General features: G+C 40.3%; 1 protein-coding gene and 1 pseudogene across 3 annotated transcripts; both read left to right on the top strand.

Moving 5' to 3' along the window:
- Nucleotides 1–1,923: 1,923 nt before the first annotated feature.
- Nucleotides 1,924–117,514, top strand: Grb14 (growth factor receptor bound protein 14). 3 transcript variants are annotated; one of them, NM_031623.2, is given in 14 exon segments: nucleotides 1,924–2,177; nucleotides 3,404–3,536; nucleotides 76,642–76,798; nucleotides 91,631–91,752; nucleotides 93,602–93,676; nucleotides 96,640–96,777; nucleotides 100,166–100,276; nucleotides 100,466–100,561; nucleotides 106,582–106,662; nucleotides 113,285–113,401; nucleotides 113,491–113,563; nucleotides 113,679–113,766; nucleotides 115,786–115,879; nucleotides 117,100–117,512. In NM_031623.2, coding segments are annotated over 14 exon segments (1,617 nt in total). In that variant the 5' UTR covers nucleotides 1,924–1,992; the 3' UTR covers nucleotides 117,247–117,512.
- Nucleotides 24,335–24,459, top strand: LOC120102125 (U4 spliceosomal RNA; annotated as a pseudogene).
- Nucleotides 117,515–243,793: the final 126,279 nt, after the last annotated feature.

Here is a 243,793-nt window from a genome sequence, read left to right as displayed (position 1 = left end):
GACCAAGGAAACTTTTAGGAAAGAGAACTTTTAATTGGGGGCTGGCTTACAGTTTGAAAGGTTCAGTCTATTATTATCATGGCTGGAAGCATGACAGCATCCAGGCAGACAAGGTTCTGAAGAAGAATCTGAGAGTTCTGTATCTGGATCTGAAGTCAGACAGAAGGAGATTGTCTTCTTGGAGGAAGTCAGGAAGAGACTCTCTTCTGCATTGGGTGGAGCTTGAGCACTAAGAGACCTGTGTAGCCTGCCTACACAGATGCGTACTTCCTTCAGCAATTGGACGACTATGCCAACAAGGCCACACCTCCTAATAGTGCCACTTCCTATGGGCCAAGCATATTCAAACTATCACACAGTGTTTGGCCATTAAATTCACTTGAAGCCCACTCATATAATCCAGACCATAATTAAGGTGGCTAGGTGCGAGCAAGGAGTCTACCAGGCATACATGGTTGTTAAGTTTTAGCTAAGACCATTAGTATTAGTTCTATCCCCCAGGAAAAGCACTATTTGTTCCTGTGTTGGCCACTGCCTTTTACAAAACCGTAGCTTCCGCAAAGCCACAGCCATTCATGCTGTTTTAAATTTGACTTTAGGAAAGAAGTTGAATATTCTTTTTTTTTTTTTTTTTTTTTGACTCGGGTGTTCTCAGTTCATGGAATCCCCGGGCTGTAACCATGAAGCATGACACCTCTGGTTGTCATCAGAGTTTGGGTCTGACATCCTGATAGGAGAGATACTCAGGCAGGACAAGGACTGCTCACGTTTTCAGGAGGGATGTTTATTTGCCATGGGCAGAGGTCGTGGAGGTTAACTTAGTGAAACAGGTGCCGGGACCCGATGATACCTAATTTGGTCAAAGAGCAAAGAGTGTGTAACATATCTCAAAGTCCTCCAGGGTGCACAGGATGTGGGACACTTCATGAAAAGCAGGAACACAGAGGTCGGGATTACAGGGTGCGGTTGCTGCATCTTGGATGAACACAATGTGGTTCCTGTTTCACTGGGTTGAGACGGAAACTTATGGGATGAGTTCGACTGCATCCATTACTAAGAGCTAAGCAGTACAAGGCACTGGATCGCTTGGGGTCCCAGTGTTCTTATGTATAAAATGAGACAAGGAGAAGACTCAGGGAACAGTTAGGAGAGCAAGGCAGAATGAGGAAAATGTGAGGAAAATGCTCATTAAAAAAAGAAAAGAGAAAAAAAGAAAGAAGAAAAAAAAAAGTCTTTTAATAATCCCAGGCACCTTCGGATTCATTCAGGTTTTACTGAGAATTCTCACCAGTTCAAAGGAGTTTTTCTAAGACAGCAACCCTGATTTTCCCTCACCTCACTCCATCTCTTGCCTTGGAGGGAAAAGAAAGAGATCGTGGGAGAGGGGGAGGGGGAGGGGGAGGGGGATGGAGTATACACAGCCTTAAGATTTCCCACTGGTTTTCCTGCACTGTGGGGTCTGTCTTAACGATCCAACCACAGCTTAGGTGATCCTCGGTGACCCTACTGGCACGGAAGGGTCTAAGGATCAGTTCTGTCTGGACCCATGCAGGTTGGAAGTGAGTCCTCTTCCCAGAGTGGTACTGGGCCCTTGGGACTCCCGGATTCAGCCTTGTGCTAGGTCACCCACTTGGGAAGGCGACAGTGGGACCTAGGGAGCCTGAGGTCGAGGTCCACGCGCGTCAGGAGAGTGACACCAGCGCCCCCGAGTGCCCGGGCCACGCGCAGGGCCCGCCAGGCTGGCGCGCCATCCTCCCCGCCCCCCGCACCGCTCCTCCCGGTCCCCACCCTCCTCCTCCGCCCCCACCCCTCCCCCGCTCCCCCGCTCCCCGCCCCACCGCGTCCCAGCCGCCCCGGCCGAGAGCGCAGGCGGCCCTACCACCGCACCTGCAGGGCGCTCGCTTCCTGCAACCGCTCGGCACCGCTGGACCCCAGCCTTTCTTCGCTTTCGCCTCGCGGTCGATGACTCCCTAGACCCCCTGGCCTACGATCATGACCACGTCCCTGCAAGATGGGCAGAGCGCCGCGGGCCGGGCGGGCGCCCAGGACTCGCCGCTGGCAGTGCAGGTGTGCCGCGTTGCCCAGGGCAAGGGAGACGCCCAGGACCCGGCTCAGGTCCCCGGACTGCACGCGCTGTCCCCGGCCTCAGATGCGACCCGCCGCGGTGCCATGGACAGGTAGGAAGCTTCGTGAGGGTGTCCGGGTCAGCAACCCGCTTTGGGGTGTGGAGGCGGCCCAGGGGTGAGTGTGTGCCCGAGCCCGACCAAGTTTGGAAAAGTGTCTGAAGACAATTCCCTTGGAGCCGCCTCCCGCGGGGTCAGCAGGGCATCGCGATCTCCAGGTGCCCTGTTATAAATAGCATCAGGGGGTGGTGAAGAGCCGTCTGTCTCGCCTTTGCCCTTTGGTATGAACCAGGAGGCTACACTCCAAGCTGCTGGGTGGCCCTCTTCCAACTACACTATAGGCTTCAAAAATCCAAGCTTGAATGTGTTCACCTCCCACGTAGATAGTCTTCCAAGGACCCTGGAGAGGCAGAGCAGGGATCGACATTTGAGCAGTCTTTATGTTCCACCAGAACAGAGGCTTTCCAAGGTTTCTCATCTCCACAGCAATGGGCATTAAGTGCCTTTGGAGTTGTCGTACATTAGGAAAGAAAAAGGTGAGAACAGCTTAAGAATCTGGCCCCTTTCAGTCACGCATGTAAATACCACTCTTGCTTCTTTGTCAGGATCGCAAAGCACTCTGACTTCAGTCAAGTTAAAATAACTCCCCAGTGGCCTAGCGTATACTCCTGCTAGCACATCCTATTGACTTACCTTCCGAGAAGCACTGCCTTGATGTTCCGTATCTATAAGCACTTGAAAAAATTAGCAGACGGTGTGTGGGCAATATTGTGAATGAATTTCCAAGTGAGATGAACCACATCTATATTTAATAAATCATAACTTCCAGCAGTGATGAGTAAAAAAATTACTGGGGGTGTGAGTTCACTGCATGTAACTTACAGATTTTTGTCAATTTAATAGGCGCCAGGAAATGGCACACTCCTCTGGGTAATGTTTGCATAAATCATGATGTAGGCTGAGTTGGTGTTCAGGAAAATCCTAAGTACAGGAAATGAAGTGTCCATGCCTCCTGAGGTTTTTTTTTTCTCCTCCTCCTTCTTTTTCTGGGTGTGCTCCTGAGGTGGGGTGGGGCAGGTGCTATAGAATTATTTGTGGTAATTGGCATATTTTGACCCATGGATACTGCATCCTAGCCCTTCCTTTCCTGTACACTTACATAGTGTTAGCCTTGTCACTGAGTGAAACACATTAGCCTTAACAATGCTCTTTCCCCCTGACAGCAATTACATTTTATATTCTGTTTTATGTAAATGACTCCCTGTGTTCTCTTGGTGTAGGAGAAAAGCGAAAGATCTGGAAGTTCAGGAAACGCCTTCCATTCCTAACCCCTTCCCTGAGCTCTGCTGTTCTCCACTTACATCGGTGCTGTCAGCAGGCCTCTTCCCCAGATCAAATTCAAGGAAGAAACAGGTAGGAACTTCCAAATTTGTGAAATCCGAATGTCTTTGGAGGCTTATGCCCACACAGACTTCAAGAGTTTTGCAAAAAAGGCATGGAAAGAGAATTTGTTTGGCCCTTGCTACGTTTCCCTTGATTAAAGAAGGCTCTTGAGATACTGTTCCTCTTGGGATTCAGTTTCCTCATCTGTATAGTGGGAATATCAAAGGTTCCCTCTTGGGTTCCGGGGAGAGAATAGGGTTGAAACTGCACCTGTCCTGACTGCTATTGTCACTAGGTAGCCAGGATGAGTACATGTGTCAACAGGCATCACTTTCACATCAATCTTAATTGGAAGTGGTAGGACTATAATTTCAGGTGAGAAGGGGATTGACTATTTGTTTGCTATTTAATGGTGTCTTTCCTTATACACATTTCATAAACGGCTAACCTTTTACCAAAGGAAAATGCTGTAAAGAATCAGACAGGGACAGAGTAATAGCTCAGTACATGAAGCCATTTGCTCCTAAGCTGGAGGACCTGAGTTAGATTCCTGAGACCCATAAAATGGAAGATGGTAAGTTACAACCAGAAGTTGTCCTCAAACTTCTTCATGGGTTCTAGGACATGAATGTGTACATGTGTGAGCAAGCTCACACTCACACACACACACACACACACACACACACACACACACACACACACACACACTCACTCAGGTATTTACATTCATTTTCATGTGGAGTTTAGAGGTCAGCTTTCAGAATTGTTATCTGCTTCTATACATGCCAGAGAACAAATTCATGTCATCACAGCCATCTTGTAACCTCCCCCTTCCAACCTTATTGGTTAAGACAGTGTCTCTCACTGAACATGGAACTCATTTCCCCAGATTGGCTACCTAGTGAACTACAGGGAACTTACTGTCCCCAATATTACAAACGGAAACTATGATATCTGACTTTTGGAAATGAAATCTTCAAATTTTTTTTAAGATTTATTTATTTTTTTATGTATATGAGTACACCAGATGTGGGGTATCAGATCCCCTTACAGATGGTTGTGAGCCACTATGAAGTTGCTGGGAATTGAACTCAGGACCTCTGGAAGAGCAGCCAGTGCTCTTAACCCCTGAGCTATCTCTCCAGCTCCCAGAAAATGAAATCTTCATAGCTGTCTGATATATACACATTTTGGGGGACAGGATTGGAACCTGATAGTGGATTGGGAGAGATTAAAAGGGTTCATTCTAGAAAGCTTTTTCATCAGAGTGAGATTTGAAGTCTGATTGTAAGGTTGCACGAAGCTTTTCTGAAACTTCCAAGCACCTAGAGTTTGCATATGGAGTTAGGGATAACAGGTTTAACTGTGGGCTTTGTACGGTTGTTTCTCTCCTCCTGGGTGGGCAAGAATGTGAAAGATGTTGGCATAATATTCAGTTGGGGGAATTTAGTTAACAATGGAAGACAAGCCACACATTTCTCACACCATCCTAGACAGTAGCCACCTAGTCAGGCAGAGATCTCTCCCTGCCAAAGAGTGATTGGCAAAGTAAGGCTGTGGTCTGTAACTGGAGATAGAGGGTAGAGAGGAAGAACAGTAAAAGAGTGGTAAGTCAGGGCTTTATTTTGTGAATAAACACAGGATTCATCTGTGTAAAAGAAACACGAGTAGAGCAAGCTGGCTTCAGGATACAAAGGGAGACTAGGTATTAATGTGTTTGTGCTAGCATGCTCAGTTTGACAAAATCTAGATGGGCTTCAGGGCATACCTACAGGAATCATCTTGATTTGGTCTAATTGAAGTGGGAAGGTTATTCCTGTGGGTGGGACTGTTCTCTGGCCAGAAATCCTGGACTGGGGAAGATGGAGAATGTGGTAAGTTGAACAAGCATGCATTCATCCATCAATCTCTCTTTCCCATGGATGCAATGGGACTAACTACTTCAAGCCTGGCTACCGTGACTTCCCTGTCAACGATGGATGATAACCTTGAATGTTATCTCAAATAAGCCTTTTCCTTCTTAAGCAAAGGGAAAGAGGATGAGATCTGAAGAGAAAGAGATAAGTTAGGTCTGGGATCCAGGTGGAGACAGGCAGACCGGAGAAGGGCAGTGGGCTTTACATTCGGAAGTTCGAAAGTAAGGAAAAGACGTTGCTCACTCCAACAGGTTCCTCTCTGCCCTTGCAGCCTGTATCTAGTCTGACAGAGAACACTGTACACACTCACAGGAGCCCGACCTACTTATGAGCTAGAGCTGACTGACTTCCTGGGTCCAATCCCTGAGGGGTGTCCTTCCTCCCAAAGACATTTTTGTAAATCTCTTCTTAGGCCCAGGACTGACAACTGTCAAGGAAGATTTGTTTTGTTTCCCTTTTTTTTTTTTAAAAAAGGTTTATTTATTTTATTTATATGAGTACACTGTAGTTGTCGTCAGACACATCAGAAGAGGGCATCAGATCCCATTACAGATGGTTGCGAGCCACCATGTGGTTGCTGGGATTTGAACTCAGGACCTTTGGAAGAGCAGTCAGTGCTCTTAACCACTGAGCCATCTCTCCAGCCCTGGTTTCCCTTTTTACCTCACCTAGATGTTGCAGGGAGAATTGATCCTTTCATGTTAATTACTTTATGCATTCTCAGTTCTTTGGAATGAGGAGGCCTTGAGAGCTTGCGGCTGGCTCTTTACATCAGCTTAGTACCTCTGTCAAACACATGTGTGCCCCACCCGCTTGTTACAAGACAGTACCTCCGGTCTCGATGTCTGCAGCCTTTGGTTGAGATTGTATGTATGATGATGCTGTGTGAGACTACATGGCACTTCTCAATATTACTTATGGCTGAAACATGGGGCTATTACTCTTTCCTTCACAGTCTCTTGCACTCGTTAAATCATTCCAGACATGCTAGAACATTCTTTTCTCTCCCCAGGAAAAGTAAAGGACTGTTACTTGTTATTAACAAACGAATGTCCAGAACCTTTGAGAGAATCCAGTCTAGAAGTGTTAAATTTCATTTGAGCGTTCAAAGCCACAGTCAAAATCACTTTCCAGGCCACAAGTATGCTTTACAAAAAAAATCAACTTGAGATGCTTACATGACATGTGATTGGTATACTGCACAGTGTGCCACAATAGGGAGATGGGCTTCATCTCTTTTGCAAGTAAGATATGCCCAATTGTGTGGTGTTAGTGCTATTATAGCAGGGGAGCTAGGATGAAGATTGCTTCTTTATTCTCTCTCTCTCTCTCTCTCTCTCTCTCTCTCTCTCTCTCTCTCTCCTCTCATGTTCATCATGTGAAATTTCAAGATTATTTCTTTGTGTCTGACAATAATAGCTATTTAAAGTATCCCTTCCTCTAAAATCTGTGATCCAGAAAAGTTACATTAAAAATGACTGCCATTGTGTAAAAAAAATGTCATTTCTAATTCATGATAGAAATTTGCTAGGAAATTATTCTTTACTGGCAGATGCTAAAGACCCATTACTTGAAGAATTAAAAAAGAAAAAGAGGATTTGGTCCTCGTTGTGGAATCATTTATCTTGTTTTCGAGGCCTTAGATGATTTTTGAGCTTAGACCCAAGCTCCTGTGTAAGTTCTGGTCAGTTTAGGACTGTCTAGAATAGCTAATGCAGAATAAAGAGCTTGGACATTTTAGAGATTCAACCCAGTGGAAAACTGTGTCACTGAAGGCTGGGGTTAAGAGAGATGCCTGACATCATCTACTGCCCTACTTCCACAGATCTGTAAACTGTGTCTAAGCATTGCTAGGTGCTTAGCAGTGATGTAATTGGGACTTGGCATTTGTATGTCTTGAGGATTTGACAGGAGGATATTTTTCAGGAAGGTACAATTTCCAAAGTAAAAGGACCATATAATTAGTGTAAGCAATAAACTCTTACAAATATTCATAGTCACTGGCCCACCTATAAAACAAGATAGCAGGCCTGACGACGATCTCTAATGTGGTCCAATATTCATCTAAGCTGCGGCATTTCTCTCTCCTTTTCTCCCTGTTCTGCATAACAGTTCTACGATTTTCCTCTATGGCTGCGCTCTCCCAAATATGATAGGAAATCTAAGCAAAGAATTAGCTACTTTAAGCTTCCTAGTAAATTTCTCTCAGAAATAAGAAATGACATTTCTTTACATAATGAAAATCATTTTGAGTGTAAGTAACTCATCTAGATCACAGGTTTTAAAGGAAGGAACACTTTAAATAGCTAGTGTGTTCAAACACATACTTGCTAGTATTGTTAGTAACCAGCTTTTGTATGCTGTTCATGGTTCTTGGAAAACATCTCAGGAGAATATTAGAGTGTAGTCATTAGAGTGTAGAATATTAGAGTGGGTCATGGTAGTCCGACTTGTCAATTTAGTACTTAGGAGGAGAAGTGAGAAGGATTGTGAGCTCTAAACCAGGTATGTATAGTGCATCTAAAATTATAATATCTTTATGTGCTTTGTGGCTAATCATACTGTTTCTAGTATTTTTATCCTTCCCTTCCCTCTCTCTTTCTCCCTCTCCCTCCCTCCCTCCCTCCATCTCTCTCCCGCCCTCCCTCCCCCCCTCTCTCTTTCTTGCTTTCTTGCTTTCTGTGCATCAGGATTTCATTATGTAGTTCCAGCTGACCTAGAACTCATTATGTAGATAGCCCTGGTATTAAATCCACAGAGATCTACCTGCCCTGCCTCCCGAGTGCTGGGAGTAATGGTGAGACCCATAACTCTTGCCCCCGCAGCCTTTTAAAATATATTTCAGGAAAACCAAGAATGTCTCCTGAATACTTGAGTCATTGGTTTTCTATAGTCATTGCTTTGGATTTCCCGAGGAAATTTCCTCTAGTGTGTCCACGATGTTTAATCCTGTCTTCAAATTAAATGTCCTTTTATGTCACTGTGGTGCCAATAATTATTCCACCACGTATGTGTCAAGCCTGTATGTGTGGTCCAGAGTATTTCTGTATTCTCTCCTATACTCATTTTTTCTAATTCTACCCTAATGCTCTTAGTTTCCAGGCTTAGAAATTACCAAGACTTTCCTCAATTTACTTCATCTATTCTTTTAAAAAAATATATGATTTTCTTTGTGGGAATAATAAGGAGTAAATCTCAGGCATTCTGTCATTGTAGCCCTACCTAGTTTTTATATGTGAGCCCTGAAAAATGCATTCGAAAAGCTATAACCCGAGTAGCATTATTTCCTAACAAGTATAATTCCTTGATATCATCTGAAACCACTCATAATGAAATTTCCTCAGCTGAATAACACACAAAATCCTCACATTACATATTGATTATACTTCAAATGTCTAAGAATTAGCTCTTTCAAAGTCTGAAGTCATCTTCAGATGAAAACATCATAAATTGTATTTAGGCCCTCCAAGCTATTCTACAAAATTCCATATAAAGCAAGATTAAATACATGCGCGCGCGCGCACGCACACACACACACACACACACACACACACTACATAAAGAATAATAGAAACAATACTTGTTTTATTATTAGAGTGTCAAACGAACCTCTCTTTGTAACAGCCATTTGTCACTCTCGAATGCTGCTACTTGATGAATATCATTGTTATTTTGGAGAATGTAAGAGTATGCAGATCGTTGTAACACCATTAAAGCAGGCTGTAAGGGTCAAGCCTTCTCAATAGGTGCTCACAAAAGCACTTTCCCATGCAGAACTTGGACTACTTACAGACGTCCTTGAAGAATAATGTCCCCAAGAAGAACAAGGGGAAATGAACTCTTTGCATGTTTCCTTGGCTGGGTGTACAAAATCAGCTATTTTCTTCCTTGCCACTTTTAGGCTCTGTCAATATGCCTGTGGAAAACTGTGGGGAAATCTGTTCAGTTGAGAGAAGGTGGGGGATACTGCTAATGGACTTTGGTAGGTAGTTTAACCATGTATTGATTATGGGAAACAGAACCTCACATGAACTGGCCTGGAAAGTCATGTTTTAGTATCCAAAGAACAAAAGTTCACTGGTCCCATGAGAAATTGAAATTGCAAAGTAAAAAGCCGGGGAGGGGGGGACACATAAAAACCAGGACAATCAAGTTTTCTCTTTCCTCCTACAGACACGTCATCTAGCCTGTGCTTCTTACAACTTCCCTTTGTCCTCTTACATCCTGTATTGTTGTTCACCAGCGGCTGTCCCTTGGCTCTCGTAGTGGCAGTTCAGTATGTAAGACCTGACAAGAGTCTGTATATCCAGCTTTGAAACAGTTGTGGTCAAGGCGGGCAGAGGGCCCTAGATCACTCTGCCTGCTCAGTTAGTGTATGGGAGCTTCTTCCGGGAAGCATAGGGCCAGTAGCTGTGGAATAGAGAGATACAAGAAAAATAAAAAAACCAAAAACAACCCCAGGGGTAAAAAAGAGCTGCACCAGTGTGCAGTTGAGAGCACACCAATGCCAAGCGTTAATAGACGTGTATGACAGGTCGTGACCGCTAATCTGTGTGTTCTTCTTAGTGTCCAGTGGTTTGCTTTAATTCATGTATTTTACACAAAGCCCATTTACTAAGAGGTGGTTTCAGTTCGTGCTGCTTTTTCTGAGGAGATCAGCTTCTGGGGCCATTGTCTTGAGCGTAGGGAGGCACCCTGGCCTCTGATGCTGGGAGCTATCAACTCAGGGTCGTCTCTGCCTTGTGTGAGTTGCCTTGGTTTACAGCAGAAGATGGATGTCTCTTCACCATTTACAATGTTCCTAGCACATCACCACCTACTTCAGAGGATTCTAGTTTGAAGATTACTTCCAACACTTGTTTAATTTTGAAGGCATATTTTCAGTTCATTTTCATTTTTCACTTTCTAAAATGGTTGGCTTCTGTTCTGTTTTTTTTTCCCCCTCAGGGTAGATTATGTTCTAACAGGGGAGGGAAAATTGGAGTCATTCATTGTTCAGGATAAATGTGTATCTTATCTTCAGACTTTCATGTATTTTTTGGAGAAAATTCTAATTTGTATAGAACAGTAATACATTCTATTGTGTAAACAATGCCCACTTATTTAAATAAGAGATTAACAAACTGAGGGATTTTCCTTATGAACTTCAAGGACAGATCAAGGGAGAATCTAAGAAGTAATCATAGGCTTTGGCCCTGGCAAAGGAATAGAAAGAAGGATTCTGGGTTAATTTAGAAGCGGTGTGAGAATGAAGACAATGAGACTCCCTTGCCTCATAGGCTTTCTTGCAGTCTCATATTTAATACTTTTCAAAGCCACAGGGAAAATAAATACAAACAGAAAACTTGAGATTCCTAGTTTGTTCACAAAAGTCTCTACCCCTAAAGGTCACTAGTAAAGTGCAGAGCTATCCACATACTTTATTCCATAGGTAAAATGCTGGATGTGGTGGCTTTTAACTCAAGAGCATAGTGAACTTACACCATTCTGGGCACCACACTTAGTTTTGTGTCTGTGGGATGGTGTGAGTCAGTGTATGGTGATTGAAAGGTTTTAGTGTGGGGACCAGCATGCCTGGGTTATAGTACCATCCTACTGCGTCTGACCAATGCAGAATCAGACCACTGCCTACACTTCCCAGATCTTGGAGATAGTCCATCTTCTTCTGGTCCCAGGGCAGGTGAGTTCTATGGCTCTTAAGTCACTCATGACTCCTGTGTAGTAGACAGAGGAGTCATGGGAGGATGACTTTTTCCCCTTCTCAGTAGGTGGTCCCTCAGTCTCCTTTCTGAGCTTCTTCCATGGTCACTGTGCCTCTATGGCTAAAGAAAGCATCTGCGGTGAGATGGGGCAATGGGGAGCAGATCCTTGGCCATGGCCTGGTTAAAGTAGACACTGTACAGCATGTCGAGACTCAGCTACTGAAAGGGAACCAGGAGTGGGGTGGGGTGGGCGGTGGTGGTAGTGGTGGTGGTCATCACATCTGGGAGGCAGAGGATTGTGGTACTGAGCCAAGTGTTTAAATTGAGGGTCAAAGAAAGGAGATTAGATGGGAACATTTGAGGTTGTCATAGGCCCAGTCAGCACTTAACTGCAGTTGGCTTCCTGGGTGGTGTGGATTGGCTGTGTGCCAAATTCTGCTCCAAATTCCTTCTGCTCCACCCTCCTACCCTTCATTTGCTTGTTAAGGGCAAAAACTAAGGAGACCACTTTCTGCTCTTGTTTAACCCTTGTCTCTGCCACTAACCATCCTTGATGAAGCTACCCACACAGGCCATAAATGGTCCTGATTCTATAATGGTCTGTCTTGATTCATTTCTCTATGTATTTGTTCCTAGGAACTTTAAAACACTCCAGGCCAGGATATCACAAAGAGAAATGGATCAAGATAGGCCACCGGCACTTGTAAACGAAGCCTAAGACCTTAAATGAATACACAGAGCATTTATAGAGAAACAAAACAAAAGAGACCTCACTGTCTCTCTCTGGCTGAAAAAGTTTTGATCACTTAAAGATAACATCTTCTCCTCTGACCTCGGGTACTGCATGTGGTTGGTCCTGTCTTGTGGCTCTCATGACTCTCGTACCTCATGCACACTTTACCTTTTGCTCATTACACTGCATTTAGAGGCCTGTCATCCCTTCTGTTGTGAACTGGGCAAGCTTCTTTCTTCTGCCTCAGGGACTGTTTTCTGTGCTTGGAGACTCTTCTCTAGCTCTGTGTAGAGCTAATACTACTCATTTAGGTTTTGGCATAATATACCATTGGCACTGTCCTTTGGCAGCAGTGTGCATGACATAGCTTTACTCCTCCCCCTCCCCCTCCTCCTCCCCCTCCTCTCCCTCCTCCTCCTCCCCCTCCTCCTCCTCCTCCCCTCTTCCTCCTCCTCCCCTCCTCCTGCTCCTCCTCCCCCTCCTCCTCCTCCCCCTCCTTCCTATCCCTTTACATTTCTCAGTTTAGTTTCTTCACTGTACTTTCTTGACCCAACTTACTCTTTTTATCTGTTGGTCTATTTATTGTTTTTCCATCGTAAATGAATTATTGTGGGTTCATTGTTCCTGGGTTCTTCTGTTGAAAGTGAATGGATAAATGGATTATTGGCTGGCAATGCACAATGGAAACCCAATTTTATCAAATTGTTCCTGTCCTAGTCCAACCGCAATCAATTATCTTCACTAAAATTTCAAAGTAACCTCAGTTTAGTTAGAATATTCTGTTCACAAAACACATATATCAGGACTAATTGGACTTAATATAATAGTTTACTTTAGTTATTAGGACTTGTTTGTCATCTGTAATGAAATTAGTGGAGACATTCCCAATTTTGCACATTATTCTTGTTTGATATTCTCGTAAGTGATACGTACTCACTGCACTACTAGACTTCCTTCTTCCTCACACTGTTCTTCCCAAGTCTGCCCAGGAACACTTAAATACACCTGTCATTTACCCACACTTCTCTCAGCCCAAGGGGAAGACACTATTAAATACTTTTCTATTTAGTTTTGGGATAGGGTCTCACTTTTTCGCTCCACTTAGCCTAGAATTAGTTCTGTTAGAGCAGGCAGACCTCAGGCTCTCAGAGATACGCTTGCTTCTGCCTCCTGAGTAATTAACTGCCGAGTGTAAGTATCACTAGTGACTTCCGTAGATCAGAGTTAGACACACGAGAGAAGGCACAGACCCCTTAGATACATGGCAACATTTTGCCAGATGGGGTTGGGGGAATAAGAGATCTGAGAGAATCAGTTTCTAAGACTTCATCTTCTATACATACACTTACCTAAACCTTACTTCCCTTAGAATTTACTGTGCTCACAATAGCCTCTTTACTTTGCTCCTTGTCGTGGGGTAAAAAATCCTGGAGGGCCAGCATTGCAAACTAATTTTGTTTTCTGTGAGATGGAGGAGTCGCTGCACTGTCCGAGACTGCCCTGACACAGTTCTTTATAGGCTTCAGATGTCACGCCCCATATCTAAAAGCCTGCTTGTTGAGGGTGTGTGATGGTTAGAAAGGATTCGGGTCAATTTGAAATGTTACTCGAGGCACATAAGTCTATAAAAGGACTAATGACACTTCTGGTTTCCCTTTGTTTACTTTCAATCTTTGGCTTCGATTGTCTTGTGTCTAGACTGCTGGACATAAAACCTCCAGGGACAGAGTAAAGAGCTCATCTGTGAGAATGCTAAGTACTTAAAATGACCTTTGTCATGGATTTCAATGTATTTTCTACTACACTTAATACATATGTATGGGATCTTGCTGGTTGAGAGGAAATGTGCCTAAAAATACCTGCTGTGATATAGGCTAGTGCTTAGGTAAGAGTACAAAGCAGAGACTTGCATGCAAGCCTTTTGCAGAGCACGCTCAAAAACAGTAGCAGTACTGCTTTTAGCTTTTGCTAACTTGACAGAAACACGAGTCACTTTCAAAGAGAGCACCTTACCTGAGGAACTGCTTCCATCAGACTGGTTTTGGACACATCTGTGGGGCGTTTTCTTGACTAATGATTGACATTGGATGGCCCAACTCACTGTAAGCAGTGCCTCCCCTTGGGTGGGTGGTCCTTGGTTGGGTAGGAAAGCTGGATGAAGAAGTCAGTAAAAGTGATGCTTGCCTGTGGTTTCTACTTCAGGATCCTGCCTTGACTTTTCTGGATGATTGGCCATAATTTTTAAGTTAAAATAAGCTCTTTGTTCACTCAGTTGCTTTTGGTTAGTGTGTAAGCTCAGCAATTGGAAGCGAACTAGGCCAGTACCAGTGGGAATGGATACCAAGAAAAGCCAGGCCATGGTGCAGGTGCAACAAAGCCCTCAACCCATTCCTTAGACACTCTGGAGCCAGGTAGGGCCTGCAGAATTCTTGAGAATCGAGGCCCAGCAGCTAGGCTGCTTAGGAAATGCCTGGCTTTGGACATAGTAGCTCCCTTTAGTGGAGTGAAGGAAGGAAGTCTTAGCCACAAAGCCTTACTGGCTGCTACTGGGAAACGGAGAACTTGAGTCTTGAATAGAGTGGGTTTGGGTGGTAGCCAGCATCCAATGCAGTTAGTGGTTTATTCTCCTAAATGCAACATTTTGATTTCGCTGCAAATACTAAGTTTTTAGTATAAATTGGTTAAAAGTCAAAGATAAAATTTATGCATGATTTCTTTAAAATTTTGTGTGCAGTTCAACACTGTGGTGAACTATACATTAATGAATTGTGTCATGAACTGTTTGTTCTAACTCTGCTCAGTTCACATCCTGCTTCATCACTAAATATTTAAATATGTTCTGCTTTCTAAAATCTTCACATGCTAGTGGGTGGGCTAATTTTTGGAAAATATACTGTTTGCTTTTCATCAAAAGCATAAAAATTTGCCATGATTAGGGTGATATTTAATTTAGGCATTTCTAATTTGATACTGGATTTTTATTTAATTGCACTCAAAGTTGCAATCCAGTAAACATTCACACAGTTCATAGAGAGGGTCTGTGCACGCCATAGGATTTCAACATAATCTGCAGATGTCTTGCTGTCTCACCATTATTATTTTTACTGTGTGGTATAAAGGATGAGACGAAGGTTGTCATTTTCTTTGAAGGATGTACTCCGACCTCATATGTAGCCATGACTGTCCTTGAACTCATGGCATGACATTCCTTACTGCATCTCCTAAATGCTGGAAATACAATCAGGAAGCACCATGTCTGGTAGTCTTGTGCTATTTTATTTAAATTTTGACTCTTTTTAGACATTTCTATTCTTCAGTCTAAGCAATAACTTACTGTGTCTTTTAAAAAATGTTTTGACTCAGTATGATATTGATATCACTGTATTACAACTGAACAGTATTATGATTAGGATTGAATTTTATCTGAGAGGAGTTTGACTTCCAAGTCTCTCTGTTCTTTGTCTTTCTTTGTTTCTTTCCTTCTATGTGTCTGTCTGTCTGTGCGTCTGTCATTCTCTCAACGGGGTTCTACTCTGTGTCCCAGGCTGGGGCAGAATTCTGACCCTACTCTTTCCTGATTGCCATGGATATAGTCATACACTACCTCCTGTGGTTGACATTTTTCCCAAATTGAACAAACTAAATCTGAGGTTTTATGCTTTTGAAGAAAATATATTTAAAACAAAAGACAAAGCATTTTATGAAAATAAAAGGTTAGAAAAAATTCACACAAGAGCCTTATGAATGCATTGGTTTGGCCAATGTGTGATAAAATTATCACAATTTTCTATGAATATTAGTTTGAGTAAATTTGTATTTATGTAAAAGACTGTAAACCATTATTGGTAAAGTTGTGTTAATAAAATGTCTAGAAAATAAGAAAGTGAGTTAATCTGATTGGATGACACATCTGTTTCAACCTAGTCAGTATATATTTAGGAGGCCCTGGTTTGTTTGCAATTGATTAATAACCAATGATTTTTATCTCAGATCTAAAGGTTAACACTGTCTTTAATGGTTTCACCATTCTTATTCCTCGTTTATATCACTCAGATCTTATTACTGTAACAAAATATCTGATAATCAACTTTAGAATTAAAACAGTTTGGGTTACAGTTAGGAAGGTTTCTTTTGACATCATGGCCTGTGAGAGTCAGCTCATCATGGTAGGGAGTGCATGATGGAACAGTGCCACCTACCTGAGGTAGACCAGAAGTCTCACAGAAAGGTGAAGGATTCCTGTGCCAGTGTCCACTTCAAAGCCTCAGCTGGTGCCCTCCTCCTAGTCCTCACCTCTCAAGGTTTCTGCCACTTTTCAATGATGTCATGCATTGGGTACCAAGATTTTAATACACTGGCCTTTGGGAGACATTCAAGATCCAAACTGTTGTGTTTACTCAGCTTAATCTTTCTCCCTAGTACATATTATCACCCGGCACTCTTTATTCACATATGTGTGTTTGCTCATTGACTTTATTCAGTAGAACAGAAGTTCGGTGAAGGCAGAAATTCTGTTGTGCTAATATTTTAAAGTTTATTTTATTTTTAATTATATGCATGCATGTGTATGGAGGGCAGGTATTCATGGAGTACAAAAGAAGACAATGAATCCCTTGGAATTCGAATTACAGGTAGTTGGGAACTGCTTTTGGTTGGTTCGAGAAACTCAGTCCTTTTACAAGGTCAGTGTGCTTTCAACCCCTTGTGTTAAGTTTTCTCTATACTCAGTTTCTAGAAGGTAAAATATGTCTGGCTTTTAGTTGGTGCTCAATAAATCTTTGCTTAATAAATAAAAAATAAAAAGAAAGTAAATAAACTGGGGAGAGACAAGGAAGTATTTATTTCTTGATGCAAGTGAGAGTCTACGTGAGATCCTACTGATTGTTTAATATAAACGAGTTAAGTCTACTTCTTTTTCAGGGAAGGTTCTGCTATTGTAAGATGTTGAAAGAGATCCTGGGCAGGATAAACATTTGAGTATTGTTTTAGCACTATAAGCACATTCTAAATTTGGATCACCCTTGCCTGGAGTGGGTCTTGTTCTTTGTCTCTTGGTCTCCTTGTCAGCATTTTCATCCTTCCCAGCACACTTGTGCCAATTAAAAAGCACATCTACTCTATGGGCCAGAGTCTGGTATGGTTTTCAGCCAACCCACACTCACAGTGGAAGATTACTTTCATTCTTGGGGAGGGTGACACGGGCATGAGAGGCTTAGTATTCAGATGAAAGGGCCACTTTGGTATTATTTAACTGTGTTTTGGCAAGACTCTGGTCAGTGTCTGGTTTCTCTTTGGAGCCATTTTGCATTATATTACAGTACTCTGACTGTGCTATGCCAAGGAAATTAAGATCAGCTGGAATACTCAGTTGGCCATTGGCTTGGACTCTTAGGGAACTGGGAACTTGATGACCTCATTTAAGCTGAACCTGCCTTTGTCTCCAAAGCATAAGGGCTTTTTTTACAAAACCACGTCTGCAACTTGGGAAAGATATAAGCGAGGTTCAGAGGAAAATGACTTAATAGTGGATGATATTTGGGTCATCATTGAAGGAAGTGCATAATACAGGTTGCAATTTAATTGAGAAAGATAAAGAGGAGGCACCAAGTCCCTTCAACATGACATTAGCCACCAAGTTCTGTGATCTGGGAGGATTATTTGAAGATTGGTTTGTAAGTGCACGTGCATTTGTATATGAGATCAGATGTTGATTCTGGTTATCTTCCTCAGTCCCTTCTATCTTATTGTTTTTGAGACAGGCTCTCTTGTGGAGCCTAGAACTCTCTAATTCAACCAGGTTAGGTGGCTACTGCGTACCAAAAGTCATCCTGTCCCAATGCTTGCATCTGAGGTATGTGCTGCTGTTAGCTGCAGCTCTTTTCTATGGGTTCTGGTGAGTCAAGCTCAGGTCCTGAAATCTTCCTTAGCTAACTGTGTTATCTCTTCAGCTCTGACAGGCATGGTTTAAAGACAACGAAAGGAAAGAAATGTTTATGGTGCTGAAAGCTGTTATGGGTCTTCTGTTCTGTTAGTCTGAGAAGATTTGAGAGAATGTCCCCCATACAAGAAGACTTGTGATGGCCTCTGTATATTCATGTTGTATGAGAAGCTTGTGGGAAGGACCTCATGTGAGAAAAAGTTGCATGGTAACAATGGAGAACTCTTCGGTGATGATGATGGGTTTTGGATACAAATACTCACTATATGGCCCGGGATGGCCTGAACTCATAGAGATCTGCTTACTGTTTCCTCCCAAATGCTGGAATTAAAGGCCTGCCCTTACCTCACACGGCCTGGGTTATTAAATTAATTTTAATTAAAAATATAAAGAATTCTTTATCTGGGGATGTATTTGGGAAAGGTGACAGCTAACACAGGTTTTCAAGCACAAACGAAAAAGCTTCGTAATATTACTTTCTCTGAGATGCTAAGGGCTGACAACTAGTCTCTCGTCCATGTAGGATAGTTCTGGTAGAGACATTTGCAACATTCTTTGCTTCCAGTTCTGTGAGAAGCACCGATTCCAACCTATATCTCTTTCTTTCCATTTCTTCTCTGGCCAATGTTCTTTCTTCAGATTTAAAAAACAATTATTAACAGCTGTATCATTAGTATTGAGGCTACTTTGTTTCATTGCATTAGACAAGTATTTTTTTGCCTTACGTTTCTTTACGTTGACAGGAAAATGGCTCTCAGTAATGTGTCTGAAGACCAACCCACCTCCACCACCAGCTTCTCTGCCATTATTTTGATGGATCTAGAGTCTCGTATACCTTTTCTTTTCGAGATACCTTCTTGGCTTCTGTCTCTCACAGAGCTTGTTGTAGGATGTTAACGACTGCGCTATTTAGGGTTTTGCTTGGAATTTGTTTTCATTTTACTGTCAGTGTGACCTTACCAGGTGCAATCAAAGAATCAATGAGCTGGAGCTGGTCAGAATGATTTATGAGAGTCACTTATAGCACATTAGTAGTACATCCTGTTGGTAAATGTAAGCATTACAATGACATTTTCTCAGTAATTGTGATTTGCCTAAAATGTGCTTACAGTATCTCTTAGGATACACAATGCTGTCTACTTTGTACTTTTGTGTGTCTTACTTGAGAAAATTAAATGTCTATATCATACATATATTTTCACCTAGCCATGTTAACGTTTGAGTTAGCATGCAAAGGCCTTTAATGCATCATTACTCAATCATTATTTTTCAAGAGTACCCTCATACTAGCATTAACATACCATATATTAAGGTAATTGCCTCTCATTTTTCCCCAGGGCTTTGAAAACGTTCTTTCATCATGACCATTTTTCCTTATAGAAATAATAGCTTTGAAGGCAACCCCAGCTATAACATTTATTTCTTAAAATCATTTCATGGTTCCTTCATATCTGTTCACGTACTGACTTCAGTAAGGTCACTGAGATGCTTTGTGACTGGCCCCACTCTCTAATTCTTCGTGAATCATCTATTTTTTTTTCCGGAGCTGGGGACTGAACCCAGGGCCTTGCGCTTGCTAGGCAAATGCTATACCACTGAGCCAAATCCCCAACCCCCATCTATGTTTTTCTAACATATCACTTTTTTCTTATTTATATCACACGCTTTGGCTGCAGTGAACATCTTTAGCTTCTTATTGCACAACATCTCTGATAAAATAATGAAATTCAGCCACACCTTGACTCATGGGACAAGGGACAAGGCTTCTCATGAACCTGATATGTTGCCTTCCTCTGTCCCTCTACTCCTTAATCTTTAAATAGCTTCTTTGAAGTGCATCTCTTTCAAGTATCAGCTCCGAGAGTTTTCTCTTTCCCTGACAGGTTGTTGTGAGCTGCTCTGTGGAGATGATCTACTTGGTCAGCTCCGTGGCATTATCATTCTATTTACTTACCACTGTCCCATGATCTGGGAAACATTCCCAGGTTACAGGAGTCATGTTTGTCTTTGACATCAATACATTTCTGGACACTAACATTGTACCTGGACAGACTAGGTCCTCTGTAAACATTTGTTGAATAAGCGGGAGGCTCATAACACTCAACTGTGAGTAGGATTTGTTCCAAGATATCTAATAGAAGGTAATGCAATAGTGTATGTATATATAGTGTGTATGTATGTATGTGGAACACATATCTGAACTGGCCAGAAGACAGTCTCAGATGTTGTTCTTCTGAACAACCATGAATGTCAACCTTGTTTCTTAAGGCAGGACCTTTCACTGGGATCTGGGTCTCTCTGATTCAGGTGGGCACGTTGGCCTGTAAACCTCAGGGATCTGTTTATCTTTATCCCATGACTCCATTGCTACAAGCAAGCATCTCCCCACACTGAGCTTTGTGCTTACTGTTGTTTTTTATGTGGGCCCTGGGGATCAAAATGTCAGTCTTCATGCATGCTGGCTTTAATGGACTTTATTGACTGGGTTAGTTCCCTAGCCTGTCTCTGTGGTATTTTTCCTGTGACATATATATATATATATATATATATATATATATATATATATATATATATATATATATATACTGGTTTAAAAAATAAAAAATGTTTTTTTGTTGTTTCTGATTCGACAAATGTCAGAAACCTTTCTCATTATTTTGCTCTGTGTAGGATTTGGGATGATTTTTCAGAGACTAGAAGAGAAACTGAATCATCTTCAGATCAGGATGTATTCTTATTGAATGAGTAGCTGTGCTCTGAATTATTAAATTATGTTTCATTGACAGATAATGGTCTTAGACTTAAGTCAGGAAAAAGATCCTACTCAGGGCCCTTGAGAACCACTGGACAAAATCGGAAAGTGGAGAGGGCAGAGGCCCTTGGACAGAGCCAGGGCACCCGTGGAGACAGCAGTGATCTAGCAAGGGGCCTGTTCTGTTAGTCTATGATAGTCATTAACCAGGCACAGCCAGAATAAGTGCAGGTGTGTAGTTATGACTGCAGAAAAATATCGTTATTAAAAGCACAGAAATTAAGAAGTCATTCAGGTACTTAGAGGTTAAATTGAATTCCGTTTTGAGAAGAATTTGACAAACCTTCACTTAACAATACCATCAGTCTTCCACAGGTTGTTTTATATGTGGTGCTTCATGGTTGGCAGTAAGAGCTCCTGCCTAGAGTCTTTAATGCGAAGTACACATCCTCACACACCGCTGTGGAGAGTCCGTGTCGGAAGGCTCAGGTACTAGGAGTTTAAACAAGTATCTGCCAGAAGAACCCTCTATTTCTGATGCCACCTGTCTTAGGGCATCTTTGAGGAGATCTTGATGCAACTCCAGTGCAGATTTGGAAGAACAGCCCTTCCTTCCTAGAAACATTAGACGATCTGCCACCCTCACAGAAGGTAGTGCTTTTACTTATATGCTTGCGGAATCGTCTAAGTTTTTGATGGATAACTCTTGTCTAAGCCTATTTACTCCATCTTAAACTGATCAGATTTTCCTGGGATTTTAAACGAGATCATCTTTAAAATCAAAGTGTATTTCCTGTTGGATGAAGAATTTGTTTGGCAGATTGGAGTTGTGTTTTTCTTTTTTTTTCTCAGCCTGCTGAGAGGCTGTTGAGCATACAGGGGGCGCTGTGTGAAAACGCTTTGGCCTGGGGAGTTCCAGGCACACACAACAGAGCATGCATGCTTTAAATGACACGGGGCGTCTACTGCCTGATCTCATTTCATTTTTTTCCAGGGTGAACTTTTGTAAATCACATTATTAACTCATTTTGTTTGGATTATTGGAGCAATATCATTTGTTAAAACAAAAGGGTCTATTAAAGGACTATGTGAAGTTCTTGTAACTTAATCGTTTGAAGAAAAGTATTTTAAATTATTATTTAAGTAATTCTGTTTTTTGTCATGGTTTCATATTAGCCCCAGATAGCTTCTGTTTTAAGCTAGGTGTTTTCATTTTTGTTGTTTTGTTTTTAATTGTGAGAGTTTAAATTTTTATATGCTAAAGGCCTTGTTGAGTTGAAATTGTGATTGGCAGATATCTCCTATTGATTATTATTTGAGTGAAAATTTTATCGTGTTTTGCCTGAGGATTGATATGACTATATCATGTCAGCATTGCTTTTTCTTCACGACTTACTGCATATGCAGCTATTTTATTTATAATTTAGTGGTCTATTTTATATAACATTATTCCACAAATGCTTTGAAGATCGATTCTCTGTTAATAGTAATGAAATAAAAGCCTCGAGCTATGTTGATTGTAAAGTGAAAACTGTTTTTAGTCATTCTCCTTTTGAGACTGTGAACTTTTTAGTTCAAAATGTTTTGAATGAAGAAGGGTCTGTTCCATATTTGTTTGTGGTCTCTTCAGTTCCTGTGAAACATTGGACAGTAGCAAATGTCACTGTTGGTATGAACATTCAGATTCAGGCTTTCGTGGCCCCTTTGTTAAACCTCCCATGGGGACGAGGAGCCTACATCTCTCCTGGAAGCTCGGAGGACTAATTATTGCACAGTGTTACCCAGTGGAAGTCCCAGTGTGAACTTCTGGTGTGAAGCTTCGGGAGGCTGACGTCTTTCTCTTCTGCTCTTTGGAACAGCCTCTGGAACTCTGAACTACCTTATCTGCGCCTGCCTACATCACATGCTCCATGCTGGAGAGTCCATAAGTTCATTAACTTGGCCCGCCATAGCCGGAGAGTGAAGCAACAGACATATGGCTTAGGGATACCTGAAGAGCAGCCGCCCTGTCAGGGAGAACTTTGCTGCTTTAGACAGGTCACCAAACAGAATTTATCGTAGGCATAAGCAGCCCAACATCTTGCATTTCTCATAAGCTATTGTGGAAAGATACCTTCAGTATTTGTCTTATTTGACGTCAACTAAAGAAAGCTAAAGACGAGCAATACACTCAAATAATGTATGCTCATGGCGTGTGCGCTCCTAGGTAGACAACTGCAGGCGTTTGTGCAACTTAGGTTCTGGACACCCATTTGAAAACTTTGCATGTTCCTTCCCATAGAAGCATCGATTCAGACCTGGATTTAGCACATGTTATACTTAAATTGTGACACTAGAAATGATCACTGTGTTTATCAGTTCTGGAGGAGGGGAGGCATGGTTTCTGAATTGCATCTTCGTATCCAAATACCATGTCCAGCAACAGGAAGAAATGTTCTTCATGCTCTGTGTGGAGAAGTAGGCTCCAGTACTTCATCGTAAGGGAGGACAGCATCGTGGCTCAGATCTTCCTCATGGTTAAAGTCATTGCCTTAAGGGCGCCCCTGGCACACGCCTCTCCTGTCTGGTTTCATACTTGGAAGGATGTGTTTTCTTGCATTTTCCTGGGTCCATCTGTCCTTCCTTCCTTCCTTCCTTCCTTCCTTCCTTCCTTCCTTCCTTCCTCTCCCTCCCTCCCTTCCTCCACCTCTCCCCCTCTTTCTCTCTCTCTCTCTTTCTCTCTCTCTCTCTCTCTCTTTCCTTTTTCTTCTTACTAAGGGAAATAGAATGAAGCTTATCACTATATATTGCTATTTGTAGAGGGAAAACTTACTTTGTTTTCTTTCTCTTTCTTTTTATTCTCTTTATTTTTCTCCTCCCCCTTTCTTCTTGTCTCTTTCATCTCCTGTCTCATCCTTCCCTCTTCTCTAACCCTTTTCCTTTCTTCTGACTCTCCCTTTATCTCTTCCTTCCTCTTGTTTTCTCCCCTTCTTCCTTCACCCCCATTCATTGTCTTTTTCTTTTCTCTTAAAAGCAGTCTAGTTTCTTAAATGCCTTGGGAGTTGTCGATGATACAGTCAATTACATTACTCAATTTACTTTTAGATTTAGGGAATATGAGTGTTATCATTATATATCTTCACTGCTTATGACAAATAATTTAAGGACAAAGGCAAAACGAAATCTCTCTCTCTCTCTCTCTCTCTCTCTCTCTCTCTCTCTCTCTCTGTACTATTGAGGATGGATCATAGAGTCTTTCTCATGCTCATTCTGCCGTTCCTCCCCTAGCCTGTGCCTAGCCCATAGCTTAAACAGATTCAGTGTATTCTACTTGATTGGAAACTTATAAAAAGAGGGACTACAGTTAATTTGTCCTTATAATCGCTAATACTTAACAATACTGGGCAGTTAAGTGAGCAAAGGTTAGAGCTATAACTCCTGTGTGCAACTAACTATATATCTGTGATATGAAATGCACTGGACTAGGTATAAGCACTTGCAGACTGGCATGTTTCTCGCCTGAGTGCTGCAAGGAACAAGAGCGTGCAAGGTTGTCAGATTCAATTTTGCATTTGGTTTACTTTCCCATTCACTCACCCTGGGTTGAGGATGCTGCTTGGTTCTCTTGTTAGAATATCCTCAGACCTTGGAGTTTGGAAGTGCTACAGGTTGGTGGTCAGTTCATTAATGTCAAGGGAAAAATGTGACACTAAGCATTCATCAGGATAAGAAGTAGTAAAGGAAGATTTTGCATGTGATTTTGAGCAGTGAAGATTCCACATAGTGATCTTTTTCTTCTGATAGCTAGAGCTTTGCGCAGTGGCAGTATCGTAGCCAATGAGGTTTATCCGAGGCGTGATTATTGCTAATTGAAAACTTCTGATAGCTAGGCCCTCACATTGTAAGTAGCAGATGTGTGGCCCAGTCTTCAGGTGGGTCCCGAACAAATGGAGTGGGGGCTATCCATATAGCTGTTAGCTCTCTGTTTAATCCTTCCCCTAACTCAGCTTTGTTATCTGTCTCCAGTGGAAGCACCCAGTCCTGCAGGGACTTGATGGGAGTGGGGTGCTTCTCTCTCAGAGGAGAAGGGAATGGGGAAGGGACTATGGGAAAGGGGGGCTGGGAGGAATGATACTGATGGGGGATGTAATAAATAAAAAGAAAAGAAAAAGAAATAACAGAGACCACAGTCCTTTCCTCAAGTAGAAGAAGGCACAGTGTGACAGTTTCACGTTTTGCCAAGGATAAGATAATGACTGCTGGAAAAGTTCAAGGTAAGTTTTGAATTCGATATTACCTTGAGCTTGATTAAAGTGTAAAAATAAGATTCTAAAGAGTCCCAAGTGGAGACTAAATCATTCTACATTGTTATCTTCCTTTGCAGTTATCAGGGATTTTGCACTAGCCATTCTAAAGTATTTGCTATTTTTATCTTCTTAGACTAAATATACTTCAAATAATTCATCAAGTCACTGAGAAAGGAAGTGTAGCAAGGAGAGAATCCTACATACTAAATTTAGGAGACATTTCGAATATGCACGAAAATATGTGTCAAGTATTATAGTTTTGTTTCCCTTGCCCCATTTTAAGGGAGATTTGCATTTTAATGACACAAGGGATATTCATTGCTTTCCTCCTATGTTATTTGACTTTGGGGTTGTTCATATTTTTATTAAAGCACAAATTACTTAGGAGCTAAGTATTTAAAAACATGAAATAACCCTATTGTACCCTGGCATGTGTTTGTTGCACATCTAAACAGAAACTTATGTTCTTTGTGGCACAGTAGATAATCTTGCCTCTGAGAAAAGTTATTTTGCATTTATGCATAGAGTCAAATAGAGGATATTTGAAATCAGAAGTTAATATCTAGGTATAGAGAATGCAGGCCGTGTTTACCCCAGCAGACAAATTTCAGTTAGTGTTAGACTCAAGGGTCTTTTACACAGCTGCTGTAGTCTCCAGTGATCCTGTCTGTCCCTTCATCCCTAAGAACTTCAGTACTTTCAGTACTTTCTCTGAATACTTAGTTCTTAGGGCGCCGTCATCTGTGTGGATTCCTGGTGTCTTAGAGTTCTTTTTGCTCTGATAAAGATCTTGACAAAGCAATTTGGGGAGGAACGGTTTATTTCATCTTATACATCTTATACATTTCATCCATGTACAACAATTCATCATGGCAAGAACTCAGAGCAGGAACGTACAGGCTGAAACCAAAGCATATACCATAGAGGAATGTTGTTGACTGTCTTGCTTCTCTTGGCTTGCCCAGTTTGCTTTTGTAAGCCAGGACCACCAGCCCAGGGACGGCACTGCTCACAGTAGTCAGGGCCCTGCCGCAGGCAATCTGATGGAGGGAGCACGTTCTCAGCTGAGGTTCCTTCCTCCCGGATAAGTCCAGGATTGTGACATGTTGACCAATACCAACGATGACACTTTGATGTCCTCATGGTGTGTCCAGTAGAACTCAAGGTTTCTCTTGGTGGCCAGGCCTCTGTGATCTGATCTATAACAGCCCACTGCTGCCTATTGACTCACTTTATCCACATCTTTTTTGCCTCTTTAGGCATAGTTTGCCATCCCAGAATGGATTACTGGCCTTCCTAAAAAGCATGTCTCAATAGGTTCAAGGAAAATTGAGCTCATTCTCTGTGGCATCCATTGCATTTGTTTTTCTCAGTGTTTATATCTGTATCCTTAACTTCTATCTGCCTACTCCTTTGAATCAGCAAACCATCAAACTAAGAGTAGCATTCTATCTCAGTCATCCAACAGCCCTGGTCCCTAGGACTTAAAAGAGTCTCTTGAATAAAGGAGTGTTTTTTTTCCAAACTGAAAACCCATAATATCTGTTTGAATTCACAAACACTAATTTATTATAAACTATATCTCAAGTTCTGGAGATATCTGATCATGCGGGACTTCTCTCTTGTTTTACTGACCTATCTAAAAAAGCTTTGCTTCCTCAGTCACTGAACTGAGTTATGGTGAGTGGAACTGATGTGGACCTATTAAAGTGTCTAACATTCTAGTAGCTGGCAGCTGAGGAGAACAATTATTTTCATGGAGACGCATTACCTGAGGCCTGGCAGGAACTAATTTTGGTGTTTAATAGGAAGCCTGTGTATGCCCTACTTTAAGTTTTATACATTTTCCTCCTGTCTTGAAAATTTCAAGGAAGGTTTTCAGTGGTTAAGTTAAAATGTGTGCACTATATTCCCAGTAGAAAAAAATGCAGCTGTACAATCATTTATGGAGAAATGGATTGCTTCGTCATATCCTTGATTATGGCCTCTTCATTTAGCATCCCGGAGGTGGATGGCAGATGAGTCAAGAAGTGTCTGGGTTCCGAAGGCTGATAACAATTGTTATTTAAAATTCCTGGGTAAACAATCCCGTGCAACTCTTGTGTTTTCCAAGGAAAAACACAGTAGAAAGATGCAGCCGATGAACAAGAGGGAAGAAAGTTAGCTTTGCACATGACTCTGAGGCCTATTAGCTGAACTTCATTGTGAAAGCCAGTAGACACATTTTGTGCTTCTGTACCAATGGTGTGGAGATGACACTGAGGTGCTTATCTCCTGCTCTACCACGAAAACTAAATATAATATATTCCTGTGCATACATGAAGTTAATTTATATCAAAATAATACATGGTTCAAAAGCCCAGAAATAAAGTCTTATAGAAATGAAAGACTTTTTAAATTGTCTTACTTCATAGGAAAGATGCTGCCAATGACTTAACCCTTTTTCCTATTATGTAAGAATTTCATATTTCCTTCCTTCCTTCTTTCCTTCCTTCCTTCTTTCCTTCCTTCCTTCCTTCTTTCCTTTCTTCCTTCCTTCCTCCATCCATTCCTTCCTTCCTTCCTTTTTTCCTTCCTTCCTTCCTTTTTTCCTTCCTTCCTTTTTCCTTCCTTCCTTCTTTCCTTCCTTCCTTTTATTCTTCCTTCCTTCCTTCCTCCCTCCCTCCCTCCCTCCCTCCCTCCCTCCCTTCCTTCCTTCCTTCCTTCCTTCCTTCCTTCCTTCCTTCCTTCCTTCCTTCCCACAGCTTCCCAAATTCTGCTGCCTATTGTCTCTCTTTATCCACATCTTTTTTGCCCCTTTATGTATAGTTTGCCATCCCAGAATGGATTGCTGGCCTTCCTAAAAAGCATGTCTCCATAGCTTCAAGGAAAATCGAGCTCATTCTCTGTGGCATCCATTGCATTTGTTTTTCTCAGTGCTTACAATATCTGTGCCCTCAAGATCTATTTGCCGTCTGTAAGTGCACACACAACACTGGGCTGGGAATGTTTCAGTCGATATATATCTAACATTGTGTTGTGTGTTCGAAGGTCACTGGAGTTCTTAGAGGTAGAACCTGGTGACTGAGGGGCTTTACTTCTTTGTCATCTCTCTTTTGATGTATTCATACCATTTTTCCTTTTGCAATCCCATCATTCACTATTGCACAGTACATTGTAATTGTGTTGCTTTTACGATGAAAACTTTCTGTTTTTCCTAGGGTTAGTAGTCACATAGTTGTTTTATCTGCTTCATTTTCTTTCAGCTGATCCCCAAATCCTTCCAAGGAAAAGGATTAAACTCAGCACAACCTTGTGAGGGGCAGAGCGTAGGTAGTTTGGTCAGTTTCTTCTCCATCCCAGAATCTTTCTCAGAATATACACTCCTCTCCCGCAGTTTACCCTCTCAAGAGCCTTTGGGTTCAGCTGTCTGCTTTGTGTTTATTCTAAGAATCCCCCTTTCCTCTTTTCTGTGTTAGATTGCCCCACTCCCACCCCAGGTTCACAAATTCTTTTTTTTTCCTCTTTTTGTGTAGGAGTATCTTGCTGAGAGGAAACAGATACGTAATTTGGGTTTGTCTTTCTTTCTTTCTTTCTTTCTTTCTTTCTTTCTTTCTTTCTTTCTTTCTTTCTTATTTTTTTTGAGTGTTTATCAGTTTGAAGTCTGCTTGACTTTAGAATTGAAATTATTTTTTACCCCTTTGGAGGTCCACCTTTCCCCTTCCCCCTTCCTCTCCCCCTCCCTCTCTCCCTTTCTCTCTCTCTCTCTCTCTCTCTCTCTCTCTCTCTCTCTCAGTCTCTGTCTCTCTGTCTCTCTCTGTCTCTCTGTCTCTGTCTCTCTGTCTCTCTGTCTCTGTCTCTCTGTCTCTGTCTGTCTCTGTCTCTCTGTCTCTCTGTCTCTCTCTGTCTCTCTCTCTCTGTCTCTGTCTCTCTCTGTCTCTGTCTCTCTCTGTCTCTCTGTCTCTCTGTCTCTCTCTGTCTCTGTCTCTCTCTCTGTCTCTGTCTCTCTCTGTCTCTCTGTCTCTCTCTCTCTCATTCTTAACATATTGTTATAGCTCTTTCTTTGGGACCTGGTTATTCCTCCTAGGGCCATCTGTTTATCTCTGGTATTTGGCAACTTAGTGGGAGGTTTTGTTCAAGAATCTATTGTTGGGAACTTTATGACCTTTTAAATCTAGAGTTTATCTTTCTGTTTTTCTACGTTTTTTTCTTGTGTTTTTCTGCAGCATAGTCTTACCCTGTGTTTTTGTTTTCTCCTTCTCTTTTGTGAAATTGTGTGGCTCAGATGTTGGGCCTTTTGACTTAATCTTACCATTCCCCCCCCCCCCCCTTAATCTTCCCCCGCCCCCGTTTGGTAGGTATTAGTTCTCATTTTCATTTTGAGATAAAACTTTTATTTTCAGCAATTATGTCTCTAACATCTAAGACATAATTGTCCTTGTTCCTAAGTATTGTCTTTTATTTATACAATCTCTTGTATTATTTCTGCCAACTCCCTTGGGAGATTAGCCGTGATTTCTTTGAAGTTGCCTCTGTCGAATTTATTGGTTTCAATGTTTCCGCCAGTTGCTGTGGTTCTTCTCTTCTGTGGTGGCGTTAGCAGAAGTGTGACTACCCATCTTCATTTTAAAATGAGGCCAGAACATCATGAGCAGCAGCTCAGATTGGGGTCCAGTGTCCTCTGACAGAGGCAATAGAGGGTAGGTCAGAGTCCTAGACTCGACTGCACTGGAGCACACCCTGGGTTCTTTTGAGAGATCCCCCCTCCCACTTACATAGAGCCAGATCCTTAACTTCACTGCAGAAGAGAATTTCAAGATGAGCTGGTGTGAATCAGAGTGGGAGTTTATCCGGAAGTCCATGAGGCGTGTCTGCTCCATCTCCCAGAAAACAGACACTGTGCTAGAGAAGGCAGTGAACTCACGACATCGGATATTTTCCAGGATCGACAGTTCAGCTGTGTGAGGCTTTGCAGGTCAACTGTCCTGGGGCTTGGAGGAGGCTGGCTTTCTCTGTGTCAGTTCTCTGAGAATTACGAAAACAACTGGTGTTGCTGTTGATCAGAGTAGAACCTTTGACTTCTGTTTGATTTCGAGATGGGGTTTGTGGTATCCTCCAACCACCCCTGGCCCTGCAGTCTCGGTCTCCTAAGGTTTCTCTATGTAGTCCTGGCTGTCCTGGAACTCACAAAGATCCACCTGCCTCTGCTTCCCACATGCTGGAGTGCAGGGATTAAAGGAATGTATTACCATGCCTGGCCAAACATGCTGTATTTTATTCCGTAATTTTATTTTATGCATCTGGGTGCTTTGCTTTTGTGTATGTTTAGGTACCTTGTGTATGATGGTGCTCTTGGAGGGCAAAAGAGGACATTAGACTTTCTGGAACTGGAGTTATGGATGGTTGTGAGCTGACCTGTGAGGGCTGGGAATCAAACTCAGGGCCTACAGAAGGACAGTCAGAGCACCTAACTAGCTGAGCCATTTCTCTGCTCATGACACCCCCCCCCTTTTTTTTCTGGCAAAATAAGGAAAAAAAATAAGGGCAAAAACAGTGGTTGCATCTGGGCCTGAGGCTCATCTAGAGATGATGTTCATTGGAAGATCAAAGAAGACTAGGGATTGTTCACTACGGCTTTGCAGCTTTGGAAGTTTTTCCTACTTAGTGGGTAATTCATTGGTGTGTTAGAAGTGGAATACCACGTGTTACGATGGCACAGGACGTAAGTGCAGGGGTCCCTTGGGCTCTTCCTCCATCCCTAGATTTCTTAGAAATTTAGTGGTAGAAGGGAATTGTAATTAGAGAGGCAGGTGGATCTTTGTGGGTTCCAGGGCAATTGGGGTGCCTAACTGCTAGGGCTGGTAGGAATTCTCAATTAAATATACAGAAAGCACTATCATCTTCAACAAGTTTATATTAGCTTGAAAGCAATTTCTGCGTGTCCATAGATATTCATTCAGTCAAGTAATCTTGCTGTGTTAATAGGCTATGTAATTGATATAGGATTACAGCCATGTATTGAATATATATATATATATATATATATATATATATATATATATATATGGATTAGAAAATAGGATTGTGCAGTTTTATACTTAGGACACTAGCTCAAAATAAGGGAGATAATATTTTCTGTTTATGCAAAGAGTGTGACTGGGTTTTGGTTGTGGAACCAAGTGCTATCAGAACCAAACAAATGAAATCTTTTTTTTCCCCCCGGGACTGGGGACCGAACCCAGGACCTTGCACTTCCTAGGTAAGCGCTCTACCACTGAGCCAAATCCCCAGCCCCAACAAATGAAATCTTAATCCACTAGACGCGGCTGGTCCTGTAGTTGACAGCTTGCTACATGCTTTCTCCAGCAGTAACTGAATGTCAGCTTGTGCTACTTTTCGATGTAAAGACAATGGTCTGCTTGCTTTCTCTTTTCTAAACTCTTGGACTTGTTTTGTTTTAGTGAAGCTTAAATTCTGTATTTTTTTATGTCAGAAAAGACATATTTTGATAAAGACAGTCCCATTCAAGCTAATAACTGGGAAAGGGATTTGGTTCTAGTGATTCTGTAACTGCCTGGTAATTATGGGTAATTAATTGAGTTTTTGAGATTGCTGACCAACTTTCAAACTACTCATTGATGATTTATATTCATGCCTGGAGAATATCTGCTTTAGAGAGACATAGAGTTGTGGAGAGCCAATTCTGGGGAAGAAATGAAGGATCTACTGGGAAAGATGGTGTTGACACTCTGAAGTCATTTTTTTTCTTTTCTTTTTTTCGGAGCTGGGGACTGAACCCAGGGCCTTATGCTTGCTAGGCAAGCGCTCTACCACTGAGCTAAATCCTCAACCCCCTGAAGTCATTCTCGACCTTGTAGAGCTCAGCATTTGCAATAAGGAACATTTACATGCCTGAGCAGAAAAAAACCATTGGGTGCATGTGTGGTCTCTCCCAGATTTCTATGTTGAAATCTATACTCCCTTGTAACCATATACATCTTTATGTGTATACCAATTGAATGTTAATTTTGCATCTTAATTCTGTGAATGTGTGCCTAGGCGATGGGAAGACTGTGTACCGCGATGAGTACATTGACATATAGAAACTATAAATCTCAGTCAGTCTTCACTTGCAAATGATGTCAGGACTACCACCAACAGGATGTTACCCAAAAGAAGTCTCTGGAATGATTTTTCCACATAAGGGATTCTAACAAAAGAATCTCGGATATTTAAACAGAAGCCACTGTTTTCTTAAAATAGCCTTCCTTGAAGCAAGCTGAGCATTCAAAAATTATTGTACTGATTTCAGAACCTTTTTACTAAAAAGTTAGTAATTTCCATGGCACAAAAGAGTGGCCTTTATTTTATAAATGATCAGTGGAATGAAAAAAGGTGGCTGGAAATAAAATATAGGTGTATCTTAAACAGTTCTGTGTGAAGCTTCCCAAGATGACATGGGAATAATGTCTGTGATAATCATCTTTGAAGCATCTCACTCATTTTCTGGTTTCAGATCTTCTGGCATATTTCTTAAATCAGCATCATTATCACAAAGTCACGCCTCATCAATATTTGAACTTGAGGTCAAAACATTGCATAAACTCCCACAATAACCACTGAGAACAGTTTCTTCTCTCTACTCTCTCACGGCTCTATAGTGATGTCCACATTTGCTTTTTCAAGGCTTCTGCCATGTCCACTGGCAGAAGCAACCTAGTAGATCAGATGGTTGGCTGATTTGAATAGAGCCATTCCTTGGCCCTTGTTTTAATTTAGGTAGCTTGCCTCGATCTGCCCAGGAGCATATAATTGGAGAGCAGAAGGATTCAGCTGAGAAGACCAAGTTCTTTGGCAATATTTTTGTATCTCCCACCATCCCTTGGCTGGGCACTGATTTTAATTTCCTTATCTTAATAGGACCACTAAATGAATCATTTGAGTAATAAAACCACATTTTTTTCCACATGGCATAATATTTTAGAGAGACGCCTATGGCCTGCAGAGAGGTTTAGAAGACCAGAAACAGATTCATCCTTCAACAGAGCATGGTGCAAGTGAATCATTAATCATATTTGGCTTAATTTTCAGATCCAGCATTAACATTTGTAAATGAAATGTTGCTCATAAACTCATGGGTTTGAACACTTGATCTCCAGCTGGTGGCACTGCTGAGAAGACTGGAATCTTTGAGAAGAGTTTAGCTGCCAATCACAGCCCACAGGCCACTAGGGTTAGGCCTTGATGGTAACTGAACCCTGCTTCCAGTCTTCTCAGATTTCTGACACAGTGTGATGTGTTGAACAGATGTCTGTTTCGTGCTTCCATTGCAGTTGACTGTGTCATCCCAGATTCTCTATCTCTTCTCCATGAGAAACCCTTCTTTTTTGAGTTATTCTTATCAAGTAATTTTCATAGCTATGGAAGAAAATAACTAATAGAACCATCATGCCTGTGTTATGGAAGGGTAGGAAAGAATGAGCAGGGAGGTCAGAAGGATGTAAGGTCCTCTTTGGGACTGGGCATCTACTGCAGAAGTGACATGGCAGATTTTAACTTCTATGAGAAACATCTTATGCTTTATGAGTTTTTTCTTCAATTGGTCCCGACACCTAGAATAAACGTTTCCCTTAGGATGTAAAACTAAGTATCACTTTCTGCTCATTCAAATAAAAGTTAGTGAAGATTTTTTTTATTTGTGCTGAATATCTTATTTGAGATTAAACTAATTAATAGAGACTAACAGACTCCAGTTCCCCCTTCTCTTTCATTGGTTATAGTATGACATATTAGTTTATATTAAGAGAGTTAGCATTTGCAAGCAATACAACATTATAATGCTAACATATTTTAAAGACAAGTACCGAGGAGATGTTGTAGCCAAACAGAATGGGGAATCTGGCATTCCAATAAACTAATTTATCATTATTGTGATTAGGTAAAGGACACGTCTTTTATATTGAGAAAGAGAAACTGACTTGAGAAGTTATCCCCCCTGAAATGAGTACTGTCTTAGACAGTGCCTGGTACAGAATGAACGAGTGTTCAGTGACAAGTTGATTCTTCTACAGGTTGCCTTTGTTTGATGATTCCTCTTATTTCATAGTTTGGCTGAGTATAGAATTGCAAGTTCAAAATAATTTTGCTCCATAGCTTTGAAGTTATGAATCTCTTGTCATCTGATACTGACTTTTGTAAATTAAAGCAAAACAAAACAGAACACTTGCAATGTGAGTCTTGTTTGTGTCTAAGACTTTTTGATTTATTTGATTTTTGATTTATTTCCTGGTTCTTAAATGTTTTTCTGGAAGCCTTGTAGATCTCACTTGTTGGGATTATGATATTTCCCTTCAATAGGCTAAAATTGCTGTGTTTAGCAAATTCCAAGTGATACCTGCTTTGTCCTTGGTAAAGCCATTGAACTCAAGCCCATGGTCTTTTATTCTGTACAGAGAACATGATGTATTTTGTTACTTTTATTCTTTTCTGTTTTTCCCTTCTGGGTCCAAGTTTTGCCAGCCATTATGCTTGTGATTTTGAAAGCATTAACCTCTAACATCTTTGGTCATCAACTGCACCATTATAAAGTGGAAATCATAATCCCTGGGAGGAGGGGTCAGGACTCACTATGTCAATCATTTTCCCCTTTCAGATGCTGTGCAGCTCTGAGTCTATCCATTTAGTCAAGGCTCTCAAATCTAAAAATAGACCTCAGGCTCCTGCAGTGATGTCTAGGTTGTTTTTAGCACGAAGATTATTGCACATGACTCAGGTCTTCAAGGTAGCACTGGCTTGTTTGTGAAAGCCCTTCGAATAGTGTAGCCAGTGGGCTTTGTGGCAAACACTGAGGCCAATCCCAAGGCAAATATCAAAGTGTGTGTGCGCAAATGGGAAGAATGTTGATTGACACTTGTTGATTACCCTTAACACTTGCTTTAAGGTAGATAGTTATATAATAAACATTGGGATCTATGAAATTCTCACATAGACTCACTAGCATATTCAGAAACATAGCTCTGACCATGTTCTGTTCCTTGTTAGAGTCTTCATTAGATCGTCATTTGTTCATAAAGCTAACATGCCACCTTAGCCGAGTTTTCAAGCTCTGTAGAACATTGGAACTACTGAAATGTCCCAGTTTTGTGAGCCCCGTTGTCAAACCCAAGGTTTTACTTTGTTTCCTGGGTCAGTTTTGCTTCACTATTGCCTTCCTCTGAGATGCTATCTCCCACTTATACCAAGGAGATCAATTTCTTTCAATTAGTCTCAGAGGCTTCTTCCCCCCCCACAAAGCTTTTACCAGACTCTGTAACTCCATCTTCTGATTCTCTTTGTGGGCCAGAGCCTACAGGTTACTTGTGTGTTTCTTTTTTTTTTTAAATTTATTTATTTTATGTATGTGAATACACCATCACTCTCTTCAGACACCAGAAGAGAGAATCAGATCTCATTACAGATGGTCGTGAGCCACCATGTGGTTGCTGGGAATTGAACTCAGGACCTCTGGAAGAGCAGTCAGTGCTCTTAACCGCTGAGCCATCGCTTCAGCCCCACTTGTGTGTTTCTTATGGTACAAGGCCTCCTGCGTTTAGGTGATTCGTATCTGGAAGGAGGAAAATGCATCTTCTGTTCTTGTTCAGTCAAGGGGAGTCTATTTCACTGGCTTGAAAGAGGAAGCTCAGGGAGGACTCTTCATATCATGTCCACCACAAGCCTGCTGTGAGCCAAGATCCCAGTAGTACAGGGACATAGATTCCCATTACAGGATGATGCTCGTCTTTCTGCCATGAAATGATAGGTTGACAAGAGAAGACTAGGTAGGTTTCCTGGGTCCAAAGATAAATGAGATGGCCTCATAAACATTTCTGAAATCTGTTGGTGATGTGGTGATTCCCTCTTAGGTAGAACACACGTTAAAGGAATGAGTAATGGGATCACAAGATGCATGGCATGAAAATATCAAAGGCAACTGTCCAGGAGTAAATGCTGTGTGGGTGACTTAAGGCGAGATTGGGGATGCTTCAGTTCTTCTTAAAAGAGAGAACAAAAATATTCATAGGAGGAGATATGGAGACAAAGCTTGGAGCAGAGACTGAAGGAATGGCCATTCAGAGCCTGACCCATCTGAAGATCCAGCCCATACATATACAGCCACCAAACCCAGACAATATTGCTGATGCCAAGAAGTGCATGCTGACAGGTGCCTGATACAGCTGTTCCTGAGAGGCTCTGCCAGAGCCTGACAAATACAGAGGCTGATGCTAGCAGTCAACCATTGAACTGAGAATGGGGTTCCCATTGGAGGAGTTAGAGAACGGATCGAAGGAGCTGAAGGGGCCTTATCCCATAGGAATAAGAATACCAACCAACCAGAGCTCCCAGTGACTAAACCACAAGCCAAAGAGTACACATGGACAGACCCATGGTTCTAGCTGCATATGTAGCCTTGTTGGGCATGAATGGGAGGAGAAGTCCTTGGTCCTGCCAAGGCTGGACCCCTCAGTGCAGGGGAATGTCAGGGGGAGTAAGAAGGGGGGTTGTTGGGGAGGAGGAACACCCTTATAGAAGAAGGGGAGGAGGATGGGACAGGGGGTTTATGGATGGGAAACTGGGAAATGGGATAACATTTGAAATGTCAATAAAAAATATTCAATAAAAAAAGGAAGACCAGAGTTTCATTCTGGATACCATATGAGAAGATTTTTTTCTTAAGTCAGTTTTTTGAAAAGAAAGAAAGTATATACATTTACCTTGCAGTTTAATACAAGCTGGGCATGGTGCCACATGTCTTTAATCATAGCACCCAGGAAGCAGAGGCAGGTGGATTTCTGCGAATTCCAGACCAGACAGTGCAACATCAAAAAAACCATTTCAAAAGAAAAAAATAGAAAGAAAAGAGAAAGAGAAAGAAAGGAAAAATTAGCCAATGCTAGTTTTCCAGCTGTCAGAGCCCTTGTCCCTGTTTTTACTGAGTACTTGCCCCTCAGCTTAGGGAGCCCCTATACATGACCTAAACGCATGGACATAAAAATAAATGCATTCAAATAGCTGCCAAGGGAAATGTAATAATGGACACTATTATTTTTTGTAATATATGTTAATATATGCCAATAAACAAAGATATAGCCCTGCCTTGATGATACCTTCCTTCAGTCTGTCTTCCCTACAGAATAAGATTGCTAAAAAAAAAAAAAAAATCCCAGGTCTTTTTTCAGTGGCATATTTATATCTTTATATCCATTCAACATATCTATTTTGCTTTATTTTATTTTATGCAAATGGGGATAATACTAAACAACTCCTATTAATCAGTTCCTTTTGCTTTACTTCTATACTTTGACGTTCTGTTTTTGATGGGCTGACTCAGTTCTCTTTATTGCCCTCTGACATTCTGTAGTCTGAGCACACTGCATTTGACTGGTATATAGCTCTTCTCTTGTTCCATAGAGATGCCTTATGACTATGAATTATAGTCATAGAACAGTTTTGTTAATATATAATTCACGATACAATGTATTGCATTTTAATTATGCTGTGATTAGAGGCTTTTCAGATGCCAGGACCTAATCTTACAGCTCATTTTTTAAAAGTGAGTTTTCCTTTTATTATTTCGTGTATAGGGAGAGATGGATGAGTTCTTTCCATAGTTAAATGACCAGAGTTCCATTGTGGATACCATACGAGAAGTTTTTTTTTTCTTAAGTCAGTTTCTTGAAAAGAAAGAAAGTATATACATTTACCTTGCAGTTTAATACCAAGCAATTCAGTCTAGTTTATTATGTTAGCTTGTTGATGTCTGTTTGTATTTATATCTGTCGTTAACTCCCTTGTGATTCACACTTCGAGAGGGTTGGATAAGAGTCTATTAATAATATATTGTTGCAATCTGATTCTCCTCTACCTGCATTCATTTGCTTTACAAATGTGTGCTCCATATTCATCCTTACTTTCCCTTTCTCGTGGGTTGCACCAATCGGCACTGTTGTGAATTCTTGTTTTTCTGATGAATGCTGTTTACCCCGAGTTCACTATGACTGGAGATTCAGGGTGCTTCCTTCCACTCCTTCCTTTTTTCCTCTCTTCCTTGCCCTACAAGTCTCTCCCATACTTTTGTTTTCTGTCTTTGGGGACCACTGGTTCGTAGGAGACTTCTCTTTTCCATAGAATAGAGAGGAGGTGATCTTCATGATTGAACTGAAAATCTGTCTCCTTTCGGTAGGCGAGCTTAGCTGTGTAATGTTTCTGAAACAACATGGAAACGTGGTATTATTATTGCTGGATTTTTTTATTGTTTTACAACTCATACATTAAAAATAAAAAAAACTAAAAATATTTTCCGAACCTCGTGTTTATTTTTTCTTAGAAAAGTTGACGTTTTGTTACATTTCCATTTAGTAATTATGAGAAAATTAGAGAGAAATTCTTAAATAACCTTTGAAATCATCTTTCCCCAAAAATCAGTCTTAAAGCTAATATTATTTTCTGTATACCTCCTCTTTCTGCCAGCTGATGTTAGCATTCTGAAATAAATTATGTACAATTCCCCTGTGAGTTACCACTTTACCCCTCTTTGACCTTATATTCCAAGGGACTCCAGTGTGCTGCATGCCATGCCCTCCCTCCTTAAAGTTTAATCTCCTTTTCTTCTTTCAGAAACTTTGTTTTTCCATTTCCATACACTATTTGCATCTCATTGTGACAATACAATCACACACTTGATGGCACCTTTGTACTGCAGCTAATTCCATTGTTCGTGCCAGACGTGTTGGCTCTGTCATGTATATTCTGCCCATGTCTTGGTTGCTGCAGTTTACCATTTAGCAAACCCAAGACCCCAGGAGAATACAGCTCTCTAGTTTGTAAACTTCTAAACATCGTTACACTTCTCACTCATGAGTCTTTCTGTTTATGATCCTCCTTATTTCTTTTTCTTTCTTCAAGCGTTTCAAGGTTATTAAGCTGAATCCACCAAAAATATGCAATGGATGGATTTTTCCACCCTCCTTACTAGCTATCAAAGAGTTTAACCTTCAGAGACAGGGTTATAGTGTAAAGTTTTTCTGGGAAACTGTGTTATTTTTTTCCTAATAGTTTTTTTATTAATAAGTGTGTGTATAAATATGTATATATTATATATATGAAAATTTTACTCTTACCCTCCTCTTGTCTATACTCACCCCCACTGATCTCCTCTGCTTCCCAAACAAGCCCCCTCTTCTTTCATTTCTCTCTCTCTCTCTCTCTCTCTCTCTCTCTCTCTGTTTTATTTATTTCTTTGTTTTGTAATGAAATAACTTTCATTAGAGTTGCTAGCAACATGGATGAGTGTTCCTCTATAGGAGCATAGGCGCCTGACCAAAGGCTATAGCCCTAAACTCATAAACTATTTACTGGGTATGAATCCTCAGTGAGGTGTGGGACCCATGAATCCCTTCTGCTCCTTGACAGAATGACGAAGCTTTCTGTCTTAGGTAGATCTTGCAAGTAACTGCAGTTGCTGTAAATTCAGGAACGCAACGGCCATGTCATGTAAAGAAGTCAGGGTTTCACCTCACACTTCTATTCTCTTCCCCTTTCCCTAATATTCTTATTGTTCTTTCTCAATTTACTGAACATTGGAGGGCAGGACATAGATGTCCCATTTTTACACGATCACTCAACAGTTGTTTCTTTTCAGCCCCTCTGACCTTCACAGTAATTGCTCACCGCAGTAAAAAGAGGCACACTAAGGCACAGACACACTTAGTGACTTGACAAGGATATCAGGGTCATCTATCAAATCAACAGAAACCCCACTATAGCCTGTGACTTCCCTAGCCTTGGTGTTTTGATTGAATTTAGAATATTATACCTCAGTTCCCTCTTGTGACGCTGGTGTCAAACCTAAGGGAGAGGGATTGGTTACATCCTTAATATATTTGTCACTATTGCTGTAGTGAGTACAACTTCCCTGACCAGTCAGTAATGTGCCCAGAGTCCATAACTGATTAAGATGGTTGATGCCAATTCTCTCCCAGTAGACAAGACACTTCTTAGTCATAGCCTGATTTCTCTATATTGTCTTCTATATGATCTCTTCAGCTGTAGCATTTTTCTTTTGTACAGTTTTCATGCGTAGCCCACAGTAGTAGCGACTGCCTGAGTTGCTTTTGTGGGTTCTCAGGAGCCTCCTTAACCACGTGCTCAAAGTTTATACTAGGATCATATTATGAACATGTTCTTATGCTTAACTTTTATGTTTATCCTTTTGCATTGTTCTTATTTCTTCTGTGTAGATTTGTCTTTTAAGTATTCTGGTCTGGGGGGGAGGGTGGGACGGGGGGTGTGGCTGTGCATCGCTGTGCATTCAGAAGTCAGTGAACAGCTTGCAGTCTATTCCGTAATTACAGTTTTCTTGGGTTACTTAATATACTGAAATTAAATGTCCATGTTCTGCTTGAGTAAATTCCATGCTCCTTGCTACTATCTTTTCAACTTACTTAGGCATCTTTAAGGCACACCTTTGTTGGAGGCTCTTGGTTGCCTCTGCTGCATTCCTGTGTGTGAAGTCATCACTTCAGGCACTGGGACTGTTTGTGAAGAGTGTGTCCGGATCTTTCTCCTGAGGCCCGGAGAGGGTTGAGGACCTTCTCCTTTCAGCTTTCCGAATGCCCCACCCCCACTTCCTCAAGTCCTTCTCCATCTCCTGTGAGTCTCTCTCAATCATTCCTGTCACTTTTCCTGTGGACGTGTTCACTCTAATTCTGTGTTGCTGCTGTTGTTTTAACTAATGCAACTCCAAGAATCCTCTACTTCTAGCAATTCTTTTAATTTCATTCCCCATAAAGCATTATTTTTGGCCCATCATGGAATAAGAGGTCGGGATGTCCTCTTTCCCAGCAAGGACGTTATTCCCCCAGCTCTCTTGCTCCTTCTTTGTTCTGTTCTCCTCAGATCATTTGCAGTTTTGAGGGGATGAGAAGAAAGGCGAGTACTTGTTTTGTACATTCAATCTAATTTTTCTTAGGAGAAGCCTTCAGGAAAATAAAAACCGAAGATGTGCAGCCAAGATATTTATGACTTTATGGATCACAACTTAGGCCACAAGCTCGTGTAGAGAAAAAATATTACCAATGGCTTTGTATCCGTGAGGCAGCCTTGCTCTGCTCTCTCTACTTCCCTGGTTTCTCTGAAAGTTTGCCTTTTTCCTACTCTAGAAATTTTTATTTTTCCCATAGGTATTTTATGTCATCAATCTTTCTATATAGCATTCTTGGAAAAAAGATATATCATCTTCCACAGTAAATGAAATCTGTACCTTACTCTATATCTGCACGCTGCAGATGAGAACCACACTCCTCACGGTATGGCCCTTCGCACTGCCTTACCCCCTATGTGTCAGACCTTCCTTGAACAGCTGTGTATTTTTTCGTGAGGAGTAACATTCATGCTTGAATCCTTTGTCATTTGGGGGGACTTACCTAATATTTCATGGTTTTACAGTTTCTGTACTTTATTTAGAGCCAGTTACAGAACTAAACAGATCATTTAAGTGTTCCCACCACCGCCCCACTTACCCATCTTGAGACATTATACCTTCTTGACAAGAAGGGATAATGGATCAACATTCAGTAGAACAGGTGGAAGCCTTTTCACATAATTGGATGAAGTACACATTGTGATTCCTGTTATCCAGAGGGTCCATGAGTCACTCAGTAATTTCTTTTAAGAAGAAATTCCCAGGAGTGGTTAAACTGGTGAGATGTTCTAGGCATTCTCAAAGAAAGGAAACAGCTGCAGGAGGAAAGAGAGAAAAGCATTGTGGGTAACATCGGGCTCACCAGGTGTGATGCCACATCATATTATGGGCCTAAGCAGTAGTGTACCATAAAAGAAGGAGGGATGCAGAGAGAACCAGAGCTTCCGACTTTTCATATCAAGGCAGACACTATACATGCTGACTACTGTAAAAATCTGATTTTGAAACTTGTGTTTTTAGAATACTGTGCAGATTGAGCATTCATAGCAGTGGCCATCCAAAGACTCACAAATCAAAGAAATCTCAGCCCTCAGGAGGCAGAATCGGGAGTATTTCTGTGAGTTAGAGGCTAGCCTGGTCTACATAGTGAGTGCCAAGCCAGTCAGAGCTACAAAGTAAGACCCTGTCTTAAAAAACAAACAAAAACAAAAACAAAAAACACCCAGAGTCATGTAATCAGGTATGTTTTCATTCAGAGTTAGCCATTAGTTAAGATAAGAAGGGAGGCTTGATTTTGTTCCCAGAGTGACTATTCTTTCCCCTTTGGCTCTACATGAAGATAACATCCACCATGCACAAGACAGTGCTCTGCTGGATATTCTGGGAAGAGCAGGAGAGTTAGAGCCTGAGCCTCACCAGTAAGTATTGCAGTTTCCTTAGTCAGAACGGCCTACAGAATAAGAAAGAATTTACATGTTATATATCCAAAGCACTGTTAAGCACAGACCAAAACATAAAAAGTAGATACAAAAAGGCACAAAACAATGACTTCTATGACTTAGATGGAAGGATGACTTTCTAGTGGAATGACCTTTGACCTGTAGCACAGTGTGTAAAAATAGATGAAGGGACAGAGAAATCTGTGTTGGGTAAGTAAGGTCAAGAAGAGGGGCATGTAGGACTTAGTAAAGAAAAAATATTATCCCTCCTAACACCTGTCCCCTTGTACATAGACAATTTGTAGACTGTAGTAGTTAGAAGTTAGACATGTCTCTGTTTTCATGTAGTTATATTCAACGTGACTGAAGCACACATACATAGGAGACATGAGCTGACCTTTCAATTAGCAATAATCGCGGCTCGGATAAACCTCATTGGCTACGATGATGAGCTGACCTTTCAATGAACTAGTATGTGCTAACAAGAAGTATAGAGAGGCCAGACAAGACTGGAATCTGTGAAATGGGATTCATTCATATCTGCTTTGCAGACTTGTTAGAATAAAATAAAATACGTATAATGTCTAACAAATTTCTGAGGAGTTGACACATGACCGTTTTCTCACACCATTACCACGTGGTTCTGGGACAACTTGAGCTATACAAAAGGAGAGACCTATGATGGACATATGCAAAAGGAAACTTTTGGAAAGTGTGTGGCTTTGCTTAGGCTGTGAAAGATTTGTGAGGGTTGGAAACCTGATGAGTCCTCTGGGCAGAGGGAGGGCGCAGAATGTGTGGAGTTTTGGGAGCAGCTTTTGTTGCTGAGTGTAGAGGGAGAAAGTGTGAGCTTGGACTTTCGAGAATGCTGACACTCCTCAAACGTTTTCTTCTGCCCACATGTCCCTTGAACTATTGTGACTACTTGCTAACTTGTCAGTCCCATTGGCAAATAATGATTAGGATTTGAGCAACTTTAAATTTCCCACGGAAAGTAGCATAGACCTTTCTTTCTATGTAGTAAGGGCCACTGTAAATATATTTACTAAGCAGGTTAATGACAGGAAATAAATACATCCATCAGAAGCAATCATGATGTGAAGAGGACCCTTTTCGCCAATCTGTATTGAGCTGTGTAGTTCAGACTGGGAATGAACACGCACAGTGACAGTCTGGGTCTCCTCGAGAGGTCCAGGTAGGGTTCTGTTCTCGTTTATTGGCACATGGGCTTGCCCAACCCATAAGCTGATTGACAGTGTGTATTTCTCTCTGACACGGTTTCCTAGCTGCTATCCTTCCAGCTTTATTTTCCCAATGAGTAACCAGTGCTACTTTGTAGGAGGGACGCTTAAATACTAAAAGTAGCATAGTAGCCGAAACATATTGACTATTAATATTAATAATCATGATAATAGTTGTTTTTGTTATTTTTCAGTTGAAATGCTGATATGCACATTTTTTTTTTGAAAGTAGAGGCGCAGGGGGATTGAAGCTAAAGCTTTACCCATGCTAAACAGGAACTGTACAACTGTGCTACAACCCTAATCTGATATGTTTTGGGTGGAAAAAAAGTTACTTATGCTCTGTCAAAATATTAATAAAAAAACATACAGGGCTATAGCATGATGTCTGTTGACCCTGCTATGTTCAAAAAATCTTTGCAATTGTGAAGAAAAAAGGGCCCTCTCAAAGAGTCTTTCCAAACAAGAATTGAGGTTTCCTCAACCTTAATCGTGCTCTCTTTTGAGTGTAAATACAATCTTGGATTCGTTCATCTTCAGTATGCTTCTGAAAGCATCAGTCATGGGTCTCGTCTGTGAGGACTTTAAAGTTTAAGTGACTTGGTAGTGAATGATACAACCATTGGAAATTCATAGTGGTAAAAAGAGTATGCCAAGGTTAAAGTTTTAACCTGTGTCTATTAACTAAAAAGCCACATGGAACACAGTCAGTGTGGGCGCCTGAAGGAGATTACTGAAAACAGACATCACCTGGCTTAAGTGTACACGCTGTCTTCGTTTCTTTTAGTATGTTGGCTATTAAAAGTGTTTAATTTTTCAGAGACAGCCTTTCCAGCATCAGAGAGTTGTAAAATGTCTTTTATTTTCCACTGAAAATGTAGAAACTGTAATTTTCATGTGTACCAAAGAGGGTCTATCACTCACGTTTGAGCAATTAGCTCTCTGTCGAATGATTTTAAGAATCCATACAGGGTTGATAGGTTGGACATCGGTCAAGTCAAAACCTAGATTCTGTCTTGACAAAAAGGAGCCGCATTATGGCGTAGCAGGCTCAAGGGTGTGTATGAAGCAATGTTAGTTTGAAGGCACCCAGACTTCAGACCTGGGAGTGAGCCTGAGACATTCTCATAGATCCTCATCAGTTCTCAAGCTCTGTGTTCTTTTCTCTTAAGCTTCTTCTTTAAGAGAGTCTGGTTTATCCTACTATGTAGTTTCATCTCCCTTGGTGCATCTATGATCCTGGATCTATAATTCCTGTTAGTATTGCAACCCAGAGAGTACAATGTTTTAATTTAAAAGCTGATGTCTGTCTATCACTGAGTCAGTGAAATATATTATTTAATATTATACCTAATTTAATATTTAGGTTTTTATTATTTAGTAATATACCTAATATTTAATAATATACCCAGTATCTAACAATTGGACACACAGTGTTATTTAATTTATTATTTAATAATATACCTAATTATTTAGTAATACACCTAATTAAATATTTATTATTTATTATTTATTTTTACTGATATACCTAATTATTTAATAATATGTGTAACATCTAACAACGTGGACACACAATACATTATTTTCTTTTTTCTTTCTTTTTTTCTTTTCTTTTTTTTTGGAGCTGGGGACCGAATCCAGGGCCTTGCGCTTCCTAGGCAAGCACTCTACCACTGAGCTAAATCCCCAACCCAATACATTATTTTCTTAAGGGATAAGGTGAAATAAATAATTTTGGTTTTGATGAAATGCCAGTAAGATATTTAAGACTAAAAATAAAACTATATATATATATATATTATTTTCACTGAAACTGAGGAGACAGTGAGGTATAAAATGGTTAATATTCTTGAAGTTATGTTTATACTGAGAGTTTTGTCAATATAAGTTCAAGATTATACGAGATCCTTTTATTTCACAGATGGTAGTCTATCTCTGTAGCAATTTTGTAGTAATTTTCTTTAAAAGACTCTCTGTTTCTGTCTCTCTGTCTCTGTCTCTCTATCTCTCTGTCTCTGTCTGTCTGTCTGTCTGTCTGTCTCTCTCTCTCTCTCACACACACACATATACCACACACACACACACACACACACACACACACACACACACACACATACAGACATGAAAAACATGAAGGTTTGAGGTGGGGGAAACGTACCTTTAGGCAGGCCTGAGGTTCTGAGTTTAATTAATTCCTGGGACTCTCTCTGTCAGCTGCAGAAGTTAAGTGACTTCTACAAGCTGTTTTCTGAACACTCCATATGTACCGTCACATGTATGCACTCATACATATGCACATGTGCACATTACTGTCATGAAATTAGAAATAGAGTATTTGAGAGGAAGCAGGGTCTAGTGTGAAGGTGTGGGAGACAGACGAGTCTCATGGGGGTGAATGTGGTACATGTACACAATATAACTGAATGTAAATATTATTTTGAAACCATAATGAATATATGCATAATGGATATATGCATAATGAACTCGCATAATGAATATATGCCAATAACATTTATCATGATAAGCCTAACTAGATAAGGATAAAACTGATGATCCCAAATTAGACCTGTCTGAGATTGCCTACCTTAAGCACACTGAATGACCTTTCTCCTAGACACTGAGCTGAGGAGACATTGGGGTTTGGAATTCAGAGTAGGGAGTCCTTTTGAGGAATAGGAACTCAGCCTGTGCAGAAATCAGACTCAGGTGAGGCAGTCAAGCACTCCCCCTGTGGATGCGGTTGGCATGGTTACATGGAAGGTGTGTGTCTCCATAGCCATCTGTGCTCCCACCTGCCCCGCTGATGAGGCTATCCTGCCACTCTCTGCAGAAGGCAGAGCCTTCACACCGGGGGCAGTGCCTGGCCTGTGGGTTGCTGCTAAGGAACACCATGTTGCAGCAGGCTTTGCCAATGCCACAGTCCAGACTGAGTTAACCCTCGTGAAAACTCAGATTGGTTTTTATATGCAGGTTTTTTTTTTTTTGGATATTTTTGAGTGTTTCTTTCATTCTTTATTGGAAACTTCCTTGTTAAGGATTAGTCTTTGTTTTGTGTTTACTTGCCAACTTCCTCTAACCCCTAAAATATCAGAATAAAAATGAGTTATTTTAAAAAAAAGTAGCAAAAAAGTTATTAAAGGTTTAAGGTTGCTTTGAGCAGCAGCTGTTTTTTTTTAAGTGTTTTAATATGCTAAATTATGCAAACCTCTGCTTTTCCCAAATGTGTGAAGATCAGAGCAGATATCATGAATTCTTTTTCTATTTAACATTATTTATACTGATTGCCAGATTTGTGCTTAATAGGTAATATTCAACAGGCTATGACCTTGAGAATGGCTGGAAGTTTCATAGTAGAAACATTTTAGCTGCTTGCGACATGATAGATATCGCTTATGCTAAATCTAGCATTGAAATTTATGGCATAAATTAAAATGCTTCCCCAGTTTTAAGCGAGGGTTTCTTTCTGTGCCTCATACCTGATGTTACAGTTGCAGCATTTATGAATTGTGTGAGTAGCATAATTAAGTTAGGTTCACTTACATACACATATACTTTAACATATACAACTAACGTAATGTGTGTCAACAATGTAGCGTTCCTCTTCTGTTTTGCGTTGAAATCCTTTATCGAAACAGCTGCTTAGTCAACAAAGATGGCATTGAATTGCACTGTTTTGGAAAAAAAAAAAAAAAGAAGGGAACTAGATGCCTGTTAATCTGGTTCTTTAAATATCATAAACAAAAGTATCCGAATGAGTCTCCAAGGACAAAGGCGGGGTTCTGGGAGCTGTGATTGGCTGTAGCCCTGTCCTGTCTGCAGCCATCCTTAATTGGCTTTGGGTAGCCGGAGATCACAGAAGCAGGGTGACATTTATTACTTCCCTAGAGTTTCTTTGCACTGAGCCTTGAGATTCCCGAGGAGTAACCATCAAGGACTCCTTTCATTTCGTCTGTGGTCTCTAAGAGGGATCATTCTAGAAAGCCGAGCATGAGTTTGAGTGCAAGAAGAGTCACCCTGCCTGCCATAACGCCTATAGTTCTACAAAAGAGGGTAGGTGGATTATTTTACTTCTTCCAACCTTGCCAGTGTTTCCTGCCTCCATTTTTCTGTTACTGTGTATATGCTAACAACTTTGAAGCTTACATAACTGTGAGGAAAGAGTGGAATACCTTCGAGGCTGAAGGTACTTAAAAAGACAAATTATCGAACTCAAAGTTAGGGGGAAAACATTGCCAGAACATCTCTGTGGTAAAAATACGTCTATGTAAAAGCCACCTGTCTCAGTTACCGTCTGATGTGACTTAGACAGTGCAGACAGCGAGCTTCTCCCTTTTCTTCTTTTCTTCTGTAACTTCGGGCATCTCTGCCTTTAGTTCAGCAGGAGATCTGCAAGGTGCTGTGTTCTGCATTTGCGAAGGGCTCGCTTCTTTGTTTGTGTGTGACTCCGAGCGCAGCATCTGCCTCTTCACCGTTGGGAGGACTCTGTAAGAGTTGAACTGATTATCTTCATGTGTCGGCCCATCTCTGTGGAGTTCCTGTTTGCCCGAGAAAAATTTTCCCATTACATTCTCCTAGGAAAGGGATTTCTATTAATTATTAATCTAGTGAAGCCCACGTATGAAAATAGTAGGGGTTTTTTTTTTTTGGAAGATTACTTTCATGTCTTACTTGTGACATTTCATTTGGTAAGACTGTATTTGTCCCGTGCAATGTAACTACTGTAAGCTTCTCTTGCCAGCACAACCAGATGCCCCAAACTTACAGAACCACAGTTTTGGGGAACAAAGGCATGGAGACACGTTGCTGCAAAAATACCCTTTCTGAGTGGTTCTAGTGACACAAGACTCTATAGTGTTTCTTTACTCAGTCCTTTAAAAGTTAACTGTTAACTATTAGTGGATTCCATTAAGTCAAAGGTCATGTTTTAACTTACTTGAAACGGAACACATTGAACAACCAAAAATTTTTTTTAAAAAAGGAAACCTTTTTTTTTATTATTGGTTTTAATATTTAGCTTTTAGATTTTTTTTTCCAGCCGGTCAGTTGCTAGTTGCTAAGTCTGCCTCACTTGGCTTCATCGAGGCAACATTGTAGCATTGTCCATGTGTGTTATTTATTTTTCTTTATTTTCCTTCATGCCTTTCTTTCATGATAATCAAATAATTAAAACATTTTGCTTTGAGCTTGAATCTTTATCTTCGCTTATATTTAATGGCAGCGTTGGTTCTCGGAGGGATAGACATGTGGGAGAAGTATGTCAACATTTATCCAATCCCGTTCTGTTTGACTTCTTTACTCAGTTAACGTTACTGCATAGGATCGCCAAACCTCTACCGTGTGCTTTGTTTTATGGTCTGTTAGTGGGATTGGTTGCTTAGTCCCTGGGTTCTCTTACTGGCGGAGCCATGTTATCACATCATGACCCGTGTGGGGACAGCTTGGGTATAGGTAATTGATATCTGGGGCAGGATTGGGGGAGATGGTAGTTTGTGACCCTAAGGGTAGATCTCACATTGCCTTGGTTCTAGCTGAGATTTTAAGTTGCCTATTATTCATCACACAGCATGGAACAATGAAAAAGCCTCCCGCCATTTTTGAGAACCTTGACCTAATACCAAAGGTGGACTAGGTAGAAACAAAACTTGGCTGGAAAACAGTTTCCAACACAATCTACTGAAGAGAAAAACAAGGTGGCTTCGGAAAGCTGTACTTGCTCCTGCTTCCTTCTTAATAAATATCTTATCAGGATGCCATTATAACATTGCACATAACAATTCCCAAAAGCCAGTTCTGTGAGTGTATCTGTTGATGACCTGGAGCATCCTTGTTTTCTGAATCAATTTAGGCCATTTCTCCCAAAGGATCTATTTGTCTACTCAATTGGTTTGAAAACCTTGGTCTGTTTTTTGTCCCCTTAATTTTAGAAAAATTCCACTTTTCTGACTGAAAGTCATCCACCCGCTATGGTCACAAATTACTGTGTATTTTTTGTTTGTTTCTTTGTTTTACTTTCTTCTTTGAAGATATAAGAATTTTCTATACTTGCCATTTTTCTTATGCCCTAAAATTTTAAATGATTTTACACTTAGCAAGTGTTTCATTAAGTCTCCATTTGATTCCTAGCACTGCCCCCCGCAACAGACCTGACAAACACAAACACTTTAGGTATAGCCAGGGAGTGCCATTTCTCCTCTATTCCAGACAGCTCTGCTCACACATTTTGCAAAGAGCTTCAAGGCCTGGATGAGTGGTCCTTGCCAGACAATTTGAGCAGCTGGAATCCCTATCATTGGAAAAGTCAGGAACATTTCTGAACATGCTCAAAGGCACTTGAAGAGGGGATTCTTTTTTTTTTTTTTTTTTTTTTATTAACTTGAGTATTTCTTATATACATTTCGAGTGTTATTCCCTTTCCCGGTTTCCGGGCAAACATCCCCCTCCCCCCTCCCCTTCCTTATGGGTGTTCCCCTCCCAACCCTCCCCCCATTGCCGCCCTCCCCCCCATAGTCTAGTTCACTGGGGGTTCAGTCTTAGCAGGACCCAGGGCTTCCCCTTCCACTGGTGCTCTTACTAGGATATTCATTGCTACCTATGGGGTCAGAATCCAGGGTCAGTCCATGTATAGTCTTTAGGTAGTGGCTTAGTCCCTGGAAGCTCTGGTTGCTTGACATTGTTGTACTTTTGGGGTCTCGAGCCCCTTCAAGCTCTTCCAGTTCTTTCTCTGATTCCTTCAACGGGGGACCTATTCTCAGTTCAGTGGTTTGCTGCTGGCATTCGCCTCTGTATTTGCTGTATTCTGGCTGTGTCTCTCAGGAGCGATCTACATCCGGCTCCTGTCGGTCTGCACTTCTTTGCTTCATCCATCTTGTCTAATTGGGTGGCTGTATATGTATGGGCCACATGTGGGGCAGGCTCTGAATGGGTGTTCCTTCAGTCTCTGTTTTAATCTTTGCCTCTCCCTTCCCTGCCAAGGGTATTCTTTTTCCTCATTTAAAGAAGGAGTGAAGCATTCACATTTTGATCATCCGTCTTGAGTTTCGTTTGTTCTAGGGTTCTAGGGTAATTCAAGCATTTGGGCTAATAGCCACTTATCAATGAGTGCATACCATGTATGTCTTTCTGTGATTGGGTTAGCTCACTCAGGATGATATTTTCCAGTTCCAACCATTTGCCTACGAATTTCATAAACTCGTTGTTTTTGATAGCTGAGTAATATTCCATTGTGTAGATGTACCACATTTTCTGTATCCATTCCTCTGTTGAAGGGCATCTGGGTTCTTTCCAGTTTCTGGCTATTATAAATAAGGCTGCAATGAACATAGTGGAGCACGTGTCTCTTTTATATGTTGAGGCATCTTTTGGGTATATGCCCAAGAGAGGTATAGCTGGATCCTCAGGCAGTTCAATGTCCAATTTTCTGAGGAACCTCCAGACTGATTTCCAGAATGGTTTTACCAGTCTGCAATCCCACCAACAATGGAGGAGTGTTCCTCTTTCTCCACATCCTTGCCAGCATCTGCTGTCACCTGAGTTTTTGATCTTAGCCATTCTCACTGGTGTGAGGTGAAATCTCAGGGTTGTTTTGATTTGCATTTCCCTTATGACTAAAGATGTTGAACATTTCTTTAGGTGTTTCTCAGCCATTCGGCATTCCTCAGCTGTGAATTCTTTGTTTAGCTCTGAACCCCATTTTTTAATAGGGTTATTTGTTTCCCTGCGGTCTAACTTCTTGAGTTCTTTGTATATTTTGGATATAAGGCCTCTATCTGTTGTAGGATTGGTAAAGATCTTTTCCCAATCTGTTGGTTGCCGTTTTGTCCTAACCACCGTGTCCTTTGCCTTACAGAACCTTTGCAGTTTTATGAGATCCCATTTGTCGATTCTTGATCTTAGAGCGTAAGCCATTGGTGTTTTGTTCAGGAAATTTTTTCCAGTGCCCATGTGTTCCAGATGCTTCCCTAGTTTTTCTTCTATTAGTTTGAGTGTGTCTGGTTTGATGTGGAGGTCCTTGATCCACTTGGACTTAAGCTTTGTACAGGGTGATAAGCATGGATCGATCTGAAGAGGGGATTCTTATCAGCGAGTGTGTCCTTCTGATGTGGCCCTGGGATTCTGTTAGAGTGATTAGAGGCCGAACTTGAACTATAATCATTTACACAGAGCCAAGCCTGAGAACGGTCTGGTAAATTCTGTCTTGTAGATTGAAGAGAAAATTTGGACTTCTGATTCTGTAAATGATTGGAGATCATCGATTTCAGGAAATAAAAATTTTAATGTTTCATCAGATCTCTGAATCTTTTACCTTAGCTTTTTTTTTCCTCCCAGATTATCTCCTAGATAGTTTCTTCCTCTTCTTCCCTGCTCTTCCCTCTTCAATTCCCCTTGCCTTGTCTGAATCTCTTGGATGTCGAGTACTTTTGCAAGGTCACCCAGAAGGTCAATGACAACACTAGAAATAGCACCCAGGCTTGGTGAGTTTCATGGGGTTTTTCCTAGGTGTGTGTTATGTCCTGGAGCCAATCTGTAAATGAAATTGGCTTATGGTGTGTACAGTTAGCATTAACCTCACTTCTGGGTTTGGTGAAGGCAGATCCTTCCACCTTTCTCTGCACCTCCACCAACTCCTGTATGTTCTCGAGTAGAACATGTTTTATGTAGAAAGTGGTTGCTCTGCCTCTTTATCTCTCTGTGTCTTTCTCTCTGTCTGTCTGTCATTTCTCTCCCTGCGTATGTGTTTGTGTAAGAGAGAGGTGAGACAAGAAAGAGGGAGACAGGGGCGCACACATAAGCACATACATATGCACACACACACACATACACATACACACACACACTCATACACACATGGGATAGGGTGGGGTAGGGTGTTGGGGCACCTGAACTGAAACTCTAGACTGGCATATTAATTACACCAAGAAGAACATTTTAAGGTCACGGAATTAACAGTTGAATATTGTGGTGTATAAAAAAAATAAATAAAATGTCTGCAAGATCAGAAGACCTAACACCATATTTTAATTCTGCAATTCGCAGTACTTGATGCCTCTGTTCCGCTCATACTGCTTGTCAGATTATGCTTGCAAATAATTTTTGCCTTCTTTATGCATCCTACCCTTGTAGAAAAATATTCGTAATGAGCACAGATTCCTAAAGTCATTTCAGAACTGAAAGAGGAGGGGAAAACCCAATTTGTATAATACACTTTTCCTTAAGACCCAAGGTCCTTAGTAAGGGGGAATTCTACATTGATATACGATAGAATCATGCTCTAACCATATTTCTCATACAGCCAGTCATTTATGCGATTACATATTATCACATCACTGTTTTTCCCAGAAAGTTTTGAGCGGACTCATAGCTGCTCAGTAAACATGTGCCCCAGGCCTGGCTGGCCCTGGAGCTACCAGCTTCACCACAGCCTGCAAGGGAGCCTTTCCCCCTCCCACTCGAGGTGACCTTAACCCCATGGGCTCTGTGCTCCAGCTCCCAGGGTTGGCTCTCTGGCCTGTGGTGCCCCTTGCTTTCTTTCTGAAATGCTATTGTCTAAGTCTCGCTGCAAACCATACACTTACTCCAGTTCTCAAAAAAGTCTCCTTGCTTTTTACTCCAGTGTCTTAATTCTGAAGAAAAAGATAAGGATTTGTTATTCAGCAACCATGTCCCGTGACATCACTTCACTGTTGTCTTTTACAGTACTGAAATCTTAGTAGCCACCATGTATATTTACCGCATGCTTCGGAAAGTTTTAGATTTTTCATCTTCTCGGTGTGCTGTGCTTTCCTTTCCTTTCCTTTTCTTTTCTTTTCTTTTCTTTTCTTTTCTTTTCTTTTCTTTTCTTTTCTTTCTTTCTTTCTTTGCAGTATTGGTTTTCAGAATTTTTTCCGTTGCAATTCAGGTTTCATATTTTATCTTGCAATTTTAATTGATCATTTTGCTGCTTATAAGCAGAATTTAACTTTGAGTAATGAGAAAGGACCAAAGACATGGATCGAACTGGGGAGATACTATTTACTTCCTTATGCTCTGCGGTAAAGATCAGTCTACCATTCATCCTGCGCTGCCGCGATGTCTTCGGGCAACCAATTCTCTCTTGCTTATTATATGCTCCCTGGTGTGGGCCCGCTTCCCTTTTATGGGGTGATGAATGCGAATCCCCAGGCATCCTGTCCATAGTCTTGGCACTGAGGATGGATGCCCAAGGCAGGCGGGCAGTCTCGTATTAACGCGAGACTCGGGACCAAACGGGAACTTATGCTTCCTGGCTGTGCCTGGACCCGGTGGGTAACGGAACTCAAAGCACACCAGGCAAGCAGATCTGGAGCTCGACACGCTGCTCTTCTCTTCTCACAAGCATCGAGATTCTTTCAAAGTTAAAGTTAATAATTTCATACATGAATATTGTATTTACATTCATTTCCCCTCCCTTCCTCCAACCCCTGATATATCCTCCTCTCTCTCTCTCCTGTTCCACCTCAACTTCATGGTCTCTTTTTCATTATTATTGTCACACGTGTGCATACAACCTGTTGAGCTACTTAGTGCTGCTATATTATATGTATTATATGTATTATATGCATTATATGCATTATATACCTTATATGTAGTATATGTATTATATGTATTATATGTATAGGGCTGACCACTTGGTGCTGGGCAACCATTTAGGGGTCTTCTACCTTTTTCTTTCAGCAGTCATTAGTTTTCTGCAGTTCTTCCTCTAGACATGGGTAGCTATGAGGACTCCCCCCTCCCCTCCCCCGCCCCAGCCATCCGTGTAGGCTTGTGAACTGATGGCGAGATTGATTAAATCTAGAAGTCACTGTCTCACAGAAGATGTCCTGGATCTTTGGCTCTTACAATCCTTCCGATCCCCTTCTTGTGATATGCATGATCGGCTGGGGCTGTACATCACCAAAGGGAATCAACAGATTCAGTGCAATACTACCATAACACTCACAACGTTCTCCACAGAAATGCAAAACCACCCTAAAAGGTGTAGGTAATAAAGACTCCAAAGCAACCCTGAGCAGACAGAGCAGTGCTGGAGGGAAGACCATTTTGTATTTCAAGATGTGATGTGTTACAGAGCTGTTGTAAAAATGCCAGTTTGGCACTGGCCCAGAAATGGACATGAATAGAACAGAAGACCCAAATATGAGTACATGTAACTGCAGTCATTTTTTTTAACTTATTCATTTTGCATCCTGCTCACTTCCCCCTCCCTGTCACCCCCTCCCACCCACAATCCTCCCCCCCCATTTCCCTTCCCCTTCTCCTCTGAGCAGCTGGGGGCCCTCCTGGGTATCCCTCCACCATGGCACTTCAAGTCTCTGCCAGGCTAGGTGCTTCCTCTTCCACTAAGGCCAGACAAGGCAGCCTGGCTAGAAGAACATATCCCATGGACAGGCAACAGCTTTTGGGATAGCTCTTTGGGATGCACATGAAGACCAAGGTGCATATCTGTTACATATGTTTGGGGGTATGGGGTAGGTCCATCCCGTGTATGTTCTTTGGTTGGTGGTTCAGTCTCTGAGAGCCCCAAGTGTCCAGGTTAGTTGCTTCTGTTGGTCTTCCTGTGGAATTTTATCCTCTTAGGAGTTACAGTCCTTCCTCCTACTCTTCCATAAGAGTCCCCAAGTTCCAACCATGTTTGGCTATGGGTGTATACTTTTGTATACCATGCTAGACTACTGTCTTTGCATAACAGAGTATCATTAGTAGTGTAAGGGACTTCTGCTTGAACAACTTCAGTCATCTTATATTTGATAAGTAGTGCTGGGAAAACTGATTGTCAACATGGAGAAGAATGAAATTAGATAGGTAACTGTCACCCAGAAAAACAAAACAACAAAAACAAAAAAATTCAAATGGATGAAGAACCTTGATATGAAACCTGAAACAATGAAACTTCTAGAAGAAAACAAAGGCAACACCCTACAAGGTATAGAGTTTCTTAATAGGACTCCATTTTCCTAACAATGAAGGCATCGGGATTCTTCAGACAGATATATGTAAAGAGTGAGCACGAGGGTTAGCTAGCTATCACCCACAAGTGCCTCTGCCATTCTTGATATTCAGAAAATATTGTATTGGTATGGTATCATGTACAAAGTGTGGTAGCATCTTTTGGAGGAAATGTGTTCTCTGCCTGTGTGGGGGTGGTAGGTGGGCCGAGAGGGCAGGTGGCTGCTTCTCTGAGTAAGCAGGGCCACAGAGATCTCCAGGTAGGGTCTTGGGATGGAGTTTTGCTTGGAGAGTGAGGTGGTAATCATTCCTATTTTTTTTTTAAATCTCATTCATACTAAACTTTGATTTACTTCCAGCTCATGCCATTTTTATTCCGGTAACTGCATTGTGTCCTTAACCCAGAGGCCTGTCACTCAGATCACGGTCTGGGTTATATTTACACAGTTTTTCATTGCTTGAGATACAAGGTTTCAGGAAGCATTCTTGGTGGACGGTGTGTGTTTTAGAGGAGAAAGCCACCTCTTTCTACCTGAGTTCAGTTCTCTCCATAGCCTATGGAGTGACCTTATGTTTATCCATTTGTACAATTTCTTTATGTTCCTCAGAATGCTGAATTTGCAAGGACCATGTTAAAAGCATTAACACATTGGAGAAGCCCAGAGAATGTGAATTCTATCTTGGATCTAAGAAAAGACTTGTGTTTTGTGTTCATTTGTTGGGTCGGTTTTTAGTCTTCTGATGTTGATGGTACATGTGCTGTCAGAGAGACAGTCCCCATACATCCCCAGACTAGCTAAAACCACACATTCTCTCCTACAGTCTCTTGAAAGCTCAGAGTACAGACAATATGCCACTGCGCTTGGCTTTAGAATACTATGTTTTATCAGTATCATAAGCAATTTAAACTTAATGAGACAAAAATTTAAATAAAAACTCTGTAATCACCAGAAATTTAAATTTCCTGCTAAAGTTGTTGCATAAAACTTTTCGTTGTAGCAAATGAGTTTAATAAAAACTTATTATCCTTCATATCATGCTACCATGGCCAGAAGAATGGTGTACTTTTCAAATAGTGTACGCTTCATACCGCTCACTTTCTATAGCTGTGTTTATGACTGCCCTGGGACTCGAACAAACAACTAACCAAACAACAAACAAACAGATAGCCGCTATGCTGTGTTCGTGCCTCTCTGCCTATCATCTATCTATTCTTGGAACACAGATTGAAGTGCACCAAGATATGCGGTTAGATTATTGGTCCATTCAGTGTCCTAGCAGTTGGTAGTCAGTGGCTGGCATGGTTGTATATTTGTAAGAGCTAAAGCTCTTGGCCAGTTTGGCAGGTTAGGTGTGCAGCCGTGGGGCTGAGTCATCTTTGATCAGGACATGGTTGGCAAAGGCATAGTCTGTGCAAGATGAACATACTTAATCTGAAAACCCAAATAATGAAATAGCCCTAAATTTAAAGCTTTTCCTTGAAGCCACGTGATGTCACAAAGAAAAGTAGTGTATACCAAAGACACTGAATAGAATTGCCCACCCAAGCTCTGTATATAAATGAAACATAAATGAATTCTGTTTACAGAGGGATTCTTTTTTTAGGATAGCTCAATGTGTGTGCAATATTCCAGACAGAGAGAGAGGGAGAGGGAGAGGGAGAGGGAGAGGGAGAGGGAGAGGGAGAGGGAGAGGGGAACAAAAATCTGATATATTTTCCACTCAAGCACTTCAAACAAGGGCTACTCAGATGAAAATTACTATTACTTGTGTAAGTGCGGTTTTTGTGAAAACAAGATATTGACCTAGTATTGGTATTTCTCAACATTGTTGTTTCTCTTTATTCTTCTTAGAGTTTTATCCCTTAGGGTGAAAAGCCACAGTCCCAGGCCTTTTCATTGTCTTCATCCAGCTCCAACTTGTGGCTTTTGGCAAGATGGCAGACTTTCTGTCATCCCCAGAGACCAGTAGAAATCAAAGGAGCTGTGATCTGCTTAGCACTAGGTCCAGATTCTTTTGAATCTTCAAGGCTGGTGGTCAAAGTCATTTTGGATGAGGAAGATTGGTTGGAGAAAGGTCATCCCCAAAGCTCCTACTAATGAATGGCAGAGGGCAGAGTTGTAGGCTAGGCCTGTCTTCCAGACAGAAAACTGGCTGGAACAATGGGGGCACATGTGCTGCATGCCCCAGCTGGAGAATGCATACCTCATGTCCGTGCTCCACCACACTTACTGTATAACCCAACTCTGCACAGCATTCTAGGCAGGCACTGTACACCCTGCTTCATGGGACATCCTGTGTATGGCTCTGTTCCACAGAGCAGCCAGGGCACAGACTGTATGCCCTTCTCTATAGAACAACCTGGACACACACTGCATGCCCTCCTCTATGGAACAGCTGTGTTACTTTCTTCTCTAACCTGTATCCTTCACATGGGACAGTTCTCACCTCTTTTGCTAATCTGTTTTTACCCTCTGACTTAGTGTTTCTTGCTGTGTCCTCAGCCTCATCTCTAAGCCAGTGACTAAGTTACCCTGAGCATCCATTGGGGCTATAAGGAGATCTTGAGACCTAATCACAGTAGATTATTTTCCTTTAAGATTCACAATACGATTACTGTGCAACACACACCCTTGAGTGCTGTTAGCTCTTCATGCATTTTAAAATAGGAGAAGTCGAAGATTTGGAAGATGATCTGTTGATGGTCACCACCAGTCTGACCCAGATCAAATTCCAGTATTCCCAGCACTGTAGACACCTGGGCTGTAACTCCATGGGAACAGGCACTGAGCCTCACGTTATTTTGTAAACCACAATGCTTGGTCCATGCCTGGCACACAAGGCTGATTAAAAATAGCTGGAGTGATGGGCAGTCTCAGACTCCTGCTTGGGGCTGTCTGAAGGGCTGGTTCTCTTGGCTGCTCACCAGTCCCCTGAGCCAGAATTTAAAAATAATAATCTCTTGTTGGCAAGGAAACAAGTAGGACTTTTGGTAATTTCAGATACTACCTCCCTCCAAAAATATAAAGATTTCCAACCCGCTAGGGTATTAAAAATGCTCAGTTTTCAGGCAGGTCCAAAAGAGAAATTATAATATTATGCTGGCAATCATAACATTGTCAGAAAGTGATTGTAGCCCTATGGTCAGTCCTGGGTCTCTGTATTTTGGAAAACACCAACAGTAATGTAGTTTTTGGAGTCAAATTAACTTCAGCAGTCAAGTTAATATTTGAGGGGAAATTTCAATATCAGTATTCTAAATCATAAGACCTCAGAAATATTTTCTCTCTCACATACGCAGGTGTGTATGTCTGCCTATATATGGGCTCAGAGAACATTTTCTCACTATTAATATAGAAGCAACTAATCTTAAACGTTCAAATGTTTAAGAATTGAAAAAAATTCTACCTCGATACAAGATTATAAATATATCAAGAAGGAACTTCATGCACTTAATAATCTTCTGCTTGTGCCTTTCACGATATATATTTGCTTTTTTTGTTTGTTTTTGCTTTACATTTATTTGTTGTCGATGTGTGTTTGGGGTAGTGTGGCTATCTTTGGGGAGGTCAGAGAATCACTGGTGGGGGTACATTCTTGTCTACTTCTCTGTAGGTGCCCACTGTATGTCCCCAAGGATTTCGTTTAAGTGTGTACACTTGGCCGTATGCTGAGCCATTGCCCCAGACAGAGAAACCTATTTGGGGGGGTCTGTATTTGTACCAATTCAGAATAAAGACTCCCTCTGCTGGCTGTTTCTGTATTTGCATGCTTTCTGACACTCAGAAAACAATGAAAAAGCAAGCAACTCTTTGGCATTCAAAAGTTAGGTGCTTTGTGACATATGTCTCATTTATGTTCTGATGTAAATCGTAGCTCACGAACACTTTTATAGACAGGGTCATGAAACAGTAGCAGCTTAAAGAGGCATGGACACTGGGCTAGCAGTGGGGGAGGAATTCAGACAGTGTCCAGGTGGCGCCTATGCAGGCCCCATGGTTCTGCCAGGGAGCAGGTGCCTGAGCAAGTCATTTCTTCCCTATCCCTGACTTCCTCCTTTCTAAGATGAGGGTGTTTGTCAGTTGTTCAGCCTGAATTCTGCTACCTTTTATTATCCTATTATTCTGAAAACATTGTGTCTTTTTCTTTTTAAATAGTAGTATGCACAGTATGCATTTCACACTGATACATGAGAAACGTTTAAAAGAAACAGAATTACAGCCTGTATATAAATTGGTTGTCCCCTAGAACTGTCACAGCATAGGAATGTTAGTATTTGGAAAGTGATACACACAACACACACACACACACACACACACACACGGATGTGGTTTAAAGTCTATGGAGTAACACATAAATATCACAGAGAGACTGTATGCTGCATATACCATTGACTGTTTAGCACTATATATTACATAATAATGCCATTCACTACACCTCCAATTAAACTGCAACAGACCTTTCATGGTAAGGGTCATGTGAGTTTCCATGTGGAAAAATTTAGAAATCAACGAAGACAAATGGTCCCTAACAATGCACGGATGGATGCAGTTTGTCCCCATGAATGTGATGCAGCTAGATGCGCCACATCTGTGTTCTTTTTGTTTGTCTGCTTCTCTCTACACTCTTTCCCCTCCACCCCTCTCCATTTGTCCTTCCTTCTCACTGTCTGAACTGATTTGAACTTTTTCACTTAGACATGTATAGTGGTTATTGTGGGAATAAATGATTACTTAAAAAACTGAAAGGGGGGCTGGGGATTTAGCTCAGTGGTAGAGCGCTTACCTAGGAAGCGCAAGACCCTGGGTTCGGTCCCCAGCTCCGAAAAAAAGAACAAAAAAAAAAAAAAAAAAAAAACTGAAAGGAGACATCAGGCTAACAGTGGGCCCAATGTAAGCCTAACCAGTGGTTTCTGCTTTAAGTGTAGGTGTTAGCATTTAAGAAGTTTTGTATCTTGTAAAAAGGGATAGCCCTAAGTGATTGCATGTGTCTTAAAACAGTGACTATTCAGAGACACGTCTTGGATGAAGTCATTGGGAAATTAGCATGGGATTTTTGACTTGATGCTCTATAATAAACATTGAATTCAAATGCATAGAAATGGTGTGTGTGTGTGTGTGTGTGTGTGTGTGTGTGTGTGTATGAGAGAGAGAGAGAGAGAGAGAGAGAGAGAGAGAGAGAGAGAGAGAGAGAGAATGTGTGTGCATGTGTACGTATGTATGTGGAGATAGCTTAGGATGGAAGCCCATATATGTGTGTATGTGTATGTGCACATATGTATATAGGGGTAACTTTGGATGGAAGACTATATGTGAGTCAGATTTTCACATGTGGCAATGTGAAATCTCTTTCTAGGTCAAATTTAGGACATGCCCACTACTGAGGCTTTGTGGGGTTGCTTTTTCTCAGGAACTCGAACCAATTTGAGACATTTTGAATTTTTTTTTTTTTTTTTTTTTTTTTTTTTTGCATCTTGGGCCTAGAATGCAGAACTAGACCCGCTGGCTACTCCGGTTCCTGAGTCTTGAGTTTGTTCGCTTTGACTAGGCACTCTTCATAACTGTCAGAGCGAAGCAGAGCAGCAAGCGACTGCTAAGTCAAGGCTCCTACACGGAAAGCTTGGCAACCACCCAACCTGTGGTCTTAAAAGTAAATAACCTTAGGGATGAACTTAAAGACCCTGGGCCAGGAGGAGCCTGAGCAGTCTGAGTACTTAAACCCCAAACTTCCAAATGTGAGAAAAAGAAGATCTGGGGCAGATCTTCTGCTGTTAGTAGCTAAACCCCCTTTCCATGATGGTCCTGTCGGCTGTTGAGCCGTCTATTCTCATGCCCCTATTGAGCAGAGCCATTCGAAGCTTCTATTTTAGATATTGAGAGATGCTTTGTAATTCGGGTGTGGTAGACTTCGTTCTCCATTTTAGTGGTCCCAAGGGACACAGGCGCTCAGCATGTCTGGTTGAGACCACCCTTCTCCTCCCTGGTGTGCTACCAGCTGTGAAGCTCCCCTAGTTCTGCTAAAGCAAATCCAGTCTTGTTGTTGCTATTGTTATTAATATTATTTGCCCTTTTTTCTTCTTCAATACCTTTTCTCATAACATTTGCTTTACCCAGGTTTTTCCGTATGTGTTTTTACATAACCTCAAATATGACAACAGGCCGCTTTAAGTCCCAGATTGGGCTTTGTTCAGCTGAGAAATTCTATGAAAACTTGCTAATATTTTCTCGTTGGTCTGCATGTGTGGTTTCAAATTTGAGGGCTCAGTAGTGTTGCTGTGGAATCTAATGCCCCTAATGCCTCACATGGGGCTACAATGGCTCCATTCACCACCGAATAACTGTTTCATTTGTCCATTGTGAGCCCCGGTTCCTGCTGGCTGCTGGAGAGAAGATGGGAAGCAGCTATGACTGATGTTGTGTGGTGATCTGAGTAGCGATGGCTTTGGAATTTGATGACACAGGTACACCACTCATGGAATAGACAATCTGGCCTTAAACTGGAAAAGTCATCGAAAGTTCCCTCATAGAAATAATGGCGTGTCTGAGACTTTAGGGAAGAAAAGTAGGTTGCAGGAAGACAGGTCAGATAGTACCAGTAGTAAGTGCATTATGTCCAAGGGTCCTGTGTTCTGGAAGGAGCTAGGCACGTGTGAGAAACTGAGGGGGTGTTGGGCCAGGGGTGGGGGCCATGAGATCAGAGAGGGAGGAGCAGGTTTTGTGGAATGAAGTTGAGAAGCAGACCAGGGGAGTCAGTATTAGTGTCGTTTTCATGCTTTGAATTACTGTAACTAATTAAAAATGCATAGTTTGTGCTCAGGTATAATGATTGTTGAATATTTCCTTCAAATTTAAGTCTTTGTTACACGGTGGTGTCTCTAGGCTATGTCCTTCCTTACTCTTAGTATTTCACACCTACAGGAAGTACAGTAAGGGCACAGGAATAGTGGTGTTATTCCTTGCGTTATAGGGGGCCGTTGGAGCACAGTTGTTTTTGAGATTCATTGTTTGAAAAGCAGAGATATGGAATAAGAAGTAATGAACACATTATTTCCATCCCCTTAAGCAAACACACGGGCTTGTTTAATTCGAAATCCTTACACTGTCTCCTCTTATCTCTGGCCACAGCATTCCTTATTTAGAAGAATGCGACGATCCAAGGCTACTCTGACCTTGCTATAAAAATATTCGTATGATTTAAGTGCATTTGCTATCTGTTAAAAAAAAAACCAGCAAGAAATCTCGCAGCGTCAGAAATGTTTTACAGTCCGTCTTTAGTTGGTGATAGCTTTGGAAGAGTTACAGAAACAAAACCAGCTCCACGTCGGGTCCTAGCTCAGGGAGCTCTTCTTTGGACTCTTTGTCTTAACTTTAATCTTCTAGTAATTATATGTTAGCGATAGAAATAATGGATACATAGGATTAAAGAATGAAACTTAAGCATTTTTGTAATTGTAATTGCAGTGAGATCCATTAAAATATGTTTATCACATTCTTTTAAATCAGTACTAGTTAATATTAATTAAGCTCAGAATTTTCCCAAACTAGACACTCCAGCACAGGGGCAAGCGGGGTCCAGTCATTCCCCGCACATCTGTCCTCTATGTTTGCCCTTTTTTCTTTCTCTCACTCCATTCTATGTTTTTGTTTTTAGTGATTCCTCTCATACACTTCTCTGCTGTGACAAGCTGTGTCCTTGCTATTGTCCTCTGAGGAAGCTGAGGACAGTGAGGGCGGGGCTGTGGAGCGTTTATCAGATTCCCATGATGGTGGTTTGGAAAGCCCTTGACAAATACTCACTGGACAATTCTGACTCACCCCACTGGCCTAGAGTGCATCCAGCTTGGAAGGGAATGGGGATCCCCTTGGCATCTACTGGTGTGGTCAACTGTGCGGGGGGAGAAGAAAGAGGGAGAGAGGGAGGGAGAGAAGGAGGGAGAGAAGGAGGGAGGGAGAGGGGGAGAGAGGGAGGGAAGGAGGGAAGGAAAGGGAGAGGGGGAGAGAGAGAGAGAGAGAGAGAGAGAGAGAGAGAGAGAGAGAGAGAGAGAGAGCTCTGTCTTTCTGGGCTTCTCCATATAATAATCTACTCTTAGAATCAAATTCCAGGTGATTTCAAAGAAATCCATAGAGTGTTCTGAGAGCATATCGGTGCATATTGCCCTCCCTCTGAGTCCCCCTCTTGCTTTATTTTGCTTCTTTTAGACACAACCTTCAGCTTATATTTGAGTATTTTGTCTCTAAGTCTAAAGGTTATAAGGCCCTCAAATGTTTTTCTGAAGTCAACCAACTTTTTGTTTCCTCTCTATTGTTGTGTCTTTATTTAAAAAAGAAATAGAGGTGGCTTTTGAACTCTCTTTCCTCCACTGCCTTTGTATGTAAGAGCGGGAGTTGATGGATCAACTCCTAAACCCTAAGGACATTCTGCTACATCCCTGCAGTGGATACTCTCACTGACACCTCAGACTGTAAGGACCACACCCCTGTGACCAGTGATGCGTGCTTCAAGTGTGCGTGTTGTTAGAACAGATTTGAAGCTGTAAACTGCTCCTAGGGCTGAGACGGTTCAGTCTGTCCCTCATCCATCCACATTGAAGGAGTTCTCATCATAGCCATTGTATACACTGTGGCATCCTTTGGGCAGTCTGTTTATGCTAGGGAGATGCTATAAACACACCCCATAAGAGCTGTGTTCCACCTGCTACTCAACTGTCTAATCCATTGGGAAGCAGAGTCTATTCCTATTCTTTGGAGCCAAGCAGAATTTCTTTTGGTATACAATTTCAAATGATATTCGTCTTCTCGCCCTAATTTCTTCACACTATAAAGCTGGGAATTTGGAGGACTTAACTAGAAATGCATTATATCCCTTTATTAAATAGCACGATTACTTAAACATCAGTCTTTTATCTTTCTGGCTGCAGTGGAAACAGGATATTAATATTATGTCCTAAGGGTTCTGAAGAGCACCAAGCTCTTTGTTTTCCCATGATCCTTAACAGTTTCAGCCTGAGGTGTGCACACATCAGTCCCGTGTCTTCTGTTAGGAACTGATTTCTTTTTCTTAGATAGGAAGGTTTCGTGTATTCATGTTTTTTGCAAGGGGCCCAACTCCACTTGAGAGCTGAAGCTTACATTATCTTTACTGTCTGCATGTATTTAAAGGAGATAAGTAGACAGAACAGAGTTCTCAACAGCCTTTCTGCACTAGTCACACAGAAGAGTTTCCCTTAGCAAGTGGTTTCCAGAGATGCCAGGGATGTGTTGCAGGAGAAAGCTAACATAGGTGAAATTTCATCACACACACACACACACACACACACACACACACACACACACACACACTATTCTGCATACACACTACACAAACATGCACACACATACATATACATACACCAATATAGGCCCTACATATGTACACACGCACACACACATTATTCTTCATACACACTACACAAACATACACACACATACATATACATACACCAATATAGGCCCTGCATATGTACACACACACACACACACACACACACAGACACACACACTGCACATACCTCACATATCCACACACCTTACACACACATACCACACATGTATGTACACACTCTTGCATACATACCACCCATGTACACGTGTCCACACATACCACACACATATATGCACATAAATACATATACACAAGAGTATATTTGAAATACATCAGCATTAAATGTTTTTATTTTTACAAAACCAGTCTTTGCAGTGTTCAAACCAAAGTATTCTTTCTTTATTAAAATCAATAACTTGTATTCTATAAATTTCAGCTGGTTTTAAGCCTTGTTTAAGGAAAAAATTTCTGTTGACATTGCTTCTGAAGTTTAATTTTCTGGCACTCATGTGTTAATGATAGATATAATTGATATATATTATAAAATAACGAGGCTCTTAGTTTATATGTTCCGATTGTCGAGATTTGTAATAACACAGGTTGCATGAATCAACCATGGTCCCTGGATGGTTGGTTACATTTTCTCTCCTCAGCCATTTGCCTGCTCTGTATTTTCCTCACCCTCACTTACAATCTAGCCTAGCTCCCGAGTGTCTCTAACTTTCACAGCTTCTTTGAAATAAGAGATGGGCTGGAGAGATGGGTCAGTGTTTAAGAGCACTGACTGCTCTTCCAGAGGTCCTGAGTTCAATTCCCAGCAACCACATGGTGGCTCACAATCACCTGAAATGGGATCTGATGCCCTCTTCTGGTGTGTCTGAAGACAGCTACAATGTACTCATATAAATAAAATAAGTAAATCTTAAAAAAAAAACCTTAAGAAATAAGGGATGAGGTTGGAAAATGAGAAGCGGACTTCTCTGACACAGCTGATGAGAGTTAGCTGTAAGAAAACACATGGGGTAGTCAGGAGGTTGAAGAGGCCCTTCCTGCTCACCTGTCTTTCTTCAGTCACCCTTTCTGGATTTTTGCTCCAGGATACACCATTGTTCCTGGTGTGCCCATGCTCAGCCAATGGTTATACGCTAATGAATGTTGGCAGAAACACCCTCTAGAGTTTGATCCAGTTCTCTGTAAGCATGGCAGCATTGCGGGGGTGGTAGTGGAAGCATCCTTAGAAAGTCAGCCCTGGCTCGCCCAGACCCCGATGCAGGAGGCATGCACTTATGAACCACAGCCTATTTGGATAATTTGGCTCAATGAGACTCCACAAATATTAGTATACAGGGAACTGCTAAAAACCAGAAGATGAGAAGGAAAGTTCAGCAACAGTTCTGACTGGCTTCGAACATGTGCTTGCAGACATCAATGGCTTTGTATCTCGAGACTGCCATATTGAATCAGTTCGTCCTTTTTGTCCCCAGAGGAAAGTTATATGTATGAACAACTTTCCTGAACAGAGATATTTTTGAGTAATTATATTTACCGTGGTGGAAAAGTAGTTTCAAATGGAATGCCAGGCCGGTAAGTTGAATGTTTCGTGTGCAGAATGCTCATAGGCTTCGCAATGGATGCAAACTGCATCTGCTCAGCAGGGCTTGGTTAAGCCAGGATGACTCGAGCTAGGTTGCTGTGGTATAAATGTAAACAGGGAATAACTAGAAAATTTTCCCAGGCAGGGAGGGTTGATCGCTAGACCAGGTAGGAAGAACATACCGCAAAGCCTTGAACATTCAAAATAACCTGAAGAGGAGTTCATTGGAATTCAAGTGGAGCGTAAGTAGGGATTTTCCAAAATAAACAAGTTGTTTGTTTGTTTGTTTTGTGGGTAGAACACAGATGGGAGTTTCAGGTGGAACTTTACATGTGGCAGGAAACATGGCTTTCAGGGACATGTCATGCCTCTCCTAGGGTCATACAGTGAGTGACCCATTTCATCAAACCTTAACTGCCTCCTGGGGAGCCACAACCTTAGGATGATCACTCCCTCGCCCAAGGCCACAGCACAGGTCATCCCATCACTCTGAGATTAGGATTACAGCATATGAACTGTGTTGGGCACAGACTTTCAGCACATTGCCTTGTGCTTCCTTCATATGGGTTGCATCTGCCCAAGGCCAGGGTCTTTGTGGTCAGTCTACACCTCCTCCATAGCTCTGAGGAAAAGAGATCCCATACAATGATTGTTGAACGAGTTCTGCTGGCTCTTACAACACTGGCCTCGGAAAAACTACTTACGTCATGGTTGATTTCAAGATGCTTGGCTTGCAAGGTTCTGGGGTTCCACTGAATCCAGTAACCAGAACGACAGCCCAGCATCACTGAGCTGGAGGGGGGAGTTGTCATATTGAAAGGATTGCTGGTGATGGGCAAGAAAGAGAGTGCTTCAGAAGGAAGTGACACAGCTCCAAGAAGAGAGGTAAGAGGCTGGGATCCAAGGCTAAGGAAGCTTGACTTGTGTCCTACAAGTGTGTCAATTACTGTCTGTCTGTCTGTCTGTCTGTCTGTCTGTCTGTCTGTCTGTCTATCTGTCTGTCTGTGACTCTCTCAGTCTCTGTCTTTCCATCTATAACTCCGTCTCTTTGTCTCTCTGTTTCTGTCTCTCTAGCTCTCTTTGTCTCTCTGTCTTTCTGTCTGTCTCTCTCACTTAGGTCAGGCTAGCTTCAAATACACTTTGTATCCAAGGCTGGCTATAGATTCCAGATCATCCTGTCTATACTTCACAAGTATAGTACCATGCCTGGCTCTAAATATTTTTATATAATTTTTTCAGGTAATGTTTTCAAGGCTCACAAAACAGTTTATTCTGTGTGGATATTATAGCTTTCTTTTATTGTCAAACACATGTCATTAGGATTATGAATAATGCTTTGCTGGCCACCTCAATTCCTAAAAGCCATTTTCTAATGTTAGCAAGGAAAAACATGAGAAGTTTTGCTTTGATATGAAATTGTTGGGTCAAAGGAACGGACCTTGTAATCCTTTCAATAAATATCCTCCCATTAATACACAGAATATTTTTCTCCTTATGTCTCCTCTCCACTGGGAGAGGGAGCCTAACTCATTGTGATATAATAAAGTGTACTTTCAAAAATGATAGGACACACATTGCTCTCTATCGCATTTGCTTGAATTACTGGCCATGGAAGGATGCTGATTTTTCGATGATAGGAATGTTTTCTGCATTGCATTGTATTGCTCCTCACTTTGGTATGTGTGCACAGCTACACTACTGCTCCATTTCCACGTGCCTGCTTATCTTATTAACTTAATACAGATAATAGTTGATCCTGGGAATTCTAATATAGAACACAGCTTGGTGAATGTTGTTACCTAAGTTGGACATTCTGTGTTCTAGTATCTCGCCTCTGATCCACAGAGTGTAGCTTTGCTTCTTTGTTCACATGGATACTCCTAATGGGGTATTGTGCTTGAGGTCATTTAGGGACAAGGACTCCTTCTGCCCGTGGCCTTCTTCTCCTCAAGGCCTGTGTAGTTGTTTTTGTTCCGTGGGAGGGTGGTGAAAGACAATCGGGGCATGTGGTAGAACTTTATGGGACAGATCAGGAGGCTCACTGTTCCACAGGCTTGTGTTCTGCTGACTAAAACTCGATTCCATGGCCACGCCGATGGGAAGAGAGAAAAGGACAAAGGACATGCAGATAGCTAGTCAGTCCTTGCCCAGGCCTCCATACCTGAATTGGGAATATCTTTCCAGATAACCTGATTTCATTCTGGGTTTCATGGTCATATTTTAATGTAGAATAACTCGTTTCTTGGATTATTTACACAATCTAAATATGCACAGGAAAAGGTAGAAGAATATTGATGAGGTTCACAGCTTTAATAGACCAGAAAGGTAAATAAATTAAAGAGTGTGATTGAGTGGGACTTAGTTTAGATGATATAGACAGGGTAGAAATTGTTGAATGAAGGGACTTCGGTTCCTATGCAATGTGTGGATGCACAGGATTCAGTCAGCATGTAGGAAGATGAAATGCACAAGGGAATACACAGGGAATTTATGCCCAATCAACAAATTTGATAACTTATAAGGAAGGACCTTTGAACAGAATACCTAATATATAGAATAGAAAATATTTGAAGGCCATATATCTAATATGGCCTTTCTTCCTCCTTTCTTTCTTCCTTCCTTCCTTCCTTCCTTCCTTCCTTCCTTCTTTTCTCTTTCTTTCTTTCTTTCTTTCTTTCTTTCTTTCTTTCTTTCTTTCTTTCTTTCCATTCCTTTCTTTTGTCAGTGTTGTTCTTTTTTCTTTTTTCTTTTTTTTATTAACTTGAGTATTTCTTATATACATTTCGAGTGTTATTCCCTTTCCCGGTTTCCAGCAAACATCCCACTCCCCCCTCCCCTTCCTTATGGGTGTTCCCCTCCCAACCCTCCCCCCATTGCCGCCCTCCCCCCATAGACTAGTTCACTGGGGGTTCAGTCTTAGCAGGACCCAGGGCTTCCCCTTCCACTGGTGCTCTTACTAGGATATTCATTGCTACCTATGGGGTCAGAGTCCAGGGTCAGTCCATGTATAGTCTTTAGGTAGTGGCTTAGTCCCTGGAAGCTCTGGTTGCTTGGCATTGTTGTACTTTTGGGGTCTCGAGCCCCTTCAAGCTCTTCCAGTTCTTTCTCTGATTCCTTCAATAGGGGACCTATTCTCAGTTCAGTGGTTTGCTGCTGGCATTCGCCTCTATATTTGCTGTATTCTGGCTGTGTCTCTCAGGAGCGATCTACATCCGGCTCCTGTCGGTCTGCACTTCTTTGCTTCATCCATCTTGTCTAATTGGGTGGCTGTATATGTATGGGCCACATGTGGGGCAGGCTCTGAATGGGTGTTCCTTCAGTCTCTGTTTTAATCTTTGCCTCTCTCTTCCCTGCCAAGGGTATTCTTTTTCCTCATTTAAAGAAGGAGTGAAGCATTCACATTTTGATCATCCGTCTTGAGTTTCGTTTGTTCTAGGGTTCTAGGGTAATTCAAGCATTTGGGCTAATAGCCACTTATCAATGAGTGCATACCATGTATGTCTTTCTGTGATTGGGTTAGCTCACTCAGGATGATATTTTCCAGTTCCAACCCTTTGCCTACGAATTTCATAAACTCGTTGTTTTTGATAGCTGAGTAATATTCCATTGTGTAGATGTACCACATTTTCTGTATCCATTCCTCTGTTGAAGGGCATCTGGGTTCTTTCCAGCTTCTGGCTATTATAAATAAGGCTGCGATGAACATAGTGGAGCACGTGTCTCTTTTATATGTTGAGGCATCTTTTGGGTATATGCCCAAGAGAGGTATAGCTGGATCCTCAGGCAGTTCAATGTCCAATTTTCTGAGGAACCTCCAGACTGATTTCCAGAATGGTTTTACCAGTCTGCAATCCCACCAACAATGGAGGAGTGTTCCTCTTTCTCCACATCCTCGCCAGCATCTGCTGTCACCTGAGTTTTTGATCTTAGCCAATCGCACTGGTGTGAGGTGAAATCTCAGGGTTGTTTTGATTTGCATTTCCCTTATGACTAAAGATGTTGAACATTTCTTTAGGTGTTTCTCAGCCATTCGGCATTCCTCAGCTGTGAATTCTTTGTTTAGCTCTGAACCCCATTTTTTAATAGGGTTATTTGTTTCCCTGCGGTCTAACTTCTTGAGTTCTTTGTATATTTTGGATATAAGGCCTCTATCTGTTGTAGGATTGGTAAAGATCTTTTCCCAATCTGTTGGTTGCCGTTTTGTCCTAACCACAGTGTCCTTTGCCTTACAGAAGCTTTGCAGTTTTATGAGATCCCATTTGTCGATTCTTGATCTTAGAGCAGAAGCCATTGGTGTTTTGTTCAGGAAATTTTTTCCAGTGCCCATGTGTTCCAGATGCTTCCCTAGTTTTTCTTCTATTAGTTTGAGTGTGTCTGGTTTGATGTGGAGGTCCTTGATCCACTTGGACTTAAGCTTTGTACAGGGTGATAAGCATGGATCGATCTGCATTCTTCTACATGTTGCCCTCCAGTTGAACCAGCACCATTTGCTGAAAATGCTATCTTTTTTCCATTGGATGGTTTTGGCTCCTTTGTCAAAAATCAAGTGACCATAGGTGTGTGGGTTCATTTCTGGGTCTTCAATTCTATTCCATTGGTCTATCTGTCTGTCTCTGTACCAATACCATGCAGTTTTTATCACTATTGCTCTGTAATACTGCTTGAGTTCAGGGATAGTGATTCCCCCTGAAGTCCTTTTATTGTTGAGGATAGCTTTAGCTATCCTGGGTTTTTTGTTATTCCAGATGAATTTGCAAATTGTTCTGTCTAACTCTTTGAAGAATTGGATTGGTATTTTGATGGGGATTGCATTGAATCTGTAGATTGCTTTTGGTAAAATGGCCATTTTTACTATATTAATCCTGCCAATCCATGAGCATGGGAGATCTTTCCATCTTCTGAGGTCTTCTTCAATTTCTTTCCTCAGTGTCTTGAAGTTCTTATTGTACAGATCTTTTACTTGCTTGGTTAAAGTCACACCAAGGTACTTTATATTATTTGGGTCTATTATGAAGGGTGTCGTTTCCCTAATTTCTTTCTCGGCTTGTTTCTCTTTTGTATAGAGGAAGGCAACTGATTTATTTGAGTTAATTTTATACCCAGCCACTTTGCTGAAGTTGTTTATCAGCTTTAGTAGTTCTCTGGTGGAGCTTTTGGGATCACTTAAATATACTATCATGTCATCTGCAAATAGTGATATTTTGACCTCTTCTTTTCCGATCTGTATCCCTTTGATCTCCTTTTGTTGTCTGATTGCTCTGGCTAGAACTTCAAGAACTATATTGAATAAGTAGGGAGAGAGTGGGCAGCCTTGTCTAGTCCCTGATTTTAGTGGGATTGCTTCAAGTTTCTCTCCATTTAGTTTAATGTTAGCAACTGGTTTGCTGTATATGGCTTTTACTATGTTTAGGTATGGGCCTTGAATTCCTATTCTTTCCAGGACTTTTATCATGAAGGGGTGTTGAATTTTGTCAAATGCTTTCTCAGCATCTAATGAAATGATCATGTGGTTCTGTTCTTTCAGTTTGTTTATATAATGGATCACGTTGATGGTTTTCCGTATATTAAACCATCCCTGCATGCCTGGGATGAAGCCTACTTGATCATGGTGGATGATTGTTTTGATGTGCTCTTGAATTCGGTTTGCCAGAATTTTATTGAGTATTTTTGCGTCGATATTCATAAGGGAAATTGGTCTGAAGTTCTCTTTCTTTGTTGTGTCTTTGTGTGGTTTAGGTATAAGAGTAATTGTGGCTTCGTAGAAGGAATTCGGTAGGGCTCCATCTGTTTCAATTTTGTGGAATAGTTTGGATAATATTGGTATGAGGTCTTCTATGAAGGTTTGATAGAATTCTGCACTAAACCCGTCTGGACCTGGGCTCTTTTTGGTTGGGAGACCTTTAATGACTGCTTCTATTTCCTTAGGAGTTATGGGGTTGTTTAACTGGTTTATCTGTTCCTGATTTAACTTCGATACCTGGTATCTGTCTAGGAAATTGTCCATTTCCTGAAGATTTTCAAATTTTGTTGAATATAGGTTTTTATAGTAAGATCTGATGATTTTTTGAATTTCCTCCGAATCTGTAGTTATGTCTCCCTTTTCATTTCTGATTTTGTTAATTTGGACACACTCTCTGTGTCCTCTCGTTAGTCTGGCTAAGGGTTTATCTATCTTGTTGATTTTCTCAAATAACCAACTTTTGGTTCTGTTGATTCTTTCTATGGTCCTTTTTGTTTCTACTTGGTTGATTTCCGCTCTGAGTTTGATTATTTCCTGCCTTCTACTCCTCCTGGGTGTATTTGCTTCTTTTTGTTCTAGAGCTTTTAGGTGTGCTGTCAAGCTGCTGACATATGCTCTTTCCTGTTTCTTTCTGCAGGCACTCAGCGCTATGAGTTTTCCTCTTAGCACAGCTTTCATTGTGTCCCATAAGTTTGAGTATGTTGTATCTTCATTTTCATTAAATTCTAAAAAGTTTTTAATTTCTTTCTTTATTTCTTCCTTGACCAGGTTATCATTGAGTAGAGCATTGTTCAATTTCCACGTATATGTGGGCATTCTTCCCTTATTATTATTGAAGACCAGTTTTAGGCCGTGGTGGTCCGATAGCACGCATGAGATTATTTCTATCTTTCTGTACCTGTTGAGGCCCGTTTTTTGACCAATTATATGGTCAATTTTGGAGAAAGTACCATGAGGAGCTGAGAAGAAGGTATATCCTTTTGCTTTAGGATAGAATGTTCTATAAATATCCGTTAAGTCCATTTGGCTCATGACTTCTCTTAGTCTGTCTACATCACTGTTTAATTTCTGTTTCCATGATCTGTCCATTGATGAGAGTGGGGTGTTGAAATCTCCCACTATTATTGTGTGAAGTGCAATGTGTGTTTTGAGCTTTAGTAAGGTTTCTTTTACGTATGTAGGTGCCCTTGTATTTGGGGCATAGATATTTAGGATTGAGAGTTCATCTTGGTTGATTTTTCCTTTGATGAATATGAAGTGTCCTTCCTTATCTTTTTTGATGACTTTTAGTTGGAAATTGATTTTATTTGATATTAGAATGGCTACTCCAGCTTGCTTCTTCTGACCATTTGCTTGGAAAGTTGTTTTCCAGCCTTTCACTCTGAGGTAGTGTCTGTCTTTGTCTCTGAGGTGTGTTTCCTGTAGGCAGCAGAATGCAGGGTCCTCGTTGCGTATCCAGTTTGTTAATCTATGTCTTTTTATTGGGGAGTTGAGGCCATTGATATTGAGAGATATTAAGGAATAGTGATTATTGCTTCCCGTTATATTCATATTTGGATGTGAGGTTATGTTTGTGTGCTTTCATTCTCTTTGTTTTGTTGCCAAGACGATTAGTTTCTTGCTTCTTCTAGGGTATAGCTTGCCTCCTTATGTTGGGCTTTACCATTTATTATCCTTTGTAGTGCTGGATTTGTAGAAAGATTTTGTGTAAATTTGGTTTTGTCATGGAATATCTTGGTTTCTCCATCAATGTTAATTGAGAGTTTTGCTGGATACAGTAACCTGGGCTGGCATTTGTGTTCTCTTAGGGTCTGTATAACATCAGTCCAGGATCTTCTGGCCTTCATAGTTTCTGGCGAGAAGTCTGGTGTGATTCTGATAGGTCTCCCTTTATATGTTACTTGACCTTTTTCCCTTACTGCTTTTAATATTCTTTCTTTATTTTGTGCGTTTGGTGTTTTGACAATTATGTGACGGGATGTGTTTCTTTTCTGGTCCAATCTATTTGGAGTTCTGTAGGCTTCTTGTATGTCTATGGGTATCTCTTTTTTTAGGTTAGGGAAGTTTTCTTCTATGATTTTGTTGAAGATATTTACTGGTCCTTTGACCTGGGAGTCTTCACTCTCTTCTATACCTATTATCCTTAGGTTTGATCTTCTCATTGAGTCCTGGATTTCCTGTATGTTTTGGACCAGTAGCTTTTTCCGCTTTACATTATCTTTGACAGTTGAGTCAATGATTTCTATGGAATCTTCTGCTCCTGAGATTCTCTCTTCCATCTCTTGTATTCTGTTGGTGAAGCTTGTATCTACAGCTCCTTGTCTCTTCTTTTGGTTTTCTATATCCAGGGTTGTTTCCATGTGTTCTTTCTTGATTGCTTCTATTTCCATTTTTAATTCCTTCAACTGTTTGATTGTGTTTTCCTGGAATTCTTTCAGGGATTTTTGCGATTCCTCTCTGTAGGCTTTTACTTGTTTATTAATGTTTTCCTGTGCTTCCCTAAGTGTGTTCATGTCTTTCTTGAAGTCCTCCAGCATCATGATCAAATATGATTTTGAAACTAGATCTTGGTTTTCTGGTGTGTTTGGATATTCCATGTTTGTTTTGGTGGGAGAATTGGGCTCCGATGATGGCATGTAGTCTTGGTTTCTGTTGCTTGGGTTCCTGCGCTTGCCTCTCGCCATCAGATTATCTCTAGTGTTACTTTGTTCTGCTATTTCTGACAGTGGCTAGACTGTCCTATAAGCCTGTGTGTCAGGAGTGCTGTAGACCTGTTTTCCTCTCTTTCAGTCAGTTATGGGGACAGAGTGTTCTGCTTTCGGGCGTGTAGTTTTTCCTCTCTACAGGTCTTTAGCTGTTCCTGTGGGCCTGTGTCTTGAGTTCACCAGGCAGCTTTCTTGCAGCAGAAAATTTGGTCTTACCTGTGGTCCTGAGGCTCAGGTTTGCTCGTGGGGTGCTGCCCAGGGGCTCTCTGCAGCGGCAGCAACCAGGAAGACCTGTGCCGCCCCTTCCGGGAGCTTCAGTGCACCAGGGTTCCAGATGGTCTTTGGCTTTTTCCTCTGGCGTCCGAGATGTGTGTGCAGGGAGCAGTCTCTTCTGGTTTCCCAGGCTTGTCTGCCTCTCTGAAGGTTTAGCTCTCCCTCCCACGGGATTTGGGTGCAGAGAACTGTTTATCAGGTCTGTTTCCTTCAGGGTCCGGCGGTGTCTCTGACAGGGGTCCTGCCGCTCCTGGGCCCTCCCCCACGGGAGCCCAGAGGCCTTATACAGTTTCCTCTTGGGCCAGGGATGTGGGCAGGGGTGAGCAGTGTTGGTGGTCTCTTCCGCTCTGCAGCCTCAGGAGTGCCCACCTGACCAGGCGGTTGGGTCTCTCTCTCACCGGGTCTCTGTTCTTTTTTCAAGACAGGGTTCTCTGTGTAGTCTTGAATGCCCTAAAACTCACTCTGTAGACCATGCTGGTCTTGAACTCAAAGATCCACCGGCTTCTGCCTGAGGAGTGCTGGGATTGAAGTAGTATGCCACCATCACCCGACTACTATCTATTTACTGCAACTCAAGAGAAGAAAGCAATCAGAATTAGAAATGAGCTGCACAAAGTCTAAAGACACATGGCCAACTGATAGGTGTATAGGAAGGTCCTGAGCAATGAGAAGTAGAAATCAAAAACAGTTAGGTGCCATCTCCCAGAAACCAGAAGCCATAGCTCTGGAGATGATGTAGACAAAGGGAGACAGGTTTTCATTCTGATGCGTGAAGAAGGGCATATTAATAAGCATTTTGAAAAATGGCACCTGATGTTTCTAAAGAAATTGAACACAGAACTGCCATGGGACCCAAAGGACAGATACTCAAAGCAAGTGAAATCATGTTTCTTGTAGAAATCTGTACTTTCGCACTGCAATGGTGTGATGATATGGGAACTGCCTGTGTCCTATTGATGGGGAACAGAAGTAAAAAAGAAACTGTGGTGTTAATGTACACACACACACACACCCCTAATGGAATATTATTAACCCTTTAAAAAGAGAGGAATCCTGATTTGAGTGTAGTATCTTTGTAATGTCAGCATTTGAAAGGCTGTTTTTTGTTTATTTTGTTTTTTAAAGAATGTTTAGAATCACCGGGAAACAAAAGTTTTGGTACCTTGGAAGAATTACTAAGGTTGTGACAACTGGCATGGTAAGATCCATGCGAATGTGCATGGCACTATTACACAGGCTGTGTGTGCTCTGCATTGAGTTACTAAGAAGATGTGAATTGGGCATGAGCATTCCTCTCTCTCCCTCCCTCCCTCCCTCCCTCCCTCCCTCCCTCCCCACTTCTTCCTGAGTGTGGATTCAGTGTGACCAGCTACCTCCATCTCCTGTTGTCACAACGTCCCACCAGGATGGTGCAAATCTCTTGGAACTATGGACCAGAAAGAAATCCACCATTCTTTAAGTTGCTCTTGGCAGGTGTTTTGTCATAAAAAGAAAGAGTAACCAAGACACTGATTGCAAATATCTTAGCTCGTTCTCTTGTTTCTCACCCGCACAGGTGATTAAAGTTTACAGCGAGGATGAGAGCAGCAGAGCGTTAGAGGTGCCCAGTGACGTCACAGCCCGTGATGTCTGCCAGCTGTTGATCCTGAAGAACCACTATGTCGACGACAATAGCTGGACCCTTTTTGAGCACCTGTCTCACACAGGCGTAGGTAAGGACACAAGATTTCTGTCTCATGGTTTTCCTGATGGGTACATAGCCTAGCACATGGCAAAGACTTTCTTTCCACCCAGATAATCAGACAAATTATGTTGAGCAGTCCATTCCTCGTTTTATTTAGGGCCATTAGTTTATGGACAAAGAAGACACAAAGTAGAAACAAAGATAGAAATGCTGTAAATTTGTTGTCTCTATTTAAATCATGATGGTGCTAATAAAATAAAATCTTAAATAAAATAAAATCTTAAGTCATGATGGAGATATATCAATTTATCTCCAAAACATGGAGTTAAGTTTCATAGGCAAATCTCACGAAAACAGGAAAGCCTTTCAAGAAGTCAGTAGAAACAGATTTTGTTTGGTCTCCTTATGAGTTGGTTGGGAGTGTATGCTCTAATTTTTTTCTTAAAGAAATAGTGCTTTTAGATCCAAGACTTAAAAATAGTAATCTTCTTTTCCCAAATATTTAATGGTATGCATCTCTGGGTTGTTAACTGTGGGGAGGGGTTTAAACTCTTCTATTAATTAAATATGAACAATTTATTGACTTCTAGAGTGAGAACAGAGTTTGGCAACAATTTTGTTTTCTACCTTCTTCTTGTTGTAGGGACTACGGTGGGAAGGAATGCTTTTGTGTTTAGGTAGATGAGAAAGGAAGGAGTGAGTTATGATAAGCTATTTCATTCATTCAACTTTGTGTTAGTTTCACAGGGTTGCCATGACAAGTTACCATGAAGTTGGTTGCTTACAACAGTTCAGTTGACCCTTCCATACTTCTGGATCTATGATAGCGGTACCTTAGTTTGAAATCAAGATTTGTGTGCTTCCCTTGGAGGCTTTAGGATAGAATAGTCCCCTATTCCCCCCTGCTTCTTTCTAGCTTCTCTCAAGCTGCCAGCATTCCTTGGCTTGAAGGTATATTATTCTCATTATCCTCCTTCGTCAGATGCCCTAGTTCTCTTCTGTCTGTGTTGAGTTTTTGGCCCAGCAATGTAAGGGATCACTTACAGCAGGGCAGTTATTTCAGATTCCTGACTTAATCATACCTGCAAAGTCTCATGGTTGTCTTTTGATTGAAGGTGTTCAAGGTGCCACAAATTACTCCTCTTTTTATCATATAACTGTTACTAAGCTATCATCAAAATGATTTTTCGTAGTTTACTATTGACAGCCGTGTTACTTCCAGTGTTTAATTCAGAGAACCGTAGAGAAAACTTATACTAATCAGGACACTTTTCACTTTCTGACCTAACTACTGAAGCATAAAATTTTACCATGATTTCATCTGTTCTTGGGTTTATATGCCAAAGAAGCATTCCAAAGCCAGGTTCAATTCTGAAGAGAGCTCTGCCTTTTCCTCATGAGATGAAATTGAAAAAAATGACAAAGACAACAGAGGTCTTTGGTTGACTTGCTTTAAAAAAAACTCTGGGGTTGGGGAGATAGTTCAGTTAGTAAAGTGCTTGGGGTATTTGATCCAAATACCCACTTAAAAATTCAGATCTGGTTGCTTGCATTTTTATTCCCATTTCTAGCTAGGTGTAGACAGCAGATCCCCAAAGCTTGCTGGTCTAGATTGTTCTGCCAGCTTTAGGTACTAATAAGACATCATCCTAAAAGAAAGACAGATCCATATGTGTGCAGTGTGCTTACACACATATACTGTTGTCTGACTTTTCCTGGGTAAACTTTCACAAATTTCTTCTCATCCCAGAAAGGGAGCTGGTCATAGACAAAGTATCAACTCCATCAAAGTTACACTGGGAGGTACAAAGAGTTGTTATTACTTACTGAAGTAAGTAAGTACTTACTTCAGGGTTTACAGGAGCAGAAGTGTGGCCAGATGCATAATAGAAATGTTGCTAAGCATGGTATTCTCTCTGTGACTAGCAAGAAACTTGACAGATCAGAGAGTCTGGTCTGGGCAGCTAAGCCGGTCAGTATCTTCCTGTTATTCTAGCTGCTCAGGCTTTCCTCAGTTGTTTACTGCTTCCCAGACCTTGGGGCAGGCAGGGTATGAATAGGGGTAGGGGTTGTGAGTCTTGAAAGTTTCAGGAATTTCCTCAGACTTGTAAGTTGTTTATTTCCTGTATCTCCAGAGCCTCTCTCTTCAGGAGGGGATATTTCAGTTTACAAGAAATTGCTATACAACACACTGACACAGACAGAGTGTCCTGAAGACCCCTGGGGAAAGACACCTGTATTGTTGCAACATGGTTTTGATACTTATGACAGTGGGGTGTGAAACACAAAATACCCTCTAAGAATACCTGAATTCTGAAGATAGCCAGTGGTATCTCCTTCCTCCAATAAAAGTTGGCTTTTTCTGTTGCCACTTATGATGAGTTTAACTTCTGCTCCTGATATTTAATCTCCAAGAAGGCTAATTTCCAGTAGATGCCTGCCATATTCCAAATAACTTCATTACCCATTCAGCTCTTAATTAACATAATATATAAACACTGCATTTTATACTTTTATCTTTTTTTTCTTTCATCTTAAGGTTCTTTGGAAGCACGTTGTATTATAGTCAATATAATTTATGCCTGAGAAGCTTCAAAATTCAGAAATAAAAATCTATTCTATAAACAAAGGCACTATGCTCACAGAAACCTGCTGAGTATTTATAGGAAGCAATGAAATACACTTTTAAATGCAAAAATCTTAAAATAGAGCCTTTGAAAGAATTGTGAGCTCCACGCTACATTTGAACTTTTAGGCATTGTTATGAATGTGCTTCTTCATGACTTCATGCATTTTCCAGATAATTACTGAAATAAAGTCAAAATACCTGAATGTCATCTCCTGGATTCATGAGCTATGTGTCAGGTCAAAGGCTATGAGCAAGACATTTTCTTTAAGACCTTCATGGCATTGATTGCCTTTTGGCTTTATTATACCCAGGTTACATATCCAGAGAAAGTAGTTTTAAACACTATTTTGACCCGAGCACTAAATGGTTTAGCAATAGATGAGGAGGTTGTAATAGTCTTTGGGGATGTGATCTGTGGTTTTCCTCAGCATCAGATGCAGTCAGGTGTATCTTGATCATGCTTGCATTGGAGACCCTTATCATCTAACTGTGGTTGGTGCGATGAGTTTGTGTTTGTTCCATGAATTGGTTGTAAAAGGATGCATAGTATCTGTCATTATACACACACACATACACACACACACACACACACACACACACACACACACACGCAAAGAAAGAAAGAAAGAGAGAAAGAGAGAAAGAAAGGGAGAAAGAAAGGGAGAAAGAAAGGGAGAAAGAAAGAAAGAAAGAAAGAAAGGGAGAAAGAAAGAAAGGCAATAGTTATATTTCAGAAAACAGAACCTGCTGCCCACTAGGCAATTCTTGTACCCAGAACAGGCACTCCCTGTCATGGAAAATACTTCTAAAGAGAATAATCAGCTCCCTGCACACAATTGAGAAACAGAGAGATTCCAAAGTAAATATAAATAATTTCACAACATTGAGATGACTTCTACTATTTTAAGACTCTAGATATTTTCTCTGCCTACTCTATAGCCCCAGGTTCACCACCATACTCTCTCAACAACCCCCGGCCTGGGATTACAGGTGCCATTTTGCACCCTTGAGTTTGTGTGTTGTTTTAGCATGGTTGTTGCCTGTATTCAGTTGAATAAACTATTTTAGCCCCCTGAAATGTGGTTTGTGGGGGGCTTTTGGCCTCTCCTTTCACTTGTAAATCAGGAAATCTCCCCTTCCCCTGGTTGCCTCTCCTGAACACTCCAGCAGCGGTTCACCATTCAGAGACAGCTTTGTGTGTGTGTGTGCCTTGAAACTTTGAATCCAACATCAATGCTACATCTGGTAGCCAGCTCACTAGTGGGTTCTTTTTCTGTCAGTTAAAGGATTAAAAGACAGAGCTGGGGACCACTGAGTTTACAGAGCTTTAGGTTTTTATCTGGACTTGGGGTGGCCTACCCCTTGGTTCCCCAACCCTTTCTCTATCATTTAACATTGTCTGGGGCACCATTGTGAGGCAGCAGGTGAGTCTCTGTCTCTGCAGCTGCTGATTGGCTGGACTGAGACTGGGTGCTCCCACCGCGTCTGCTCTTGGCAGGTAACAGCTATGGAGAGACCCACCACATGCAGGGAAAAAGAGCTTTGCTCAGGAGGAACAAGAAACTCATCCTGGGGACAAAAGAGCCACACCGATAAGAAAGAGAAGCACTGTGTGTTGCTGGCGTGGCTTCTCCCGCCCCAAAGCCCCTGGCCTCAATATCCTGTGCCCAAAATATACTCCTGAGAATTTTAATTGGCTAAATCATTGAGATCAAGCACGTGCCCTCGTTCAGGTTTATGTCTGAATTGTCTAGTGGTGGAGCATAATATGACAGGGTTCTTAAAATGCAGTTTTACAGACACCACGTTTAAAACATCACTGTATCAACCCACATAATAGTCTTAGTGCTGTACTTTGCTGGATAGCCACTGGGTGTCACTATGGTCCCCCAAATGGAGCTCTCTGCGGTCACAGTGGATCCTGCCAGCCTCTGTGTGTGTGTGTGTGTGTGTGTGTGTGTGTGTGTGTGTGTGTGTGTGTGTGTGTTGGGTGTGGCATCAGCTTCAACTCCTCTGGAACTTAATGGGATCCATGTTTGTCTTGCTCCCATTTGGATTCCTAATTGAAGCTGTGGTAGAAGGCAGTGGCAATTAATACAATACCTCGAGCACCTACCTACACGGTCTTCAGGAAAGAAAAAGGATTAATTGTGTTTTAGCATCGTTGCTACAGCGGCTGAGATTTCCATTGTGAATACTACTGCAGAGCGGCTTTAATAAGCGGAATGAATGACCAGAGGCTTTTAACGAAACCCTTTTTACATGTGCAGTCGCGTCTACCCCATCTCTCAAAGCCAGGAGGAGTTGTGTGGTGCAGGGGGCTTGCTGCTACCTGCTCTAAGTCTACGGCTGAACATCCCCCCCCCCCTTTTTTTATTTCAAACAAAGGAGGCCCAGCATGTCCCTTTTCGGCTGGAGCTGATATGCAGTTACACTGTCTGTGCTGTTCATAATTTAGCAGTTTTCATAGTTCTAACTAGCCTCGTCACCACCCAGAACCTCAGATGAAGCCCACAGGACATGTTCTGAACTTAGCACCCTGTGGAGCTGGCGCGCGTCCACCTTGACCCCCTGTGCTCTCAGATGCGGTGTATTGCTGGTAGATTTAGTCCCCCAAACATGAAAATATTTTTACTGGCAAAAAGTCGGGGCGACATGTGAATCACACTGCTTCCAGGTTCTTGGATAAGTTCCCAGAGCTGTCCAAATTCCTGCTGTCTCCCACCTCAGGTATTGTGGTAGCGTCACGATGGTCATCTCCCAATCGTGTATCGAGTTTATCCATCTGGGTGTGGGCCTGAGTCTGTAGTTCTATTACTGTCATTTGTGGGGCCCGGTTAATTCAGTCTGCACAGGCCGGGTCTCACCTCTTGCTCCTCACGGCACTCCTCAGTCCTTTATACGTGAATCCGGGGTATTGTTGCATGCGCTTGGTTGCTTCTTCTTCCCTTGTCTGTGCTCTTAGGATTCTTAGATACCTCTTTACCTGGCTACCTGCTTGGCTACCTAGGACTGTTATTTTACTGCCTTTAGCTTTTTCTTAAAAATTACTCGTGGCAACAGGGTAAATGCTAGCACTTCCTTCGGCAGCTGACAGACAGCTAACCCAATGCCACACGCCACCATATACCCAGTCTCATGTGGTATGGTCATCCTTTGTGTCTGAGACGGGGTAGGTTGTCCTACTGTCTTTCCACATGCCCAGCTTGAGCCACACCCCATCTTTTGGTCTCCATGGGAACCCATATTCATATTCTCTCTTCATCTCTCCTCTTTCTGTCTTTGCTCTCTCTGTCTCTGTCTCTCTATCTCTGTCTCTGTCTCTCTGTCTCTGTCTCTCTCTCTGTCTTTGTCTCTGTCTCTGTCTCTCTGTCTCTGTCTCTCTCTCTGTCTCTCTGTCTCTCTCTCCCTCTCTCTCTCTGTCTCTGTCTCTCTCTCCCCCCCCTCTCTGTCTCTCTGTCTGTCTGTCTCTCTCATACATAATTTAAATAGCCGAATCTTGAAGTTGACTATATGTAGAGGATAATGATGCCCGAATAAAACATGTATAAATGCAATACTCCCTCAACTTGATGAGGAATGTTTACATATTCCTTCATATAGACCTGGAGCAAAAGCAGGGGAGGAATGAACTCTGCTTACCCTTGGTTGGTAGATTTAGAGACTGATCGTGATGACCAATATCCTGTGATGTCTTCCCTAAAGACAGCACAGGCATCTTCCTGGAGCCTCAAGCTGGGACCAATACCCACCTTCTTAGCTGCTGTAACTTTTTTTTTTAAACAACCATCTGAATATAGTGATCTTGTTGTTAAAATTAGATAGTACTTCTGCAAGAGAAGGAATTCTGCCTATGCCTATGTTTTTATAACCCAGGCTCAAAGACAAATGAATGTTTTGAATTCATTTGTACTGCATTGTAAGGCGTTTGCTTATATCCAACAATTCAAAGTGCATCTTAACAAAGGCCGGTGAAGAAAGAGGCATGGGAAACCCACCAAGATGGATACTTACGCCTTCTCTCAAGTACATGCCTGGTGGAGCTTTATGGAGGCTGTTAGCAACTGCTCCCCATCCACGGGAGATAGCATGCACACAAACCTTGAAAGGGAAACAAGTCCTTCTGTGGGTATGCATAGCCATCACGGATCTGAGTTAATGCGTAGCATATTTCTATTTGCTGAGATGAATTTAAAGCTCTGTGAGCCTTCCATGTAAAGCGCCATAACTTTCCTCAGGAAGTTAATCTGACTGGGGCTTTTCTAGGGGTTCTTGGTGGTCTTAAGTAGCATTCTCTGGTTAAGGAGTCCTTTAGAAATTGAGGCCCGGTTTATTCTTTGCTTCTCAGATTCAGGCTTTGTTTTGCTTGGTCAGGGGCTGTTCATTTTGCTCTGAAAATAAGATTGGCAAAATGTATAGGTGGTTTCAACCCAGCTCTGGGAAGTACGAGGGACATTTGTGGCTTGGAGTTTTCTGTAACAATGGTGTAGGAAGACTGTTTCCTGGGTACATTAGAGGTAAAAGCCACTTTGTTTCTTCTCTTATCAAGTGATGAGAAGAACAGGGGCTCGGCTTCTATTTGAGCCCAAATGCGGCGTTTTTAGTGGATTCAGGAACAAATCCAGGCAGAAGGTCACAGGTGAGCTCCTCCATTCTTGGCGGATTGAAGTTTCTTAAAAGACTTTGAACTTAAATCAACAGTTTCAGGAGACACTTTTCTTCTTTTTCTCTTAAAGAAAAAGTGCTCGAAAATTAAACAGAAAACAGGATTACTTGGTAACATTTTTCTTTCCTAACTGCAAGACCCTGCAGATAAGTTAGAAACAAAAATAAAATGTAAAACAACATGAAGTTCTCATTTTTGTTGGAAACATTTATAATTCTTCGGAGCTTTTCTTCCCCTTTCACATTCTTACTGGCAGCAGTTTCGAAGTAATTTAACTCCTTGCTCTTTTTTGTTTTTTTGTTATCTTGTTTTTTTGTTTTTGTTTTGTTTTGTTTTGTTTTGTTTTTACTTACATATCAATGATGTTTGGTGACTACAATTCACTCTCCGGTTTCTGAAAAATAACTTCAGAATTTTTTACAAAACAGGTTTAACCAGTTATTGGTTAGCCATTCAAAATGGTGGCAAGTATAGCATTTGGGAGTAAAGTGATTTTTTTTAAAACATGTGTCCCTGTTGATTGCTTTGTGTGACTCTGGCCAAATGCCCACCCACTTAAAGCAGAAAGCCTTTATTTTGGCTCATGGCTCTGGATGGTTCCATTCATGGTCGCTTTCTCCCATGTTCCTGTGATGTAGTGAGCAGGCCATCATGGCTGCCGGAGTACGTGGAGAAGGGAGAGAGACAGAAGACCAGGGGCAAGATGACCCCACTGTTTCCAGTGACCTGTTTTCCTCTAGCTTTGTGCCACTTCCAACACTTCCAAAGTCTCCCAGAATAACACCGCCAAGTGGAAGATCAAATGCTCAACTCATGAGCCTGTATGGATCCTTTCATAAGTCACACCAGGGCTGCAACTGCAAACTTTTAGTAACATTGTAACAGAGTATCTAAGTTGATTTTTATGAAGTTAAAAGAAACAAAACCCAGAAAACAAGGCCTTTAAAATAATAGAAATGGATCTGTGTGAACAGCACTTGTGGCTGTCTCTTGAATGACAACTCAAAGGTTGGAGTTCATGCTGGACTTTGAACAGAGTATCGAAAGTTATATTTAGAGAATTAACAGGATTTTGTTTTTGTATTTAAAAATCTGTGGGTACTTAGACGAATTACTTTGTTGGCTAAAATTTGTTTGGTTTTATAATGTGAGGGAGAACAGTCATGAGAAGAATTTATTAGGTGTCAAGGGAACTTTTTTTTTCTGAACATTTCCTTTTCTCTATATATAACTTGTCTTCCTCTCAGGACTATGCTTCAGCGCCTCGTATCTCTCTGTTGAACGTGATGCCTAGTCACGCCTGTGTTTAGTGAGCTATCTCAGTAAAGGAAAACAAATACTGTAAGCTGTGATTAGCTGACCATCAGTGGTCCCTGCCAGGGTTATTTAGATTTCTGGAGCTGTAGTCCTTAGTGGAATGAGATTGACCAGGGGAATGGTGCGCAACGGTGCATCTAAACTGGGACGCTGAATTACAAACGTATAAGAATATCTAATGTGCTATAGTTGTTAAAAGCCAAAGTCCACGGTAAGAAAACTTTATGTTCATTGTCAGACTTGTAAATGGGGTAAAATCGTAGCTGGGTTCAGCTCCATGGAATTCTACTGGCTTTGTCTACACGATCTGGAGCCAGGCCATTTCTTTAAATGAATAGAGCACACTTATCTTGCTTTCTTAAAAACAGTCTTAAGCTTTGATTGCCATTGTTCATCTTAATACTCTGAGGGTATTTTTTCCAACTTCATTGTTTGCATTATTAAAGTATTCAGTACTGTAGATCTGTGAAATTTCCTGAAGAGTTTTTTGCTTATCTTTTTTTTTTTTACAAGTTTTCTTTTTCTGGCTGTGGTGTGTGTGTGTGTGTGTGTGTGTGTGTGTGTGTGTGTGTGTGTGTGTGTATGTGTGTGTGCGCTGACAACAAAAACCCAGACTCCATCCTACTCAGTGACCATACCCACCCACTATATTCTTCAGTTTCTTATTCATAGTGGCCGTTCAACTACAGTTTGATTTTTTTTTCTAACCAGTTTTGTATTTAAATTTGAATGCATCGCAAACTCAAATGATCTAAATTACTTTCAAGGAAGGTTAAGATTGGATGATTTGAAATCCGACTGTTATTTTCATTCTCCTTACATTTCAGAACACGATTGTTTATTTTCAAAAGATTAGCAAATATTTACTGGACACATTTGAAAGTAAAAAAAAAAATCAGTAATAAAAGCTATAGGAGATGAGAGCGATTTATACTTTTCCTACTTATAGAATTAGGAGTTGCGGGGCGGGGTGCAGGGAGTGTGCCTATTGTGGGAACTTTTATGCAGGAGGAAGTGGCGCTCTGCAGGAGAGAGGCCATCTGTTTGGATCAGGCAAGAGGGCTCAGTCTAAAATCTGGGCAGGTTGACTAACTTTAAAACAGAAGCATAAACTTGCTCAGTAGATTATTATAATAATTTCATAAGGATGCCATAGCGGAGTCCCAGAGACTTGATGAACCTTCCAAATGAAGGTGGTGGTGTGGGTTTCCACAATTCTGGGGGTTCACATTCCTTGGAAGGGTCCTAAAGGGAGCCTGACTCTTGGTCCTTCTAGGTGCTGAGAGCTGCCGATGTTTCTTGGCTTGTGGTCCTATTGCTCAGTCTCTGTTTCACATGTCTCTGTTGTAGACACACACAATGCCCTAGGCTGTTTATCAAATCCCCTTCTGTCTGTGGTTTCAAGGATGCTTACAGATGGATTGAGAGCCTAACTCTTTGTTTCTCGACTCCACATGCCCGTCATTAGACATTTGCAAATACTTTTTCATGTAAGATAACATTTGCAGGTTTTTGGAGTCAGGCCCTGATGTCTTTAGGGACATTATTCAGTCTTCTTGGGGCATTATAAAAATTAAATACAGTAGTGTGCTCACAGATTGAGACATGCAGAGCTGTGATTTTTTTCTGTAACTGGAAAAAATTTTGGACCCCATATCTCCTGCCTTCCGAACAGCAGAGAGTTTAACCTTATAGTATTTGTGTGCTGTCCAGATTGTTCTTTTGGGGTCAATAATTCAGGTTCTGCCGGTAAGTCGCCTTTGGTTTGCCATGCTTCTATTCGACAACTGAGACCATGTTTACCTTTTCAGCAGCCTGGTGGGGCACTTCATTCTCAACTGAGGTATTTGTCTTATTCACTGTGTTCCTCATATCCTGGAAACTCCCATTTGTCTCACACTTCCTTTCTGAAAAGCATAAGGCCTTTTAAGCCTAGGGTCTATTTTTAGCTCTCCCGTCTTCCTTCTGGGGACATGACGCTCTCCCATACTCTCTCCATACTGGGAGGCAGTGAGCTTGGCATTGCCCTCAGCTCTTGCTTCTGTTTGATACATGACTTCTTGAGGATCAAAAAAAAAATGCAAGCCTACAGTTCAATCCACTCAGCACATTTCAACTTTGGGGGACCCTGATACCTTGAAAGTACTCCTGCTCCAGAAGGGGGTCAGATAGGGTCATGGGTCATGGTCAAGGGTCTGACTTTCCTTTCTCCTTCATTATTCTGTTACCTTTAACTCCAATCTCATGAATGGATGGATCCCTGTAAGGGGCAGCAGAGGACCATGATTCATTCTAAGCAATTATAACTGCCCAAAATTGATTAAATCTATATTGAAGTATAACCATCAAGAAAATGTCTGTCTGTTGCTTTTTCCTCTCTGTGTTGACATACATTCAGGGCATAGAATAAGCTCTTTCCTTATTTTTAGGAAAAGGGAACTGTGTAGAGAAACACAGGTTGCTGAAAGCCAGCACATGTATCATTATTGTCACTCTGAATTTCTTTCCTTGACAGAATATTTTCTTGGCAGTTACCAAGACTCTAGGTACACACTTGGTACATAGCATGTGTGCTCATTTTAGCTTGAAAGTACCAGCTAAGGTTTGTGAGAAAGAAAAACAGAGGTCAGTAGTAGTCAGAGACTGCTGACAACACAACTTTGTACTGTAGTTTATTGATTTCTGGGACTCACCCGCTTGTGGCTCAGTTTACTAGTTCCTTTACTAATATAATCCCTCCAAGTGCAGACAGAGAACTTCACTGTCTCCTATGACTTGTCATTCTCCTTCTCCTTCTCCTTCTCCTCCTTCTCCTCCTTCTCCTCCTCTTCCTCCTCCTCCTCCTCTTCTTCCTCCTCCTTCTCTTCCTCCTCTTCCTCCTCCTCCTTCTCTTCCTCCTCCTCTTCCTCCTCTTCCTCCTCTTCCTCCTCCTCCTCCTCCTCCTCCTCCTCCTCCTCCTCCTCCTCCTCCTCCTCCTCCTCTTTGGAGTATTCTTTCCGATCCCACTGCTTAGACTTCAGGATGTATCAAGATTGTGCTCACTTTCTTTCCTTCTTTCTTCTTTTTTTATTTTATGTTTTAAAAACAAACACACTGTTACCATGTTAATCTCTTCTACACCATCTCTGTCCTGGTTAACTCCAGTTAACCTCCTAAGTGGACTTTGTGTTAGAAATCAGTTCTACGCTCAACAGCATATACGATACAGTTCAAACCTGTCTTATACTATCTTCTGCAAGTCCATGGAAGGCAGGGCTTCAACCCTACCCCTTACTGTCTCTCCTACCTCTAGAAGCTCTTCTCCTGGTGCTGTCTTGTCACTCACTCGGCATTAATCATGCTAACCTGGATGCTGTGCTTCAAATATCCCAGCCTTGTCCTCTCCCTGGGGGCTCCCTTCTTACTCTGTTGCCTGTGTTTGGCTCTGGTCTTTTCTTTGGCATCTTTGCTGGAAGATCACCCTCTCCACAAGCACTTCTCTGTAATGACACTGGAAATGGACCCTTTCCCTTGCTCTTAGCACATTATGTCTTCCTTGCTCCATGTTTTTCTGTGACTTTATTACCATCTTTAAAAAGCTCACATTTAATTGATTGTCATTTTTTTTTCTGGTTTTGTTGATTTCAAAACTCCCAGGTCTAAGAGGAGCATTGAACCGATACAGGCCTTTGATGACAATTGGAATGGAAAGATAAATGGATAAGGTGTAATTGACAGGTCTTGTGATTTTTATCACATGAGAAGTAGAAATTGATATGCATCTTGTGTAGAATTCCCATGAGCACAGATGGTTTAGGGCAACTGCCATGACACTAATGTCCAGGCTGGAGGTAAAGAGTTCAAGGAGAAGCTGGAAGTTTAGGGATTAGTAAAGAGGTTCTGTGAGAAAAGATGGTGGTCCATTGGAATGGTGACATTGGGAATGGCCTTGAGTGCCACGTGGAGATACCACAACTGATAGTTGGAAATATTAGGAGTAAAAGATACAGAGTGGGGGACAGAAAAAGATGCAGAAGGGACTAGTAATTTTACATTTCTCTAAGAGATTATGGCCAAAATGATATTAATAGTCACAATAATAAGATTTTTTCAGAAGAGAAAGTACTTCTAGGTTTGAAAGGAAGATAACTGTAAGTGTAGAAGGCATACCTCAGGTAATACACTGAGGTAGAATGCCATAAGTAAAATTGACCATCTTCATCAGTGTAATGGTGCAGTTCAGTAGACTTATGTGCAGCATACACTCCATAGAACCATAGCCCCAGAGAACCAACATTTCTCTGAAGAACCCTCCCTTTTTACAATGAAACTCTTTCCTACTTAAACAATAAAGCTCTCTCTTGCCTTATATTCAGCCTTGGAAACTACTATTCTACACACTTACTCTGTTACTGAGTGTTCTTGGTACCTTTTATGGGTCATATATAGTGTTTGTCTTTTTGTGTCTGTACTACTAGTTTAGTGTACGTCGTACCGTCATTTCTTTTAAGGTTGATTTTCTATAATTTGTATATATTCAACCCCTACCCCAAAGACATGGGGTTGCTTTTGCTTTTAGGTACAAATATCTTCTGGAATCTCAACTTTCCCACTTTAGAGCCAGATATAGAATAGGGAGAGTCATTGAATGATCATTCCATGCTTACTGGTTTGAAAAATTAGGGTGTGAACCTTGGATTTCAATGAATTATATTCAAGAAGGTGGAGATCTGTTAGCACCAGGGAAAGCCATTTTAGGCAGAGGTTTCCCTGCAGGGAACTGGGAACAGGTGGGAAAGAGTGACTTCATGTAGAGGAAGACAGGAAGAGAAAGCCTTCGGCTGAGTTTTAGGAAATGTAAGCAGTGAATGGAATTAGTCAGTGAGACAGAAACAAAGGTATCTGATCCAGCTAAGACCAGAATTCTGCTTGTCCGTGAGCACTTACTGCAACTCATTTATATTCATTGAGATGACTTCCTTTCTGAAGAATTTAAGTGCAATGCTTACAAGGATTCCCTGTAGTATGTCACAGATCACGTCTGCATGTTGAATTTCTGAGATGCTGATTTTTTTTTCCCAAAAAGGACCCAGGAACATGTTAAGAACCGAAGAGTTCATATTCTATTCTTAGCTATTCTGCACTTTCTTTTTTCTGCACTGGCAATTTCATAATTAAATTTTCCTGACTTTTTACTGAAAAACAAGATACACTAAGGAAGCTCAGCACATCCCATGGGGACATCTTGGTAACCTTTCAGACACTGCCTGTTCCTCAGTAACTAACATCGAATGAATAAACAAAATTGTGACCTCACCCAGTTGCTTCCCACTTGCCACATAGATGGTATTTTCCCATATTGAGACTTATGGGAGAAGAATCATGCAATAAACATCTTCATTCCTAAGAGATTTCTCTTTGATATTACTGTAGAATATACTTACTGTATATTCTTATAAAAACCATTCTCATGTCAAAAATATATGTGTACTTTCTAGTTTGGGGCTATTATAAATTATACAATCATAAACACCATCACTGTCGTAATTACGATAGAAATTTTCCAGGTTATGTTTGAATTCTTTAATGTTGCCATTGCTTGGCTCCCTGAAAGTTTTTTCTCCTGAGTACCTTCCTACCTTACTTAATTATCTCCATTGTTAATACAGGATCTATTTTTCTTAAATTAGGTTTGAAAGTATAAATTGCCATGAGGAATTGAGCTTCATAAAAAACTGTATCCACATGAGTGGAAATTTTCTCTTTAAAGCATGTATTTTAATTTCTTCAGCTACCCAGATTATGTGTCTTAAATGCATAGTGAACCTGTCAAAATTCTTCATCTCTTAATGAGGTGAATTGTTCAAACCTGGAGCAAATATTTTAATTTTGGCACCATGATGAGTTAAAGAAAGAATAGCTCTCATGTCTTAATACAGATTTGTTATCAAACTTATACTGTAATTTGCATTAGCAATAAAAGGAGTGTGAGAATTAGCAAAAGTGGCATTTGGGATATTTTATGTAATTTTCCTCTTAGATGACTGCTTTGGTATAAAAGTCGATGTAATAATTCTGAATTTGAACAGAAACCTTGCCAGTGTAGTATTTAAGAATTGAGAGGAAACTTGCTGTTTAATCACAGATTGTGAAAGATACATTGTTTACTTTATATGTTTGCATGCTGATACATTTGCGTGTATTTTCATGCTTGTCTGTTGAACTTATGTTATGTGTGTGACAACACGCTCACTGGAACATTCTCACAGAAAGGACAGTGGAGGACCATGAGCTGCTGACTGAAGTGCTGTCTCATTGGGTGATGGAAGAAGATAATAAGCTGTATCTTAGAAAGAATTATGCCAAATATGAATTTTTTAAGAACCCAATGGTGAGTGGACTCTCTGTTAACAGTTACGGAATTAAATGACTCAGTTGGTTTTTATGTGCAGAAGAACATGGTTATAAATAACACAGAGCGGGTTGCTTTGGATTTGTGCTGTGAGGGCCTGTTTTAAGGATGATGAGCTAACACGATGAATGGTAGTTTACATTCACAGATAAAACACGTTAACATTGACAAACTCTGAATGGAGATGAATTTGGTTATTTAATTTCAAAATATTGGGGAAACCAATTTGGAGATTTACTATTTCTTCTCTTTCCTGCCGCTTAAGATGCAAAGTCAAATAAATTCTGTATTTTCTTTAGAAAATGAATTGTTATAGGTCCCTAAGTGTTTTCCCCAACATTACAGTTAAGTACATTTCACAGAATTAAGGAAAATAAAGCATTTTTCTAAAGTAAATTGGTGGTGGCTGTGGGCACTGTGGCTTTGCCAGATATTTAAGACTGATCTACGTCTTTCTTTAAATTACTTTATTTTCAGTGCAGTAGCTGCCGGACTAGGTAGCTGTGAGGTAAAGCACAGCACATCACCTCGCAAACACCACCTCCATTACAATTCTCTTTAAAAGAAAGTAAGCGCACGTTATCCTAATGAAGTCTGCGGATCCAGAGAAGTCAGAATCACCTCTGGGCTCATTATTTTAAATTGTTTTTGTCTCCGCAGCTGTGGTGTATTTTTATACTAAGTTTTGGATAATTGGATTGAAACGATCCTTTATGAAAAATATATGATACACACCATAATAGAATATTTTCAAACCCTAGAAGACCTCTTGTGTTCTCTTTTATTGTAACTTATTAATAGAAACATAATGGGTTGATCTTTGACAAAGAAAATGAGAGTCCTAATAAAAAATGAAATAGAATTAGATTTGAAGGAAAAGTATTTTCTTTTCGAGAGCCTTTGTTAAGACATCCATTTAGAAGTTATATTTAAGGAACCATGGCTTAGTGTACAATTTTTATTTTATTTATTTTTACTTAAAGCTTGGCATTCATTTTTGTAGGTCCGCATAGTGGTTCTTGTCTTGGGGGTGATGTGACAATGTGTGGGGGCTACTCCTTTTATAATTAACACAGGTTGAGTGGGAGAGCAGCTGTGGGTGAGGTTAGGAAGCTACCTGTTAAACATCTCTAACACACAGGTCAGCCCCAACAATGCAGTGTTTTTCCACCACGGTGTTAGTAGATGATTGTTGACAAATCTTCTCCTGGAGGAAATACAGTAGAATATATGTTTCCAAACTTTTCTTATCGTGAAATTTACCTTCGGGAGCCCCAGGACTTATTAAAAACACACACTTCAAGACCTGTCCAAACCTACTGAATCAGAAAAGTCAAGAAAGAAGCTTGGGGATTTCTATTTTAAACAACTTCCTGGCGTGAATTTTATGATTAAACAAGATTGGAAAAACAGTAGGTAGGATTGAGTGGCCTTTTAGCTTCTCAGCTTAGTCTTGGCTGCTCAGTGTTCTGGGCTATGGCCTTTGACACAGCCTCTGCCCCTTACTTCTATGAGTCTCGACTTCGTGCAGTGGGTCAGGACTCTCGCAGCACCTGGTAGGGTGCTTGCAGGACTGAAGGAAGGAGATGAGAGCAAACTCACTTGAAACTTGAAACTCAAGCCGTACCTGCTGATCTTTGCACCCACTGCCGCCTGCGGTCATAAAGAGGCCGTGTAATTTAGGTTTAGGAATGGCATGTTCCAAATCATTTTGTAGGGACTTAAGACATGTTGGTTTATAGATGTTTTGCTTAGGTTACTGTATTGGTCATGATGGAAGCTTGCCTGGCCTAGGTTTGAGCTTAATCTAACTTGTATCTTTGGTCAGTATTTCTTTCCAGAGCACATGGTGTCTTTTGCAACTGAAATGAACGGTGACAGATCCCTTACACAGATCCCGCAGGTAAAATGTTTTCATTTGAATATGTAAGAAAGCAAGAATGAAAACTGATGGTTTTATTGCCATAAGATTTTTATCTAAACCAGAGTTTGAAGTGTTGTAGCCTACATAATACATTTTTCCAGAAGATAAAAAGGAAAAAATTAGGGTAAATAAATAATTTTACTAAATTACTCAATAACATTTTCTTCCCGATTGGAAAGAGTTTTCAGTGTTTAAAGATGTTTTCCGTGACAGAATATTTACATGTGATTTATGTTGTTGTCAGTTTTTGTTTTTGTTTTTTTTCCCTAAGCACATCTTTTGTAGTTCCCAGCTTCCAAGGGAACTACAGGCACTTACACTGGCAGAGACTTAGTATAGCGTCTGTAATAAATAGCTTCAAATTTCTATTTCTTTCAAATACTACCTGAAAGAAAATGCATAGCAGTTAAGTAATTGGAAGAGAAAGTGTATGTAATGTACCCATTCCTTTAAAGCCCCATGTGGAGTTCCTACCCTCCTTTGACCCCAACGAAAGACATAAACAGTATTATATTTTAATATGTTTTATGCAGCATAATAGCTGGGCAACTGGCTAACCTCGATCCTGTTAGAAGCCACTTCCTTACTGATAACTCTGAATTACTATTTACTGATTTCTGTCCTCCATCTTGGCTGCTCCTGAGCCAACTGAGCAGCCCTCTAGGCCATGTTCTCTTGACCCTTTTTTCATGGTGGCTTTCCTTATCCTCCTATACATCCTTTCATGGCGGCTCTGTCCCTCCTGCTCCCTCCTCAAAGTCTCTAGCCTGGGAACCCTAGACACTGCCAATGTCTCTTCTCCCCAGCAGCTATGCTGCCCCGGCATCTTTATTTACCAATCAGAATGAACTGGGGGTAGGTTCCCAGAAGCTGAGTGCAGACTCCAGGTCTAGAGAACCAGCACTTCACATTCATTACAATAAACAGGAAAATACAAAGCCTCAACACATTCCGTGAGCCAGCATTTGCAGTGGCTGTGAGGGGAAACATGCTATCCTAAAACAGTTGTAGCATCCCCGTAGAATCCACCTCATGACTACTGGGCTTGTTTCTGTTGCTCAGGCTGTTCTTTTCCAAGGCATCATCTCTGCAGTCGGTTAACTGTGTGGGTAATTTTTATTCTCAGTAGATTAACAGACCTGGCAACCAGAGTTGTTTTCCTCTGATTCATTAGTGCCGTGGAGGCTAAACTTGGGAGTTCACAAATTCAATTAATAGTAATGTTGTCTGGCCCAGTATAGCATCCCTCTTTAAACACGAGCCAAAGGTGCTTATCACAGATTTCTTTCCTCTGCGTTTTAAAATGAGGTATGCTTTATTTTTATCCTTCAGAATATTTGATAAATATCATTAGTTTTAAGAGAAATTATATTTTTTTTACAAGCAGCATCTGTGCTGTGGGGTCTCATAGGGGCTCCCCTTGGAGTAGTAGAGTAGACCCCTTAAAGCTTTGCCTGTGGATGCTTTGGGTGACATGGTTGTGGTTTTTCTTCCACCTCGTTTCCTAAATTGTCTTCTCCTATGATGCCCTTGCTTTAATGTTAAATTATAATAAAAAGGGAAATCACAGGCTTTGGAATCAGATAGTCCAGCACATGCCCTGACCTCTCCTCTCCACTGAGGCAATGTTTCTACTTTTTAAAAGGTTCCCTCTCTTTCTAGTGTGACCCTCTGACTTTCCTTTAAAAATTTAATTGGTTTGGTTTAATAACTTGGAAAGCACTCAAACTAAGAACCCACTTGCCTGTTTTGCATATCAATTAATTAATGGCTCATTGCATCAAAATTTTTTAGTGATTTACTTAAAAATGTAAATATCTCCTATCAGCATTTCCCTGAATGTATCTTAGGCCTTTAGGATATTTTACCCCATTTTAGTTAATGATTTCTGCTACTTTAAAGTTTTCCATTTTTGCATTTGCATCCTCATAGGGATTTCTGTTTTCTCTCAGAAAGAGACACTAATGCATTTTCTCTATCGTAATAAGGGCCCAGCACAGCCACTTACATATGGCTGTCCTTTTCCCTTTCAATTTCCCCACCATCACATGCCCAGTGTCTCTACTAATTACTGCTTTCTAACAAACCCTTCCAAATCCTAATGCCTTAAAGTACCTGCTCCCATCTTCCCATGATTTTTCAGGGGTACGAGTTAGGAAGGAATTTGCTACCAGGGTCACATTTCTGTTGCCCTTTGGCTCAGTGGCTGGAGGCTGAGATTCCACTTTGAAGCTGGCTTTGAGAAGACAAAATGAACTTGGTTTGTGGAAACCATTAAGCTAGGACTCCCATCTAGAACTGGTGGTCTTTCTTGTTTCTCCAATCAAATTGTAAGGGTGACAGACTTATGAAGATTCAAGGGGGTGAGAAACAGACTCCACCTGTCCATGATTCAATACCAAGACCATACTGCTGAAGCCCATGTAGGATAGAAGATGCTGTTAAAATTCCCTTTTAAACCCCAGCCTGCTATGCCCACCTAAAAACAAAATCACAGGAGACAAGGAGAGGGAGCATGCTTTACCCTCACTAGGGAGGTGAGCTTGAGTCATCTGTCTAGTGACTGAAGTCACGATGGCAGTCTTACATTATACTGCATAATGTAGTGTACTTTACAGGCCAAATAACTTGTATGGGAATCTATAGATGAACATCAGGAGTTAATTCTCTAGATAATGTCCAATTTCAAGTATAAATTCCAATAGGTGTGATTTTGGTTTTCACCCATTTTATTGATCACTTTGAATGCATATTTTCTGAACAACCTTAATTTGGAACTTGGGCCAGGTTTTTGATTGAGTTCTATCAAACATGCATCAGGACCTTGGTGCAGTGCAAATGCTATTGCTACTATTTGAGTTTTCATGGTTGTGCCTGATAGGTAAAAGACTATTGGTATCATTGTTCCCATAGTTTAGGAACCCATCTAATGTGTCTTTCAGATGTTTTTAAGCTCAAACACATATCCTGAAATCCATGGCTTCCTGCATGCAAAGGAACAGGGGAAGAAGTCTTGGAAAAAAGCTTACTTTTTTCTCAGAAGATCTGGTTTATATTTTTCTACTAAAGGCACATCCAAGGTAAGCCACGGTATTTTGGGGTATGTTATTTACTATTTATTAGCTCTACGATATCAGGTTCGATTTTGTTATGGTGAGTGCTCTCGCAACTGATGTCGAGAGTTGGAAATTTGTCTGAATCCTAGTCATCTGCTATGATATGTTTTAACGGTCTTCAGACTGGCTTTCCATTGAGTCTGTCTACAGCACTCATGACTCCAGATGCTCTTACTCATATATCAAAGGCATCCACTCCTCCCGTGACAAACAGGTTTTTCTGGTTCTTTCTCATCTGAGGCTTCAGTTTTGAAACCTAATGTGATTTACACTTCTTTCCCCCCAAAATATTTATTTTATTTTTTGTGTGCCTGAGCACATGTCGTGCATTACATGCATGTAGGACCCTGTAGAAGTCAGAATAAGTGTTGGGTCTCCTGGACCCAACTGGAGTTAGAGGCAGCTGTCAACCACTGAATGGGGGCTAGGAACTGAACCCCGGTCCTGTACCAGAGAGGTAACCACTGAGGCATCTCAGCAGCCCCTACACCTTAAAACAAACAAACGAGCAAACTATCAAAATGCTGTTTTATATAACTGGATTCTACAGGCAGGAAAAATCTATCTTAAGACCTGGGGTAATAGTATTTTAAATGTTGGCTGTTGATCAATAAAATAATATTCTAATCCACATATCAGTCAGGTGAAATGGCTCAGCCCTCACTGCTAAGTCTAATAGTTCAAGCTGGTTTGAACTCGCATGGTGGAAGGAAAGAGCTGACTCCCACTTCTCCTTTGAACTTCACAGCACACTGTGGTGTACACACAGACAGACAGACAGACAGACACACACACACAATGTAATTTACACATGGAAATAATTCTAAATTAACCTACTAAGAAAAAATTGGAGGCACAAGAGCACTTTGAATTTTTAGACCTCAATATATCTGCTGCCTGATATACTACATGGTCAGTCTACCTAAGCAAAGGCGATGTTTCTTGGTTTTGCTTCTTATGTTTCCTACGAGGAGATCTTGGTTGAATACTTTGACTTCCAGTGACGTAAGTGTTGCGTGGGAGTGACTAACTGCCACTGTAGGGCTTAGATACATGGCTGTGAATTACACATTAGTGAAGCCCCAAGTACCATCTTCCCTTCTTCTCCTTTATTACAAATATTCTTCCGTACATTTACTAATAGATTTTCACAACTAAATCAATATAGCCTTTCATATGCATTTTTATTATCAAATCAGTTTCGGTCAGTGTATAATATGTTATAGTTTAAAAAGTCACAACTGTAAGAAAGCCTTTCTATGTTTTAATTCTTTGTTTTATTTTTTTCTTAAGGAAATGCTTTTCTTAAAAAAAATAAAAAGTCTATATTGGTCAGGCATGGTGGTGCATGACTTTAGTCCCAAGACTTTGAGGCAGAGTCAGGAAGATCTCAGTGAATTTGAGGCTAGCCTGGTCTACCTAGAGAGATCCAGGATATCTAGGACTACATAGAGGGACCCAAAATAAGAAACTATGTAAATATAAAAAAAAATATTGGGCTTTATTTTCCAGAGAAGTCAAGAAGTCCATGCTTAGGAACAATGACACAATGATGTCTTTTGAGTTGTAATAGCTTACTGGTAAATGATAATAAAGTGTTTTCCAATTTGGACAGGGTTGTTCCCGCTGCTGAATGCACTCAGTGCATGCATGCATGCCTGTGTGTGTGTATCTGTGTGTGTGTGTGTGTGTGTGTGTCTGTGTGTGTGTGTGTGCCTGTGTGTGTGTCTGTGTGTGTACCTGTGTGTGTGTGTATGTGCATCTGTGTGTATCTGTATGTGTGTGTGTATGTGTGTGTGTATATGTGTGTCTGTGTATCTGTGTGTGTATGTATGTGTGTGTATCTGTGTGTGTGTATGTGCATCTGTGTGTGTGTATCTGTGTGTGTGTGTCTGCATGTGCATGTGTGTGTGTCTATGTGTCTGTGTCTGTGTGTGTGTGTCTGTGTGTTTGCATGTGCATGTGTGTGTGTCTGTGTGTCTGTGTCTGTGTGTTTGTATGTGCATGTGTGTGTGTCTGTGTGTCTGTGTATGTGTGAGTGTGTGTGTCTGTGTGTGTGCCTGTGTGTGTGCCTGTGTGTGTGTCTGTGTGTGTGCCTGTGTGTGTGTCTGTGTGTGTGTGTATGTGCATCTGTGTGTATCTGTATGTGTGTGTGTATGTGTGTGTGTATATGTGTGTCTGTGTATCTGTGTGTGTATGTATGTGTGTGTATCTGTGTGTGTGTATGTGCATCTGTGTGTGTGTATCTGTGTGTGTGTATGTGCATCTGTGTGTGTGTATCTGTGTGTGTGTGTCTGCATGTGCATGTGTGTGTGTGTCTATGTGTCTGTGTCTGTGTGTGTGTGTGTGTGTGTTTGCATGTGCATGTGTGTGTGTCTGTGTGTCTGTGTCTGTGTGTTTGTATGTGCATGTGTGTGTGTCTGTGTGTCTGTGTATGTGTGTGTGTGTGTGTGTGTCTGTGTGTGTGTGTGTGCACTGCTGCCGAACACTGTGTAGAGGAGACCATTTAGGATCTTGATAAAATGCAGGTATTGGTTCGGTGGGCCTGGTGTGGCACTGAGACTTTACCTTTCTAACAAGCTCCAGGTGAGACTGGTTCTGTGGTTCAGTGCCCACACTGCTAGTCGCAAGGTTTCGCATTTTGGCCAGTTTTGATTATATAGTCAACCTCAGAATTAAGCACTTCTCCAAGTTATTAACCTATCAGGTAGTACTATGACCCAGTGATTTCCTATGGCCAGTTCCAACTCTCTCAGGTTTTCCAGAGAAGAAATAGCTGCTCGTGATTTCCCTTTGCCCTGACAATCAAACGCATTCCATCCCAGGTAATTTCCCTGAACACTTCCGAGCAGCCTCCTCTCCTTTTGTGGAACAAGATGGCCACACAGTCTGCTGTCAGCACACACACATGTGTGGGGTGGGTGTATCTGAAAGAAGCAGGATTTTCTTCTTCTTTTTTCCATCTCCTTCTCAAGAACCAACCACTCGACACTGAGATGACAGAAACGCTTTCAAAAAACCCTTGCAGGCCTCTGCTTTTTTTTTAGTTTGACACAACCATTAATGAGAACTGGAAAGTTAAAGTAGGAATTTGTCTGTTATGAGAAGCAGAATTATAAACTGCCCCTTGTCAATTTAAATGAAATTGTATGCAGCTCTTGGTTATTTAAGAAAATGGTAATCCCCTTTACTCTTGGCTTTTCTTGTGACACTACTGTGGAATTTTGCTTGAGGTCGCATTATTTTTGGCTGAGGTATAAATTGTGCAATATGAGAAACACAAAAGATATTGTGGAACTGTGCCTCCAAGTCAATGTCATTCACATATTATTATTATTATTATTTTTTAAAGGAACCACGGCACTTGCAGTTTTTCAGTGAATTCAGCACTAGTAATGTTTACATGTCACTGGCAGGCAAAAAAAAGCATGGAGCGCCGACTCCCTATGGATTCTGCTTTAAGGTACAGGCTTAATGTTCTGCGGATGGGTAACGGAAGGCCTCAGCCTCTTAGGGAAGCTTGAGTTTCTTTTGATTTCTTTAAAAGAGATAGAGTTCTCTTATGTATAGGAGAATTTTAGTGGCTTTTATTTCAACAGGTGTTGCCTTCAAGATATGCATTAACAATTAATAATGTGCTGTGGCCTTCTAGCCTACCAAAGCAGGAGGGCCCCGGGACCTGAAAATGCTGTGTGCAGAAGAAGACCAAAGCAGGATGTGCTGGGTGACCGCCATTAGATTGCTCAAGGTAATCTCTCAAGGTGGGTGGGTGCTTGTGAACTGCTCTGACATCCATAAGCGTTTAAAGACACATCTCCTTTCCAATGTGAAGATGTTCCACTCGTCTGTGTGGCTGTAAGAGAGAAAGAAAGATAATCACTGCTGTCTTTAGCCTAAGAGGTGAGCATGCAGACTGGAGCGATGTACCCTAACCTGGGAGTCTTTTGTGGGGGAAGTAGGTATTCTGTTTCTAGAAATGACTTTTTATTGTTGGTCTTGTATATGTAGCTTGTGTAGCTGAGTGATGGGACTCCTGTACACAACTTAGCCGTGTTTGTAAAATTGCCCCAAAATCACAGAGAATTGTATTTAAAAAAATTTCCCCCTTGGATATTGCTAATTAGAATAATTTTACATTCTCTCTCCCCCTCTCCTTCTCCTGCTCCTGCCCTCTCCCTCTCCCTCTCCCTCTCCCTCTCCCTCTCCCTCTCCCTCTCCCTCTCCCTCTCCCTCTCTCTCTCTCTCTCTCTCTCTCTCTCTCTCTTCCCTTTGAGAATTTTCTACATCTTTTGATCACTTGATTGTTTTCTCCATTCTTCCCCCTGACACACCCTGCTTCCCTTCCAACCCACAACTGTGTACATCTCCCTGCACCCCCCAAGCCCCCCCCCCCCCGCATCCCCGCACCCCGGTCCATAAAGCCAGTTTCTTCTCCGGGAGTGTTCTTAGATGTGTGGCTTTCCGCTGAAGCGTGGTCAACACTCTTAAACAGCACTAACCGCCCCCCTCTTCCAGCAGCAACTGCTTTATTAGCTGCTTTGCAACTTAATGAGTGCAGCTGAAATTGGGGCACACATTTGGTTTCTAATGTGTTTTTGAAGCATACCTTGTATGCCATGTTGACATTAAAATTTTGTTAGTATAATTTTTTGATGACATTTTTTGAGGAGTGTTGGTATGTTCCAAAGGTAGATTAAAAAATAGAGTGGACGCAGACTGGTTTCTTCCAAATTGTGTTGGAAACACATACGTAGGAGCCATTACAGTGACTCAAAAATAAGAGAACTTGTCCCAAACATAATGACCTGAGTTTGACACCAGAGACCCAAAAAGTTGTCTTTTACCTCCAAAGGCATATGCGAACACTTGCCTGGACTCATGCAAGTGCAAACACACAATAAATAGGTAAAAAATGCAAACAATAATTTTTAAAAGCACATTTATTTTAAAGTGTTTATTCCAGTAAACTTGCTACAACTTTGATTTCCTAATTATGGAAATGATCAACCATTTCCTTTTGAAAATGCTGCTTTGTTAGTAATATTTGTGGAAATTACCAAAAAAATTGTTTTCATTGAAAAAGGCACAACCCCCAGACTATGTCTGCCTATGCGGTCAGTTCTCCATGGCTACGGAGGTTCACAAATATGTGGATTACTACCGTTTTTAAATCTTTCTGATGAAATGGAAGTTTCAACATATTCTGAGACATTCTTCACAATTCATACTTGAGAACTGTGTATGATTTGCCAATGTTTAAATCACATGTATTATGTTAATTATGTACCACATGTGATCATGTATCATGGCAATTTATATATTAGCAGAGAAAGATTTAGATAAGTGTATATTAAAACCATCTTTTTGCTGCATTCAGAAATAAGCATTAGAGAAGACCTAGACTTGTTTGGAATGTTTAGTGTCCCCATTTTCTTTCTTCTGTGGCAGAAATGCAAGAGGAAGCTTATTGGCTTCCCTCTTGGTTTACATGTAGAGTATGTTCTGGGACCTGTGTTAGTTATGGTGTTCTTACTATCTTTACTGTGTTAACCCTTTCCTGAGAGTGAGATAGGAGTGAAGACAACAGAGTAGAGAGAACTGGGTCGTGTCATGCTAGGTGCAGAAGGAAGCTTTATTTTGTAGTTTTCAAGATTTTAATTGAGTTCATCAAGTTATCTTAATATGAACAATTTATGTTTCATGCATTCAGTATGTTGTGCAACCATAACTTCCCTTTGGGTTTAAAAGAAGATAGTGTTGTCGAGAAGGAGTTTCTTGCAGGCCCTGATAGCCACTGATCTGAGCTGTCTTTATGAGTTCACCTATTCCGTGAGTGGAATGATATATAAACTCCTCTACATTGGCATTTGTGTCAGAGACACAAGAGTCACTGGAATGTGGTGACTGGCTGGCTTACCAAGTCTACAAGCTTGCAGTTCAGTGAGCAAGACATGTCTAGAAACAAAATGGAAACTAATTGAGGAAGACTCAGGGTGTGAACTCCTGGCTTCCAAATGCGTGCATGCCCACATGTGTGCACTCATCTACATACAAAATCACACAGACACATGAACATACACACTGACCTAAGCTGCACAGGAGAAATTCTTTTTTTTTTCTTTGGAAAATACTCTAGTTATATAGAGGAGTATAGAAAATCTGAAGCTCAGAAAGGAGAATCATTGCTTTCTGAATTGTTCTGTATCCTGGTTAAGTGTCAGTTCTTTCTGTTCCCATCAATTAGAACTCGGCCAGCTTCTCTCTAGCCTAGTTTGGTGCCTATCTGCCCCTCCATGGGACAGGCAAATGTTGAGGTGACCCATGCCCTACCCCTCGGCCAGAGTTAAATGCTTTCTAAAGACCCCCAGCAGCACAGAGGCACTGCCAGGACCGGGACAATACATCTTTGAAGAAAACCGTCTTATTAGTAGGTAGCTGGCTTTTCAATGCTGATAAATAAAAGGTGGCCAGGCAGCATGTTTCTTGTGAAAGTGCTGGCTTGAGGTTACTATCTGTTCTCTACAGTGAATGCATCTAGGAATTAAGCTCCTCTGCATTTATGAAGTTATTGTTGGCTTATAGTTAAATTTCATTAGGTCCCATTAATGTCACTCAAACTTTAAATTAAAGTAATAATTTTTAGAAGTAGAGAAATAATTGCATAAAGTAGTCGGCGTAGAGGATTTTAAAAGCGAGTGTGGGTTTGGATTCATGTTAAAATCGAGATCTTGAGAGCAGTAATTCTCCTATTCCTCTTTGACATTTTTTTTCCTTTACATTACTAAATATATTCACTTTGTGGGAATTAATTTAAGGACATAGTCTTTAGTAGGAAAATAGCTGTTCCAGAATGTTTAAATAGAATTCATTCTGGGACTAAGATTCCTTGATTTCAACTTTTCTATCCGGTTTCCATGTTGGACATGACACCCCACCCCTAGTTCTTCTATTCGTTCGGGAAACAGTTTAATGTATGTGACCCTGAAGGCCTGGGCAAGGTGGCAGTTTCTAAGTATTGTGCAGGCAGGCAGACAAGTGTGTCCTAAGCCCACGCTTGCCCTTAGGAGACAGCACGAGGCACAGGGCTTGGCCTAGACAGGCAGAGTAAGTGAAAGAAGATGATCCAGACTGGAAAACCCACCAAGGGATCTGAAGCCAGCTTTTAAGTAAGTGTCTGAACTGGGTACGGAGGCCCAAGCTATACTGAGGGCAGGCCATTGTTTCCCAAGCAAAAGAGGCAGGTATCACGTCTGATGGTTGGACATCAACTGCTCTAGAAGGTGGATATGGCATTAGTCATTCTTCTGTTCAGAGCGGAACAGATGAGAAATGGTGCTCTTCAACTTAGAGTTGATGGTGTATTCTGCTTCCCCAAAGCTGTTGTCCATAGATTCCATACCTGCCTATGCCTTGTCCAGATATGCACAGTTTCTCAGCACTGCTGCCTCGGATGTTGCAAGAGTCATTAGAACTTGATTGCTGTGACATAAGCTGGCATTAGGAAAGCGGCAGAGGCCTATGTTAGAACCCAGTTGCTGGGACCTAATCTAGGTTCATTGCAGCGATGAAAATATTTGAAGACCTTGATGAAATAATGAAATCAGTAAAGCTGTCTACCCCCTTGCTTTCTTTCCTTTAGCAAAGTGGCAAATTCAAGGGGGAAAGCAGCCAAGTTTGCACACTTGCTTCTCACACTGATAATCCTGGCCCACCTCCCCATGGTAGCCTTCTAGTCCATGCTCCATAATACTGTCCCCTGAATGTAAAGGCATTACACTACCATCTTTTATTTTATGGGAAATTGAACCTCTCTGTCTGAAATCCAAATGACTCCCCACTACTTTGATATATGAAGTAAAAAAATAAATGCCACAAGAAAACCTAAATTAAAAATTGTCTGGAGAGATACTTCAACAGAGAAAGCAGTTTTACAAGTGGGAGGGCCACAGTCATTAGACACATGGAGTCCCCGAAACCCATGTGAAAAATGTTGGCTCGAGGACATGTATCTGTAATAGCAGTGCTGGGAAGGCAGGAGCAGGCGGGAGGTTTGATGGTCAGTCAGTCTTGCCTACTTCATAAGCTCTCAGAATGTAACCATTTTCTAAAAGAAAGAAAGAGAGAGAGAGAGGACAGTAATTGAGGAATTCCATCTAACATCTAAGGTTGCTCTCTGAACTACACACACACACACACACACACACACACACACACACACACTGGGGAGCAGGGCAGACATAGGCCTGCATGTACATACAGATAAATATTTATGGAAGGATAATGTACTTCTAAGGGTTCTTCCACATAAGACCAAATTTATAATTTAATTAATCAACAAAGCAATTCATCCATCAGACATCTGAGGGACTGAATTTCTCAGTGATATTTAGGATGTGTAAGATTTTAAAAATTATCATTGTCCCCAAAAGGACAACATCTTTTCCAAGTCATCTTCATCACCAGGCGGCGTATCAGTCAAAATGCTTACACTACAGTTTGGCACCAAGGAGAAAGGTGAATTTTAGAGATTTGTTCTGGTGAGGTATACTAAAAGCTTCCGGTGTAAGTGAAAACACTGCCTTTTTAAAATATAACCCTTTATGGTTCCGAAATGACTATTTCAAAAATTTGGTTGCTAACTTGTTTCAAGGAAACATTTTCCCTGTATCCCCGCCTAGAGCCCTCCCTGTTACTTAGCCTCTCTGGGTCTGTGGCTTGTAGCATGATTATTCTTTACCTTACAGATAATGTCTACTTACAAGTGAGTATATACCGTGTTTGTCTTTCTGGGTCTAGGTCACCTCACTCAGGTAATTTCTTTTCTAGTTCCATCCATTTGCCTGCAAATTTCATGATGTCTTTTTTCTTTTTACCTGCTGGGTAATATGCCATTGTGTAAATGTGCCACACTTTCTTTTCCATTCTTTGGTTAGGGGATACATATGCCATTTCCAGTTTCTTGCTATTCTGAGTAAAGCTGCTATGAACATCTTTGACCGAGTGTCCTAGTGGTAGAATAGAGTGTTGGATAAAGTGTCCTATGGGTGTATACCCAAGAGAGGTATAGGTGGGATTCGAGGTAGATAGATTCCCAATTTTCTGAAGAACCGACATTTTGATTTCCATAGTGGCTGTTCAAGTTTGTACTTCCACCAGCAATGGAGAAGTGAAGTGTGAAGAAGCAGGCTGGAGGATTTGTGGGAGCCAGGGGTGTCATGGTTATTGGGAGAGCATGACCCAGGGAATCAACTATGCAGGGCTCGTGGGGGCTCACAGAGACTGAAGCAGCAACTGTGGAGCCTGCAGAGGTCTGCACTAGATCCTCTGCGTATGTGTTATGTTTGTTGGCTTGGTGTTTTGGGGAGACTTATGGCAGCAGGAGTGGGGGGCTCTCTAACTCTTTTCACTTCTCTCAGGATCATTTCCTCCTACTGGGCTTCCTTATCGAGCCTTAATGTGAAGGGTTGTGGCTGGTCTTATTGTATCCTGTGCTGTGTTCAGTAGATGTTCCTGGGCAGCCTGCTCTTTTCTGGGAGTATAGGGAGGGTATAGATCTGGGGAAGAGGGGAAATGGTGGGGAACTTGGAGGAGTGGGGGAAGGTAAAGCTGGGATATATGTGGTTGGGATATATGTATGAGGAAAAAAGAAATAAAAATCAAAAAAGTTTCAGTCTTTTTTTGGGTTGATAATATATAACCAGTGACGGTGCTGACATTCAGTGAGTTGATATATTGAGAACCTTTGTTTTTTTCCTGTTTGTTCTGTAGTATGGCATGCAGCTGTACCAGAATTATATGCATCCATCCCAAGCTAGAAGCGCCTGCAGTTCTCAGAGCGTATCACCCATGGTAAGCATTAAGGCTTTGAATCTGGACTTTATAATTACAGTATTTACCGCTATATAACACTAAACATATACACTTTGCCTTGGGATCAAATATAGTAATTCTTCTGTAACATTCTCAATGTTATAAGGATGTTTTAGTTTTGTGTTTTGTGTATGCTCAGACCCTATAATTAAAAATAAAAACACAGAAATATATAAAACATTCAATGATAACCAATGATTTTATGTGTTAAACTAAAACGAATTGAAAGACTTCTCTAAGCCATTCTGTGCTGTCATGACATTTGATGAGGTCATAATAATATAGTTTGTAGACTATTTTTCTTTGCATTGTGAATTATGTCTTAACAACCATTGGTTTGGAGTGTAGAGTTATAGACTCAATATTAATTTAGTATTTTTATCAACACAGAGCATAGGATTATTTAGAGTTTTGAAGGTATATTATAAATACCTAGGCTTTTCTGTATTTTGATTTTTTAATAATGATACTTTTAAAGTTCTAGGTCCTTAAAAATAACTGCTTTTCAGAAAACCACAAAACTGGAAGCCAAAATCTAGGCCATGTATGACATCAGTTTAGAACTGCTTCTCCAGCTCTAGCTTGGATATTCATTTGCAGATACACACAGACAGTCACAGACACACTCAAACACACCCAGACACACCCAGATACATACAGATGCACACAGACACACCCAGATACATGCACACAGATATACTCATACACACACAGACACACACTGACACACATAGACACACACAGACAGACACAGACACATACAGACACATACACAAACACATACAGACACACACAGACACACACAGACACATACAGACACACACAGACACACACTGACACACATAGACACACACAGACAGACACAGACACATACAGACACACAGACACACACGCACACACACACACAGACACAGAGACACACCCAGATATATACAGATGCACACAGACACACCCAGATACATGCACACAGATATACTCATAGACACAGACACACACTGACACACATAGACACACACAGACAGACACAGACACATACAGACACACAGACACACACGCACACACACACACAGAGACACAGAGACACACCCAGATATATACAGATGCACACAGACACACCCAGATACATGCACACAGATATACTCATACACACAGACACACACTGACACACATAGACACACACAGACAGACACAGACACATACAGACACATACACAAACACATACAGACACACACAGACACACACAGACATATACAGACACATACACAAACACATACAGACACTCACAGACACACACAGACACATACAGACACACACAGACACACACTGACACACATGGACACACACAGACACACACAGACACATACAGATATACATAGACACACATAAACACACAGACACATACAGACACATATACAGAGATGCACTCAGATACATATAGGCACACACAGATACACAGAGACACATACACACACACACACACACACACACACATTGTGCTCTCTCTAGAACTTAATTTTATTTTCCCATACATTCACACAAAAATATTTCCCACATAAGGTGTACATTCTGCTCCTTTTGCTGTACTCCCTGTTATTGAGTGCATTCAAAATTCAGACATATGTGCCTGTGGTACAAATTACTTAGTGTGAAATATGTGTTTCCACTGAGGTTAAAATACATTCTTCATGGCTGTGACCAAGAAAGGTACATGTGTCCCACACGCCAGGTAGCAGATGAAGTGGCCCGCTCTAGGAATGAAGCATGAAATGATGCTGGCAGAACGATAGAGGAAAAGCTCTCCAATTTCGTAGTTATGTTCCTTTAAGTCATAGAAAGATAACTTTCCATCTTTGTATCATATTCTTATAAGCCTTAAAATAAGAAACTAAAGAATGTAATGAATTTTATAATAGCAATGTCTTTAAGGTGGATGTTTTTACAGTTTGTCAGCTTACTTTATCTTCCAACACACACACACACACACACACACACACACACACACACACACACACACGCACACACACAAAGCATATTAAATTTTATTATCTTAATCCTTCTCTAAATCCCTGCAAATTTCTTTCAGAGTCTGAAGTTATTAGGATGAATGTGTTAACAGCAACTAAGCATTTGGAGGCAATTATTGTCTAACGTCCTTTTAATCATAGGAAAATGTTATAATCAAACTCCTTTCCATTTTCATCGCTGTCATTAACATTCAAGTATGGGGGGTCACGGTTACCTTTGCCTATTGAAATTGTGGAAGATGGGAAATTCTGGCAGTCAAGGTGTGTGTGAGATTTTAGTTACAGTGTTAATTGACCACTGTGTCTAGGAAGACAAATTCCACAGTTAGTTATGGAGACTAAAGAGGGAGAGAGGTTTGGATATCTGTGTGGGAAAGACCTGTCCATGGGGCAGTTCATCCTTGTACCTCCTACTTTGTGGTCAATAAAAGAACCCTAGACAAGACACAGCAAGACAGTTACCCCTGTTACCATAAGCTGTCTGCATGACTTTGGCTAGCCACTGTTTTCTGACTGTGCAAGATAAAGGGATTACTGTACAGTCTTTGAGGATGATCATATCTGGACTGTTCTGGGGCTTTGTAGGAATGAGCTGAAATGACAATACAGGAGAAATCCTGTGGTCTCTTTGTAGCGAACGAACGGGCTACACATTTATCCAGCTCCTTCCAATGGGATGGTGGACTTTGGCTGCTATGTGCCTTGGAGTTCAACTCCCAGAGCAACAGGCGTGTTATGTAAACTGCACTGGGAGTGGGTGGAGCCGATTTTAAAGTGTGAGTTGTAAAACCCAAGCTAGTCCAAGAGCCCTTCTTGGGAGAGAAGGCAAGGCTATTACAATCATGGACTATGTTTCTTGGGGAAAGGTTTATTCATCCTTAGAAGAATGGGTGAGAATTTGGGGCAAATATTTGAGAAATCCAACCAGTTCTGACTGTTATCAGTATTGCTTTCCTATGTGAAGGAAATCGAGCTGAAATTGACCTTTCCAGTCTGTCAAACTCTGCTTCGCTCCTATTTCTTTGTCCACTAAAGGTAAACTATTAATTTTTCATCCACCACCTGCCATTCAGTAGAAAACCTTTGCTGTATTACTGTTTTCCTATGGTGTAGTTTCCATAGCAAATAAAAAAATGTTCTCTGTTTGTCTTGTAATCTCCTTGCATTGGCCAGATAATTATGAGCCTGGGAACTTGTTTCACATCCTTGTCTGGCATACTGAGGGGAAGAAAGAAAAAAGATTGTGTTTGCGTCTCTTTCCTAACATCGTTTTTTATGTTATCAGTAGCTTGAGAGTGCAGAACCCATCTTGGCATGTGGAGGGAGAGATATTATAAGGATCAAGTTATCATTAGGATCGGGACCAGTTACTCTGGGGTTGGGGCAGGTAGATGATTTTCATTAAGGTCGGCAAAGCAAAGGCATATTCGACTGGTCCCCAGCCCGGCACAGAAGATCACGGGGTGAGGAGGGCAAACTAAAGTGTGACAGCAAATAGAGATTACAGAGACAGCATCTGCCAGGAAAGAGCAGCTGTCAGTAATAAGAACTCCTGCAACAAACAGGAGATTGCATGCAGGTCTAAGGAACAGAGGTGAGCTACAACAAGACCGCCACCCCTATCTCGTGCTTTGCAGAGAAAATAGCAGATGCTAATAAACAGGGGTATGTGATACAGTGATAAAGGGACCCTAAATTTTTTTCTCTCGTGGATAACATTTTGTTTGAAGTTCACACTCCTCGGAGAGGCATGACATGGTACTATCTGGTGGGCCCCACATACATCTCGGCTTGGCTGTACCACCATCACCCCCTTTGGCTTTCATTGCTCTAGTAATTAGTGGAGCTTAACTTGAATGTTTCTGTTGTGTGCTGTTTCCTTTGGGAGCATTTTATTTCATTTCACTGACGTAGGAAGACAACAAGGCTCTTGACTAGAGAGTTTGACAACTAGTTCTTTTTTCGAGATTCTTGACTAGGAGAGGGTGACATAATTTTTTTTAAAGAGGTTTATTATGAAATAAAAATCCCCCACTCCTTTAAATGAAACTGAGATCCAGGCATTAGTTGATTTGTTTTCAGAGGATATGTTAAAAACAAATACATAGCAAAGAAGAGATGAGTTTTTCCCTTTACACCTCCCACCCCCACCCTCCTTGTTCTGTGGTACAAGCTGGGCTTCAGGCTTATAGCTGTGCTTCCCGCTTCCCCCCACCTCCCTACAGAGAAAACTGGTGACACCGTGGACACAGAAACTTTAGTGTTATCAACGGATCTGAACTACAATTCTACTGAATTTTACTTCCTGAATAAAACCAGAATCGATGCACTAAATCTGAGAAATAAGATGTTCCAAAACAAAGATGTTCAAGTGTTTTTTTTCACTGTAAAACACAAGCATTTTTATTTAGCAACGATGACACAATTCAGAATTATAACACACAATGAAAAGAGCGAGTTTCTCAGTACTTTCAAATTCTTGACATGGTACTCTCTGAGTTTCAAGGCCAATAAATCACTATTTTCTGGAACTTTAAAATTGAATTTATTTTAAGGATATTTCTAATAATCTGCACACTTGAATCTCCATATTTGAATAGCTAAAATCCATGTTTAAAGAAAGATTATGTATATTTAAAATGAATAATAAAAATAAGACATGAATACAAATTCTAGATAGAGATATGCTAACCTAATTATACCTTCCGTTGCTATGAGTTTTATTTTTTTAACTTTTTATTGACTGTGAGTAGGACATCATACACCCTAATTCCACTCTCTCCCCATCTCTGCCTTTGCCACTTCCCCACTAAAAGAAATGAAAAAAGAAAGTGAAAGTAAAAAAACCAAAACAGAACAAAGCAGAGAAAACATCTCATCGTGGAAGCTGTAGTATGACCCAGCATGCTCCACGGTCTATCCTTTTGCAGGCCACACCCCTCGAATGGGTAGCACTGTAGAGCTGGCTCTGGAGGGGTGGATATGGGTGAGTTGGCCCTGAGTGCATGAGACCGGGAGGGCTGGCCTTGCTTCCTTCCTGCTGCAGCATTGATGGACTAGCCAGGGCAGTGCTGGGGAGCTGGCCCTGGTGGTGTGGTGCAGGAGAGCTGGTGGGCTGATCCACTCAACTACCACCCAGGCCCAGATCCAGGGCTTTTAGTTGACCTATCCCAAAATTTACCTCATCTTTGAACTGCTGAAGCATGTGAAAGGGCCAATCTTTTCCAGATCCAAAATTGTAAGACCCACAGGGCACAGAGCAACAACAGGATAAGTGAGGAGTGTCCTGGTGAGGACCCAATTTTGATAGTGTAGAAGCCAGAGGCCTTGAATCAGACCAATGACTCATTGTAATGAACAAGTTGGCACGCAAACATGGGTGGACTAAAGGGTACACTTTGGGTTAGCTATGAGGTTTAAAACAAGCTATTCCAGGCCAGAGAGTTGGTTCAGCTGTTAGGCACTCTGGCCGCTTTTCCATAGGATCTGAGTTTGAGTCTTAGCACCCACATGACTCACAAATCCTCTGTAAGTCCGGTTCTGGGGAATCCAATCCCCTCTTTTGACCTTCCCAGGCAAATGGATTGCACAGACATACATGCAGACAAACACAAAGAGGGTATTTCATAAGTAGTTGTGCTTGACGTTTAGTTGGCAATTTTTAGAGCTTAGAGAGATGAACTAACGGATCAATAGACATTTTGCTGTCTTCCTAGGAAATACAGAGAGCTAGCTCTTTTCCAGCATTTTCCTAAGTCCATGCATTCAACATCCCCTTCAGTTGTCTTGGCAGATAATCACTGGACTAGTCAATGTGAGATCGCCATTTTACCTCTTCTGTATGTTTTAACTTTTAAATCTCTGATTGGCTGCATCTGGACTCCTGTAAGAGGCACAGCTTGGAGATGGTATTAGAGGAACCAGACTTGTTAAACACACAGGCCTATTTTCTCCAAAGGACAATGACAGATGCCTGGTCAGTCAGAAGGCTGGACGGGATGTTGTCTAGCAACCTGTCATCTTCTTGACGTTCTAAGGAGCCAGCTTTCCTGAACCTCCCAATATCCCAAGCTTAGTTACTAGGTGACTAGAACCTGGGAAAGAGTACCATGTATTTTGCATCGTCCATCAATAGAATCTACCCTTACGCTTCCTCTTTAGGCCGTTACCCTGAGCACTGTTGTTCAGTCAATAGAACGGATTCTTGTTATACAGGTCTCAGGTGCTTTGCTACTTTGCATGGGGGTTTCCAAGTAGCTATGCCTAGAGTTTTGTTGGGATGAGTGTCATGTGGAAACCCCTTTCCAAAGTTTTACTGTGCTTAAAAGTGTAAGAGAACTAAAACCACTAGGTCAGCTTCTGGAAGTTTGCTCCAGTGCCTGCGAAAGTGATGGTAACTAGAGTTCCATTCTTCACCAAGTGTGGATCACTTTCCTGCCAACCATGACACTTACAGGGTCCCTGACAGCATCCCAGTCCAGAGTGGACACCATATGGCCAGAAAAACATTGAAGTTGAATGATGAAATATATATGGACTGTTCAAATGTTCATATTAGATTGTTTGCATTTTTTCAGAGAAGCGTATCAGAGAATTCCCTAGTAGCAATGGACTTCTCAGGTCAGAAGACCAGAGTCATAGACAACCCCACTGAAGCCCTTTCGGTTGCCGTTGAGGAAGGACTCGCTTGGAGGGTACCAGTAGCTTCATTTTCCTCAAATGTTCATGGTTTGAGTGTTTTGTCCAAGAAGTTGAGTTTTACTTTTTTCCTTTTCTTGCTCAGAAAAAAGGATGTTTACGCCTGGGGAATCATGGGAGTCCCACTGCGCCCTCTCAGAGCTCTGCTGTGAACATGGGTATGTCTTCTTTCAGTCAGAGCGATGTTCCTTTAGATACGGTCACATGGCATAGGACGAGGATTGCATGCAATGAAGTCATGATCGTGTCAGACAGATCTTTTTCTTCCTCCAGCTCTCCACCGGTCCCAGCCATGGTTTCACCACAGAATTTCTAGAGATGAAGCTCAGCAGTTGATTACCCGGCAGGGGCCTGTGGATGGGTAAGTCTGATACTTGCAGTTTTTTTCTACCTATGAAATGTTAACTACTTAACACATGCTGTGAAATTATAACCGCGCCTTATCACGAAGCAGAAGCACTTTTGTTCCATAAGCATGGTTGTCACTGTATTCTAGCAGTGTTTAATATTTGTGCATGAATGACCAAGTAACAGGATACTTTATCCTCGACCAGTTAGCATTAAGATTCACTTTATTCATGTGAATTCTATCATCTCAGACACGAGCGTATGAGTGGGGGCAGTCAAGTCTGTTTGAGATGTCAACATTTTGCTTTGCACATATAATAGATATATGATCCCAAATAGATTTCATAGCATGGTGTTGCCCTAAGTTGGGTTTCTTGGGTATGACGCAAAATATATTAATTAAAACGCGTTATCTTATATACTTTGAATTCTTGCCTCATTTATTTTTCTTTTAATGTATTTATTGCCATTTCTGTAAAAGAGTATGTAGCTATAAAAAATACTATTTGGTGATATCTCTTACTATTTTAATGGGCATTATAGAGTGCAAAAGAGGAGGATAAAATGAGTTATAGAGCATTTGTAATCGGAAGGCTTTTCTGTTTTACTTAGTATATTTCATCCATGTTGTACAATTCTAGCCAGATTTCTTTCCCAACAGCAGAGCAAACGAGGGGGTTGCATTGGTGTTTGAAGAGGAGGGAAAACAGGATCCATTTAAACAGTGGTGATAGGGTCTTGTATCTGCAAAAGTGGGCTTAAGGCATTGACATCATCGGGCCGTTTGGTGCTGACATTTAGATAAAGATACGTCTTCTCACATTTCACTCGTCCCTGAGAAGAGATGTGGCTCTGTCTCTCTACCTGAAGCATACATACCCTTTGTGATTATAAATCTAAATGAACGGTAGTCTACAGATAAAAAAATAAGTATTTACATAATAAAAGATTACAATTTCCTTAATTTCAGAGTTTAGATTTGTAAATTAAAGGGCATAATTGAATAAAGAATAACACATGAGTGTGTTTCTTTAAAACATTTTTTTTCTCTTTTATTTCTTTGGGAAAATGTGATGGTGCCAAGTAGCCCACTAGGTGGTGGTGCTGATCTTCTTGGGAAGGGAAGAGAATTACAGCCTTCTTTACCACTGAAATGCCCTTTTGTCCAGTCCCCCAGTGATGTAATCTCTGAGCCTCACACAGTATGCATGAAATGGATGCTTTCCTCAGATATTGGCTGCCTCCCTGCCCAGGCACAGTAAGCTTAGTATTGGAGTCAGCAAAGGGACATTTACACAGTGTGCTTGCCAATAATTAATACAAAACGGGTTTTGCACAGCACTGCCAGTAAATCCGAATCCCTGCCTGGTAGTCTTTTCCCCCTAGGCCAGTAGGCCACATCTTGCTTGTCCAGCCTGACATTATAAAGGTTTTCTGCTGGTCTCTTCAAGGTTAAAGTGCACGTTGTTTGGGTCTTTCTTTTACTTAAAACATTGTTACCTAAATACTTCCCAAACAATTTCAAGATTAATTTGTTAGAATATATTCATTTCTTACTCACGATTCTGCAGTGGTAAAAACAAGAGGAACCACCATGGGAGAAGGGAAAAAAAAACCTATTTAATTCCAAATAATTTCCTCCTTTCAGGGGCCGGTCATGCCCTGTCAGTTAAAATAGCAATGCCTATTCTTTGTGATGAGTGGCTATGAGCGAGTTTCTAGTTTCTCAGTGAGAAAAGGACAGAATAGTAATTATTGATGCCACTTTCACATTATATTGGCAGTTGTGATCACACAATCCGACAAAAGGTTTGTGTATTCACCTCACTATATTCCATTAGTATAATGGCTAGTTTTACAGTTTATTACCTGTTGTTTGCCAAGTTGGAGAGTCTTACCCTTTGAGCACCCGGTAAAGGAGGCCCTGCCTATACCATTTAGATATATGCTTTCCTGAATTTCTACATAAAAATATTTCTATGAAATCTGAGTGTGCAGAGAAACACAATGAATTTCCTCTTTTTCTCTTTAGAGTTTTCTTGGTACGGGATAGTCAGAGTAACCCCAGAACTTTTGTACTGTCAATGAGTCACGGACAAAAGATAAAACACTTTCAAATTATACCCGTAAGTAATTGTGACTTCCGGTTCGTGTATTGGGGATGTTCTTCGTGCATACGCTTTGGGAAACTTGGGTTTTTCTTTTGTTCCTTTTATTAAATATTATTTGGGAGCTTGTGCTTTGACTAAAGTTAAGTTTGGCAGAAATGGTTTTATGAGCCTGAATTAATATAAGAAATACAGGAATTGTAGAAATTAAATTTTCCCCTTTTCCATGAAATGTGATTATGTTATATTGTATAGACCTCATGCCACCTATTGTTAAAAGGCCACTAAGAAGTCCTTCCATGAATGTCACTTACAGATTTTTAAAAAGCAGTGCTTGAAAGCCCCTTGTGCCTCCTCCCTCCTCTCAAAAATATATATCTTTGTTGGGGCTTCCTGTTAACTTCATTTAAGCCATGAGGAAATCACAGGTGCTGTATAGCTAGCGGGCATTTAAATTATTCTATGAACACTAGGAAACATCTTTGGCACAGAGCTCTTTGGTATTTCTGTTGTGTGTGTGTGTGTGTGTGTGTGTGTGTGTGTGTGTGTGTGTGTGTGTGTGTGTGTGTGAGAGAGAGAGAGAGAGAGAGAGAGAGAGAGATATGGACAATAGTAGCTCATAGGGTAGTGGGGTAGCAGGGAATTGCTTTGTGAAGCTGCTAGAATGCTGGTGATTCCTGTTGAGATGCCTCTTTCTGGAATTTCCCAATAGGTGTCTAAAGTGTCCTCCCTGACAATCTGAGTTTTTTGTTTCTGTTTTTGTTTTTAATTATGTGATCAGCAGCCCCAGCAAATATGAAGTGATTTATACCCAAAAGCGTGACAGAAAAATAGATAGATAAAACTTAAAAATAATTTAAAAGGAGAATGCACCTCTCAGTGAAACCAGTTCTGTTTTCTGCTTAGTAAAGGGTACAGAATCCTCCTGGAGAATAGGCAATAGTTGTGACAGCCTAACTGTACAGCACAGTGGCAGAGCTGAGGAAGAAATACCAAAGAGCACTGTCAAAGAGCAGACACTGCTTTGGAACGCAAGTGATGTTGCCAGGAAAAGCAGGCATGGCACTGCTTTCATTGTCCTTAGTTTTATATACTTGTTGATTTCTGCTTGTGAACACATAGTATGCAGAGGACTTCTGGGTAGCTGATCCCCGTCTTTTTTTTTTTTTATTTTAAAGTTTTTGCTTATTCGTTCATTGGCTTTTCCTTTTATTAGTTTGTTGCTTCTTCTCTTGAAGGTGGAAGATGATGGTGAGGTGTTCCACACCCTGGATGATGGCCATACGAAGTTCACAGATCTCATCCAGCTCGTGGAGTTCTACCAGCTCAACAAGGGGGTCCTTCCTTGCAAGCTGAAGCATTACTGTGCTAGGATGGCTGTTTAGCCAAACTATCTGTGACTCGTTAAACTATGGAAGATGGAGGATGCAAAGAAGAATGATTAGAGAGAGAGAGAGAGAGAGAGAGAGAGAGAGAGAGAGAGAGAGAGAGAGAGAGGAGATCACAAGGCTGGAAACAAATCATGGTGAAAAGAAGATTCACCTGTGGGTTACAAAAAAATAGGTCACGTATTGCAAATTAGTGAAGACTTGGATTCGTATTACTCTCGTTACTTTAAATTTATTAGTTAAAATTAAACCTTATTAAAAAATAGATTTGTGTTCTTGTGTGATTTTTTTTACACCACGATGGGGTTTTGTTAATTGTGAAACTTCAAGCACTGCTTGTTTTGGCTATTTTAGTCTCACCATGAAGTATGAAAGGAAACTGGGGGTGGATATGCAGGGCTGGGGACACATACTTATAGCTTCAGTGCTGATGAGATCAAGTCCAGACTGCCATGTACAGAGACCCTGACTCAAAGAAAAAGTGGTTCTGTCTGCTTGAAATCCTGGGTTTGATCCTCAGAACAGCCAAAAGCAAAAGACAAAAACCGACTCAGAAAGATCCTTTACAAACTGGATTTCAGCTATGCTACTTAAAAAGTTAATAATTATAACGTATAACCTGTGGTTCTGTGGCTGCAGATGAAATCAAGAATTTCAAATCTATAAAGACCCAAACAGCTAACTCTGCTTCCTTCTCTTTACGTTTTCCTTTTAGCTTCTCACTGTGGTAGCCAATCAGTTTGCAGACTTAAGGCACTGAGACACTAGCCTTCCTCATCATCTTGAGAACTTTCTGGAAAGAAGCCTCCTTTTCCTCCTCTGTTTCCTCCTCCTCTTCTTCCTTGCCCTTCCTCCTTCAGTTTCTCTTCCTCACCCTCTTCTCCTTTGTTTCTGTTTCTATAACTTTCATTCCCTTTTTGTGGAAATGATAATAGCTGTTCTTAAAGAAATGATGAGAAACAAAACACCAGCAAACATTAATATATCTTTTTTTTCTGACCTTTGTAACAACACCGTGGGAACGGTAAAGATTTCTTTAAAAATATTTCAGAAGTACATAACTTAATCTTAGATATAGCAGTGATGTATTTCGGTAATGGAGCATGGAATATATTCCCAAGGTGCTAATAAAATCAGTCATCCATGAGAAATAATTATTGGTTGAATTTTAAAATGTCCAACTTACTTTAACATTACAAACTTAACTCCTGAAGTACCTAAAACACAGGCCATTCTTCTGTTAAAAAATACTGTCAAGTCTCTCTGAAGACTTAAAGATACAGGCTCTTCAAGTATATAAGTCCCTCTTTACCTTCCCAAGAGGTCTGAGTAGATCTTTATTTCCAACTTATAAAAACACTTTGTGTTCTGAGTTAGAATATGTTTATAATCCCTAGAAAATATGAATTACTGTTGGATTATCTTCCACTTTGATTTAGCTATGATCATTCAATTTGTACAATTTTGGATAAGATTGAGGACAAATCAATTCCACATTTCTCTGTTTACATGTTGCACTGTACTACCCTCTCTCAGAAAGGAGGGGATGGGGTGGACTATCTTTTCTCTGTTCTTTTGTATCCCCTGATACTGAAAGTTAAGGACATTATTGTGACATATTTAAATATCCAACAAATCAAGTTAAAAATGTTAGGAGTGTTTTGTTTAAAGGTTTGTGTAGGCCTTGGTTATAGGCCTCAGCTAGTGTGACTAGACTAGATTGGTGTTTTGGTTTAGTTCTCTTTCATGCCCCTTACCCTTAGTTAATCAGAGTACTCTGTGGCCTCTGACTTTTGAACACCAACCAGAATAACTGTAGACATTTTATTTGTATGTTCAGTCCTGAGATTACAGTGTTCTTGTGGTGGAAGGATGTTACTGGCCAAATTACAGAACAGGTCTCAGAGCTGGCCTCACTATTTCAAAGGCTGTTGTCCCTACTGCTCATCATTTGTAAGCTTCAAGGTGTCATGGATCCATCCACCATTCAGGAGAAGCTCTTGGGAAACTCATAGAATGGCATGCAATGTGTAAATTAAATAGAAATGGAGCTGTGTGCAGAGATACCATTCTGTATGCTTCTGCATCTAGAGGACCCTACTGCAAATCCCCATGTGTAGCTTCTTGCTCTGTCGACTTCTGGAAGAGTATCTATTTCTTACGTAAGTCTTCTAGGTTTCTATACTGTCTTCCCTGGAGGCTCAGTGGATGATTCACACTTCTTATTCTACCAGTGGCATAGAATAGTTTTCTTTAAGAGGAAGGCCCCCTATAACATTTGCTGAACATTGACAGCTCCATGCCTACTCTTTGGGATGTGTCATCTGGGATGTGACATCTTTACCAGGCTTGGCTCTCACTTACACCATCTGGGATGTTCAGGAATGCACGTAACTGGGGGTCTTGCTAGTAGTCTCCAACTGAATGTTCCTTGGGCTACAAGTTTTGTATTTGCATAAAAGAAAGGCCAAAATCTTGGCAGAGCATCTCATAATAAACCCCTTAAAACATATTGCAGAAATTCCATAAGTGCATTTCTCACCAGCACAAATGCACATTTGTGTAGTTATAACACAATGAGATCATTTTTTTTGCAAAGATTAAGTTTACAAAACTCTCAACTTTCTCGTTCAACCTTACTCAATGTTCGAGCCAGTAGGATTCAGAGTTAAGATGACATTACGGGTTTCACATTTCGTAGGTTTGAATTCCAAACCATTTCTAGTAGCCTTATAGCCTTAGCCAAGTAGGATTTCCAAACTCTGTAGAGTATGCCAACTCTACCTTCCATATTACCACCACCACCGTTGACCTGACTGTGAATTAAAATCACTCATGTGAAATGCTTAGCAAATTATTTGGACTCGTAACACATAGAATTTACATTGCATTATTAGCTGTATAGTGCTATTCCTGTGCTTACTTCTCTTTTTCCCGTCATACATTGCACTTTCTATGATGCACCTCTACATTTGGTCTATGCCTACACCAAGGCTGTATCTTAGAAGTAGCCATGAACACTGCTGCCAACCCTACCCTCATCTTCTGTAGGGCCAGGGGGGGCAGCTAGACTGTGTCCATTTTTACCAGATCCTACAGAAATACATAATTGCTTTCACCTACTACACTGCCTATGGCATTCTCAATGGTTGAATCCTCTTTCCAAGTCATAGTGACTGACCCAAGGAGGAAGACAGAAGGATGGACATGTACTGCATGGGCGGTGTGAAGATGGAGGGAACCCAAGGCTAGGTGGGGAAGTTGAAAGAACTCTGCTGCTTTGTTCAATACCTGGTAATTAGGAAACTACATACAAGAGCCCTTCCTCTGTCTGGCTCATACTCATATTGCACTTGCCACCCTCAGAAGCTCTTGCAATTAGGAGCAGAAGATGCTGTCATTGCCTTATGTGCTTGCTACATTCACTCCTGGATTATCTGAGTGCCTTCTATGTGAGAGTTATACTTAGACATGCTAAGTTGTGTATGGAGTTATAAGCATCTGTCCTACAAAGCAGATTAAGTGCCGTACTCTACGTAACAGTGCTATTGGAAGACCAGTAGGACTTGAGTATTCAAAGCTTCTGGCAAAGGACCGCATGATGTCATCAGCTGGGGAAGAGAATGAGGGGGATGATGGGAACTAGAAGTCTTTGAAATGTATTTTATGATATATTGCATGCATGATAGATATATGATAGTGAGAAGAGCCTACTCAAGAGCCATGGCATGAAAGGAGAGTTGTACGGAGAGGATGGGGAGAGAATGGATGAGAGAGAAGAGGGAAGAAGAAAGAACTAAGGACACCAGGAGAATAAATGTTGATGGTGATGAAAAATAAGTGATTTTAACAGATGATATCAAAATTGTTAGAACAGCCTTGGTTTCCTAAAGGTCTCTTGACATAGGAAGGTGACATCTTAGGGTCTTGGGGCAGGTGTTTATGGGAATAATGACATATAGAGAACTTGTTTCACACGGGAAGATTAGAATTAAAGCTCAAAATAAAGAAGGGAGACAGTGAGGAGAAAAGGAGTTGGGAGATGATAGTGGAGCAGTTAGGCCATAAGGAGAAAGATAGCTGTTGATAAAGTAGAGCTCTGTGGGTGAAGAACCAAGCAGTGGAGGGGGTAGTTATCTAGGAATATGGAGGAAGGCCTATGGCAAAAGATTATAAAATATATTTGAGGAGTAAACTAAGGCCAGCATCAATGGCGTGGTAAATGAGGGGACCACAAGAATGACGAAGGTGAAGTTGCAGGTGACGGCGGATCACACAGGTTCTTATAGACCATGGATTGTGATTTGGGCTTCATTCTGCGGTGAATGCAAAGGCTTATGTATGGGAGTTTAAAGGACCAAGATTAGATTTATGCTGGGTTAGGGCCCCTCTTAACGCTTCATAAAATATGCATGGGGAGCAGGTGAGAGTGAATGCCTTCACTAGCACCATTTATCATAGTGAAAAAATTTAAGCCATGCAAATGGGACAGCCATCATCATAGTGGGCAACCCTGTGTATGCTTAGACTGCTGTGAAAAAGTTTCTTCAACCCCCGATGAAAGATTTGTCTCTGAATGTTTGTCAGGATGTTCATGAACATGGTATCAGAAACAGCTGCCCCTGCTATCCTATCACAGAAAAGTCCTGGGAGGGTAAGGTGTTTTACCATTTCTGTAGTTTAAAAATGAGTGGTTATACTAAAAGTAATCTAAATTTTTCTTCGTATTAGGTAAATATATTGTTCAGGAAGATATTATTCAAATAACATTATTGATACCCTCCTCAATTTGACAACATGTTTGTTTGTCATTACTAGATTTGACCTCGTATTGTTTTCTCTAAAGCACACATTTTGAGTATCCTTTAACCAACACTCTAGTTTTTCAATCTGGTCTCTTGCAAAACACATACACTCACTAATTCCAAATAATTCGCGACAGACGAGCATGTATTGCATGTTCCTCAAGGAAAGAATTAAAAAAGAAGAAAAGTTATACTTTCTCTCCTTAGGCTGAGGTCTTTATGACTGAGAGGAGCTAAAGAATTTTCCTTAGAAGGACTTGCTTTTAACTTCGGAGTTCAGTTTAGCTCCCAGCTTTTCATCATCTGGTAAAGACTACAAAGTGCTTCGACAGGAAGCTCCCCAGGCCTCCTTCAGCTGGTCCATCCTGAGCCCAGAGGAATGAGATCCAGGGAGTCTGAAGGTTGTTTGAACACGTCTTCTGAAAGGGCATTAATGTCTTGTTGGTGCACATCATACTGTTGGAATGTTTCGGTCACCATGAAGGGACATAACTCACCTGGAGTTCTAATCTATGGGGCTAACATTTAGTTCCTTTAGAGAAAAAACAAATGTGGTCTCCTCTGCTTATATTGTAGCCCTATCCTTCCAATACCTTCCTTAAGTAAATTGCTTAGCCTTTGTGCTTTCTTGCCCTTGTGTGTCTTATCTTCTTGATACCTCTCAAAATTGTCCTTTATTCCATGCTATAATTGTGAGCTTAGATTCACTACATTGGTGCTTTCCTGCAAGTTCCATAACCCTGCACATTAGCGGAAATCATCTGTGAAGTTTCTGAAGAACTGGGAGCTTAGTCGCTGCATTGACAGAGAGAATGCCGTTTCCACTCATTAGTTAACTATTATTAAGATTGTTGAATGTCCCACCAAGTGCTCCGCAATACCCATCAGCTCCCCAGGAGCTGGAAGGTGTGTACTTAAAACAATTCACATAAAAAGAAGTATTTTTTTCTTCATGAGTGAAAAAAAATAGGTAACATTAGAAAAAAAAATAAAAACCCACGTGGAGTTTTATAACTTGCAGATGACCCAAGATAGCAAATATGGGTATTTACAATGAGAACGCCCCATGCACTGGGCCTAAACATTTCCTACTAGTTCCCCCTCATCTAGCTAAGCTAAATTCCTTTGTGGCCCTTGTGCTATTTTCACAAGTTGTCATAAATGATTCCTGTTGTATATGTGCTTTATGTACGCACTGCCTGGGAGATTTGGAAAAAGTTTTAGAGGATTATGTATGTGTGTATGCCTGTGGGTTTTATGTGTGCTCATCCTCATATATGGGCAGGAGCACACATGTGTGCATGCCAGTGGAAGTTACAGGTCACTGTTAGGCTCTCTCCCTCAGTAGCTGTTCATCTCATGTGTAAACAACGGAACCTGGAGTTCAGTGATTTCCCTAGATTAGCTGGTTATTGAACTTCCGGTCTCAACTCTCCCCTTCTTTCCATTTTCAAGTGTGATTACAGACATAGACCACACAACACTGGCTTTTGACATGGGTCCTGAGGATTGGGGCTCAGGTCCCTATGCTACTACAGCAAGCACTTTAACTGTGAGGCCACCTCTATCCCTTTAATAAGTTTTGATTGATATGATGGTGAAGTAGTATAAAATATGTCATTATGAAAGAATCTGGTCTCATGGATGGAGTTGCATCTCTGTTCTTTGCAGTCTCTAATAGGGAATTTGTGTTCTGATCTCTGTATGACATTGGTCTTGGAGCAGTGATGGCAGAAGTGTCACTGATAATGCAGTGTTCCCTGAGGTGTGCTTTGTGAACTAAGTAGATGAGAAAGTCTCTCAGCAGTTTTGCTATTCTTCTGCAGGGGTACCCCCAAATTTACAGGGGCCAAAAGCCTTTCAGACCATCCAGATTCACTCAAGAATCAAACTAAATTTTAGAATCACTTCTTTACTTCGAGGACCTTAATTGACCTGATGTTTCTTTGTTACATTAGTCTTTTTTCCCAAATAATATTGCAAGGAAATCTACTCAGTTCTCAGCAATGTAGGATGACAGCAACATGGATTCTGTAACTCCGAAAGTACTTTCTTAGCTCACCGGAGTTTTCTTATTCAAATTCAGAACAGTAAGACATTTTTATCAGATCCACTTCACAGGGAACAGTCCCATCTATGGCTGAATTATGGCTTTGAAATGATGCACTTGGCACATTAAATGCAATGGCGATCCAGGTGGTATAAATGTGGTTAACATCAAGGAAAGACATAAAAACACAACATACAGACCCTATCAGTTGTCTCTTAGAATCCGTGTAGGAAAACACCAAAGAATCCAGGTGATGCTAGTAGACAACCAGTGGATGTCACCAACGCGCCATGAATTTGTGGAATCAACTGTTGTTTTCCCTGTTACCTCTCAGGATTAACTGGCTGGTGGTCTTGTACCTCATAACATCCAATATGTTTTTCCCTTCCCTTATAAATTATTGACTGACTCCGAGCCAATTAGTTCTACCAGTTGGTAGGTTTGTTATCAAGTTAAGCTTCAAGACAAGAACCTGGACTCAGATGATTAAAAATTTAGAAGCCATTGATTAAGTATGCAGCTGCGCTGTGAAGTTACTTCTTGAAACAATTATGTTGTCTGTTAATACTAGCAATTTGTCTAATTAATAAAAAAGCTGGAAAGCATGTCAGAAAGCGTGAGGCTTTCAAGAGAACTGGGGTAAATGTCAAGAAGTAAGGCTAGTGTTAGGACACATACACTATGTGAGGTAGGTGTTTTAAGAAATGATTCCCTTCTCAGAAAATTCTGTGGTTTTGAATGTCGCAATGGTTATGGGAGCTTCATGTTCAATCAACGAATGATAGAGGGCTAATTAAATATATTTTGTAAATGCTATGTTTTGGCTTTAATTAAAAGTCGCAGTGATTGCAATATATTTTTCAACTGAGAGGTCTGGGGTGCTTCAACACTAAGACACAAATGTCCTCATCTCATTGAGACCACGGTTGGGAACCCACACCCTTGGCTTGCAATGTGGCTTTATTTTAGCTGACAATGGAGTTAAGACATCTCCCTAAGCAATTCTCAGTGTCAGCTTTTAGGTTTTAAAATGTACGTTTCTTCAGATCATGGCTGCCTTTCCTCTGTAGGAAGGAGTTAAGATTCTGCCCAGGCCTTGCCACTGTCCTTAGTACACAAGCCATTTAAACTGCTGGCGTTCATTTCTTCCCCTATGTTACTGTGCAAATAAAACGAGGGCAGGGATAACTAGTCATGGATTTCTCAGCTACGTTTTCAGTCCTATCACTGCTTCTTTAATTAGGTAGTTTTCACTAAAGAAAAAAAATCCTCTAAGTGTAGTTGAGCTATTCTGAAACCACAAGGAAGGAAATAGAAGGGCTCAAGCTTGTTTTCCAGTCTTGGGGTATCTGATTCATTAACCATAGATTTCGAAAGGGCTCAGTTTAGTAGATAATAATGTTGCTGTGCTTTCTAAGGCCCAGGCATTGCGTTGAATACAATGCACGGGTAGTGCATTCACGAAGGGCTGGCAGTGCATGTAAGCATGGTCGATTCCCAAATTTGATATCATGGGACAGAAGGTATCTGTCAAGTTTCTTCGAGAGACTTTTGAAATGGGCCTTGTCTGTGCTGACCCATAAGACTTAATCTAGTTACTACAACTGAGACACTAGAGTCAGGGCTGTGTGGTTAATCTTTGTGTTGGTTAATCTTTGAAGCACAGTTAGAAGATGGGGGAAATGGTCTCAATCCTAAACATGAACAAAACAACAGCAAATGAATATAATACCCTCGTAACTTCAGGCCAATCTGAACTTAGCTCTAGGGTTGATCAACTCTTCTCCTTCTAATCCACAGGTACAACCTGTATGCCTTGTATATTAACCCCACTTCTGCTACAGAAAGAAATGTGCTGTTGCAGTCAACATCAAGAAATGACAGACTACTTTCAAGCTAAAGGGTTTGCTAGGTCATTACTGTTCTAATGGCATAAGATGATTTAATTTGTGGAAAAGCACTATGGGTAAATAACATGGTAACTATTAAATGATTTTAAATCTAAGGAATCAAAATTCTATATTTTCCAAAAACATGTGGGCAGCACTTTTTTTCTTTAATAATTTAGGATTTATTTGTATATCGGAAGGACTTTTTAGATTTATTTATTTAATTTACAAAGAGTGCTCTATCTGCATGGACACCTGCAGGCCAGAAGAGGACATCAGGCCCCAGTATAGATGTTTGTGAGCCAACCTGTGGTTACTGGGATTTGAACTCAGGAACTTTGGAAGAGTAGATGTGCTCTTAACCACTGAGCCATCTTCCCAGACCAGAAGGATTTTTTTTAAAGCTACTTATTCTGTATTTGCTCAAATGTGTTGCTTTTCAGTGGCCTCATGGAGGTTATCTTTATCTGTTTATCTTTTCTTTTAAAGCCTTTGAGTAGAGGAATCTTGTCTTTATGTCCTTTAGCTAGATAGAATTTGTAGGGTGTGTGTGTGTGTGTGTGTGTGTGTGTGTGTGACTATGTATTGAGGAGAGAGATAAGAAGACTTTACCTGTCAGGCATACTAAGATTGAGGCACCAAACCAGCTTACTAACTCTGTGACTCGAGATGAATAACTTCCCTACACTTCAGTTTACATTTACAAAGGAATTGTCACATGAATCCAGATAATATACACAAATCAGAAGACCTGGATTGTAGAAATAACTTACAATAAATATTACTTTCTACATCATCTTTGTCTTTCTCTTTATGAATATAACAACCATCTCACAATTTTTGCTTGAAAGGATAAAATGGCTACTACTGTAAACACAGAGTTTTTAATCCCCACGCCAGGATTATTGTGTCTATTCTCACTAAGCCTTTTCACTGTCTTGTATTCTAATATTTTTCTATCTTTTTTTTTAAAGAAGCTGTAGTAGGAGAACACTTGCCTTCCATGAGCCTTGGTTCATAGTTAGTACCAATATTACACTAAAAAAAAAAAAAAAACCAAACTGAAAGACTAGAGAAACATAAATAGCCTGCATTCTCTGCATCACTTCTGGGCTACACTTTTGCTGCTTGTTGTGTTTGTTCTGGGTAGTTTCCTCGCCCTCTTTATGTATCCATTCTCCTGTAAGTAGACTTTGTTTTTTATTTTTTTCATCCAGGCTTTCTTTTGCTATTCACAGTGTGACGGTACTTCAGTGAGCAACATAAAAATACAGCTTTCCTTTGAAACCATCCAAGGGGGGGAAAAAACAAGTTAGATTTATACCGCAAATTATTCTTTCAAAAGTTTACATTTACAAGTACACATGGATGAATGTACTTCGTCAAGTTAGCATGTTGGAAACAAGAGTGTAAGGTTCGCGTGAACAAGGAATGCACTTCATATGCCGCTGTCTAGTCTCTCCGTGCTGTCTGCCAAGATAGGCAGGCAAATATGGTCTGATCTGAATAATAGGGACATCTCCTATCGTAACTTACGAAAATAGAACATAATCTTTCCTCAGCATTTAAAAAATAATTTTGATAGCTGGAAAGATGACTCTCATTAAGAGCATTGGTTACTTTCACATAGGACCTGGTTCAATTCCCAGCACCTATATGGTGTTTATACCTCCAGTACTAGATGATCTGTTGCCTTATTTGGCCTCTCTACATGGCATACATGTGGTACACATATATACATTCTAGCAAAATGTTCATAAACATAAAATAAATATAAGTCAGTTAAAATTAATTTTGAGTATTTCTTTTCCCCTTTGGTAGCATTTTTGCAACATTTGAAAATAGTATTGAGTTTCTGTATAAGGTAGTTTCTGAAATTGTTTTTGACTGTTTTATTTCTGCCTGAAATATTCCCATCTATTTAACATTTACTGACCATTTCCTGTGTCTCAGGAACTGAACACAGGAAAATAAAAACAAGGTCTTTGTCCTCAAAGAATTTACAAAGAGGAAGAGATAAGGATATGAATAGATATACTGATAAATAGATAACAAATATAATGACTTCACATGGGTAACTTCACCTCCCAATGGGTAACTGCACTCTGCTTGTGCTTTTATTATTTTTAAAATAACATGTGTTTAGCTCATACCTTGTCTATGCAAATCCTAAAAGAGGTGGTCTAAACCTTTTAACTTCATTCATACTATTGCTTTCTTGAGTTCATAAAAATCTCAACTTTTATGTTCTACAATAAAGAATTTTTACCACACATATGCATACAAACATATATACTTTTGCATGTATAAATTGTATTAATAAACCTCCGCCTATGTATGAAGTTACCTTCTAGATTCCATTATATGACAATATTTATAATAAATTTGTATGCCATTCCCTTACTGTTTTACAAAAACAACAATTTGGATAAGGTCTTTGAATATCCATATCGACTACAGCATTTTATTTACCCATATCACTTGATACTTTTCAAAATATATTTCGAAAGGTCTGAGTCTGAGGAATTGTGTTTTCCAGAACAGAGACCATGTTTGCTACTACAAGGGGCAGAGGATAGGGCTGTGTCTTCAACACAAAGACAATTCAAAATGTTTACGTGATCCTTGACTTGTCAAAGATTGCAAATGCACTTCAGGCATGGTTGGCTGATTCTATAAATGAGTTTTTCCACTTTTATAGTTATATCAACAGACATTTCATTAAATTATACTTAAAGATTTGATGAGATGGGTGCTGCAGAAAGCAAGTCAGCTCGAATTTCATCGCCACATTGTGATTAGTCTAGGTGTGGTCGAGCCTGAAAGGGTGGTCTTAATCAGCAGGACCGTTTGCAGGAAGTAATGAAACTTAATAATAAATAATTTCAAGAGACCTCTTTAAGCTGGAACATGATTATCAAACTGAATGTATGTGTTGATGGCTTTACCAATAAATTTGAGAGCTGCGAACACTTAACCACGTGAAATAATGGAGGTTAGCTAGGAGAACCACTTCTCCTGTTCTTGAAGAAAGGAAGCTCCTTCCTCTGTGCTCTTGCTCTGTTAAAAAGGGGTAAGGGAGAAGGGGTACTTCGGGTTTTCCATGAGAACATGTCTGAAACATCTGTATCAACTGCATGAAGCAAAAATTCCTAAAGAGATAAATTGGATCTCAGCTATCAAAGTTAAGGTAGAAAAGTTTTGGGGTCTCACCACATTAATAATCGTGTTCTGGATTATAGTCATGAACAGCAGCGTAAGATTACTTAATCCAAAGGGCTTCATTCTGAATGCAGAATTTAATACACACTCATTACAGCTGCTGTGTTGAACTTAATAAAGTTAAAGCCAACAGGTAAATTATGCCTGAGGACAGGTTATGTTAATTTTACAATCTCCAGTAACTTAAAAAAATTATTTCCTTTGACACAAGATAAAGAAACCTACATGCTTGGTTAGATTTGCTTGTTACAGAACATGTGTACACATTGGCATTAAATTGCCTTTGATTTAAAAATAACCGGCATGCAACTTCACATAGGAAATTGCCAGCACAGATGACTACAGTTTAGCTGGACCAGGAGAGAATCAAATCCATTACAGAAGGCAGGGGATTAATGAATTTTGTAAAGAGACTCATCCTAATGAGATTAATTTTAGATTTAATTGCGCAAACCTAGGCGTCAATGAAGATAAACAACATAAAATCCCCTTAAAAGATTTAAAAAGAAAATACTGTATAAAGTATCCTTAGAATCTGAACAAATTTTCATTCCTTATACTGAGTCCAATAAAGAGAAGGAGCAAGAAGGAATTACCTTTATTTGACTTGCGTATTTCCATTTAAGCATAAGAAATTAGAAGGGACCTGCCGCCTGCTTGCTGATTGCAGTCCTGGATTGGATTTGTTTGAGATAAAAAGTTCTAAGAATCTGTAGGCTGCTTTTGGGTTGGGGCGCCGTGTATGTTTCCACTAATGTTCTACACTAACAATGGCAAAAGTGCTACTCTATCCTTAGTTCCTGCCTCCTAGTCAAATGCTGGTTCTATTAATGCATATTTTAGAAAGAGATCTGGTACCCGGCTCTCTTTGTGCTTTCTGTCCTATTGCTCACTTTTGTACGCACTGCTCTCTCTGCAAATCCTCTCAAGCCACTCAGACCTTAGCCTTGGCAGACATCACCAGTGGTCATAAACATTAAATGTCCTCTCCTGCCAGGTTCATGGAAGATTGGTCCCCAGTACTGGGATTAAAGGTGTGTGCCACTATACCCTTCTCAGAAGCCATTTCTGAAGTAGTTTGTAGATGACATAGTTAAATGCCTTCTTTACCATTTCTTAATTCGCAATCCCTGGTTCTGTTTCTGGGTTCTCATTTGTGTCTGTGATTCGACTTGTCTTTTATAGTGTACAGACACATGGTATAAAATAACCAAGCTATATTTTAAAAAGTCTTCCCCCCCCCCCGTCCCCCAGTAAAACAAGAACTGTTTGTACCTTGCTCTTCTAGAATTGGCTAGTCCTGAAACTGCACTCTGCTGTGGGATTAAGAATCAGTTTATGAGAATACTGGGGGCAGGAGAGACGGTTCAGGGATGAAGAGTTCCGGATGCTCTCCCAGAGGGTCCACGTTAGACTCCCAGGACACAAATCGCTGCTCACAACTATCCGTAGCTCCAGTCTCAAGGATGCCCTCTTCTGTCCTCCGTGGGCACTGCTTGAATATGTGTGCAGACATACATGTAGGCACAACCCCCACGCCCCGTTCAAAAAACAAACAAACGGTTTAAAAGGAAGAATCAGTTCGCCCACGTACGGAAATTCCCCAGGGCGCTTTTCATTCCAGCCCCACCGAGTTTAGAAGTGCTCATGGGATTTTCACGCGTCTGCATTCCATTAACATATTTGACAGAAAGAATCGGTGCCTGTAACGATAAGCAAAAAATGGCATCACTTTCCAACCTAATGGAACTCTCGAGAAATGTGAACCTGTGTTGGAGGTAAGGAAGCAAGAAGAGCAGGTGGTGTTTAAAAATGGGAAGGAATTTGGAGAGGATTCAATTTTAAAAAACAGAAATAGAGAATGAGCAAAGGGAAAAAAATCATAACCATGGCAGAGAATGAAATGAAATGTTATCAGGTATGTGGACGGTGGGAGGGGGCGTTAGGAGGCTCTCAACCAGAGGGACTGCCAGTTGCATTGTTTGACCGCCGGGCTCTGAAATTGGAAACTTTTGAGTGTGTTTCAAAGTGGCAACCTTTCCCCACAAATAACAAATAAATTAGTTTCGCAAGCCATTGCCAAGTTGGAGCTCTAGATTCCGCCTGTTGAAATGGTCTGTGCCAATGCATTCTTGTACACCCTACTTCCCTCTGCCAACTTCACTGCTGATTGGATACTGATGGATGGCATTGTTCTGTTCTGGTGTGGCACTTTATAAATAACATAATGTGCGATCTACAGTACAATGGCAATTCCTATGCTGGCAGAGATTGAACCTCATGGAAACAAATGATTTCCCCAAGAGCCAGTCTTTGAATGAATATAGGGGATTTGATCTATCTCTAATAAATGCGTCAACATGGAATTAAAACAAGATATATGTGAATTTAGATTGAGTACAAATGTTTTGGGTGTGGAGCAAATTTGCTATTTAAATGCAGTTGTGCAGCCGTAAGTGAACGAAACTAAATAAAAACAAATTGGTACTAGAGAACATGTTAAGCACGTCTTGCCTGTTGGTTAGGTAAACATTGCTATTTGGCATTAACCAGTGTTTGTGTTTCATTTCCCAAATGTACCTCTTTACTCTTATTTCTGAAGGATACTTATGGTCCACCCACAGGCTGGACTAGACACTATGCTATGACAAAACTGGCAGTTTTGTGGTGAGAAAAAAAAAATTGATGAACTGAAAAAGAGGGAGGACAGGGAAAGGCTCATAATTTCAAGGTTATCTTCTAGTGGATACGTGAACTTTGACTCAAGAAGTCAACTATTTACATTAGCTAATTAAGAGTTCTGTAATAAAGGTGCCAGTAGCCAGCTAGATTAGAAAAAGACTCAAGGAAATCTTGCAGTGTTACTTCCTAGTGGATGGATACAGGAGTTACAGCAGTTTTCCGTAATGATGAGAGCTGCAGAGAGTGACAATACCATCTTGTCCTATCCTGCCATTGTGTCGAGGGCACCACTCAGTACAAACTCCGTTTTAGTCTGACGGTTACCTATGAGATCATTTTGAAGCTATGGTACTGTCCTCCTCTACCTCATCGTGGAATAACACCTCCTGCCTCACCATGGGAAACCCCTAAAATGACTGCATACACGACTTATCAAGACCCTTTTCTTTTTCACACTCTTGTCATTATTGGCCTTTGGAAGTGTTCCTTTACTGTAAAGTGCCACTTTCCCTCTGACCCCATCCACACCTATGACTTCCTATATTTCCTTGGTTGAAAACTAAGAACTAGTGACACTTGTTGCATGTTTGTGGCATGCCAAGCAGTGACCTAGGCATATGACAGGATGCAGCTCATGAAGCCCTTGGGCTGACCTTGTAAAATGCACTTTACATTCTAGTTTAACAGGTGGGGAACTTGGAATGATGAGACATTAGGTAGATTTTCCAAGATGACAATATGGTATTAAAGCTCAGGTAGATATCTGTGGAACACTATGAACTCTGTGTTACCTTGACAGCACTGGATCACCAGGTGCACCTTTTCTGAGTAGGCACCATGTCACTGTACCTACCCTGTCCTGTAGTGAATATTGAATCCACTTTATGTCTTCCCCAATCATGAGACTCTTAAAGGCAACAAGAAGAACTATATAGAACTATTCAGATTTTTGACTTGGGATTAGACAGGTCTGCATATAAAATTTCAAGTCTTAACAGATATTTAAATCATAACTATGACAAATTGCTTCTTAAGCTCAGTTTGTCTCATCTGTAAAATGGAAATAATAATAGTTGCTTTATCATCATGTCATTTGAGGATCATTAGTTACATTACTTGCTACAAATTAACTGTGATAAAATTATCATGTACATCCTCTAAGCTTAGTGCCGGCCAAGTGGTAAATAGATATTTGTTGCAAAAATCAGGATACGAAGGGACAGAGATGAGCTGGATTATACTGAAAATTGTCAAGCTAGTGACACATTTGTTTCATGAGCCTTGAAACTTTAGCCTCTGGTATAGAGAAGTAACCCTTCTTTAATTGTGCTGTCCTGCAGCATAGGGTCCTCCTGTATCCTCCAAAGATACCTTTGTCGTCTTATCTGTCACATTAAAGCAAGCTGCCAAGGATATTATTTAGGGCACAGAGAGTGGATTTTTTTTGTACTGGAGTTTTCTGAACTCAAGGAGGGATGGACATTGGGAGAATTGAGTCCTTTAAATAGCTCTTGAAGCAGATGGAAGGCGCTATTGTAGATGAGCGATCTGAGCCATAGGGTTGCTGTGTGACCTTCAAGATTTCATTCTTGTTATCCTTCAAAAAATAAAAAAGAGGAAAACAGAACTATAAAACTCTTGGTTTCCTTCATCACCGTCCCGAGTGTGTATGTGCTATGTTTGTGTGCACAAGTGCAGCCCCACATCATTTTTGTCAATAAGAATTGGGAGGATCATCTGAACTCTACAGAGGGGGGTAGGAAACAGCGTGTCTGAAGTTTTAGCCTTTAAACATACGACCTGACAGCTAGAAATCTAAAACTTAGCTAAACAAATAAAATAAATGTGGAGTGAGGGAGCAAAAAAAGAGAAACGAACTCTTTTAACCCCGTGATGTTCATCTTGTGTCCAGTGTCAGAGCAGGAGGAATTCACCAAAGTCCCTAGCCTAGATGTGTCTGTACACTTAGATACGATGATGAGCATGAAAAATGGTGTTGTCAAACACCTAGATAGGGAAGGGAGTTTACTGAGAGAGTTGGGAGAGGTCCCCTTCACAAGGAAAGTCTTTCTTAGGTACCACATAATGTTAGTGAGTGACTAGAGGACACCTAAGAACCTCCATCATCAAATGTTCTCCACATCTCAGCCAGAACCTCTGCAGATGACAGTGTGACTCACTCTAACATTTCTTCACCATCCGTAGGGTAGCAACAGAGGCTAAAGTCCTTCTTGTACTCCAGAGCCTAAAACAGACAGAAGTCCATAAGCTGTACCAACTTGATTTCTCCACGGACTGGGTCCAGAGTTTCTTCAGCAATAAGGTCTTATCACAAAGTTTTCATGGGTAATCAATCAAAGTGAGTGTCCCACATCTATACCACCATCCACTACACTGTGAATACAATGGAAAGTTACCACAGTGACCTGCAAGGCTCTCCTAGATCCAGATTCTATTTTCCTTTCCAACCCATTTCAGATATGTTTATTTTGTGAGACAGAATTCTCTCACTGAACCCGGAAGTCACTGAGTCAACTGGGCTTTCTGGCCATTGAGCTTTAGGAATCTTCCTATCTCCATATCCCTAAGCTGGAGTCACAGATGCATGCTTGACTTTTATGTGAGGGAGAAGGATCCAAGCTCAAGTCCTCTTGTGAAATATACTTTACTCAAGGAGCTATCTTCCCACACCTTTACATTAATTTATAGTCGGCATATAATAATTATGGTGTCAGTGGCAAGATGGAAGAAATACCTTAAGAGAAGATTTGTAGTAGAACATAGGTGATATGAAGAAAAGAAGAAAAGGCTAAAACTTCAGACACGCTGTGAAAGAGGGGGTTATGCAGAGAGAAGAATGGAGGATAGGGATGTGTGGGAGGAGGGTTAGGTAACACTAAGGATGGTTGTTATATCCATATGGAAATCTACTACATATTTGCAAACATACATACAGGTAGGTATCTATATAAAAGCATTTAATGGAAGTCATGTGCACAGGGGTTACTGCTTCTTCTAGAAGTCATAGGTTGCCAAATATGGACACCCTCCTTGATTTGTTTGTCAGGAGTATCCTGGAGACCCCTCCAAATGACACAGGCTATTGGCATTGCTCCTAGTTGCCCACGAAAACTTTGTGGTAAGACCTTATTGCTGAAAAAACTCTGGACCCAGTCCATGGAGAAATTAAGTGGGTACGGCATATGGGGTTTCCTGCACCTTAGGCTCCGGGGTGTAAGAAGGACCTTAGCCTCTTTTGATGCCCCTGTGTAGCCAGCACTCATCTCACTACCTAGAATGTACAATGTGTGTGGGTACGTGCTCAGCCGCGTCTGACAAATGAAGAATGAGTGGATGAACTGATGCTGCTCTCGTGGAGTTCTATTAGGAGAATCAGTCACTTGGATTGGAGCCCCAAGCCAATAGCTTTGTGTGTTTATGAGGGTCATCCATTAATGGCTCAGTTAATGGTGAGTGTGAAGCCAATTTAGAGAAGGACCGAAAATGACAGCGTGTCTGAATCCTGCTGAAGGTGAGGACTAATTGAATATTTAATGTGCTTTTGTTATGTGTAAGGGACTCTGGGGGATCCAAATTTGAGTGTGATATGACATCTTTCCTAGTAAATCTTGCAATTTAGGCGTGGGAGTAGTCCTGTAAACAGGTAAGCATAAATGAGTGTGATAACTGACTAATCTATAGGGTATAAGCTATATTAACTGCTATTTTGCTACTGTTTAAGTGTAGGAACAAAGACGCTTCCTGACTTTATGAAATATCGTTGGGAAGTCTGTGATTTCATTGCCTCTTATTTATTCTGTTCTCGACAAGCAACGGGCTCTAGGAATTTGTCAGATCTAGACACTATTACCAAAATCTCACTTAGAACTGGTGAATTTGCCTTCCATTTATTCATTAAACCAGGAAAACATTTCTGATTTCCTTCAAAGAGGTTGAGAACTGGACCACCTGTCCTAGCCAGAGGAGTTGGCTGTAGGGGAGATAGGAGGAGGGACAGACATGGAAAAGGACAGCGTCCCGTCAGAGTGTGGAAAACCGGGAGGTAGACAGAGGCACTGGAGTGGGAGTCACTTCAGGTAGACAGGAAAGGCTTTCTGGAGGAAGGTAGCGGGGGTCTAAGATTTGTTGTTAAAGGATTACTAAAATTAATGAGAAGACGTCATTCTGCAGTCTGAAAATGTCCCTGGTGGTCCGAAGGACGAGGGCCTTTTGAGAAGTGATTAAGTTAGGGAGACTCTGTCCTCGTGGGTGCATACGTGCCTGAGAACTAGGGAGAGAGAACTTCCACAGATCTGCTCTTTGCTCTTCAGCTGTAGGGTAGCCACGGTGTGTGAAAAAGACATTGCCCTCGGAAGTCTTTATTCCCCTGCTCCCAAACGGAGAAAGAGACCTCTGGCCTTTAACACATCTCATATACACTTAACCACCTTTGGGATTGCTACTAGATGCTGTTTTCCCTTTATATGACAAATTTCAGCCAAAAACACGCCCAGCGATGATGTCGGCCGAACAGTGTGCAGGAGCCGAAGCTGGAACTGCTGGATTTCATCAGCAATGCTCCTGGGTTTTCCGTACGGACGGAATGGCCATATTTTTCAAAATTGATTTCTTCATTCATTTTCAATTTCCTTCACATGATTAGCTAAATCAAAATCAAATGTTTGGGGTCCTTTTAACCTGCTCACCTCAAACCCACTCTCTCTTTTCGAACAGATCTGTAATTTCCCAAAGTAGTGCGTGGCTGCCGCAGATCGCACTTATCCGGAAAGAAGCAGGTTGGGCTGGGGGTTCACGCTGGAGTCCGTTTTTCTTACCTTTCTCAAATGGCCGAAGTTAACTGATTTGAAAGGGCCTCATTTTAAATTACATTCATTCAGTGAAAACAGAAATTAACACTTACAGACATCTATATGCTAATGACTGTAGCTCAGGGAATTCACTTCTAACCTTTTGAAAAGGCACTGGTAAGGAGCCATTTCACTTGAAAGCAACTTAGGAAAACTGGTAGATTAATTAAATACCATAAAACTTCTTTTTTAAAAAATCTTTATTTCGTGTATCTTTTTAAAATGTGAGCTTCTGCGTTTCAGATTGCACCCTCTAAACCATGTCATTTAGCACGACTGCTTGGCATGAACAAAACAGAATCCAAGGAGAGAGGGACAGGCCAAGATTTTGGAAAACAGAGGAAGAACAAAAGATGAAAACAAAGGGAGTTGTTTCCCCCGACCCCTCCTAGCTTCTGCATAACTTTGTGCGGATGTTTGATGTCTGCCCTGTTTTGGGGAAACCTCCCTTGGGCAAGGGCCTTAGTACGGAAGTGGTGTCTAGAGTCAGGACGCAAGCACCCATTTGTCCCTCAACTGAAAGCTTCAGTACCATGAAAATACACACAGCTACTCAAGCAAAGCAACACCCAGTGGTTCATAGCACACTTCCTCTTTCACATCTCTGCATTCGGTATTCCACCTATTTTTATTTATTCTTTCAAAGATGCTTAAATTATGTTGTTAGGAAGAAGCAAGTTTTCTAAGTCAGTTCTGTCCCTGAAGAGGGAAGGAAATTCGTATTCGCGTCCTGGAATGGAAAACGTTTTATTGAGACAAGTAGAGTTCTAGGCCCAATCTTTGAGCAGCACAGTTCATTCTGGTGGTAGGTTCATGAAGCCCAAACAACTTCATACTGCCTTTACACTCAGTAGGTTGTTCCCGTCCTCTGAACAAGCCAGATGAGACCTGCACAGCCAGGCGACGCAGTTGTATGCTGTGACCTACTTTGGAATCTGGATTCACCGGACCTGACAGTTACAAAGCAGGTGTTCTACCTAACTTCTCACAACCCGGGTTTTCTCACCCGGACAGAGGGTACGGGAACACTTGGGAGTAAACGCTCAGTAGCAAGTGGTGCCTGAAAAGGTGAACAGAAGTTGAAGAAGTGAACTCCTGCATGTGTGGTTTTTCCTTCACCTACAGCCTCACAAATAGCGTGCTGTCAGCAGGGCACCCTGTCAATAAAGGAGCCTCGACATGCTCATTTTTACTTCTCGCCTAGTCTTTTAATAACTGTGAAATCTGATGTATTTAACACTTATGTGTACCCCCAGCCCTTCACCGCAATCAAATGAAGCATGTACCCATCACATGGGAAGGATTCCTGGTGTCTTTAGTCCTCCTTTCTTCCTGTGTCCGCATTTTATTACCTCACACCCAGACAACCAGGACTCTGCTTTCTATCTCTACGATGAGTTTGCATTTTCTAGGACTTGGTATAAAGGAAGCCACGCATGCTCATGACTGCTTTTATTGTTGGCTCTATTTTGTTTCCCTTGTTGTGATTATTGGAAATGTGGTTTTAAGGAAAATATTTTGACCCCAGCAAAGAATTTTGTTTTTCATTCTCGTAATTTATTCCTGTTTCTTGCTGGGTAACAGTTACTTTATAAAAATAATCACTTTAAAAAAAAATCAAATACCGATTGTCTAATTGATTGACTTTAGGTTTTTTTTCCCCCTGTTTTTGGAAAATATCTTTACTATAAGCATTCAAATGCAAGCTTTTGTAATGGTAATTTTTATTTCTTTTGGGGAAGTATCTAAGACTATTGGGATCATATGGGAGTGGGTGTTTAAGTTGATAATTTTTTTTCCAAAGATCTGTTTCAGATTACTGTTTCCTCCTTCAGCACATGAAACTTTTAGTTACTTGGCATTCTCAACAACACCAGGAGCTCCTAGCTCTTTGGTTTCAGTTTTACAAAGAGTGGAGCAGAGACTAAGGAAAGGCCATCCAGAGACTGCCCCACCTAGGGGCAGACACCAAACCCAGACACTATTGCTGATGCCAAGTAGCTCAAGCTGACAGGAGCCTGGTATGGCTGTCCCCTGAGAGTCTCTGCCAGAGTCTGACCAATACAGATGCCATCAAATATCAGACTGAGCATGGGAACCCCAATGGAGGAGTTAGGGGAAGGACTGAAGGAGCTGAAGGGATTGCAACCCCATAGGAAGAACAATAATATCAACCAACCAGACCCCTGAGAGCTCACAGGGACTAAACCACCAACCAAAGAATACACATGGCGGGGACCCGTGGCTACAGCTGCATATGTAGCAGAGGATGGCCTTATCTGCATCAATGGGAGGAGAGGCCCTAGGTCCTGTGAGACTCGATGCCCCAGGGGAATGCTAGGGTGGTGAGGCAAGAGTGGGTGGGTAGTTAGAGGAGCACCCTCATAGAATCAGGGGAGTGGGGGAGTGAATGGGGATTTGTGGAGGGGAAATGGGAAAGAGGGATAACATTCGAAATGTAAATACGTAAAGTAACCAATAAAGATAAGAGAATGTTGTGAAATGGCATCTTGTTTTCCTTTTTCCTTTCCCTAAATCTGACCACGCCCTTCTTCTCTATTGCCACACCCTGCCTGATGGTCTGCCTATGCAAATATTTAGCTCCTTCCTTTTAATTTGAAACACTTGTCTTACTATTATTGAATTTACTTTATTAGTATTACTGAAATTGTTTGTATCACCAGAAGAGAGTATATAAGATTTACTCATATGTTTGGTCAAGAAAAAAAAAAAAACTTTGAATGGAAAATGTGATTTGTAAATATTTTCACCCCATCTGTGTCTGTATTTTCATTCTTTTCATAGTATCTTTTGAGCAGACATTCTTAGCTTGGGGAAGTTTCAATTCATCAATTTTATCTTTCATGGGTCTTTCCCTAACTTAATCATTAATGGTCTTCTATTTTGTTTTCTTTTGGGGGAGCATCTGATAGGTTTTCATTTTACCTATAGGTTGTGATCTGTTCTGAATAGGGATATTCAACTGCACTAGTGTTGTGCTATGAATCCCATTTTGTTTGCTTTTTCTGAGTTTCCTTTGCATCTGACCCCCGAATCTACTTCTCATCTCTGGGCAGATCTACTTCTGGACTTTTCTCCAATCTGTTTTCTTGTTGTATCTGCTTATTTTTAAAACCAGGCCTCACTTGGAAAACAGAAACACTAATTTTTGAGACAATTTATTGAGCTCTTTTCTATCATTTCTCCCCATTTCTCCATGAAAACCAACCAGAGAATTCAGTATAACTATCTTTTCACTGGCCAGACAAAGTGAAGGTATTCGAAGATTGTGACCACAGTATAGGACCTTCCCCTAGTTCTGAGTTTTCACTTTTTCTGGTTTGCATTTGTTCTGAGAGGAACATGGGTGCATTACGAAGGTCCTTTTATGAACCGTTCTCTGCAAAGCTGCAAAGATCAGCATAGTCTGTCATCACGGAGTGGTAGGAAAAACTGCCTACCAGTAAGGAAACCAAACACCAATCAGTACTCTCCGAAGGAATCTTGCTAATAAATGTGTCAATTTTCAAATGATGCCCATTTTCTCTCTCTCCTTTGCTGGATACACAGAGGGAGAGATGTTCACTTGTGCCTCAGACATGACATCGGGGTTCTCAAAAGCAGCAGCAGGTCACAAATCCCAGGGCAGGATCCAGTTGAGCCTGCTTGAGAGCGGAGCTTTCTCAGGCAGGATTCTACTTGTAAATCCCAGCTGTCAAACTGATTGACAGAGACAGCTCAGACAAGGAAAGAACTAGCCTAAGGGAGGAGTCCAGAGAGAGTGTACATTGCAAACTAGAAGGCTGGAAAGTGGTTATCAGCCCTTTAATAGGTCCAAGCTGATTGGTGAGTTCCTTGTTGGTTCTAATGAGGCTATTTTTATACTGATAACTATATTATTCCCAGCAATTGTCATGGTTACACGGACAAAAGGAGATGGGGAAGGGTAAACTTTCTGAATAAAGGAAACAGCATGAAATGGAATCATTTAATCCCTTATTCTAACAACAAAAACAAGCCCTGTCTGTGCTTAGCTAACGAACTCTGGTTTGCGCTTGGGCTCTGCCCCTCCACTGACTTTAGTCTCCTCATCTTTAAAAATGAGAGTGAACAAAGTGAATGCTGTCCCAGGTCTCCTTTAGGTTGAAACTTCCAGGATTCTGTGATTATTCAATCTATTTCTTAATCTTGGAGGTTTTTCCATCTATTTTATGTGGAGAGGGAACAAAGGGAACAATTGTACTTGGGAATGTTGAAATCTTGTATTACTGAGTCACAAGCTTGATTTTAAGATAAGCAAAGAGAATGATGTTTAAATGGAAGAGATTAGTTTTAGTTTGGATTTTTAATTGGTGTTTTGAGGGGGGTGGTCTACTCTGTTGTTGGATTACCCCAGTGGCTGTGCTCCCAACACTGGCAAGTGAAGGTAAGCTTATTGTAAGAGCTGACTGACTAGCCAGCCCCTTAGAAATAGCAAACCTCTATTTCAAGGAAGGTGGCAAGCCATAGAAGAAGACACCCAATGTACCTTTCTGCCATCTATATGCCTGCCCATACGTGTATACCTTCACATTTACATGCATGCACCACATACGTGTACCATACATCCCCCAAATGAAACAACAACAGGAAATAAAACTCTAAGTCTCAGGGGACTAAAATGCATATCTAACAAGTCTTTGATGGGGACTTTGAATCCTGGTAAATCTAATAACCAATACCTGCACCACTCCCTTTTCACCAGAGATGGAAGCAGACTTTATCAGTCTGCCCTTGCAAGTCACTGAGTAAGTTTCCCAGAGTTCCTCTGGCATCAGTAGAAGTACCCCTCACCATTTGTAGACTAGCCTGGCTTTTCAATATTCCCACACTTGTCCTAGCGTCTGACAACTGAGTGATTGACACATCCCTCAGAAGCGATGGAGTTCTTCTGAAAGAAAAGGGAAGGACAGATCAAAAGAAACTGCATTATTTGGGGGAATACTCCTCAGAAAAATTCGGGGTTGAGCCAGCCTTCATAGACATGACTTGGACAAGTGGGCACAATGCAAACCAGTGGTTAAAACTGAGTATAAGATCTGAAGGCAACCACTGAACTGAGAACAGGGTCCGCATTGGAGGAGTTAGAGAAAGGATTGAAGGACTGAAGAGGTTTGCAACCCCATAAGAACAACACCAACCAACCTGGACTTCCAGGGACTAAACCATCATCCAAAGCCATGGACAGACCCATGGCTCCAGGTACATATGTAGCAGAGGATGGTCTTGTTGTGCACCAAGGTGAGGAGAAACCCTTGGTTCCACCCCTCCCCCTCCCAGTGTAGGGGAATGTCAGGGCAGGCAGGCAGGAAGAGGTGGGTGGTTGAGGAAGGGGAGCACCCTTGTGGAAGAAAGGGGTGGGGGGATGGGATAGGGGGTTTATGGTCGGAAAACATAAATTAAAAAAAATCCAAAAAAAAAAAAAAAAAGATCTGAAGGCAAGAAATGAGCAAAGCTTTAAGGCAAAGATAGTGTATGTTTTTAAGGAGGTTCGGGTACTTGCCTATTTCACGCCATGTTTGACAATGGGGCGATGGGGTAGGAGTAGATCGTTTAAGCTGGTTCAAAGCCCTTTTGCATTTACACCGCTTGAACAATCTCTCTGTGTTTCATTACTTGCCAATAAGTTATCTCTTTGTTTCCGAGTTCAGTTTTATGAATTCTATTGTACTGACGAGAACGCAGGGAAACCATGTAACGACAGAGAGAAGCACTCACTGGGGGAAAGAAAAAAAAAACACTTTGAAGCCGTGGGGCACCCAGGCTGCTTCTGGGCACAATGCCAGCTCCTCGGCAGCTGAAGAACTTGCCACAGAAACAGCTGGCGATAGCTACAATTCACCTGCAATAAAGAGAACGGATACAGGGCCACTCAGCACACTAATCAATGATTTAATAATTGTGTCAATGAAACAGATTATTCAATTGGCTCAGGGGCATAGGAGTCTTCCCCTGCTGTTGTACACAGGCTTCAGAAGAGCCTATCATTTCCCACTAGACCTGCAGGCTTCCCTCCAGTACTTTTATTTTAAGACCCTTCTGGTTACAACTTTTATACGAAAATATATTGGAACATTCTATGGCCCCTAGACCAGTGTTTATTGACATTTATGGAAGTGCTAGAATTTCCCCCCAACTCTCTCTGTCCTGGTTTGTGGAATCTCTCCCTGGTCACAGCATTATCCCCTTGGGGGCCATAGAGTATCTTCTCTGTAAAGGAGGAGGCACTGTTTCCTGAGAGTCACCACACTGTTGTATGACTGAAGTGGGTTGTTTTTTTTTTTTGGCCAGAAACAGCATATCCTGGGTTTCATTGTATTTTGGATTTTAAACACCTTTTCTTTTCTCTAAAGTATTGCAAGTTGGTTTAAACCATGTAGTATCTTCTCTTGTCTTAAGCAAAATTTCTCATTGAGATTTTGGGATTAACCCCCCACCACACACACACACACACACACACACACACACACTCTTACAAATTATCACATGTAAAAAGACACAACTATTTCCTCTCTGGTGGTGTGCACCAATGGCTGCTTTAATTCCTCAGCCCTCTGTAGGTTCCTTAAATGAGGCCCTTAAATTACAGTTATGGAGTCTGAACCAGGCATGGTGGAGGGGAAGGGGATGTGGACATGGATACCCACTCTGAACCAAGGAGCTATCTGCAGTTGATAACCACTGGGAGAGAGAAAAAACCAGTTTTCTCAAATGGAATTTCACTGATTGTACACTTAAGGGTAAGCACCATGTTTAGAAAGAGTTGACAGAGAAAAAAAAAGGAACTCTATTTTTATAGACATTTTATCTCTTACTGTTTTGCTTGGGCACTGCTTCTATTGCTTGTGTGTGTGTGTGTGTGTGTGTGTGTGTGTGTGTGTGTGTGTATTCTTGTTTTTTGGTTTTTTTTTTTTTGCTTGTATACAGGTCTCTGTTTTTGTGTTTTATGTTTTTTTTTTGGTGTGTGTTTCCTGTTCTTTTATTTTTATTTTTGTTTTGCTTGTTCATTCATTCACGTTTTAAAGAGAGAGAGGGTCTGGAGTTCGGTGAGGAGGCAGGGAGGATCTGGGAAAGGTTGGGGGAGGAGAAAAAGTGTGATCAAAATATATTGAACTAGAAGAAGTTTTTCAATTAAAAAGGTAAATACGAATGAGAAGACAGGACGGCGGGACGTGTCATTGGTCGCTGCCCTCCTCGACACTCCGACGCCATCTACGAGTCTTCTTTCCTACTCCATCCTTTTTTGTCTTACTGTCTTCATCTCACACTAAATGGTTTGTCTTCTCTTGCATTCACACGTCATACCTAACAGATTATAGGAGACTATGTATTCCGTATAATGATTTGGCTAGAGTCAGGCCTTCTCAGTTGATGAGCTTTTTCAAGATTGGATCACCCCATATCCATTGCCTAGTTATGCTATGGAACAACCATCAACAGCTGAATGGACAAATAAAAAGTAGTATATACACATGGAATTTTATACAGAAATACATTTTGCTTCCATGAGAGAAAACAAGGCATATGTCATTACTTAATTGGCACTTAAAGCTTACTGGTAGATAGGAATTCAAACAGGGACTTGGGTCAGTTAAAACAAAAATGTCGAGCCTTCCTCCTATCCAAAAGGATAGACTAGGTTAGCATATTTATGATGGATCTGTTCTGCATCCTTTCTAGAACCAGCCTCTAGTCATCTGTCAAGGCTGCCATGCCTCCACAGTCCTGGGACCAGCCTGCCTTGCCTGGTGTGATGCTCTTTGGAATTTGGCATTTTTTTTGTCAGTTATTTTTAAATATAGTCCCTGCTCATTTGGAAACAAGTGGAGAGGTCCCACTCAACATTGTGATATGCCTGACGGACAGAAGAAAACCCTTATGTACAGAAATACATTTGTTTATTATATATAATCTTTAAATCATTCCTCTGTTCACTTTCCTTTGCCACGAGTCATTTGTGGGACTGATTATTAAGGGCCTGAGAGAAGATGTGCATCTTCTGAAGGTGTGCATATTTTAATAGGCTTGACTAAGACCTAGAAAAATGACTCAAAGGACTGAATCAATGACGGGATGATTTCAGGCACTGTGACAGGTATTGGGGATGTGCTTTTGGCCAGAGGCCCTGCCTCACTCCCTTCAGTTTCCACAGAATAGATAGTTGTCTACTCCATAAGCAAACGGACAATATCATTTTTTTCTACTTTTTCCCCCTCCATAATTTTGACACAAGCCGTGCAGTGGCAAGCAGGTACTGACTGGTAGTATCCATTATGTATGGGGGCCAATTTTATTACGGATCTGGGAAATCCCTCCCTTGGTGGCATATTTAGAAAGTACTATTGGCATCCCGTCCCTCCGTGTTACCAGTGAATGACATGTCAATGTCTTGATGCCTGATCTTAATTATTCACTCTCTGCCATTTCCAGAGCCCCGAGATGGCTTTCGTCTTTGCTGACACATGGGGTATAGCAAAGATCATTCATGGATTCCAAATATAAATACAAGAACAAAGAGGGAAAGTCAGATACTTAAAATTACACATATGCATATAAATACTTGCATATGTAAAAGTGAACCACCGCACTAGCTTTCTGGTTTCTAGCAGAGGTGGTGTGAGCCTATCTCTGTCACACGTAAGAAACCTCTGTGACTTATCTTAGCACTCCCCAGGGAGATGCTGGATTATTTAAATACTACCATTAATATTTATGCAATGTTTTCTATCATATAATTTACAGAGTACTTTCTGAGGATAGATTAAGGTGGCAGATATGAAAATAAATTCTATAACTTAGAGGTGAGAGGATGCGTTTTATATTAATTATGACTATCATTGTCTTCAAGCTGGGGTTTAGATTCAAGATTTAGATTACATCTACCTGGGAAGTAGGGGCTGACATGAGTTGAAGTTTTAGCATTACCACCAACCAAAGCAGGCATGAGCAACGTGCATAGCACTGTGAGGAAGGGAAATGGCTTGTTATTAAGGAGAGCAGGTTTTATAGCCAGCTCTGTCGGTAACAATTCATGTACAGTGGGCAAATCCTCCATCTCAGAAGATCTTTGATAGCTCATCTCCGAAACGAAAGTTGGCTAATCCATCGCAACATGTGCACTTTTAATATATACGAAATCTTTCATTGGGATTGTTTTCTACAACTAGAGTATTTTGAACACCACACACACACACACACACACACACACACACACACACACACAACCTTAGTTTAATCCCCATAATAGGGTACATAGTAAAGAATTGGGCAAAGTGAACTATTTTCTAGACATGATTTTAGTGCCAGGAGCCTGCTGTGAGTCCTACTACTGATAGGGTATTACAAAGCCTGAGTCCAGCTAGGAAAAGAGTCAGGATGTAAATAAGAGCAGAAGCTGACTGGAAACACTTTCAGTTTAATGATGTTTTTATTCATTCTGAGTTGCGCAATCACAAGTGAATAAATGAGTGCATAAATACATAAATAAAAGTTTTCTTCTATTTTAATTTTCTCCCTTCCTCTCTTTCTGGCTTTCTCCTTCTCTCCCTTCCTTCCTCCATATCTCCCCATCTTCCTTCCAGTTTTCCTAGCCCAATTCTTCATAGGAAAATAGAGAAAAGTCAAACAGTCTCAGAATCTAATTTAGAGTGGCCAACTGTATCTGTTGCTAGCAACTTCCCAAGAACCTGTCTTCTGCGCTATCAGAAATGGATGATGGAAAAAGATGAAAGGGAAATAAAATGTATTGAACTTTGTTCTATTGCTGTGTACTGCAATGCTAAATTCTGTACTTGAAGGTCTAGGCCTACCAGTGACTTCCCAAGGTTTCAAGCTTTTGTTATGCAAAACTTGCTCCTTGATTTAAAACTATTGGTTAAAAAACAAAAACAAAAACAAAAACAATTGCCTGCAGCCAATTACTAGAGGGGTTACAGGTGATGGGTGAGGACTGACCTGGTTGGAGGAGGAGAGACTGGCAGAAAGGGAAAGAAAGAAAAAGAGGAGGAAGCCACCATGAGGGGAGAGGAACCAGGAACATATGGGCAGGAGAAAGAGCAAGTAGCTGGGGTACACTGCATGGGAGGTAGCCAGGCCTGCAGTTAGAAGAGTAGATTAGCAGCAATCCCCAGTAATTGACAAAGCCAAATAAAATAACCATAGTCTGAGTATCATTCAATTGTAAGCTTGTCAGGGATAAACTTACATTGTGTGTACTACAAAAATATGGTGCATTTTCATTTTTCCTCAAGGAAGCCACAGTATTCTGAAATTATGTGCCCATAGTTAGTCCCCAAATTATATAAACCCTTCGGTTTTCCTCTGACACAGTGTTGTTTTAGCAAATAGTTTATAGCTTTATCTGTTCCTCCATTTAAAAACAGCCTTCACGAATTAAATCAACCAACTAACTAGCTGTAGGGGAAACATCCTGGTTTCTATCAAATATCTCTGAAGATTGTAGTGATAAGGAGACAGTTGAACAGTTTCTACCTCCAATGGATTGGGGACCAATATCCAGGAATGAGGGGGTACCAAAGCCTTGAACACTTCTTGCATAGTAGAGCACTGTTAAAAACAGCAACTGGGCAGTGTGCGTGTGGCTGGGGAGGGGAGTCTTCCTGGAGTCAGCACAGTATGGGAAGGCAGCAGAGGTGTTGAAGATGAAGAGGAGCAGGAAGAGTCTGCGGGATTCCACAGGTGGTTGTACTGAATGTGGGAAGGTCACTGGAGGGTTTGGGCAGAGGAATGGCTTTGAGCATTGGTGTTGCAGTGCGGAGTTTTTAGATATTAGAGATGTCTAATGATGAATGGGGATGGCTGTTTAGAGATGTTTAAATCAAGGCAGATGGCAGATGATGCTTTGGAAGAAGGTGATGGACATGATAAGGTCTAGTCTGTAGATGCGTTTCGAACTGGGTAAGGAGAAAGACGGACGCACCCACACCCATTCACACCCCTGCCCTCCCGAGAGAGAGAGAGAGAGAGAGAGAGAGAGAGAGAGAGAGAGAGAGCTAGCTTGTGACTTGAGAAACTGAAACTACCATACCTTGGCTAGGATGAGAAAATGAAGAATTTATCTAAGAGAGAATTTTCCAATCCTCGATGACAAAGAAAGTATTTTTAAAACTTTTACTACTAGTGTACTTGTATTGACTAATTCCTCTCATTCACACTTAAATTTAAGAAAGGAAATTGAAAAGAGGATAAAAGTCCAGGGTGAGGCCATTTTCTCCAGTTCATTTAACATTCAGGTAATATATACTGTAACCTCTTATACATTAAAAGCACTCTGCTAGGTGCTGCAAAAGGTAGGAAAATGATCAAATGGGGATTATGCTATTAGCACACATATAATTTAATAGTGGCACCTGAAGTGTGATTCATTACAGTAGATGGAGTGCCATGATGTTTGGGCATAGGAAAGTGATTACGGAGGGGTAACATGTGCTAGCCTTAAAAGCAAGTTGGCATTTTACATTCAGATAAACGGCCACATCATCAAAAGCAGGGAGGCTGTGGAAGGTGGAAGGCGTCTTCTCATTTGTTAATGACTTTGTGAAATTGTTGAACACGATCTGAAGGAACTATGAAGAGCAGCTGTGAAAAGCTGGGAGAATTATTCCCTGCTACTCTTTAATGTGATGCTTTTCTTTATCTCCTGTGCATGGAGAAGGAATTATCTATTTTTCTTTGCTTTGGAGTGTGTGTGTGTGTGTGTGTGTGTGTGTGTGTGTGTGTGTGTGTGTGTGTGTGAAACTCTGTGTTAAAAATTACCACCACGCAGAACAGGTCCTCAATTCAAAAAATATATTTATATGGAATCTAAGTTTAAGATTATATTTAATTAGAGGAGCCCCCATTCTTGTCAAACGTCTTTCTTAATCCTTTAAACAAATAAGATAAGGTGATGGCACTGCCTTATGTTGGGGAGCTCGATGTTAGGGGGAGGTTATAGCTAATCAAACGTAGCAAAAGAAATCAAAGCAATTGCTCTCGGTCTTGTGGGGTCCATAATCTAATCTGGAAGATAAACACAAGGACAAACACAAGCACAGTTCCACAGCTGGATCAACACACTACCCACCCATTCTGCAGCCTCAGAATGAGGGCCGAGGGTAGCATATTTATTTGTTTGGTAATAATCAACCCTGGCCAGATTGAGTCAGAGAGGACAGCCTGTGACACTGGCTCAGAAAAAGCACTGGTAATTCATTGATATCAGTACTCAAAGCAACGGTTTCCTGAGCTAAATGGCTGAGGCTGTATGTCTTTCCTTGATTTCCAGCATTAATCTGCACGAACAGAAATTCTTGCTTCAGTCAGAATTTCTACATCTTAAGTCTGCTGATTTTTCTTTCCTACAGGCTGACATCTGTCTAACTGCTGAGGGACGACAGTGTCTTTTTGGATAGGCTTTTCCATTGACAGTCATAAAATCTCTGTTTGGAAGTCACTGAGCGCTACCAGCACAGAACGGATATTCTAACATGACAAGAACTTGCAAGGAAATGCAGGCGCCAGTGCAGGCAGATCCCTACTCTCAGAGCAGGAAAAGCTGGTTGTCAGTTCCGCTGGATGTGGACTTCATGAGGTCTGGGGCTACCCCCTTTTCCTCAGTGGAAGGTTTGAGCGTTGGAATCTCTGTATGTAAGATACTCTGCACATTCAATACAACGAAACATGACAACGGGCGTTTTCCTGTGTCCTCTTTGTAGAGCTTGCTTCTGGAAGCCACCAATTTGTAATAGTAAACATCTGAGGTGAAATGTCAAAGGTCACATGCTACTGTTCATGGAGGAGGGACTGCTGGACTGCCTTCTGAGGGCACATGGAGGGAGGCTGAAGAGAATGTATCAGTGCCCCCGTGTTACCTGAGTGTGGCACATTGAAATATCACATAACTGATACACAGCATTTAATGAGTCGGGACTGAAAACTTTAATTAGCTTGTAGGGCTTTTTATTATTTTATTTTTTTTGTTCATTATATTTTCTGTTCAGTCTCTGTGGATGTTCTGCATTTTCATCATCAAATGACTGGCTGGCTATTTTTGTCAAACAAGAAGCCTAAAACCATCAAGTCTGAGTGTGGAGACAGTCTGGCCGCTCTGTCAACAGGATGAAAGGGAGTCTCGGGCTTTTTTTAATTACAAGGATAACATGTTCGCTCATCTAATAATGAAGATGGTTAGCAATTTTAAATTTTAATAATCAATTACTGAAAGTAATTCTCCATTAAACCACAAGAGAGCCATTAAATCTCAAAAGATGGAGCACGCTGCATGTAACAGTAGCAAGTTTTCTATTTCTAAATATCATTAGGGAATATCTGATTGTTTCATTTCTCTGCATTTCTTTTACCTTTTCCTCATGCAAACCATCTCATTTTCCACAGGAAGACAGCACATGATCTTATAAATAATAAAAGAAAACGCTTGCAAGACTTGATCCAGGGGTGTGAAATATGTGCTAAGAATGTAATTTATTTCAGTCTGGCATATTTTGACTGAATAATCAAGAAGGTGACTAATTAATATTATACTCCACCCTGGGCAAAGCACTGCAGTGGGCTTACCTATGCTCCTGACACCTCTGAAGACATGTGCTCAAGCCTTCAAGGACTCAAGACCATTGGACAGTGCTTTTGGGGAGACAGAGGGGTCCTCAGACATGTTCCCCTGGATGTGACGACTCCTAGCCACACTCTACAGCTACCCTGCACATCAGTCCCTGCTTTCAAGTGACAAGTGAAAAGATAAGTGAGCTCTAGATGACTATGGCAACGTGGCAGACTTGTGTGTTGGAAGAGAAACTTCCAGAATGCTGCAACTGCACAAGCTGGTAGTCTGGTTTATCCAGTTTGCTTTCCTTTTATCTAAACACTGAGACATGCTGACTAAATGGATAAATGGTGTGTACCTGTGCGTGTTTGTGTGTGTGCACACGCATGGCTCTTTCCCTTCTGCCCTGTTTGTGTGTATGTGTTTGAATGCATAATCCCCCTCTCTCTGTGTCCCTGTCTCCTCGTTTCCCTGTCTCTTCCTCTCCCTTTTCCTCTCCCTCTCCCTCCCCCTGTCTCTCCCCTTCCCTGTCTTTCCCTCCCTACCCTCTCTCTCTCTCTCTGTGTGTGTGTGGTGTATTTAGGTTAGATGATGGGTGGGGCTAGCAGAAAATTACAACTGGCAATTTTAAGCCAAGGATCCCTTAGAAGCAGCTCTTGGAGAAGTACTATAATTTATTCCTAAAACATTTGATTGGTTGGCAGATGATGGAGAAACTACCTGGAAGCTTGTGGTACGTTACTCAGTACCCCCATCACTTGCTCACCTTTGGGATTCAGGGTACTCAGCTGCTTCTCGTGCAATCCTAGATACGATCTAATCATTTTTTTTCTTGAGAGCCTGTCTTACGGGAAGTATGTCTGAATTTCTGAACCATGCTGGTCTTTTCAATGATCATTCCTCTGCCTCCCTTGAGGAATTAAAGCGGGCATTATGAGCAACCTGCAAAGAGGGGCATGTGAAGGTGGGAGTAGAGGTAGCTAGGGATGACGTCATGGTGTGGCAAACCCAGTGTTCATTTTCCCTTCTTCACAGGACGATTGAAGGTTCTGGATGTCACAGGATTCCCATTTCACCCTTGATCATAGAGGAGAAACTAGATTGGTTTGCATTCCCCAGTGGGTAATTCTGATCTGTGGCAATCTAAAGACTTGTAAAGGGTGGCTTACAGAAGCTATTTGTTAGTTTGGATCCTGAAGTAAGTTTCAAGAGCTCAGTTATGGTCCCCTGTCTGCTTTGCGTATGGCTGTGTACAATTGGGACTGTGTGTCAGTGTCGTGCTTCAACCAGGACGGAAGGAACTGGTACAGATGTCAAGAGGCAGAAACCTGCAAATGCTGGGAACGGAATCCACATAATAATCTGGATTTCACTTGGGCAATGTGGGTTTGGTTTCACTTAGACAATGTATTTGTTCTGTCTTGAATGTTCTTTCCCATTCCAATGTCTTTATCTTTAAGACTTAAGACTTCAGAGTTCCATTAAATGTTTGACTGTGGGTATCTGCATTTCTTGTAAATAGGACAAATTTTGGGTTAAAAGTTTTGTTGGGGGGGGGGTTGGTGTCCATCCTTATCCCTCCACTCTGGGTCCTGCCTGGCTGCAGAGTGTAGCCATTTCAGATTTGATATCCCCATTGCCAGGAGTTTCAGCTAAGGTTGGTTATCCCCATAGACTCCTGATAGCCTCCTATCCCAGGTCTCTATGACATCCTAGAGATGTTCTCTAACCCCTCTACCCCCTCTATATGTACTTTTCTCCCCTCCCGGAGTGAGGACTGAACCCAGAGCCTTGTGCTTGCTAGGCAAACACTCTACCACTGAGCTTAATCCCCAACCCCTCCCTCTACCCCCTCTAGGTACTGATTTCCATTCATTCTTTTGGCCCTCTGGTCCTCTCTCCTAACTCTCCTCACACCTGCTCCTGCACATCTCCCTCCATTCCCCTCCCTATATACTTTCCCATCCAGTTTCCTCCCTTCATCTGTCTCCTATGACTATTTTATTTCCCCTTGTAAGTGAGATTCAAGCATCCTTGCTTTGACCTTCCTTTTTTTTTTTTTTAACTTCTTTGGGTCTGTGGAGTATAACATGGTTATCCTGTACATTTTGGCTAATATTCACTTATTGGTGAGTTCATATGATGCATGTCCTGTAGGTTCTGGGTTACCTCACTCAGGATATCTTCTAGTTCCATCCATTTGCCTTCAAATTTTATGATGTTTTTGTTTTTAATAGCTGAATATTATTATTGTGTAATTGAACCACATTTTTTGTATCTATTCTTTGATTGAGGAACTTTGGGGTTGTTTATATCTTCTGGCTATTATTAATATGGCTGCTATGAACATAGTGAAGCAGTGTCCTTGTTGTACAGTGGATCATATTTTGGGTATACGCCCAGGATCAGTGTATCTGAGTCTTGAGGTAGAACTATTCTCAGTTTTCTGAGAAACTGGCAAATTGATTTCCAAAGTGGCTTACAAGTTTGCACTCCAACAAGCAATGGTGGACTATTCCTCTTGCTCCATGTCTTAGCCAATATGTTCTATCCCTTGAATTTTTGATCTTAGCTATTCTGACAGGTCTAGGATGGAATTTCAGGGTCATTTTGATTTGCATTTCCCTGATGACTAAAGATGTTGAACATTTCTTTAAGTGCTTCTTGACCATTCAAGATTCCTCTGTTGAAAATTCTGTTTAGCATTGTACCCCATTTTTAATTGGGTTATTTTGATTGTTGGTGTCTATTTTCTTGAGTTCTTTATAAATTTTGGGTATGAGTCTTCTGTTGGACGTAGGGTTGGTGAAGCTCATTTTCCAATCTAGAGGCTGCCATTTTGTCTTATGGACAGTGTCTTTTCCTTACAGAAGCTTTTGAATTTCATGAGGTCCCATTATCAATTGTTGATCTTAGAGCCTGAACCATTGGTGTTCTGTTCAGGAAGTTGTCTCCTGGACCAATGAGTTCAAGGCACTTTCAGCAATGTGGCTGTGGCATTTGTCACCTCATTGTTTGCCATGATTGATCCAGGTGATCTGATTGACTAGTCATTTGTCCTCTTCCAAATTTACTGCTTCCTGTGCATCCCTTCCCTTGGAACCATTATTATCATAGAGTGGGAAAGTCAACTCTTAGAGGCTCCCCTGTGGGACGTCTGATACTGTACAGACACTTGCAGAGAAAGAACAGGGAGTGCAATGTCTTTGTGTTTCTTGGAAGGTACTTGGGACAGTCAGAATTCCATTCTACAGAGGAGACAGAAAAACCCAACAGGGGGTGCTCCAGGGAATTCCTTGTTGCTTGTTGAGAAGTAAAAACAGAATAGGGGTAAAGTCTTAGTGAGGCAAAATCTAAGTAGGAGATAAAGGATACATATCCAGGTAGCCTTTCTGGAATACTCATGGTTAGAATCATAGATGTTTGTGAGACACTGGCTGGTGAGAATCTGAGTTACCCACAATAATAAATAAGGTAGGAGTCAGCCCCAACACTAAAGTGAAGAATTCTGAATAAAAGTTTGAGGATTGCTGCATTGTGAAATGATAAAAGGGGGGGGGGGCAATGAGTTTACTGAGAGGTGCCAAACAGTAAGTTCGATAGAACAGACTTGGTGTTTTGGAACTGTGTTTGATCCCAGCTGGGTCACTTGTTTCTAATGAGAGCTGGAGTGGGATATTTGCCCTTCAAACCTCACACCTCTTGTTCATTAAGTGAGAATGACAATTGGATTAATCTTTGTTTGGGGCTAGACGTGCACTGAGGAGTTTTAGCATTGCATCTGGAATGAATCTCTTATACAGGAATAGTAGTACCATGTCCAACCCATGATCTGACAATCCCAATGTTTCCTGGAGAAAGAGGTTCCAGTTGAAGACTACAGTGATGTTCTTGAAGGAATAATGAAGCTCCACGTAATGAGCCTCCACGTGAAGTGCTTTGGATTGTACCTCCCACATAACGGTTCTCAGTTAATAGTTGCATACTTAGACCCACTGGTGGAAGTCTGAGCACTGTTATTAGATATTAACTAAGGTTGGTACTAGCTTCTGTCAATCACCACCAAATGCACCACATTTCTAGACCAGCTTTTCAGCTAGCCTTACTGTGTTTTGATTTGAAGAAGAAATAGGAAAACCTTCTTTGCCATCTTTCATGAATCCTCTGTCTCCGATTTCGAGCACTATGAGTGTGTATCATAGCACACCTTGTAGAGCTTTGCGTAACAGCGGCTACATGATTAATTGATTAAACACAGCTGTATTCATAGCATATTCTTTGACTTCCTTCCATATAACGCTGATGTGGATTAGCTGTCCACGACATTCTCCTCTTTGGAAAAAAAAATCACGACATGTCTATGCGGGCTTCCACTAACAAATATTTTGTACTGTTTCTGAAGAACACAGTGTTTATCTGTTTTGTTGACATTATCTAAATAGGTAGGATGGTTTTCATTTCTGTGAATCATACATGCATTAATATTTTACCTGGTTTGCAACTATTCAGCTGCACAAACAACAGAATCATTTCAAAGGCGTTTCTAGCATCTCCTTCAATCCAGTAATTAAAAATCAAACTGTACAACACAGTGTACTGAGTTTGGCTTTCCATCAAATTCCCACAAACTCTTCAGCAAAGTTGAACTTTGAGATTTTAATGAGAACAGGCAGGGCTAACCAAGGTAATTTCTTCCTGCATTAATCGCAAACTCTTCAACAGTCATCGAAGCTCTATTTTCTTTTACTTTTTTTCTTTTTGCCTCAAATTGAACAGTTGCATTTTGCAAAACAAAACAAAACAGCAATGAAAGCTTTTGCACAAGGAAGATTAAATTTTAATATAAGATCCAACTTGCTACCATGTGACATTAAAATGACTGAGGGAACACATTTGTACTGCATACTTTAAAAATCTAAAGATGCACTCACATAGGGATGTGTGCATGTAAGTATATGTATTTCTAGTTTACATTTTTTTCATTAGGAATTTCAACTTATATTAGAAACATTTGACAACATCATCCCAAGTGGCACAACTTCATTTAGATTATATTTGTGTATGCATTCATATATATTTGTATACACATATATGTAATTCAGGGTAAATGAAAAATGTTGTGATTCCATATGTATGTATATACATATACATATACATCATACACATACACATATACATCATACATATACACATACATATGCACATAACATATACATATACATACACATATATGCACAACCATGTATATTTACATACATATATATTTATATATGGTTGATTTTAGTTTTCTTACTGCATATGCTTAGAGTGAAGGTGTACCATATCAGGATTTTTGTTTTGACTTATGAAAGCAAGTTAAGAACCAAATCAAAGCAGGTTTGATTGTATTTTGTTTAAATCTGTATTTTATGACCTTAAGGCTCATTTGTAAGCTTCCTTCCATCAACTTTCCAGATCTTGTGTCCTGCTCATCAGCTGTAGTATAAAATTTAATGCTTTGCTATCTTTTCTCTTTGGACATCGATGTGTACATGCATGCGTGTGTGCGCACCTGTGGGGGGTGTTGGTGGAGGGAGGGAGAGAGAGAGACAGCACACCATGCTGGGTATTTTCCTTACCTTCTACCTTGTTTGATAACCTCTTTGTTTTTTTGTCTTGCTTTGTTTGTTTGTTTCATTTCTTTTCTGATGTGTATATCAGATTAACTAGCTCAGGAACTTCCTGGGATTCTTCCGTCTCTGCCTCTAGCTCCCTGGAGGAATGCTGGGGTTACAGACGCTCATGCTATGCTTCTGGCCTTTCTGTGGGCATTGGAGATTCGAACTCAGTTTTTCTTAGGTAGCAAGTTCTTCCACTCCCCTGCCTCTTGCTGCTTTCTTGATATTATACACGTCACCCTTTCTTTCCTGGCATTGCACATTGTTTATGGCTTTCCTCCACAACCTCTCATTAAATGAGTTATTTTGTACTGGTCTGTACACTTAACATTTTAATGACGAATTTTAAAAATCTCTCCAAGAAGTTGGTTGTTTCATGGGACTGTCTTTGACTTTTATTTTCTTTGTGCTTCCTACTAAGGGTTTTTGACTATATATCAAATTATCTGTTGAACCACTTAATGTTTATGATATTCAAATAGTTAAGAAAAACCTTTGTGAAGGTCTTTTTTTTTGAGTTTTAAAGACTATGTGATGGCCTATATAGTAAGAGATACCACCACCAGACATGCTGCTAGTGTAGAAAGCTGCATCTGTTTAGTCCAGAGCCATTTTGCACACAGAAAACTAAATGCATACATGTTACACTTGACATAACCTCAACGACCAAGCTAAGGCAGTACTTGATACCTTTTCCCCCAGTAGTTAAGGTATTGGCAGGTCACCTTAGATTCTCATGAAGCCACTACATAGACTACACACATTTCCAAAGGACTCAGAAGTAGTAGAGTAGCAATAGATAGCATGGTAGGCTAAAGATCATACTGAGAGGGATGTCCTTGGGGATCAAGGTCTAATTGCCATGCTCTAACTTGGAAGATTCAGATGAAGAGTGAATTCTAAGCTTTGTTTATTCGTATAGAAAAATGGCCTAGTTATTTTAGCTATGCCAAGGGACTTAACGGATCAAATACACTTTGCATGGCATAAAAAATAATTAGCAAATGTTACCTGACATTACTATCATGCTAGAAACTCACAGTTGAAAAAGAATTCTTAATTATTTAACTCAGTATAATTTAAAGAGTATAGGGGTTGGGGATTTAGCTCAGTGGTAGAGCACTTGCCTAGGTAGCGCAAGGCCCTGGGTTCGATCCCCAGCTCCGAAAAAAAGAACCAAAAAAAAATTTTTACAGAGTATATAGAGATAGCAACCTACATATTTGATAGGATTTTTTAGAATGTATATCTTTCTACTCCATTTTGTCAAAGTCCACAGGAAAAATTAATTTGATTTCTGCGAATTTCTTAGAGAATACAATTCTTCTGAGCTTTGCAGTGCTACAGATTTTTGTTGCTCTTTTCATTTCTGAGTGCTCTCATGACCTTCATTTTAAAAATAGCTGTCCGTGTCCCTAGAATTACCTTACCATTTTAATAATAAAACTATAAAAATTTTTGTTTCAGAAAGTAAAATGATACAAAATAATACTGAAGGCAACTGCATATTTTTTATTATTTTAGAGCACAGTATTTTTATAGCTATCTTAATCTACAGATTGAACAGAATATAAAATACAGTTCAGTGGATGTGGTGGATTTCTTTTTATTAATGTCTTATCTTATTTGTTTTAATTTCAACATATACCCCTTTTGTCTAGTGTCTGAAGAAACTGTATGTCTGGAAAATGACTTACATACATTTAAAGAACATTTTCCTTTATCTGAAATCAAGCTAGCACAAATGCTTCTCCTTTGATCATGAGCAGATTTGAAGTGTGACTCTGGCAGGGCAATCTCCAAGTACCCACTCTACATAAATTAATCTCTGAAAGGAAAATGCATTATGCTTGTAATTGAAGTTATCATTGCTAATACCACCATTAATGCTGATTGAATCTTAAATTTGTGTTGGGATCATTTATTTGAGGACACTATTTCTCTTAAAAATTCATGTCAAGTACACCCAATACAGATTAATCTATAGTCTTGAAGCTATTTCTTAGACATTGGCAACCTGGGGAAGTTCAGATTATGAATCTAGACAAAAATAAAAGCTTTTATTCTATGAGTGGAGGGGGAAATCTACCTTACAGAAAAGCCAGAATTTACAATTTAGCTTTAGTGTTCTGGTCATCATCATCATCATCATCATCATCATCATCATCATCATCATCATCATCACTTTTATTACTATTTTTTACAACCTAGTTGTTGTTCCTCTCTGGTCTGCCCTCCCACTGGTCCTTATCTCAGCCTTCCTCCCCCATCTCCAAGAGGATGCCCCTCCTTGCCAGGTATCCCTATTCCTTGGGGCCTTAAGTCTCTCAAGGGTTAGGCGCATCTTCTCACACTGAGGTCAGACCACACAGTCCTTTCCTGTATATGTGTCAGGGGCCTCAGACTAGCTCCTGTGTGCTACCTAGTTGGTGGCTCAGTGTCTGAGAAATCTCAGGGGTCCGGATTAGTTGAGACTTCTGGTCTTCCTATAGGGTCACCCTCCTCCTCAGCTTCTTCCAGCCTTTTCCTAATTCAACCACAGGGGTCCTCAAGTTCAGTCCAATGATTTGGTGTAAGTATCTGTATCTGTCTCAGTCAACTACTTCTCGGGCCTCTCAGAGGACAGCCATGCTAGGCTCCTGTCTGTAAGTACACCATAGCATCGATGAGTAACGGTGTCAGGAGCCTCCCCTGGAGATGGATTCCAAATTTGGCTGCCAGTGGACTGCCTTTCCCTCAGTCTCTTCTCCATTTTTGTCCCTGCAGTTCTTTTAGACAGGAACAATTCCAAGTCAGAGTTTTTGACCGTGGGATGGCAACCCCATCCCTCCCCTTGGTGCTTTGTCTTAATACTGGAGTGGAGTCTATGAGTTCACTCTCCCCACTATTGGGCATTTCATTTAAGGTCCCTCCCTTGGTGTCCTGAGAGTCTCTCAGCTCCCATGTCTCTGGTACTTTCTAGAGGGTCTCCCCACCTCCCATCCCCCAAGGTTGCATATTTCCATTCATTCTGCTGGCCCTCAGGGCTTCTCTCCTGTTTTTCCACCCCATACCTGATCATGTTCTCCCTCTGCTCCCCCCATGTCCCCTCTCCACCCAGATGCCTCCCGCTGCCTCCCTTGATTGTTTTCTTCTTTCTTCCAAGTGGGATTGAAGCATCCTTACTTGAGATTTTCTGCTTGGTAACTTTCTTGAGTTCTGTAGATTGTATCCTAGGTATTCTGTACATTTTTAGCTAATATCCACTTCTTAGTGAGTACATATCATGCATAGCCTTTTGGGTCTGAGTATCTCACTAGGGATGGTATTTTCTAGTTCCATCCATCTGCCCACAAAACTCATGATGTCCTCCTTCTTAATAGCTGAATAGTATTCCGTTGTGTAAATGAACCATATTTTCTGTATCCATTCTTCTGTTGTGGGACATCTGGGTTGTTTCCATCTTCAGGCTATCACAGATAAGGCAACTATGAACATAGTGGAATATGTGCCCCTGTGGCATGGTGGGGCTTCTTTGTGGTATATGTCCAAGAGTGGTATAGCTGGTTCTTCAGTTAAATCTATTTCCAATTTCTGAGGAACCACCAGACTTTTTTCTGAGTGGTTGTAGCTGTTTGTAATCCCACCAGTAACAGAGGAGTGTTCTTCTTTCTCCATATCCTCGGCAACATATTCTGTCACCTGAGCATTTGATCTTAGCCATTCTGATTGGTTTAAGGTGGAATCTCAGGGTCATTTTGATTTGCATTTCTCTGATGACTAAGGACATTGAACATTTCTTTAAGTGTTTCTCAGTCATTCGAGATGCCTCTGTTGTGAATTTTCTGTTTAGTTCTATACCCCATTTTTTGATTGGGTTGTTTGGTTTTTCGAGGTTAGCTTCTTGACTTCTTTATATATCTTGGATATTAGCCCTCTATCGGATATAGAGTCAGTGAAGATGCTTTTCCAATCTGTAGGTTGCTAATTTGTCCTAGTGACTATGACCTTTGCCTTACAGAAGCTTTTCAGTTTCATGAGGTCCCATTTATCAATTTTTGATCTTAGAATCTGAGCCATTGGAGTTCTAAGAAACTTCCCCCTGTGCTAATGGGTTCGGGGCTATTTTTCCCACTTTCTCTTCTATTAGATTCAATGTATGTAGTTTTATGTGAAGGTCCTTGATCCATTTGGACTTGAGCTTTGTGTAAGGTGATACATATGGATCCATTTTTATTTTTCTACATACTGACTGTCAGTTAAACCAGCACCATTTATTGAAGATGCTTTCTTTTCTCCATTGAGTATTTTTTTTGGCTTCTTTGTCAAAGATAAAGTGTCCATAAGTGTGTAGGTTTATTTCTAGATCTTCAATTCAATTTCATTGATCGACCTGCCTATCTTTCTACCAATACAATACTATATAGTTTTTATCACTTGCTCTGTAGTACATCTTGAGGTCAGGGCTGGTGATTCCCCCAGAAGTTCTTTTCTTGTTAAGGATTGTTTTTGCTATCCTGGGTTTCTGTTTTTCCATAGGAAATTGAGAATTTCTCTTTCCATGTCTGTGAAGAATTGTGTTGGAATCTTGATGGGAATAGTGTTGAATCTGCAGATTGCTTTTGGTAGCATGACCATTTTTAAATATGAAGAGCTGATAGACCTGTGAACCTTTAGAAATATTCATTTTTAGCTTGTTAAATCAGAATTGTTGTTTTAAACCATTTCCTCGTTACTTCCAGTGATAAGTTGTTAAGCAAAATAATCCTTTGTGATTTACTCTATTTTTTTTTTTGAGTTTGGACATTGCCATGAGTCTAATTCTTCTTTTTTTTTTAAATGTAAAAAGAGTGGCCCTCTTGAAGCTTATCCTTCTTTCCTTTAGTTATATCCAGTTATTCTCTAGGTATTGTCCCGACATAATGTACCAAAGGCAGAGACACTATCCTCTTCCTGTTACTTCAAAGGTAACAATAGTGTTAACATCTGAAGCAGAGCCATCCGTAACTGGTACTTAGCATAGATAAAGTTATACTTACTGATCTTTTAATAAAACCTAAATTATTTCCTTTTCAAATTGCTATATATTCAAGTTAGATATATCAGAATAACAAATATAATTATATTTTGATCTTGTTCACTGTCTTTAATGTTTTGTCCAAACCTAAGATTATATACAAATTCCTGTTTGAGGGGTCCTTTATTGAACTTTTTAATATCTCCTTTTTTTTTGCAACTATTAGCCTTGCAATTTTGCTTGTCTTCTGGTCTCATGTGTGTGTTATTTTCTGCACAAGAATTATCCCCACTGCCTCTTTGGTTGCTTCCAGCCTTTTAGCTTTCTCTAGCATCCTACCCCAGGCACTCTGGAGCTCATTTCCCACAGTCTTTTGTTGCTTTTTCAGATCTTGCATTCAGTATGTTCCAGAGAGGTAAGGACTGTGTACTTCTGAATGAACATTGAACTTCCAGGGGGGAAAGCATGGGGTATGCTCAATATGTGTATTGGGCAAGTTACACAATTTTTCAAGTTAGCCTCCGCACACATCACAGATAAGGCTAATGAGAGGAAGTGATGAGCTTGATACAGTTCCTTCGCAACAGGACTTTCTGGCAGCCTATTCTTGCTTATACTTCCTCCCACCAAACATTCCTCAGTCTGTTTTCTTTTACATGAGAATGTCACTGATTTCCCTAGCACAGAACTTTACTTGGATGATACATGGGGACAAGAATGAAAGGAGAATCAAGCACAGCCATCCTTCTAACCATCTATCTAATTCACGTGTCTAGGACCAGAGTGATATGCAGAAGGTGATGGCATTTCGGCAAAGAACTGTCCCTGGACAAGAAAGGCAGCACCAAGTTTGAAAGGAGATCTCCTTGCCCTTTTTCTTGTAGTCCATATTTTATTGCTCTCAGCAGATTGGGACCTTGGGTTTGCAATGCTCAATTTATAGGGATTTATTGTTAAGGCTACAACTGGCAGTTAGAGAGGCAGCCCTGGCCTCATGGGAATACAAAAGTAGCACACAGAACATGCCAGCTTTGCAGAGACAAGAGCTACCTGTAAAGGTGTTTAAGGGACTTTCGTGGCTGTACACTTTTCTAGTCTCTTAGCGGCTCTCAAAGGTATCAAAGTTTCCTGTCAGCTTTCATCTGTTCCATAACCCGCTTGATTACTTTGTACTCTCCGTTTCCCTTTTTAGATCATTTAAAGTGTTTACTTATCTGAAACCTCTATTTAGAGTGAAAATTATCCATAAAATGTATAGAAATATTTTCTGGAGAGTTCTTTGAGAGTTCCATGGCCTTCAGTGACCCGGTGCTTGTCCAGAGTCTTCTTTCTCACATCATCTGAAGGTGCACTGACATCCTCTGCTTTGGCTCCCATCAGAACTCCTCTCTCCTTCATCCCATCCTCACTGAGGACCACCTGGTCATTGCAGCTCAGTGATATTTTCTCTGGGAAGTGAACTACAAAGTGAGGGCGATTGCAATAATGTCCTCACAGATGTGCTTGCCTTTAGTAGTGGATCGCTATCATGCTAAGCAATCTCACTACAGAGCATCTCTATTGATAATTTCAGCTCCGTGCTTCAGGCTGATGGGGAAGTCTTTTGGTCACCAGGAAATTTTTAAAATAGTTCTTACATTCTACGAGATACAAAGTCATTAAGGAATACTTTATTGAAACTCCAACCGAAAAACAAATAATCAAAAAAATCATGTCTGTTTTTATGCTGAGTGTTGTTTTTATCCTTTGTTATATTTAAGTAGAAAGCACCCCAAGTCTTAAATAATTTGAGGTTATCTTCCAAAACTGTGGCTATTGATAACTTAAAGAACTGTACAGGCCTTTCTTTTGCTCGGTATCATTAAAAACAAAGTCTTTAGACCAGAGAGAATGACTTGGTGGATAAAGTTTTCCTTGTGCAAATATTCAGACTGATGTTCAGACCCCCAGAATTGAAGGGAAGTTAAGGAAAATTAAGGGTTCTGTGATCCCAGCACCAGGAGGCAGATAGAGAAGATCCTCAGGGCAAGCTGGCTAGACAGACTAACTGGACCTAGTTAACTCTGTGTGCACTGAGAGCAAAGTAATCAGAGAAAGACTGAAGAAGATACTTGATGTTAACCTCCCTCTTCCATATTCCAATGCACACACGCACACACACACACACACACACACACACACACACACTCACACACATACAGATAGACATACATATACACATATACACATATACTCCACTACACACACAAACATGCACGCACAAACATACACATACATCCATACCCTGACCTGGACACACAGGTAAAATAAAAGGAATCCTGAGTAAGACCTTCATGTAAAACAGGACCTATCATAAGTAGATAGCTACCTCAGAAGGGAAGCAATCCAATTAGGGCACAGTGTTCCTTACGTTATCAGGCTGTTACTGCCTTTCCTTTAGCGCTGTTTTACCTTCAATATCAGGACACTCATTGCCTGGGACCCCAAGATTCACCACTGTGGGAATTATTGGTTACTGTGAGGGCAGAGGTGCCTGTACAAACAATGGGAACCTTAAACCTTCGTATCTCCCAGCTGTCACTCTCCTGTCACAGCCCTGTTTAAAAGGGTTTGGGGTTCTCCTTTCATTACATATGCATAAGTTCCATTAGTGTTAATCACATGCTCCATTTTAGAGCTGTTTTGGCCCCTCCGGTTAAATGGGCGTTTAAGCAGTTTTTAATGCATTATATGTACTCATTTTTTAAACGAGTATTATATGCCCAATTGACTGGAATGAATACAAAGTCCATCAGGTGAACACAGATTTATAATTGTTTTTTAAAGCGTGTATTATTTACTCAACCAACCATGACAGCCCTTTTGGAGTCATTCCAGCTGAGAGGGAAATACATGTATATGTCAATAGCAAATAAACCCCGGTGGAACCTTCTAGCAAGCTTCTCCCTGCTAAGCTTCAAGCTTATCCGGCTAATGATTTTCTTTCAGCCTTTCTCTCTCTCTTTTTTTCCACAAACAAATTCTCAAAATCTTGTTCGCTGTTTTCAGCTTGCACGATCACTACCTGTAAACCAGGTGAAAGTCACAGGATGCCTCGTTTGATTCAAGTGTCTTCAACAAGATCATCAGGTACATTAAGCTTTAGTACTGAAGAACGGAGTCCTACTTCTGTCAATAATTATATAACCAACCTATATAAATAGCAGATAAAAGTAAATGATTGGATATTAGAAATTATCTGAGTTGTCTAAGCATAATAAAACTAGAAAGACTCAAAACGAGTTAATATGTAATACATCAACCATGCATCGGTGCATGGGAGTCTATTTCATTTTGTTTTAAAGTTGAGAGACGCATCACATACTATTTGGCAATGTGTTCATTCCTACACCAAATGAAAGATGGCTGTCATAGGCTCTAACTTGGTTCAGAGGTTGTCTGGTGGCATGGAGTGCAGAGTAGCTTTGAGGAGAAAATGTGTTGCTTACTGTCGCAATAGTAAGTACAACATGTAGAACTTCAGTCTCTGAATGAGAGTTAAGCATCCTCAGATTTTGAAAGCACCCCACACAAACTCTCCCATTTTTACAATTTCAGAGAGAAAAATGATAGTTTTCTGTGAGTGGTCAAGGGAACATCCTTCTAGTGGTGTGTGAGACGCCCTTCCAGGGGTGTGTGCATGTGCTGATTCTTCTGAGCATCCACTGGTAGCAGACACTGGCTGTGTTTTCAGCTTCTCCTCTAAGGTGTCAATGCAGCTGAGGAGTCTGCCCATGTGGAAGGGCTGACTGCCTATGTGGCAGGGCTGTACCCATGGAGAAGGGCTCTGAGCTCTGAGTGCTGGATGCTGCTGGTATCCAACACATCCTACTTGGCGGCTCATCATTGCTTTTACATGAAAGAAGGCTCTGATGACGTAGTTCAGAAGCTGAGCATGGCAGGTGGAACACTATTTCTTCATGTGAGTGAAAACAGATGCTCATCTCCATAAAATGTGTCCTAGAACCTCTTGGTGGACTTTTTTTTTTTGTGAACCTGGAGACCGAACTTAGGGATTGACACATGCCAGGCAAGGCCTCTACCCCTCCATGTTGGAATTCTTGATACTGGAAAGTTGTTACCTTGGACACTAATTCACATACATATACGAACATACTCCAATGTGATAAAGGCAGTTGGGTTTTGGCAGTGGCTTGAATTTTAAATGTTTGTTTGATGTGACCATTTCTACATATGTGTTAACCTTTAGCTTACATGGACTTTTCTTTAATTGAAGGAAGAAATTTCCTTGCAGAATCAAAGCTATTCCATTAAAATTCTTTAGTGCCCTTCTCAGTGAGTAGATTGTTAATATATTCATTTCAAAGTATAAATATATAGTTAAGAAGTTACATACAATACAAATATTGTATTTGTATATACACACACACACACACACACACACACACACACACAGACAGGCACACAATAGTAATAGCCTCACTCACTTCAAGCTGGGAAGTACTGTTCACAGCATTGCAAAATCTAACCAACCAAAACCATAATTTGCAAAAGAATAAGATAATATTTTGTGATGTTGTCAAAAGACTATAAAAGTGTTCATATAACATTTCCGCCTCACTTTCACTTTCAGAGTTTTTCAGGATCAGAAGCCTCTAGATGAGCAGAGCACACCATCCGTCTTCAACTTTATACCAGCTGCACATTTTGTATTTTCAACCAGTATGCTTTCCCTCCTATTTCATAAACAACTTCGTTCCATTTCTAGGCTTGTGTCCCATAGTGCAATGTCCTTTGTGAATAGGCACAGATACAAATTTCGTCAGAGTAATCACACAGATTAACTGACCTAGGTCATTAATTAACGCACTGGAAGAACTCAAAAAAGTTTACAGGAGAGGCGAGTGGTGTGACATTGACCGTGACATTTTCTTCCCCATTGTTTTCTTCTTGTATTTTAAAATTTGGTTTCTATCCCCTGGTTATTTACTCCCCTGAACAGCAATATTACTGCAACGTTGTATTAGGCAAAATCTACTTCTGTATTCGGTGATCTCTCAAAATACACAAGCATTTCACTAATTGGAATGGTCGTTAGGCTTTACTGACTTGCCTTAGGAAGGCGTCAGGCAGATGAAGACCCTCCTCCTGATGCCTACCACGCAGCTATTAACATGAAAACAATTAAGTAAAAAGCACCAACATTTAACAGTGTGGCAGTTTCACTTCAGAAAAAAAATAGAGAAAATCGTGTGTTTTTTTTAAATGTTTATTGTTAGTAACATTTGGGGCTTCTATTCTCTTTGATGCCGACAGAGCAGGGATTTCATAATGACTTCATTGCAAGAGACAAGAACAAATAAGACCTTACTACCCATCAGATGCTTTGCAAAAAAGCAGGAAAATAAATAACAATGACAATCCCAAATAAGTGACATGTGCATGTTTCTCCCATCTTGCTTCTTTTTTTAAAGAGTGTGTATTTGTGATACACATACCATTCTATATTGCTTTTCATTAAAGATAAGGATAGATCTTAAAAACTTTATTCTTCTATATTTCTCAATGCCTATTTTGTTAAGACATCTCAGCCCTTATCCATTTAATTCAAATAAAAAACGCATCCTGATAATGGCAGAGATATCCTCCCGCCCCTCCAAAACCGTTTTTGCTTCAAGGAGGCAGAACATTCATCTTTGTTTTTGAGCAAGAGGGAGAGCAGATGCTTTCAAGGAGTATTCTGCCTTGCCCTGGCTCTCAGAACTCCTGCCTTCCACACTGCAGCTGGGCTGATGTCATGGCGAAAAGCTGCCCTAAACGCGCACTGGCAGAAGGGGTACAGGGCTGTCTGCTTTCTCACATGCTATCACATACCCTCCCAGATTCTGCATTGTTAAGGAGACCCGGCAAGAGGTCTTCGAGCTGGTGCTTAAATAGAGACTTGTTGGGCTGACTGGCATGCATGTCTTCAGAGGGGGAAACAATTCACCTGTTATTCAGTGTTATGCATATTAGAGAAATTACAAGCACACGCTGCAAACAGGCCACCAAATGCTATTCGAGAAAGAAGCTGTTGCTGTCTTAACTTGCACAGCACATTTGGCAGGTGCGTTCATGGTTTCTCTGGAAGACACAATGAAAGGCTGAGAGGAACCTCCCGTGATATAAAGACAGAGGGTTCTGCATATGTTTATTGACTGTGACACAGTCTAATCAAAGAGGGGACGTAATTAAGTGCTGTAGCTCAAAGCATCTTTGAAGTCGGAATTCTGCTGAATTTTTTTTTTTATTTTACGTGATTGCTTACAGATTAGCTCTCTATTTGCTCCTAAAGAATATACTTAAACACTCAATCAATGAATAACCTACAGCAGTTGGTTGTCGATTCAATAATGGGGAATGGTGTATTGTACCAGGATAGTCAGATATACCCATAGGGAGTGTCAGTGGTCAAAATGCTTCCATTGCCAGAAGGAAGTCTGAAAATGGTCTGGAAATTCAATACAGCATTGACCCTACATTGTAGACAGGATCCACAGTCAGTTTCTCAGCTGTATGAGAAGTTTTAAAAAAGAATGATTAAAAGTACACAAATTTAAAGAATATATTTCAAACTCCCTTTTACTGTTGGAAATAATTTTAATCACGCTAATTCAAACGAACTACATCGCGAGATGCAATTATTTCCTTACAGGTGAAAGTGTGTCTTAAGTTTTTTTTTTAATTTTCAAAATAATATTATAAAATATGTAAAAGTACCAAATAATTAAAATTAAAGTTAACTACTATTTATATTTTTATAAACATAGATCAATGGTATCTATATCACTTCTCCAAATTCCTATCACACAGTAAACATTCAATTATAAGCACGTAAGTACTGGTATAATTTTTATTGTGCTGATTTTTAAAAGTAATTATCAGTGGATTAGAAATGATAAGGGGTAAGATTTCTAAGCAAACAGATTATAGCAGATTACCAAATGCCATGTAAGTGTATTTTATTCAGAGCACTGCCAGCTTATTTATGTTAAAGCACACATCATTTGCACACGGCAAAGCTCTTAGGCCCTGTCGTTTGTATCGTTATTCCATATCTCCTGACGAGGACAACTCTGTTAGCCTACAATTGGAATAAGGCTAAAAAAATTAGAACTCCCAGCAATAAAAAGCAACAGAAGTTGGAATACTCTTAGCTTGGGGAAGTAGACATTTCTTGTGACTTTTGTCCTCATGGTCTCATAAATTACAAACACACATTAAAATGGCTCCCTAGCTGACAAACCATGGCCCTGACTTTGTGCATGTTAGATCTCTGGCCTGCAAAATGAATTCATTTGAAAAATAACGAATCATGTTACTGTATCATATGACTGTAGTATGTATGCACATACGTGCATAATTCCTGTGTAGACACACATGCACACTGAAAGATGTGATTTCAATGTTTCCTTTGGTGAATGAATCACAAGACATACATTGGCCCTGTCTTGAGAAGCCAACACTATGATATTGGTTTGACGTTTATGATAATTTGGTCTAATAATGTGGAAAAAATATCATAGAACCATTTTGCAATGAAGCTGAGGGTAAAAGTCTTCGACATGCTTTATACACAGCAGCTTGCTGACTTTTATTTATTTATTTTAATTGATTAATTAGTTTTCAGACAAGTTCTAGACTGACCTCACATTTTGCGGGCCCAGATATCTGATGACGTTTTTGTAAGTGCAATTTTTTGGTATGTTCGATTTCATTAATGCCTGGGAATGGTAATAAATGGTAACATTTCCCATACTGGCTGACAGCTTTGCTCTTTTGTTTTCCGATTCTCATCTAGGAGCTACTTCTTAGGGAAGTTGCATTAAGCATCACAGCTCATTAACTATTATATAATTCTATTAAGGCCTATTCATAAGATCGACAGGAGAAAATAGAGCTTATCTGTCTGTGGAAGGATATATTCTGGTATGGCATGAGTTAGTTAATAGACACAGAAATGCGGTAACTTCAATATCCCATTGGGTCCCTCCCACCTTGAACCTTCTTCTATTTTAAGATATACTACGCTATGCTATAAAATAATTTATCTGATATTAATCTGCTCAGAGACATTGTGGATATTAGGGGTGAACACAGTAATGCTTGCACATAGTAAACTCGTTTGTGTTGGTCATATGCAATGTGCCAGGAACTGGGCTGGGCACCTCATTAGGTGCGTGAAAACCGCCAAGTCTACGCTGCGTTCTGTATTCATCACAAGGATTCTAATATTTTGTGCCTTTTCATGACCGAAGACCGCGTTCTCTAATTTGGCCAAACCAGCTGGGAAATTAGAACGTACCTTAAAAATAACACGAGGTACAGAACAAAAATTTGCATAAGGACTGAACTCAGGAGGGTTTAAGGACTAAAAGTACGAGAGGGAAAAATGCTTGTTGACTAGATCGTAATTGTAACCTGGTAGTAATTGTCCTAAAGCTGAATTTTCAGTTAAAATTATACAGGCTCCTAGAGGAGAGGGCGTGACTCCATCTTCTTCAGAGTTGTTTTTCCAGCTCCAAGCACACAATAGGTGTCTGCCCTGTAAATACGTGTGACAGCCATGCACAAAGAGATAGATTCTTCTTCATTTCCACCTTTACAGTGGTGTTAGTTAATTAAGCATTAATCTAAATGCCTTTTAATTGCTGTTTCTTAGTACTGGGCATTGAATCTAGGGTCTTGTTCAGGTAAGTCAGGCACTTTAGCAGAGAGCTGCACCCTTATCCATTTTGAAAGGTTTTGCTTCCAGATAGGGTCTCACTAAATTACTTAGTATGGGGTGCAATCCTTCTGCCTCAGCTTCTCGAGGAGCCTGGGATTATAGGCTTGTACCACTCAGCCTGGCTGGTCTGATTTAAATATCAGAGCATTCAATTTGAAATAGGCAAAAATGAATGAATTCTCTGATTACTCTTCTTTTCCCTCTATTAGAGAAGGTAAAGATTTGGGTTCCTTAGATTGAAGACCTGCTAATCTGTACTCCCTCTGATCTACTCACCCACTCAGGCTGGTTTTATTCCTAGCTCAATACTCCCACCGTGGACTCATACAAGCTTAAGGTTTTAATTTATAGATATCCATTTTAAATTCTATTGCTTTGAAATAAAGACCATCACCATTTTTAAATGCAAAGAGGCATTTAGATGGGACAGCAGGAATCACCTTCTCACCTAGAAATTACTCACTTTCCTGCTTTTACTGACCGTAAATATTTGCTAAAAAAAAAAAAATTAGAAGGAAAGAGAAAAATAACCTTTTTTTTTTCTCTCCCAATACACTTTCCCCCCTTTTCAGAAAGCTGAAAGCATTCTGTTTTCTAGAGCTTTATAAAGTTCAACACATAAAAGGTTAGGAGCCTGCCTTTTTTTTTCTGTCGTATACATCTTTGAAAAATTGGTTTATGAAGAGCCATACATCATGTAGCCAGACGTATGGGAATAGTTAAAGATTAAGGGAAATAGACAAATTGGACTGCTTTAAATCATTTTCCTGGTTTCAGTGTTATGAAGGAGCTCATGAACAAAAGCTGACGTTAAGCCATCACAATGGGCTCTTCTATATGTTGTAGACACTGGTAAAGACTTTACTGTCAGGGAGAACCGCATCCCCAATACGTACATCAATTTGATCGGTGTCCAGATCTCAAAAATGTTACCTTGTCAAACCATAACCTTTCCCAAGTCTCTCATTTGTCATTGTTTTGTAGATTATATCATTTATTTTACATTACCTGTATCGGAAAGCATGAATCATGGATTATAAGATTTTTTTATTACATATTGGTTTGTTTTGTTTTTCAAAATAAAATTAATAGTGAGGCATTTACGTTCAAAAAGGGATAATCGAATATTTTGGAAGGAAGTTGGATTTCATATAACTTTACCTGAAGAGACCTTTTGTTTGCTTTTTGTTTTAAAAAGATTTTTTCAAGCCATCAGTAGAACATTTTTAAAATAAATTCAGTAAATATATTGAACTTTTCAGGCTATCTGAAGCACTAAGCGGCCTGTGGCGAGACACTGGCTGCTAGACTTGAAGGTAGGTCCCAGGAACACGCACAGCAGCACGGTCTTAAACCCTTGCTCTTCTGGAAATGGTTCAGGGATCTTTAATGTCCACACACAAGGGGAACCGTTTGCCATTTTGTGGTCTCATTTGAAAGACCCCTACATGGTAACTGCATGGGACTCACTTTATCTACTCAGAGAAGCGACGGCTTTGTAGCGCCCGTACTCGTAAATCTAAGAAATTCTGTGAATATATGCCTTCATATTCATGCCGCACAAATCCCTTCCTTAAAAAAATAATAAAAAAATAACAAAGTCTATGATCATCAGGTTGATGTAGATAAGACTCCATTAACTTTTCATCGTTATCACAGCTGGCGTATCAAAGTGCAGACGTCCGTGGGATGAGCTCGCTTCCCCTGGTGTCGGTGCCAAGGTAGATGAAGATCTTTTACATACCCCTTTGTTGGATTGCCTTTTTTAATGTTTGTGCTTGATTTCAGACCCACTGATGGTAAAAATGTCATTTAAGATGACTGTAAGTTCAGGCTCACAGATATGCGAGCCTAACTTATCAGACCCACAGCTTTGGCTACCTTCTGTTGAGAGTGGTAGGAAAGAGAAACCCCTAGGAAACATTGACCAATGCCTTTTCAATTCTTGATGTAATTTTGCGTGAGACAATGCAGAACTGTTGACTTGCCTACTTGCCTAGAGAATGACCATTTATAAATGCAGTTTTAAATTACGTTTTGATTTTCTTTTTTTGCTAGACAGCTATATAAGAAACAATCTAGTAAACTTTGGGGGGACACCTGAGGATGCAAAGATAGGAACTGTTTTCTTTTTTTTTTTCTTCTTCTTTCTTTAGGACATTTAGGTCTAAAGTAGGAAAATGTATTTTGATGAAATCCTAGCCTTTTGGTGGGCAGCATCTCTCTCCTGGATCCGGTGGGCACCTGTAGCCACTTGGTCTTTATTACTTCCTTTTCTCTATCTCTAAGCACAAGCCTTTCTGAGTCTGACAGCTTTGCCTCCCTTGAAGACTGATTTTTCTTCTTCTTTTTCCTCCTTAGGCCAGATGAGCTAAACAGCTTTTCAATTATGAACATAGTTTATAGCTGCATAAAGTCAGCGTCAATTTGTGGCTTCTGATTCCTTCATTGCACCATTAGTCCACCAACCCAGGAAGGTACACTCCTCATTTATAATGGAATCTACGCCTACTGCTGTCTACTTTGAGATTCTTCATCAAAATTCAAAGAGATCCATTCATTCCATATTCCCCTCCTTATTCTCTTGGCTTCCCCCTTGGGGTCAGGCTTATTTTAGTCAAAAGGGTGTGTGTGTGTGTGTGTGTGTGTGCCTTTATTTGTAACATGAAGAGAACCAAGAGAAACCAAAAATACCCAAGTTAATAAAGATGGAGGGAAAAAAAAGAATACAGTGGTTAGGGGATCCCAACTGATATGACATAGGTATGTGAAGGTCAACATTATTAATTTCTAATTTGAAGGTTACTTTACTCACTATAACAAAGCAAGGTGAATAATAGGTCAACTTTAAATGCAGTTAAAAATGTTTCTTTCCATTGCAAAAAAAAAAAAAAAAAGAAAAAAAAAAGAAAAAGAAAGAAAGAAAGAAACCAAAAGTTATAAATGCATCATTTGATGGGCTGTTCTTTGAATGCCTTTACAATTGCTTCTTTATTAAATCGAATGATATTCATTGAACATTTGGACGCAAGATAAAGGTTTTTTTTTTCTTCCACCGTTACTGGAAACAATGTAACGTCCACACTCCTTGTTCATTAATGCACCAAATGGGCGATGACCTTCTTCCCTAAGATGCTGTCATTGGTTAAGATTTCCCTAAGTATTCCAGAAATTCAGACAATGAAAATATATCCCGAAATATCCATAAAATTTGACAATGTATCATTGTAGTAATACTCTAATAAAATTAATGCTCTATTATAAGTTTAAAAAAATTGTAGATCACTTAACAATTTTCTGGTATGGTTGGTCACAGAGTGATATTAAAGCATTTCTAAGTTTAAGAGCGCATTTAGGTCATTTTCACTGATAGATATACGTTTTAAAGTTCCTTAATGTTGGCTCTAAAGCAAGTGTCAATGAGCTTGAACTGAGTATGAACGACTCATCCATCTGCCTTCCCACGAGGTTGTAAAGCTGTGGGCACTAGAGGGCGCTCTTAGCACTGATACTAGCGAAAAGGCAGCTAAACTTGTTCTTTTAAATCAGTACTATCAAAATTCAAAAAGGCTTCGAGTGAAACACTATATTGTTATTAGTTTGTGACATTGGTCTCTATGATTGTCATCAGCACAACTTCCAAAACAAATCTCCAAAACAGTAATTCAAGCTAAGCCTCCATGGCGTGACAATTTGTTGGTATAATCAAGTTTCTCCCCTTCCTCTACCTTTTAATACCCCTCCCATCTGCGTATGCACGTTGGGGGACGCCTTTTTGTTAAGTGGTAAGGAAAATGGGTGCATCTGACCATTAACGTTCTTCTTTGAATATAAAGCCACGCTGTCACAAATGATTTTCTTTTCTTTCTTTCTTTTCTTTTTTTTTTTAGTTTAAATGTGCAGACATGCTGCAGTCTGTGATGTTTGTGAGAGACTAAGGGGCTTTCAAAGATACTTGTAAAGGATTCGTGTGTTGAAAAACGTTGTTTTATATGAAAATGGAAGACTCTGGTCCCCTCCGCCAGCCCCCGTAGTTATTTATAAAGGCGTCATCGGTAGTTGCCTTTCTTAGACCTTCCCTGCAAGCATGATCAGACTCAAGCAGGCGGCTATTTTCCTTAATTTTCCACAGCAAGCCAGTAATGCTTATGATTATTGTGAAGTCAGGAAAAGTTTAGTTTCATCAAGTGACATGTAGTGATACAATTAGTTACTTAAGCGCTTCTCATAAAACCTTCCACCATGGAACCTGGTTTGTCAGCTGCAGATAAATATTAGCATCTCATATTAAGCACCAGGGTACAGCCGCCTCTTGGAAAGCACAGCTGACAGCTCTCAACACGAGCTGAGTGATCACTCTCAATTGTAATCGATTGTGTAAGTACTGAACACAAACCCCCAGGCAATTGAAGAAAATAGGATGATGAAGGACTGCAAACTAATATGTTACACATCTTCATTGATTAGACATTGATTAACCATTATTTTCCTCAATGACAAACAGCCAGTGGTGAAGTAACTGAGGCCTGTGATTTATTTACACCTCACACAGATGAGTTCTTTATTCAGCTGATTGTGAGCTAATGCTGAAGCAGGAGGCAGCGACAGTTTGACAAACCAGGCTGCTGCTGCTGCTGCTGCTGCTTCCTCTCTCTCTCTCTCTCTCTCTCTCTCTCTCTCTCTCTCTCTCTCTCTCTCTCTCTCCCCTCCCCTCCGCCTCCTCTCCCCCTCTCTCCCCCTCTCTCCCCCTCTCCTCTCCTCTCCTCTCCTCTCCTCTGCTCTCCTCTCCTCTGCTCTCCTCTCCTCTGCTCTCCTCTCCTCTCCTCTCCTCTCCTCTCCTCTCCTCTCCTCTCCTCTCCTCTCCTCTCCTCTCCTCCCCTCCCCTCCCCTCCCCTCCTCTCCTTTCCTCCCTGGCTGTCTTCCTAGGTTTCTGGCTTCTGGCTTATTCCTATTAGGAATAAATTTAACTAGATTTCAAAATGATTGGCCCAATTTTCAAAACAAGGAACATGTTCATGCGATAGAACTACATCTAAAAGGAGAAGATCATTTTATAGTCTTGGTATTTACAAGCATATTGATCAGTGTTTATTGAACTTTTAATTTAATTCTCTCTTCTCTTCAGTGCCTTATTGGCAATTACGTACGATTTGAAAATGAGTGGAATTAGAGTCTGTGTCTGTGGTTTATTTTTCTCCTATGAAACCTATTGCTTTAGAACTATGTAGATGTATTGGCATGTGGCATATGAAGGTAACAGTTTTATAATCTAAATGATGTAAGTTTACATAAAACTGAGATAGTATGGGTAATCCTGGATTTATGTAAGAAAGTCTTGCAGTAGAACAGTGAAATTTTTAAAATTTATTTCAGGAGATCCCATATAAAAACTCGATCTTGACTTCTAGTACAGCAATGAAAGCAAACAGGACACACATTAGATTATTACAAGTAAAATCAAATTATAATGAAACTAGTATTCTGTTTCTTGAGTTTTCTATGCATTTTGAAGATTTGTTGGAAATATTTTTTTACAGGCAGGTAATTAAGGCACACTGACATTCTGCAACAAAAATGGGCTCGGTAAAGGCTTTCAATGCTCAAGAAAGCATAATTTGCTTCTACATTGGTTTTGATTGTAAATTAGCATTAATTAATGTTCATTTAAATGTTACAGATGTGTGGTATGGCTAGTCTGTTAAAAAAGGAGTCACCATGTAAGAGTTGTTCTGAGAAAGTAAAGCGTGTGATCTAAGATTAATAACTACAGTGCCTGTTAAAAAGGAGGAGAGAAGTTCCTAACTGTTTCCAGGGTTATGAGTCATTTTTAAGATTTATGTGATTTAGGAAAAAATAAATCAGCAAGCCAGATCATTTGAATTAATATAGACAGTCAACACTACTCCGAATATTGAGTTATTAGAAATGTAACTGTGAAATTTCATTGTCCTTTACCTTTTAATGTAATTTTAACACTAGGATAATAACTGTGATCTGTTCTATGTGGTCACGAACAACTTTATAATAAATACACAAATACGGTTTTCTTCAGGTAACTTCTGTTTGTTTCACTGAAGTGTGTGGGCCTTTCTGTACAGGAACATTTACGCAAGCCTCTCAATTAAATACCTACGGTATCGTTGAGGACTTAAACAATGTGGTGGACAGGAAACGCATACCTTCCACTTTTCCCTTTAAAAATTTTGACACCTGGACATCCGATTTACTTATTCAAGAAGCCCAGCTGGGCTTTAAAGAAGACCGATGTCTACATTAGCTGAAGAAGACCATCCAGAGAACACACATGGCTCCAAGCTTTCCAAAGACACCCACCATCAGCCGGGCTCACTGAGTCTCCCTTAGTTGAAAGCAAATCAGTGGGCAGACGCTAATGATAAATCACCTGCGTGGCATTACTTTTGAGGGCTGATGGAAGCTCCCCCTTAGCTCTACACAGTGCTCAGAACTGACGGAAAGGAGTGCTGATTGGCCAGTGGAGCATGAAGAAAGAACAAATGAAAAACCATTCAGCAGCCCTGTCCCAGAGGGAGACTGGAGCCCCAGAAAGAAGCCTAATAGTGTGCTGTTCCCTTGTCCATCAGTGCGCAGGTGAGAGCAGCTCAGCAGGGGGCCGTGTGCAAATGTAAAACTCAGAAACCTGTAGCCTTACAGAGGCAGAGACCGGCCGGGAGGGCTTCTACAGCAACCTCCTTCTCGGCAAATAAAAGGCATCTCCTTGGCCTTAGCAATTTCTCTGTATGTGTGTGTTTGTGTCTATGTGCTTGTGTGTGTATGAGTATGTGTGTCTGGGTATGTGCACACGTGCGTGTGTGTGTGTGGGGGGTGTGTGTGTGTGTGGTGTGTACACATGCGTGCACATGTACTTCTCTGCCTCGCTTCTTCAAGCATATGTAATATCTTTAAATTTTTAAATGAAAATGGAGCTGTCAATTTTAAACTAATTTGGATGGACAGCAATAAAATGCAAAGCTCACTTCAAATTAGAATTTTCAGTGAGGATTTCTAATGGAAAGTAATTGCTGACAATAGGAAATGACAAATTACTAATTACTTAGTTCAATTAGACTTTTGTGCCTTTGGTCCTAAGTGGCAAGCACACAGCAAATCTTGCACTTTTATAACAATTAATGACACTAAAACTATTTAAACTGCCAACAGATGTGAGTAAAAAGACATGAATAGAAACTTGCTTAATTTACATACTATCCCTATTCTATATCAAGTAAATGATGTTTGAATTTTTATGTTACAATTAAATATTACTGGTACTGTGCAGTTTTCACAGAATTTCACAGGGCAAAATACAGCTGTGCAGAAGCTGTCCAGTGTTAAGGTGCCCCCTTCTTCATCCTGGTGATATTTCTCTTCAACAGATTCTTGAAGTATAGATTTCTGTCTTCACTGTTTCTGGGCTTGGGCGTCCTTGTTAAACAGCAGGGCTCCTGTAGTTCGTCTTGTCTGTTTCTTTATTGTCTGTTCTGTTCATCCTTTGCTGCCCCGTGCTTTAATTTGAATTCACATATTTTCTGTAGCCTTACCTTCTTGTAAGACTAATTCAAGTGTAGTTTACTGAAAATGCTTGTCTATAAAGTTTTGTTCCCTTCACAGTCTCAGAAGTGACGACTCCTGACTAGAGCAAGCAGACTACTTTGTTTACCATTCCCAGAGTCACCATGGTTGGCATTTTTTGTTCATTTGTTTTGTTTTGATTTTTGTTTCTTTTCTTCATTTTTTTTGTAATTTCGATTTTGCAAATAAAAAATATTCCCAGTTATAATCAGGAAGATTTTTGTTTCCTTCGCATGTCAGAAGGTGAGTAGAATATTGCAGATACATTTGGAATTCAGAAGCGGGTGGGATACAATTAAGTTTGGGTTGGTCAATTTCCCTACTGAGGTTTAGACATATTCATGCTGTTTTGGGATCACGGGAAGTAGTTTTTCTGTGCAATGGTAGCAACAATGCTGACCAGTATTGAGGCAAAGTCACCTGGCATCTTGTGTCAGCAGGCTGTAGAAAATGCTTCTACACAACCAGTCCAGGCATAAAAATACACACAAAGGATGTAATAGGAAAGCACAACACATAACAGCAATCAAGACTGGAGCAGTGAAGATAACCAGATCGTCGAAAATCTAAGAAAGAAGTGGGTCAAATTTAGAGATCCAAACTGTCTCTTCTGTTGCAGAAATCTCTCCTGGAATATCTTGTTTGTCCAAGAGTCTCTGCACGTCACTAAGCCTAAACAGTAGGCACCTGAGGACCTTTCCCCATGTCTAGAAACGGCCACAAACATCTCATTTAAATAAAATACACTTCCTTCTCCTAATTACAAGCTGCAGTTCGAGATGGGATGCATTTGGAATTGTATTCTTATTTCGAGTTCCATGCGACCAGTTAGTTCTCCAGCAGACAAGGGGGAAAAAATCTAAATGTGTCTTGTTTTAACATATGGATGCTGGAAATTGGAGGAGGCCCCTGAGGCTTAAGAGGAAACATTACAAGTGCTTTCTCCAGGAATTTCACTTGATGTTCAGAGGGCTTTTCCCCTGACTTCTGAGCTACTAAGCTGTTGTCTAGAAGCAACACGGTAAACTAGATACAAATAACCAGGACTGGTTTTTGGGCAAACTTCTGTTGTTTCTCCACAGCTGTGCTTTTCCTTTCTTAGGAGCCCTGTGAACTTTAAGGGCTAGAAATATAACAGAGAGCACACTAGATAATAGAGGAGAAAGGAAAAGCTTAGGCAGGGGGTAGGAGGCCTGGGCAGGGACAGAGGAAAGAAAGACTTTCACAAATCACAAGAAAAGCGGAGCTGGCATTGTGCCTAAAAAAAGATAAGGTGGAAGAGAGGTGTTAGCAGCAATAGACTGAGCTGGTCTACTTAGAACAAGAATGGATGGAAGAAAGACCCAGACTAATTAGAAGAGAGAGGAAGGGAGAAGGGGAGGGGGAGAGTCATGTGGGAGGGAGGGGAGGTTAGGGGGAGGGGACAGGTGTGAAAGAAATGTCAGGGAATGCAGAAAGGCCAGGGAGATTGGTGAGACACGGGGAGACACAGCGCACCTCAGTAAAGTGTGTTTTGTTGCTCTAACATGTCCAAGGGATGGATGGCTGCTTCCCTCCCTTTCGTCATCATTATTGAGACAGCAAATGAGAAATGTTAAAATCTAGATTTCTTTGCCTCATTTACTTAAAAAAGATGCACGCCATCTGCATCCCGTGTTTCAGGAGTCACGTGAAACTGCCTGTATACCTCCTTGAAGATTTGTGTTGCATGCTTGATATATCCATGTTCTGTGGTTAGTAGAAACATCTAAGAAATGTTTTAAGCTCAGGGAGCTTTGAATGCAGTTATATTTTATGTAGGCAAGTGTATTAAGTCATTCAAAATTTAGAGAAAAATTGTGCTTTATATACTGTGCTAACTTGATCCATCAATAATGTTAACCCGCAAAATGTATCTGCATATTATTACTGTGTACATAAGACATATATGTTTGTTTGACTGATTGCGTCTCAGCTGAGAACAGCAAAGCCTCCTCCAGACACTGGCTGCCATTTTTCCAGAGTTGGAGGTTTTTGTGCAGCCTTTTTTCGCCTTTCCTTCACTTCTTCCTTTCACCACCTGAACTGGAGGGCTAAAATGCCTACCATGTCTAGCATGGGTTTATATGGATGATTTGAATGCTTTGAAGCTGAGGGGTTTCTCATAGGCTCACATTTTGGAAACTTAGTCTCCAGGTGTCGGTGCCACTTTGAAGGGCTGTGGAAACTATGGGATGCGTGCACTAGTTAGAGGACTAGTTAGAGGACAAGACTAGTAGGTGCAGGGGGAATATTATCTCAGGCCTCTTTCTGTCACCCTCTGCTTCCCGGTCCTCCATGAGGTGAACAGTTATCACATGTCCCCACCACCATTATCTTCTACTCAAGTGCATGTGGCCAAATGCTTATGAGCCAAAAAGTGTCTTTCCTCCCTTGAGTCATGTACTATTTGGTCACAAGTATACACAAGTAAGTAAAACATAATAGATTGCCTGGGTTCTCTCAGCATTAGTTCTTGATTTAACTCCTTGGAGCTAAAGGAAGAAACTTTTGTCTGGACAACATAGTGATGTCTTGATCAATTCTGTAATATGGTTCAACCCAAGCTGTCCTCTGGATAGTTACTTCTATTGAAGAAGCTCTATTAGCTATCTGAATAGAAAGCTACCCAAGATGAGATAGCTCTTTAATGCACGTCCATCGTTTCTCTCCAAATCTGAGAGAAACACAGAAAGGATTGAGATAGCTGCGAACTTCCCAGTGTTAAAAAAAATTATTCTGGAAAGTTTTCTTTCTTCATATTGTATGCAGACTCAAGACAAAGATGGGAAAGTTAAGGAACTTAATATGTGATTCTGACTAAGCAAGGCAGTGCCGACAGGGAATATTATCTATAAATCTTTGCACTCTCTACCATCCGTTTGCCCATAATCTGCCCATCTTGTAGTAAAATATGATTTTTAATATACTTTCACATATCTTTCCAAAATTATTAAGGACACTTCTGTAGGATGGTGTCATTATGCAGATGAAGGCAGGTACAGGATAGAACAAGGCCTGTCATTGGATGAAAAGGAAGGATGGGCAGGAGAAAAGTTTTAGAGAGCGAGGAGACTGGAGCAAGAGGAGAGAGAAGCAGTGGAGAGAACACGGAGGCAGATATTAAGATTCCTCTTTGCACATTTACAGGTTGTTATGAATATTCTTCAGGGATGGATGTGTACAGGGCTTTGTATGTCTCGATGAGCAAACTATATATTATCAATTGGATCAGAGGTTATTGTGCTGCCTGTTCTTTCATGTGGCAATTTAAGTTCCAGAGAGTGTGTGGTAGCTAGACAAGCTAGCCCACCACAGAATTGGGATGTGTATGTCTGGCATGGTGGTAACCTGTCTTGGGAACTAGATGGGTAGAGATTGTTGCCAGGCTCAGAGAGTAGCCATTGACAGTGTGATATGGGATAGTGCAAAGTTGGTGAGAGGCTTTGCTGACTGAGATGAAGATATCTACCAGGTATCTTGGGGCACTATGGTGCCAAATCTATTGCAGGATAAAAACAGTTACATTTTGTTTAATTTTACAGCAACACACTTCAAATTTCCTATAGGTATACACTCAAATAATTATCGTCTCTTGGAGTGTTGAAGCTCCTACAGGTGATGTACATGGGTATCATGTCCAAAGTCTTTACTTTCAGTTGGTTTCATGCTGGTTTATACTGGAGTTATAAAATAGACTGTCGTTGTCATGCAAACATCTTAGTAGGCAAGTGCATGGTCTTATTGCAAAGACAACATGAAATTTGAAATCACAGTTACTTTTATAGAACATTCCATAGTGTCTTCAGGTTCCTGGCCTTAATGAGACACTTGAGAGAGAACATCAAGTTACCAGCTTGCAGCCATGGTGTATTTTGTTCATCTCCTGCTGAAAAGGACCAATACACAGATAGTAACTTGATTTATTTCACACTAAAACAAATGGTGAGACATCGAACTGTTGCATAATAGAAAGCATAAACAATGAAATAATAAAAACCAAACATGATTAGGGTGATTTAGAGAAAAAAAGGAAAAGAAAAAGGAGAAAGGAAAAGGAGCAAAGCAGGGATAAGGACTGAGTAACAGAATGACTGGAGGGGACACTTGAGATCTTCAGAACAGTTTGGTGTTATTCAAAAGATAAAGACAGAAATGGAGGTTCTTAAATATAAACCTGGTTTGATTATGAAATTATTCAGGTTACTTGAGCAAGGGGGTTCACTGCAGATTTTGACTTTCAATTTAATTGTCAGATTTGAATGGCTTAAAATGCATCAGAGTCCTTAAAATCAGGAACAGGAAAAGCATCCTCATAGATGGAAATTCATATTTGAGGGTGCCTTTCTGGAGATGAGTGGCAATTGAGGAAACATGGGAGAAAAAATTATCAGTTGATCCCGAGAGTCAAGCCAAAAGTATTGTATAAGTTCTAGACGTCTATTCTGGCCCTTGGGTAAAAAGTAAATTAGAAATATTAGAATATTAGATTCAGACACACAATAGATATTTTATTTAATTAAAGGGAAAAAACAAGACTTTTTGTCTTAAATATATACATGGATATCCTGAGGAAAAAGTACCCATATATCAAGTAACCTTTCAAAATTAGATGAGGAAATTTTAAATGTAAGAACAATGGGCCAAAACTAAGGAAATCACATGTTTAAGCCTTCTTTAACATGCTGTATGATTGTGGACAAGACGTAATGTTTTTCTACAACAAATCGCATTCTATAGAACAGAGGTAGGACTATACGTATCAGTTTTTGAGTCAATAGCATTTAAAACAAAGAAGCTAGGTGAACTATCAGGAAAATGAGCATAGTCAGAAAACAGATGAATGGGGCTCTGGTACCCTTCAACATTCAAAGGTGAGAGTGAGGATGTGGAGCTGAGAACGAGGACTGAGAGTGACTGTGTAAAGGGTAGGAAACATGTGGTAGAAGCTGTTCACTGAATCGTAGGGTCATAAGAGATAAGGAACGTAACTGGTCAAATGTGGCTGATAGATCAAAGGGAGAACTCAATGGATCATAGAGTTTTAGCTACATAAAAGTTGTTTGTGATTGCTATGGTTCAGATCCTTATATCAGCAACTAATTCATACTTTGAAATTCTAACCTCCACAGTAATGAACATGAACACAGAACGTGTGGGCATATGTACATATATGTCTGTGGTACCAGTGGAGGCCAAACGAGCACTAGATCCCATGGAACTAACGTTATAGGTGTTGGTGAGCTGTCTGATGTGGGTCCTGGAATTCAAACTCCAATCCTTGTGATATGGGAACAAGCACTGAACCATCTCTCCAGCCCAGGAAATTGAGCCTTTTAAAAGCTCATTAGGTATTGAGGGATGTTAGTGCTCCCATGAAAGACTACATATGACTGGCTCACTCCTTTCATCATTTGAGGACATGGCATGCCAACAGTACTCTGTGAAGTGAGAAAGAGACACTTGTCCTCAGCACCCTCTGGCAGTGCTCTCTGATAACTATAGTTTGTTAGAGTGGCAGGGAAGAGAAGCTCAAGTAAACTGAGTTCTAAAATGAATGGGAGAAGAAAGCCTGGGAGCCTGTGCATTTATACAGGTGATCTTTATGCTCATGAGATTTGCCACAAAAGAGATAAGAATGGTGATGAGATGTGGAAGAGGTTGTTTGATGGTTTCTTTCTCTCTCTCTTTCTTTCTTCCTTCCTTCCTTCCTTCCTTTCTTTCTTTCTTTCTTTCTTTCTTTCTTTCTTTTTGACATGTGGAAATATATGTAAATAAGAACAAGTTGGTAAAGAATACAGGCACTCAGGTGAGAGAAGGAGAAATTCCTAGTACAGATTCTTGAGTAGGGGGCCCTAAGGCAGGTGTGCAGGTAGAGGGGTCAGCCATGTTAGGAGATAATTCTCCATATATTTCGCCAATCTCTGTTTGTCTTGAGAGCCGCCACTCATTGCCCTTTTGCACTGGACTATTTTCCAGGGATGTTTGTACAGCAGAGAACTTCTGATATTAGATAGTATCTGTCTCCCTTTGGAGAGAAGACAGGTTTGCTTACCGTTCAGTATAATAAAGAAAATGTCTCCTTCTGAGGGAAGGTCAGGGGAGTTTGTTTTTACCACCCATTATAAAATATTCAGGTTCCCTACATTCGAAATTCCTCTCATGAAAAGCAACTGACTGCAAACACTGATGTCACTGGGTCCTCAAAATACCGCTCAGTGGGAATGGGGGCTGTGGAGACCATGCTGGTGCATGGATACTAACTGAGCATAAGAACTGGTAATGCAGCTGTCTGTGTGTCTGTCTTCCACCTCCTTAATGATTATATGACATTGATTCTCATAATTATGGAGGTTAGGAATCTGTCCAAGATCTACAAGTGAAAGAATGGAGAACCAAGAGAGCCAATAGTGAAGCTGATGGCTAAAACCAGAAGATCAGGATTCTTGCTGGAAGGCAGTTAAGCAGAAGCAGAGAATTCTTTCTAATTCATCCTTTTATTCAAGTGCTGACCAGACTGTTCAGGGCCCACCTGCATGGGGAAGACAGCGGGCATGAGTTAGTTCCAGACCCCAGCAGTCATTTCTCTTAGAAACACCATTATAGACATGCCCAGAAAATATTTGAGTTGAGTACCTTGTGGCATCACCTAGATGACACTATAAATTAACCATTCCTAAATCCATCAGGGAAATAAGCATACTTAAAGTATCCCACTTTTAGAGCCAGTGTTCTGTTCTGTAGAACTCAGGACTCTTGTAGCATTTATAAACTAGATTTTCATGTTTTCCTAATTTTGATAGATCCTACTTAGGTGCTTGGGTCATTCTCCATGTGGTCATACAAGTCAATAGGGTTTATGGGCATAGGGCAGGTGGTTGGCTGTTATTAATTCAATTATCTTATTTAAGTTGGAAACAACATCATGACAATATAGCAAAGATAGAAGAGAAATTATTCATGTCTTAAAATATGTAAAGGTGTGAAACAATGACTAAGGGGAAAGAAGGTGGATCAACCTAGGACATCGAATACCATTTCGGCTGGTAGTAAGGGCCACTTGCTTGTGAGGGTAAAGTGATAGTCGAGAACATCGCTGTGTGTTGTTCAGCTGAACTTGATTTTAGATTCAAGTATAGACCTGGTGTGCATGTGTGAAAGCTGAGTAGTGGAATCCAGGAAAAGGAGAGTGAGACAAGTCTGGTGAGGAGACAGTGGCAGTGATAATGGAATTGCCAGCAGCTCAAGAAGGAAGGGAAGGTACTAACTGGGATTCAGTGAATTATGGGAGAACTGGCTGATTGTGGACCTTATTAGGCAGGTAAAGAACCACGGGCTGATGGTGTCTCCTGGAGTTTGCAACGTCCATCACATCCTGCATTTTGCTCAGGGCAGAATAATATTTTCTGTGTCCTAAAAGTGAGAAACTCGTTTAAAAGGTATTGAATTCAGGTGTGTCGCATTTTCAGGAAAGAACACTGTTTTCCGGTGACCATTGCATTTTTTTTTTATTGGATATGCACTTCTTTTCAAATGTTCAAATGCCCCTTTTAACATAGTCTTGATTCTTGGTGTTAGTTTCATAAAATTTAGTTTCATAAAAGTTTATACCTTGCAGATCAATGACTTGCAAATGTTTTTGATGGTGCATGACATAAAGTAAAATGCTTTTATTAGTTTACATTCTAATGTATGTAACATTATGTGTAAATTATGTACTTGCATTAAAATACAAGTGTAACCAGCTATGACTATTGTAGATATATTATGAAACCTAGCCAGTCATAGGAATCGAAATGGAATGAAGAGTTGAATAGATTTTAGTGCAATACTTTTTCTCATTGGGTTTTAGTATGTATCTTGTAGATAATATTAACACATTCATGGCCTGTGGTTAAATGAAAGTAACATGACTATTCTGGCACGGGTGAAATTGTTATTATCTTCCAAGTCCCAAGTGTTTGGTCCCCAAAGACAAACAGAGAACCTGCATTGGCCCAGTTATACCTGTGTCCAGAGAATTGCTTTCTCTAAATGGACTTTTATTTTGCAAAAGTCTTTTAAATTTTCTTTTTCACATGGGGTGAGTGAATTTCATTAAAGCCCTCAATCTGCTCAATGGCTGCACTTAAATTGCAACATTTCCAACAGGACCAAAGGCCACTTGTCTTATTGAACTCTCACTGTTGCATGGGGACACCATGATGAACTAGACGGCATGTGATGGGCTCACATTTGGGCTCAGTGACGACATCCAAGCCAATTTGCATATTCCATATGAGACTAGCTTCAACACCTTATTACTCATGGGGTAAAAAAATAAACACTACAGGAAGTTCTAATATTTTATTTCCAACCTTAGTGAATTCTTTTTCTGAGACCATGGTCCTTGCTGGCCTTTCTGTCAAGTATGTGGATGAGAATGTAGTTTTCTTGTAGGTGTGTGCTTGTCACATCTGTCCTAGGAGCCGATATGTAGCCATGCTTAACACTTGTTTGGTTACTAGGTACATTCATATTATCCTTTGATTTAGAAATTAGGCATCTGTATCTGGTATTTGCTACATCCCTGTATTCAATGATTTCTTTCTATGATCACTAAAACCGTATCCCCTTATTTAGTGTTGTCCTTAAGTAGAGTATGGCTGAATCCTATGTTGTGAAGAATTTACATGTTGACTTATTGCCAAAGTCCACATTAAAATGGTCTTCTCCTGCATGTGGTGAATAGGTACTCTCCTACCTATTTTTGTTCTAATTGCAATTTATACTCAGCACGAATATGAAGTTACATATTTGATAAAAACCAAACCCCATTACGAAGTCCAACTCTGTTCACCTACCCTGATTCTAAGCATCTGAGTACATTTTCCTTTCTGGATTCATCTGGCCCCAGCCCACACTCTTCACACTGCTAGAGCTACCCTGAGAGAGGGGCAGCCAGGTGTTGACAGCATGTTTTCTGGCAAAATTTTCCGTCACGGGAAGGAATTGTAGGTACATAGACCTCGTCTGGTGCATGCTGTTGCAATCAGTGCTGAAATCCTTCATGCCCCGAAACATCGTTCCTCAGAATGCCTCTCCTATCACCTATAATTGCTTGAGAGGTGAGCCGTTCTCCCAGATCGACATTGCTTTGCCATGACGTTCATACTCCTGATTTGATACCCGCAGTCATCTTATTCTGTTTGACTCTAATGGAGCCTGTTTACAGTCCTACATAATTTTGAAATTGTCACTAAGTTTTAAAGTCTTTAATAGGAGAGAAAGGCAATAAGAACCTGGGGTGTGCTCCAATGATAGCACTGTTTTTCTGTCTCCAATGCTACCCTTTCATCCTTCTTTTCTCTCCCGTTAGGAAAGTGACTTCTTACCTCACTCCCTCACAGTCACCGGACAGACTTTGTACAAGCGGGTTCTGTCTTGTTTGTCCTGTGCCTGCTGCCTTGATGAAAACCAGGGTCTTGTCTGTCAGCATGTGCACAGGGCAAGTGTAGCAGTATCTTTCCTTTACACTTTCATTGTTTACAGAAAAAATAAATTTCCTCTTACTTCGTCAGACTTGTGAAAACTACTTAGATCTGGCAAAAATGCAACCTGGATTTCAGAAGGGGTTTGTATTTCAACACTTCTCATCATCTGACAGTTCTCCTTCGCAGTTCCAGGGAGCAGTTAAGTGATGGGCGAGGATGTGGGGACAGGCTTTTTGAACAGATTCATTTGACAGTTCCCGAGTTCATGTTCACATACAAATCCTGAAGCCTCTGGAATCTTGTTTATTTTATAATGCTCTCAATGAACTCTCCACTCGGAAGCTAGAATACTTCTTTTAACAGACTGTGAGATGGAGTTATTGACTGGATACTTTTTTTTTTTAAAGGAAGATAGGGTATTAGTCTTTGTCTGCCATTATAGTTTGTTGGGGTAGGAGGATTGTAAAACCCAAATTCAGAATCCATTAATAATAGTAACAGAAGCTGAGTTGAGATCACAGATTTGCTAAGTAAAATTCAGCGTTTTATTTCTGATTTCAAGAGCAAGATGTTGGCCTCAATACTAGGAGAATAAAGAGAAGACGAAAATTACCTCCTTGCTCAGATGTCCACAGTGTCCCAAATAAAGGTTGTATAACAGGAACTCGAGTTCAATTGTGGATCCCCTTTCCCACTTCTTTGGAGAGTATGAGTTTGTTTACATTTTTCAAGGTTTTGGTTCTATTTTAGTGTTAAACCTCCTTTTGAAAATTTCATATTACTTGTGGTAACTCTAACTAATGTCTTTCTTTCATTTAAAAAGTTTGCCTAAATTGCATATTCATTTGTGTGTGAGCAAAAATCCCTAATATCTATTTTATTTTAAAATATATTACTGTCTGCTTTTACTTTTTTCTTCCTTTTATTTATGGTAAATTGTATCTGATTCCTCAACCTCTCACAGCAAGCTACTGAATAAAATGTGAAGTTTATTTAATTTTTATTTTTCCTTATTACATAATGAAGGTATTTTAGGGTTATTTATACTCTATGTTCACAGATGGTATTGGACACTTCGTGCTGTGTCACATGGCTTCTCTTACACCAGTGGTTCTCATCCTGTGTGTTGCAACTTCTTTGGGGTCTACTAAGCCTTCCACAGCAGCCACCTAAGACCATTAGAAAACACAGACATTTACATTAAAACTCATAACTGCAGCAAAATTACAGTTATAAAGTAGCAATGAAAATAATTTTATGGTTTGGGGGTCAACCCAACTTGAGGAATTGTATTAAAGGTTTAGGAAGGTTGAGAACCACTGATGTTTTTTTCACAGGAATTAAGATCTGCACATTCTTTGTCTGGACCAGCTTTCAAAGTAGTAAGCGAATAGGCATCCCTCTCCTCAGCACTATCCCTATGTAGTCAGGAGCTCTGAGAGCTAAGTGTCATAGAGGAAATACAGTATCCTCTTCTATGGTAGATGCTCTCCGAAGATGGTGCTGTGGTGCTTCACCATCGTGAACCTAAGCAACAACATTCTGTACTCCGATCCTGTGGGCTAACTGTTAAGCAACCTATGGGCTACGTCGCTTCTAGCTGAAATTACTACTTCAGGATTGCTGGGGTCCAGGACCTGCTAGATTAAGTCTGTACCTGAACAAGGTAAATGCCTTGATGCACTTGTGTCCTGTTTGTGGTAGAACAGCTCTGCTTTGAGAACCAGTCAAAGCCACTTTCACCACATCTCACAAGGTGGCTTACTTTCTGAATCAGGCGGTGTCAGAAGTCAGGCCTCCGTATTTACCACTACTTAGAAAAATAAGTTTAATTTGCAGGTAGTAAATCTTTTCTAGTGGGTGTGTTAGGTTTTTGAGATTTCATCAATTCAGAATTGGGTAGCTTCCTCACAACCGAGAGGCAGAACATGTCTACAGTTCAAGAAATTCCAAACAATGGACTTTAGATTATTCCTCTATTAACTCTGTACTCCAATAAGCTACTGCCCTGTTTCCTATACTCTTTCTGTTCACATTCTTTGGATCTTCCAGAGTAGAAGCACATATTATCCACTCATTGGCGTCTGGCTCCTATATCAGGATTCCACTTCTTTCTTTGAAACGGAGGCCCATTGTTTGAGCAGCTGAAGGAGGGCTGAGTTGTTCTAAGTGACTAGGAGTAAATCTGTGCTTATCATTTCTGCACAGCACTTTGAGTGAGCATAGTTTTAATTTCTCTCAGAGAAAGGCACTTAATGCAACGCTGCTGTATAATAACAATAATTTGTGTACAACCATGGACATTATGCAAATTCGAATTTCCCTGGACTAAGCTTCATGTAAAGACCTTTAACTCGCCACTGGAAGAATAGAAATGAACAGATGCATAATCTGGTACTCTCCCACCACAGTCTAATCCTTCCTCCATCTAAGTCACCAATGACCCTTATGGTGTTAAATTCATGAATCTCAGTTCCATTTTTACCTTACTCTATTTTTTTGTGTATCTTCCTCTTGGATATCTTTCTTCATAGCCAGAATATTGTCAAATTGATTGTTCCAGACCATTCAGACCCTAATTTTACCTTCCTAAATGCTAATTTTTGAAAATTTCAGACCTATTAAAATTTGAAGTATAGTGAAGCGAACACTCACATATTTCTTATTCAGTATTCAAGTTTTAATGTTTGATCTCTTTTTTTTCTCTCTAAATCTACATGAAGGTATTTTACATGTTCCAACGTCAATCTATTTTCATATACCTACTTTTAAAATTATCCTATAGGTTTGATAATTTAGCTTCATGTATTTGCATCTACAATTCACTTTTTCTACTTTACTTCTCTATTGCTTTAATGAAACACTAACCAAATCAACTTCAGGAAGGAAGGAAGGAAGGAAGGGAGGGAGGAAGGAAGGAAGGGAGGGAGGGAGGAAGGAAGGGAGGGAGGGAGGAAGGAAGGGAGGAAGGAAGGAAAGAGGGAGGAAGGAAGGGAGGAAGGAAGGAAGGAAGGAAGGGAGGGAGGGAGGAAGGAAGGAAGGGAGGAAGGAAGGAAGGAAGGAAAGAGGGAGGGAGGGAGGGAGGAAGGGAGGAAGGGAGGAAGGGAGGGAGGGAGGAAGGAAGGAAGGAAGGGAGGAAGGGAGGAAGGGAGGGAGGGAGGAAGGAAGGAAGGGAGGAAGGAAGGGAGGAAGGAAGGAAGGAAGGAAGGGAGGAAGGAAGGGAGGAAGGGAGGGAGGGAAGAAGGGAGGAAGGGAGGAAGGGAGGAAGGGAGGAAGGGAGGAAGGGAGGAAGGGAGGAAGGGAGGGAGGGAGGAAGGAAGGAAGGAAGGGAGGAAGGGAGGAAGGGAGGGAGGGAGGAAGGAAGGAAGGAAGGAAGGGAGGAAGGGAGGAAGGGAGGGAGGGAGGAAGGAAGGAAGGAAGGGAGGAAGGAAGGGAGGAAGGAAGGAAGGAAGGAAGGGAGGAAGGAAGGAAGGGAGGAAGGGAGGGAGGGAAGAAGGGAGGAAGGGAGGAAGGAAGGAAGGAAGGAAGGAAGGGAGGAAGGGAGGAAGGAAGGGAGGAAGGAAGGGAGGGAGGGAGGAAGGGAGGAAGGGAGGAAGGAAGGAAGGAGGGGAGGAAGGAAGGGATGGAGGGAGGAAAGGGTTTAATTCCTACTACACGTTATAGTCCATCATCAAGAGAAGCTAAGGCAGGAACCTTGAAATAGAAACTCAAGCAGAGAATGCTACCTACTGATTTGTACTGATTTGCTCATCTGACTTCCTTATATAGCCTCGGTCCACCTGGCTGGAAATGTTGATAGTGGTCTTCCCACCTCGATTATGAATCAAGAAAATGTCCCACAACCCTGTGCTGGAGGCAATCTGGGGGAAACAGTTCATTACGTGAGACTGAGGGTTCTTCTCTGGTTTGTCAAGTTAACAACCAAGATTATCCACTCCGCACTATGAGTTAACTTCAGTGTGAGATGAGGATCATAGTTTACTTTATATGCATGCATATCCATATTTCCCATCTCCACAGACTGAAAACATCTCTTACATTTGAAATTTCTTACTAATTTTGCTTAAAAAATCAATCAACTCTATTAGTATTCATGTATTTCTAAAGCTCCACCTTATTGTTCTGTTTAGTCATCATAACACACCATTACCAGTCCTATCTATTATAGTAATAACTGCATTAACATATAATCTCATTCTATAAATTTTCTAGACCAATTCTCTTAAAAAATAGCATTTCTATTTCAAGCCATTTTAGATTTCTGAACTCTTGAGAGTACAGTGCAGATGTCCCCATAAACTCCGCACTCAGTTTTTCTTATCTCAGTCTCTGAAAATAAAGTGTAACCTTTGTTGCAGTTAATAAAATGGGCATATTGCTGTTAAGTATGTAATTTTATTATTGAATGTGCATTTATTCTGATTCTTTGGCTGTTTCTCAATGCCATTTTTTTTTTCTGTTGCAGGATCCCTTCCAGGAAATCATGTGATGCTGAGCTCTAAAAGTTCCTCAGTCTTCCTCCTTGGTAATGACCTGGACAGCCTTGAGGAGCGCACATCCTTGCAGTGTACAGTCTGTCGTCACTGGAATTAGTCTAATGCTTTTCTCATGGGCAGATTGAAAGGATGTGTTTTTAGGACAAGTACACAGAGACAATTTACTTCTTTCATCCATCTATCTTTCACCACTCCCTTCTTCCACTCTCCCCTCATATTTTGTGATGTTGAGTATTAAACCTGGATACTAGTGCTGGGCAAGTAGTCTACCACTGGCCTACATGCTCTGCCTTTCTTCTCCTTTTATACCCATGGATTTTTCACTGTACTTATAAATTTATTGCTAACTTCAGGGCAGCAGAATTTCCTTCTATTTCTTTTATCTGTTTTTAATTGCCATTTTTTTCCTTAAAGAAGTCTACCTAAGTCCAAAAAGTGGAGATTGCTTTAGTGGAAGGTGTACAATCTGTTACTTTATTTAGACATATATACACAATTCTTTCAGAAATTTTAATTTTGTTATAAAATTTCTTAAAGATTTATTTTTATATTTAAGTGTGTGTGTGTGTGTGTGTGTGTGTGTGTGTGTGTGTGTGTGCATTCAGGTGAAGGTACCTAGAGAGTTGGAGTCTCAGATGGTTGTGAGCCCCCTTATATGAATGATGGTAATTGAACGCACATCCTCTGTAGGAACAAGGTATACTATCAATCACTGAGCAACTGGGCCAGCCCCACTCCTTCATTTGTGAATGATTACTGAGATGTTGCATATTCTTTTACTCAAGGTGTAGACTTTTTAAATGATTTGATATTTACAAATTATATTATTCCATAATTTCTAACAATTTAATCATTCTATATTTTTGACATTATATCTTGGGAAGTTTATACACTTCCTGGTTGGTTCCAACTACCCTCTTATATACTTTGACAATTTTCTTCATATAAACCATATTTGAATTTAATATATATATATGTATATAATACATGTACATATATCAGTTAAAACGTTTAGAGTTTGCATAGAAATATAAAATAGATATTGTTGCATTGTGCCCAGTCTTAGGAGAAAAGTATTTAATCTTTTATTGATAGATACAGTGCTTACTGTGGGTTTTTACAGATGGCCTTTATTGAATTGCATAAATTTATCAAGTCAAAATAGTTCCAGTGTCTCTTCAATTGAGTTGTTTCAGCTAACACAATAGTAGACATAAGGGGAAAAATGGACAGGTCTACTCAGTGAGAGGAATTTAAAGAATATACAGCCATATTTAAACCATCATGTTTAACTTGAACTGTAAGTAGTTCTTATTTCATTCAGATGTAAAATATAAAAATACATTCACTACCACATCTCCCAGACTCTTGCACACTTGAAATGCTGCCACAAGGTCCTCACTACTTACAGTGTCTGTTGTGTTTCAGGTGTGTTTTGTTCTTTCATTTTATCTATGAATAGGAGCCTGCTTACAATGGACAATGGTAAGAAAGTTTTGTAATAACATTAATATACATTTATTTAAATAGAAAAGGGGGAGTGTGAAGCAATTTCTTTTAAAACTTTTTAAATATTATTTTTAATTTTTCCATTTAATATATTTTAATCGTGATTTTCCTTCACAACTCCTCTCAGATCCCTACCATGTCCATACCTTTCCAACTTCATGTTTTCATTCTCTGTCTCTGGTTCTCAAGCAAAACACTGCAAAATTGAAAGTCAGAACAAACAGAAAAAATAAAAGAAAACATGCCAAATTAACAACAACAACAACAACAACCAAAAACAGAATGAAACAAGCTCACCAAAGAACCATGGAGTTCATTTTGTGTTGCCCAACTACCCCTGGGCAAGGTGGTTCATTGGTGAGTACTGTTTTTCCCTTCCCAAGAAGTATCAGTTACAGAGTCCATCTTGGTTAGGGGTGGGACTTTGTGTCTACTTCTTCTCAGTGGCCAGACTGTGTCTGTTTTATACTTGTGCTGGTCTTGGGCATACGGTCACCTTCTCTGTGAGCTCACAAGTTTTATCCTGTTATGTTGCTCAGCCCTCATCAGTGTTCTTGGAGTAGATGGGAATTAACACAAAGACACAAAGACCTGTAACTGGATAATATGCATAGAGTTACAGAGAGAGAGAGAGAGAGACAGAAAGAGAGAGACAGAAAGAGAGAGAGACAGAGAGAGTCAGAGAGACAGAAAGAGACAGAGATAGAGACAGAGACAGAGAGAGACAGAGAGAAAGAGAGAGAGAGACAGAGAGAGAGAGACAGAGAGAGAGACAGAGAGAGACAGAGAGAGACAGAGACCGACAGATAGACAGACACACAGACAGACAGACAGACTGAGTGACTTTGGAGCACTCAATCCTAAATGAGATGGCTTCATCAAACCCCTCCCCTCTGGGTCATGGATCTATATGGAAATATAAGATCCAAGGGTCATAGATAACTTTAAATAATTTATGGTCATTAGCAATTCTGAAATCTAGTCTAGCATATTATTGTGGATCTTTTCTGTTGTTGTGAGCAAAATCTTGGAAAGGACAGGTTTATTTTAGTTTAGTTTATGACTGCAGGTCAAAGTCCCTCACTGAAGGAAATCAAAGAAGGAATTTATGGTAAGAACTTGAAGGCCGGACTGCTTCCTGGCCCACTCAACATGGCCTTCAAGTGAGGAACTCATTGAGTAGCCAAAGAGGTGTGGCAGGAACCAGAGAAGGTGCTGGTTGCTGGTTCATAAGCACGGTTTGCTCAGCTTGTTTTTATATGGTTGGATTACCTGCTGAGGAAATGGTGCTATCCGGAGTGGACTGTGCTGCCCTATATCAATCAAAAATGAAGACAGTACCCCACAGGTAGGCCCACAGGCCAATCTGATCTAGTCCTCAGTTGAAGCTCTCTTCTCATGAGTCTAGGATGTGTCAAGTTGACAGTTAAAGTTAACCAGGTCAAACTGGCTACCATTTAAATAATTGAGAGGCCAAACTGCTGCTTGGCAGTGATTCTCTCAGCCCATTTGGTTCACCTTTTGATGTCTTGGTTTGGATATTGAATATCCTTTGCATTTTGTTAAAAACCAATCCATTACTGGAGCCAAATAATTTTCTCAGATTTAATTTTTGACTACAGGAAAAGGCAAAAAAAAAACTTAACACATCTGTCTCATTTCACGGTATGACTGTTTTCCATCCCACTTGTTTAGTTCTTTTAAAAGCTCTGTGGACTTGATGTGTATTAGTTTATAATCTATTTCTGTAGACAGCCAGCACTTCCTTCAAAATGGTTCTCCTTCACCTGGGGTACTCTGTGAACCCAGAATAATGCACTAAAAATTTCAGAAGCCAAATATTTTTAAAGAGACGACAGAGTTTGTCTAAGAAGGCCTTTTGTCCTTAGTAGTCATTTTGTCCAGATGAAAGGACCCATGAAGCACCGACTTTGGTCTCTCTGAGGTTGTGAAAAGGGTTTTACACTTTCGCCCTCTACTTCATCTTTCCTTCTAACCCATGCGTTACGGAGCGGGCCATGAATTTGATCTTTTCTCTGAGGCTATTTCTTACAGGTAGCAGTTTTTGTTGGTTTGGAAAGACTGTCTGTCCTGAGCTCTTCCTATTTCCTCTACATTATGCTCCAGACACAGAAGGATTTCCCCCTTTTTTGGTCTCTTATCTTTCATTTTTTGTCACCAGCAGATAGAAGAATCTCTGCCTTGAAATCTCCTTATCATGATTTCAGAAAGCACAAAGCTTGCTCTTCTAGTGCCTTAGAGCTATAAACAATATTTTTGTTAGCTGGCCTTTGCACATAATTTGATTGGCCTTTTTATTGGTTTCTAATATTTCCTTATTATGCTCTTAATGCCTAACAGTCTCTGGAATCCATTCATAGATTCACACCTCACTTCTGCTAGCTCTGCTTATCATGACAGTCTCAACAATGCTTTGCTTCTTAGAAACTTTGCTATCATAAACGTTTACTTTCCAGTGCCATTCTAGTTGTTTGTTACGTAAGAAATCACTCCAAAACTCAGAAGCTTAAAACTGTAGATGATTTACTATATCTCGTGATCTGGTATGGACTTAGCTGGACTATACTTCTCTATGTAATATTGAACAATGCAATTCGATAGTAGATGGAATAGATGGAAGGGTTAAGATCACTTCACAAACACATCTGGTGCCTAAGCAGAGGTGGCTGACCAGCTTGCCCCTTCTTAAGACCTTGAATATATTAACTATATGTTAGCATCCAGGTCTTAGAGTTGAAGGACTGAACATAAGAGCTCAAAGTTATCTGAGAGACAAGGCATTAAAGATGCAGTCTTCCAAGGCCTTGGACTAGAACCTGATCTGAGACCATTTCTGATATATCCTAATAGAATAGCTCAAGTCTATCCAGCTCCAAGCTAGTGAATGTAGGATCACTTCACTGAGAGGATCAAGAAAGGAACTGTTGGTCTACTTCTCAGCAAACTGAAGCAAACTGCCTCCTATCCATTAACAGAGTTGTCTTGAAGTAAATGAAAACATTTCTAAGACTGGAATTTTGGTTACCAATGAAGAATCATTTTGTTATGGGGAAAATCCCCTCTTTAAAATTTGAAACAAACCCTAACAAAAATCTTGCTTTATTCCTTGAGAAAATATGCCTTTAACACCAAAGGGACAGAGGCTTCCTATTAATATCAGGTCTATTCATTTTATAATCTCAGCTAAGCATTCTGATTTTCACGGTTGTAAAATTGGCTATTATACCTATGGTATCCACATAATTTAGCCTAAATTGGGATAGTTAATGAAATTACTAAGAATTGAATTATAACATATCCTACTAAGAACAGATCTTTCTTAGGCAAATTAGGACCTATGTACTCTTCTATTCCTCAATGTCTGCATGAAGTCTTGAGGAATAACTCAGCAGGTAAGAACATTCACTGTTCAAACATGAGGACCTGAGTTCAGATTCCAGCATTCCTGTAAAAGGCTGGACATGGTCTTCTATGTGCCTGGGACTCTGGTGCTATGGAGGGGTAAAGGTTGGGGTCCAGATGGTTTATAGTTTCTTTTTCAAGCACTTCTCTTAATGTGACCCTGTGACATCCGAAAACTGCAGGCATGAAATAAAAACTAGTTTGCCCACTGGGGCTAAACAGGCCACTAGGGTAGGGGAGTACATAAGGAAGAACTCAGATAAGGGGTCACAGGTAATGTTTGATCAATCTCTGTTTCGGTGCTATCTCTGTTAACCAGCTAAACAGTATATAAATACCAGCAGGAAAAACATTGTTCATTCTTGAAGTGAACCCAGAGTCTCTTGTCCCTCTTTACCATTACTCTCTTTTCCAGGTCCCTGTGATTTCCATGACTCTTAGCTTTGGCAAATGAAGACAAGAGAAGCATTGGGGCTTTCTGGCTGCCTGCTTCAAGATGGTATTTAAAAAATCATGGCATAACTTCTCATCCAGGGCTTGATGCATCCATGTCATTGGTAATTTGATGCTATGTCAGTTTAACACCATGTGGAGCTTGCTTATAAATGTTGCTTTCCTTCCATCTACAGTGTAGTTTTTATACCTACGGATCTCAAATGCTTTCCATCAGGTGAACCAAAACCAAAACAAAAAAACAAAAAAAAAAATCAAAAAATGATCAGTGCTGCTTACTTGAGGGACAGCATTTGGAAAGGAAGAAATGACGGCATTTTACAAAATGTGGACAAGAAACATCTTAATGATGCTGAGAAATGTCTGTGTTCTCACAGTATTAAGACTTAGAGTCACTTCACTATCTTTGCCCTTGTTTTCAAGGGTAGACTTGAATTGGTTTTTTTTCCCCCACAAAAAATAATGATTAAATACTTCCACACTGTGTGGTTTCATGCCAATATTTGTTACAGAGTCTGTTATTTTAAATAAATTCCTTGCCAGTAATTTTAGTTATAGGGATCACTTATTTTAAAGTAATTATAATATGTATGAGCTGGACTTCCCTGTTCCCATTGTGGAGAGGGTGCAGCACCCCAATATGGTAAAAGCTTTTGGCATGGTTATCCCTACCTTTCATTTCTTAATGGCTACAGCAGATTTGTACCTAAACTATTCAAATTTCAGGGAGTGATGTCTGCCTAGAACAGTTTGTATGGGAAACAAGATATGGAACAAATTCCATATGAAAATTTTTTTAAAAAATTTGCAGGAATGAAATTACTACTAATTTCTACTAAGAAATTAAGAATGAAATGAGATAATAAAAAATGCAATTGTAAATACAGAGTCTTAAAAATGAAAGAGCAGAGTGTTGTTGACATGTGCTAAAGGAAGGATCCCAGGCAGGCACTGTGTAGTAAGTCTCTAACAATACTACACAGGCCACATCAACAGTATGTCTATGCTTATCATATGCTTAAAAAAAGCAGGAGGAAAGAAATATACCTGTGTTTAAAATTGTAGTTTAGATGTTATATGGTTAATGTGTAGATACCTTGTCTAAAATACATAGGGTTGCTATATTGACAGAATATTTAAAAACTATATTCCTATACAGTAGGAGAAATAATAGTATTTACCTAACATTATAACCTCTGAGAAACTGCATCAGTAAAGACTAAATATTAATACATAAGAGCCAGAGTACATACTATTTCGATTTAATTTCTTTTATTAAATTTAAGTACTAGTATTATTTCTAAGTTAGATAATCCTTTACTTACAAATTTTTCCATTGACTGATAAAGAAAAGTGTTTGATAATCATGCTGGGTTTTAAATCTTCCTTCAAAGCAATCTAACACATTGGGTCTTTTAGCATATCAGCCTGTAAAGACTGTGCAGTAAGAAGAGAGGAGACACGGCCCATATTCATGGATAGAAGCAGCAAGGAGAGAAAACTACAATTTACCCCGAAGAATAAGACATTCAGAGTAGGAGACTAGACCAAGACCTCCCACCAACTCATCAAAGAGAAAATGAACAAAGAATTGGGGTGTGGGGGACTTACTATGTATATGACTCAAACCATACCATCCAGGCTTCATTTAACTTTGTAATTTAATGGGGGATGGCAGTGACCACAGCTGACATCTGTTGCCATTAAAGAAAGGGCTTAGAAAATAAATGAAAAAATCTGAGGCAATCTTGAGATGATACTACAGATACTACTAAATGCTAGTGGGAGGGACAAAACAAAAAGAAACACAAACAAATGAACAAAACCAACAAAATCCTTGTTGCTGATACAGAGCTAAAGCAAAGAGGAAAATGCTTAGCTATGAATTCACCCATTGTGAATGTTAAAAAGGATGATCAGCCTTCTGGTCTCCATCTGCACCCCAGAGTTAGTCCTGTGGCACAGCTCTCCAGACTCAAATTCCACCCAGAGGGATCTGATCTTGTAGGAGTACTGTACTCCTAAGTTCACAGACGAGACAAACACTTTTGCTGAATAACTGGCCAAAGAGGGAACTGCCAGGAGACCACAGGGATCAGGAACGGCAGGGCAACTCAGGACAGGATCCTTCCAGTCTCCATCTGTGCCCCCGAGTGGCACAGTTCTCCAGACCCAAATCCCAGTCTGAGAGAGTTGGTCTCCCAGGAGCACGCAGTCAGTCCTAAGTTCCCAGGATCACAGGAGGGACAGGCTCCCTCCAGTCAGACCTATCAAGACCAATTAACACCAGAGATAACCAGATGGTGAGAGGCAAGCACAAGAACCTAAGCAACAGAAACCAAGGCTATTTGGCATCATCAGAACCCAGTATTCCCACTACAGCAAGTCCTGCATACCCCAACACACTTGAAAAGCAAGATTCAGATTTAAAATCACATCTCATGATGATGATAGAGGACTTTAAGAAGGACATAAATCACTTCCTTAAAGAAATACAGACGAACACAGACAAACAGGTAGAAGCCCTAAAGGGAAAACACAAAAACCCCTTAAAGAAGTACAGGAAAGCTTAACCAAACACGTGAAGGAATTGAACAAAATCATTCAAGATCTATAAATGGAAACAGAAACAATAAAGAAATCACGAAGAAAGACAGCCCTGGAGATAGAAAACCTAGCAAAGATCAGGAGTCATAGATGCAAGCGTCACCAACAGAATACAAGAGATTGAAGAGAGAACCTCAGGGGCAGAAGATACTATAGAAAGCATTGACACAATAGACAAAGAAAATACAAAAAGCAAACACCCAAAACATTCAGGAAATGCAGGACACAATGAGAAGACCAAACCTAAGGATAATAGGTATAGAAGAGTGAAGATTCCCAACATAAAGCACCAGTAAATATCTTTAGCAAAATTATAGAAGAAAATTTCTCTAACTTAAAGAAAGAGATGCCCATGAACAAACAAGAAACCTACAGAACTCCAAATAAATTGGTTCAGAAAAAATTCCTCCAGTCACATAATAGTCAAAACACCAATGCACAAAACAAAGAAAGAATATTAAAAGCAGTAAGGGTCAAGTGTCTAGTAACATATAAAGGCAGACACATCAGAATTACACCAGACTTCTAAACAAAGACTATGAAAGTTAGAAATCCCGGGGAAATGTCATACAGATCCTAAAGGAACACAAATTCCAGCCCAGGCTATAAACTCTCAATTACCATAGATGAAGAAAACAAGATCATCCATGACAAAACCAAATTTACACAAAATCTTTCCCCAAATCCAGCCCTATAAGGAATAATAGATAAAAAAAAAAACCCTCCAACACAAGGAGGGAAACTACACCCTAGAAAAAGCAAGAAAGTAAACTTTCAAGAAACCCACAAGAAGATAGCCACACAAACATAACTCCATTTCTAACAACAATAAAAACAGGAAGCAACAAGCATTATTACTTAATATCTCTTAACATCAATGGACTAAATTCCCCAATAAAAAAGACATAGACTAACTGACTAGATACATAAACAGGACCCAGCATTTTGCTGCATACAGGAAACGTACGTCAGTGACAAAGACAGATAGTACCTCAGAGTCAAAGGCTGGAAAAATAATTTTCAAAGCAAATAGTCCCAAGAAACAAGCTGGAGTAGCCATTTTAATCCAGAATAAAATTGACTTTCAACCAAAAATTATCAAAAAAGATAAGAAAAGACACTTTATACTAAGCAAAGGGAAAATCTACCAAGATGAACTCTCAATTCTGAACATCTGTGCTTCAAATGCAAGGGCACTCACATTCATAAAAGAACTTTACTAAAGCTCAAAGCACACATTACACTTCACACACTAATAGTGGGAGACTTCAACACCCTACTCTCATCAATGGACAGATCATGGAAACAGAAACTAAACAGAGACACCATGAAACTAACAGAGGTTATTAACCAAGAGGATTTAACAGATAACTATAGAACATTTCATCTTAAAATACAAGAATATACCTTCTTCTCAGCATCTCATGGTACCTTCTCCAAAGTTGACCATATAATCTGTCACAAAACAGGCCTCAACAGATATAAGAAGACTGAAATAATCCCATGGAACCTATCAGATCACTGTGGACTAAGGATGGCTTTCAATAATAACAAAAACAACAGAAAGGTCACATACACATGGGAGCTAATCACCTTTGAACATCCAATGTCAACTTGGTCAAGGAAGAAATCAAGAAAGAAGTTAAAGAGTTTTTAGAATTAATGAAAATGAAGGCACAACACACCCAAACTTATAGGTTACAATGAAAGCACTGTTAAGAAGAAAACGTGTAGCTCTGAGTGCCTCCAAAACGAAACTGGAGAGAGAATACACTAACAGCTTGAGAGCACACCTGAAAACTCTAAAACAAAAAGAAACAAATAGTAAAGGAAGTGTAGACAGCAGAAATAATCAAACTCAGAGCTGAAATCAACCAAGTAGAAACAAAAAGAACTATGCAAAAAATCAACAAAACCAGGAACTGATTCTTTGAGAAAATCAACAAGATAGATAAACCCTTAGCCAGACTAGCCAGAGGGCACAAAGAGAGTATCCAAATTAACAAAATCAGAAATGAAAAGGGAGATATAACAAAAGAAACTGAGGAAGTTAAAAAAAATTATCTGGTACTACTACAAAAGCCTATACCCAAAAAACTGGAAAATCTGGATGAATTGGACAATTTTCTAGACAGATACCATGTACTCAAGTTAAATTATGATCAGATAAACCATCTAAACATTCCTATAGCCTGTAAAGAACTAGAAGCGGTCATTAAAACTCTCCCAACTGAAAAAAGTCCAGGACCAGATGGGTTTAGAGCGGAATTCTATCAGATCTTCAAAGAAGACCTAATACCATACTCTTCAAACTATTCCACAAAATAGAAACAAAAGGAACCCTACCCAATTTGTTCTATGCAGCCAAAATTATGTTCATACCTAAACTACACAAAGACCCAACAAAGTAAGAGTACTTCAGACCAACTTCACTTATGAATATCAATGCAAAAATACTCAATAAAAATCTTGCAAACTGCCTTATTTATAATAGCCAGAAGCTGGAAAGAACCCAGATGCCCTTCAACAGAGGAATGGATACAGAAAATGTGGTACATCTACACCATGGAATATTACTCAGCTATCAAAAACAATGACTTTATGAAATTCATAGACAAATGTTTGGAACTGGAAAATATCATCCTGAGTGAGGTAACCCAATCACAGAAAAACACACATGGTATGCACTCGCTGATAAGTGGCTATTAGCCCAAATGCTTGAATTACCCTAGATGCCTAGAACACACGAAACTCAAGATGGATGATCAAAATGTGAATGCTTCACTCCTTCTTTAAAAGGGGGAACAAGAATACCCTTGACAGGGAATAGAGAGGCAAAGATTAAAACAGACACAGAAGGAACACCCATTCAGAGCCTGCCCCACATGTGGCACATACATATACAGCCACTCAATTAGACAAGATGGATGAAGCAAAGAAGTGCAGGCCGACAGGAGCCAGATGTAGATCTCTCCTGAGAGACACAGCCAGAATACAGCAAATACAGAGGCGAATGCCAGCAGCAAACCACTGAACTAGGATAGGACCCCCGTTGAAGAAATCAGAGAAAGAACTGGAAGAGCTTGAAGGGGCTCGAGACCCCTTATGAACAACAATGCCAAGCAACTAGAGCTTCCAGGGACTAAGCCACTACCTAAAGACTATACATGGACTGACCCTGGACTCTGACCTCATAGGTAGCAATGAATATCCTAGTAAGATCACCAGTGGAAGGGGAAGCCCTTGGTCCTGCTAAGACTGAACCCCCAGTGAACGTGATTGTTGGGGGGAGGGCAGCAATGGGGGGAGGGTGGGGAGGGAACACCCATAAAGAAGGGGAGGGGGAGGAATTAGGGGGATGTTTGCCCGGAAACCGGGAAAGGGAATAACATTCGAAATGTAAATAAGTAATACTCAAGTTAATAAAAAAATAAAATAAAAGAATATAACATACAGGGAAGATAAAAATAAAAAAAAATCTTGCAAACTGAATCCAAGGACACATCAAAACTATCAACCACTATGATCAATTACGCTTCATCCCTGGGATGCAGGGATGGTTTAATATGTGGAAATCCATCAACTTAATCCACTCTATATACAAACTCAAAGAAAAAAAATCACATGACCATTTCATTAGATGCTGAGAATGCATTTGTCAAAATTCAGCACCCATTCATGTTAAAAGTCTTGGAAAGATCAGGAATTCAAGGACTATACCTAAACATAGTAAAAGCAATATACAGCAAGTTGTTAGCCAACATCAAACTAAATGGAAAGAAACTTGAAGCAATCCCACTAAAATCAGGGACTAGACAAGGCTGCCCACTCTATCTCTACCTAGTCAATACAGTACTTGAAATCCTAGGAAAAGCAATTAGACAACAAAAGGAGGTCAAAGGGATATGAATTGGAAAGGAAGGAGTCAAAATATCATTATTTGCAGATGATATGATAGTATGCTTAAATGACCCCAAAAATTCCATTATAGAACTCCTACAACTGATAAACAATTTGATCAAAGTGGCGGGATATAAAATCAACTCAAACAAATTAGTAGCCTTCCTCTACTCAAAGGATAAAGAGGATGGGAAAGAAATTAGGTAAATGACACCCTTCACAATAATCACAAATAATATAAAATACCTTGGTGTGACTCTAACCAAGTAAGTGAAAGATCTGTATGACAAGAACTTCAAGTCTCTGAAGAAAGAAATTGAAGATCTCAGAAGATGGAAACATCTCCCGTGCTCATGTTTTGGCAGGATTAATATAGTAATAGCCATCTTGCCCAAAGCAATCTACAGATTCAATATAATCCTCATCAAAATTCCAACTCAATTCTTTGAAAGAGCAATTTACAAATTCATTTGGAATAACACAGAACCCAGGATAGTGAAAACTATTCTCAACAATAAAATAATTTTTCAACAAATGGTGCTTGTTCAACTGAAGGTCAGATGTGGAAGAATCCATATAGAACCATTCTTAGCTCTCTGTACAAAGCTCAAGACTCCTAGTGGATCAAGGACCTCCACATAAAACCAGGTACACTGGAACTAATAGAAGAGAAAATGGGGAAGGGCCTTGAAAACATTGGCACTGGGGGAAATTTCCTGAATAGAATACAAATGGCTTATGCTCTAAGATCAACAATCGACAAATGAGACCTCAAAAAATTGCAAACCTTCTATAAGGCAAAAGACACTCTCAATAGGACAAAATGTCAACCAATAGATTGGGAAAAGATCTTTAACAATCCTACATCCAATAGAGGCCTAATAGCTAATATATACCAAGAACTCAAGAAGTTAGACTCCAGAGAACCAACTAACTCTATTAAAAAATGGGGTACAGAGTTAAACATAGAATTCTCAGCTGAGGAATAACAAACTGGTGGGATACACCTACAGAAATGTTCGGCGTCCTTAGTCATCAGGGAAATGCAAATCAAAACAACCCTGAGATTCTACCTCATACAAGTTAGAATGGCTAAGTTCAAAAATTCAGGTGACAACAGACGCTGACCAGGATGTGAAGAAAGAGGAACACTCCTCCATTGCTAGTGGGACTCCAAGCTTGCAAACCACTGTGGAAATAAGCTTGGCAGTTCCTCAAAAAATTGGACATAGTATTAGTTGAAGGCCCAGCTATACCATTCCTTGGCATACACCCGAAAGATGCTCCAAAATATAGCAGGGACACATGCTCCACTATGTTCATAGCAGCCTTATTCATAATAGTCAGAAGCTGGAAAGAACCCAGATGCCCTTCAACAGAGGAATGGATACAGAAAATGTGGTACATCTACACAATGGAATAGTACTTAGCTATCAAAAATAATGACTTTATGAAATTCATAAGCAAATGGATGGAATTAGAAAATATCATCCTGTGTTAGGTAATCTAATAACAAAACAACACACATGCTATATCCTTACTATTAGCCCTATATCTTAGGATACCCAAGATACAATGTCACAGATCATATGAACCGCAAGAAGGAAGACCAATATATGGATGCTTCAGTTCTTAGAAGGGAAAATACTAAAGGGAAGAAATACGGAGACAAACTGTGGAACAGAGACTGAAGGAAAGGTCTTCAAGTGACTGCCCCATCTGGGGATCCATCCCACGTTCAGACACAAAACCCAGACACTATTGTGAATGCCAAGAAGTGCTTGTTGACAGGGGCCTGATATAGCTGTCTCCTGGGATGCTCTGTCCAAATACAGAGGCAGATGCTTGCAGCCAACCATTGGACTGAGCACAGAGACCTCAATGGAGGAGTAGAGAAAGTACTGAAGGAGCTGAAGGGGTTTGCAACCCCTAGGAAGAACAACAATATCAGTCAACAAGACGCCCTAGAGCTCCCAGGGACTAAACTACCAACCAAAGAGTACACATAGAGGGACCCATGGCTCCAGGTGCATATGTAGCAGAGGATGGCCTTTTCTGACATCATTGGGAGGAGAAGCCCTTGTTTCTGGGAAGGCTGGATGCCCCAGTGTAGGGGAATGCCAAGACAGGGAGGTGGGAGTGAGTGCGTGGGGGAGTATCCTCATAGAAATATGGGGAGGGAGGGTAGAATGTGGGGTTTCTGCAGGGGAAAGGGGAAAAAAAGGGGATAATGTTTGAAATGTAAATAAATAAAATATCCAATAAAAAGGATGATCATACATTTCAAAGAAAGTATACATTGAAATAAGTAAAACAAAAGTTGACTGAAATATATCTCTAGCCCTGTAAAAAGATTTTCAGACTGAATTAGAAAGCAAAATCCCAGTGTATGCAAGTGACATAGCTTTAAAATAGTGACTCTGGTACACTAATGAGATGGTTAGCAGTTGATTATGTGATACAAACCTCACTGTCATTGCATTGCAGAAATTCTTGACAGTATATTATGTATTGAAACTGTAGTGTTCCACTGTTAATCCTTTCTGTTCCTCTTCTGAATCCAATCACTGGTATTGTTAATGGGTGCCAAGAAAGGGAGGCACCTACATAAGCCCAGTGGTGCTTTGCACTGTGAACATGCCATCTGTCCTGCTTCTCACACGAGAGCATTTGTGGTACCATGAGATGGATTATCTAAGTCAATCTGCCCAGTGATCATATACCACTATAAAGTAAAGGGAATTAACACTTGTTAATCCTTTCTCAGAAATTACTGCTGTTAATAGGGCATAAGAAATTATGAGATGCATTTTAGAAACTGTGCTAGGACATGCTGAAATGTTGTGGCTCATTATTCATGGTTGTAGCTAATCCACAAAGCCAATGTAATTCCATTGGGTGGCCTTTACAACTGACCTTATGTTCAAGATTCAAAGCATTAAACAAGAACTGGAAGAGCTTCTATAATACCATAAGCTACAATTTTGCATGTGTAACTTCTATGAATACATAGGTGTTAGGTGACAAATCTTTACCAGTTGAAATACCTTACACATCCACACAACCCAAATAGGGAGTCTACAATAGACAAAGCATGTATAACATCAAAGTCGAAGTTCATGAATTTATTGGGATAACTTGCAGAAATATATGTGAGGGGTTGCTAATAGAACTCTGAGTGAGAAGTACTTATGGGGGTATAAATGACTCAAAGACTGCTGCATTACCAAGGCTCATCCCAGAAGGTGTGACAGTTCAGTAAAGTTCTGTACTTGGAGCACAATCAACAGCCTGCGTATACCTCAACAGGTTGGAGACCATTTCTCCTGGTGCCTCAGTTGGTCCAAACCTCTTCTAGGCAACTCAGGTGGTTTAGGCTTCTAGGCAGCTGGTCTGGGCTCAGCGTCTTCTTTTGCAGTTTTACTGGATCTGAAAATCTTCTTTGCAGTTTGATTTGTGTGACAGGCACTCTCAGAAGCCTTGTTTGTTTATTCTGAGAGAGGGGCCTAGTGAATTTGTTCAGTTTCAGGTACTTCCTGAAGCTGTTTTGAATATATTACCCATCCGTTCAAGGAGCTTCCCTACAGCATGGAATCTTTGAGTCTCAGAGGGAACTGTTATACAGTACTATGTGCCAAAGAACACAGTTACTGCAAATCACACATATAAGATATTTAGCTGTGAGTGAGTTCTTAAATATGCTATGCTAAGCCATTTTAATATAAAATAAATATGTACAGAATATTTATCACAGATCATTTTATTTAATTTTTCAGTATTCTATAGGTCAAGAACCTTAAAATTAAGAAAATATCATTTTGTAGGTGCATATAAACCTTAACTATGCATTAAATTTGACTATATATCCCAAATGAAAAAAATAAAGAAAATAAAGAAACTCTACAAATGTCAGTAAGTTTTATAAAACAGAAGATGCATAAGCAATTCTGTGGTCAAATGAAATAAACATGCATATATATATGCAGCTAATTGCACATTTTTATAACCATTGTTTGAGATCTGCTAAAGCCACTGTTGAAACAATGAGTCTTGGATCAAACTGAAAAAAAGCTTCAAAAATGAAGATATTAGAAACACAACATGTCAGTGTTTGGGATCCTATTAAAACAGTGAGAAGAATTAAACAAAAGAAAGGAAAACATCCAATTAAAAGTATAAAAAGGAGATGGGGAAATGAGCAAAGTTAGTGTTTATTAAGTAGAAAGCAAACAAAAAATTTCTCCATAGAACTAAGAAACAAAAACATCTTAAAAAAAATTCAACAGTGAGAGCAACCTGCCATCAAAGGGGTTAGTGTGGCAGATATACAATGCAAAGATGACCAGGAAGTCCCACTGAACTAAAAGAAACTGTGTAAAAGGAAGACAGTAGTGCCTAGTCTCACTCATGTAATGAATTCCTCATTACATTAGAATGGCTAATTTACTAGGCAGATGTAAATATGAAATTTTATTTTAGTAGAATTGGAACATTTAAAAAAGTCTTTAGTCAGTGTATCTCCCAGGGAAAAACATCAGGCTCATGCATTTGAACTTCCCTCAAACAATAATCCTAGGAAATACTTGAAAGTATTCCAGAAAACATAAGTAGATCAAGTAAAGCCAGAGAAGTGCATAGGTCTTCACTTGAAACAAGTACAACGTTGAATCTAGAAACCAGAAAAACACGAAAGTTCGGTGTCACTGGCCACTGTGGATGCAAACACCCCAGATAAAATGATAGCAACAGAATCTAGAGGTATCCAATACATTGTGACAAAGATTTATTCATAAATGCAAAACTTACTAGATGTTAAGAAATTATACACATAGTCAACATATTACTTATCCAAGAAAGAAAATAAAACATATGTTTCATGGAAAATTTCAAGCCCCTTTGTAAACTCTAACCTTCCTGATTTAGTAAGCACATTGAAATTAATTTTTTTCACATATATGATATTTAGTATCATTTAGTATGCTAGTGTGTCACAGATATTTTATTTCTGGACCTCTCCTGGGGAGTGAGATGGCTTGTAGTGGCCAGAGGCTGTGTGTTAGAGGCATCACTGTGATCTGTTCTCAAATGCTTGGCATCTGTACTATCTTGATGGGTTAAGGCTGGACTAATTTAGGATCATTACCAGAGTGCCTATGAACATCTACTCTATTGGGTTTGAGCTTCTTAGAGCCTGGTCCCAGTTTTGCAGTGTGTGTACCTATGTGGGTACTATAAAGAACTAACATAGAGGCTCTATTGACCCTGCTTCAGAAGTCATACAACTTCACTTTAGTCTCATTTTATTCGAAGTAGGTTCTGATTTGAGGAAGATGTGAATTACTCCTCTCCTTGAGGAACTAACCACATCACGTTACAGAAATGAAGTCTGGAATGGAGAGTGTGTTGTCATTATTACTTTTTTTTCTTAATGAGAGCCATTTCAACATTTTGTTCAATATGTAGACATGAAAGGTACGCCTGACAGAGTCAAGAAAAAAAATGTTCATTCTCTTCATTATTCTTTAACTACAGATTGAGAATTTCTGCCAATGTAATTAGAAAGTGCAAACAACGGGTTCCAGCACATGAATCGGAAAGGATTTTCTTTTGAATCTATGGGATACACACGCAGAGGCAGAAAGACAGAGGTAGAAGTCAGACATAGATTAAGCAACAAGGAGAGAAAGAGGGAGAGGGAGAAGGGAAGGAGCGAGGCAGCGGGAGAAAGAATTAGGTAAATCTGGCATGAAGATATATATTAATATAGATGGCATGCAGATGTTCATGGGCCCGTTTTCATTTATTAGGATGGCTAGACATGTTCAACACTGCAGCAATATTCTTCTAGGCATGCAGAGTGTGTAATAAAAATAGGCTTAGTCTTTGCCCTACAACAGATACCTATCCTACAGTAAAATATACAAAATATACAATTGACAAAGCAATATCATAAAACCTAAAACAACCTCTTTCAAAAGAAAATACGTGAAATGTGATTAAAGACATCCCGAGGATAACAGGCTTCTGAGAAGGAGGTGGAGCATGAAGGGGTTTGGAAAAACACACATTAAATTTGCCAGCAGGAGAGGAGAGAGGCTTGGCCATGAGACCAAGCTCGCAAGAGGCTCATTGCTTGTATGGAAGTCACAGCTCATGCACGGGTGGAGAACATTTTAAATGGGTCCAGGATGGAGTGAGAGATTGAGGTAGACTTCGGTGAGAGTATCTGTTCCCGCCATCTCCAATGACTACTCTGTTCCAAAGTCTCAAGATTGTGTGCCAAAAGGGATGGTAGAGAGACAGCAATAATAGAATCATTCTATATGGAGTCTACTGTATGCTACACACTGTGCTGAGTAACGAAGAGAATTTCAGTGCTGGGCTGAATGATATGTTTTCCTAGCATGTACAAATCCCTTGATTAAATTCCTAGCATTACATGAAACAAGACGTGGTGGTTTCCACCTTCTATCACAGCGCTTGCAAGGTTGAATCACAAAAGCACAAGGGTCAGAAGTTCAAGGTCATCCTTGGTGTGACAGAGCCTGTACCAGAAAATAACATAAAATTAAATTAAATTAAATAAAGTGGAAGAAAAAGAAATGTTAGGCTCACTGTGCCTAGCGCTATTTACTGAACCACAGGCTTCTTCCTTCAAGATTCACATGTGTCCTCTATGGCTATAAAGCCCAAGGCAAGAGCATACTGGAGACTTTGGTGTCCCTTCTAGTGAGTGAGGAGCAAGGAGCTCCCTGTGACCCACCTCTCACCTGTGTCTGAAATCCTGGAGTCGCAATGGGTATCACTGTACACATCCGTTTCATTAGCATTCAGCTTTGGTCTGTTGCTTATGATGAGAGAGGGCTAGCATTTTCAGGGTGTTCCATTAACTTTCCTCCTAAACGCCCGAATCTCTCCTCGATAGTGGGTAGATAAGATGTCCTTGTCCTCCGTGCCCTTCATTGTTCACTCTAACCTGGTTCTCGGGTGGCTCTGTTCACCCATTCAGAAACCTTCTCTTGCTAATCTTTGTAGATTATTTCTCCATTTTTTTTGAAGACTGGGCAGTTGGCTCTTAAATATTTCCCGCAATCCTTTCATTTCACTGAATTTTAAATATTTCAGCCAATTTGAAGAGTTCATAATGATGAATAAGATTAAGCTTGGAGCTTAACCTTTTGAAACTGGGTGACGCGTTAACTCGGCTGGAACGCTGGTTAATTTAACAGCAGGAGTTGAATTAACTTGTCACAGCTCTGCCATTGTTAAATTTCCTGCTCCTGATCTGGGTCCCCTTTGGTTGCGCTGGGACTAGAGGACGAGTCTGGGTGAAGAATAAGGTTGGAAATAGAAACAGAAAGACGGTGTGCCTGTTAAGAGGCAAGAAGTGCTCAGATAGGAAGAGGGCATCTTATTTGGGAAGCTTAGAAATGTGGGAGGGGTGACTGGAAAACTGAAAGGAACCGGTGTGAAGGGTGAGAATTGGATGAGAAACAAAGATAAAGGGGTACCAAGGAGACAAGAAGAGGCAGTCCTGGTCTGACTTTAATTCTCAGGATGCATTACTTTTTATCAAGTTAGAAGCTCTTAATGCTGTAAGACTAGGAGAGAAAAACAGATTTCTGCTTTAAAATATCTTACGCCCCTGTAGCAGTGAAAACACTGAGCATGGGAATAATTTCCAAGATGATCTCAACCTACGAGGGAGACATTATTACAAACTTTTTCTCAGCAGAAATATTTACCTGGCACATCACGTTTGTAATTTTTAAAATATGGTTGTTGTCTAACCGTTTGGCTTGGTGCCATTTGGGAAAGGAAGGGACAGAAAATAGATAACGAGCCGGGAAAAGAAAGTCATTCAGGGGACAGCAGGTTCCAGGTCATAGAGGGGCAAGGGCAAGGACACACAGCTTCTTTTTTTTTCCCCCCAAGGACATTTGTGTCAGGAGAGGGGAGAAGGCAAAGTGCTGGCAGTGGTAACGGATGTGCCTGAGGAGTGGTCTCTCACGCACAAAGTAGCCTCTCTTGTTGGGCTGGGCTGTTTTATGGCTGGGTTTCTTCCCTCAAATATACATTATCTCAGGTTTGCTATTCACTCTCAAACGGGGAAGCTGTGTGCAGTTGAGTAGGCTGTTTGGCCTGTGGGGCAGAGGCTTAATGACACCAGAAATGCAGGCAAAATAACCAGTCCTCTAAGCGCCAGCCACTTTGAGGCTCATCAATAGAGATCACCCAGAGCCCGTTTCCTTTCCAACCTTAACTTAGCACTGAAAGGACATTTTCTTTTCTATTTGTATGATTTTTGTTTCAGGGCTCATGTTATCCCGCTGATACTCTAACAGGTTTTCAATTTCTAAGGTAGCTGCCCGAGAAGACAGTCGGCTGTACTGGAGCCTAACCAGTGCTCAGTGGCTGGATCCGGGGTGGATTACTAAGGATTCCAGGGCCTTTGCTTCTGTCCCAAATTACTTTAAGGTATAGAGAGGAAAGGGCTGGGTTTTGTCTCATGGATCAAGAGAGGGAAGCAGGTAGGAGAAAGGTGAAGAGTTTAAGAAGGAGAGAGAGGACGAAGGCAAGACTGTCAAAAGATATAAGAAGAGAAGAGGATTGAGGAATTTCTTTTTGTTTAGTTTAAGGACAGAAACTAAACACCCAAGGCATTTTGCTTTGCTATTTTTATTTTGTTTTTACACTGGGCCTCAGACCTGTCTCTGTTAAACCACTGAGCCATATCTGTAGCCCTTCAAAGCATTTTAAATTCATCAACTGATACTAAAAGTCACTGAGAGTTTTAGATTCAGTGGGCTAGAAAAAAGCACAAGAAATTATTGTATTCCATGGAATGCTTTTGGATACCAGGATAACTCAGTCTCACCCATTACCCATTGACCATATTAAATCAGAAATTGTACTACTTGTGACCACTAGGCACAATTTGGGAATACAGATTTGCACAGTGACTTAAGCTGTGGTAGTCTCCTCTCTCTCTCTCTCTCTCTCTCTCTCTCTCTCTCTCTCTCTCTTTCTCTCTCATTCTCTCTCTCATTCTCTCTCTCTCAACAAAGATAAAATTTAAAATTAATGTCCCACTATCCCCGCAAACATACAAGTCTTAGAATAAAAATAACATGTAGTTTGAGCTAGACTCACACTATTATCTAGTAAGGGGATAATATCAGGTTTTAGGAGCTTCTAAAGATAACCCCGGTAGAAAGTCTAGTGCTGATCTTAAGAATAATAGCGTTATAGCGTTCAGTATGACTTGGTATAGTCCAAGTTCTCTTAACTTTAACACTTTGGTTTGAGAATACAATAGAATGGAGATAAGTTAAAAAATATAAAACTATGGCCCAAGAATTTCCCAAGGTCTGTGAGATTTACTGTCTCAAATGAACAAACACTGATTTTCAACCTATCATTTATAGACTAGTGCACAGAAGTACACTCCAGGCATAATGGATGCCAACACTTTATTTTCTTATATGTCCCAGGGCAAAAGAGCATTCTCCAGACACATTTGGTCACAGCACCATCACCCCCATAAAAACTTACCTCCTACAGTTCAGAATGTAGCTTAAGAATCCTGCAGATATAACAGTCTCCTGAGGTGCTCTACCAGAGTCCGACAGATACTCACAGCCAACCATTGGACTGAGCATAGAGGCCCCAGTGGAGGAGTTAGAGAAAGGACTGAAGGAGCTGAAGGGGTTTGCAACCCCATAGGAGGAACAACAATATCAACCATCCAGACACCCTCTCCCAGAGCTCCCAGGGACTAAACTACCAACCAAAGTGTAAACTTGGAGCGACCCATGGCTCCAGGTGCATAAGTAGCAAAAGATGGCCTTTTCAGACATCAGTGGGAGGAGAGGCCCTTGGTCCTGGGATGGCTCAATGCCCCAGTGTAGGGGAATGCCAGGGCAGGGAGGCAGGAGTGGGTGGGTTGGTGAGCAGAAGCAGGGGCAGGGGTATGGGATAGGGGATTTCTAGAGGGGAAACATTTCAGTTAAAAACAGAGTACTGCAGAAATCCTTTCCCTGATGTTTTCTGAAGGTAATTAGAATTTACTTGACTTTACCTATGGGAAACCAGAAGGCAATTCAATAATCTAATCTCTCCGTGGAGTTTGATAGCGTAGATGTCATGTGAAAGATATTCAACTCTTTGCACCATGTTGAAAGGGGCATGTTCTCCTGTTGTACTGACTCTTTTGGTGGACAGTGTCACGGGCATTCAGTGTGTCCTTGTTAATCAGGTGCCACATAGTCACTACAAGAAAGCTAAGCCTCAAGGGCTCCCTAGCTTTGGCTGCGTGTTGGGGTACACATCTATCATTCTAACACTTGGGGTCTAAGGCAGAAGATGAGAGAGTTCAGTCATTCTGGCCTCCATAGCATGAGAGAGAGAGAGAGAGGGAGAGAGAGAGAGAGAGAGAGAGAGAGAGAGAGAGAGGACAGAGACATACAGAGAGAGATGAAGAGAGACAGAGAGACAAAGAGACAGAGAGAGACAGAGAGACAGAGAGAGAGGAAGGAGGAGGAGGAGGAGGAGGAGGAGAGAAAAAGATGGAAAGAAAGAGAACATTTCCAGGATTTTCTCGTGTAAGCTCTCAGCTCCCTAACTGTTGCTCCTCTGGGGAGAATATCGGTACTCTGAGTCAAATGACCATGTAGGTGCCTTACTGTTACTTTATGTGCCTGTAATTTCCATTCTGACTTAAGACTCTCATCTTTCAGCATATTTTCATTTATTGTTCTTGCTACAATCAGGTCCGTAATAGAAAAACAGTTCTAGGGAGTGTGCAGATAAAATATGTAGACCCTGGCAATCCTGAGGTCTACTTAGCCACACCTCATTTTTCAGTGAGCGGAAACGTCTGTGGGGCTTGACATAAGTACTCCCTGTTGTGTTGTTGCTTATGGCCCACTAGCCCTTTGAGAAGGCTGCTGAATAAAGGCTACAGTTGAGCGGGTGCTGAGGAAACCAGTCATGCTGGCAAGGGTGCCTGGGAGCACTAAGGGAGGATTTCCTGGTTTCTCACAGAAACTTTATTGGCTTTACCCTTAAGTAGTAACAGCATCTCTTGTCTCTCCAGCCCCTTCCATCGAGTTCTGTTTTATGAACTTCGTTTGGAGGCATTAGTGAACTCGAAGGAACCCAGCATGATGGGGATTTGGGGGCAACTTGAGGGCTGCTGCCTCCTTTCCTAGCCAGACGTGTCACTGAATGCCATTCATACAGTCACAGCAGGGCAACGGCTGATCAATAATTTCCAGGACTGTCAGAGGCAAACCCTAAGGAATGTCACCTACCCAGTTAGAAATAGCACCCTGACAGGAAAATATCAGGGCAGTCAAAAGATAAATTGTAACATTTGGTTATATTACTATGTGCTAAGACTCGTTCTTGACAGGAGACATTTGGTTCCCATTTTAAGGCTGTGGAGGGCTTTAACTAAACATAGAGGCAGGAGTGTGATGAACGTGGGTTTCTAACAGCTACATTAAGAAATTGAAGTTGTCAGATCTACCCATGAGAGGAAGAACAATCATCCAGGTATATACTAAAATGTTCCATTAGAAAACTATTTTTGATGCTCTGAGCCTCGTATAGCCAGCCTACCCCCTCCTGGGAAAGGAAGCAGAGCCTTTATTTTTGAACAGTTCTTGCTCACTTCAGCTAGGTAAGTCTCCTATTCAGTGCAGCACAATTCTGCCACTCTTAGATTATTTAATTAATTTATTTTAAAATTTTATTTTAGGCCTATGGGCGTTTTGCCTGTATGCATGCCCGTGCGTCACACGTGTGCCTGGTGCCCTCAGAGGCCAAAGCTGCCACTGGATACCCTGAAACAGGAGCAATAGATAGCGGTGAGCTGCAATTTAAATGCTGGGAACCGAACTCAGGTCTTTTTCAAAAACAGCCAGTGTTCTTAACTACTGAGCCATCTCTCCAGCCTCAGCTTAGCTTAGTTTTGAGGTGTTCATAGGAATTCCGATTAGATAGTCAATTCCAACACTTGGAATTCCAGCAGTTCATTCACTAATTAAACGAGAATCTTGGTAGCGTGATTGTTCAAAAGACTAACCAGAAGCCACTGCTTTAGTGTTTATGTAAGAAATAAGATGCTCAGGCGATACGTGGAAGCCTGATGGCGAAGAAATACAGACTTTTCTCCCTCTTACTGGGCACAGAAATCCTAGAGGACAGACACCTCTTTATCAACACCCCCCACCCCCCAACAAAGGCACACATTCATGACTGCAGATAGCAATGGCTGGGCTGAGTGGAAAGGAAACTTGAATTTCTACACACCATCTGTCATTTACGCAAGTTAGAACATTGAAATCCGGACTCCATAAGTAGCCCTGTAGGTTATAACCAGTCAAGGTAGAAGTTGAAATGAGATCCCCAGGCTCTGAATTCCGCACACCCTGCGCCCTCTTCAATAAAACACTGCTTTCTGGGCAGTGATGAAAATGGTTGAAGCTCGCAGATTATCATTGTTCCCCACCTCAGTTATTTCATCCAAACTGTTGTAAAGAACAAGTGACGGCAGATATAAAGAACTGACTACGATAGAACCAGTGGGCTGCCTTAGCAGGGAGAGGCATTTGCTGCTAAGCCCAGAGACCTGAGTTTTCTGCCTGGGAGCCACGTGGTGGGAAGGAGAGAACGGACTCCAGTGACTTTTCCTCTAATCTCCCCAGGCATGTTGTGGTGCACACACGCACACACTCACACACACACAACACACACAGATACACACACACACACACACACAAATAATACTGTAAATAAGTAAGTGTAAAAACAGAAAACAAATAGCTATTGCAGACTCTTCACTGGTCTTTATCATTGTTGTCAGCAGTATGCTCAACTAGAACTGCAGCGTGACACATGAAATTAGGTTGATTAAGGACCCTTCAAAAAGAAAGGCAGAAAAAGACTAGCTAGCACTTAAAAGGGGTCTGACTCCATATAAGAGAGGAAGGGAGAGGGAGATGGAGAGAGGGAGGAATGGAGAGGGAGGAAGGGAGAGGGAGAGGGCGAGGGAGGAGAGAGAGAGAGAGAGAGAGAGAGAGAGAGAGAGAGAGAGAGAGAGAGAGAGAAAGAGATTCTAAGTCAGAGCGAAAGCATTTACTTTAAATTGGGAGAGACTTTTAACAGGACTCCCTAGCTAGGACTAGGGGGGAGGAGTAGACATATACAATGGTGGCCATTTACTCAACAAACATTTAATTAGTGCCACGTTATGCCAAGCAAGGTAGAAGGTGTTGGATTGATAAGATTTATAAACCGTGCTTCCTGCACTCAGGGAGCTCACAGTTAATGAGGCATCACCACATAATGTACCAATGCTCTTTGGATGGCAACGTGTTGTAAAATAGAGCTGTGTGCAAGGGACAGTGGTAGCGGTAAGCAAGAAGCTCAGGTTCCTGATAAGCCCAGGAAAAGCATTCTCTGAAAGGTGTGGTTTAAAACTCCGCTTCCCTTTGGAATTGAAGTCTGAATTTCCGAGGATTATGGTCCAAGAGCCCTCACGTTGAATTGAAGGATCAATGTACTTAGTAAAGAAATTCCTTTGCCTATAGGAGGGGGTGGAACATGGAAAGGCAGGCGTATCTGAAAAAATCAAAACAGCCACGTCACATCATCCGAGTGAAGCGTAGGACTGACTGTGGGTGAATTTGGAAACAATAATAGATGATGGGCACTGTGTCAAAGGTAAACGACGAGACATAGTAAATATATTTATAAGCCTGAATGTTGTCAGAGATAATTGTGTCTTTGATGTGTACACAGAGAGATGAAGAGCCATGCAAAATGTCAGCTTGAGTGACTTAATTATTCCCAGCATGGAGAATTCTAAGATGTCAAGAAATAGAGCAGACTGGGAAAGTGGAATAGTTTATAAACATTTTCTGAATTGAGTCTGCCTCCTTTTTGCATAGTGCGCACAGGAATATTGTCCATGATGATGCAGTGGCCGGTGAAGGCGAGATTGTTTTTCTCTTCTCTAGTTTGTCAAGAAAAGGGAAATCTAAACAATAGTCCTTTATTTTAAAAAGGCAACATCTAAACACACTTCACAACCTGAAATGGTCTTGTGTTTATTCCCTGGTCTGTCTTCCAAGATTAGTATCAATACGTGAATTGAGGACATGTTTGGGAAATTCTCCAAGCAATGCATTCCATTGTTTCGTTAATGTGAAGATGAAACCATCGGCCAGTTGTTGTGCCTTCAGGAAGTGCTTTCTCTTCAGTCACCTCAGTCAGGGTTGTTGTTCAGAGGTATCCATAGTAGAAGAACACACCCACAGGCTTCACAGGGATAGTGTCATATATTCTGGTTTGATTTTTAATTCATCAAATTAGCTCTACCAGGACCTTTGGAAGGGAGAGAGGTGTTTGTTTCATTTTATGTTTCCTTGATATTAAGATTGTTGTAGAACCACATAGGATGATTGTTAATATTTTCCTTTTAATTCTTTGTTTTAGTGAAAGAGAATTATCCCTCCATTACCTTATCCCTAAAGTCACATGAAAGAAAAACAACAAAAAACAAAACCCAGGTGCGTAAACAAAGACCTGATGGATCAGGGCATTCACAGGAGATTTTAACTTTTGCTTAGTGGGGATGTTGAGTTTTCCTGGCTGTACTTTGGAAAGGCATAGATTTTTTAAATTGTTAACATGAAGAATGCGTTCCTAGAAAGGAAGTTCAGAAAACTTACAACTCATCACAGTGCGGGAAGAGCACAGATAACAAAATCACCACAGCACACACCCAGACTATTTTGAGCTGAGCATGGTTGCTCCTGACGCACTGAGCTGGTTCCAGACCCTGTGTGGAGCTGTCTGGAACCCAGGGCTTACTGGTAAAGGACACTGGCTGACCATCAAACAGATTTGGGTTCCAATCCTTGTTTACTGGAGAGTTTTGCAACTTTGAGGGAATTATCATTTCTTCAGAGTATCTTCAGTTCTTTCATCTGAGATGGTGGTGAGGATGAAGCAGAATGGTGTACATTTTCAAACTCCTCAACCTGGTTCCTGGCATAGTGTCCGGTCAATAATAACATGCTACTAACAATAAGATTGTGAATTTTGTTCTCCTGAGCGAACTTTGAGAGTTTGATCCAAGCAAAACATTCCAGGATCCTGAATAGAAGATTTGGTTTTTTTCCCGACCTCAGTGGTTTTGTAGGCCACTAGAGATATCAACAACTTTAAATATTTCCTTTAACAAACTCAGAGCAGTGTTCTGCCCACTCTTCAAACTTCAGATGATTAAGACTCTTAAAAGGTGATAGCGTCCTTCCCCGTGCCTCACAGCTGCCTGGGGAAGGCAACTGAGAGAAATCTGCTTCCATTTGCAGGGATTTGCCCTCCAGCTAGAGCCTGTGGACCAGTGGCTCTGATATTATGAAGACCAGCTTTCACTCCTCTCTACTGTTTTAGCTACTAGTGTAATGGAGAACAGGTCTGAATTCATAGTTGTTTCCCGATGTGCAACGCTAACCCTGCTTCTCTGGGCCTGTGTAAAAGAGTTTACTCACACAAACCGAAGTTCCAAGCACAGTCCACTAGTTTCTTATTTCCCATATGCTTGTTTTATGAATAAAATACAACTCTTTACCCTTAAGAAGACTGGTAAAGATACAGTTTCTTCCTTCAAAACCTTAAGCATACAGGGAAAAAAAGCTTGGACTGGTGGACCCAGTGGAAAACATGCATCTCCTGTGGGGCAATGGTGTGGGAATGGCTGTCCCTCTTTGTTAGCATTGTTCAGAACATGACTTTTTGGCTCTCTTCAGTCACTCAGTTGTTTTCTATCCACAGCATAGGGAGAGCAGGTGGCTTATGGGTAGCAAGGCTTGCCTTTTAAAACCCCATCTACGGCCAATCTTACGCACTTAGAAAGATATAAAAATTGGATACGTTTTTGGAGGGCAGTTTGTCTGGGTCCTGTCTGAAGGGAGCCATGTCTTTAGGGGCTCACACCCAGTTTGAGTGAAATCGGGGCCATTCAGAATCTCCTGATTTATATACAACTGGAAAAAAATGTTTCTTTTGCTTAGAATCTGCCATCTTGTGGGTCACATTATTCAGGGTATTGAAGAGAACTAAATTAGGAAAAGAAAAACTCTTACCATAAGGAAAAAGAGTGAATTATTGAGGAAATTAGTGTTGACTATGGAATGAGTGAGGCCCTTACTGTTCCCTAAGAATTTGGATTGCAAAGACAGAGGAAAACAGTTGATGTATTGTAACCATTTCCAAGGTTTTACATTTCCCTTTTCCACTGAGGAATGGAAAGTGTAACAATGATATGACCGTCATTTGAAATTAATTTCAGAAGCCTACTCACTTTACCAGTTAAGATCAAAACCTACATTTTTCTGACATTCTTTTGTTGCTAATTACCATTACAGCTTAATTGACTTTCATCGTGGAAGGACATACACACACACACACTCACACACACACACACACACACACACACACAGGAGTCAGTGCAGTGCTACCTTTTATACACAAGACATATATGTGTACATACAATTATACTTGCAACATTATGGATATATACATATGTATCTATAATGTACATGCATAAACACGGGGATACATTGGTATTCAATAAAAAGGTATGGAGTAAGAAGGTTTCAGAAAGCATAGAATTTATTAAGAAATATAATTACTTTACCAAAGTATGCTAGAAACAGTATGAGGGTGAGCTCAAGCATTTTATTCTCTCTCCATGTAACACCTTTCCATTGTGTCAGACCTTGGGAGTCAGAAGCAGAAAGCGTTCTTCCAGCTTTCCCCTCTCTCCCTTTCTTCTTCACATTTTAAAAAAGTGCAGTTTTATTGCTAGAACACGGTAAGAAGATTCATCGTAAGGGTTACCTAACAACGTTGGTGGTGTTGATGAATAGTTGCAATTAATACATTCCCTTAATTAGTCTGATACCCAGAAGATGCACCTGGCAGGTCATTTTAATACTACAATTGATTTATAGCTGCTAGAAATGATTTTACCAGCTATCTTCAGAGAGTACAATTAGAGTAGATTTTATTTTTTTATGCATTTTCACTGAGGAATAAACATAAAAGGTCTATGTAATTCAGAACAAAGCAGCTATAATGTACTAATGGTTTATGGATTTTATTAATATTCAGCTAACATTAGAGGCAATTTTAGGAGCGAGCAACCTATTTTCTTTATGAAGTATTCAGTTTTTTAGTATCTGAGTGCTTTGTTTAAAAAATAAACCTTGATATCCACTCATGAGTTGCTTCTATCTCTTTTGGGAAAAATATAAAATAAAAATTTACTATTTACTGATGGCATATACAGGCACTCACATATAGCACACACACACACACACACACACACACACACACACACACATATATATATACATATACACATATGTATATATATGTAGTTACAAATAAGTCATTAGGCATTCATGTGCCTTAAATCATGCTTCCATTAATATAATTGTTGAGCTAATGGGTGGACTCTGTTAGTAATTGAGGGAGCTGCATTTTGTGGTTGAACAGGTAATAGAATATTTTAAGTACCTGATTATATATCTGGCTTTCATTCTTTTTATCTAGGATATTAATTTTACTAATAGGGAATCTTTATTCCTCTCTCACCATTCATATCATGGGACCAATTTGCTTGTTTAGCTTAAGGTGGTATGACAATGAGAAATCAGTGCCACAGACAAAGCCTAGAATTCACTGAAAAGTGTTAATAGTTAAATGCACTATATCTACAATTAATAGGAACTCTATTCAAAAATATATTTAGATAGTACTCAGTCTTTCAAAAGGTCAGTGATCAAAGTCATAAGGCACAAAAATTTATTTAAAATATATTGTATAACTATACTCAGATCTAACTACTTGAAATGATCTAAGTTTAAAAGTAGGGTGGATTCTTGGAGACAGACAAATGATTTCTCTCAGTTTGTAATCGCACCATCAATTGCAGAAGGAAACAAGAGAACTCACCCACCGATTCACAAAGGAAAAACCAGGAGCTGTTAAATCATATCAAGGAAAGTTGAGGGGTTTGTAAAAGGGTCTGTAGCAGCATTAAGTGTTTTAGATTTTGACCTGAAGTTAACTGTTTGCTTCAAGCCACACAGAACTACTTCTCCATACCTCTAATGCCAAAGCTTCCCTCATTTGAAAGAATAAAGACCTCTGAAATTCCCATCAGCTTGTCTCAGTTTGCTACTTTTCAGTACCTCACGTTAGATTTAGAAAAGCATCTAGTCCCTCTTTCAGACTTCCCCCCATAGCACATTTCCAAGTGGAGGTCAGGATAGGGATTGGGACTGTTTAAAAGTCACCATTGACAGAGAGGACAATTTATAACCTTACAATATATATGATTAAAATAAAACTCACTGGATGCCATTTTAGAGGTTTGAGATTAATTTAATATTAGAGTTTTATTTAATTTGTCCAGAGCCATTAAGACTGAACAACCCGTCAAAGAGTTTAAGATCTCTGAGTCTGTACCTCTTGTATAAAAATTCCAAGTTAACAAATGGCGTCAGTTTACAACCAATACAATATCCCACAGTAGTTCTAATGTGCTCTAGATCGTGGCTCTCAACCTTCCTCACGATGCAGTCCTTTAACATATTTCCTCATGTCAGGACAACCCCAACCATAAAATTATTTTCATTGCTACTTCATAACTAATTTTACTACTGTTATGAATCTTAATGTAAATGTCTGTATTTTCTGCTGGTCTTAGGTACCCCTGTGAAAGGGTTGATTTTTCCAAAGGGGTCATGACCCACAGGTTTTAAACATCTGTTGTAGTGTCTTAATGCCTATAGCTAGCTACCTGATGGAAGTCCTCAGCATTTCCCAGCAATCATTCTTGACTAAGGGTTCAAGAATAGTACTCATTGGCTCCAAGTGGCACTCCAGGCATTATTCACCACTTCTGTGGTTGTGCTGGGTTAATACCAGCTTCTACACTACCACAACTGGGGCTTCAATGGGGCATTTTGTCCATAGTGGTTGATTCTACAGAGGACAATGTTAGGCATAGAGAGCAGAACTAGTAATAGAAGCAATCATCTGCCTCAGGGGGACACCATCCTAAGCTGCTAGATTGTTTTTATTTATTTTTATTTTTGGCCCATGATCATTTATAAATGAACCTCTTTCCTGCTTACCTTTATTTGCTATGTGGTATAAATTATATTCTGGTGTGGTCCTCATGCAGCTGGAGTTTTAGCGTTGACCAGGATCACTGACAACCATCTGTGCCTGGCCCCAGGCATGGATTCTCACAGGAAATGTCTACACACCTGTCTGAAGCACAGTTCTAAGTTGCTAATCTCATTTGAAAACTTTGAATTAAATCAGAGAGCAGTAAAAAGCTAGCTTTGCACACAGCTTGAGAGTCACTATTCTGATAATTTTGGTGACAGTCCTCTTTTACAATCTGTGTAATATTTACTATAGAAACAACTCTAGTCACAGTGCATTCTGTTTTCAATTCCTGATTTAAGCAGTAGAGAGTTAATTGTCCTTGTTAGTGCTTCTCATAATTCCCCACTAACCTTCTTAGGAAGACATCATTGTTACTATTCTTTGTACACTATAAAAATATATGACAAAATCAATTTTAAAAAGGAAGAGTTTATATAGGTGTGCAGTATTCAGTACGCAGTGGAGATCAGCATTGTGTCGGTAGGTGGTAGGATTGAAGCTCACTCACATCATGCCTGTGGACCAGGAAGTCCAGACTGAGATGGGAAGTAAAGCAGACTACAGCCTTGAGAGACCCAACTTTAGCTACTCGCCTCCTTCATTTGGGCCTCACAGTCTCCAAAACCAGAGCTCCAAAGCCAAGAGCTGCAGAAAAATTGTTCAAACATTAATCTGTGAAAGATACTTTATATACAGACTACAATAGTTTGCCCACTGCCCCATGGTTCACAGTCATCTCTGAATGTGAAATTCCCTTAGTCCAACTTCTAGAGCTCACAAATTCTCAACAGTGCTGACACTGGTCAATAAGCCTAAAGTAATTTCTGAGACAAAAGGCAAACTCTTAGCTGTAATCCCCTAAAATATCTTTAAAAAAAATGTTAGAAAGTTCCTATACCAAAATGGCAGAATGAAATTTCCAGGTACAGAATGGAAAAAAAGGAGCCCTTTGAAGAGAAATCAGATTTGGAAACTGCCAACATCCCAGGGTTTCCACTGCAGCTTAGGCTTCGCCCTCCCTGCTGCATGTACTGGGTTTATGGGACGTTATGCACAGACTTCACCTTGCTACAAATTGACAGGCTTCATTAGTTTCTACCTGAAAAGTTCGATGACATAGTGGTTTTATTTATTTATTTTTGTTTGTTTTTTGGCATAAGCTTAGTTATATGCTTTCATTCTTCACTATGCACGCTTGCCTAATTAGTACCATATTAACTGATACTACAAGATGTAACCTACTTGGACCATTGCTTCAGCTTCTTTTGGACGTTTGAGCAGCTGAACCAGGAGAAACACTTCCTCGGGCCACTGTCCTGACAGACACACTGGTTTTAAACGAAAAGACTAGCTTTGTACCCTGGACCCTTAGATGGGTGGGGTCTAGTCAACAAGGTCCCCTTTCTGTTGTCTCTGTGAAAATGTATGGATTTTTTCTTTAATAGAGGTGTTATTTAATGATTATAGATTCTTCCTCTGTGCTCTCCTTGTCTGTTCTTGTTTTAAGGTTAGTATTTTTGTGATGAAACACCATGACCAAAGCAACTTGGGGAAGAATGGATTTATTCTGCTTAGGCTTCTGGGTTATAGGTCATTAACAAAGGAAGTGAGGACAAACTCAGTGGCAGGAACCTGGATGCAGAGGCTATGGAGGATTAGCTGCTTACTAACTTACTCCCTCTGGCTTGTTCGATCTGCTTTTTATAGAACCCAGGGTTGGTGCCCTTGTCCTTCAATCGTTCATTAAGAAAATCCTCTACAGGTTTGCCTACAGCCTGATCTTAGGGAGGTGTTTTCTTAGTTGAGGCTTCCTCCTCTCAGATGACTCTGGCTTGTCTCAAGTTGACATAAAACTGGCCAGGGCAGCCCTAATGTGTCCTTGTTAAACTGTATGTTCTTCAAATTGGTTTGCTCTGCTTTCTCTTCTGATGTCTCACTGTCAATCTGGACTTAAAACAGCACCCACTAATAACCATGCCTCAGCCTAACTGCAATGCTGTCCTGAAAATTTCAATACCAGTTAAATTAGTCAATCACATTTAAATTAGTCATCCCCACTAGAGCTTTTAGGACTCCAGAAAAGAAAAGTAGTGAAATTATTTTCTGAAATGTGACCCAAATGGGTCTAAACATTCTTTATAGAGTCTTTGTTCCCATCTGAAACCTGAAGAGCTCAGTATTTACTGTGTCTGTGTCCATCGGCATGCAGTTTTGGATATCTGAGGGACTAGTTGGTTACATTTCATAAGTAGAACCTAGAAATAACTTCAATCAGTATTTTAAGTGTTGAGCCGATGTCATTTTAAGAAATTCTACCAATTACTAATTACGGTGTTCAACCCAGATTCTGGATTAGATATTTTTTCTTTTCATTTTCAGTATGAACCAGTATTTCTGTAGTAAAGTACATGTCAGCTTTATAGTCAGAAAAATCGTATTTCTCAAAGCATAACCCAAAGAATCCTGTTCATACATTGAAATGAAAGTATTAAAAATGTTTGAAGTCCCAAAGTATGTTAAAATATTCCCTGTACTTTCATGTATTATTAGATTTTGTTATATACTGAATATGATTTTTTTTCTAAAGGAGTCACCACAGGGTTTCAATCAATGTTCACAAGTGTTTTGTAGGAATCCTTGGCCGGGTGAGGAAACTATGTTGACACAAAGCACATTTCTTATCTCAAAAGATGAAATAAATGTTTTTTTTTTTTCCTGGCGCCAAACATGAGCACCCATGGCCCCAGAACATAGATCCATGTTTTTCCAAATACTATGTTTGACTGCAGATGTGATTACAAAGTGTTTGTCTTACTTAAGAAGAGAGAAAGTCGGGGTTGGGGATTTAGCTCAGCGGTAGAGCGCTTGCCTAGCAAGCACAAGGCCCTGGGTTCGGTTCCCAGCTCCGAAAAAAAGAAAAAAGAAAAAAAAAAAGAAGAGAGAAAGTCACAAATCCAAGTAATTCCAAAATACACTGGAGGAGACCACAGACAGGTAGGTCAGTGCAAAACAGGAACAACTCCCTATACCTTTCAAAGGCTGACCAATGGCATTCTTAGCTTTTGGCTTGATGAAAGCTAGTGGTCTGTTAAGAATGTATTGTAAACTATTGGTAGACACAAAGATGTTAGGTAAGCACAGGAAGGCGGAATGTGTGGCTTTCAAAGTTACTGAAAACAGCCCAAGCTGGTTTGGGTCTGCTCTCCAGTTTTAGTCTTGAGGTTCAGTTATTTAGCCTTATAGAATCCTTAACAATGTGCTGCATTTCTCTTCTTCCCTCTCCCCTCTTTCCCCCCCTCTCTATCTCTACTTCTCTCCCTCTCTCTAGGGAAGTCCCTGCAAAAGGTATCTTGTGATTGCTTCTAGTGGGTAATTTGTAACTCTGTGATCAGGTCAAATTAGTGAATTATAGTCGTCCAACCTCTCTATCCATCCAACATTTTGTGTAGGAATTGTTTAACTAAACAACGTAAGAATGTAAATGTATTGTTTGTCTGTAATTTCACAGCTGAAGTTACTTTGAAATTAACCGACGTCTCCAAATGTTAACTTTTGATGGGACCATCTGTGTTCATCAAACAGCTGAGCTTTGACTAGAACATAGATACCCATAAAGGTAAAAAGTTCTAAGTATTCTTAAGTTTGAATACTTTATAAATTTCATTCTTGGTTCAAATAAAGAATAGCCATCAATAATATGCTCTGATTGCTTGAGGTGGGATAGTTCAGATGTCTTTGGGGCTCTTCGGAAGCCTCTGTGTTTGGGAAATCAGCTTACAAACCTTGTGTGTCTTGTAATCATGAAACAATCTGCAGTCTGAGCCAAAGTGTGATAATATTATTTTTTTCTCATATCCCACCAAAATACCACCTTCGTGTAATATACTAACGTGTATCACTTTTGTGATTTCTCTATAGCATTTAGAGGTAGTTACTCATATTAAAATAAAGGGGGAAAAGGCACTGAATGGCCCACCCATGTGTCTGTCAATTGTGAAGGCCAAAACCAGCCTTTGACCTTTAGCTAAGAGGGTGCAAGCTTCAAGTACTTTCTATTCAACAGTGCTCTACACATTAGCACAAATAGCTGACAAGTTGGAAGTCATTGTCACAATATTGTATGATGATCAAGAGGTCAAGCCCTTGACATTCTGTCTTCCAAACCTGCCTCTGCCACTTATTAGATTGGAACACTCAAATTCTCTGTTGGTTCTGGGTAAATATGACTGTTTTAATGTCTACCTCATAGATTAACTCGAAGTTCAAAAGCATAGCTATGGGAAAAGCACTCACAACAGGGCTGACAATAGCAAGAGATCAGTTTAGAGAGCTTACCTTCAGCCTAGAATAATCTGGGAATTTTATGTGTGCCACTGATTTCTACTAATACCATGAAGAAACATGATTTGAAATTTCAATTTTGTTGAAAAGGGAAACCAAAACCTCAGCACATATAAGAAATATGTAAGAACATGTCCTGAATCTGGGACTTTTTAAATTCAAGTCTCACATAGTTCAAAGCTCTTCGTCTCAATTATATTTGTGTTAAAAATCATACTTTCTGGCCTGGTTGGGGGGTGGCTTCTTCTGGGAGACATGGGGGAGGAGGAGTGGGATTGAGAAACTGTGGGAGAGCTGGCCAGGAGAGGGGTAATGACTGGACTGTAAAAAATAAAAGTAATTTAAAAAAAGAATCTCTCTACCCATCTAGTTCCCAAGGCAGGTCGTCGCCATGCCGGTTTCACACAGAGACTGCCTATCTTGTGGCTCTCCTACTGTGGACTCAGTTCAGTCACCAAATGACACCACACAATAATCTTCGATCTAATAATCTTCGATCAAGATATAATTTGCCCACCGAGTTAGCACAAAATCCTGTGCACACCCCATTCCTTAAAAATAGTCACAACGACCTGTATCTATGCACAGAGAAGAATCTTAACATCTGTCGCCATGTTCTCCCAGCTCTGCTCCTTCTTGCTCCTCCTCTCCTGCTTCTAAAACTTTGTTCCCGCCCATCCTTCCTTCTCGTCCCATGACAAGCCATCTCTTACCTGCATGATGACATCAACCTACAAAGAACAGAGAATATTTAATGAAATATTTTCTCAGTTCTCAGTTAAGTAAAGATAATTCCTGGGGGTGGGGGGTTATGAGTCTTACTCCTCTGGCTATTTTAAAAAAGTATATTCTCATTTAATAAATTGGGGGTGAGTGTATGCTATTTCGGTGTGTGAACACACATGTCTGTGTGTGTGTAGAGTGGAGGTGGACTGCTGGTGCCTTCCTTAATCACTTGTCCACTTTGAGGTTTTTGTTTGCTTTTTGGAGCAGCGTCTGTCGCTGAGTCTGGAGCTTGTGGAAAGGCTGCAGTGGCCAGTGAGTGAACCCCAGTGGAGTGTTGCCCTCTGTGTCTCCAGCACTGGGGTCAGAGTCGTGGACCGACATACTTGGATTTTCATATGGGTTTCTGGCAGGACTCAGATTCAACTCTTCATAAACGTACAACAAGCACTCAACATCCTGAGTTTCTTGACAGCCCTTCATTAGGTCTTCTAATAGCCCTATAAAGTATTACGTAAAAGTTATCATGTAACACACTAAAATGTTATTGAGAACCAGTGTATAAAATAAGAATCGGCAATATCATTTTTTTTTATGGAAAGTTAAATACGTAAGGATGTAAAATGGGTGGGGATTGTGTTGCACCTTTGGAAATTGATCCTCATAAATTTCTATTTAATAGGCTAAGTAATCATTCCTTCGATTACTGCTTTTCTTCTGAGATACTCTATAGAGTACCAAGAAATATTTAGAATAGCTATTCCAGTAACTGGCCTTTCCTACAACAAAACTGAATTTGAGCGTTATTTTCCCCCAGTTGACATAGGAGATTTGGGGTATCTGTGTTTGATGGAGCTTCTGTTGGCTCTTGATGAACTTAGTGGGAGAGTCTAGGGTCCTGAAAACTTAACATCCACCAACTCTGCTCAGAACATTGCTCTGAAGTTTTCAGTTCTTGTCTCAAAATAAAATTCAGTGGTCACAGAGGCCAAGTTAATTATAGGTTCAAGAGGGAGAGGACAGAGCTCCTGCATAGCAGGCATAATGCCAGGATGCAAACACTGAGGTGCCGGTCTGGAGGAGTTTTTTCTTCCCTTTTTATTTATTGGATTTTTAAAATTTACATTTCAAATGTTATCTCCTTTCCTGGTTTCCTATCCATAAACCCCCTATCCCATCCCCCCACCCCTTCTTCTATGAGGGTGTTCCCCCTTCCCAACTACCCACCCCTTCCTGCCTCCCTGCTCTGACATTACCTTATACTGGGGGGGGTTCCAGCCTTGGCAGGACCATGGGCTTCTCCTCCCACTGGTGCCCAACAAGGCCATCCTCTGCTAGATATGCAGCTGTAGCCATGGGTCAACCATGTATAGTCTTTGGATGGTGGTTTAGTCCCTGGGAGCTCTGGTTGTTTGGTAATGTTGTTCTTATGGAAATGCAAACCCCTTCAGCATCTTCAATCCTTTCTCTAACTCCTCCAATAGGGACCCCGTTCTCGGTTCAATGGTTGGCTGCGAGCGAGCGTTTGCCTCTGTATTTGTCAGGCTCTGGCAAAGCCTCTCAGGAGACAGCTGTATCAGGCTCCTGCCAGCATGCACTTCTTGGCATCAGCAATATTGTCTGGGTTTGGTGACTGTATGTGTATGGGCTGGATCTCCAGGTGGGGCAGTCTCTGGATGGCCTTTCCTTCAGGCTCTGCTCCAAACTTTGTCTCTGTATATCCTCCTATTAATATTTTTGTTCCCCCTTCTAAGAAGGACTGAAGCATCTGCACTTTGGTCATCCTTCTTTTTGAGCTTCATGTAGTCTGTGGATTGTATCTTGGGTAATTCAAGCTTTTGGGCTAATATCCACTTATCAGTGAGTGTATACCTTTTTTTTTTTTTTTTTTTTTTTTTGGTGATTTGGGTTACCTCTCTCAGGATGATATTTTCTAGTTACATCCATGCCTATGAATTTCATGAGGTCATTGTTTTTAATAGCTGAGTAGTAACTACTCCATTGTGTAAATATACAAAGGACAGGCAGAAAATGGGGTAAACAGTGGAGAAGGGAAAGTATTAGTCAGTCCTATTGGCCCAACCACACAGTGTCCAGATACCTTTTCTCAGGTCCTTAGATGTAGCTTCAAGTGGAGAGTAAGAGATAACAGTGAAACAAGAGGCAGAACTCTTGTTGCTTTCCTGGCCTTGAGCAAAAATATACTTAGAGCTGTTGCTTTGAGGTCTCAGTGCACTTGACCAGTTTCTTTAAGCTGTTCTCAACACAATGGTATTCCCTGGAGAATTATCCCCCATTTCTACACACATAGGATTCTTTCTGCTAAGAGTAAATTCTTTTTTACTTTTTAAATATGTAAACAAGCTTTAAAGAAACAGCAGAAAAGGCTCTGTTTTTCTAAGACGTAGCAACCAACAAATTGAAATAAAACATTAAAAACAATGGGTTTGGTTTTGGCCAACTATGTCCTAGTATTTTGCCGGTTTAGAAGAACCATGACTTCCCAGGAGTAGCTCTTAGGTGTTGCGTACTAAATCAGGGAACGGGATCTAGTAACAACTAATTGTTATCAAAAAGTACATGTTATTCCACCTAATATTGAAACTTGCTACTTATACTTAGCCAAGTTGACCAAACTTTAATAGAGAAAACAACTGGTCTATACTTTCACCAAAGAAGTTGTCCTTTTCGTTTGGGGTTGAGGTATGTTTCCTTTATTGCAAAGGGCAGTTCATATTGAGGCTGTCATTTATATTGATGTTCTTTTTTCAAAATGACACCTCCATGTAATTTTTTTTCGGCAGAAAAATTGGACTTCAGTGTTCAGGGTCATTGGTAAGAGATCTTTCACTGATTCAAAATTCATTTAAAATTTTTAGGAAGAAGGGGGGAAAATAAACAACAAAAAAGAAAAAGAAATATGTTTTTGACTTGGAAAACTCAGTATATTTTAAATGGGCTCTCTAAATAGAAAACACTTTTTTTTCTTTCCTTTTCCATTGGCAATTTAATAACGACACACAGGAATATTTTCCCTAGAATTTTTGTGAAAACTTACACTTATCTTAGGACTGAGTACAGTTTGTTTGCTCCCCTCAAGAGCAGAGATGATTTTTATTGACCAATCTTTGATCTGAGAGATTAAAGAAAATACTGCATGGACAGCAAAAAGGATAACACCACGGGGGTCAATAGGAATTACTCGCATCGGAAATGAAAGGGAATCACTCCATTGGGAGATGGGGTAATTTAGCATTCTTTCTGAGAACTGGAGAGTTTATTTTTTTCTTTCTTCCTTCCTTCTCCTTTTTTTATTGTTGTTGTTGTTTCTCAGAAAAGAATCAACTATGAGTAGGTTTCCTCAGGACTTAATCCCATGGCCACATGTGAGGTCATTTGGAGGGCACCGTGCCCACCAACATAATTCTGTAAGAAGCTTTTTAGCTGAAATGGTCTTGGCTGTCCCATTCGCACACCCTTGATTGAAATGTCCCCGGCAGACTTTTGGAATGCAGTTGGAAGGCTTAGTGACTCAATATTTTAACAGTGAATACATTTCCAATCGCATAGAAAGTTGCCACTAACTACCGCAGAGGTTACGTCTCTCAGTTTTCCCCTGAAATGGTGAATGAAGTGGAATTCAAGTTTAGCTGAGTGTGGGGAAATCAGAACATGATCAATTCACACTGCCATTATTTGCCATTTTAATGCACTTTCCTTCACTGGAAAACTATTTGGCCTGCCATCTTGGAAATGATAGTCTGTCAGCGCAGTTACCTTCTTTGCCCTTATTTTCATAAATGGAAGGATGCTTTCCCTTTTATTTTTACTACGTATCAGAGAATGAGGGCTGGATGTGTAACATCTCGTATGATTGTGACCAGGAATATTACTGAATTTCCACAGCTTACAGAATATTTACCAAGACTCTTGAGGCCCTGCAAAATGCTCAAGCTGTAATTTTGCATTCATCTCGAACACTGCCAAAGAAATAACTAGTTGTCTCTCTTTCAATTTGCTAAAGTTCTAGGTAAGGGTTGGGCAATTTACTTTGAATTTGGGTTGGGTTGTTTGCAGCAAAGCTCTCATTTGCAAATTTGATATCCCATTGCTTTTCTTCTTCAAAAAAGAATTTGGATATGAAAATACTCCCCTTATAATGCCAGTCACTTACCACCTGGATCAGTCCTGTTCTTGTTCTCTAGGAATCTAAAGGAGATTTGCATTGCAATTACATCCAGAATGGTAAAGAACAAATAGAATTCCCTGGTTCTTCTCATCTCAAGGCACCGATCCACAGACCTTAGCAAAGGTCTACAAAGATATTCTGCATCCCATCCCCAATCTCTTCTGGTCATTCTACTCTAACTGAGGATGACCATAACAATCTGCATGTTTCTCTTCTCCAGAGAGTGAAATCGCATTCTCACAGCATTTGTAGGGATATTGTTGCCAGCTGATGTGGTGGGTTGTGATTTCCCCTTCTATAGAAAACTCGGTTTTATTCTTACTTACCTGGATTAGCCAGTTCCAAGTAGTCTATTGGAAACACCAAATGGAGCCCGAAATGGATTGCAATCTCCTTTGCAGAGTTCTAGCTTTGGTTGTTATTAAGAATTTTGGGTAACGCAGTGTTCCACTCAACACTATTAATATGTTAAAGTTGACCCCTGTTTTAGAATTAAAATTAATATGAACTGGTAAATAATCCAGGTGATGGAAGATTTATCTTAACTAAGCATTGATTTACCCTTGACCTGAGGCAGATGAAGTTCCTTCCAGATGTGTGGCATTTGGGAAGTATTTTGTGTCGAAGAGGCAAGCTGAGCATTGTTTGATAAAACTTACAGAAGATCCCACATAACCCTACTCTCTTTCTCTCTCTCTCTCCCACTTCTAGTGTGTGTGTATGTGTGTGTGTGCAAGTATATTTACATGTTTCTGTGAATGATTGTTTACGAGCATACAGGCACATATGTGTAAATGTAGTGACCAGAAGTCAATTTTCAGTAATATTCCTCAAATGTTTTCCACCTTGATTTTGTGTGTGTGTGTGTGTGTGTGTGTGTGTGTGTGTGTACATGTGTGTTGTGTGGTGTAAACACATGGGTTATGGAAGTCACTCCCTGCATGTGGAGGTCAGAGGAGGACATCATCTGTCATTTTCTATTGCTCCCTATCATGCTGCCTGGAAACAGTTCTAGTTCTCTTATAGGACTAGAAACTTTGTTTTAGCCAAGGTGGCTTAACATCTGGGATCTGCCTATTTCTGGTTAATTAGTTAGTTAACTAATTAATTAATTGCAGAAGTAGACGTGACCAGCATTTTGTGTGGGTTTTGATTATTCTAACTCAGCTCAGGTTTGCACAGCATGCACTCTGACTTAACTAGCCTACCTTGCTCTTCCTGAAAAAGAGTTTCCTAATTGCCCGGGGCTCACTAGTTACGTTAGGCTGAATGGCTATTGAGCTGTAGGAATCCACCTGTCTTCACTCCAGGGCCGGGATTACAAGTATGTTCTATTATATCTGGATTAAAACATTAAAAAAAAACAAAAAAACTTTTTTTAAAAAAAATTTAAACCTAGATTTTTATGTGGGTTCTGGATAATGAACTCTGGTGCCCATTTTTGCATGCCCAGCACTTTACTGCCTGAGCTATATATTCTGAGACCCCAGATTTCTCTTTCTTAATATGAGTAAGGGTTGATTATTTTAACCAGTAGTGGAGTAACAGTGTTATGGGGCTAATGTAGCTAACATTCTCATCTCCCTATGTGGTTTGGGATCAAATGAATTGTTGGGTGCATGTTTATTTGAATGCTAAAGGACCATCTGATGAATAAATCCTTGTGTTGCTGAACCCTGGGAAGCTAAGGTACAGTGCTATGGCAATTAAAACAACAACAGAATGACTGATGTACACTGAGGCCTTGCTGTAAAACAGAATTTTGCTTAACACAACATGTCATTTGATCTTCAAGAAAAAATGTTTGGTCATAAGATGAGGAAAATTAGTATGATGGAAAATGAACGTACTTACATTTACAAACTATATTCATTAAATAAACTAAGAAGGAAATAATTAAGTAATTAAGTGCTGGAAAGGATAAGTATTCAACCTCATTTGGAAGCAAATTGAATTCAAACATATATAATTATAGAATATACCAGAGATGCTAGAAACATAGCATCAAAGAGTCTTCCCGTCAGTAGACTCATAGTTTGTTTATGTTTTTATTTTATCATTCACTGTTCTGGTGTTTAGATTTTCACGTTTTTTTTCAGATACTCTATGAACAAAGGCAAGGTATTGCATATGAATAATGCTAGCTTTAGTTGGTAGTTACTTGTATTCAGAAAAACACAAAGTTGACTGATTTTAAAGATTTATACATTTATTTAGATTTTTTCTAAGTCCATACCCAATTGTCTACATCAGATTTTTAGCTAGGGAGCTAAAAACACAAAGGAACATGGAACATCTTCAAGAAATAGACGACCAGCATGTTTTCTGCCCACAGGTGTTGTAATGGGTGTAATTTGGGCTTCAGAAGGACCACCTAGGTTAAGATTTATTCTATGCTCCGTAGTGATTGTTAACAGATCTGAGAGATCTTTTTGATTGCTCTGCTTGGAGTCAAGCCCAGGCCCTTACACACAACGGATAAATCCTCTACCACTGTGCTACACTTGCAAATTGATCGCTGCTCATTAATTATTTTATCAATGCTCATCAATCTTGAGCAAGCAATCTTTTCCTCACCTTTTTTTTTTGTTGTTGTTGTTGTGAAAAATAGAATGGATGCTACTTGGCTCATAGAACTATTTTTAATTAAGGTTAAATGAAATAAGGGATGAATATGTTTATCATGCAGATTTTGACAATACATAGCCATTGTTTTAAATATTGTTTTTATGAACTGCAGAGATAGGATAGAGTCTTGGTTATAACTTAGGTCATGGGATCAGGAGGTCTGATTCCACTTATAAAGATTCAAGTGAAAGAAAGTGTGATTTTTCTCTGGCCAATGAAACAGCTTGGGGCAACATCCTGGGCCTGGGCAGTCGTCATCATGCAGAATCAACCTTGCACCTTGGCTATGGATGCAAGCTGTGTTACCTGTGTCAGATCCCTTTCGGTTGCTTGTGTCTTTGGCATCCTTGTGGTGAAGGCTCCCGTGCTGCACATAGAATCTGGAATTCTTTGAAGATTTGATTGTTCCTCATCAATTTTCATTTTTTTTCAAAGTAAACATTCCACACCATTAGATTAAAAAAATGACAACAATATTGTTTGATCTACTTCCCGGAGGGACTCTTCTAAGGATCAAAACTTCTGCCTTGATTGTAGCCCATTCGTCCCTTGCTCTGTTAGGCTATGTAAATTCATATCTATATTTTGAGCAAGGTATTTCTTAACTCTGGCATATTACAAAGAGAAAGTGAAAATAAGTTGAGGTTTTTAAAGGTGCAATTGTGGCATTTTTTGAGAAAAGCAGGGACTCTTTGATATGAACATAAAAACTCCTGTCTTCAGGATATTCAAACTCCCTGAATTTTTCCACAGTAAGAAAATATTTATACTTTCATTGAAATAAGAAACATGAGAAAAAAAAGAGTCCCATAGTCAATTGCTGCCTTATTACAAATTTTCTCTTTTACTTCTCTTTAAACCACCTGATATTACCATTTTTTGAGTACAGGTGGTAAGTAAATAAATGGAAAATAAAACATTACAGATATGAAAAGCACCACATTAATACACATAGTTTCATATTATCACCATTCTTGTTCATAGTTTGATACAAGTGGGCGTCCTGTAAGTTATATTATTATCCACCTTATACACTACTGAGAAGAAAGGACTTTTCTGGAGAAATTCTAAATATGTGAAATAACACCCCAGGGCATGCAGAGCCTCTGAAGAATGACAGCTTTTATTTCTTCAGACAGACCCTAGTGATGCATTGTGTTTATTTTCTATGCTTCTGAGGAATACAAGACCAAGTTAACTCTGCGGTTAAACCCTATTTTATGGGTTTAATTCTATGTTACTAATGATAGACCACTTTACAGTATAAAATTCGATTGATTATTGTCTTGAAAATGAAACTGTTCTCAACATTTCTGGTAGGCTAGTGAGTTATGAGATCTGCTGTGTGGTCATGCAGAACCAAGTCTTTCTGCGCAGAGCATAACGCAGATCTCACAGTAACTATGTGGGGTAAGAGAAACTTCTTAGGTCAAAGTTAGAATCTGACATCAGATTTCCTCATTTCAAACTCTAGCTACATGTCCTGAATTCTCTGGGTGCCTGTATTTCTGGCCAACTGCCTGTATGCTCAAGGGTTCTCACTACTTCCTGAGGTTCAATAATTCACTAGGATGTTTAATAGGACATAAACATTATTCAATTTATAATTATGATTTTATTATAAAGAATGCCGGATGAAGACATATGGAGTAGTATTTAAGAATGCTCAGCTGTGAGGCCCCTGTGAGCTTAGGAAGTGCCACCATCTGGTACACTAGCATATGTCACTAGCCTCCATGCCTACCTGAGCGTCAATGTATAGCGTTCTGTTGGGATTTCACAACGTAGAGCAAATTGATTAAATCACTGGCCACTTTGTTGAATTCAACTTATCCTGGCTTCTTCTCTTCCCTGAAGGCGACTCGGAGTCTCAATCTATTAGTAGTTACTATTTCCTTTGTGTCCATCTATCATCCAGAAATTATATTTAAAGGCTCACTTTGAGCTACTTTGCCATGTGTGATATCCAAGAACCACCATGATTAAAAGTACAACCTACACCATGCCTTGAAGAACTTGATAAATTCTTAATTCTGCAATATTTAAAAAATTAAGGATTGTTGTTTGTATTGTATATGTTCTATTTATTGTGTTGAATGGAAATACATTGCCAGCCAGCATTCTTCTCTGTTGGCCCATTTTATTGTGTTGTCTGAGAAAATCAACTGATAGAAGAAAGGCCTGTTTTGGTTCCAAGTTTGGAGTTTCTGATTCTTGGTAATTTGGCTCCATTGCTATTTAGGCTTGTGGCAAGAAACAAACCTCATGACAGAGGGCATGGAGGAAGAAGTTGCTTATGACATCATATCCGGGAAACAGAGAGGTAGAGAACGAGGACTCTGGGCCAAGCTCTGTCTTTCAAAAGCATGTACCTAGTGACATACTTCCTCCAAATGGGATCTACCTCCTAGTAGTTCATTCTGTTATGAACCAACTTAATCCATCAGGGAGGCAATCACATCCGTTATCCAATCACCCCTCAATGGTGCCAGTAATAGAAGAATAAGGCTTCAAGACTAGAAACGTTGGGGACGTTTTATATCCAAATCCTATGTCCTTCTTACAGGAAAATTAAAGCCATTTTACTGGAGTAAACCAGGTATGCTTTCTTCATTCCAGCTATGCTGTCACTCTATGTGCATGGTCCTTTCCCACTCTTCTATCCTAGAAAACTGTATCCTCTTAAGTTCCTTAAGAAATCGAAGGCTCACAGCTTCTAAGGAGCCCTTCTGGATTAAGTCACCTTGTGCCAGCACGTCACTTGTACAGTCTGAGTTTTATAGTTGTTTGAATTGCAGGCCACATGATTACCATATTTTGTTTGTTCTCACATCTTGCAGACATATAGACACTTAGTTCTGTTAGGATAGAAATTTTTGAATGTGAAAATTCAAGTAGATGGAAAATTAAGGTTGTAGGTGAGACGCAGGAAGTTCTAGATCTAGTCTATAACCTACATTTTCAGCTTTTTAAAATTCATATTATAATGTAATGAATTTGTTGACCCTGTTATTCCACTCCATTTGTACATACAGGGATGTTCAGGGTACACGGGGCAGTAAAGCTTCCAAGGATCTCATATGATAGAGAAATTGGGGTGATGAGAATGAAACAGAGTTACTTAGATCAGGAGAGGGATGTAATGAGGAGGCGAGGAAGATTCTGGAGCAGGGACATGGGTTTAATTTGGATGGCTTCCCTACAGCTGTGAGAGGTTGAGCAAGTTGACATGGAGGATTTGGCCATGCAGTAAGCTGGGGTAGAGCACAGAAAGCTGGAAAAAAATGTAGGATCAGCTTCAGGACCAAACTGTATTTGGTATATTTGAGGATTAAAAAAAACAAAAAAACAAAAACAAACAAACAAACCATCAAACAAACAAAAAACCCCACAAAATCTAGAGGATCTCAAGATAAAACAGGGAGAAGGTCACAGACGAAGTCAGAAACCATCGTCATGGTAAGGGACAAATTTGATTCTGAGTTTAGTAGAGACTAGAAAATCTCCAGGAATAGAAAAACTATCCCGTAGCTCCATAGTGAAGACTAACCATGGATAAGATAGCGACTCCTTATTCTCTAGTCCACTTTTCTACCTGTGTAAAAAGACCAGGAATGCAAACGCAGGCTTGTGGCTTGCTTTTGTGTCAGCTAACAATATACCGTAATGATTTTCCTAGGATACATATTACGCTCTAATGGGATATTTAGGATGGTACAGCATTCTTTATGTGATGGGATATAGTTATTTATTCTACCTACTATATTTGAAATTCAAAATAAAATTTTGACTCAATGATTACTCTTGTCTACGAAGCCTAAAATATGCTTGTGGTTATCTTCTCTAATTGAGTTTTTCAAGTATAAAATTACTAAGCTCAGTAGTATAAATACTTTAAAGAATTTTGACATGATTCCTCCCAGTAATATTAGCTTGCGTCCTTTGGACGTGGTTAAAGTTTTTGATTCATTGGACTGGTATGGAACTCGCTGTAGAACACGCTGCCCTTGAACTAAAGAGATCCACTTGCCTCTACTTCATTTGTGTTTAGATTGTAGGCAGGCACCGCCACACCTAGCGCTCACCAAATCTTTCGAAGAAGTCTTTGTCACTTTAATAAATAAAAACCATTGCTTTGAGCAGAGAACTTTGCTTTGGTAAGGAGACAGACTTACCTGACCTTCCTGTTGCTGGGACTTTCTCCCGTTGAGAGGGCTCAATTAGCAGCAGACACTTTGCCCTGCTTTACTAGACCAAGAGTGTTCAGAGGGGAGGAGAGAGAACCGTGGGGGAAGGATTTGTAGAATGGAAAAGGGAAGGGCGCATGTGTAATCAAATGAGTGTCGCCAAATCACTCGCTCCTCCAACTCCCTAAAGGGAGAAAGGTAGCAATATTAGTTCCACCTGAAGCATCTCAGAAGGGAAATCCATGAAAGAACAAACTGCTGAGGGCAATAGAAGTCTCATAGGGGCGTTAACTTCAACAGAAATTTTAAATCCGTGCGCCAGCTTTAAGTTGGTATTTTCAAGCTCTCTTCACTGCAGTCTACTGTGCGTCTTCACACATCAGTGAAACAGAGACAAAGAGAAGCCTTGCAACTGGCAGGGAGAGAGAAGAGGCCTCGGAGATGAAATGTTAACATAAGAAGTGGAAATGGTTTGTCCTCCTTGCCAGCCGGCTCTTTGGGGTTCACTTTCCTACGGAGAGTGAACTGTAGTGTGGTACCCTAGCTAGAAAGTCTCAGTAAAATTAGAACCATCATTTAAAAAGGGCAGAGAGGGGTGGGGGTGGGGGCGTGGAGAGGGAAGGAGAGCGAGTTCCTTCTTTTGTGTGTGTGATAAGAAGCTTAACAAAAGTGGCAAAAAAAGAGAAGTGTTTTATATGGATGCGCCAGGCAGTCTGTAGCCTGCACTCTCTGTTGCCTTTATTGTGGACTGAGCAAGCTACTTTAGCAAGCAAAAGATAATGGAGAGACAGAGAATGCTGAAACAACAGTCAGGCGGGGTTGGGGGAGACCTTTGACAGAAAGGTTTGGTAACTAAAGCAACAATACACGTTTCTTTTGTGTTTTCACACACTGTGCTCCTTATAAGAAAGGGGATTGGTATGTGTTTCTCCAATAGCTGGATTCTTGCCATTCTTTTGAAATGTGGTTTAATAGAAACATTAACTTTTACCTATAAAATAATGTCATATTTCACACTTAGCGTCAAAAGCCCTATTTTATACATATACATATTTAAGAGAAAAATAGCACTGCTTGGGGCGTACTAAAATATTGATCATCAAAAAAGTTTCTTTCCAATATATTGTTGTGGAAAAATAAGTAAGATTTGTTCCTTTTGGGAGAGGAGCTTCAATCAAGTTTCTTGCTCTCTTAGTTTCCAAAAGGTGGGCGGCCATCTCAGTGGTGGAAAGAAAGAGTTGAGGAATTGTATTAAACCGTGTGCTTTTCTACTGCAATTGTCAGGTTGAACATTGTTCATGCTTTTAGGGTTCTGTTTTATTCCTACTCATGGAAGAGTCAATGTTCGCATAGAAAGAAAGCAGATTTAAAGAAAAGTTTATTATGCACCCTGCCTTGTTGCATAAAACTCACATCTGACTTTCATTCTCCATATACTGTTCTTCAGTTTGCTTCATCCTAATCAACACATTCTTCTCTGGTGACACACCTTTCCAAAACTAGGGAAGACGGTCACAATTCAAATCTACAAGACAGGAACTGTGAGCTCCTTCCGAACATTGTGTGGGGCTTTGGACGGGCTATCCATTACAGAATAAAGAAAGAAACCCTTCAAAGCATATTGTACTTTATTGGTCTTTATGGTGTTGACTTCTTTGGAATACTAGTTAGTTTTCTTTTCAAGAAATGTGTCTTACCTCAGTGGAAAGCTCTGAAAAAACAAGGTGGTGATATGATCATGTTTGCAAAGACATTTAGCATTGTATCATGCACATAGTAACAGGTCAGGTCCACTAAATATTTTTTAAAAATAATTCTTTTATTGAGAACAAATAGTTTTCATACAAACTATTCTGGTTATGGTTACTTCACCCCTAACCACTCCCAGATCTTCACTTCCCTACCACTCAAATCCACCCTCTTTCAATGCAAACAGATGTATAATAAAATATATTAATAATAAAATAAAATAATTAAGATAAAAGAAAAACATGTAAAGTTTAATAGGACAACAACAGCAACAACACCACAAAATAAAAACCCATAAATAAACAGGAAAGGAAAGGCCAAATAAAAAGTGCAAGAAACATACACAGGTGCAAATGCATATACATCACAAAGAGAAAACTCATAAAACCAAAACCAGAAACTATATGTATATCTTTCTCAAAAGGTCTGTAAAGTCAAGGAAAAATCACCCTGACCAAGAACTGTGAGGCAAACAACCGTCCCAAAATATCATTAAGTTAATTTTGTCTTGCCCATTCTATTGAAGTTTGTATATCATGTGAGCCTCCATTGGAGAAAATTAGTTTTGCCTTTGTAACCAGCTATAAATTCTAGATAGCTTCTGGGTTAGGGATGGAGGCTCTTGTCTGCTTCTCTTATCTATGCTAGAATCCCAACTGGCCAGGACCTATGCAGACCCTGTGTATGCTACCACAGTCTCCATGAGTTCATATGTGTGTAGTACTGTTATGTCTAGAAGGTGTGTGTGTGTGTGTCTGTCTGTCTGTCTGTCTCACTGGCTCTTACAATCATTCTGTGCCCTATTTTGCAGAGTTACCTGAGCCCTGGTGAGGTGTTTGTTGGGGACATCTCCTTTAGGATTGGTATTCCAAAGTCTCTCTCTCTCTCTGTATATTGTCTGGCCGTGGGTCTCTGTACTTCCTCCATCTCCTATAGGAGGGTGCTCCTCTGATGACGGGCTGTGTAAGAAATATATTGATCTCTGAGTATAGCAAAACATTGTTAGACATCATTTTATTGCTATGTTCCTTCCACAGAACAATAGCATTTGTTTTTTCTTCTAGTTCTATGGCCTATCGAGCCTTAGCTTCTTGGCTACTGTCCCGTATTGGTGATAAACTCCACCTCATAGAGTGGTCTTAACTCCAATCAGATAATGGTTGGCCACTCCCACACCTTTTGTGTCACTATTACTCCAATGTTTCTTGAAGGCAGATCAGCATTGTAGACTGTAGGGTTTGTAGTTAGTTTGGTGTTTTCCTTTCTCTTCTGGTAGCATGCAGAGTACTTTCCTGAACTCTAATCAGTAGGGGTGAAGACACCAGTTAGGTACCAGGTCGACTTCTCTGTGTTCAGTGAGATACATAGTTGCTGTCCTCCCCAATAGAAACAATCAAACTGAAATCAATAAAATAGAAACAATAACAAAAAATGATACAAAGAATCAATCAAACAGTTTGTTCTTTGAGAAAATCAGTAAGTTGAAAAAAATCCTTAGCCAAATTAGCTAAAAGACACACAGAGAGAATATACAAATTTATAAAGTTAGAGATGGAAAGGGAGAACTAGAGACAGAAAATGCATTCAATCATAAGGACATGCTTGAAAAATCTGTACTCTGCCAAATTCGAAAACCTAGAAGAAATGGATATATTTCCTGATTTATGGCAACAATTTAACTTTTCTAATCTTTTGATTTGAGATAACTATTTCTTCACTATGATTTTAGTGTAAAAAGAAATGATTTGTGAATGGCTTAGCATGATTCAGGGAATATAGAATTCAGTGTGAATTTGCCATTGCATTCACCAATACTTAACAGAGATTAATGTTACCCTGGAGCTCGGAGGCAGGTGGGTAAGGTTGTAGTCACTATTGCTACATGTGACACAGCTGCTATATCATAGTCACGACTAGGATACCCAGGAAATGCTTCTAATTTACATATTTTAGTATACTCTTAATACTTCACTACATACTATTATTCAATCATTACATATTACAATGAGCACATGTATATTTGTTTATTCTGTACTTATAGAGACCAGACAGTAAATAAAGATGCTTTATGCTCTAGAAATTACAAACTAGTTGATATTTTGTAGAGAAATCACTGATTTCCAAAGATGCTAAAATTAATATTCTAGAAGAATAAGGTGCCCTGAAAAATGTTAAGTGTTAAAAGTTTCTTTTTATGCAGGACACTATGTGCATTCCTTGTCTACCATATTGTACTCTATAATGCGAAATATCTTAGTGTGTTTCAGAGAGATGTCAAGCCTTCTGGGTAGGAATGGCTTGAGAAAAACAGGGGTGATGGAAGAAATGGAGCCGAGTGTGGAGTAGTCAGACTAAAGCAGAGGCCATGGGCATGGTTAAAGGAGTAATGTATAATAATAATGGTTGGGTATTTTTGAATCATTTTCTGTCTATCTGTCTGTCTGTCAACCAATCATCATCTTTTTAACCACTATCTATCTATCTATCTATCTATCTATCTATCTATCTATCTATCTTTATATTTCTGTCTTTCTATATGTACATACATATATATATATGTATATATATATAGCCTATACATAGGCTGCATAAAATATGTTATTTTGTGCACTTTCATTTTATTCAAAAAATGTGCAGCTAGTTATTGCTTAAACTCTTCAACTAATTTTCACCACGTTTCTATTGCTCTTTATTGGAATACATTAAAATAATGAATGATAAAGCTGATGCATCATTTGTTTTCTCAGATATGAGTGTTCAGAAAGCAGCGCTGAAAAAAATTACTGCTGAGTATTTAGTTCCAAAGCAGTGGGCGCATGGGCTCTGTTTTACGCCCTTTTATTTTCCCATATGGAAGTCGTTGGCTGATTAAATACTGCAAGTTCTACCCTAAAAATCACCACCAACCAAAATGGATTTTCAAAGGTTAAAGGCATCCATGTGGAAGGCAGACATGATACATAGGGTACGTCTCCCCACCACTGTGACATTGGAATTGTTTGTTTTTTTTTTTAAACAAAGTTTTACATTTGGTGGTGAAAAATAGGCTTTGAAAATACCAAGGAAGACTCATAATACAAAAGGGTCATACAAGGCATGTCAGTATTAAAAAATAGCAAACACATCCACACCAAGCATTTTTGTAACTATCTTATTTTTTCAATAACCAGCAAATTTCTTAGTCTACAACAGGCATGCAATAAAATGGCTTTTGAAGAACTAAACAAACCAATAAAGTTGTGAACATAATTTCCCAAAATGCACTCCAGAGAACAGGCTGTTTTTTCTCCTCAGGATGTCTGTCACCGAACTGTCTTGTAAAAAGACAGTATTAAGGTTAATGGTGACTCGCAAACATTGCTTATAATTCGGTTTGTGCTAAAGTTTACTCAACAGTAAAATTTGTAGAGAAATGAAAGCCCAGTTCACAAGTTTGTTGATGATCTCTGATCCTTAATT

The sequence above is a fragment of the Rattus norvegicus genome, chromosome 3, assembly GCF_036323735.1.
Source record: "Rattus norvegicus strain BN/NHsdMcwi chromosome 3, GRCr8, whole genome shotgun sequence".
In the NCBI taxonomy this organism is placed as follows: Eukaryota; Metazoa; Chordata; class Mammalia; order Rodentia; family Muridae; genus Rattus; species Rattus norvegicus.
Note: the sequence above shows the minus strand (reverse complement) of the source record. Positions and strands in the feature narration are given on the sequence as shown.

Bases quoted from the DNA above. Each gene is read 5' to 3' on its own strand.
- Grb14 (XM_039105748.2), top strand. From the start codon at position 47,438: ATGAGTTTGAGTGCAAGAAGAGTCACCCTGCCTGCCATAACGCCTATA. The intron at 113,564-113,678 runs GTATGTCTTCTT...TTCTTCCTCCAG, and splicing joins GAGCTCTGCTGTGAACATGG to CTCTCCACCGGTCCCAGCCA. The intron at 115,880-117,099 runs GTAAGTAATTGT...CTTCTCTTGAAG, and splicing joins AACACTTTCAAATTATACCC to GTGGAAGATGATGGTGAGGT.